This window comes from Notolabrus celidotus, chromosome 6 (genome assembly GCF_009762535.1).
Source record: "Notolabrus celidotus isolate fNotCel1 chromosome 6, fNotCel1.pri, whole genome shotgun sequence".
Classification (NCBI taxonomy): Eukaryota; Metazoa; Chordata; class Actinopteri; order Labriformes; family Labridae; genus Notolabrus; species Notolabrus celidotus.
In genome coordinates this window covers 4,477,727-4,753,321 of record NC_048277.1, presented here as the reverse complement: position 1 = coordinate 4,753,321, position 275,595 = coordinate 4,477,727, and the positions used below count along the sequence as shown (strand labels likewise).

The following is a 275,595-nucleotide window of genomic DNA, read 5'->3' as shown; positions in this document are numbered from 1 at the left end:
TCCATGTTGTCTTTCTGGTCCTCTGAAAACCTCTGACCTGTTTGATTTGATTTGATGACTTTATTTCTAACATGTAAAAGTAAAAAATACAATAAAAAAAAGCAGAAAAGACTCCAGGCCTGGCTCCACTCATCATGACGGTTTGTTGTTGTAGTTAAATGAAATACGATCTGGTGATAACACAGAGTGTTTTATTCTGAAAATTAACCGGATGTTTTCATTTTGTTTTGGTGCCTGACTTCCTGCCTCGCTCCATCTGCTCTGTTGAGATTAATGCGTTAATCGAATAGAAAGCTATCAGATCCAGTGCTGTGACAAGTCGGAGACAGAATGGACACGGATCTGGTGGAATTTGACCGTAAGATCCTGAACACCACATTTCTGTGAAGCATCACAGACGTGTTTGTCTCCTCCAAACAAGATTAAGGAAGTTGGAATGATGAAAGGGATGCTCGAAATAAATTAATATTTAAAAAGGGAACTTTCATTTTTTTGTTTTTATTTTAAATGTAAAGTTCTGGATTTGCTTCAGTTCATTGTTGCAACCAGCCTACATCCTCTACAAGGGTTTTTCCCATTTCCAGGTTAAGATAGTTATTTAAATTTTTTTTTAGCAACACTACAGAAAGACGTAACTTAAAGAGAGAGATTCTCTTTTGAAACCACAAACAGCTGCTGCATCGCTCTCTTTAAAGCCACCAAACTCTGCTGAAATTGTAACTAGCAGAACTTAAAGATACTCGTCTCCTGCTGCCTTGATATGTTTGTTTCTGCTTCTGTGAAAAGTCTGGTGGCTTTGAGGAAAGCGGTCTAAAGTTTTTCTGGTTTCTGAAAAACATCTTGCTCTAATGAAAATGTAAAATGCAATTTGGATCCCAGAATATATAAAAAATAGTCCAGGTTTAAAAAAATACCTGATACGCTATAAGAGCTGCCTGTAAGATGATGAATCTGTCAGCAGCTTGGCCAATATTCACTAAACATTGAATACATGTTGAAGCAGAGATTGGCGTTGATATTATGAGCTAAAAATGCTACGTTGATAAATAACAGAGCGAGTGCTCCTCAGGCCGGGGGAGGCAGAAGCCGGTCTCAGTCCATGCGCTGAATGTGAAAACATGGAGACTACTGTACAGGTCTACAGAGCGGGTCCCTGTTCCATAGTTTATGTACCCGTGCAGCAGATCTGGACTCTGACTCCCTGCTGTCATCTGTCCTGGTCTTGCTGAACCACCTCCCCGGTCAGAGTGATGGTGTGCAGGTCGGGGTAGAGCGGCGGCTGCTGCTGTTGGGTGCTGCCTCTCTGAGCCTCGGCCTGAGTCAGCGGGTGGACCATGGACATGTGCACGTTCAGGTTGTGAGCCTTCTCGAAACGTTTTCCACACAGCAGACACGCAAATTCCAAGTCTGCCTCCGCCTTGTGTTTGGTCATGTGGTATTTTAGTGACGCACGCTGGCGACACTGGAAACCGCACACCTCACATCTGAGCAGAAAGGAAAGGAGGGCCAACACCGGTCAGAGTCCATCTCCTGTCTCCACTCTTATCACACAGAAGACTTCAAATCTCTTATAAAGCATACAACATCATCAGTACTTACTGCAGTGGCTTGGCCCCTGAATGTCTCATCTGATGGACCGAGAGGTGTTTCCTCTGTTTGAAGGTTTGGCCACACTGGTCACAGATGTAGTTCCTCTCCTCTGGAAACACAGACAGCAGGCGTAAGCACGAGTTCAAATAAATCACAGCCTGAAACTACAAGCGCTGTGTTTATATGAAATTTGAGTTTAAAAATGGACTTTTTGTGAACAGTAAGATACGTGTAATTTATTATATGCTTTCAAAATAAAAGCTTTTTTAAAGTTATATTTTTAAGCATTTTTTTTAAGCACTTGGATCGGACAGAAGCTGGACAGAGGCAGGAAATGCGAGAGTAGAGCGTGAGGGAGGACATCAATCAATCAATCTTTATTTGTCTAGCGCCAAATCCCAACAAACGTTATCTCAAGACGCTTTTACAAACATTACAGGTCTACACCACTCTACACTACCAGTCAAAAGTTTGGAAACACCTTCTCATTCAAGGGTTTGTATTTATTTTAATGATTGTAAACACTGTAGATTAATACTGAAGACATCAAAACTATGAAAGAACATATTTGGAATTATTGAATGAACAACAAAGTGTTAAACAAAGCAGAATCTGTTTTATATTTTAGATTCTGTAAAGTAGCCCCCTTTTTCCTTCATGACAGCTTTGCACACTCTTGGTATTCTCTCAGTCTGCTTCATGAAGTGGTCTCCTGGAATGGTTTCTAATTAACATGAGCCTTGTCAAGAGTTCATTTGTAGAATGACTTGCCTTCTTAATGTGTTTGAGACCATCAGTTGTGTTGTTCAGAGGTAGGGTTAGTACACAATGGATAGCCCTATTTGACTACTGTTATAATCCAGATTATGGCAAAACCAGATTATTTCATAGTTTTGATGTCTTCAGTATTAATCTACAATGTTGAAAATAATTAAAATAAATAAAAACTATTGAATGAGAAGGTGTGTCCAAACTTTTGACTGGTATTGTATATCATGCTTGTTGTAAAGTCCATCTAACATGGCATACTTATCAATACTGAGAGATTAGGCTTCAAAGATTGAAACTCTGTCATAGATATCATCAGTGTTTAAGGGTCTAACTGTGATAGAGGATCTACGTGATGCTCGGTGAAGCTGCCTAACCCAAAAGAAACAGACATGCTCAGTGTTAGGCCCGACAGTATTTAGTCTGTATATCAAGGACATTTATAAGATGTCTCATGCAAATAAACTATACTTGTAATCTGAATCCTCGTGCTGATTTTTTTTTGTGCATCATTTGTAAATTTGGTCTTTTTGTTTGTGCCTGCTTGTTTGTAGCTTTATGTTAAATAAGTCATTTCATTTCACTTCACTGTCGTCTCTGTGTGTAGCTCACCTGTGTGGATGAGCTTGACGTGCCGCTGCAGGTACCGGTCGATCATGAAGACCTTGTTGCAGCCCGGATGAGGACAGGGTCGCTCTCTCATCTCCTCGTGATGCTCCTTGATGTGTTTCTAAAAATCCATCAGAAGAGGAAGCTGGTCATTTATTCAGCAGAAACTTCAGAGAGGTGTCAGGTCATCACTTTCAGTTCGTTAACATCTGTCCACACAGTCTGGAGTGGTACAAGTTCATGAGTTCACTGAACTGGGTCAGATTTAAAGACGAAAACAATGGCTGTTGTTCCCTCATCATGTTGGGCTACATCTCCTGTCTTCAGGGAGGAATTGAAATTGTCTTTCTAGATTAAAATTACATTACTTTTGAGAGAAGTTATTTTATTTTTATTCAATTTATTTGTAAAGGGACCATGTACAATATTTAACATAAATGTCACCATCTGATGCATTGTACCAGAGTTAGCTTAAAGCTAATTTACATCTGCAGTCCCTTGGCAAAAAACAGTGCACAGTGCACAGTGCTTCCTGTCTGGGTCTTGTCTCACCCTGTCTGGATTCTATTTCCCATAACTACCTGCTAACCAACATGATCCTTTACTTATTACCCGTCTTTCTTAGTGATCTTCCTGTTGTGTAACATGCTTCATTCTGATTGGTCAAAACCCCTTGACAGCGGTTATTAACTTTCACTAACATGAGCAACACCAGAGTCAAACTGATCACACGTCATGTCAAATCAATCCACGGAAAAGAGTTCAGACACATTTAGCTTCTGCTTGTTGACACCATAGACCATAAGGTGAGGGGAAACCGTTAGCTTAGGTTAGCATCAAAACAATGTGGCTAAAATGCTAGTTTCAGTTAGCATGATAAATCAGCAAACTACGGACATTTCCATATTGGATCCTGTCCATCAATATGATGAAGGAGCGGAGCAGTTGAGAGAAACTTTAGGTTAGTGATCTCTACAAAGAAAGTTAAACCATGAGCGGTGGTGATGATAGCAGCAGGGTTCAAAGTTGTGACATTAGTTTCTTTTTAAAGGTGTGTGAACCGCAGAGCTCAGAGAAGAAGGAGAGCTGAATGAGGACAGGTTCATGTTCAATCCACCACAACAGGCAGAGAAGAATCCATCACCATGGAACGATCACTGACGAGGAATCACTGGGACTATTTCTAAAAACTCTAAATAAAAAGTTATTAGCCGGGTAATAAGCGGGATAATGTATGGTTTGCAGGTAGTTATGGGAAATAGAATCCTGACAGGGTGAGACAAGACCCCTATGTGAAGCATACAGGTGAGTCAGAAACAGTATTCTGAGCAGAACTGTCAACACCATATTTATCATAAACTCGAGGGTGTCTTATCTGCCTCAGAAGATAAAAGATGTTCATCCTCATCACTGCAGTCTTCAACTCACAATCTTTGGAAAGAAACCTCATAGATATGATATAACAGCTGTCCATGCATGTCAAGAACTGAAATGTGCAAAATATTCAGGTACAGTAAAAATATTCAGAAACTGTATTTTATCTAGACAACTTAAAGATGTCTGTCATTTACAAAAAACGGATCACTTGGAAGAAGACTGACTGTTGTTCATGCTGTTGTATCATGGAGCAGTTTCCATGACAATGTTCAAATTACTGTAAATAAAATAGAGTTTGAGATAAAATAATTACATTTACCAAACTACATGTAACACACAACAATGTTGCCTTTATTAAAGTGAAGATTGGAGATGTATTGAGCGAGGATCTCACCAACTCAAAGCATCTGAATGTTACCATTTGATTCTGGGAGGTAGATTTTGGTTAAAGTTGTTGCAGGTAAGAGCAGTGGCAGAGCCACACAGTTTTGACTTGGGTGGCCAAACTGGGGCACTGAATGTTGAAGGGGTGGCCAGGCGTGGAAAACATCAGGGGGTTACTTCCAATAATCACATCTACTTTAACTTCTTTTTATAAAATCATTTAACAAATGTTACATTTTTGTAGATTTCAAACGTTAACATTAAAAATGTAACTGGACAGAGTGACAACATTTAAATCTACTGAACTCTTTAAGGACTCAAAATGAAGATGATTGAAGAATAATATTCAAAAAAAGAAGAATGATATTCAAATCCACAGAAACCTCTCTCTTTGCAGCTTACTGAAATGAAATAGCTGATTTGAATATAAGTAATGCCTCTGACATGGCAAACAGCCAATCATGTTTAAGAATTTCAGGGTGGCCACCGCCTGGCTCCGCCTCTGGGTAAGAGTGATATAAGTTTTAAATGTTCAGTGGTCACTGTAGCGTGTTTGGGAAGTTTGTCACAGGACTGGATAAACAGAATTATGCAAAGTTTGGTTTAGTTTGATCAGAGGGGAGATTCTCCAATGGGAGAAAAAATACAAAGAACTCTGCAGCAGAAGAATTACAGAATATGAAAATCAGTGACATCTCACCTTCAAACCATCTGGAGCTCTGTAGACGGCTGTGCAGCCCTGATAAGGACACTTGTAAATGTTGGGCAGCTCCTCTCTAAATAAAAATAACACAGTTCAACAAAATTATTAGAAATGAGGAATGTACTAAAAAACAAAGTGATAAATCTGCGTCTAACAGGAAAAGACTGAAAGTGAATTTAATTTCATCTAAGCTGAGTTTTAATCTGGAGAAACAGATCCTCAGATGTGTTGAGTGAACTTTCATACCCTTTTGGTTTGAACTTGTTCTTCCAGCCCGGTTTGGGTCCAGGTTTCTTTTTGATTTTGGGCTCCTCCAGGGCTTTAGGGCCTCTCTTCTTCTTGCTGGCGACGGTCATCCTGCGAGCTCTGGAGAGATGAATACATAGCGGTCCACTTTTGCACTTTTAGACAGAAACAGTTTTTTGCTGAAGAACATCTGTGCCTACCTCTTGTCTGAGTGAGGATCAAACAACTCGTCATCTGATAACCCTCTCTTTGTACTCTCATCAAACTCATCCTCTGAGATGACCCTGGACACACGCAGCAACAGATCATCAACATGTTTTAGCATCAGTGAAGGCTAACACTACGGGGAACTCCCACACATCTGTGGTCATAAGACAAGGAGAGATGATCTGATACTAACCTGTCAGACAGATCACTGTCAGCAGCAGCAGCTCTGTTCTCCAGCTGGGCTTCAGTCAGAGCGCAGGGCCCCTCAGGACCTGTGAAGACTATCAGAGAGAAACCACAAGTCTGTGAGTCCACCAGTTATACAGACAAAACTTTACCAAGCCATGTTTCTATTTTTGAGAGTGATACTTTCATGATATAACGACATCCATTCTGCTAAAATAACCAAACAAAGACACTTAGACGACCAGCTACCTGAGTTAAGAGCTTCATTCAAAGCTCCTGTGAGGTACTTGTGGTTTGTGTTGATTCAAACTTTCCTCTTTGCTTATTTTGTCCCGTACACACATACCTTTCTTTTTTTATTGATTTCACATACTTCATTTGTCTGGGAAAATGTAAAACACAGCTGTTTAGGCAGCACACTTTTCATCTCTACAAAAGGTACCGATCCCCCACCAGTGGTTTCACTCATAAAACATAGCACAACAGAAAATTATTATTATGCCCACACTGGCCCACTATTTCTAAACTCCCATGTTATAAAACTCAACAACTTATTAAATAGCAAAATAATGAAAAATAATGTTTAGAGCTAAATCTAAATCCCTTCCATGCACCGTACAAAAGTTATTTTCAATTCTGGAAAGTTGATACAATGATCCATACAATGAGCTAAATAAGGTTTTACAAGAAGAAGTGTTTCTGTTGTTGGTTAAATTGTGGAGTGATTCCAGTGTAAATTAATGAACTGTTTGCAAATCAGTTTTTGAAGTCTATAAGTGTTCATGATTTACCTGTTTGTTTTTTCTTTACACTTTGAAGCTGGAAGCTTAATTAGATAGAAGACTTAAATGAGCATTTCGCTTCTGCCTGTTCAGTCATCACTAAAGACGACTGTTTCTTTGTTGAAAGTGTCTGTACAGTGAAAATCCTTGTATAATGTATGATGACTGAATAAATACTACTAAAATGTCTCTTTATGCTGATGATCTGGTTTTCTCTTGTGGCTCAAATAGTGTCATCATTATGGATTTCAGTATGTTTTATAACCAGCATGAGCCTAACACTCCTGACAGAAGCTAATATGATAATTGCTTTTATGTGGCTTCAACCTTTAACCACTTTTTATTTTACTTTTTTATCTCATTAATGAATTATCTTTAGTTTTATTTTATTATTTATTTTTTTATTTCTTATTTTAATGTTCTTAATCTATCCTTTTCTATTTTATCTTATGTGATGTGGTCGCCTTCTTCTTGAAACCTTTAATTCCTTTATTTACTTATTTATTCATTTTTTTTGAAAAACTTCTTAAACAATGATTTATTGGTCTACTGTCTAATCACTTTATTGTTTAATTTGTGTTTATTCTTTTTGATATTTTGTATTGTATTTTGGTTTTGAATTGTTAGAATTCCTACTCTCCTCTGTCTGTGAAAGGTTCATTCTGTCATTTGAATCCTGCCGTACTTTGTCAAAGCACTTTGTAAACATTTGTTTTTAAAGGTGCTCTATAAATAAAGTTATTATTATTATTTTTATTGTAACATGGTCCATCAGTTGGTGCAGACTGTCTGCACAGCTGTGCTGCTCTGCTGCAGACTGTGCTGAAGGTCAGTCGAATCAGTGTTGTTAACATCTGTCCACACAGTCTGGAGTGGTATGAGTTCATGAGTTCATTGAACTGGGTCAGATTACAAGACCCAAACAATGGCTCTTGTTCCCTCATCATGTTAAGACACATCTCCTGTCTTCAGGGAGAAATTTAAATTGTCTTTATAGATTAAAACTACATTACTTATGAGAGAAGTTATAAAACAGTGCACTGTGCTTCCTGTCAGGGTCTTGTCTCACCCTGTCTGGGCGAATATCTGCTGAACAAACTACATGATGACACCATTTCTCAAGAATTGTAGTCATGATCTGTTCTGTTGAAAACGTTCTATGCTTGTGCACACTGCTAAAAATGAATAGTGATAGATCAACACCAGCAGATTATCTGTCAGGTCCTCCAGCACATATAACTGCAGGTTTCAGAGACATTGTTCAAAATGACTTCAGCTGGCTTTCAGATGTAGAGATTTCCTCAGGAAACCACATGAAAGCGTTTAGTTGAAGTGGTAACACAAAGGCTGAATTGTCATTAGTGGGTCAGATTCATGGGGACTTATCAGAGACACTTTTGGATTGGTCTGGTATTGGACCTGCTCTGTGGCAGACAGGAAGGGGCTGCAATGGGGGATCGAGTCAGCTCAAAAAACAGTGAATTGCAGCCTCCCTTCTCTGGAGGTCAGCAGGTCCAGAGAAAGGGCGTCACATATCATGGAGGACCCCACCCATCCAGCAGATATTCTGTTCTCCCCCCTTCCTTCAGGCAGGATGCCGCACTGCCTCAAAGCCAGAACAACAAGAGAAGCTTCTTTCCAGAAGCCGTGAGACTTGTAAACTCTCTACAAGGGATGTCAACAATTAATTGATTGTTAAGGACTTACTCAAACACATTTTTGGTTTCGATTTTCTATCACGTGGAACAAACATCATGTGGTCTTATATTTGGTTCAGCTATCAGGAAGGTGTTTTAAGTTTAAAGCATGTTTTGATGTGAATCAGCTGACTGAAGGTGTTGCTCACAGCGGAGAGGCTCAGCTGGGGGCTGCGGCTGAGTGACAGCTCTCCATGAGCGCTTTTTTCTCCACTTCCGGACTGATTATTACCTGGTTGCTCTCCCGGCTGACACCTGACCGCGTTCCTATGATTATTTTTCTCAATAAGAACGAGTAGACAGAAACCTGGACACTGTGAGTCTGAAATATGTTTTTGTTCAGTTCCCTTGTTGAAGTCTGAGCCTTCACTTTTATGACTGTATGTCCACTGAGATTATGAGCCTGCTCCACACGTTGATATTCAGCATTTTACATTTTGTACGCCTCAATATGATCCGTAGATATTCAATACTGTCAGTTATATACACTGTGTTATGAAGAAAAATTTGATTTAGGGGAAAAAACGCATTTGGCATTGTTTTTGACATGGAACACTTTAACGTTTTTTTTAATGATTAACCGATGATTGATCGTTAACATTTCCAAAGATCGATCAAGGAAAATACTTGTATTTACATCCCTGCTCTCTACCCAAGTCTGTCCTCTGCACTTTACTGCAATGACAGCATGCAAACACTTCTGCACTTGTCTTTTAACATGCTGTTTTTAACTATGTTTTTATTCATTTACCGAAGGCTTTTAAGTTATATATTTATTTATTTATTTATTTATTTATTTGCAGGGTCTGTTTTTTAACATGTTATTTATGTTGTACACGGCTGGATCTGAGTAACATTTAGTTCCTAAATTGGAGCCTGACGTTGTGGAATATAATTTTAGAAGAAAAGAGTTTCAAACTGCATCACAGAGCCTTAAAATGCGCAGTACTGTTTGTTTTCCCTTCAAATATTTCGATAACGATTGTGATTAAGAAGATATGAGAGAATATCAACTATACTTTACAGTTACTTTGTCTGACACCAGCAAATTGTCACCAACTAATCTGACATGGAGTGAGTTCCCGTGTCTGCAGAGTCCTTCAGATAGGTCTCCTGTTGCAGGCTGCAGGGTGTATGTATAAAACTGTTTCACTGTGGTGTAGGCTGTTCTTATGTGACTTCAACATAACAACAACATTTAGTTTTACTGTGCAGCCCTGCCTCACAGACTGCGGGGACCTCGGTCTCACCTTCAGAGTGTGTCCAGTCTGCCATCACTGAGCTGTGAGTCTGACCTGGGACTGCTTGAACCAGACTTCCAACTGGAATCCTCTCGTTCCTGCTAGCTTGCTCCTCTTCATTTTCCTCCTCCTCCTGTTCCTGGTCCTCCTCCTCTGAGATCACTCCTTCACCGTTACCGCTTCCTAAAGCCTCTGTGCTAAAGTTCAGAGCGTAGCCTGGGTTTGTGGTTGTGCACTGAGTGTCCATAATGTAGCTGTGACCATCAACACAGCCCCACACCGCCTTCACCGAGCCCCAGCACTGACCCTCCAGCACCTCCTTCAGGTCAGGGCAGTAGTGGCAGGCCTCTCCGTGCTGGTGGGCCCAGGACACCAGACTGTGGAGGCACTTGGGGTCTGAGCTGAAGGAGGGGGGTGCTAGTAAAATAAAAAGAGCAGAATATGTTAATTAAACAATTTAATAACCAGATTGTTGTGTAGAAAGGATAACACACAGATTAAATGTGTTTTTACCAGTTGAAGCATGATTTCCAAAGGGCTCTGAACACTTTGCATTCCTCCTGAAAACACAAAGACACGGTTGCTTGATGTTAAATCTCTGTTTGATTATTAAAAACCCAAATAAAACTCCACAGGACTAAAAACCTTAAGACGGACTCACTGGCTTTTGAGATTATCTTTCCCCACCGGTGGGAGGTTGACTGTCTGCAGAAACCTGATCAGGATGCTTTGGCACTTGTAGAACTTGGCATGGCATTTCTTACAGATAAACTCTGAGAGCCTGGGGTCACGGTCCAACTGGACGCCCACCAATCGCTGGAAGTCTGAGTGGAATAAAAGAGTCGACTGGGCCACAGAGTCCGACTCATCATCGACGATGTCAATGGAGTCCTGGGGCCACCTGTTGAAGGCATGCCGCAGGCTGCGAGGAGAGAACTTCCCATGGCAGAGCCGGCAGACAGCTGCTGACAGTCGACCTGCAGGGAGAAACAACGGATCAGTGTTTCTCTAAACCGTCAGTTGTGGACAGTGGAGTACTCAGGCTGTTTGAGGGGCAGGAGCGAAATAAAAAAAAAAGGTACCTCCTTTCGAAGCCCTGTACTCACAGTTTAGGGTGAATTTAATGTATTGAGGAAGCGTTAACAAGAGGGGGGTCTAGGAGTCCCCCCCATACATTCTGTGACCATTTGTGCTGGAAATGGAATTAGAAAAAAGGAAAACACAAAACTATTTATTTGTTTCTATATTATTGATTATAGTACATAATTAACATAACATAATGAAATACAAAGCTATCCATAGAGCACTTTTTTTAAACGTTTTTTTTTTAACATTTGAGGGGCAGCGAGTGGGCACTTTTTCATGCTTTTCCTCTGAAAGGGCACCAGAGAAGGCAATTTGTAATCTTTTATATATATATTTATTTTTGGTATTTGGATTGGACAGCTGAAAACAGACAGGAAATGTGGGGAGTAGAGAGAGAGGGAAGACATGCAGTAAATGGTCGAGGCTGGAATGGAGCCTGCGACCTCTGGGTCGAGGACTATAGCTTCTGTATGGAGGGCGCGCTTAGACCGCTAGGCCAACGGTGCCCCAATTTGTGATGTTTTATCTACTACAGTGGAATCCAAGATGGCACTTCAGTGTGTTTCTTTTGGTGCACCACTGGTCATGGTTGGCAAGTAGCATTTTAGTATATAATCTGCAGGACTGACGAGTTTCAATTCTTAGAAAGACATTGTAAAATGTCAATCTTAAGTTTTAATGTTGATTTAAGATATCTGTACACATTTTATCAAGATGCATATTTATTGACAGCTGATTTGTATATTTAATTTAATTATAGCTATCAGTAATCCCTCTTCACCTAAAGGGATAAAGATCACAGAACTCTACAATTTCTGTTCAACATGTTTCAAGTGGAAACTTATCACTTTAAATCTGACATATTACACTATTAAAGACCTGAAGCCTGAATACAACATCTACTTTTGATATTTGCAAACAAAACTGACACTATTTTAACCACTAGTAATTCCTTTTATAAAATTGGATTCTGACTCGTTGTACCATATAGGCGTACTAAATTTAGTCAATCTGTGCTGTCTATGAAGGGAGGGGAGGTCTGGAACAAAATACCGGTCACAATAAGGGAAAGCCTCACTTATCCCACATTCACAGCCCATCTTAAACGATGGCTTAAGACACAGCAGGTCTGTAATCACTAATCTGTATCCATTGCTGTCTCTCTCTCGCTGTGTGTTTCCATGTGTGTGTGTGTGCGCGTGCATGTGAATGTGTGTGTGTGTGTGTGTGTGTGTGTGTGTGTGTGTGTGTGTGTGTATGTATTATTTTACAGGTTTAATGTATGCATTTTTACTTGTGTGATAGTAAAAATGTTCTAATATGTTGGTCCGTGTTTATTTGGTCCAACTCCGGACATATCTCCAGACATATCTCTAGATTATGCTGAATGGCACTTTAATGTGCTTACTTGCACTTTTGTATAACTTGTATGTGCTTTTCTGATGTAGTGTTGTTTTCACTGTCATGCTGTCATGATGTGCTGTTTCCATCTGTTATATTATTTATCTTGGTCGTTTGTTAAGAACTCTGTTTTGACCTGCCAGGGACTCAATTAAAAATTAGCCTTGTGGCTAACTCTGGCATATTTACATTGATGCAACGCTGAAATGTTCATTAATATGCACTGTCCCTTTAAATAAACTATTTGTATTTATTATTATTTTTCATTGACATTTAGACGTCTAGAATTAAATATATGACGTGTACTGATGTGTGCATGATGTGAACTGTAAATATCTACAACAATCAACAGTGAGTATGAAATCCTTAGTCAGCATTTTGACTAATTAGAAACCCTAATTTAAAAAAGTATATCATGCGATCTACTGACCACTCCTAACGAAATGTTAAGAGTTTGCAGAAGTCATGACCTCAAACTGCCAAATAGCCACTACCGCTACCACGTCTGAGGGGTGTTGTGTTTTTAATGTTGTTGTTTTAATAACTGAATCTGCTCTAATAAATCTGTTCAGCCTTCACATGAAGAGGAGCAGCACATCAGGACCGATGCAGGGCCGATGCAGGGCTGATGAAGGGCCTCTCACCTGTAGGTCTGGACTTGCTCTCTGGATGTTTCTGTGTGTCATCAGCTGCCGTCACACTGAAGTTAGCAGGCTCATCTTTTGCTTCGTAGAAACTTTCTGTGGTCGCAGGGACGGTCTTTCTCGGTCTTCCTCTGTTTCCTGCCGGCCTCTTCTCCTCACTGAAGCCCGCTGCTGTTGCTGCTGTCCTGCTGGTCTGTGCTGCAGTCTCTGATGTCCTCGGACGTCTGCTTTTCTTCTTCATAGTTTACGCTTTACTTGGACCCTCAGCAGCCGATCCTGAGGACAGAGCCCTGCAAAAAAAGATTTACAAACTCAGCCAAGCTCCAGTTTGTTTAAAGAAGTATTATCTGCTTTTATAAAATCAAATAAAATCAGTATGTAAAACAAGCTGCCCATGTTTCAATCGTTTTAGTATCCATTCCAACAATATTTCATTTATGTTAAAGCTCAACTAATGCATGACCTGTAGTAGTCCCTTTGACCCACGGGATTGGACCATTATTAAGGTGTCATCAGATAGAAACGTGTATTATTAATGATATAATGATATGACAGTAAATTAGTGCTCTTACAATTCAAACTTTGTCCCTGACCTACATCTTTTCCCAGCATCTCTGACAGTAAACACAGCTTTGTTCTATAGATGTCACATTTAAAAAAACAGTGTCATATATAAACTAAGTAAACTTGATGTACATCATGAAATACATCTGAATTTAGTATTGGTAGCTGATGATCTTGTAAGTTAAATATAAATAAATTAAAGTGCCTTGATCTTTAATTCCTGGTGAGCTATAAACATGTAAAGTCCTGCGTTTGATTCATCATGAGCCATGCTTTAGCTTAGCACTACTTTAGTAATAATAATAATAATAATAATAATTTTAATTATATAGCACCTTTAAAAACAAATGTTTACAAAGTGCTTTGACAAGCAAAGCATGGTTCAAATAACATAACAAAGATTTCAAACGACAGGGAGGAGGAATTTTAACAATGCAAAACAAAACGCAACACAAGAGGTTAAAAGGAATAAACGTAAATTAAACAGAATGAAGTGGTGTGACATAGACCAGTAAATCATTGTTGAGAGAATTTTCAAGGATTAATAAATGGATAAGTAAATAAATAAATAAAAATGGATAAGTAAATAAAAACATTAAAAGGACAATCAAAGAGGTTTTCAGAGTAAAGGGACATCACATAGGGCAAATTAGAAAAAGTGAAAAAGATAAATTAGGAACATTAAAATAATAAATTAAGATAATTAAAATAAATCAAAACAATAAATAATCAAATACAATTTCAAATAATTAATTAGTTTGATAAAAATTAAAATCAATAATATAATAGAAGTAAAAGCGGTTAGAAAGATACAGTCACATAAAAGCAAGTCTGTAAAAATGGGTTTTAAGCTTTGGCCTTTTTGCAGGAGGCTACTGCTTTATAAAACGTTATGTGTTATCGAGAACATCAGTACACTCTCATTAACAGTGTGTTAATAATCAAAACGATTAAAAAATGTTGGAGTAACAATAAATAACATCTTTAAATTGTGTCATTCAGTAAATATGCTACACTGATCATCCTCACATTTACAGTGTGTCCCGTCTCTACAGTCATCCTGCACTCTTCATTTATTTCTGGTCAAACCTTCAGACATGTCTTTAATATGTGTCTAACATCATGTCAACATAGCTCTGTTGGCATGCAGGTGTTACTGCTACCTCCCTAACGTTAGCATGTTAGCCTGACAGACAGATGCTCCATTCACTGTCTGCTGTGTCGACGTGTGTCAATGTGTTCACGTTATGACTCATGCATTTCCTACCGTGAGTGAGTATAACTCCTAGAACCTGCAGAACGTGTTGTTTCCGACACGAATCATGTTTTTATAAGCCAAGAGGAGAGCTCTGTGGTTTCCACGCTGCTCCCAGATGTAAACATTGGAACCCGGAAGTGCTAACGGTAGAAAATACAGGAGAAAAGAAAAACATCACAGCGCCACCTGCTGTTCATGGAGGATTCTTCTTCTTCTATCTTTTAATGGCGGTTGGAAAACAGCTTCTTGCGCATTACCGCCACCTTCTGGACTGGAGTGTGGATAATTACAGATGTTCATATTTATTCAGTCTGGCTTTTATGTAGGGTTTAACGATTTTATTACTTTACTTTTTAACCTTTACTTGATTTTAATGTTGTTTTATTGATTTTAACTATTTGTTTTTTATTATTTGTCTACTCAGTTTTATTGATATTTTTAGCCTTCATTCTATTTTCAACTCTTATTCTTACCCTTTTTAAATGTTTTTATCTTAACTATATATATATATATATATATATATATAAATATATTCTTAATGCTAATTTTTTTATGTCTTGCCATTATTTTTTATGTGACTCTATCTTTCTAACCGCTTTTACTTGTATTTTATTATTAATTTTAATTTGTATCCAACTAATTAATTGTTTTAAATTGTATTTGATTATTTATTGTTTTGATTTATTTTGATTTTTTTCATTTATTATTTTTAATGTTCCTAATTTATCCTGAACACTTTTTCTAATTTTCCCGATGTGATGTCGTCCCCTTACTCTGAAAACCTCTTTTATTGTCCTTTTAATGTTTTTATTTACTTATCCATTTTTATTTATTTTTTTATTTAATTTTTTTATTTGTATTTATTTATCCTTGGAAAAACATCTCAACAATGATTTACTTGTCTATTGTCACACCACTTCATTCACGTATATTCCTTTTAACCTCTTGCTTTGCATATTATTTTGCATTGTTAAAGCTCCTCCTCGCTTTCGTTCGAAATCTTTGTTATGTTATTTGAACCATGCTTTGTTTAATAATTATTATCATTATTATATTACTTCTGCTTCTGTCTTTTCAATCGCCATAAAGCACTTTGGGTTGCATTTGATTTGTATGAAAGGTGCCATATAAATAAAGCTTGATTGATTGATTGATTGGTTGTTCCTTTATCCCCTGAATAATATTAATAATAATAATAATAATAATAATAATAATAATAATAATAATAATAATAATAATAATAATAATAATAATAATAATAATAATAACTTTATTTATATAGCACGAATTCTAACAATGCAAAAACAAAACACAACACAAGAGGTTCAAAAGAAGAAATGTAAATTAAACAGAATAAAGTGGTGTGACAATAGACCAATAAATCATTTTTAAAGAGGTTCTTGAAAAATAAATAAATAAATAAAAGTGGAGAAGTAAATAAAAGAAAATAGAAAATGGAAAAGGATAAATCAGGAACATTACAATTACAAATAAAAAAAGAAATTATAAAACATTAAATAATCAAGTAAAATAATTAAATAAAATTAGTTAATTAATTAGTTTATAAAAACTTAAAATAACAATATATAAAAATAAAAAGCGGTTAAAAGGATAAAGTCACATAAAAGCAAGTCTTTAAAAACTGGTCTTAAGAATTCCCCTGTAGAATGCTCCTAATATCTATCCTCTCTCTTTCCAGGACCTTCCTCAGAACCATCCTCTCCTGACTATATTTCAAGCAATTCACCAAAACATGTTCAACAGTTTCCTGACAGTTACACTGCTCACATCTCCCTGTTTTGTGCTTATTTATAATCTGAAGTGTATTGTTTAGCCCTGTGTGACCCAATCTCATTCTTGAAAAAATGTCCTCCTCCTTTTTGTTTCTGTAAATACTTTTCACTTCTCCTTTCCTTTGAATGTTCTAATAGAACCTAAACTTATTTCCTTTATCCCACTCATCCTGCCATTTTCTATTCATCGCTGCCTTTATTATATTTTTTATTTGGTATCAGCCATACTGACTTCTGCTTTCTTTGTCGCCATTTTTGCAACTTTACCTGCTAACTCGTTACCCTAAACTCCAATTTGTGCAGGGATCCATAAAAATTTGACCTCTACCCCTGCTCTCTTTATTCAAGTCATTATATGACGTATTTCAAAGTCTTTATCTTGCCTGGACTCAGATTACATATTCTGTACACTCTGAGGTGTACTGCTGGAGTTCTCCTGTATACACTGCAAGGTCATCACTAACCCTCTTATTCAACATTATATTAAACTCTGGAATGATAAACGACTTTATTCTTCATTGTTTTAAATGCATCCGTATAAGCTTTTACAAATTCAGAGTATTTCTCCTCAATGTACACTACCGTTCAAAAGTTTGGGGTCACTTAGAAATGTCCTTATTTTTGAAAGAAAAGCACTGTTTTTTTCAATGAAGATAACATTAAATTAATCAGAAATACTCTCTATACATTGTTAATGCGGTAAATGACTATTCTAGCTCCAAACGTCTGGTTTTTAATGGAATATCTACATAGGTGTATAGAGGCTCATTTCCAGCAACCATCACTCCAGTGTTCTAATGGTACATTGTATTTGCTAATCGCATTAGAAAGCTAATGGATGATTAGAAACATCTTGAAAACCCTTGTGCAGTTACGTTAGCACAGCTGAAAATGGTTTTGCTGGTTAGAGAAGCTGTAAAACTGGCCTTTCTTTGAGCTAGTTGAGTATCTGGAACATCACATTTGTGGTTTCGATTATACTCTCAAAATGGCCAGAAAAAGAGAACTTTCATATGAAACTCCACAGTCTATTCTTGTTCTTAGAAATGAAGGCTATTCCATGTGAGAAATTTCCAAGATACTGAACATTTCCTACAACGATGTGTACTATTCCCTTCAGAGAACAGCACAAACAGGCTCTAACCAGAGTAGAAAGAGAAGTGGGAGGCCCCGGTGCACAACTGAACAAGAAGACAAGTACAGTAGAGTCTCTAGTTTGAGAAATAGACACCACACAGGTCCTGAACTGGCAGCTTCATTAAATGGTACCTGCAAAAAGCCAGTGTGAACGTCTACAGTGAAGAGGCGACTCTGGGATGCTGGCCTTCTAGGCAGAGTGGCAAAGAAAATGCCATATCTGAGACTGGCCAATAAAAGGAGAAGATGAATATGCGCAAAAGAACACAGACATTGGACAGAGGAAGATTGGAAAAAAGTGTTATGGACGGACGAATCAAAGTTTGAGGTGTTTGGATCACACAGAAGAAGATTAGTGAGATGCAGAACAAGTGAAAAGATGCTGGAAGAGTGCCTGACGCCATCTGTTAAGCATGGTGGAGGTAATGTGATGGTCTGGGGCTGCTTTGGTGCAGGTAAAGTGGGAGATTTGTAAAAAATAAAAGGGATTTTGAATAATGAAGGCTATCACTCAATTTTGCAACGCCATGCCATAAGCACTGTGGACAGCGCTTGATTGGAGCCAATTTCCTCCTACAACAGGACAATGACCCAAAGCACACTTTCAGATTATGCAAGAACTATTTAGGGAAGAAGCAGGCAGCTGGTATTCTGTCTGTAATGGAGTGGACAGCGCAGCCACCAGATCTCAACCCCATTGAGCTGTTGTGGGAGCAGCTTGACCTTATTGTATGCAAGAAGTGCCCATCAAGCCAATCCAACTTGTGGGAGGTGCTTCAGGAAGCGTGGGATGACATTTCTTCAGATTCCCTCAAAAACTTAACAGCTAGAATGCCAAAGGTCTGCAATGCTGTAGTTGCTGCAAAGGGAGCATTCTTTGATGAAAGCAAAGTTTGAAGGACAAAATTATTATTTCAACTAAAAATCATTATTTCTAACATTTTCAATGTCTTGACTATATTTTCTATTCATTTTGTAACTCATTTGATAAATAAAAGTGTGAGTTTTCATGAAAAACACAAAATTGTCTGGGTGACCCCAAACTTTTGAACAGTAGTGTATTTATAATTTTTACCTTTTTAAATGACCTTCTTTCCCTTTCTTCAACAGGTTTCAGTCTACTCTTGAGGGGGCTGATTATTTCTAATTATCCCTCCTAATTTAAATAAATAATAAGACCCAACACTATTCACTATGTACGTTAAGTTACATAAGTACAGAGAGAGAGAGAGAGTAGATCAAACATAACTGGTCGCATATAAAATGTAAATGTCCGAAGTGTTTGCTGTATGTTTTGTTGATTGTTACTGTTCTGGTTTTTGTTTTTAACTCTGTAAAGCACTTTGAGTTGCTTTTTGTATGAACGGTGCTTTATAAATAAACTTGCCTTGCCCTTGCCTACTCTTGTTTCTTCTAGAGTCCACAAAGGGATAACACAGTTGGACTCAACTTTTTATCACCTGTTCATGGGTGATAACTATTTTCGAATCAAATAAGAAACTAAACCAAATACGGGGAGATAGATGTGATCAACTATGCAGGAGAAGCTTATTGTTAGCTTCTATATGGATGCTGAAGACATGTAGTCCTGAAGAAGACTCCAGGATGGTAGCTTATGAGGCCTAATAAGCTGAAGCTTAATAAGGCATGCTGACATCTAAGAGAAGCATTAATGCAAGTAAAATATGCCTCTTCTAAGATAAGATCAGATAAGATAAGATAAGATAAGATAAGATAAGATAAGATAAGATAAGATAAGATAGATAATACTTTACTGATCTTTGGGGGAATTTGGTTGTTGCAGCAACACAGACAGTAGCAAGAGTAGTACAAGAAAAAGGGTAGAAAAAGTAGAGTATATAAATAAAATCAAATTAAAAACATTATACGATATATAAATGTTACACATGGTATGAACTGACTTGGATTAATAATATTGGCTCTTCACTCTCTTCACTTTACAACACACTGCAGAAACAGCATCTTATTTCGACACTTTCTACGGTAAAGATGATTTACAAGTGAAGCATGTGACTGTTAAAATACAACACATGCTTACATCAGAAGAACTCCACTTAAAGGACAAAATCAGCACTGCGTTAGGAGAAAAATTTGTTCATGAAGGATGCAAAAGTCACAAACTGGAAGTCCCTCACATGAGCTTTAAAATATAATTATGTGGTCTTCCTATGCCTGGTTTCCATTAGAATCATTATTCAGGTCATACTTGTGATGATGCAGTTATCACTAATGAGGCAGAAGTAAACATATTTCACTGTAACTTGCATGAGTAAAAAAACATTTGAATATGATTTGCCTTTTAGTCTCCTTAAACTGAAAATAGTGTAAAATAAAACAGAGTTTAACATTTACTTATAAATCTCCTTCGAGGAATTAATAAAGTGAATGAATACAGATGCCTCTTTTTAATCTTCAAATGCAATCAAGACCATCAGCAAAAGGATTGATTATTTCTTTATACTTTCGTTTTCAACTTCTAAAACTGTTGGATGAAGTGAAAGCTGAGCTAGTTAAGTCCCTGATGAGTTATTACTCATCTCTCATATTTTGTTAGAAAACATGACTTACACAAAATAAGCACTGATGTGACTGTGCCGCTATGTCCACAAGGAGCACTCAAATCAACACACATTTCCTGCCAGGAGCCTTCAGGAGTGAACTGTGCGTTGTAATGCCGATCATTTTTCTCAGGTAAAGTCTCAGTTTGAATATCTGAATCTTTCAATTCTGGGTAACACTGACTGGTGATATTAATCAAACATATCACACAGATGAAAAAGGTTGGACAAGTCTTTTCACAGGCGTCTTTGATTAAACTAATATCGTGTTGTGTTTCAAACAGCTTTAAAATATAATAAGTTGGAAAATAAAATAAAAAGCTCTTTCAACTCCAAGACAGCAATTATTTAAGAGTCCGGAGATTACACAGATTATAGCTCTCAATAGTTTCCAGCCCCTGTCCCTAGTTAGACTTTTTGTTTGTTAAAAGAAGAAAGAAAGATATCAGGATTACATAAAATAACATGCATACACTAATAATCATGTTGTCAAATTGTTCAAGATTAGTTTAGATTAGTTCAAAACGCTCACATTTCTGGTGTTGCTTTAAAGCCTTTGTTAAACGTCTTTATATCTTGTATTAATTTTAATACTGTTGGTATTGTGTTTCACATTTTAGAGCCTCTTATGGAAAAATCCTACTGCCCTATAGAGGTCTTACAGTGTATGATTTAACAGATACCTCTGTGGGCTTGGTGTTCCTACCACTGTTCTGCTCATTGAAAGATGTGCATCAAATTTCCGTTGCTTAATTTTTAAAACATTGAAAAACCAGAAAGAGAATTCCATAAAATTATTAAACTGAGAAAATGATCCTGCTTCCTGAACCTAAAAATATAAATTCATGTTTCATCACAGTGTCTTCTGTGTGTATTTTTACACTGTGTTTTCTGAATGTATGTATTTCTTTATAGAAAAGCACATTGAGACTCTCTTTTCATGTTCAAACTGAGCTTGTTTTGATAAAGCCACTCACACACCCCGCTCATATGTGACGATAATCTCTCAGTTGCCTTGTTTGGTGTTTTTGCTGAAGCACACAAGACTGTATCATCAGCATTGAGCTGACAACCTGCCCCCAGACAGCTTTCAGACAGACCATTAATAAACAGACTAAATATCAGTGGGTCTAATATTGAGCCTTGGGGAATCCCTATTTAATTTAGTTTTGGAGTAGACCTTTAAGGTCGATCTTCATACCTTGCTCTCTCAACTGTAGAGCTGACCAACAAAAAGCTTGCTTTGAGAAATTAAATTTAGACAACTTCACAGGATGTTGTGGTTGACTGTGTCGAAAGCCTGGTTTAGGTCTAAGAACAGCCATCACAACATTAATCATTATTTATGTCAAAAACTAAACTCAGGGTATAAAGCTTCTGTAAATGATCAATCAGTTGTTCAGTCTCAACTTTTTCTAAGACCTTTGACAGCACAGGAAGACAAGAGATTGGACCTGATCAGTGTCCCCTGATTTGAGTATGGGTATAACAACAGCTTTCATTGATCATGGGTCAGTGTTCTGAGAGGTTTTAAGCCCCCAATACAGAGCACTGCAATCCTCTGAGTCTCTAACATGTGTCTTTAACAATGCCAGTTAATGTTTCCTGTAAGGACGCTTCCTCTTCCTCCTCTGTAAAATTGTGCTGAGGCAACCTCCGGATCTGCTAAAAATAGCGCAAAATACTAAAAACTGCACTTCCTCGAGGGGTCACTTCAGGGAAGTCTTAAGTGTCAAAACAAGCCGGCACCATTAAAGTGCCAGACCTCAAAGCAGAATACAAATCTGCTTTTTCTATAGTTTTGATTATTAAAGATGACTTTACATAATTTAAATGATAAGTAATATCAAGGCTCAAAGTTTTGCATAATTATACTATTATATTATGTTATTATTATATAATATCATTGCTATTTTTCCATGGTGATTGGGTGGGCTTGTAGGGGATGGGGTGCCTCCCCGGGTGGCTCCCTGTGGTTCTGTGGGACCTCCCCTCTTCTAAAAGTGGTAGAGAGACGGAAGGTGAACACAATTAAAAGAAAAGAAAAACTGAGAAAGGAATAATCAACAAAACAATGTACTAAATATTTAAATGAATAGTCTCCCCACAGTGGTTTGATCTCCTCCATGTGGTCTGGAAGTGGACCACAGCAGGACAGGACTTATGTGGTCCTCCTATGCCTGGTTTCCATTAGAATCATTATTCAGGTCATACTTGTGATGATGCAGTTATCACTAATGAGGCAGAAGTAAACATATTTCACTGTAACTTGCATGAGTAAAAAAACATTTGAATATTATTTGCCTTTTAGTCTCCTTAAACTGAAAATAGTGTAAAATAAAACAGAGTTTAACATTTACTTATACATCTCCTTCGAGGAATTAATAAAGTGAATGAATACAGATGCCTCTTTTTAATCTTCAAATGCAATCAAGACCATCAGCAAAAGGATTGATTATTTCTTTATACTTTTGTTTTCAACTTCTAAAACTGTCGGATGAGTGAAAGCTGAGCTAGTTAAGTCCCTGATGAGTTATTACTCATCTCTCATATTTTGTTAGAAAACATGACTTACACAAAATAAGCACTGATGTGACTGTGCCGCTATGTCCACAAGGAGCACTCAAATCAACACACATTTCCTGCCAGGAGCCTTCAGGAGTGAACTGTGCGTTGTAATGCCTATCCTTTTTCTCAGGTAAAGTCTCAGTTTGAATATCTGAATCTTTCAATTCTGGGTAACACTGACTGGTGATATTAATCAAACATATCACACAGATGAAAAAGGTTGGACAAGTCTTTTCACAGGCGTCTTTGATTAAACTGATATCGTGTTGTGTTTCATCTCAGAGATTTAAGTTGAATTTGACACTGAAACGTCTAGAAGATCAGTATCTATTGGAATATAAAGCTAGACCATGACAGATGATAATCTTGAGGAAACAAGCGGGTTGCATGTGTATGTAAATAGGTCACAGATGCATTGCTAAACAAAAGTTTGTGCACACATCTGAAAAGCTGTGATAAGATCTTGTGAACAGTTTATTGTCTCAACACCTCGATCTTCACCACCACACATATTTACAGAAAGGGAACTGACTCATGGTAAACTGGTGGTGTAGTTTACCGTGGAACAGTCAGGGATTTTTTTGGGGGGGTGGTCGGTATCTTGTGTGTATTTATAAATCCACATTCTGTTTTTATGCCCTGAAAATCCCTGACTGCTCCTTTTATTCAAATCCAAAAACATTTCTGAGTATGTTCATCTACTGGCTGTATGGGGTGAGTGAATGTGGTTTTCTGTCCACTGTGGGAAACAAAGACCTCCTGGATATATCCAGCAACTTAAAACAAAAATCAAAGAATTCAGACATTTTAATTTGTACAGCAGAAATCACAGAAAGAGTTTGCTCATGAAACTGCAAACAATGAGCCAGTTCAGACTGTACCCTTTGTGATTTTATCTACAGAAGCCCAAATCAATCCAGCATTGAGCAAGCTACAATGATCAGACTAGACAGCTATGATAATGGTCTTGCCGGAGAGGAGTCATCAAGGTCTCTGTATGGTTCAGAGTGCAGTAGGTCGTATGAAGATGAGCACATCACTCATATCACTAAGTCGTGTTGAGACCAGATTTTAAGGTGCTGCTGCTGACATACAAAATAATAATGGAATTGCACCCACATACTCCACTGACCTGGTGAACCCATATGTGCCTGCACGGGCACTTGGCTCCGGGTGGGGGTTCCTGAACTCAGAAAGAGGATGTTTAGTAATTCCAAAACAGTCTACTCCTTATATCAGACAGGCCAGCTTGGTCGGGGTATTTAAAGGCACAGTGTCTAGAAATGGGAGAACTTAGTGATATCTTGAGGTTGGATTCTAGACTGAAATGCTCTCTGGCTCACCTCTCTTGTGTGTATTTTTTAAGCTTATTTGTTGTATCCAGGGTCTGAGAGAGAAACGCAGTATCAATCCTCTGTATGTCTAGTGCATACTGCAGTTTTTGACAATAAAGAAGACTTTGACTTCGACTTTGACTCCCATTGGTGAAATTCAGGGATGGTGGCCTTGGAAGACAACAAGCTCCTATGATGCATGCAAAGTATGATCCTCTATATGTCAAGGTTTACCATCAGAAACTTCTATCAATACATTTTTTTTGCACACAACAGCTTTCTTGTTGTTATTGTTGTTGTTGTTGTTCTACCTCTGCTTCTTCCACTTTCAACCAGTACTTGTCTTCAGCCACTAAATAGCAAAACGTGTATAACACTGCTTTGTCCCAACCAATCTATGTAGATATAAGAGGCACATTCTAAGTTAACAATAAACAAAATGATCTTTATATTCAGGTGATTATAATTGAAATACACTTAAGCATATGATATTCCATTTCCACCAAGTCTATTGAATGTTGCACACGGTACCTTTAAAGCAAAGACCAGCTTGTTTATTGTCGTGTATGACTGAGGCTGTCTGTATATTTCTGAGATGTTTTGTCTCATGGTGTTTGAATATTGTCATTTCTTTCAGACTTTGAATCTGTGAAGCATTTTGATTGCCAGTGATAAATACTATTTTCAACAGCACCTGGAAACTATGGTGAGGGAGAGCTTCCATTAAAGCTCCTGTGAGGAACTTTCTGTTTGGGGCGATTCTGGCGCCCCCTGAGGACAAACTTGAGCACTTCTCTCTTTGCTGCTCTCGTGCTGTAGTACCTGTGTAAGTAGTGTTTCCTGACAGATATAAATCTCACCTGTTGTATGAACAGTATAAAATGTAGCGTTCACTTTGAGTATTTGCTGTGGAAAAGTTAAAAGATGCATTTCTTTCAGCGCGTCCTCGATCATCTGATACGACAAATACCTCCTCATGAGTTACAGACATTCATAACAACTATAAAGAAAAAGCAAATCTTGTTAGAGATGGTCTAGTTTGTCATTTTAGGACATCATTCAGTCATCACTTTTGAATTAATTCTGAGGCATGACCAGCTGAAAACTTTTCACAGGAGCTTTAACAGGTAGAAACCTTGAGCAGAACCAGATTTATGGTGAACAACCATCTGCCTCATCTTGCAAGGTCATGAAGGTATGCATGCAAACAAAGACACTGACCAGGAAGTTATCTAGTCTGAGCTAGAAAAGCCACATGGACACCATTCCTCTTGTTGTTAAAACATATAAACCAAAACACACACATATCATTTTGTTGTAAGAGGCAGGTTCAAATTGTTGTTTTTCAATCTGGAGTTTATTGGATCACACTTGTATCGTATTAAAACTCATTCCCAAATTGTGGTCTGGTCGTCTCTCAGGGGTTCAACCCCTGGTCCGCTGTCCACATGCCAAAGTGTCCTTGGGCAAGACACTTAACCCCAGACCGCCCCTGGTGTGTGAATGGCATTAATCAAATCTGATGGGTTTTACACAGCAGCCTCTGCCATCAGAGTACGAATGTTGGGTGAATGTGACACGTAACGTGAAAGCACTTTGAACAGTCAGAAGACCAGAGAGAGCGTTTTATAAATACATGAGCACATAGACGGCCTGCTGCTGTGGACGTGCCAGACTCCAGCTGCTACAGCTACTACTATCCGTCTCACTACTATCATCTCTCTCTCTCTCTCTCTCTCTCTCTCTCTCTCTCTCTCTCTCTCTCTCTCTCTCTTCATCTGCCTCTATCCCTCTCTCCAACACGATCTCAGCAGATGTGTGTCTAATATGAGTCTGGTCCTGCTGGAGGTTTCTGCCTAACCCTAGACAGCAGCCGGCGGCTTCTTGTTCTTAAATGTTTGATAACTTTTGAACCGCTAATCCAATCAACAAGCTTTAAAAACTAAATTACGGCATACTCAGCTTTCCATTGATACAACTCATTCAGCATTTTCAAAGGAATTTCAGGAGAGTCTGGCGCCCCCAAAGATGGTCTAGGTCTTTAAGGGTTAAAGGAGGTTTGTTCTTGCCACTGTAACTTGCTAAATGCTGCAAAGTGCTCTGCTCATGGTGGATTAAGATGAGATCAGACTGAGTCCTGTCTGTAAGATGGGACTGGGTCTTATCCTGTCTTGATGTTGGGTCTTTGTTAATAATAGAACATAGAGTACGGTCTAGACCTGCTCTGTTTGGAAAGAGTCTGAGGAGAACATTTTTGGGATATGGTGCTATATAAATAAAGAATGATTGATTAAACAGTCTGATACATTTCCCTGTTATGAGAATGACAGGTGGTTTTAAGTCTTATCAAACGTGTGCTTCCAAATAATAGTAAAGTGATTGTTAAAGTATGAGTGTGTTTGCTCTGCATCCATTTGGTGTAAGATTTAACTCTGATCTAACTCTAACTCTGAATTTAGGCATACTTACTTACTGAGAAAATTCAACATAGCTGTAACACTCATGATACCTGAATATGATTGAATGTACGTGTTTGTCACTTTTAAACCTATTGTGCACTGCTTCAATCAAAAGTTTTAACATGAAGAACTTCGTCACTTTTGCTGACCTTTGCACAATCTAAAAATGCACAGAGATTCAGACAAGATAAAGCTGATGAAACTACCCTCCTCTGTGTGGTGGGGAGGTGTCTCTTCTGCCTTCAATGTAATTTCCTTTTCTTAAAATGTCACAGGAGCGTTTCTCAGAGTTTGTCTTTGTGGTGGAAAGCACCTGCCATGATGACACATGCGCATTTGTCATGGCAGGATTCATTTTGATTGGAAGGCTGACATATATATTTCAGTTCCACAACGGACAGGGTTTATTGCTCAGAGTTGATCACAGCAAAGACAGGCAGGAGACGAGAAACAGCATCATCATCATCATCATCATCATCATCAACATCATCATTCCTCTAACAGCATCATGAAGACTCTCTGCTTCACTCTGGGGCTGCTGCTGCTCATCGCCTGCAACTGCGACGCTGCACGTGAGTGATCTCTGTCCGAGCCTCGTAATCTTCACAGTTTACTCACAGACATGTTTGTATTGACTCTGAATTTACTCTCCTCACAGCTCAAGCTCCACAAGACACAAAACCTGAGACATGCTGCTTCAAGTTTAGAGTGGACCCTATTCCAATCAAATTCGTGCTGACCGTAACCAAGACCTACAGCTCCTGTGATAACGAGGCTTTCATGTAAGTTTGTGCCCTGTTATATTAATAATAATAATAATAATAATAATAATAATAATAACAAAAACAAAAACAATCACAACAACAACAACAATAATAATAATAATAATAATAATAATCTTTATTTATGGAGCACTATTCTGAACAAAGTTACAAAGTGCTTCACCAAAACAACACATCAAGAGCAGAACAGCAGATTTACACAGTTATACAAGCCTTTTAAAAAAGAATGTTTTAATAAGAGGTTTAAAATGAGAGACAGATGTAGCACGTCAGATTTCAGCAGGTAGGTCATTCCCGAGTTCAGGAGCCCAGGCTGCAAAAACCTGAAAGCCCTTAGTCCTCAATCAGGCTCTGGGTATAAGCAGCAAACCCACATCAGCTGATCTAAGAGGGTGCGCAGGCTCATGAGGAGTAAGAAGGTCAATGATATCCTGAGGAGTCTGATCGTGTAGAGCTTTAAAAGTTATTTATACAAGTTTGAAAGAAGCCAGAGTTGGAGTTATGTGATCTGATTTTGTCTGATAATACTGAATAAAATAATTCAAAGATTGGTGACCTCCAGACAACCTCCATGATGATTAATTTCAAACTAACAAACAGAGGGTGGATACACTTGTTATTATCGAATCAGGACTTACATGTGTTGTGTTTGAAGTTTTACCGGCACCAAAGCTATAGTCTTAGCAGGAATCTAACCAGTTCACTCCTGTGTACAATCAAAACCAAACCAGTGTAAGAACTATTGTCAGAATGGATCCTTAACACAAGTGTTGATTTAACCTCTCTCCTCTTTTTGCTTTGCAGAGTTCAGACTGCCAAGAGACAGTTCTGCTTCAGACAGACTTCTAAATGGGCTCAGCACGCCTACACACAGAAGCACATCATTGAGGGCAGCGGCTATTTGTTCTAAGTTTTAACCAAAATATTGTATTTACATTAAAGCTATTGATGAAATGACTGTAATGCTCAGAATGTGCATTGGGTGTTTACAGCTGAGGAAACAAACCTCTATTTAAATGTTTTTTTTCATCAACTCCTAATAAAGAAAAGCCTCATTTGAGCTGCTGAAGAAAAACAAACGTGTGATCATATTCTTTGGCTGGTTTACACATTCCTTATTCTCTGCAGAGTCGAGACAAAAGTTCGAAGGGGAGCTGTAGACTCCTCTCTGACCAAAGGTTTGTGTCGGGTTAGGATGAGACCCAGGAGCTGCCTGAGTAGTAATATCATTTGTCTCATAATCTCATGTTCAAAGTCAAGTCAAAGTTTATATACCACATTTTAAAACAACTGCTGTTGACCAAAGTGCTGTACACACTTAAAAACACAAGATCAATTAAAGCAAATATTAGTTAAAAAGAATATATATTAGAAACACGACAGACAACACAACAAAATAACCACAATAAATATAAAAGTCGGGATGTCTTGCTGAACAGGTATTGAAAGCCAATGCAAAGAGGCGTGTTTTAAGCAAAGATTTAAACCCTCAATGGTCTAAGCGGTCCTGATATTCAGAGGCAGACTGCTCCACAGTGTGGGAGCAGCCACCACAAAGGCCAAGTCACCTCTAGTTCTCAGCCTGGGTCTTGTCACATCTAAAAAAATCTGGTGACCTGAGTGCTCTGGCTGGAGCATGCAGGTGCAAACACTCACTCAGGTATGATGGTGCCAGCTGGATGTAAACTTTTAAAAACCAACATTACAATCCTGAACTGGATCCTGAAGCTGACAGTGAAGGGAAGCCAGTACAGGCGTAATGTGATCTTGTCGTTTCTTCCTAGTCAGCAGGCGTGCAGCTGCATTCTGAACCTGCTGTAAGAAGAGACGACTGATCAACACCAAAATACAAAGAATTGTCCTGTTTTTGTATTAGGATCTCTGTATCATGGGGGCTTTTGGAAAACTTAGCACATTAAACTCAAGTCGAAGAGGATGCAAAATCCTCTGCCAGTCTACGGCAGCATTACTAAGGTCCAAGCCTGAGCTCGCCGTAACTACAAGCTTTATAAAAAGGGAGGGAAGTTTAAGCCTAAGTAGAGAGGGACTGCATCTCAAAGCTCTTATGTTCATTCCTTGAGTCCTCCACTCGTGTCGTTCACTGACGTCTTAGCCCCTCCCACCAGGGATGCAAGGAAATGAAGAGAAGGAGAGATTTGTTTTAAGAGACATGAGACGTCCTTTCCTCCGGAGCGTCATCCGAAGCAATGTCGGTTTGTGATGACGTCCTTGTCATGTATTGGTTAGAGAGGTCACATGACAGAGGTGAAAGGTGAAGGGGAGGAAAAGAAACTGTTCAGTTACGGCATGGAGCCGAGTAGTTGTATGCCACGAGTCCCGCAATAAAGCAAGTAAAAATAGAAGCTTAATGTCATGATTTAATTCAGGTTGCACTATCTAATTCATTATTAAGATAGGCACACAACAATGGCGAAGAGGACGGCGGACTTATGACGTGAGTGCAGTGGAAAAAAAAGTTGTATATTGCTAAGCTGAATCGACGGTTAGCATCAGAGTTAGCATGGAGAAGTCAGGGATACAACCATTTGCATGCTACACCGACCCAGCCACGCTTGGACCTAGATGGACACGATGGCTTAAATCTTTTGAGTGATTCGCCGATGGAAAAGGACTGATCGTTAACGACGATGCAACGGACACTACAAGACAGAGGAGACGTGCTCTACTTTTGCATCTCGCAGGACCAGATGTCCAGGATATATTTTCAACTTTGCCGAACACCGGAGGGGCGACGGACTACAGAGACGCAGTGGAGGCGCTGGATACATACTTCGTTCCCCAAGTGAATGCAGCGTTTGCACGCCAGACGTTTCACAAGTTATGCCAGAAACAAGGTGAGACTGTGCAACAATTTTCAACACGCCTTAGACAAACGGCAAGAGACTGTGATTTTCGGGCGGACACAGATAACCAAATAAGGGACGCTATACTGTGCAAGTGTACGTCAGACTATGTGCGCAGGAAATTGCTAGAGGAAGGGCATGCACTGACGCTCGCCCGCACGCTTGAACTAGCATCGCAGTATGAAAGAATCGAGGAACAGATGACGGCAATGTCTCTCAATGAAGAAAAGAGGGAGACAGACACTGTTCATCACATTAAACAGAAAAGAGGAAAATACATGAAAACAGGAAGACAGATAAAAGAAAAGGATGAAAGTAAAACGGAGAAGAAATGTTACAGATGTGGTTACACTGATCACATGAGTAAGGATTCTAAATGCCCTGCACGTGGTCAAACATGCCACACATGTAATGGAAAGGACCATTTCTCAAAAATGTGTCGCACAAAGGCATCAAGAAGAAATGTGAACAATGTTGAATCAGAGCAAAAAGAGTTTGCATTTGTTGTAAAAGAAGAAGAGATGCCTGAAAAACTTCCTTTTTGTGTTGGGGGAGTACATTTGAAAATGTTAGTAGATTCTGGTGCTACTAGTAATGTTATGGGAGAAAACATATGGGAAAAACTGAAAGCAGAAAAGATAAAATGTCATTCATATGTGCCACAGGATAAGAGAAACTTGTACCCATACTCAGCCAGTCAGTCGTTACCAGTTAAAGGTGCATTCAAGTGTGAAATCACGATTGGTAACAGGAATGATCAGGCAGAATTTATTGTGATAAGAGGTAATGGAGAACCGCTTCTTGGAAAAAAGACAGCAATGAAGTTAGGAGTACTGAAAATAGGTGAGAATGTTTCAGCTGTTACAGACATTAAGGACGTTCTCCAGCAACAGTACCCAAATGTATTTAAAGGTGTTGGGAAGTTAAACACCAAGCAGATAAGCTTATACATTGACCCAGATGTGAAACCCGTGGCCCAGCCACTCAGACGCATACCATACAACCTGAGAGAGGCTGTAGAGAAAAAGATCAAAGAACTGATGGACATGGACATTATTGAACCAGTCGAAGGCCCCACCCCGTGGGTGAACCCGGTAGTCATACTACCAAAACCGGACAAAGACATCAGGATGTGTCTGGACATGAGAAAAGCCAACGAGGCGGTCGTGAGAGAACGTTACCCTATTCCTACAGTGGACGAGATCCTTCAAGGTATGAACGGCTCTGCTGTATTTAGCAAGCTAGACCTTAAATGGGGTTACCATCAGTTGGAACTAACTCCAGAGTCACGAGAGATAACAACATTTGCAGTACACAACGGAGTGTATAGATATAAAAGACTCATATTTGGTGTTTCATCTGCCAGCGAGCAATATCAGCATGAAATAGCAAACGCATTAGCTGGTATTGAAGGTGTTGAGAACATCTCAGATGATGTCATAGTACACGCACCAGACCAGGAAACACATGACAAGAGACTACAAGCTGTCATGAAAAGACTCTCTCAATGTAGACTGACACTGAATGCAGAAAAAGTGCCAGTTCAACATGGACCGACTGATATTCATGGGGATACTCCTGTCAGAGAACGGCATCGGACCAACTGAAGAGAGAGTGAGAGCTGTAGTGGAGGCAAGAGAACCCGAAAATGCTACTGAGGTGAGAAGCTTCCTAGGACTAGTAGGTTACAGTAGCAGGTTCATATCACAGTTTGCAACATTGTCAGAACCACTAAGACGCTTGACAAGAAAAGATATACCATTTAACTTTGGACCAGAACAGAAACATGCATTCCAAGCTTTAAAAGACGAGTTAGCCAGAGCAGGTACCCTTGCCTATTTTGATAAAGAAGCACCTACACAGATAATAGCAGATGCAAGTCCTGTGGGCATAGGTGCAGAACTAGTACAAAACCAGCAGGGGGAGATGGTACCGGTGTGCTATGTGAGTCGCAGCCTGACCGACTGTGAGCGGAAATACTCTCAGACAGAACGTGAAGCTTTAGCTCTTGTATGGGCTTGTGAGAGACTGCATCCATATGTGTATGGTAGAAAGTTTGATCTAGTCACAGATCATAAACCATTAGAAGTTATATACAGTAACAGATCCAAACCATGTGCACGCATAGAGCGATGGGTCCTAAGACTGCAGCCATATGACTTCAGGGTCGTACACATTCCTGGAAAACAGAACATAGCAGACCCGCTGTCACGCTTAATGGGGGAGACAGCCCAAAAAGAGACACACAAACATGACTCAGAAGAGTATGTGAGATTTGTGGCAGTAAGTGCTACACCAAAAGCGCTAACAACCAGAGAGGTGGAGGAAGCCTCTGCTACCGACCCAGAGCTAATGGAGGTACGCAAGGCGATTACAAACGGACATTTTGAAAACTGTAAAGCATATGCACCTATCGCAAATGAACTGTGTGTAATTGGATATATAGTTCTGCGGGGAAATCGCATAGTGCTACCAGAAAAACTGTATGCCAGAGCACTCATGTTAGCTCATGAAGGACACTTGGGAATCGTGGGAACTAAGCAACATCTCAGAACGAAAGTTTGGTGGCCTGGCATGGACAAAGCAGCTGAGAAATTTTGCAAAACATGTCATGGATGTCAGATTGTAGCCAGACCTGATCCACCAGACCCAGTGAGACCCACTCCTTTACCAGACAAACCCTGGCAGGATGTTGCTGTAGACCTGCTAGGACCACTGCCGGACAGTCATTCAATACTTGTGGTTGTTGACTACTACAGTCGTTACTATGAATATGACATTCTGACTTCAACAACTGCAGACAAAGTTATTGACAGCCTGGAGACAATCTTCAGCAGACATGGACTACCTGTCACCTGCAAATCAGACAACGGACCACAATTCAAGTCTGAACTATTCAGAGAATACTGTGAATCTAATGGAATCAAACACATCAGAACAACTCCAAAATGGGCACAAGCAAATGGAGAAGTTGAGCGACAAAATGCATCACTGATGAAAAGAATAAGAATTGCTCAAGCAGAAGGATGTGGTTGGAAATGTGAACTGAGAAAGTATGTGACTGTGTACAGAAGCATAGAACATGCTACTACAGGAAAAAGCCCTGCTGAACTTCTCTTTAACCGGAAAATAAGGGGAAAGTTACCGGACGTCTGTGATCAAGCACAGCAGAATGGGAGGTTCGTGATAGAGATGCTGAGTAAAAAGGAAAATCAAAACTGTATGTTGATGAACGCAGAGGAGCTCAGTATTCAAAAGTGGACATCGGAGATGCAGTACTTGTGAGGCAAGTTCACAACACCGTTCAACACAAAACCACACAAAGTCGTGAGTAAGACAGGAAATCAAGTTGTTCTTGAATCTCCAACAGGAGTACGCTATCGGAGAAACACAACACATGTAAAAAGATATGAGACTGATAATCAGCAGGAGGAAAAACATATGCTCGAAGGAACAGATGCTGAGGACACTGTGCTGGAAGCAAAGACACAGACAAAGGTCACTCAGATACCGAAACAGGACATTCAGTTCTCAGACATGTTAGTTACCAGACCTCAGAGAGTCAAGAGGGCACCTGAGAGATTCAATGATTTTTTTTGAAGTAATGTATACACACAATGTTAGTGTTTGGTTGAATATTGATTTATGGTCGCAGAGACAAAGAGTTTATAAAAGATGTAAAAGGTGGTAAGAAGAAAAAGTACAATGTGATAATTTCAGGTGTAATGTTCTCTATATTAAGACACCAGTGGATTGAGTTTGTTTCTAAGAAAAGGAGGGATGTCATGTATTGGTTAGAGAGGTCACATGACAGAGGTGAAAGGTGAAGGGGAGGAAAAGAAACTGTTCAGTTACGGCATGGAGCCGAGTAGTTTTATGCCACGAGTCCCGAAATAAAGCAAGTAAAAATAGAAGCTTAATGTCATGATTTAATTCAGGTTGCACTATCTAATTCATTATTAAGATAGGCACACAACAGTCCTCAGCAGATTACTGCTGGATCAGCTGTTTGTGTCTGCACAATGTTTACTGTAATAACTCTGATAAATATAAACAGTAACAGAGCTCTGTCTCTGTGTTTAACCTGTTTAACAAACAGTACTGCAGAAAATCTGCTCTCTGTTTATTCTGTCCTGAAGCTTTACAGATCGATTCACCGGTAAAATGCCTCATTATTAAATTATTTATTAAGTTACAGGAAATATAAATCATGCACCTCATTTCAAACCCCTCATTAATGATCAGCCTCATATGAAACTTTATTAACCTGACAGGAACTGTAAAAGTGTTTTTACTAACAGAAAAACTGTACTGTCAGACTTTAATTCTCTTCATGACGAGATCCAACAGGGAAACTAACAGGAGAAACAGCTGATCATTAATATATATTCTATCTATGATATTAGTCTCTATTACTCTATTTCATTAGACAGTGAATCTGAAATAAACAATGAGATATAACATAATAAACCCTCTGTTCTATTTAATCTATGATTTTGCTTTTATGTTCAGTATTTTGTGTTTTAATCTCAGCTCATCAAAAAAAGACTGTTTAGAGAACGAAGGAGGTTTAGGATCTGTTTCATGGCACCCTTAGTGACTGTTTTAAGGTCTGTTTCAGGGCACCCTTAGTGACTGTTTTAAGGTCTGCTTCAGGGCACCCTTAGTGACTGTTTTAAGGTCTGTTTCAGGGCACCCTTAGTGACTGTTTTAAGGTCTGTTCCAGGGCACCCTTAAAGACTGTTTCATAGTCTGCTTCAGGGCACCCTTAAAGACTGTTTCATAGTCTACTTCAGGGCACCCTTAGTGACTGTTTTAAGGTCTGTTTCATGGCACCCTTGTGAGTGTTTTAAGGTCTGTTTCAGGGTACCCTTAGTGACTGTTTTAAGGTCTGTTTCAGGGCACAATTGGTGACTGTTTTAAGGTCCGTTTCAGGGCACCCTTAGTGACTGTTTTAAGGTCTGTTTCAGGGCACACTTAGTGACTGTTTTAAGGTCTGTTTCAGGACACCCTTAGTGACTGTTTTAAGGTCCGTTTCAGTACACCCTTAGTGACTGTTTTAAGGTCTGCTTCAGGGCACCCTTAGTGACTGTTTTAATGTCTGTTTCAGGGCACCCTTAATTACTGTTTTAAGGTCTGTTTCAGGGCACCCTTAGTGACTGTTTTAAGGTCTGTTTCAGGGCACAATTAGTGACTGTTTTAAGGTCCGTTTCAGGGCACCCTTAGTGACTGTTTTAAGGTATGTTTCAGGGCACAATTAGTACTGTTTTAAGGTCCGTTTCAGGGCACACTTAGTGACTGCTTTAAGGTCTGTTCAGGACACCCTTAGTGGCTGTTTTAAGGTCCGTTTCAGGGCACCCTTAGTGACTGTTTTAAGGTCTGCTTCAGGGCACCCTTAGTGACTGTTTTAAGGTCTGCTTCAGGGCACCCTTAGTGACTGTTTTAATGTCTGTTTCAGAGCACCCTTAGTGAATGTTTTAAGGTCCGTTTCAGGGCACACTTAGTGACTGTTTTAAGGTCTGTTTCAGGACACCCTTAGTGACTGTTTTAAGGTCTGTTTCAGGACACCCTTCGTGACTGTTTTAAGGTCCGTTTCAGGGCACAATTAGTGACTGCTTTAAGGTCTGTTTCAGGGCACCCTTAGTGACTGTTTTAAGGTCTGTTCCAGGGCACCCTTAGTGACTGTTTTAAGGTCTGTTTCAGGGCACCCTTAGGGACTGTTTTAAGGTCTGTTTCAGGGCACCCTTCGTGACTGTTTTAAGGTCTGTTTCAGGGTACCCTTAGTGACTGTTTTAAGGTCCGTTTCAGGGCACCCTTAGTGACTGTTTTAAGGTCTGCTTCAGGGCACCCTTAATGCCTGTTTTAAGGTCTGTTTCAGGGTACCCTTAGTGACTGTTCTAAGGTCCGTTTCAGGGCACCCTTAATGACTGTTTTAAGGTCTGTTTCAGGGCACCCTTAGTGACTGTTTTCAGGTCTGTTTCAGGGCACAATTAGTGACTGTTTTAAGGTGCGTTTCAGGGCACACTTAGTGACTGTTTTAAGGTCTGTTTCAGGACACAATTAGTGACTGTTTTAAGGTCCGTTTCAGGGCACCCTTAGTGACTGTTTTAAGGTCTGTTTTAGGGCACAATTAGTGACTGTTTTAAGGTCTGTTTCAGGGCACAATTAGTGACTGTTTTAAGGTCTGTTTCAGGGATCAATTAGTGACTGTTTTAAGGTCTGTTTCAGGGCACCCTTAGTGACTGTTTTAAGGTCTGTTCCAGGGCACCCTTAAAGACTGTTTCATAGTCTACTTCAGGGCACAATTAGTGACTGTTTTAAGGTGCGTTTCAGGGCACCCTTAGTGACTGTTTTAAGGTCTGTTTCAGGGCACAATTAGTGACTGTTTTAAGGTCTGTTTCATGGCACCCTTAGTGACTGTTTCACACTCTGCTTCAGGGCACAATAAGTGACTGTTTTAAGGTCTGTTTCAGGGCACAATTAGTGACTGTTTTAAGGTCTGTTTCAGGGCACCCTTAGTGACTGCTTTAAGGTCTGCTTCAGGGCACCCTTAGTGACTGTTTTAAGGTCTGTTTCAGGGCACCCTTAGTAACTGTTTTAAGGTCTGTTTCAGGGCACCCTTAATGACTGTTTTAAGGTCTGTTTCAGGGCACCCTTAGTAACTGTTTTAAGGTCTGTTTCAGGGCACACTTAGTGACTGTTTTAAGGTCTGTTTCAGGGCACCCTTAGTGACTGTTTTAAGGTCTGTTTCAGGGCACCCTTAGTGACTATTTTAAGGTCTGCTTCATGGCACCTTTAGTGACATTTTCACACTCTGCTTCAGGGCACAATAAGTGACTGTTTTAAGGTCTGTTTCAGGGCACAATTAGTGACTGTTTTAAGGTCTGTTCCAGGGCACCCTTAAAGACTGTTTCATAGTCTGCTCCAGGGCACCCTTAAAGACTGTTTCATAGTCTACTTCAGGGCACAATTAGTGACTGTTTTAAGGTGCGTTTCAGGGCACCCTTAGTGACTGTTTTAAGGTCTGTTTCAGGGCACAATTAAAGACTGTTTTAAGGTCCGTTTCAGGGCACACTTAGTGACTGTTTTAAGGTCTGTTTCAGGACACCCTTAGTGGCTTTTTTAAGGTCCGTTTCAGGGCACCCTTAGTGACTGTTTTAAGGTCTGTTTCAGGGCACCCTTAGTAACTGTTTTAAGGTCTGTTTCAGGGCACAATTAGTGACTGTTTTAAGGTCTGTTTCAGGGCACCCTTAGTGACTGCTTTAAGGTCTGCTTCAGGGCACCCTTAGTGACTGTTTTAAGGTCTGTTTCAGGGCACCCTTAGTAACTGTTTTAAGGTCTGTTTCAGGGCACCCTTAATGACTGTTTTAAGGTCTGTTTCAGGGCACCCTTAGTAACTGTTTTAAGGTCTGTTTCAGGGCACAATAAGTGACTGTTTTAAGGTCTGTTTCAGGGCACAATTAGTGACTGTTTTAAGGTCTGTTCCAGGGCACCCTTAAAGACTGTTTCATAGTCTGCTCCAGGGCACCCTTAAAGACTGTTTCATAGTCTACTTCAGGGCACAATTAGTGACTGTTTTAAGGTGCGTTTCAGGGCACCCTTAGTGACTGTTTTAAGGTCTGTTTCAGGGCACAATTAAAGACTGTTTTAAGGTCCGTTTCAGGGCACACTTAGTGACTGTTTTAAGGTCTGTTTCAGGACACCCTTAGTGGCTTTTTTAAGGTCCGTTTCAGGGCACCCTTAGTGACTGTTTTAAGGTCTGCTTCAGGGCACCCTTAGTGACTGTTTTAAGGTCTGCTTCAGGGCACCCTTAGTGACTGTTTTAATGTCTGTTTCAGAACACCCTTAGTGACTGTTTTAAGGTCCGTTTCAGGGCACCCTTAGTGACTGTTTTAAGGTCCGTTTCAGGGCACACTTAGTGACTGTTTTAAGGTCTGTTTCAGGACACCCTTAGTGACTGTTTTAAGGTCTGTTTCAGAACACCCTTAGTGACTGTTTTAAGGTCTGTTTCAGGGCACCCTTAGTGACTGTTTTAAGGTCTGTTTCAGGATACCCTTAGTGACTGTTTCACACTCTGCTTCAGGGCACAATAAGTGACTGTTTTAAGGTCTGTTTCAGGGCACAATTAGTGACTGTTTTAAGGTCTGTTTCAGGGTACCCTTAGTGACTGTTCTAAGGTCTGTTTCAGGGCACCCTTAATGACTGTTTTAAGGTTTGTTTCAGGGCACCCTTAGTGACTGTTTTCAGGTCTGTTTCAGGGCACAATTAGTGACTGTTTTAAGGTGCGTTTCAGGGCACACTTAGTGACTGTTTTAAGGTCTGTTTCAGGACACAATTAGTGACTGTTTTAAGGTCCGTTTCAGGGCACCCTTAGTGACTGTTTTAAGGTCTGTTTCAGGGCACAATTAGTGACTGTTTTAAGGTCTGTTTCAGGGCACAATTAGTGACTGTTTTAAGGTCTGTTTCAGGGCACCCTTAGTGACTGTTTTAAGGTCTGTTCCAGGGCACCCTTAAAGACTGTTTCATAGTCTGCTTCAGGGCACCCTTAAAGACTGTTTCATAGTCTACTTCAGGGCACAATTAGTGACTGTTTTAAGGTGCGTTTCAGGGCACCCTTAGTGACTGTTTTAAGGTCTGTTTCAGGGCACAATTAGTGACTGTTTTAAGGTCTGTTTCAGGGCACACTTAGTGACTGTTTTAAGGTCTGCTTCAGGGCACCCTTAGTGACTGTTTTAAGGTCTGCTTCAGGGCACCCTTAGTTGCTGTTTTAAGGTCTGTTTCAGGGCACCCTTAGTGACTGTTTTAAGGTCTGCTTCAGGGCACTCTTAGTGACTGTTTTAAGGTCTGCTTCAGGGCACCCTTAGTTGCTGTTTTAAGGTCTGTTTCAGGGCACCCTTAGTGACTGTTTTAAGGTCTGCTTCAGGGCACTCTTAGTGACTGTTTTAAGGTCTGTTTCAGGGAACCCTTAGTGACTGTTTTAATGTCTGTTTCAGAACACCCTTAGTGACTGTTTTAAGGTCCGTTTCAGGGCACCCTTAGTGACTGTTTTAAGGTCCGTTTCAGGGCACCCTTAGTGACTGTTTTAAGGTCTGTTTCAGGACACCCTTAGTGACTGTTTTAAGGTCTGTTTCAGAACACCCTTAGTGACTGCTTTAAGGTCCGTTTCAGGGCACAATTAGTGACTGCTTTAAGGTCTGCTTCAGGGCACCCTTAGTGACTGTTTTAAGGTTTGTTCCAGGGCACCCTTAGCGACTGTTTTAAGGTGTGTTTCAGGGCACCCTTCATGGCTGTTTTAAGGTCTGTTTCAGGGTACCCTTAGTGACTGTTCTAAGGTCTGTTTCAGGGCACAATTAGTGACTGCTTTAAGGTCTGCTTCAGGGCACCCTTAGTGACTGTTTTAAGGTCTGTTCCAGGGCACCCTTAGTGACTGTTTTAATGTCTGTTTCAGGGCACCCTTAATTACTGTTTTAAGGTCTGTTTCAGGGCACCCTTAGTGACTGTTTTAAGGTCTGTTTCAGGGCACCCTTAGTGACTGCTTTAAGGTCCGTTTCAGGGCACCCTTAGTGACTGTTTTGAGGTCTGTTTCAGGGCACAATTAGTGACTGCTTTAAGGTCTGTTCAGGACACCCTTAGTGACTGTTTTAAGGTCCGTTTCAGGGCACAATTAGTGACTGCTTTAAGGTCTGTTCAGGACACCCTTAGTGACTGCTTTAAGGTCTGTTCAGGACACCCTTAGTGGCTGTTTTAAGGTCCGTTTCAGGGCACCCTTAGTGACTGTTTTAAGGTCTGCTTCAGGGCACCCTTAATGACTGTTTTAAGGTCTGTTGGAGCAAGGACGTGAGTAGGGCTGAACGACTTTGGAAAATAATCTAATTGCGATTATTTTCCTTAATATTGCGATTGCGATTTAATATGCGATTATTTTTTCAAGGTCCTCTTCTCGTGTATTTTTCAACAAACACAAGCAATAAATCAATCTATATTATAATAAACATTATCAGATTTATTATACACAAACTGTTCTTTCTCATAGGCTATACTTATGTTAGGATAAAGGCAAATGAAGCATGCATTAATATGAAAGAGGGTTTATTTATCTATTTGAACTACAGTTGTAAACTTACTAAATACTTTGACTTGTAGTCTTGTAAGTGTCCACCACAACTACTTAGCAAACTCCAGCCAAACAAGTGTTTTCAGTTTAAAGCATGTTTTGATGTGAATCAGCTGAGGCTGAGTGACAGGTCACTTTTTTTCTCCACTGCCGGATTATGACTCAGTTGTGCTCCTGGCTGACACCTGACCACGTAAACATGCTATTTTTTCTCAATAAGAACCAGTAGACAGAAAACTGGACACTGTGGGCCCGATCTACTAAAGGTTTGCGTGTATAAAAACACGTGCAAACTTGATAGCACACGCAACGCTGACGTACTAACCGGGAGCGCCGAGGATTGCGTCTGTCAAATGAGCAAAATAGCACTCGCAAATCATTTAACAAACTAACAAGTCAGTGTGTTAGCTGGTTAGCTTGTTAGTAACTCAGTTATTAACTAACTAAGTAGTTAATTTGTAAGCTAAGTAGCTTAGTATTTTGTAAGTGAGGAACTACCCAATTAACTAACCTAGTTAGTTAGTTAGTTAGTTAGTTAGTTAGTTACCACCACCACTCAAACTTATGTGACGTCTTTGACCCACACTTTCTCATACTTACTTAAAGCTACTGTACTACTCTACCCTAATAATATCACAATACAAATTTTGTTCAATCAATTTTAATCCACCCTTATTTGTATCAATTTTTTACCGTCTTGTGATACATCCCTATTCCTTGACCTTTTATCTAGAGCATAAATGTTGACAGGAGAAGTTCAGAATCTGTTTCAAACGATTTAACAGACTAAGCCAACAGATGGCGCACTAACATAAATGAAATGCAGCTCAGATCACTCCTTTCTTTCTTTTTAATCAGATGTGGAAAATCTACATGTATCTCCCGGGTAAAGGCAACAGAATAAAAAGAACCAAAGGTTACATGTAAATATTTATTGTGTCCATTAGTACCATGTAGGCTCTTATCTTAAGTTGAATACAGACTGGCAGGCCAGTGAGCTGAACCCTCTGTGAGACACCGACATCATCAACTCTTAATTCAAAGTAAAACATGATGGAACAAAAGACGTGTGGATAAACAGAATGGGCATCACATCTTTCACATTGCAAAGGGACGTGTGGTCAATGTTCAGACATGTCATGATCACAGACAACTTTTTCCAAGCTTTCAATGCAACACTCTGTCCACCATTAAATCAATAATACATTTCTGCTCTTCTCTCTCTCTCTCTCTCTCTCTCTCTCTCTCAAAAAAAGAAGCTACACACACACCTACACAGACCCACACACACACATACACATGCATACACAAGAACAAGCATCACACCCAGAGAGAACAGAGTGTACTCAGTGAACACTCTGTTCCACAGGCTCCATATGTATCCAGCAGACACACAGAGCAGAAACAGATGCTTTTCTTTAGCCGGACTTACTCTCACTGACAGTCTTATGGTATATGTTCCTCCTTAATGCTCTCTGAGTCAGTAATCTGTGAAGAAATGCTGTCGTTATGTTTCTGATGAAGCCAAACTACAGGCAAGCTTTCTGTGTAGAATGATAATGTAACATAACTTGTTTTATATTTGTTCAAAAGAGTCCCTTGAATTTTCAGTTCTCATCCCGAGAGAAACCATTAGTCCCATAACTCATGTTCCCTGTGTGTCCTGTTCTCCTCTGCTAGCTGCTCCATCCACAAGAGGACCTGTTTTGAGTTTCCTGCAGCACTAATCCACATGCATCTTGTGCACCGGTGTGTGGAGATACACCAGCCCTGTGACCCAGATCCAGATTACATTTCTTTTGTCTGAGAGTCAAAAGTAAAGTAAAATAATTCTGACACATTAAGTTTAACTTCAGTTTGAAGAATGCACAGCAAAATAAGCTTTGTAAAATCTTTTGTTAATAGACCATGTACCGTATGAAGAGAACAGAGTAGGAACACAGCTGGAACACATTAAGACATACATGAACAGTGTGGAGGGCGCTCCAAAAGTATCAGAAAAGTCAGGGAAACCTACTGCTTTGTATTTGTATGCATGATCTGATGTTTTAGAGGCAAAAGCTGTAATAGTTGGCATATTAGCACCTCATACAGTCCCAGCTTCAGGTTTCAAAATCTGAAGTGTTGTAACATTTACATTTGTAAAGACCAACAAATCAAATCAACAGTGGAAGGAAACTATCAGCTCACAACATTGAGGGGTACAATTCATGTATTTTGAATATTGGTTCATACAGCACGGTGCAACTGGGACACAGCCCAGGTCGGCCAGAGTGTAGAGGCAAAAGTCCTGCTCCGACTCATGTTCATTCAAAAATACTGTGACATCAAAACATCTACATATTTACAAAGAAAGAGAACAGGTCAGTATCTTTAAAGACAGCACCAAGAGAATCTACATTCTGACTACAAGCAGACATACATTTGTCTCTAATGATGTGAATGCTTTATTGTTGTACCACTTACAAAAAGCCCTGTTCCTTAATCCTCATCAGACTTACTCTGTCTAAACAACAGCTCTGTGGTGTCACAGCAAATCAGCCACAAATCAAACAACATAAAGACAAAAAAACAAACATTGATAGGAGATGATTATCCAGCAGATTTACAGCCGGCTGATCCAAACCACTGGAACATTGTTGGCAGTCGTATTTGACGTCTTTCTAACCTGAACGTGAGCTGTAAGCTGTACGAGGCTACTTAACACTGGCGGAGAATCAAGAAGCAGAAGTTACATTTCTAAAGTTTTTACATCTTAAACCAGATTTCCCCAAATTGATTTCCCCTAGTGTATTGAGCTCTGAGGGGCAAGTGAGGAAAAAAAGAATGGTGATACTTTTTGTAAATATCTCAGTTGTTTCCAAGGTTTTAACAGTGATCTGTCAACCTTCATTAAACCATCTGTTAAAAACCTTGGATCCATTTTCGATTCAGCTCTCACTTTTGATTGGCAGGTAAAATCAGTGGTGAAAAATAGTTTCTTCCAGCTTAGAATCATCTCAAACTTAAAACCAGTTTTTTCTCGAAACAACCTTGAAATAGTAATCCATGCCTTCTTTTCGTCCCCCCTCGATTATTGTAACGCCCTGTATTCTGGAATCAGTCAGACGGCCTTGTCCTGTATGCAGTTAGTCCAGAACGCTGCAGTCAGGCTTCTTACTGGTTCCAGGAAGAGGCATCACATCAGCCCCGTCTTGACTTCCCTTCACTGGCTTCCAATTTGCTTCAGAATTGATTTTAAGGTTTTGCTTTTTGATTTAAAAAGCTCTGAATGGTCTGGCCCCACCTTATATAACTGACCTCCTGAGCCCTGACAAAACCTCCAGACCTCTGAGGTCTTCTGACATGGGTCTCCTGGCAGTTCCCTGGTCAAAATTTAAACTGAAGGGCGACCGTGCTTTTAGTGTACAGGCCCCGCGTTTTTGAAACAGCCTCCCCTCCTAAATCAGGACCGCCCCCTCTGTCAACTCTTTTAAGACTTACGTCAAAACAAACTTTTATATTTTAGCCTTTGAGTCCTCTAGCCTTGAATAGGTTTCCATTCCTATTGCTGTGCTTTCCTTGTTGTTTTTTTGTCTCTCTTTCAAATTATTATTTGGTTTGGTCTCACATTGTGTTTTTTATTTTATTTTGTTTATTGATTTAATCTTTTTTATATATTGTACAGAACTTTGGTCAGCTTCTGCTGTTTTTAAATGTGCTTTATAAATAAATTTGACTTGACTTGACTTTCAATCTCATCTCCATAAATAACTCAAGAGCAGGTAGAAGACATACATATTTTAGTTATGTAGTATGTTACTTCAAGTGACTTTTAATCTTTAATATGTTTTATTTCTACACAGAACTAGAAGTTTTTTTTCCTTTTTTTTTAATTCAAGTCTGAGTCCTTTCATTTCAATACTTACATTCAATGTGCTTCCTGTCGCCCCCACACAAACACACCCATCGCAGGTGTAGATTCAAACATTCACAAACTTGCTGCCACTGTGACGGCCCCACCTCATACTGGCTGTTGCTCCTCTGAAGGGAAAGATCAGGCCTTCAGGGGACACTGTCATGGTGCCAGTTTAAAAAAACATGCATTAAATGAAGTGAAGTCACATTAGTTCTCTCCACACAATAACAACACTGGTTTACTCAGACTGACACACAGGAAAAGGAGATCTGTGCATCAAAGTACACGGAGTGATGCAGGAGCGACAGCATGGCCGGCCGTAAACTTAACTTGATGAGTCTCAAAACTACCCAAAGGGTTCATTCTTCCACTAAATTTGTTTCAAGAGCTTTGGAGGCAATTTTGTTTTGTAACCAATCAACCCCTCAATGAAACAAACAAATCCCCAAATAAAAGTTAAAGAAAAAAAAACAAACGGAAAATAATCTGTTCTGAGTTAACAATCAGTGTTTCTCTCTCTCGCTCCTTTCCTGCAGACACAGGATGTCAGGGTGGGCTTTGGCTGGTTTATGTTTGTGCTCTGATTGTTTGAATGTTTATCCTCAAAGATTCATCATGCTCAATATCTATTTTTTATCCACAAACCTGCTACCTACAACCAGAAAAAAAATACACCAACAGATTTCAAAAGAGAAATCTGCTTTTTTCATCTGCTCCTCTGAGTGGCTGCAAACCAAGCTCCTGCTGACTTCAGCCCAGACTCTTATCTTTTATCTGGGTTAATGTTTCAGTAAGAAGTCATACTTAGGTTAATTATAACCGGTCAACAGGAAATGTTTGAATGTCAAGAAGTCAGCTGTAAGTCAGGTAATAGGGTGTGTTACAGGTAAAAACATGAGATCACTGATTACGGAGCTTTGTGTGGTGATGAACTAAATAAAGGCAGGACAGTCAGTGTCTCACTGAAATACCAACTCAGATTCAGACTGACAAAAATCTGTCATGAGCATCCCTCGTATTCATTTACGACTTGGACATTAAAGTGTTCTCTCAACATTCACTGAAGACCTGAACAGTCTATCAATCCTATTAAGAATGAAGACTCTAGTCCACTGTAGTCCCTCAGTGTTCACATCTTTGTTGTTAATGTTCTAACTGGTTTCAGGATGCTCTGTTTTAGCTGGCAACCAGCTGAACTGGTACGGTTCCCGTGGCACGAGAAGGTCTATTTCCAGGCTCTTCTGTTCTTTTTCGCTGTCAACTGTCCTGTACCCGAGCTGGGACATGGCGCCTTTACACACTTCCTGGATTCGTTTGACTTTGTCATGCGGCAGCGTGCTACGCCAAGCCTGAGAGACATCAGCAGCGTTTCGTGATGTAATTTTGAAAGCCTCTCTTTTGGTGCCTTTGCCCCTCCCGTGGGTCACGTGGTAGATCCACTCCTCCAGCTCTGAGGTCATCCCCAGGCCTACAAACTCATATATGCGATTTATCTCCTCCAGCGGGTTGCGGGCAACATCCTCATAGCGGACCATTTTGTAGCGGCCCTCAAGAAAAGGGGGGGGCTTCAGGATGGCCCTCTCATTGATGCGCACATGGCTGCGGCAGATCTCCTGCATGACTTGATATTGCAGCTCAGCTGCTGGCGTGTTTTTTTGCTCTAACACAATAGCATTATCTTTGGCAAGGGCTTTCACGGCAGCCTCTCGAGACCGCAAAACAGCACGGGGGTCTCGGACCAGGTGGATGATGCGGAGATCCAAGTGCGGGTCTTGCAAGAGAGGGTAGAGGGATTCCAGCTCAAAAAATCGCACCTCCTTCAACACAATGTGGCTGTAAGTGCCGCAGGCGTCCTGCGCCCGCTGCAGACCCCGAGCATCACATGCCTTCTTGCACAGAGTCTGGTTGCTGAACTGGTTTCGTGGCGTAAGAGGACAGGCCGGTGGTGAGCACAAAGCTCGGCTCTCAAACCACATGAACAAGGCAGAGACGTTGTGATGCTCTGGCAGGTAGGCCTCCATCACAGAGAGGTCACACTGGAACATGCTCCGTAACAAATCCCTCACGGCCATCCGAAGTACACGCGCCCCTGGTTTATGCAGTTTGGTCCACACGTGCCAAGCGGGCTCCATGAGGTAGAACACAGAGGGGTGCTGACTGAACACCTGACCCAGGAAGGACGAGCCTGATCGCCACGATGACAGCAGCAGGACGTGAACTTTGCCGTTGGAGGGCGCAGGGCTGCAGGGACTGAGCTCCATGTACCAGCCACAGAAGAGCACCACTGCTGCCCCCTGCAGAATCACCAGGAAGATCATGGTGCTGAGGTTCACTCTGCAGCGTGGCATGGTGGCTCTGGATTGATGTCAGCTGCAGGAGTTCGATGATGAAATCTCTTTTATTTTTACCCTTTGAGCTGCAGAGAAGACAGGACTGTGGAGGAGTGAGAGAGCTGAATGGAGGACAAGAGGGAAAGAAACAGAGAGGAGGAGATAATTAGAAAAAATGGGCATGTTGATTAGGAAATATAACAATGCATAAAAAATAAGTTGCTAAAATCCCTTGTAGTAACTTCAGATGAACTTAGCCCAAAAGAAAAGTTATTCTTTGCTCTGTGATACTACTTTGACCACTTTGACTTTAGGGATACCAAAAGTCCTCATGACTGATATCACTTCATCTGGAGTCACTCAAACTCTTTTATGTCTTTTGCACATAAAGAGAGATTCATGTTTTGGTCTAAATTCATCTTTACAGTCAGAATGGAAAATTAGACCTCTTTAATGAATGAATAAACTCAAATATTCTTGTTAAGTGAAATCATCAAGGTCTGTTGTGTTGTTACCTCAATAATTTGGTATATTTTTAATGCATGATTATGAAAACAACCTTGTTTTGGTAGCAAACAGGATGAAGCCAAAACATAGTGCATTTACTCTGATATCAAAATCAAAAGTCTTTATTTTTATTGGAAAAAATATGAGAGGAGGAGCAGAGATGCAAAAGAAGCTCTTTGGCATTCTTTGGTGGTTTTATTTTCCCAGCTGGTTCACAACAACCTCTTAAAGATCTCCTGCAACTTAATACTCATAGGGCCTGATCTACTAAGACCCGAAATAACGAGCGCTAAATTGCGTGTGCAAACAAAACAATTGCACGTGCTATTTCTGGGCGTGTTGCGGGTGATCTACTCTGATTGAGTGCACAGGAGGAGGAGGAGGAGGCAAATAAACACATCGGTGAACTCTGGCAGAGACATCTCAGCGTTGCCAGAAGAAACGCGGTTCGGGAGAATGAAAAAAAAGTGATTTAAATATTTGAAAAGTGTTTCATCAGATGTCTGACAATCCCCACCATACTCCTCAAATCAGCTCAGACCAGAAAACACCTCAGCAGCAGTGTTGCCAACTCCTCAGTGAGGAAAGTAGCTAATGGCTGTCCTAAAAGTCGCTAGAAGTCGCTAAATGACGTCATCGCCTAGTTTGCATAATCTGAATTGTAATAGACGCTGTCAGAGAGACGTGTAACTTTGAGGGAGAGACAAAAAGAGGTTAAAAAACACCCAAATATATCTATAACTACACTTAGGAGCCTAAAAAAATCTAAGTAAAACATTTAATTTTTCAACAATATAATTTTCAAGATATGTAAAAGATATGTGTACTATCTACATTAACAATCTAAATGGATTGTGATTCATTTGCAGTCTGGACGCGGAGGGGTTAACATCTCTGCTCTGACTGCAGCTACGAGGGACTGCCGCAACTAAACTATCTGTGAATGCTTTGGGACGGGGAAGGGGGCCACTCATTTAGAACGATACATGCTTTCATTTCAGAGTCTCCAAAACTCTCCAATAACACCAAAGAAAGTCGCTTTTTTGAAAAAGAGTCGCTAGAGGGGTCTGAAACCTCGCTATGGGATGGGTTACAGGCCATTGCACAGGAGGTGAGAGCTGTGTCCAATGTTGCGTGCGCCCTGCGGCAAATGAAGAGGGAGGGAGGAGCACAGGAGATGAACGTTCATTATGCACGGGTGGACACTGGGAGACGCCGGCACTAACTGTGATGGTGCGCTGGAATGATCCAGACGCAAGAAAATGCAGTGTTGCAAGGAGTTTCTCCATAGGAGATATGGCCCCTTTTTGTGACTGGCTCCAAATCAGCCCTTAATTAGGTCATCCAGCAGCTCAAAAATGGCATTGCTGGATAGAAGATATGTCTCTACTATTTTTATTTCGAACAGTCCAAATATGTTGACACGCACACAGAAAATTCTCTCTCTCCGCCGTCTGTCATTGCATTTATGCCTCCTTCCTGCCACAATGGCCGCAGCCATTTGTGCGTAACGCTGTGCCAGTTTGCACCTGCCTTTCAAACGTGCTACAAATAGACACAAAAACACTGCCTGCTATCTGCTTCAGGTTTGATAAATCACATTGCGGGTGCTAAATGATTACATTTGCATCTCCTCCTCCCAGTATTTTGCACGTTCTGATAATCTGCATGTATTCTGCATATTCATGAAGGCAAACACGCTAAATGGATAGCAAGTGCTATTTTCTCATTTGACAGAGGCAATCCTCGGTGCTCCCGGTTAGTATATGCTTTGCGTGCACTGTCAAGTTTGCACGTGTTTTTATACACGCAAACTTTAGTAGATCAGCCCATGGTCTTTAAGTAGTCACTACTTTTATTTGGTAAATGTTTTACAAGATTTGACAGGATGGAAATGTTGGGAACATTGCAGTGCATAAAATGTAATAAAATAAAATCCAGTCACTTAGCATGACCACAATAAAGATGGGATGATACCCACCTGACAAACCTTAACATGTATCTGCCATCACATGATCAAATTACAAAGAGTGATGTATTGGCAAACCTACATGAGGTTACCTGTGTTTACCTCTTCCCACTGGAAGTACATGTTTGTACTTGTGCACTAATAAAAAATGATGAACACTCAGTAAGCATCCCCTCCCGTCACACTGCACCCTCATCCCATTCCTTGTCCTTACTAATAAAGGTGCTTTTCGACCGCAGGAACCAGGGGTCTACATGTAGTTCTGAGTAGTTAATCTCCACCCTGAAAAGACCCTGCTCATGAGGGGAAGTACTTTCCAAAGGTCGAGGATCATTTGGGGGCAGGGCATGCAGTGCTGAACATTTCTGATTGGTAGAGTAACAGCAGTGTTTTTATTTCACCTTCTGTCCACAATAAAACACACACACCTGTGATTCACTTGGTTTAATAACAGTCATCTTCTCTGAGCCTATACCACAAATGTGTCAGCTCCCAGTGTTACAGTATTATGAGTCACCCTTTAAACTGGAGACCTTCAGCTGAATGTGTCAGTGTTTGTAGAGTTTACAACAGCTGTTGAGACACAGACGGAGTCCTTGGGAATGCAAACTAGTTTAGTTTTTATTCAAAAGTCCAAATATCCTCATCAGATACTTAATGATCATCTAAAGACGTCTGGGAGGCATACATCCAGCTGAAAGTCTCCAGTTAACAGGGTCGCTCTTTAAACTGAAACACCAGTCGATCTCTGCAATGGCTTATAAAATTGCATAAAGTTGAGCAATGCCATGGTAAAGCCGTGTTGAAACAGCTGATACAAGTGTTGATTCAGTGAATCCATGTGCAATGAAGCATGATGAAAAAACACCACACGTTGAGTCCCTTAATGCCAACAGGCTAACTTTAGAGTCTCTCATAATGATGCCGGCGTGCCTGTCTTCTTCTATGGTGTCATCTTGGCTCAAAGTCCTTTGTCTTTGTCTTACTGCCCTCTACTGGTCTGGTGGTGTAGTACTTTTTTTTTTTTTTTTTTAAACCCAGACATCATTGGCCTGATTTGCATCTACACAGGGAAATGCAGACAACAATGGGCAACAGGAACCATTTAGTTCCTGTAAGAGTTTTTCTAAGAACTAGACGATCCTGGAACTTCTGGTTGAAAGGCACCTTAAGTTACATAGCTTGTCAATTGACTCTTAGAGGGTGCTGTAACCCAAACAGCACTGCAACCTACAAAACACCCAGGCTTTGTTTGTGTGAGCTCCAGGAATTAATAATACTAATACTACCAACCCTTCCACTTAGCCCCTAAAGACCCCCCCCTGCAGCGAGAGCCAACACATCAACGGGGTTATCAAGTTCGCCTCCCTTCACCGGTGTTAGGCCCTCAACACCTCAGGGAGGCTCAACAGCTCAAGCATACCAGGACCCCCTCCCCTGCTAGCTCTTACCGCCCAACATATGCATACGCAAAAAGAAGAAGAGGAAAACAGAGAGAATAGAGATGTTAGAAAGGGGACACTGAAGGTAGAGCCAGAGCGAGAAGCCTGTTCGGGCTGCAGCTCACTCCTGCAGAGTCAGGCTGTACGAACCCCCTCCCTCTACCCCCCATTTTCTCGAGGGGAAGAGTGGAGCAACGACAGAGAGAACAGTTTGTGAAGATATGTTAGAAAGAGCAGGGGGGGTGGCAGAGCCTGTTTGGGCTACAGCTCACCCCTGCTAGGTTGAACTGGATGCTCTCCCTCCCTCTAATAACCCATTTTCATGAGGAAAGAGAGGAGATGAGAGAGAGAAAGAGGACTACCTCAGTTTTGTTTTTGCCCCTTACAGTTTTATTCTTACACATCCAAATCAACTAACTTTTTTTAACTGCTGATAGTTGTTTTCTACATTTTCAGCCATGACTGCAAACTTCAGATTGTAAACATTTTAACACAGCATAGAGCTGCCCAGTGCCTGGTGTTATTTCATCAGTATACCCGTGAATCTACTTATGTTACATAAATACTGACAAAAGGATCATTAGTGCAGGAGCCTGTCAGCATTCCATATAAAACAACTTCATCTCCCCAATGCTGTGGGGGTCAACACCCCTGATATTTGTCACATGCTTTAGCGCTGTCTCTTGTCCTCTGACCAGTCAAAGCACTTTAACAGTACATGTCACATTGGTACACTGATGGTAGAGGCTACTACGTAAAGAGCCCATCAGTAGCTAATTAACTGATCCCATTCACACACTGGCTCCAGTTTGGATTTAAATGTCTTGCCCAGGGACACTATGGCACTGTGGATAGAAGGACCTGGGTTTGAACCCCTGATTGAGAGACGACTGGCTCTACTTTTGAGCCACAGACTTGTGTATACAGGTCTGAAAGAGGGTAACTGTTTGGATTTACAGTCAAGACTAATCAAATCTTCATGTTCAATTAGTTGTAATGTGTTGTCATAAACTTTAACTGCTTTCTATTTTCTTCAGTGTCTTCTTTTTCTTCTGAGTTTTAACTTCTGTAAGCATTAAAAATAGCACCAGCAGACGAGTTTCATTGTTGAAAAACTGTCATTAGAGGATGACTTGTCACTAAAAGAGATATGAGGGTTTTAAGGGTTACATTAAAGGTAGGGTCACCGATCACACACCTCAGCAGCTTACTCAAACTCCTCAATTCATTTATTTACAGAAGAGTCAAAATAAGGTGACTGCTAGTTTTGATTTATCTAAGAAGTTTTCAGTAGGAAACAAGATCACTGCTGACTGAGAGGATCCATGCAGGCATACTATAATCTGTTGAGCTTATTGTACAAGTCCTGACATGAACTGCCCCCCCCCCCAGGACACAAAGGTAAACATCAGACAATGTGACAGATCCTTCCTCAACTCTCTTTACTCCCCTCTCACCTCAACAGTCAGGCTCAGATCTCATCCAGACTTGCTACAACATTCACAGCACACATGATCGAGGTTTCATCCACATATTTATCTGGACCCATTACCTTCTGTCTTTGTTAAATACTTGATCCTGATTGATTAAAACCCCTATAACAGTAGTGATTACTTCTCAATAGCAGAAGTGATGCCAGGGACAACCTGATCATCAAATATGTCATAGCAAATAAATCCATGTAAAGGAGTCCAGCACATTCCACCCCTGCCTGTTGACACTGTGGCAAAAACGTTAGTTTCTGTACCAGGCGGGTCTTGAGAGCCGATAAATACTGGCACAGATGTGAGAGCAGCCCTAACGCATTTTTCGACCAGAGGAACTTTACCACGGAACTGGGGACTAGTACTTTTCAAAGGTCCCGGGGCTTTTGGGGGGCAGGGCCTGTAATGCTGGACGTGTCTGATTGGTAGATTACCTTCAGTGTTTTTATTCTGCCCTCCGTCCACAATAACATCACACACATCTGTGATTCACTTGATTTCTCTTTCTTTCATTAGTTTTGATTTGTTCTATCTTTTTTGTATGTGTGTGTACTTTTCAAAAGAAGAAGCTGTGATTTTCTTGATTTAGCAGCTTGTAACAGTAGTCTTCTCTCAGCACACCGTGAATGCGTCTCTCCCGGTGTTACGGTTTTAAAAGTGACCCTGTAAACTGGAGACGTTCAGCTGAACGTGTCAGTGTTTGTGGAGTTTACACAGCTCTTGAAACACAGAGGGAGTTCCTGGGAATGCAAACAATTTTTTTATTAAGATTTCAAAATATCCTCATCAGTTAAGTAGTAAATTATTTTCTAAAGAGGGATGCATCCGGCTGAAAGTCTCCAGTTAACAGGGTCGCTGTTTAAACCAAAACACCGGTCGATCTCTGCCACGGCTTTTCAAGTTAAAAAGGATTTTAAAGCCGTGTTGAAACGTCTTTGCTACTCGCACTTATCTCCTCTCACGTGTTGATTCAGTGAATCCATCTGTGATGAAATATAGCACCATCTAAAACAGCGCCAGCTGAGTCTATTCATGCTAACAGGCTAACCCCTGCCTGTCTGTCTGCTTCTATGGTGTCACCTGTGATGAATGGACTTCCTCTTTGTTTTACTGCCCTCTACTGGTCTGGTGGTGTAGTGAATTAACTTTTTTTCTCAGTCTACCAGGGACTTCCGCCCGCGGTCGAAACGCAGACAACAATGGACGCACAGGAACCTTTTAGTTCAGGGTAAGGTAGTTCAGGGGGCTAAAAGACCCCAGAACTCTTGGTCGAATGCACCTTTAGAAGCCTATCTCAGATAGGAAATATAGGAGCAAGGTCCTGTCCTGCAATCCAGGCAACAGCAGCAGAGCTGGAGAGTGTAACTGCTGATGATAAAAGTTGTAATATTAACGTTGTTCATGTTTAAAGGTGTGTCAACTGCAAAGCCCCAGGAAGACAGAAAGCTAAATCATATTCGGTATCAGATCAGTGCTTCCTACATCGTGACAATACAGAGACTTTAATGAGCTCACATCATTTAAAGCATTCTTTATACATTAAATAAATGCTGGAAACTCTCTGCGTCATGTGAATGAAGCTTCATGAGGTTTACATATGTAGCTACCTACTTTTTATATTAATCTCAGCATCCTTTGCACTCCTCACCCTGGCACTGCTGCTTCACTCAGGCTTATATAAATAAGTGTTCAATGCTTAATGTTTGTACAAAAGCACAGTTGAACTGGGATCAAATAGTGTACACATACCTGGTCAACAAAGCTTATCCTGACATGTATCTTAAGGCTTCTATAACTTGCCTTGAATCACACTACCCAACAGAAGAGTGCAGTCCTCATGAGTTGTCACAAATAGTAATTCCTTCTGGATGTGTCTTTGATTCACAGGGATCAAACGTTTGAATTGGTTTCAGGCAAGTTTCTATTTCCTTGAAACTAGAACCTGCTTGATTGTTGAACAGCGTGCCAGGCAGGAGGAAATTAAAGTGGATTTAATTACTTACTAGGGTTCAGGCTGAATGAAAAGGAGAGAGCTTACCTTGTTCACCAGCAGAGATGCTGTGGAATTAAATATGTTTGCCTCAAACAGCAACACTGGCCCCCTCCAAGGAGATTCATTTTATTTATCTGATGGAATTAGACAAAACTTACTTGCCTGGAATTTAATAATGACCTCTGTGGACTCTATGAAATGCTGACATGCTGGGGAGTCTCACAATGTCTGCAGATGAACTTCAATAATAAACGTCCTATCATTAAACATTTAATAGTTTGTTTCACCATACAGATAGGTCCTTTCAGAAAGGGTCAGACATTTGTTACTGCAATTTAAGAAGATTTCACTGAGTATTTCTGATGTCCTTGAGTTCAAATAGATCACATTTCATTCTGTGTCAAGCCAGTGTTCAGCCCTGTTTTTTGTTATCCTGTTTTGTGTACAATTTGAATAGCGTAAGTAATATCAAGAGCGCTACCTGTTTGCATTTTTTTCTTATTTGTTAAAATAAAATAAAAATGTTACTTTAAGACTATCAGTTCTCACAAGGTCAATTTTTGTCACACACAGGAGCTTTCTGTCCATTGCAGGCCTTTAAAGGAGAGCTATTATGTTGATCCAAGACTTGGCCGGAATCTGACATCAGTCTTGCCATCCTGTTAGGACAGTGTTGTAGGACAACAAGCTACGCTGTCATGGACAAACCATAGACTGTATTAATAATGGACGTAGTATCCGTGGCGTCACCCATCTGTTCCTAAAGCGCTGTTTTGAAGCCGATCGTCGGTGGGTGCCATATTGGAAATGCTGAACTCTACAGGGTGCCCACCTGTCAACCAAGTCAGCCATGTCCTTATTTGGGGAAAACTCATAAGTTTGATATCTTCAAAAATAACAATTCCTGTCAGCATCTCTGCTGCTGACAGGAAGAAGCTGAACAGACTGGTGTAGAAGGCCAGCTCTGTCCTGGGCTGCCAACTGGACCCTGTGGAGGTGGTGGCTGACAGGAGGATGATAGCAAAGCTATCTTCTCTGATGGACAACACATCACACCCCCTCCAGGAGACCATAACAACACTATGTAGCTCGTTCAGTGACAGACTTCTTCACCCGCGGTGTCTCACGGAGAGATACCGCAGGTCTTTTCTTCCTGCAGTGGTCAGACTATATAACCAATAACAATTACATCACCAAAACAGACTCAATTGCAATATTTCCCCAATCTATTCTTAACGTGCAATAATTACTTCCTCTCAGTTCATCCTTCTCTAAATGTGCAATACGTCTTCCTACCCATCTTCCCAGTTCTGTTCTGTACATTGTTCATACCTAGGCGACAAGTCTGTGCACATTTTCACCATGTCATTGGTTTTGGAAATATTTGTAAATGTACTTATTTAGTTGTATATACATTGTGTATATATGTTGTAAGATATGCTTATTTTTACTTCTTTAATTTTAATTGCTAATAACTTTTTAATAATTGATATTTTATAGGCTCTTGTTTGCTTTATACTGTTTTGTACTGTCTACTTTGCTGCTGTAACACTTACATTTCCCCGTTGTGGGACGAATAAAAATCACTTCACCGTACTGTGTGTGCCTATCAAGAAATTAGTTATTCAGGCCTGAGCTGTTATTTGAACCAGGCTGTAAGTTACATGTTTATTTCTGCTACAAAGATCTTTTTTTTTAATTGGTGTGTATGTGGTTTCTGGTACATCCAGAACCAGCCTCAAGTGGACACTCGATGAACTGCAGTTTTTAGCACTCCTGCATTTGCTTATTTTTTAAGACTGGAGGTTGCTGCTTGGGACAATCCCACCAGGCTGCTCAAAATTTTCCTCACATAAAAAGTCCATTTTATTGCTCACTTTTTCCTCCACTCTTCACTTTGTTGCTTCAGTATGTCTTGTAAAGTTGCTCTATAGTGTTCTTTCAGTTGTGAAGGAAAGTCACAGCTATTTTCTCTTTCCAAAGGCACCAGACGACAGTGGGAAGTTTATATGTTTTCAGGACAACAACAGCCACAACATAGCTGTTTGTGTTTGCCAGTTCACTGATGACTCCTTTGTAATCAACGTCCAGTGCACGGTGGAACTGGTACTGAAATCTGTTCAGTGCTGTTCAATCTGTAAAGACATTTAATGAAAGCTCAGAACACGCTAAAACGTAATGAGGAGCTAGCATGGGCGCTAACAGCTCGCCTCAGATGTTTTCAGTAAAGGCATAACTCGGGTTGTTTCATGACTACAAAGCTGTGTTAAAAGTAACACCCACAAGCTGTGTCTGGAGCTTCTTTAGAATTCTTCTTTAGATTAGAAACACAAGGTGATCTCATAGCTATCATATGCATCACGTGGCTGTCTACATCTTGCACAGGGCAGCAGTTGTAGTAAGCAGCTGTAAGATCTGCTGTGCAGGAGGCCTTGACCACACACTCATGTGGTTACAATTAGGGAAAATATTATGGCAGGACAAAAATGGTACAGCTAAAACATTCACCTGCAACAAAGTAAGAAGTATAACATAATAAAGCATATAAAGCTTTTATTCTCTAGGTTTTGTAGTTCTTTTTGGTACTTCACTGGTTGCCTGTGGGTTTTAGAATTGATTTTAAGATTTTAACACTCACTTTTAAAGCAATAAATGGACTGGCCCCTGAGTGCCCAAGTGAATGCCTTAAAATGTATGTCCCCAACTGCTGCCTGAGATCCTCCGGCAGGTCCCTCTTGGAAGAAAAAAAACAGAGGCGACCGGGCCTTTGCAGTCAGGGCCCCGTCACTCTGGAATGACCTGCCGGAGGAGATCAGGCAAGCCACATCCTTGTCCTCTTTTAAATCTCTTTTAAAAACACTTTTTTAAATGTGCTTTTATTTCTTAACTCATCACTGACTCTTTAATTTCTTCATGGTTTTTATTATTGTTTTTACTTAACTAATTTTAGCTCTCCTTACATTTGTCATGTGCTTTAGTGTTTTTACTCGCTATGTCTTGCACTCTGTAAAGCACTTTGTAAACATGTTTTTTAAAAGGTGCTATATAAATAAAATGTATTATTATCATTATTACTGAAGATGCAGTTATCCTTTGTTATACCCAGCTGTCTTTGTGAGGTAACACTGGCCCAAAAAGCCTTGAAGGTTGCTTCAGGATTTCATGCAGCTTCAAAGACCAGCCGTGTGTGTCAGTGGGAAGACCACAGTGTTCAGAGGATAAATAAACCACACAGCACGGCAGTCTTCTTCAACAACAACCTCACACAGCTGCTCACTTTATGGACAAGGATGACGGTCTAGACTGGTTCCTCTTGAGATAACACTTGTTTAGTATTGGTGAAGATCCAGAGACTGATTGATTAACTCATTTATTGAAGATTAACTTGATTAACTGTGCTGAACACAGAATGTAAACCCTTCCCTTTGATTTAATTGGTAACAAAAAGCTGTTTATTTGGCCTGTGGTCACGACAGAGCAGACCACAGACTACTGGCCTAACTTGTAACAGGTCAGTCACACAAAAAAACATGCTCAAATATCTATCTATCTATCTATCTATCTATCTATCTATCTATCTATCTATCTATCTATCTATCTATCTATCTATCTATCTATCTATCTATCTATCTATTACCACCCATCCATCCATCCATCCATTAGCAGCCAGCTTATCAAGTGACCCTAAACATCCCTCTCTGCAGAAACACTTCCCAGCTCCTCCTGAGAGATCCTGAGATGTTCCCATGCCAGATGGGATATATAATCCCTTCAGGGCATTCTGGGTCTACCACCACCACCCAGTCTCCTCCCAATCGAACATGCCCAGAAAACCGCCCAGGAGGCATCCTTATCAGATGCACAAACTATATCATCTGGCTCCTTTTGATGCAAAGGAGTAGCAGCTCTTCTCCAATCTTCCCTTGGATGTCCAAGCTCTGGACCCTACCTCTGAGGCTGCCTGTATTCATGATCTCATACTTTTGGTCTCTCTCCACAGCTCATGACCACAGGTGAATGTTGGAACCTAGATTGAGTGGTATATTAAAAGCTTTGCCTTCAGACTCTGCTCCCTCTTCACCATGATGGTACGATGTAATGCCTGCAGTTGCTACATCAAGACAGATGTCATCAATAGAAAAACTGGCAATAGTACACAAATGATATTTGGTACCAGGCTTTGAAAATGTTTGTGTGTGTGTATAAACGTGCTGTAGTGGAATCAGTGGTCTAATACTTGGTCTAATAGGGACTGACTTGCTTTTAAAGCCAGTCTAAGGAGCTACTCAATGAACAGCAGATTCAGTTAGTCTGAGACACGCACTAGATTTGCCCAGTTCCTTCTAGACAGGTCTGTAACATGTCTATTTAATTTATGAGACACATTGTGGGAGAGACTTGTACAGTCCATTACAGTTGACCTTATTGTGAAACAACTGGCTTATAAAAGTCACGTTCTAAGTTGTATTTGAAATTACGGTATTTATATAAAACAATATACAGAATAACAGCCATTTTGAGTTAAGCCAAAACTTTTAGAGCTCCCCCTGGTGGCCGGCTGCTGTATAGACTCTCCTGCTCGATTACAATAACCAGAACATGATTTAAACTGGAAAATTAAAATACATGTCGAGTAACTGTTCCTTGAAGTTGATTTTAAAGTATCTTTGATTGGAGTGCTGGTTAAAGCTGGGGTTGGTAGTCAGATTTAGATCCACTTTTTGTCATACTGGTTAAAATGATCTTTATGTCCTGATGGCAATCATTACATAATGTGTTCTTAAAAAAGAGTGAAAAAAAGCTGCTATCTACAGCCGGAGTAAACCTGGGAAAACACTAACCAATCAGCCTTTTTTGGGTGCCAAAATTTTAAACCATTCAAATTCCGTCCTGCTGTTCTGTCCGCCTCCTGCGCGTACATTTCCCCGGCGTGCACTCTGAGTCCCCGTCTCCTGCTGCTGCTTCCCCTGACTCTACTGACTGTCCCTCTCGCTCGACCTCGGGCCTGTCCCCTCTGACCCGATGAGGTGCTCTGCTCAGGACTGTAGTCCGGATCAGAGTCTAAAAAGCTCTCACCACGGGGGCTCTGACAAGCAGAAGAATGAATGACATTTACTAAGTCCTACAGAAAATGTAGATGTATCGTAGTGTCCGTCCGGACGCTGTAGGGATGACAAGCCGGTTCGTGAACACGTGGAGCTTTACTAACCACTGTCGGCCGTAATCACACCAACCAACAAAACAACAATCAATGTTTGAATGAATGAAAAACTTCTCCTCTCCTCTCTCCCACTCGCACACTCTACACCTCTCCTGATGCCTTCACTGACCGTCAACACTGTAGGAATTAAGAACATCTACACTGAACACGTTTAACAAACAGCAGAGCTGTTACAGTATTACATGTGTTATAACTTTCCTCCTGATATCGTGTCACTGGTACAACTGGATAATGCTAGCATGACAGTTGTGAGTACTAACAGCAGCCATGTTTGTTTGTGTTTTTAACTTTCACTATGATAATGTTTTGGTGAGGACTGGTTTTGAATCAGTCACGATCATATGGTCGCAAGTCAGCAGCGCTCGTGCATGTGAGCGGGGGGGGGGGGGGGGTTAGACGGAGTCCTGAGAAAATGCTACATTCAAATTCATGCTAGTTTTCCGAGACTGCCAACCCCAGCTTTAAGCTCAGTCGGTAGATCAGGCGCCCCATGTACAGAGGCTACGGTCCTCTTCGAACTGGTCGCAGGATTGATTACTGGTCCCAGCATGATTTGGTGCATTCATTCCCCCCCATCTATCCCCACATTAACTGTCTCTATATATAATCTTTAAATATGATTAACTGCTCTGATGACACATGAGGCTTTTTCACTAGATTAGCAGAGTAGACGATGAATGGTGAGGAAAAACTTTACAAACACTAACATGAGAGTCATTGAACTTTCCATAAATGTCTGCTTCAGATCAACACAAAAGATATGTCGTCATTCTGCAGCTCCACCAGCTAGATCATCTCTGTGCATGTCATGGCCCCACCCCACCAGTGCAGTATGTCAACACCCATCAAGGCAGTATTTTGGCTTTACTACTCACAGAGGGACGAGATGGAATATTTCCATGTTAGAATAGTCTATGGTCATTACCAGTGTGCTATCATAAAAAAAACAACCCATTATAAATAACTATTCTAACAGGGGAAACAAAAGAGTTGAATAAAAAGGGAAGAAGAAGTTTCAAAATGAAGTTTAAAAAGAAGTTTAAAGGGGGTGTAGTTTCAGTCTGTGCTGGGAAATGATAGCATGCTCCGTAATATAATGCAGAAGTCGTTTCTCACTTTATGTATGAGAGGGGGAGGAGAGGGGTCTGCAGGTGGGATCATATCTGTTGGCTGGAAACGTAACACTTTTTATATGATCAAAAGGAAACCAAGTTTTACAAGACAGCAAGAGCGCTTTGGAGTCTAAATTACTCCAGTGGAATGAAGAATATTTGTTGGGGGATGTTTATTTATTTATTTATCTATTCATTTACATTTTTTGTTTTTATTTTTACTTTCCTCTCTCTTACCATGGACTTTTTCAATTTATTTTTTGATGACATTTTTGTGCATGAGATTTGCCTTTGAGTCCAATAGCTGCATTGTTGTTTTGTGTTGTGTTGGCTGAGTCTAAGTTTTCTAAGTTCAATAAAATATAAATGTTGGGGGATGGGCCGTAAGGGTTAGAAAGGTAACAATGTCTCTTAGATACAGGAGGATAGGAATAGCGACAGGTGGTGGTGAATCTGGTAAGCCCTCTCTTCTGCATTGTCTGAGGCTGTTAAATATCTCTGCAGAGGTGTTATTCAGGGATGATCATCACCAGAGTTTGCATGGAATTTGCAAAAGCTGTCAGGGATTTGCAAACATTGCTCAAACTGACTATTAAGGAGCATCTTTACATAAGAATGAAAAGAAAAATATAAATCTGACTTAAAATAGCCAACCAAACTGTGTTGGGAACTTCTTCTCACAAATCCAAGGGCTTTACTGAAGTTAGAGAGTTTCCACACATGCTCCATAAATGCTTCAATGAAAAGGCCAAATTCATTCTGCTATCAAGTTAGTGGGTGTCAAAGAGTCAGCTAGAGCCAAGAGACAAAAACGAAAACAGACAAAGGCAAGCTAGGCTGGATTGAAATTAAAAAGCATCATCTACACGAGGGTTATAGGAGAAGGTCATTTGAAGTCAAAGAGGATAATGAGAGACAGACTGAGGAGAAAAACAGCGCTCACACTGAGCTCAAATCTTCCCTCCATGATTTTATCAACAAGCCTCCATGGTGACACTGAATGAGAAAGATGCAGGCTGCTACACTCAAAGAAATCATTTGTTGGGTGAACGTAATAAATTATTGAAAGAATTTCCACCTAATTAAAATGCTTTCATTTAGCGAGACACAATTTTGTTGAACCAAATAATTGTAAATATGTTGAGTGAACATAAAGTATTGATGTTACCATTACTTATCTGCAATGTTTGGGTCCAACTTCATTTGTAAAGGTTGTTTCAACATATTTACTAAGGTAGGATCTGACTTCATTGCCTTGGGAGTAGAGAGTGGGGGAAGACATGCAGCAGATGGTCGACCAGCCGGGAGTCGAACCGGCGACCTCTGCGACAAGGACTATAGCCTTGATGCGTGGGGCGCTTAGACCGCTAGGCCACCATCGCCCCAACTGCAGTCAGTCACAGGCAATCTCTCTCAACTCCATGTAATGGCTATTCTTTGCCATAAGCACGCTACCTTGGCTGATGAATAGGGCCTGTCGCACGTTACTGCCACCTTCTGCTCTGGAGAGTTATTGCAGATGGGATTCCTACATAAACCCATTAGGTTGTGTTGACATAAAGCAATCTTGTAGTTTTAAGGATTTTGCATGTCATGTTAAAACTACATGATTTAAACATGTTTAACCACTAAATATGAATTAATATAATAGAAGCTAAATGTTATACGTATGTTGATAAAACAGACACCCATGTTGCTTTTTTTGAGTGTAGAGGAGTTACAAATCACATTGACAAAGACTGTTGCAGTTTCCAATCTTACATTTCCACCACAGTGTGCATTACCACATTTTAATAAGCTGAGTATCTGTCTCTCATTTCCTTTCAAACAAATAAGCACGCTATGCAAAGACATCATCTCATTCTCTGTTAGCGTGACATTCAAAGGACTCCAAATTCACTCATTCACAAATGCTGCATTGACTTGCAACCAGTGATTAATAGTAATTTCACCTATTTCTGTTAAACAATCAAACTCCTTTCTTCCTACAGCAGACTGGACTCCTGCTTGCTTTAACCATCAACAGGATTCAGTTCAGGATTATTTTCTTTATCAAATACAAGAACGTGACAGAAACATTAACTTATAGGTATGAAGGAGTGCTGTTGTCTAATACTTTTAGTTAATACATTTCTGTGTAAAAGCAAAGTGATGACATAATCACAATATGCTGTTTTGATGATATTTCTGTTAGAATTAATGTTTAAGAAGTGAGCATTCAAAATGAAGTGTTATGAACTTGATTCTGAGTTTTTTCTGATGTTATATATATATAAGCTAATAAGTACCAGAAAGATAATGGAGTTCATTGTGTTAGTTCACTCAAACCTGTATTTTGTTGTGCGCCTACATGACCTCCACGACCCCGTCCGTCCCCTTTACCCCGGCTATTAGATACTGAGCCTCATGGTGTGACACCTCAGACCACCCCAGGATTACTCAGAAGGGTCTCTGCTTCTTTACTTCAGTAGAAAAATCAAGTTGTCTTGTGTTTAAATGTCCAGAATGACATGCATCCTGTACCTGCTCTGCAACAAACTACATAGGGGGTGTTATGGTGCCCCCTGTGATACATTGGGGGTCTGGCATGAAACCGCTCAATACACTGAGCCCGGATCGAGTTTATGCAAGTCTGTTGCAACTTTGAAACCACTAAAGAAGTCGCCGGTTCTCCTGGGTACATGTCGCAGTTTGGAAGACGAAATAATGGATGCGTAGCGCGACTGCGACCTTCCTCCCACCGGTCCCACGAAAACTTGGAACATGAGTCACCAAGGTGGACAGGGAGAAAAGCCCTTATAGGTGAAGAGGGAGAGTAGTGGGTACTCTGTGTGATTTCTTTTCCTCAAGTTTGAAAGAAAGGACCTACCTTCAGCTGTGTTTTTCGGTCGTGTTGCATGTCCTCGGAGCCGGTGCGAAGTGCTCTCTCTGTCCCAACACCCCGCGGTGCGCTCCTCTCCTCCCCTCCGTGTCGGCCAGCTGCTGCTCGGCAACTTCCACCGTCCCCTGTGTACAAAGCGCTGTTTGAGACGTGGCCAGGGGCTGTGCTGGGCTGACTAGCAGAGGTCTATGAGGGGGCGGGTGGTCAGGCATAAGGGGGTGGGTGTGGGGAGTTAGGCAGGCGGGATCTGAGCCAGTTAGCAGTGTCCCAGCAACTGCCCAATGATGTGTCATGAAGTTACCCGTTACACCCATGACTCAACTGGTCTGCAGCATGAGTCCTATTCTTATCAATACACATCCTACTGTAGTGTCTAACAGTGAAGCTGGACTCTGATTAAAAAAATAAAGATTTTGCATTATGACTGTGTTGTATATGAATTATTCATCTGAGGTTACATAATATGCAAAAATAATATTAACATTAACAGACTTTATGAAAGTAAATGTGTGTTCTCTAATATCAGTGTTAGAAGGAATAATTAACAGGGTGCTTGGACCAGATTATTAACTAAAGCCTTGTAACCACCACCAGTACCAGGTACCAGGAACCTTTAGACTAAGGAGCTGTTTTTTAAAGGATTAAATGTTTGCTCCAGCCTCTCTCATCATGGGCAATTTGAGATCTCGGGCTAATAAGATGGACGAGCTAACAGGACATAGCATGTTGTGCTTTACGGAAACGTGGCTGCATCAGGATATTCCCGACCACAACGTCTCCATTTACAGCTTCCAGACTGTCCGGGCAGACTGGGATAGTACCGAGTGCGCTGTGGGCCTCCAACCATGTTGTCTGCACAGGAAGATCTCACATGTCATACTGGTAGCTGTTTACACCCCCCCCACCTGCCAACCCGACTACGGCGTCCAACGTTCTCAACGCTGCCATAGCCAGACTCCAGACAGACCACCAGAGGGCCCTCTTCCTGATCTCCAGACAGACCACCAGAGTACCCTCTTCCTGATCTCCGGGGACTTCAACCATGTGTTTATTTTATACATAGCTTATTCTGTCTTCTGTACATACTTTTATTATCATTGTTTTCATTGTATTTGTATTTATATCTTGACTGAATTTCCCCCCGGGGTAAATAAAGTATTTCTGATTCTGATTCTGATCATGTGTGCTTCCACCAAGGTTAGAAGACCTTTGAAAATTAAATCAAAGACGGATAAAAAGGTTAAAGACCTTTTGGAGATATAACTTTTTCTTTTTACACCTCCATTTATTCCTTTTCTTACATCATCGACACGCATCAACAAGGAGCTGAATCTGCTGAGGTGATGTGGTGTACTGATTTTGGGACACATACATTAAAGTGTGCTCTTTAGCTTGTCCAACAGTTTCAACAGATACTTTCATTTATCCAGTTTTAGGAATTAGTAGACCTCACTTCGTCTCTCCTGGGCATTGGTGGTTAAAACACAAGTTTCATCCAGAGAAAAACAAGCACGCAGGGAAAAAAGGATGCACCTGGTTCCTGTAGAAGAAAGACTCATATCCTTTCTCTCTGCTCTGTTCAGCTGATTCCAGAGCTCTTTGGTCGCCTGCTGAATGAAGGCAGAGGAGGAGAGGGAGCAGAGGGAGCAGTGGGCTGACTTTGGCCCAGAGCTCTAATGTGGAATCAGTTTCAGTCACAATGGTTGTAAAAGGAGAAAACTATGCTTTATCATTCAAACAGAAGTCAGTCACAGCTGAGCAGCAGTGTGCGTGTCATGGTTTCTTTAGTGATTCTCAAAAATAAATCAAAAGGTTGGGTCTGCTCTGTCTCTCCATAGCATCTTGATACTTCCATGAGACTCTGAGTGAAGAAAGAAAGGGTAATAAATCCATTTATTAGCCTGTGTGTGTGTGTGTGTGTGTGTGTGTGTGTGTGTGTGTGTGTGTGTGTGTGTGTGTGTGTGTGTGTGTGTGTGTGTGTGTGTGTGTGTGTGTGTGTGTGTACACGTATCTCATGCCAAATCTAGCATAAGTCAGTACCTCAGTTGGGTGTTGGAAGGAATACTTAACAGGGTGCTGAGGTCAGATTATTTACTAAAGTCTAATTACCACCACAAATACCAGGTACCAGGAACTTTTAGACTAAAGGTGCATTTTGACCAAGAGTTCCAGGGTCTTTCAGCCCCCAGAACTACTTTACCCTCAACTAAAAGGTTCTGTGATTGTGCAAATCAGGCCAGTGACGTATGGAGAAAATAAAAAGTAAATGCACGACACCACCAGACCAGTAGTGGGCAGTAAAACAAAGACGAATGCAATTCATCACAGATGACACCATAGAAAAAGACGGGCCGGCAGGTATCACAACAGTTAGCCTGTTAGCATGAAGAGACTCAGCTGGCGCTGTTTTAGATGGTGCTATATTTCATCACAGATGGATTCTCTGAATCAACACGTGAGAGGAGATAAGCGCGAGTAGCAAAGACGTTTCAACACGGCTTTAAAATCCTTTTTAACTTGAAAAGCCGTGGCAGAGATCGGCCGGTGTTTTGGTTTAAACAGCAACCCTGTTAACTGCAGCCTTTCAGCCGGATGCATCCCTAATAAACATCTTTAGACGATCATTAAATATCTGATGAGGATATTGAATCTTATAATTCCCTCTGTGTTTCAACAGCTGTGTAAACTCCACAAACACTGTTACATTCAGCTGAGCATCTCCAGTTTACAGGGTCACTATCAAAACCGTAACACCAGGAGAGACGCATTCACGGTGGGCTGAGAGAAGACTACTGTTACAAGCTGTTAAATCAAGAGAATCACAGCTTCTTCTTTTGAAAAGTACACACACATACAAAAAAGATAGAACAAATAAAAACTAATGAAAGAAAGAGAAATCAAGTGAATCACAGATGTGTGTGATGTTATTGTGGATGGTGGGCAGAATAAAAACACTGAAGGTAATCTACCAATCAGACACGTCCAGCATTACAGGCCCTGTCCCCCAAAAGCCCCGGGGCTTTTTGAAAAGTACTACCCCCCAAGCAGGGGCTTTTCGGGGGGGGGGGGGGGGGGTATCTACCCCTGAACTAAATTTAGACCCTAGGTCCACCGGTCGAAACGCACGTAGTTCAGGGGTAAAGTCCCTAGTTCCAGGGTAAAGTTCCTCCTGTCGAAAATGCCCCTAAAGTGATTCAGTGTTCATTCAGTTTTCAACAAAGAAAAGCAGAATAGTCAAGGTTTTAGTTCAGGTTTAGCTACTATCTTTGTTTATATTTGTTACTATAATGGATAAAATGTGCTATTTTTAGATAACTTTAAAAAAAAAAACATTCTGAAAGACATCTCAGGACCCCCCATTTGTGTCCCGTGACCCCCCAGGGGGTCCCGACCCACACTTTGGGAACCCCTGATCCATAAGATGCTGTTTATTATCACAAACACACTCAAGATGTTTCCTTCAACTCTACTTGTCCAAGTTGAAACACCCTGAAGTACAATAGCTATCTTTTTAAGCATTTGACTTTATAGTATCATTCAAAAAGGCTTAAATATTTTAATTATAGGACAGAGGAGAATTTTTAATACAAAGCTGAGCAACAGGGAGTGTCTCTCTCTAAACTGTGACCCAGTCTGAGCTGGCAAACTGAGTGTCCTGAATGAGCTAATACAGAGGTACTGGTCCAGAACTACGCACGCACACACACACACTCTCACACTCTCACACTCACGCACAGGCACGCACGCACACACACACACTCTCACACTCTCACACTCACGCACACACACTCTCACACTCTCACACTCTCACACTCTCACACACACACACACACACACACACACACACACACACACACACACACACACACACACACACACACACACACACACACTAAAGAAAAAACAGATGACAACTTATTGTGGAGATATAATTAGGTAAACAAATCTCCTGGGGTGCTGAGGCAGGGGGAAATGAAAAGCATAACTGACCTGGAGTACTGCAGATTCACCTCCGACTGAGCAAAGCACATCTTTCATGAATCACCCAGTTGTACTACAGCATGCTGGATGCAGTTGTATTGGTTATATGGTTTATAGGGTAGGCTTTATAACCATTGGCATGCAAATAAGCAGACTGTTTCATATGTTTGGTTAAAAATACATCAGGTTATTTTCACCTACAGTATGTGTACCAGGTGTAGTAAGAGCTTAATGAGTCACATATTAACAGCTTCAGAAAGGACTAAAGAAGGTTGTAGCTTGTTCATTTCAAGGTCTTACCTTCTTTGTTTATGAGGGATGGGCAATGATTACACAGTGATTTACAAAACACTATACACACTCATATACATTAGACACAGAAGTATATCATGATGTCCCTTCCTTCAACTCTAAAGCACGGACTGTCACATTACCACACCTATGAGCTGATTGGTTAAACACAGCCATCAGGCGCACAAACACATGATTGTTTAATTGTAGACACACCAATCAGGTTTAAGCACTATAAAAATGCAGCAGGTGAGTTCACCTGCAACTGGATCCAGTATTTCATGTTTGTCTGATATTTGCTGAGCTTACAGTGTTATGCACACTACTCTACACACTACGCAGCATGAAAACTGGGACATGTTTGTTGTGATTCTCCATTTTGACATGTTGACTGATTTGGGTTTATAGAGAGAAATAAATGATATGTTCATCAGTCTGCAGCGTTGGTCTTGTGTAGTGTTTGGTGAATTTATTCAATATTTGGACTGTGTACTTCACTTATAGTACTCTTATCACTGAGAAGTAGAATTACTATAAGTTTGTTAGGTTAGCAGCAGTAGTGTGTAACTGGTTCAAACAGAATGAAGCCACATGAAACGTGTGTGTTTCATATGGTAACAAAATATGGTTTTGATAAATTAGTGTTTAGTTTTTGCAAGTGTTTCTTTTTGCAAAGGATCTGAGGTGTTCTGCTACTTGTGTGTGTGGTTGTGTGAATTATGTGTAGTGTTTTCACAAAATGGGCCCTGTTTTCAAAATCGTGTTTAAGCAATCAAAAAAAACCTGTAAAAATCGAAGACTTCCTTCGAATATTTTCTCATTTTAAAAGTACAATCTTTAATCGTTTTTTACCGGTGCCTGGTTGTAATGCGGTATTCCTGCCAGATGGTGGCTATAGAGCATCTTAAAGCTGCTTGCTAACAGTATTAAAGCTGCTGTTGGTAGTCACAGAGTAATCATCTGTTCAGAGAGGGACTTCGAATGTCAACACTATCCCTCCCAACCAGATTTCCTCTTAGCCCCCCAACACAGATCGGTGTGTGCAGTCATGATAGTGCCGGACTCATAACCAATCGGAGGACGTAGTAGGGGCCGCCCCTTAACCAATCAGGACGGAGGATTGGAGATTAGCTATGATTGGTCCGTCATAACAGGAACGAGGGGAATAATAACATTGCTTGATACAAAGGTATTGGAAAACGCAGAGATTTCGTAATAGTCTTAAATTACTCCACTTACTGATGAGTACAGATGGGCATTATGACCTTTTCTCCAAACCCAGCGGAAAAAAAGGAACTTTTTTTACACCATTCCTACCAACAGCAGCTTTAAGTAACAGAAGAAGAAGAATGGGGGGTAAATAAAAGAATAGTATTTTGTCTTGAAATGCCCATCCCGTTGTTAATATTCTTCTCTATTTGTGATTGTACTTACATTATGAAAGAAGGAATCAAACAAGTTTCTGTTACCTTTCAAAAGTAATTTTGATCCAAAAGATGACAGGCAACATAAAGAAACATTAACAGTACAAAACGTTTTATTATCCATCATCTAAACCTATGTACAATATAAAATGATAGAGGACATTAACAAATATTGTCGTTATTGCTGTCTCGTACAGTCATACAAATACAAATGGTAAAAATATAGAAAATCTGTTTTCTATAAATCCACGGATTTAAAAAGCAGTAAAAAGAAGAAATGCATTTAAGCAGGAAGTCGTCCCTGCAGAGGAAGGCCTGCAGGAACAAACCTGTCAGGGAGAGGGTTAACGACTGGCCTTGTGTGTCCCTCTGCATGTTTGCAAGAAATGTGTCTATTCAAGGAGTACAGCAAGTTCTTTTGAGCTTCAATCTTCAAATTGTTAAGTAATGACTACAGACAAGACAGTTCCTACATTAGAGTTGATATTGTTCGTTGATCTAACCCTGTTCTTTAGATCACATAGCAAAAGTGTTTCAAGTCAACGCTACAATCTTCAAATGAATGAACACACAGTTGAAAGTCTTTAAGCTGTCACAAGTTCCAAGTATGAGACCATCCTGAACACTGTTGCTCATTGAATGTGGTTTACAGCTCTCGCTCACCTGAAACAACTGATTTGACATAACAGGGTTCTCCCTACCCTGAGACACCCTGAGCTTTTGTCAACCCAAGTGGAAGCACCACCACAGCTTCATGAAAGGTGAGGTTTCCCCACTGGTATGGGCACGGTGGTAAGAACCTGATTCTGGAAAACAAATTTCTGAATGCGCTCAAAGACCCAGAGAAAGATCAGCAGGACACTGACGTACTGGATCCAGGCGAACTTGATGGTTTCCCAGAAGCCAGGACGATAAGTGGAGGGAGACGGTTAAGGTAGAAAACAGAAAGAAGAGTTCACAACAACTAAACATTAGTTTAAGCACTGCAACTTGTTTTTCTGAATTATATATATAAAGTGTATGAATATTGAATAAAAGGGTCAGTCAACCATGATAAACATGACAAATACATGGTATGCAGATATTTTTTATCTATTTTCCAAACCCCCTTAACCTCTGAAGCCTCCAAATGAAACACAACTGCGGTCACTTGAGAGCTAAATTAAAGGAAATATGATACCACCTTGGTTACTCAGGAAACTGTGCAGCTCACACAAAATATTTAACATATTATCTATAAAATGTCATTAATTTAGAACATGTTGACAACTCTGCATCATTTCTTTTTTACCATTATTAAATAGAGATTGTGGCTAGTTACTGTGCATCAAAGTAACTCACTCTCTTCAGGAGATCGGAAGGATGACGTGCTGTTACTGATTTAGGTTGCAGAATATTTTCTCCAGCTGCTACAACTACTACTATCTGTCTCGCCACTATCATCTCTCTCTCTCTCTCTTCATCTCCCTCTATCCCTCTCTCCAACACGGTCTCAGCAGATGTGTGTCTAACATGAGTCTGGTCCTGCTGGAGGTTTCTGCCTGTTAAAGGAAGTTTGTCCTTGCCACTGTAACTTGCTAAATGCTGCAAAGTGCTCTGCTCATGGTGGATTAAGATGAGATCAGACTGAGTCCTGTGTGTAAGATGGGACTGGATCTTATCCTGTCTTGATGTTGGGTCTTTGTTAATAATAGAACATAAAGTACGGTCTAGACCTGCTCTGTTTGGAAAGAGTCTGAGGAGAACATTTGTTGTGATTTGGCGCTATAGAAATAAAGATTGATGGATTAAGGTAACTTTACCTTTTGCCAGCCTTAAATCATCCAACTGTTCAGAAACAGTCTCTGTTAAAGTCCTTTTTTATAAATGCCACTGTGTACTCAGAGTTTTTACAGGAGTTAATCTGCGCTAAACTGAGTCCTAAGTCTTTTCCTTGTTTATTATTATTCAAAGTTTTTTAGTGTTGACTTCAGTAAAGAGTGTCGTTACATTTCTGGAAAATTATTTAAAAAATCAATACATGTGTTTGCTCCAGGGGCAGAAATTAACAGGCGGAGTAGATAGTAAACATAAGGGGGGGGACACGACTTTGGGGAGTCCCTGCACACACAACAGCTGCTCTAACTGTGTCCTCTCCAATGTAGAAGTTGAACACTTGCTTGCTGCTGGGACACCGCAGCTGTTAACTCTGGAGGAGTAGTGAAAGTTTGAAGCTGAGAGGAAGGAAATGTCTGCCAGCTAGTTATGATCACTGATTGCATGTTTTGGCCTCCAGAAACCTGAGGGCAGCTGTGAACGTTAAATGCTTATTTTGCTGCTCCATTCTTTAATTTTGTTCTTGTAAATTACCAACAGGGGCAGGCTGGAAATGCAAATGGTGGTCAACAGTTGTAAATATTTACGTTGCATGACACCTTGACTTCTCAAAATCTTAGGATATGAGAGGGTGTCAGACTTCTGTGTTTTAAAAGCCCTCCAAAGTCTTCTATAAGTGTATAGAAGGTATTAGCTGAGAGCAGATTTAAGTATCTGATGTATCTGTACCTCCTCCTGTGAGCACCCAGAGGAGAAGGTTTTTTATAATCACTTAATAAATGACAAAATACTGAGGCAGTTATCCATCCATCCATTATCTTGACCGCTTATCCCGGTTGGGGTCACAGGGGTCTGGAGCCTATCCTAGCTGACTTCGGGCGTAAGGCAGGGTACACCCTGAACAGGTAATTATCTATTTACCTATTTATTTCTTGTATTCATCTGATCTTGTTAACGCTACCTTATTTTTAAATTTTCTTTCCACTATTACTTATTTTATTAATTTTACTGTATTGATTTTATTTTATTTTCAAGTATTTTATTTATAATCCTGCCTTTTATAATTTTACCATTGCAGTTGTTTTCTGTCTCTCTGTTCTTCTGTGAAGCACTTTGGGCTGCATGTTTTTATGTATGAAAGGAGCTATATAAATAAAGTTGACTTGAGTTGAGAGTAGTCAACCTATCACAGGGCACACATGGAAGACAGACAACCATTCACGCACATGCTCACACCTACGGGCAATTTACAGTGATCAATGAACCTGGTGGGCATGTTTTTGGACTGTGGGGGGGGAGTCGGAATACCCAGAGAAAACCCACTCATGCACAGGGAGAACATGCAAACTCCACACAGAAAGGCACCTGCCCAACCGGGGACTCAAACCAGGAACCTTCTCGCTGTGAGGCAACAGTGCTACCCACTGCACCACTGTGCAGCCCCTGAGCCAGTTATTATAATGAGAAACATGGCTTCATAGAGGAGGGGCTCTCCAACACAAACACTTCCCCCTCCTGGAATTATAAAAGGATATCTAATGACTTCAGTTGGATAACGGATCTCAGCATTCAGTTGAAAGGGAGAACCAGCAGCTCGTCCCACAGTCCACACTGGCATGGGACAGGACAGGACTGTGGTCACTGTGGGAGACAGGGACAAAGACACCAGTGACATTTAAGAACTACACTAATAATCCTGTGTGTCGTGGTAAGGAGCTCCAGGCTTAAATCCAGCTAGAAAAAGGTGTAGCGGCTCAAGTATTCTAGTTTGTTTAATTATATTTAGTTTTAATAAAAAAGGTAAGGAAAGTTAGAGCCTTGGTCAACATACGGTTTCTCTCCTGGTACCTCCCGATTATGTTGTCTAGGTCGTATGCACTCGCAAAGGGGCTGGAGCCATCAATCACCGACACCTTGTCATGGAAAAGAAAAAGACAAACAGAACAAATCCTCAACAAATGATGAACTTTAGTTAGAGTCTCAGTCAGTCCATATTACTGAGGAGCAGAGAAACCTGGACACTCAGTGTGTCAACAAGTTAACAGAATGTTTTTCCCAAACCAAACAAAGACCAGGACAACACCCGTTACCTTGGTATCTGTACACAGGAGGGTGACAGCTGTATGTTAGAATTAAAGAGCCAGTCAGAAAATAGACGAAAATATTTTGTTTCTTTTGAATCAAACAAACAATCAATCTCAATGTCCAGAACACACTTTAATCAAGACTTAATCCAAATCAGGAACATTAATGAAGAGTGACCTCTGTATCACCACATGTAAGATACAGCAGAGGATCTTTTCAACTGTGTGAAGTTGGAAATTTACAGAAGACAAAATATGTAACTAAAGAGACAGCGCCGTAAGACTGCAGGGAAGGTTGCAGGGACTCTTTGCATCCTTCAATTCCTTTTTGATAAAGCTTATAGTTAGTGCTGGCTCAGGCCTGGACCAGCTCTTAGTTATGCTGCTATAGGCTTAGAATGCTATGGGAACTGGTGCACTGACACACTGGGATCCTATCTCACCCCCCATCTGCACCATTAACTCTCCCTGTCCCATTAAAGTTCCTAACCATAGTCCTTTCTGGAGTCCCTGAGCTCCCTTGTCTCGTAGGTTCCTCTGAGCTGCCGTAGACGTCCTCCTGCTGTGGAAGTTCCAGACTCCAGCTGATACGGACGTGCTGGACTCCAGCAGCAACAGCTACTACTACTCGTCTCATCACTATCACCGCTCCCTCTATCTCTTATTCTCCTCTATTTCCAGACCCAACACAGTCTCAGCAGATGTGTGTCTAATATGAGTCTGGTCCTGCTCAAGGTTTCTGCCTGTTAAAGGAAGTTTGTCCTCGCTGCTGTAACTAGCTAAATACTTCGAGGTGTAATGCTCATGGTGGATTAAGGTTGGGAAAGACTGAGTCTTACCCTGTCTTGGTGTTGGGTCTCTGTTCATAATTTGACATAGAGTGGTCTAGACCTGCTCTGTTTGTAAAAGCGTCTTGAGATAACGTTTGTTGTGATTTTGCGCTATACAAATAAAGATTGATTGATGGATTCACTATAGCCCTGTCTTTCATCTCTCTTACCAGTGCCTCAAATTTAATCTATTCCTTATTTGCACTGTCTACTACGGTGGCCCTGAAGGCCAACATATCTGTAGTCTCTGAAATTTATTTTTGTTCTGTGAAATTTATTTTTGTTCTGTGAAATTTATTTTTGTTCTGTGAAATTTATTTTTGTTCTGTGAAATTTATTTTTGTTCTGTGAAATTTATTTTTGTTCTGTGAAATTTATTTTGGGCTATTGAAATATTTATTACTATTGGCCGTCAGGGCCCCACCATAGTCTACACTCATGGCTCACTAGAGACAGAGTGGAACGCACTATACTCTGAACACTGGACTCATTGACCCACAATGTCCTAACAAGAGCAAAAGTATCTGTAGCAGCTGAAAAACAAGATATGAGCATGTCAGGGTCTTGTTTTAGGGTCCTGTGTCCCAAAGAGAATAACAGTTACATTAACAAATGTGATGTTGACTGTCGATCTCAGGCTTTCTCTCCTTATTGTGTTTTTTTTTTTAACAAAATGTCAATGAACGGCCAAAAGGGAGTTTTCAAAGTTACATTTTGGGGCATGTTCTCCTTTATTGATAGGACAGCTGAAGAGAGACAGGGGATGTGGGGAGCAGAGAGCGGTGAAGACTTGCATAAAAACGGTCGAGGCCGGGAGTCGAACCAGTGACGAGGACCCTCTGTTTGAGGCTAGGCCACCAGCGCCTAGTGCGCAGAGATTTTGTATTTAAAAAATTGAATTGAATCACCAGGAAAGGGCTTACTTAACTAAGCAAGGTTAAAACCAGACCCTGCATTGCTGAGTTTCAACCTCCACAGTTTGACAACGTTTTTCCATTCTCCCAGCTGATTATTCACGTCGTATTGTCTGCATCCTCTTTGTTTTACTAAAGGCTCAGTTTTTCCTTCACAGATATTAACTCTGAGTCTTTATCTTGCAGGTGAATCTCAACACACAGAAGCTTAAGCAGATGCAGGAGACAGAGGGGGGAGAGGGAGATAGAGAGGAGAGAGAGAGAGAGAGAAGATGAGAGAGATGAGAGAGAGAGAGAGAGGAGAGAGAGAGAGAGAGAGAGAGAGGAGAGAGGAGAGAGAGAGAGTAGGCAACAGAGATAAACACAGGTAGTCCTCTCACATTGTAAATGTTGTACAGTCCTCTGTGAGCTAGGGGCGTCCTCTGCTGCAGTCTCATGAGGCTCCTCCGCTGATGAACAGTTTAGCTCCAGGGACGGAAGAAGAGTGCTGCACATAGGCCAAGCTCTGCATCACCACTGTAGACATCGCTGTGACACACAAAGAAATTAAATAATTCATTCAGTCAGACCATGAGTTGGGACGGTTGTGGATAGTAGATGTGTCGTACTGCAGCTGGAAAGACTAACTATCATGCAAGCACTGAGTTTAACAACCTCTGGAACAATAGACTACCTTAATCCAAGAGTCAATATTCATCTACTAATTATTACTGAGATACTACTTTAATCTTTCCTATAATAACCCACTGAAGTCAATGACATCTTGAGCATGTATTTTTTACTCCCATTACATCTTAATTTATCCTTAAACTTTGACTCATTTTACTGTTTGTTACCACCAATCACATTCATCACAATAAAAGATGTTTTATCTGCTCCATAAAATACAAACGTCTTGTTTAGTAATATGAACATATCTCAGACTTGTGTACAGCTCCATAAATATTTAAATACTCATTCATTTCTTTATGTTTAAAGAGTTTTGTTTAGTTTGATGAACATTCACTCATATTAAAGCTAGGGTTGGTAGTCACAGAAAACTAGCATGAATCTGAATGTAGCATGATTCACAACCATGTGATGGTGACTGATTCAAAACTGGTCCTCAGCACATCGTTTGTGTTTTGCACTAAATCAACTCATGTCTCACTCAGCGGTAAGAAAACACCAAAACATTCTCATGGTGAAAGTTAAAAACACAAACAAACATGAAATGTACGCTCTGCAGGAGGCGGGCAGAACGGCAGGACGGGATTTGATTGGTTTCATCATTTGGCTCCTGATGGCAGGGATTGGTTGGTGTTTCAGGTTTACTCCGGCTGTAGATAGCAGCTTTTTTTACCTCTTTTTTAAGAACACATTATGTATTGATTGACATCGGGACATAAAGATCATTTTAACCAGTATAACAAAAAGTGGATCTAAATCTGACTACCAACCCCAGCTTTAAACGAGACACTCAAAGGACTTTCATACTCCTTATTGTCAGACTTTTTAAAATCAATATTTCTTAAAATGCTATAAATGGACTTACTTTAATCACTTTAATCAACACCTGCTTTTAAGGAGTCTTCTAAACTTTTTTAATTAAAAAATGTCAGTTTTGCATTTTTATTAACTGAGTGTTACTGCTTACATGTGGATTTTACAAAGTAGACCATTTAATACCTCTACCATATAACATCAAGAAACATGATGTGACAGGGAAGTAGGTGCGTATAGATGCATATAAAGTTTGATTCAGCATCTGAAAGACCTATTGAATCAATATTAACATATCATATCTAAAATCAGAACAGTCGCTGTTGGATACATTTTGGTGTATGGGACAAACAGTATGACTTGTTAATAGTGCAACAGACACATGGAGTATCTCATGTATACAATGTGAGTGGACGGCTGCTCAGGTGGAGTGGAGGCATACGTACAAACAGTTGGTAGCTGAAGGTGAGCAACAGTTGGACACTGTACACCTGTTCCTCTGGTTTTAGAGGGAGCTGGAGTTGGAAAGTAAGGCGATCCAGTTTCCCATCCTGGTTCTGGTCCTCTTCTCTTACCTATGAAGTGTCAAAAAAACAAACATTCTGTTCAAATATTTGCAAGCTTATTAATGGGTCAAGTTCTTTCTGCCAGTTTTGCATTAACTAATTGATTATCCCCAATCTGACAACATGTTTTGTTTGTTCCTTGCTCAAGATAAACATACCAGGTGTGGTGACTTCTTGCTCTAGGTTTTTCTTTATTAAACATTATGAGCATCTCCACTTGATGACAACTCACGTGCTCCTAGTTCACAACATCAACTGTACTACTGCAGGGGTTCCCAAAGTGTGGGTCGGTACCCCCTGGGGGATCGCGAGACACAAATGGGAGGTTGTGAGATGTCTTCCAGATTTTTTTTTAAAAGTTATCTAAAAATAGTACATTTTACCCATTAGAGTAAAAAATTTTGACAAAAATAGTAGCTAAATCTGAAATAAAACCTTGAAAATATAAAATGTAATGAGTTTTCTGCCTTTCTTTTTGCCAGATGACTCCTAAGTTTAGGGTTAGTGAACAGTTAATTCTCAAAAGCATCAGTAGCAGCAGGTTAATTCATAACAGCACAGGAAACACAGACCCATGCTGTTATAGGTAGGGTCATTTTCTGCAGACCAGCTAAATGAAGTCACATTAAATCACTTTGAGGGACAGTGGGGGTCACAAGTCTTTGGCACCTGTATTTTGGGGTCGAGGGCTGAAAAGTTTGGGAACCCCTGTACTACTGAACCTCGGGCTTTTCCCTTACCCCACCTCTCTAGCGCTAAGCCTTCTGGGTAATGTTGTTAAACAACACATAAACAATATGTAATGGAACTGCAGGCAAACACTTGCAATCAGCTGCAGTTGATTTGGGTGTACATATCTGTGGCAGCTCTTACAGACACGACAGGGATCCGGAGGTTAGACCCGAGCATGTTGTTGAGATGGGGAAAGGTGCTCCATGCGACGTGGTCTCCCTGAGTACTGGTTGCTGCCACCAGCAGCGTCTGGTACTGGAACCTCACCACCGGCTGTTCTTCATAGGTGCTTCTTTTTGTCCAGAAACCTAGCATACCATAAATCAGAGAGCAAATAATAATAATAATAATAATAATAATAATAATAATATAATAATAAACTATTTCATAAGCCTTGTGTGTCAGAGAACAATAAAGTGCTATTAAGAGATAGTGACAGAAGCAGTTATTCATTCCTAAGAGTTTTATTTGCTCACTTCAGTGTTTGACAACACAACATATTGGATACACATATTCACTAAATAGAGTATACACTGTCCATGAACAAACAGGAGCAGGAAGAAGAAAACTTAAAAGTACCTGTCCCTCCCTTTAATCACAACATAACCTACCACTAACCAGACGGCTAACCCGTCGGTAATCACCTTCTCTTTTCATCAAACATCAAATTTAACAATAAACACTGAAAAAATCAAATACAGATTTACTGGACTAGTTTGTAGTTCCCCATTACTTTACCTTTAAACATTCTTTTAAACTGTAAAATATTAGAGCAGCATTTTATATCATCATCCAGAGAATTCCAAAGATTAACTCCACAAACTTAAACACACATTTCCTTTAATGGAGTGCGCGCGTATGGACTTTGGAAATTAAGTTTCCATCTATGAGCCTCCTCATGAGATGTAAACACAAACAACATCTGCAAGTTTTCAGGTAATAATCTGTTTGTGGCTTTAAACATAAATAATAATGTTTTAAAGTGAACTAGATCTTTAAACTTCAACACATGTGAGCTTATTAACAAACTGTTAGTATGTTCTCTAACATTCACCTTATTTATAAGTCTAATTGCTCTTTTCTGTAACATATACACAGGTTTAATATTAGTCTTAGAAGTGTTGCCCCATACCTCCGAGCAATAACTAAAATGGAAGAACAAGTGAACAGTACAAAATACAAAGAGAAGCAGAATCCAAACTGTCTTGGCCCTGCCTAAAACACCATTTACACACTTTCCTCTTTATATAATGTATATGTGGTTTCCACAGTTTCAGTTTATCCTCTATTATCAATCCCAGAAATGTAGCTTCTGACACTCTTTCGATGTTTACACCATTTATAACCAAACTTATTTGATCATCCTTTATTTTATTACCAAAAATTATAAACTTAGTTTTATTCCAGTTCATGGATAACTTATTTTCATCAAACCACCTCTGAAGTTTGAACATTTCCCACACTATAGGATCTCTAATTAACTTTAAATCCTTTCCAGAACAAAGAATATTAGTGATCTCCGCGAACAGAAGAAATTGCAAAATGCTGGAAGCATCACATATTTCATTAATACACAGGTTAAACTATTTTGGGCCCAAAACCAACCCCTGTTATCACATGAGTTCAACATTAGCATGAATCAGTTCAGCTTTACCTTGACTCCTGTAAGCCACCAGCAGAGGAGGGATGTAGGTGAGGCACAAAACCACAACCAAGAAAAGAGTGGCTTTTGTGCAGACGCTGGTTTTGTACCGGACTAATGCCGGATGAGAATAGACTTCATAGAAAGCCATCAGTAAATATTCAAAGACTGCTGAACCAGGTAATGTTCAAGCTAGCTTAGATGCTAGTTACTGTGTCGTTGCACCGTCTCGAGTCAGTGCTCTGTGATCAGAAATACACAATCAAAGGACAGTTTCCCCCTCACAGCCTCGTGAAGTCAAACTTAAAGTCACATGTTCACCCAAACATGAAAAACACACTTTATATTCCCTTTAGCTCCGAGGCTAACGCTCGTGTAGTCCCATCATGCACCGCGCCATGTTGCTGCTAATAGCGTCTTATGGTTACCATGGCTGCCAGTGCGAGCATCCGTGCTGCGTTCAGGTGACGTGAGGAGAAGAGAAACCAAAGTTTACCTCAGTTTGCTTCATGGCAGGTAGATCATGAATAGATCGTAAATTGCCTAAAATAGTGACTTTTGCGCTGTTAGATCGTGTCATGTACACTTGAACCATGTCTTTAACGAATCAATTCACATTTAAGACCAACAGGCCAAACTATCCTTTATTAGGAGTCTCTTCAAATAATGTGTAACTCTAATTATATTAATTTAAATGTCTAATTGCTTCAGTCATGTTTCTTTACACCATACCACACACTGACAGGCAGAGCTGGCCCTAACTGACTTGGTGCCCTATGCACGATTTTAACTGGTGCCCCTTGTACTATAACCAACACGAACAATCACATCACATATACACTGAAAGACAAGTGACATCCAGCTTTATGTTTTACAGGTTTCCTTTATTTTATATGTAATAATTACTTCTAAAAGAACATTAATAAAACCATTAATAAAATGGTAACAACACTGATATTTATCAGGAAATAATCATACAATTCAGATTGCATAATGTAATAGTAGTAGAATGTATTCAGTCATTATATAACTCAATAATTTTCATAGTGCAGACACTTTAAACAGCAATAATGTATTAAGTGATGACTGAAAAGGCAGAAGCAAAATGCTACGTTCACTATCTAATTAAGCTAACAGCTTCCAAAGTGTAAAGAAAAAAACAAAAACAAAAACAGTAAATCATGAACACTTAAAGACATAATAAACTGCTTTGCATACCATTATTTTTAAAAAACCAAAAGTGAATCACAAGCTTTTAAATGTTTACTGGCATCATTCCGCAATTTAATCCAAAATTAAATTAGATAAAACAATATTCTTTTTCCTATCATCTTCAAATTTTCTTTGTCACTCATATAGTGGCCGGTGCCCTTAGCCTTTGCCTATACTGCCTATGCCACGGGCCGGCCTTGCTCACAGTAGATTACTGAAAAAAAGTTATTACTAAGCAATTATTAAACACCTCAGGCCTCCTATAACAGTTAAAAAATACTCAGTTCAACTGATATGAAATAAAAGACAATATACCTATACTTGAAGTTGGTTTACAAGCTAAAAGCCCAAATGTGATCAAATTAAACATTTACTTTAGGCTTCACTTTCTGATTCCTCTTCAGTAACATGAGAAAGAGTCAATAATGGCCTTCTATCTGATCCCCTAGTACACTCAGGCAGCTTGAGGAGCAGGGGCAAAAAAATACAATAAAAGGGCAGCTGGTGTGTGCCATGGGGCATCAGTGCACCAAAGTTGTGATCGATTAGGATCTGCCTAGCAGCGATTTAGACCATTTCTTGAGCTCTTGAGTTTTCTTTGTTCACTTGGCATTCTGTAATCATAAGTTGGACTTGCACAGGCTCAGTTCTGGCCTGTCAAAAATAAGGATGGGCTGGTAAAAAATGAAGACGGACCACAGGCTAAAAACCACAGCGCTTGGTTATTCAAACATATTGAGGCAAAAGAAACAAGAGGAGGATCTGTATCCAACACTTAATTCCCTTCGTTCTGATGAATAGTTTTGCGACAAATTGAGTTGGAAATGTAATGATGTAAAAGGAGAACAAAAAATTATCAATACATCATTAACAAAATAACTTTCCATAATATTAAATGCTGGTCACAAACCTTGCATGACAACAAAACATATGAAGTCTGGTCAAATTACTAACAGGACAGTTAATCACATTTTATTCCTTGGAGGGGAATCTGAGCGGGCATATTCTTACTACTGGAAGGGTTCCCAGATAATTTAATGGGATTGTTATTAAGTCACAGAACAACAGAATAAGTACAGATCAAGCTCATGTTTTCACCTTCCATGCAGTATCAGAATAAAATGGTGTTAACTGAGTGTTTGATTTTGTTCTGCTCTCCCTTTAGTTATATATTTAGGTCCAATATGTGGGGGATATTGTTCTGTTCAGAATGCTGGTTAAATATATTTACATGATGTAATGTAACAACAACAAAAAAATCCTCTCAAAGGTACTTTGCTGATACAGGAAAGTAAATAAACTTGTGCTCAACAAATTAAATGTATCGAGTATCTAATTCATCTTTGATAATTCAACTAACCTGTTCTCCTGGAACGAAATGAAGTTTCGAGACAACAGGCTAAATGTTTTATAGATTAGAGTTAGGGTGAAATGCCAGGAGACCTACAGGCTACCGTCCCTTATAGCCAGTGGTGGACAGTGACAGAGCAAATTTACTTGAGTAAAGTACTTAAGTACATTTTTTGAGTATCTGTACTTTCCTTGAGTATTATTTTTTGGGGGAACTTATTACTTTCACTCCACTACATTCAGAAGACAATTATTGTACTTTTTACTCCACTACATTTCTATCAGTGCTCTAGTTACTCACTACTTTATCTTTGACTCAGCTCATGAATGTCGTTCTCTTTTCTGAAATCTGACCTCTAAGACAGTAAACTGTGTTTGTGTCGTTCTGTTTGTCTCAGTGGTTTAGTCGTACCTGTATGTTGTGCGTCTCCACGGTTAAACGTGGAGCAAACACAGAGCAGATTTCACTCAGATCAGGCAGTTCATGTAGAGGTGGTAATGATGGCTATAATTTTCCACCTGAGCACCCATGTCCATATCTTCAGCCCGTGTCAGAGGTTTTTGAAATGAAGACCATCTTGTACTTGAAATAAGATTACAAAGTTTAATTTGAGCATTTTGAGATATAATGTCTTCTCATAGTTAACTGGATATATACTAATATTCAGTCATGTTGTTTTTTAGGATAAGCCAGCTATGCTCAAAAGTAGGTGTTTCATTGTGTGCATGTAGTTTGAGGATGTATATTTTTATCTGATTTAGAAGAATCAGTGCCTGAAAACTGTAACCCACCCTTAAAAAACAACCTTTCTTTCTTTCTTTCTTTCTTTCTTTCTTTCTTTCTTTCTTCCTTTCTTTCTTTTACCAATGGAGCTGTTTTCTGATAGATTCTCCAATAAAATGCATTTACTTAAATCAAGTAAAGTGTTTGTCTTAAATCAAGATTATCCGTCTTCTACAAAGATCGCTTGAAAAATGTCTGAAATGTAAAATAAACCTTGTTGCTTCTAAATTACAACTCAAAACAAGATCATGTCAAGATTGTTTGACTGAACAAGATATTTAAGATGCATTGTCTTAACACAAGTCCCTCTATCTTGCTCAAATGTTACTTGTTAAGTAATTGTATCTTAAATCAAGTGGGTGAAGACATTTTGACTAAAAATGAGACAATTTCACTTTGTAAGATTTTGAGTTTTTGCAGTGTGTGAAAATATTTTTTAAGAAGTACTTTGAATACTTCAGTATTTTTAAAAGCAAGCACTTCAGTACTTTAACTCAAGTCATCATTTGACTGAACAACTTTCACTTTTATTGGAGTAATGTTTGACCTGTAGTATCTTTACTTTGACTCTTGTAATGAAGCTGTGTCCTTTGTCCACCACTGCGTCTTTCATGAGGAGTCTGTTCAATGGACTTTTCCCGAGAGCACCTGAAGGCATCATCATCCCCCTCCACCCCGTCCTGGCAGACAGTGACGTCACCTCACAGCTAGACGGACCGCTGAAAGCTTCGGACAGAGAAACGTTGTTGACATTTTGTTTTGATCGCTTTTGTGGGTTTTTTGGACACAACATCGACATCATCCGCTGATTTTGAAGCCCGCCTGTCGAGTCTATCATCACGCCTCAGTGCGGGGATCCAGCAAAGATGAAATGGATGTTTAAAGAGGACCATTCCCTCGGTAAAGGGGCTAGGATTGTTATGAAACATGAGATGTTCTTGTCATGTCATGCACCCTCCTTTCTGTTTCGCTCTCTCCGCGTCGATTCTTGCCATATCATATCCCATATGTGCAGATCTGCATGCTTCTTACAGTCCCTCGTCATGTAGAACATTAACAGCTGACATTGCATGACTAGCAACACATGCTAACATGTTCCTCCTGCAAGTCAAATGACTGCAGTCATAATCACTGTAACCTTTGTCAACTCACTCAGTTCCTCCGTGAGTTCAGTCTTTCCTTCATAATGAGACATGCACCATCGCACATCCCGTCTAAGGATTAAACATGTCACATAGCCTGTCTTAGATCGAACCCCTTTGTCAATAAGAGTCCAATTAAGCTCTAAACGTCCCAGAGCTTGGTTAGGTGTTATGGCGATTTCAGCTAAAATAGTCTCCTCATATTATAAGTCAATGTTTCTGCATTGCTGTACACCCTGAGGTATAGTTCTCCAGGGTGGGTGCAGTTTAGGTGCATGGGCCGGTGAGCCAGGGGGATCCAAAGGGCCTGGGTGACACCAGGTGACACCCCAAATCCTAAATTTAGACTGGCTATTTGCTTACTTTTTCAGTGGTGATGTGTTAAATCAAGTATTTGGGCTGGTGACCTGCAGCTTTCTCTACACTTCAATGCACATGGCGTGTATTGATACTTTGTATTGTGACTTTGGACATATATTGTCTTTGTGAGTGTTTAAAGAATGAAGTGTAGCAGGTTTAAATGTGTTGCTACACTGTGGTGTTGATTGAACTTTTGAAGTTGAACAATTCACACTGGAATATATCTTAAATAACATCTTTTAATGTTGTTAGTAAAGGAAGTAAACGTGGAGATACATATACATAAAACCATCGTTGCATAAGTCAGTGACCCGGTTGGGCCACCCCAGCCAAAACAGCAAGGATTCACCCTACAGCGAGAAGATCAACCATGACAAATGTTGAAAGCAGAACATGTGATTGTGAGAAGCCGTAAGCGACTGATTGAACAGTGCAACCCTTACTCTTTGCACTGGTGACTGTAACATGTCCCACACAGCTGAAGATGTCAGGAGAGTATTCACTCTAACCAGACGTCACTTTTAAATTTAAATACGAGGAGCTGAAAATGCCCTCGAGTGACATTTCTCTCGCTTGTGCTCTTTCAGCTCTGTATTCATCCTCTTTTCAGTTAAGCTCAGGACTCCTTTATAAGGAAACGCTGCATGAAGACATGTTTCCAAAAGTAGGCCTGTTATCTGGGCTAATGAAAGCTGAACCTCAATGGATCCACTACATGTTATCACCCGTCACTTCACCCTCCCCTCTGGCTTCTGTTCAGTGTCTGCTCGCTGCGTCTGGTCCTGCTCACAGAGCATAGACACACTTTCCTTTAAGACTGTTAGTTTAGAGTCCCTCTTCAAATATATGCAGATAACTTGATGCACCGTTAACAGAGCATCAGTGTTTGTTCATGCCACTGTCAGTCTCTCTGCTGTCATCGATCCTGCGCATGGATCACTCTGTCAGCCGCGGCTTGCTTGTATTAGCAGTAAGTCACAATAGGGCTCCCAAGAGGCCTCACTCAACCCTTTAATCTCTGACTTCCTGTTTGTTTCCTGTGTCTCCCTCAGAGCACCGATGTGTGGAGTCAGCCAAAATACGCAACAAATATCCTGACAGAGTACCGGTGAGTGAGGGGAGCTGGTGGATTCAGCAGTGGGGCGGGGTCATGATAAGGCTGGAGCAGAGTGACATGAAGAGAGAGATAATGAGTGAGTGACTGTCAGAGTGAGTGGAAGTGAAGTCTGTGAAAGAGGATAAAAACAAGAGTGAGTGATGAGCAGGTTAGGATTTGGCTCAGAGAAGCAGGGTTTAAGTTGTGACCTCAATTAAATAGTTTTATATGACTTAACCTGAAAATCATCAAATCTTAAATAGACCCAATTTAAGATCCAATCAGAACATTTCTGTGGGTTTCCTTTTAGCTTTTAAAGTCACATTATCAATCACCTCCTGCTAGTCTTTTAATAAACGTATACTTAAGATAAGCAGGTTCTTTTAAGCCAACCATCAAGTTGCTTCAAAGTAAGGAGAGGTTCTTTCTTACAATTACAAGATCAGACTTCACAAACATAGTGTGTGCAAGCTTACATGAGTGTGTGATGAAACTTTAAAACAAGGACATTGGAGGAAATAATTCTGCACAGATACTGAATACCCAAAGATTGCAGTAGGTGGAATAAGCTTCTTGTGTTTGCAGAATGCAATAAATGCAGCCACAGATATAAATGTAGAGTTCATGGGTCTGAGTTGTGCCAAAGGAGGATTAATCTGAGTGCTTGCATGTGTTTGATATCACACTGTTACCTGGTCTAAATGCAGAACTAAAATTATAGCTCTGAGAAGAATCATTCAGCTAACCCAGCAGAACGTCAGAGGTGAGATATCAGACACATGCAGCTGTAGTAGACAGTCCACAGTATGGGTCTGAGGTGCTCACAGTCCCTTGATTTTGAAATGTGATTGATGTTTCTGACACTGAAAGGAAGTAGAGTCGAGGATTCAACTTCACCTTCTTCTAAGGCACTGGTTCCCAAAGTAGGGGTCGGGAACCCCTGGGGGGTCGCAAGACACTAATTTGGGGTCGCAAGATGTCTTCCAGAATTTGTTTTCTTTTTTAAATGATTTAAAGTTGCTTATTTTACCCATTATTCTAAAAAATATTGACAGAAATAGTTACATTTCAAGTAAAATCTTGCAAAATTAAATTTTTTTCATTAGTTCTTTCTATGTTGCCTGATGACTTCTAAGGTAAGGGTAAGTTAATGATGAATTAATGAAAGCATCAGTAGCAGCAAGTTAATTCACAGCACAACAGGAAACACAGCCCGGTGTGCATGTAGGTGCTTTATTTTCTGCAGACCAGCTAAATGAAGTATGAAACAACATTTAATCACCTCAAGGGTTAGCAGGGGTCGCAAGTCTTTTGTACCTATATTTTGGGGGTCGCGGGCTGAAAGGTTTGTTCTAAGGTGCACGGAAAGGGAAATGAAGTCTGAAAGGGTCCAAACTCCAGCCACACTTGTTGTATAAAGACTAATTTAATAAAGTTGTTCTTTCTACTCCAAGTGTGGCTGGAGTTTTGACCCTTGTAAACTGAAACACGCTCCTCCACACCTCTGAAAGTGAGGAAGCTGTACTGCTGACACCTCAGGTCAGAGTGCATACAGAGGCCTGCAGCAGACAACACAGGGTGTTAAACAGCCTGCTTCTAGGAAATGCTACCCCTGACCTTTGTGTGCAGGTAAACTGAATCCCTTTTATCTGGTTTCTACACTCTCCACCTGTTTAAGGCAGGACGGCCGGGTGGAGCAGGAAATACAGTCAGCACAGGCGACTCAAAGTTTCTGCTATTGTTTGGGCTCTAAGAGTTGTGAGATCCTACATAAGACAATGGATCCACTCTGGCCGGGGTCATGAATAAAAGGTAGAGCTGTGGGATCAAATGACCCATCGTGAAGAATCCTGACGTTTCTATATTTCATTTTCAGTCATGAGAAAGTCTTTTACCAACACTTTTTGTCTTAAAAAATAAATTGCTTTTCTTTTTTTGGTTCAACTTGAAATCATGAGCTGTCATAAAATTTCTAATGATGTGGAGAAAGCAGAAGCTGCATGTCATTACATGATGTGGCTGTGAGGTCCCGCTCAAAGACAGATGGCAGTTGAGTTTCTTTTTATGTTTTATTCATTGATAAGAGTTTACACAGAGGTGTTCAGGTTGCAGCACAGGAGTAGTATCCAGACACATAAAGTCCAGTTTGACAGGAACACAGGAGGAAACACAGAAACAAGGTGATTACAGTGTTTCCCACCACAACACTAAAGACATGCAGGCCAGACAGGAACAAGAGAGGTGAGAAGATGAGCGAAGGGGGGGCGGTGATTATTCAGCACAGAACACTGAAGGCCTGAGCAGGTCAGCCCAAAGGGTGCCATGAGCCAAACCAGCAGCATAAAACACCCTGCTGCAGTAAAATCCTCAGCCTGGATCAATGTGTGAGGGGTCTGCTGTGGTGGAGCTGCAGGATGACTGCACTGGATTACGTCCAGAAACATTGAGACTTAGATTAATGTCTTTCAGATTGTTGTTTTGTTTCACAGCCTGAAGTTTAACTTTTAGTTTCAGTCCTGCTCTTCTCAAACCTTCATGCACAGCAGCAGCTCATAAACCCACTGTATGCTCCCTGTTTGTCATTAAACAGCAGACATATGAAGTTAGCCTCTGTCGTTCTCACTGTTGTCGTTGTGTGTGCTCCAGGTGATAGTGGAGAAGGTTTCCGGCTCTCAGATCGTGGACATCGATAAGAGAAAGTACCTGGTGCCCTCTGACATCACAGTGGCCCAGTTCATGTGGATCATCAGGAAACGCATCCAGCTGCCTTCAGAGAAAGCCATATTCCTCTTTGTCGACAAAACCGTCCCCCAGTCCAGGTGAGAGCCGCACACCCTGACTCTACAGTCTGCAGGTTAAAGCTAGGGTTGGTAGCCACCGAAAACTAGCATGAATCTGAATGTAGCATTTCCTCAGGACTCCGTCTAACCCCTAGACTGTCTATAAAATGGACGTCATCTCGCTCAGCTCGAAGTGAGGCCGCCACAAAAACTGCTCCCCCTAGTGGCTGGCTGCAGTATAGGTCAAAAACTCTGTCTCTACCATTAATTTGAATGGTTGAGGTTTACTCCGGCTGTAGTTTACCTCTTTTTTAAGAACACATTATGTATTGATTGCCATCGGGACATAAAGATCATTTTAACCAGTATAACAAAAAGTGGATCTAAATCTGACTACCAACCCCAGCTTTAATGATCAGAGTGAGGCAGGATACATCCTTATTCATGACATGAAGCACTGAGGAAATGTCTCCTCAACACCATAATGAGTAACCGCAGAGGAGAGGCTCAGGGCGCCGCAGGTTTCACTGATGGTCGTACTGATTTATGGTTACTCTGGTCAGCTCTTAGAAGCATTGTTGAAAAGATTTATTGATTATAAACATAGGCTGTACTCATTGATCTGGACGGGGAAGGTATTATTAGTTCCCAGCAGGCTTAAGAATATTCATATCTGTGACTTTTAAAAGTCAAAATTCTCTCACACTACATGAAGTAGTCCACACAGGACCAGATGACCTAGAGCTAAAACTGATGCAGTATAAAACAACAGCTCTATATCAACAAGGATAGTCAACATATTTAAAGCCTCTGAGTTCAACACCATGTAATTTAACGTGACCACAACCTGGATCCTCCCAAAAGAATATCTGTGATAAATGATCACCTAAACAAGCAGACAGGAATCAACACATAAACCTGTAATGCTGGAACCTGGACATGGTAGAACAGAAAGTAGGCGTTAGGTAGGTTAGTAGAAGCTCTTCACGTGTTTACCATGTGCAGTTATCTGTCCATCAGTGTTACGAGAGAGCAGAAATGTTTGAACTCTTATTGTGTGAGTTAGTAACCAATAACCCTGTGAAAGAGGATTCAGCCCCTCCTTTGTGCTCAGTTTACAGCGATAAGAAAGCACTGTTTTTCTGTGGCAACATGCAGCCTTTGTCACACTGATGTGCTGCATACAAGCAGTTTATCTGAGGGATCTGACCTGCTTCCCAGAGCGTCCTGCACTCAAAGAAATCATTTGTTGGGTGAACATAATAAAATTATGGAAAGAATTTCCACCTAATTAAAATGCTTTCATTTAGCGAGACACAATTTTGTTGAACCAACTAATTGTAAATATGTTGAGTGAACATAAAGTATTGACGTTACTTATTTGCAATGTTTGGGTCCAACTCAAGCGGCAACCTCTGGTCTAAAAATATGAGTCAATGCGGAAGTGTTAAAAGCTGCAGTTCATCGAGGATCCGCTTGAGGCTGGCTCCGGAAGTACCTGAAGTCACATACACATGAATGGGGAAAAGACGATCTTTGCAGCATTAATAAACATGTTTACAGCCTGGTACAAAAGATGAGTGTAGTCTGAATAGCTAATTTCTCGATGTCCTCTCACTGTGAGGGGGGTGAATTTTTTTCTAATTCGGTAATTTCGAAGATATTGAGATTACCAGTCTTCCAATGAGAGGCACAGCTGCCTGCAGGAACACTGTAGCTGTTGGCTAGGAAGCTCAAAGCCCGCCTCTTTACGTCACACTGGCTCGACAGAAGCAATATGGCTGCCGCAGCCGATTGGCTTCAAAACAGCGTTCAGAAACAGATGGGTGACGTCACATTTGTCATATTTTTTACAGTCTATGGTCCAACTTCATTTGTAAAGGTTGAGTCAACATATTTACTAATGTAGGATCTGACTTCATTGTCTTGGCTCACAATAACTTGTATAATATGATTATGGATAGCTTGTTTTAGTTTTTGTAAGTTTTATTTTTGGGCTTCTTCGCCTTTATTGACAGGACAGCTGAAGAGAGAGACAGGAAACGTAGGGAGTAGAGAGTGGGGGAAGACATGCAGCAAGTGGTCGACTGGCCGGGAGTTGAACCGGCGACCTCTGCGACAAGGACTATAGCCTCGATACGTGGGGCGCTTAGACCGCTAGGCCACCATCGCCCAAATTGCAGTCAGTCACAGGCGATCTCTCCAAACTCCCCGTAATGGCTCTTCTTTGCCAGATGGGATTCCTACCTAAACCCATTAGGTTGTGTTGACATGAAGCAATCTTGCAGTTTTATGGATTTTGTATGTCGTGTTAAAACTACATCATTTAAACATGTTTAACAACTAAACATGAATTAATATAATAGAAGCTACATGTTATACTTATGTTGATAAAACAGACTCCCATGTTGCTTTTTTTTAATGTATTCTGTTACTACACTTAACCTGTCTTTGAAATGCACAGCACAACTTTTTTTTATAGTTAGACTCAATACTGCTGTGCAATGTTGAGCTTTATGGCCCGGCATTGTGCAAGCTCTGCTCCAAATGGAAATCACACCAGCCCAGCGTATTGCATTGTTCCTGTTATAATGATCATCATGTCCTTCTTCGGATGGGAGTGACAAATCAAATGGTTTCCAATTCAGTCCTCATTATTTTCAATCAATCAATCTTTATTTGTATAACGCCAAATCCCAACAAATGTTATCCTCAGACTCTTTCCAAACAGCAGGTCTATACCGTACTCTATGTTCTATTATTAACAAAGACCCAACATCAAGACAGGATATGATCCAGTCCCATCTTACAAACAGGACTCAGTCTGATCTCATCTTAATCCACCATGAGCAGAGCACTTTGCAGCATTTAGCAAGTTACAGTGACAAGGACAAACTTCCTTTAACAGGCAGAAACCTCCAGCAGGACCAGACTCATGTTAGACACACATCTGCTGAGACCGTGTTGGAGAGAGGGATAGAGGGTAATGAAGAGAGAGAGAGATGATAGTGGTGAGACGGATAGTAGTAGTTGTAGCAGCTGGAGTCTGGCACGTCCACAGCAGCAGGCTCGAGTGACCTTCTGCAAGTCCCTGAATCCTCAGTCGCTTCAGAAGACTCAGCTGTTGGTGGATGTTTGTAAGAAGTGAGATGAGGTAGATCCTGATGAGCAGCCTTTGCGATCACTCGATGAACGTGAGTGTGAAAGGGTGAATGAGACATGAACTGTCAAATCCCTCTGAGTGGTTTGAGAAGAGCGTTTTATAATAGCAGTCTATTGACTGTTTTTGCATCTGAGAGTAAAGAGCTCATTAGCTTTGTGTGTCACTACTCCTCTCATTAAGTTTGCTGCTAACTGCAGGTACTTAGAGACAATCCTCTAAACATCAGGCTCCTGTCTCATCCTCCCGGCTCCTCTATGACACAGACAGCTCAGTTATTTCCACGGCTGCAGGCTGTGATCAGCATCGCCCACTCTCTTCCGTCTTTCCTCCTTTCATACAGAACAGTGGTGCAGAGCAGAGGTGCGACTTTCTGCCCTGAACTGACTGACAAAGGTTTTACTTGATCACATCTGACAGCGGACTTGTTTTTCTCTGCTTCATTTTTTGAGAGTTTATGTCTGCAGCTTTTCTGAAATTGAATTGTAAGATATTCTGTGCATCAGCAGAAAGCAGCCGCTACTGTCCACGTCTGTCTTCACAAAAGCAGAGATGTAAATGTAATCAACTGTGTGTGTGTGTGTGTGTGTGATCGACTAAGACTGTGTGTTGTGCTGTGTTGCAGTTTGACTATGGGCCAGCTCTACGACAAGGAGAAGGACGAGGACGGCTTCCTGTACGTCGCCTACAGCGGAGAAAACACTTTTGGTTACAAGGCCTTTTATACAACAAGGGGTTAATGCGTCACTGAATACTGCACACACACACACACACACACACACACACACACACACACACACACACACACACACACACACACATACACACACACACACACACACACACACTGACACAGTAGGACCCATAAAATCCTGGTGCACAATGTTTCAGATATTGGCCTTTGAAGTGTGTTACAAGTAATACACCCACACACTTGTCACAGTCATTTCTGCTCGATTTTTGATACCAAACCGTCACATTCAAGGTGAAAACTAACAACACGTTAACGCTACGATAAACAGGCTCGTTTGAACCCTCACATGATCATTAGTCTCAAGATCTGTCCTCTTTAACGTTGGATTCAGTCTTGGTTGCTGTTTAAAGGTCGGTTGTGGAGAGAATCATCTTTAACACTGCCGTTAAATAGGAATAACAATCACACACACTTCAGTCACGTCAGATATCATTTTCAAGTGTTCAGTATTATCCCCAGAGAGACGAAGCCAACCATCACGCCATCATGACACGTTTCCTTTTAGTCCAGCTTGTTGTCACAGATATCCGTGTTCAGCTGAAGTGAGGAGGAAAAGCTATAATCATGTAAATAGAATCATTAACCACGTTATGGATGTATATGTATGTGTCATCTTATCATGTATAACAACTTTACTATGTAACTTTATTCCACAGGTTCACTTTACGTGCTACAATAGGCAGTGAAGTCGCTCTGAGCATATCAAAGAAGGAAGCTCATGCTTTGCAATATATTCACACTGTGGCCTCTTACCTCTGAGGTCACGCTCAGGGTGGAGCTCAGGGTGGAGCTCAGGGTGGAGCTCAGGGTGGAGTCATCAAAAGTGAAATGTAGTTCCTGAGGTCAGACAAGGAGAGGAATAAACAGTCCTTTTACCAGGGTGAACATCCTGCTCACAGGAATCTGACAAATCCTTAATCTTTTATCTGCATCTGAGAAACAACCAAATGTTCAAATCTAGAGGGACAACAAACCATTGATCAAGTTCAGTCATTATATTTGATGATCCTTTGGCTGCATTTAGCAAGCAGCTAGTATGAGCCCACTATAGGTGCATTTCGACCAAGAGTTCCGGGGTCTTTTAGCCCCCAGAACTACCTTGCCAGGAACTAAAAGGTTCCTGCGCCCCCATTGTTGTCTGGGTTTCGACCGTGGGCTGAAGTCCTCAGTAGATTGTTCAAATCAGGCCGGTGACGTATGGAGAAACATGATTACAGTAACTGAAGTACGAATTTGGATGAGTGCTAGTGTGAGCTGTTGTCTCACTGTCAAGATATTTCACTCTCTAATTTCAAGTTGCTGACCAATCAAAAATCAATGACCTGATAAAGACCGGTCTGACTCCCCACAGCTCAAAGCTGGAGCCTCCCAACCTGAGCGTGACCCCACAGGAAGATGGAAGCTGTCTGTTCATGGTAAACTGTGACCATGAGTGATGGTTGCAGTGCTGTAGGCTGGTGAGGAGGCAGGTAGAGGGAAGGGTCAGGGACCAGCACCAGTCCTGAGTGCAATACTGAGAGCTTCCCAGCCTGGCTGTTTGCACATTATATTTAGGATTCAGACTCAAACAACAAGCCATGCAGCTCAGAGCAGGACCAAACACACAACTCTTTATTTGTGGTTGAATGTGTTGCTTTTAATTTATTCCCCTCAAAGTTTTATTGACACCTCTGTTAGAAATGATTCTCAATATCAGCCCTCACAGTTGGATTTACAAGGGTTTGTACAGCCTGTGACACCCTCCCCTCTTAAATCAGTAGACAAATCAGGAAGCACACAAAACTCACATTATAACACGTGTGTGAAGAATAATACTTCAGGGAGGAATTTCAGGCGTCACCAAACAGGACAAGTTAAATTTCTTCTGTGATTTAAAGAAACAATAAAATGATAAATAGAAATGTAACAAAAAGATTGTGAGGCCCTGCAGCCTTGTTCAGTGTCCAAACCTGCTTGGCGACAGAACGGCTGACAGACACAGAAAGAGACTGGATGGTGAACGTAGTCGACAGCTTGTGTTGAACAAAGAGGAGTTAGAGAAATGCTGATTTTCATTGTTTAAATGCTTTGGTCTGCAATTTCTCCATTTATCTCCTCCTGTTATGAGAGGAAAGCCTTAGTGTAAGACTGACTCTGGCTCTCAGAATGAATGAACCTCAGAGTTGTATATATACACAGCCATACAAAGCTATTGTTTATTATTATTAAAGGTTTAGGAAACTTTAATCGTCATAAACTAAATGCCTAACAAAAAGTAAGCCATAAGTTTATTCTCCCTCTGGAGAGTCTATAAATGTTTACAGCAGCAAAGTTAAAGGCAGCAGGTCATACAGTTACTCAGTATGTAGCATCGGTTTAAACTCCCCTCATGGGACTTCTCTTCAGAAAGAATATTGCTGATACTCTGATCATCCATCACTGTGTAATTAACAGGTGCATGTTAAAATATATTTCCTTATGTGACCTGAATTAGTGTCCTTAGACTTACACTAGAGATAGTGATGCACAGCTTAGACCCTGTCCCTGTATCTTGTTCAAAACAACCACCAAAGATTAAAACGATAGACGTGGAAATGTTGATGAATAAAACCACTGAGAGCACTATCACACTGTTCGGTGATTAGACACATTTAATGTTTTTAATGACCTCAGTCTTTAAAAGGAACATGGTGCAGCGCTGCAATGTGTGACACTTCAAACAAAGAGTTGTGTGGTCTCTGGCTCTGCAGGTCTCAGAGTCGTTATGCTGTCAGTACCTCTGGTGCTCTTTCACTCTGGTGATCCTGAAGCTGGTGTCCGGTCTGCAGCTGTCCCTCTTGGTGCTGAGTCAGAGGAAGGCCTCGTGTGTCTTTATTGATCAGTGAAAGTGTTCATGTTTGTGCACTGCAGATCTGATTCATGCTTTAAACATGCTCTGTAGATGTGTAATATACTGATGGAATGCTCTCATACTCAGTATTGTTTAACGTCATCAGTGTTGTATGATTGTTAAATATATCTTAAAGGAGTTTTAGATAATTGAGAAAGGTAAGGTAGCTGGAAGACCTGACCAATAAAATGACTTTAAAATGAGCTGAATCATCTCTGTCTCATTTCAATCATGTCAGTGAGCGTTTCCATGTGAACGCAGCTGTTTGGACTAAAACACAAGCTTTGATATCTGTGTTAATCAGGGCTGTTTTATTTCCACTATGTGCATTTCTCCAGCTGTTCTGAAGCACTGATCATAAACTGAGCTGCTAAACTCAGGAACCTAAAAGCTACAATATCACTTAAACTGGTTCAATACTGAACCTCCACGGGGAGCTTTATTAGAAAGCAAATCTTTGCAAGCTACCAACAACTTCACACTGAAAGAGGCTGAACTACAGAAAAGTTATCCTGTGAAAGAAACACTAATATAGATTAGAGGAGGGGTGTCAAACATACGGCCCGTGATCCAAAACAGGCCCTCCAGAGGTTCCGATACGGCTCAATTTTTCAATAAAAGTGACTGCTATTTCAAAACTGTCCTCTGGGGGGCGCATACAATCATAGCACTGACCGAGCGCACCTGAACAGCGATCAGGGACTTTTTTTTCTCAAAGTGAGGAAAAATAATATTTGCAGTTTGGATCATGTAGTCAACAGTAATGTTTTCATATACTGTATGTAAACTTGTCACAGCAGGAGCAGTGGATCCACAATCTTCGAGAGGAGCCTCATATCGTGCGCATGCTTACCATACATGTGCGTGTGTCACAGGTGCGCTCTGTCACTACTAACAATAACACTGTCCAGCAAGCAAACTCTTCATGCTGGAGCTGGGGGGGTCCAAAATAGTCAACTTTACCTTCTTGGTTATTTTGCTATGAACATTACACTCATTATACAGGTGAACGGGAAACCTGTATGCTCGATGTGTCTGCAGAAGGTTTCAGTCCTTAAAGAATGTCATATTCAGCCCAACTACACTGTAAAAATGAAAACTTAAAATTGTTGGCCTGAAAATGATTTCTTGGTAAAGTAAACAAAAAAATGTTCCATTTTGTTGCAAACTAGTTTGTTGTGTAAAGTTGGTCTCATTTCAAAAGTTAGGTTGGCAAAACTTGAAATTATGGGTTTGAGGGCAAGCTAAATTATTTGAGTATGCTTCAGGCAAAGAACGGGGTCTCCCACTCAAATCTCCAGGGTTCCCCCACACTTTCAATTCCCCACATGTGGCTCCATCTCTCCTGTTCTGTGTGGATTTGATCGCCCTGAAGTTGAGTATTTTGTTTGAGTATTGTATTGAAACTAGCTTTACAGTTGGTCAGTTGATGGTGAGTTGATTACCGGTTAATGTCACTTTAAATTGTTTAGTTAGTTTAATAAGGCATGGTCATCACCAATAGTTAGCCGCCTTGAACATTAGCTAGCTTCCCTTGCAGGTGTGAAAACGGTGCAGTAACATGCAGTAATAAAGGGACATTTTCTGAACAAACAGTAATAAGTTGGCACTACTTCCACTTCTTAGTATGTACAGCTCAAACCTTTAAGGTTACACTACATATGAATGAGAAGTTATCTCAACAAAAACTCATCACTTGACTCAAATGTAAGATTTCTAGTTAGCCTCAAAACTCAAAAATCTAGTGCAGACAGTTGCCTTGAAATTTGTAAAAAGAGTTGTTGTCACTTGTAGGTTATTATGCTATGATTTTATTGGTCCGGCAAACTTGAGATCAACTGGGGCTGTGTGTTCCCTGAGCTGAAATTAGTTCGACACCCTTGGATTAGAGCCACCCTGTAAATGTAATTTGAACATACAAAAAAGTCTGCAAACATAAAAAAAGGAAGAAGGTACGAGTCCAAATATATATATATTTTTCTGTAAAAATAGCACTTTATTTTCCAAAGGCACTCACCAGTTTTCAGTTGAAAATGCAGAAACACAATGCACAAACCCAGCTGGTTATGGAAAGTGTGAGGAATGTCAGCTTTGCTTTAGAACAAAATGTCCATCAGCCCACAGACCAGCTTTCTAAAGAGCCCAGGAGTGTTGCATCGTATTCCTGGAAACTTTGAGGATGGCATGAAACAACTTTTCTCCACATTTGTTATGAATAACAATATTTATTACTGGTGACTAATGCAACACCTGTGCAGGCCTTCAAAGCATCAGGGTGAAAGAAAAGGGGGGCAGACCTGTTTTAAGGGAGCTTAACTACAAAAAAAACAATCATGAAATAAAAGAAATCTTTCAACTACACCTGAGATGGTGAGCGTAAGCAGGCAAAGGTTTCCAAAACAATTTATCAATGTGAAGTGTATTGTGTTGTTAATCTGCCTGCAAGGTCCTGATATGTTGCTGAACTTCTATTGTAATTACACGTAGTTCACTTGTCTCCATCACTGCTGGTAAAGGCCCAAAGCTTAAAAAGTCTGACCCCATGATGTAAGTTCAGCACCTGTTATGAGACAGAAATTAAAAGTTTCATGCATGCATTAAAACTAAAATGGCACTTACTAAGGGTTAAGTGCATAATAATTGCCAGGACTGGAACCCCCTTGAGGACCCCCACCCTGCACTTTAACAACCACAGACTTGAGCAACTAAACTCGACAGCAGAAAAAGAGACTGACATGAAATACAGAATGTCATTCTTCCCATGTCAGTCCAGCTGAACCGGGTCATTTATCAGTGGAAGTAATAATACATGACAGCCTCAGTCCCTGCTAAGGTTTGGTGTCTGGTCATTAAAAAGGGACCTCAAGCTGTTGTGAAGAAATGTGATTCTTTGTCCTGATGAGTGAGACAAATGTCCCTGAGGACTGGGATTGTTTCTAACACTGGAAACACCTGGGTCAGGTGAACAGGTCATTCCAGACATCAACGATTGTTCTATAGTCGCTGTGTCTTCAGTCGCCTCCAGGAGGAGACAGTCAAGCCGGGGCAGGGAGTCCAACTCAGAACCCTTTGTCCACATGCACACAGGTACGTCCATTACATTTTACACTCATGATAAAAATAAAACCATGATGTGAGGACACCGAGGAGCGGTCATCAACCTCTCTGAACAGCAGGACGGAGCACAGTGTCCTGCTGGTGTACGCCGTGAGAGAGTCTGAAATAGCCAAACAATATTTATGTGGACAGACCAGCTGACCCAACAAGTGTGAAGACATGAACTGCATATGAAAACAGTCAAAGTGAGTCTTTACATTAAAATAAAAAACATGATTCAGGCGTTTTTATATTAACTAATGGCTCTGTTTCTGCAGGATGTTGAAGTTTCACAGGTCCAAGATCAAAACAATCCACTCGGACCAGCAATCATTTTAACCTTTGACCTCTGAGTTCTTGCTACAAACACTTTTCCATGGACCATGAGGAGGACACTTCAGCTGCAGTGAGGGCTCTCAGTGGAAGAGCAGAAGATCTCTGACGCTGCGCGGCCACAGAGGGAAGGCCTGACTGTGCAGCTGCTGCCAGGCCTGCTGATACGACTGAGCTGCCTGCTTGTAGTCCAAGTAAGTCTGCAGATCTTCTCTCCTGAGAACACACACAGAGAACAGAACATGAGGGGAGGAATACAGGTACTGATACCACTCTGACTGATTGTTATTACTGAGTCAGATCTGCCTAAACCTGCTGTTTTGCCTTATGATTCACTTATACTCCGTCTTTACAGGTTGTCTTTAAGACTAGCTCTTTCACCTGCAGCATAAGACCTTACTGTTCTATGTGTAATAAAATGTGAAGTTTATTTCAGGTAGGGCTCAAACGGAGGTCTCTCAGTCCTGTGTTTGCCGTCTTGGCTTTTCTGGCCAATCACAGCATCAAATATTGTCTGACAGGACTCAGGCCCCTCTCCATTGGAATCATGTACCAGTCAGGGTCCAGGAGGCAGACACCCTCTCTACTTTGAAGAGTAGGCTTCAAACTTTCCTTGATGATAAAGCTTATAGTTAGAGCTGGATCAGGCTTGGAGCAGCTCTTAGTTATGATGCTATAGGCTTAGACTGCCAGAGGAACTGACACACTGGGATCCTGTCTTTCCCTCTCTCTCCTCTGTCTGCCTGTCACTTACTTCCTACTAACTCTTCCTGTCCCATTAAAGTTACTAACCGTAGACCTTTCTGGAGTCCCAGAGCTCCCTTGTCTCGTAGGTTCCCCTGGATCTCTGCTGCTGTGGACGTGCCAGACTCCAGCTGCTACAACTACTACTATCCGTCTCACCACTATCATCTCTCTCTCTCTCTTCATCTCCCTCTATCCCTCTCTCCAACACGGTCTCAGCAGATGTGTGTCTAACATGAGTCTGGTCCTGCTGGAGGTTTCTGCCTGTTAAAGGAAGTTTGTCCTTGCCACTGTAACTTGCTAAATGCTGCAAAGTGCTCTGCTCATGGTGGATTAAGATGAGATCAGACTGAGTTCTGTCTGTAAGATGGGACTGGATCTTATCCTGTCTTGATGTTGGGTCTTTGTTAATAATAGAACATAGAGTACGGTCTAGACCTGCTCTGTTTGGAAAGAGTCTGAAGATAAAATTTGTTGGGATTTGGTGATATTCAAAGAATGATTGATTGATTGACTTAACTATCATATCTTTGGCTATATGAAATATACAAACTCCTTCTTTTAGTCTTGTCCTCCTGTTTTAAATAAATGAGTCCATCAATGAAGCGAGTAAGATATTCCTCAGCCATATTTCAATGATGAGTAAACTATGAGAGCGTCCTCTAGTAAACTACGAGGAATCTTCCAGTCACAACGAGCACTGTATTTTCAACATAAACTACCAGTCAAAAGTTTGGAAACCTTCTCATTCAAGGGTTTGTATTTATTTTAATTATTTGAAACACTGTAGATTAATACTGAAGACATCAAAACTATGAAAGAACATATATGGAATTATTGAATGAACAACAAAGTGTTAAACAAAGCAGAATATGTTTTATATTTTAGATTCTGTAAAGTAGCCCCCTTTTTCCTTCATGACAGCTTTGCACACTCTTGGTATTCTCTCAGTCTGCTTCATGAAGTGGTCTCCTGTAATGGTTTCTAATTAACATGAGCCTTGTCAAGAGTTCATTTGTAGAATGACTTGCCTTCTTAATGTGTTTGAGACCATCAGTTGTGATGTTCAGAGGTAGGGTTAGTACACAATGGATAGTCCTATTTGACTACTGTTGTAATCCAGATTATGGCAAAACCAGATTATTTCATAGTTTTGATGTCTTCAGTATTAATCTACAATGTTGAAAATAATTAAAATAAAATAAAAACCATTGAATGAGAAGGTGTGTCCAAACTTTTGACTGGTAGTGTAAGTGTACATTGTTATATAGAAGACATTTTGATATATGATCACAGAAGAAGCTCTGGTTTGTGCTGCCTGGCTCATTGGGACACCTGATTAGAACAGAGCCATCATTGATGATAACACCTGTTTTTTTGTACAATGAGTCAAACTTTGTGTGAAAAAAGGGCTAACTGTGAGAGGATTAGCAGGTTAGCATCAGGTTACTTGACTCACTGCATGAAGAGCCGATCTCAAAGTGCTCCATTTGGATCAGAACTGGCCTGCAGCTTGACTCAGAGTCCAAATAATGCAGACAAAAATAGAGACGCGCTGATGGCTTGTTGTTCCTCCTGACCAGACGGACTTCTTCACTGCAGATGAATGAGAATGTTGTCTTTGTTTGTGGAGGTAAGGTGGATGTGTGTGCATGAATGTGCTCTGTTGATCCATCAGTGGGCCGGGCCCGGCCGGGATCAGGTTATCTTCTATAAGTCTAATAAACAGAGAGACCACTGTTCTGCCTGTTGGGACCATTCTAAGTCATCTGCACACACGCATGCACGCACGCGCCCACACACACACACACACACACACACACACACACACACACACACACACACACACACAAAGCATGTGAACATGAACAACCCTGGATGCACTCATGGAGACTTACAGATGAAATGTGAGCACTAATTGACACACAAAGAGAGAGCCTGAGCGTGCACACACGCACACACACACACACACACGCACACACACGCACACACACACACACACACACGCACACACAACTTGTTGGGTAATCTCAACCAGCTAAGCTATTTGGAACTCGACACTCTCTTGGGACATTGAGTGTTCAGTCACAGAAAATCATACGTTGTAAACAAAAGCAGAAGAAGGCCATGGGCTTTAACAGAAGTAACACACTGACTTCAGTGACGTGTTTAATGTGACATAAATACCCTTCAGTCAACACCTCACATGATCCAGTATAGCCTTTTCTGAGATCGAGAGGAAAATGTCAGACCCTGAAAACACATCAGTAAGTCTTTGAACGTGATGTTCAGGTATCATTAAATAAGGTCCCTGTTGTCTTCTTATTTGGGTTTTGAATGGACTCAAATTATATTTTATTTAGAGAAATGTTTTGAATTAACTTCTTCATCCTGTAACTGCGCTACAAGCTGCAACATAATCTCTTAGGACAAGTGAGCCGATCAAAGTCAGTCCAATAAACGTGCTCGTTTTGTCACTAGTAGACTGAGATTGTTATTGCATTGATATTGTGTTATAGTCTGTTTATTACACTGCAGAATGGGAAGCTGTGGTCTACTATCACTGCTTGTAGTTGATAAAACTGATGCTGCTAAAGTGAGATTGTGAAAGCAGCGATTGTTTCCTACCTGAGAGAGTCAGGGAGCGCTGCAGGGTCAGTTGTTGATACCAGAGAGAGGAAGGAATGGAAGAGCTCCACTTTACAGAGCAGAGACCTGCAGATACACAACATGTTCATATATAACTCACATGTGGAGGGAATACTGAAGAAACAGTTCATTATGGTGTTTATGTCTGATATGTGTGTGTGTGTGTGTGTGTGTGTGTGTGTGTGTGTGTGTGTCTGTGTATGGGTGTGTGTTTGTGTGTGTTTGTGTTTGTGTGTGTGTCTCTACCTGGCCTTTGCTGTGCCAAGGACTTTCTTTGTGACTCCATGTTTGTAGCCGTTTGCAGTGACATCTAGTGGCTGCTCGGTCACATTACACCAGCTTATAGCTGAAACACATGAAGACACTTTTTAGAGACGACTCACTGTTTTTTTCTTAATATATACTTTAAGGCATTTTCGCCTTTAATTGACAGGACAGCTGAAGAGTGATAGGATATATAGGGAGCAGAGAGGGAGGGAGGACATGCAGTAAATGGTCAAGGCTGGAATCGAACCTGGGACCTCTGCGACGAGGGAATAGCCTCTGTATATCGGGCACGCGCTTAGACCGCTAGGCCAGCAGTGCCCCATGAAGACACTTTTTATCTGAGAGAGAAATGCATTTATCTCCCCAGACTGAATCCCATGGATGTGTGTATTGAAGACTCTATGTATATATATATATGTCCTATGTGTATATGTCTCTGACTCTACTGCAGGTCCATGTTTTCTATTCTAACGTGATGACTTGAGGTTAAATTGTCCCTGAACTGTGTCCCCCTGAAGTCATCTGGAGAACATGTGGTCAAACAGGAGGGTTGTTTACGTTTGATGTGATGAAGTTTGTTAAACTGAGGAATGAGATAAATGTGGATTGGAAATTAAAACCAGAACTTGTGTTTGTAACACCGAGCAGCTGTCTGGGATTCAGTGGAGTCCAGCAGCAGGACACTTTTCTAATCAGTAGTGAAATAATAACGGCACCTGTATTTGTTGTCATAGATTACAATGATTTTACGATGTTTACCGGCTTGTTGCCCATTCCCAATCTGTCCTGCACATGCACAGCAGAGTGATCTAATACAGAATGGTGTTTTTATGAGCAGTCACATCTAATTAGGACATCTGTGTGACATGAGCACAAGTGTTAACTGATCATACAAACTTCCTCAAAGAATACGAGCCATATCTCAGATATTTAGATGGTTGATAAAGTGTTACCAGGGCTTGTTTTTAGGAGCTCCTCTTGGTGCCCGTGTACCATTACACTGTTATGAGTTTAAATGGGGGATAAGTAGTGGAGAGGATGGATGGATGGATGGATGGATGGATGGGTGGATGGATGGATGGATGGATGGATGGATGGATGGATGGGTGGATGGATGGATGGATGGATGGATGGATGGGTGGATGGATGGATGGATGGATGGGTGGATGGATGGATGGATGGATGGATGGATGGATGGATGGATGGATGGATGGATGGATGGATGGATGGATGGATGGATGGATGGATGGAATTTAAACAAGGGGTCCATCATTGATCTCAGATCAAATTGATTAAAAAGTGCTCCACTTTGGCTCTGATGCCAAACTCCACTCACCACTCTGTCTCACCCAATGTCCCATCCACAGAGACAGTTATTAAAGGCATTTAAACAAAGGCTTGTATCAAAGTTAATATTCCAAATTCTATTTTTTTTACTATTTATTATTTTATTTATTATGACTAATTATTATTTTATTATATCACTTATTCTATTAATTAATTATATTTATTATTTTTAATGTATTTATTATTACTACTTATTATATTATTATATTATCTATTTTATCTGTCATAATGTATAGTTATTCCATTATTCATTTTATTTATTATAACTATTATTTAATTATATTATTCATTTTATGTATTATAACAATTAATTATTGTATTTATTATCTTATTGATTATTTTATTATATGACTTATTCTATTAATTATTACTATTTATTATTTTATTATTACTATTTATTATATTACTCTATTATTTATTGTATTTATTATAACTAATTACTTATTCTATTGTTTATTGTATATATTATTACTATTTATATTTTTTTTCTAATATATATTGTATTAATCATTATTTTGCATTTAATTTATTTAAAGTATTATTGATGTTTATTTTTTAGTTTCTGTCCTACTTTCTTTCTTTCTTTCTTTCTTTCTTTCTTTCTTTCTTTCTTTCTTTCTTCATGATATCACAGTTTTATGAGTAACACTTCTATGATGAGGCTAAATCTCTGCAGTACTTATTTTCTGCAGGATAGTTGTTCAGTGAACTCAGCAGGAGAAGTGAGGACACTCCTGTGGGGGTGATATGTCTCATAACTGTTTTCAGATTTAAAGAAAAGATTCAGAAACAGCTACTGACTTAAAATCATGTTATATGTTTGAACAATATACCATAAAACTGCATTGCATTCACATTCATCTGATGCAAAGAAAACTTTCCTTAATATGAGAAAAATATGTTGATATAAATTTAGCATTCAGTGATGCTGCAATTGCCCTGAGACTGAGACTAAAACTCATATTGAGAAACATTCTGAGCCTAAAAAGTCTTCCTGATAGACTTTTTGTTCTTCAGATGAGACTCTCTCCTAAAGAGAGAAGACTCATCTCAGAACTGCATCTTAAATATACAAAGATTCAATTCACACAGTAGTGAGTGACAGTGATGACAGCTTCACACAGACAGACCTCATCTGACAGAGACTACTTCTCTCCTCTCTGCTGCAGCATGAGTCAGCAGATTAACAGCTTTATGAATCCAGTGAAACGGGGAACTCATTTAAAGTGTTTGAAACCAACATCTGTAGAACACGAGAACATAATCTACACTGGATTAGATGATCTTCACAACACGGGGACCAACGGGAGGGACCGTCTGGAGGATTTCAGAGTTTAAGTTATCATTTGATAGATTCTGTTTAAGGACAATGTAAAAACACATTTATGTCGTATGACCTCGACCAATGAGGTTTGGCCGATCAGTGTTCAGGTGATGTCATAACGTTAGATATACTGGAGCTGTCAAAACCTTAATTTCCCTCTCATATAACTACAAGATTGAAGATGAACAAGATCAAAACTGTTGAAGCTGATGAAAAAATGTGTGTGTGTGTGTGTGTGTGTGTGTGCGTGCGTGCGTGCGTGCGTGCGTGCGTGCGTGCGTGCGTGCGTGCGTGCGTGCGTGTTTGACCATGACACTGTACCTGCCCCACAGGGAGAGATACGTCCCTGTCCAGCCTGGTGCTGGAGCTCGGTCTGGGCCTGGCTGAATGGGTACTCCAGGCTGGACTGGAGCAACTCAGGTGAACTCACAGAGAAACCAGGAGGGAGGTCCGACACATGGCAACACCTGGAGAGGATCAGAGAGTAGAAGGTCTACTAACCACAGTACAGTTAAACCCCTCAAACTATTTCTGATTTCTTTGTTCACACACACTCCCTGTCTTCCTTCAGTATCTACCTAATTCAGTTTAGGCCGACTTCTACCCGTGTGTTTATACAAGAGACATCTTTCTTATAAAACTTTTAGGGTCTGTTTCATTAAATACTTAGCTGATGAGGATATTTTGAAATCTTAATAAAAACTAAACTAGTTTGCATTCCCAGGAACTCCCTCTGTGTTTCAACAGCTGTGTAAACTCCACAAACACTGACACGCTCAGCTGAAGGTCTCCAGTTTACAGGGTCACTTTTAAAACCGTAACACCGGGAGAGACGCATTCACGGTGGGCTGAGAGAAGACTACTGTTACAAGCTGCTAAATCAAGAGAATCACAGCTTCTTCTTTTGAAAAGTACACACACATACAAAAAGGATAGAACAAATAAAAACCAATGAAAGTCCACCGGTCAAAACGCACGTAGTTCAGGGGTAAAGTTCCTCTGGCCGAAAAACGCCTTTAGTGAACACTTCGTCTTCTGTGTAACATAAACTTCAGTAAAGTTGAAGCTGCTGGTTCCTCTTTGTTCTTTAGGAGAAGAAAGGACTACATTTCAATAACGGGTTGAATTCACTTTGCTGGCCACACTCTAAATCATTCTCTGCTTTTTCATCTATTTTATGTCACAAAATGCACATCATTCTGTATGAAGAAGACCTGAAGCTAGTGATGAAAGCAAATATTGGGACACTTTTGACTGAGGGTATAAATCAGGCAAGCAGAAAGAAGGCTCATTTTTTAATAACCGTAAACCTCATTATCAGACTTCTGAGACTATCCTCTCCCCTTGAAGGACATGAGAATGAATGCAGGTTGAAGGCACCTCCATGTTGGTTTCACTTTCAGATCAAGCGGTTATAAAGTTTAGTTATCTGTGTTCACAGCTTGTTCGACTCCCTAAGAGCGGTGATTAAAATCTGCAAAGACTGCTTCAAAAATAAAGTCCTGGGAGAGGATGTGAAACCCTTGTGGTTCCAAAACCTCTCACACCTTTTAGTACATTTAAGATGATATTTTACAGACTAACAGGATTAACAAAGTTAAATAAAACAGTGATTAATGACTCTAAAAGAGAGAAACAAACAGATCCCTGTCCTCCCCCTTGAAGCGAGGTGTTCAGTGAGCGTGTTTGTCTGACAGACTTTGTGAAACTCTCATATTCAACATGTTACTCATTAACTCTCTTAATGTTTGAGCCTCTCTCCTCACCTGGAGACCAGAGCCCTCTGCATCCCCTCATGGCTGTATGGACACTTCCCCACCACCACAGTGCTGAAATAGAGTGCCTCCTGCAGGTAGTGGGACAGCAGTGCACCCTGGAAGCCCAGCACCCCCCAGCGGGCCAGTTTGTCACTGCAGGAGAGGGACAGGGTCGGCTCTCCTCGCCCCGGCTTCACTCGTAAAACCCCAGTGCTGTGGTACCCGGTTCCAGGGTGCAGAGGGTCCGCTGGGCCCCCTGGGACACACTTGGCTCCTGTTCTGTGGATGTCTGCTGAAGCTAGTGTGAAAGTTTCCACAGGTGTGTTTGTAGAGGGACTCTGTGATAGAGCTTCACTTTTCCATGTCTCTGTTCTCTCCTGATCCTCTAGACGGGGCACTTTGGTGCGTTTCCCTTCCTTTGGTTCCTCAGCTTTCCTCTTCAGATTTCCATCAGTCTCTTCAGACCCCTGGGCTGATGTGACAGGAGGGCAGGGCTGAGACTGGCCTTCAGCCATGGGGACAATGGAGGCATCTCCACCTGATAAGAGAGAAATAGTTCTACTAGTATTGTTAAAGATGCAACAAGCACACAGGGGGCAGTGGCTCTGTCACAGGCCATGCCCATATTAGGAAATGTTGAGTTTCTCCCATCCATGTGTGATAACGCCTACAGAAGATGGACTGAAAGTGGGCTGAGAATAATTAATCAGCTCTTTAAAGGTAATATATTTAAATCTTTTTCAGAACTCCAAGAACAGTTTGGCATGCCCTCTAGTGACCCTTTTAGATATTTACAGGTCAGACATTACATTGCTAAACATACCGACTGGGATAATGTTAAAAGACAACCAAATAATGTTGAGTCATGTTTTATCAATCTGTTTGAACATGGCATAGCAACTAAGAAAAAACAATTATACCATATATAGAAATATCTAATATCAGACATGACGGATGACACTGTACATATTAAAGGTAAATGGGAACTGGAACTAAATAAAGTAATGGATGACGATGAATGGGAAAATACGTGTTTGAGATGTTACAGAGGGATTGGAAGTCAGATATGGAAAGAGTTTGACTGGAAGGTTAAAGTTAGGTTTTTTAGAACTCCACTGATAACTTGTACCTTCAAGAACAACTCTACTAATACATGCTAGAGGAACTGTGATATGGTAGATGACCATACCCACATATTTTGGGACTGCCCGAAAATAAAGACTTTCTGGAAAACTGTTAAAGAGGAGATGAGAAAATCTTAGAAACAGACATCCCCCTGGACCATTTATTGTTCCTACTGGAAATATAGCCTGGACACTTGTTTACCATGGATCAGTGTTTTATTCTTCACATTTTGTTGATGACAGCTAAAAAAAAAAACATTATAAAGTGGATGAAGCCTAATCCCCCCTCAGTTGACCAATGGTTACAAAAAGTCAAACATGTATATATGATGGAACATATGACTGCCCAGCTACGGCTGACACTGCCTGTGTTTCAAAGAAGATAGAGAACAGTTACTGATTCTGTTAATTAGGACCTTTATGATTTATTATTTGGATATTCATCTCTATAGATCTTGCTAGATGGGTTTATTAAGGTCAATCTTTATGTTTGCATGTTCAGCCAGGTATGTCTGTATGTATGTATTATTATGTGTCATGTGAATGGTAGGACTACCTGTGTGTTCCTGTATATGTAAATGAGGATGATTGTGAGTGGCAATGTAAGATAAGATAAGATAGTCCTTTATTCGTTCCACAATGGGGAAATTCAAGTGTCACAGTAGCAAAGTAGACAGTGCAAAAAAATATAAAGTAAAATTAAAGAGGTAAAAAAATATGCATACCTTAAAATCACACACATATATCTATATATATATTATTGGTTATATAGTCTGACCACTGCAGGAAGAAAAGACCTGCGGTATCTCTCTGTGAGACACCGCGGGTGAAGAAGTCTGTCACTGAACGAGCTACTTAGTGTTGTTATGGTCTCCTGGAGGGGGTGTGACGTGTGCATGTTCCACCCTGTGTGGGATTGCTTTGCTAATGTCTTTCTGTGAGTCAGTAGGGGCCCAATCTCAAGGTGAAACTTCTTTTGTGTATTTGTAAATTGCCTGTTGTTTTGACACTGTAACAATAAAGAAAAAAAAAAGATGCAACAAGCACTTTGGGAGTGCAAGTAAATTAAAACAGTGGGTCCCAAGAAATCGACGAGGGGGTCACGAGGCTAAGATGTCATTTTGAGATGCTTCATTTGTCTGTCTGAAAGTTTCTTTTTTCTACCTCTCCTCTTTTGGTTCTGGTGTGAATTGGTGGAACATGATGGTGTGACATTAACAGTGAGGTAGTCTAGCTTGTTTTTGTCGGAAAATGACCATAATCTCCTCATGATGGATCTATTCTCTGGTTTATAGAGTATGTCAGGATGATGACTTTGTAGAGATTTAATCCGTTTTACCAAACAACCAAACCTCTTAAACATGCCAAGTGTTCTCATAATTTTGGACACCACTCTATGTCTCTGGTCAATTCATATAAACTGCACCAAGTAACTATATGACAAATGATAAAGCTTGATTCAGTTGTGTAGGTCCATTTGAAATAAGTGTGTGTGGTGATGTTCAGTAAATGTTGGACTCACAGGGAGTGTGGCTGGTGAAGAAGAGGAAGGACACTCCTGGCTGGAGCCTCCACTTCCCTCTTTCCTCTGCCTGACAGAACACAGAGCTGTCCTCGCCACTCACCGCTCGGTGCAGCTCCGTCATCAGATACCTGCACACACAAACAGTGAGAGTCTGTGATCACGCCGTGTGCACGAGTGAGGGTACAAGCTTCAACGGACTCACAAGACTGAGTACACACCTGATACATCCCCGCCTGGCAATGACTTCAGCGTGACTGTCGTTCAGTACGTCACCTAAAAGAGAAAGACGCATTGATACACGATTTTAAACGTTATTCTAATTGATCATTTTAAACTAGAGTTTGTAAGCTGTCCTTGATGTCAGTGTTTCCCCACCAGCTGTCTTTGGTATAAACTGGAGACGACTGTGAACAACACTGTGTTTAAAATCAAGCTTCAGTCCAGGCCAGTGTTACACTAGGACTCATAAACAGGTTGTTTGAGTGAAAAACTCGGGAATAGGGATGTAAGGATATATCACAAGACGGTAAAAAATTGGTACAAATAAGGGTGGATTAAAATCGATTCAACAAAATGTGTATTATGATATTATTTTCAAACAGTAGAGGGCGCTATCTGCCTTTCACACTGCTTGTTCAGCATAATGAAGTCTCTTGTGCTGCTCTCTCGTCACTCGCTGAGTTGAGGGTAACAGACATGGAGGCAGCAGGTGAAGACCGAGCAGTTCAGGATGTACCTTTGTGTTTACAGTCTGAGGTACGGCAGCATTTTGTCTTTCCCTGATATTCCTGAAGACAAACATGTCAATTCACAGCCAGGAGCATAAACTGCACTTTAGGTTATCTAAAGAGATTGACCTTATTGGTTTTAATATTTAATACTTTCATTTGGGAATCGTTCACTTTCCATTTCTTTAGAATTGTTCTTAAATTTTCCAACAAGGTATTTTTGTACGGTCATTTTTAGTTTTTTTTTTACAAGGTGCTGAAAAAAAGTGTGCAGTGGTTTTATTTGAGTTACAACACACCTTAAAAATGAGAAAGGATTACTTTGTTTACAAAGAAATATAAGAGAACATATATATATATATTACAACTGTCCATATCTGAGAATTGAAATAAAAGAATAGTTTTTTTTAATTTTGAGTTCAATCCAGTTTTTTTTTTTAATTGTTAGAGAATCGTGAGTGAATCATGGGTTGAATGTGTCCTTCCATCCCTAGTCAGGAAGTACTAAATATTATTCCAGCATCAAAATAGTAAGTATGAGACCTGGAATGCATGCAGCTACTGACAATGCATTACATTAAGACAGAAACACAGATTACAGTAACAAAATGAAGAGGACACACACACCGCTGGGACTCATAGCTGTCTGTCCAATGCATTTGGTTCCAGTTCCCAGGGACACAACCTCCTTCTTTACTGTGAAAGACAGACAAACATGTCATTATAACATCTACCACCTACTCACTCACTCACTCACTCACTCACTCACTCACTCACTCACTCACACCCCCCCCCCCACCCCACCCCACCCCTCCCAGGGTCTCCACTCCTCCAGTGAAAACCTCCTCTCCCCACCCTGTAGGACCAAGCACTGATCCTGGGGAGACAGAACTCTGGAACTCTCTCCCCAAACAGATTAGTAACCCCACTGACCGACCCACATCCAAACCCCGGCTCAAAACTCACCTCCTCAGACCTGCTTTAACTGTTAATGTTGTTATAACCACTGTTTCTATTTTGTCTCTTTTATTCTGTCTTTAATGTGTGCTATTTCAAAGTGTCTTTGAGTTTTCTGAAAAGCGCTATATAGGTTAAATACAATTATTATTATTATTATTATTATTATTATTATTATTATTATACTTAAAATACCAATGGTGGGGCAGAGGTTTTGCTGCTTTATTTAGAGTTCTGGAATTGGACTAGTTTGGGCTGGATTTGATTGACCATTTTGCTGGTTTTGTTCCACAGATCTGGCAACCCTGAGCCCATACCCCCCTCAGGAGACGCCCCTGCAGGGTCCTACAGGTGACGTGAAAACGTGTAGTGTTCAGTGAAGTCTTGCTTTAAAACACATGGAGTTTCATTGACTTCTGACATTATTAGAGGACATTAAATATTAAAAAGTGAATGTCTCCGTCTAACCTGTGTCAGAGTCAGGACACCGGCTGATCTGGACCACAGCGGCCAGCAGGGTCCACTCTCTGCCCGGCTCAGGCTTGCCTCGCTTGGGGAGCTGCTTGAAGCGGTCGTAGCAGAGCTCAGAGACTTGATCCGCGTCCACCATGTTAGTAACCCGGCCAGGGAGCAGAGAGAGGAGACTGACGGGCATCACTGATGAAAGGGTCTGCAGGAGCTGTTTGTGTCATTTATATAGTGACACAGACACTTCTCAATCTCAGTAAGATCTTCATGTGGTTCAAGTGCTGAGTCTTGAACTGCTCCGAGACATCTGGAGTTACTTCCGGGCGAACAAAAACACTGTACTTTCAAAATAAGAGTCTTTCACCGAAGAGCAACGAAATGTACAGTACACTGATAATTCAAGATTCAAGAAAGCTTTATTGCCAAGTGAGCTTGCACTCACAAGAAGTTAGACGTGGTGAATGGAACACTGATACTTAACAAGACAGTGGACACAACAGACAATCAGGACAATAAATATATAAACCTAAACACAAATCCAAAAGTTCGAAATAAAAATAAAAAATACGATCTGTACAAAGAAAGGTATAGAAGCGCCTTTAAAGACATGAAATAAGTTAAATAATAATAAGATGCATTAGTATTTCTTGAGGAAGTGATATTGTACTCTTCAGTCGAAGGCACGCAAATGTAATAAGATTGAATATTGAATTTATCTGAGTGTGTTTTTCATCCTGTGTGTGCTCTTAAACCTGGTGCAATTTTATCAGTGCAATAACTCACCTTTCTATCCATTCATAACATAGAAGTGTAGAAGTGTACACAGGGTATATCTGTTAAATGTGTTTATTTTATATTATTATTATTATTATTATTATTATTATTATTATTATTGTTGTTGTTGTTGTTGTTTTTGTTGTTGTTGTTGTTGTTGTTATTATCTATTGTTTTATAATGATTTTTTCTTGAAATTTTGCATCAAACATTTCCATAGTAGGTATATGTATCTTCTCTACATTTCCAACATGATATTTAATTCCGTTGGTATATATGTGCTTTTGGAATGATGATTTGAAAACCTAACAGAAACTAAAAGCAAACTATGTACAACACAGGAGTAGTCTTTTCTTTACAATAAAACTAATAAGCAGTGAAAATAAAATCCAGTCTATGGAGGGTTACAAAATGAATACATTTCCCCCAGTGAGCAGTGAATTGCTCTGACCTGTGATTAACAAGTGCTGTAGTCTTTTCCATATTGTAATGTCAATCCAACCATTTAGAGTTGGGCTCTCCTGTGACAACCATTTCCTGGTGAATGCCTTTTTTAGCTGCATCCAGCAAAATGCTCATTAAATATTTGTCTCTGTTCGACCAGTCCTGAGGTATAATCCCAAAATACAACATCTTGATGTCAAGAGGCATTACATCTTCAAAAATATCATGTTGGGCATTGTGCACCTCTCTCCAATAGTCATTAATAACAGGGCAGTCCCACATAATGTGGTAGTGGTTTGCATTTTGGTTCCTCCAACATGTGGGGGGATTTCCATCATAGTGGGATTTCTTTGTATTATTTTTAGAACTATGTAAGTACATTGTTGTATTCTCATGTCCCTTGTTGTAAGCTGCTGGAACAAACCAATCTCCACCAATGGGGGATCATTAAGGTATATCTAATCCAAAAATCTAATCTAGTGTGGTGTTATTCTCTACTTTAGATCAGCACTCACTTGACCAATCAGATTACTTGTCCAGAACTGACTGTTGTGTAATAATAATAATTTATATATGACTAATTGCAGCACATAGTATCTGTTTAAGAAAATAGTAGAGGATTTCAAGTGTTGGAAATAGAGGAGTAAAATATGTTACTACATGATTGAACATTTTTATTGGTCCACACAGCAAAACAAAGAAATGATGCCAAGTTAGAATTCACCACTTCACAAAATATCTTTGGAAGAAAAATAAGAAACCAATGTGTAATAATAATGTAGAATATAGGTTAAAAGCATAGGGTGGAAATGCAATATTACTTATATAATGTAATATTAATGATATATTATAATTACATTATAATTATTGCCAATGCTTGTGTCAGCTTTTTTGTCCGTTAAAACCTGAAAGGATTAATCTTCACTTTGAACTTCTCCAGTCACATACATTCATTTTGCATGTTGTAAATGTGAAAAAGTAAAGTCCTCATTGTTTTTGCAGCAGGTTTCACAGACCGGCTGACTTGTGGGAAATAGTTATATCTGGTAGAAGTGACATCAACATTTAAAATATCGTATTAACTATCTGAAAGGACTCTAAAAGATAAACATATTCTCATATGAGCACTTAACAGTTAGACTAATCAGAACTGTTTATGGATCACTAAAATAATCATAGACATACGTTTTTCATTTTTCACTGGTGAGAATAACCAGTAATAAATAACTAAGATTGAATTCCAACACGTTGAAGTATTGTGTCTTTTAAACATGTCATTTTGGATTTGAGATATCTTTTGTTTCTAATATTTTGGGCATGTCAAAAAAGTTGTGATATTATTTTGCTCAAAACACTGTAAGAGTAAGTTTATTTTACTATCCACATTCTGCTCATGAAGAAAGACTTAGTTTGAAAGTGAAATCTGTAGTTAGTTAGAAGAACTGTAGATATCACAAATAAAACACTAGAATAGCATATATCTAAAATGTAGTCTCAGACAGCACGTTACATTCTTGCTAACTGATGTGTTGATAATCAATTATTAAACCAATGTATTCATTAATTTGTTTTAATTCAATTGATTTTTAGATTTCATGATTAAGAGAAAACTGAAAGAAATAGTAAAATACTGCAATCAAATTATGCCAAAATGTATTTTAGATTTCTGTTGAATTGAATTGAACCTAAAAAATGTCAGTGTGTTAAAAGACGAGTAGGTGAAGTCACAAATATCTGCTGTCAGTATTAACACAAGTGAGAAATAAGTTGTTGATTTCAAGAATGGGAATTGTGCCCACTGTCACTTATTTTGATTTCATAATTATTTTCTATTACTGTACCCACATGCCCAAATTCAGTTTTTTTCTCCTCTGTTGTGTCAGGCAGTTCTGTGTTGTATGTTTTGGAAAAAATGTAATAAAAAAATATCAAAAATGTTCTAACCGTTCTGCTTGAGAATGAGTTTTTACACTAAAATAAAATTGAAGAGGAAATTAAAGTCAGACCTGAGTCCTAATATGATAAGAGCTAATTATGAAAGCAACAACATTTTACCTTTTTATGGGTAACTCTGACCTGAGTGGCTGATCCTACAGAAATGTATCACTTCAGTGCTGACTTCAGGATCTTTTCTGTCCCCACCTTGAAGAGGAGACGGCTCTGTTAGAGCTTGTGACCGCAGTGAAGGAGAGCTTCAGGTGTGTTACACTCTCTGATCTCTGTTCAAGGAGTTACTGTATTACATCAGTCCTGTCACATAGGATAATGTTGAAAGTAAATGTGTTCAGGGTTGCAAAAAGAGAAGCAAGTTAATGAGGTCTCAGCAGTTGTGTGTCTAACATGAGTCTGGTCCTGCTGGAGGTTTCTGCCTGTTAAAGGAAGTTTGTCCTTGCCACTGTAACTTGCTAAATGCTGCAAAGTGCTCTGCTCATGGTGGATTAAGATGAGATCAGACTGAGTCCTGTCTGTAAGATGGGACTGGATCTTATCCTGTCTTGATGTTGGGTCTTTGTTAATAATAGAACATAGAGTACGGTCTAGACCTGCTCTGTTTGGAAAGAATCTGAGGAGAACATTTGTTGTTATTTGGTGCTATATAAATGATGATTGATTGATTGAAAAATACTACGGACATAAATCATTGAGGTATTTTTTATTAATAATAACAAAGTGCTTTGTTCTGTTTACTTCAGAGCTCCTGTGAGGAGTTTTTAACTGGTTGTGAAACAGACTGAAATTAATGTTGGAGCCTCTTTAAGAGCATCAAAAGTAAACGACACTTTCTATATTATACCTGTTACTGCCTGAGACCACTCTGAGGTCTGAGGGGGAAGGTTTCAAATCAGACAACTGAAAGCATGTAGAAGAACTGTCTTTCTCTACATTTTATTAAAGCAGATTCACAATAAGTGACACACATTACTCTTCAAATAAAGCAGGATGAGATCTTTTTTTTGTCAGAAAACACTTCATTTCCATGTTCAGGACGATAGCCGCAAAATAAAAGGTGCACATCTTGGCCCACTCGGGCACTAAACTCAACACAATCTAAAAGTTCCTCCCTGCAGCTTTAAGAAAGCATGTTCCTTATCATATCGACACTCTCTCCACCTCGTTACATGTTCCATACACTCACACTGGGACTGACCCCCACAGGGATGGTGAAGGAGATTAATTTTTTCCACTTTGTGGCAGATGTAAACATGAGCCATGCAGTTCCTTATGGACACCCTGAAGAGTCTACTTGGTTCCCACATGCAGTGTATGTCTACAGGGTCCCATTTTATTTTACATATGGATTATATAACTGGGTTGAGAGAACCAATGTAACCAAGCATTCTCTGAGTGTAGACACTACTTCTACATCTTCTGCTCAGAAATCCATGTTGAAGCAGTGACAGTTCATGCACACCTGGCCATTGAATATCCTTTCACGTGTCTCCAAGAAATATCCATGTTGACAGCCCTGTGGGGTCAGTTCCTGTCCATGTGTGATATATCACTGTGTGGAGAGTGTAATGGTCACCTTCAGCAAGAATCTTCTTTGCTACTTCTACAGGCCATGGTGTTTCTGACTGGTGCTTTCTAAAACAGGCTTGGCATGTATTCTAAATATGAAAGGGATGCTGATATAAAATGAAACAAAGAATTTATTCAACATGTCGACAGCTAACAAACAAAAAGCACTTCTCTAGTCTCTATGAACTTGTTTATTAATGAAACGTACTTCTACCTGCTTAAAAAAAGTACAAAACTATGAAAAACAACTGTCAGAAAATCTGTTCCTGCTCGTCCTGTTCAGACCACAGCCTTCATTTCTACATGCATGATTAGATGCCAATTTACTGCAATCAGCTGCACCAATTAACGATAGCAGGACAATTAAAGACAGATATTCTGAGTTTAATAAGGCACAGAGACTTGAAGTACTGTATTTTCAAATCGTACAGATCTCCAAACTGGATACCTTTAAAAACACCGAGCTTTAGAGCTGCATGGGGAAAGACTGCTTCTGGTATTGCTGCTCCCATGATGAGAAATAACTTTCTCTCTCTGATATCTTATGGTGTTTTTTTAAGAGGTAGTGTTTGAGCTATTTAAAGAAAGTATTTGTAATTGTTTTAAACATGGAAGCATTTAGAGGGTTTGGGTCTGCAAGTATGAATGTGTTGTTTATGTATCTATTTTTAACTGTTTATTTGTGTTTTGTTAATTGTATTAAATGTGTTGCTGCAGGGCTCCCTTGAAAAAGAGACCTCTGTCTCAGTGGCTCCTCCCCGCTAAAATAAAGGACACATAAATAAAGGAATGAATAAATAAATAAATGCAGTGGTGGTTATTCTTTGATTGTTCTGTCTCAGTGAAATCTTAAAATGATGGCCTTGTGTTGGTGTGGTGAACATAAAAACAAAGTGTTCAAGCTGCTGCCTCATGTGTACGTGTGACATGATTCTGCGTATGTGAAGAAGCACTGACTCAAAGCTGAAGATTGAAATCTCATTTATTTGAGTTATGTACAGGAGAAAAAAAGCTAAATTTCACAAGTAACATGAAAAATGAAAAATAAAATCACATCTGATCTCTCTGACCTCTGTCACAGAGGTGCAGCGCTTCATGATAACAATTCTCTGCCTCTTGAAATTAGACACACGCACACGCACAAACATGCACGCACACACACACTCTGCCTCTCATCCCCCCTCTCTCTCTTTTATCCGTCTTTCTCTCAGTCACTCTAAAAGGTTTAAAAACGTATTACTCTCTGGTAGATATGTTATACTGCATTTGCAGGGAAGCTGTGCTGTTGTCGTGACGTTTAAACTATCCTGTTGTTGGTGCGTCTTGAAGCAGTGAGTAAAGGTGTAAGTGTGCGGGGTGAGCCTCTCGTCAAATATAACTCTATGTGCCGTCCTTTCAAACTCAGACAGACATTCACACCATTTATATGCATATACACAATGGTGGTGGTGTACACAACCACACGCTCATACACACAAATAAGCACATGCTCGTCCTCCAACTTCATCACATGATTCTGTTCACAGACACAATCCTTCCCCGGGTGTGGGGCTGTAGATGATCAGCCGTGTGATAAACAAATGCAAAAAATCATATAAAGAAAACTATCCCATTTAATCGACTCTCCTCCTTTTGTTTCACTCCTGTCCGAATCCCTCGGTCTCCTCGATGGCAAACAGGAGCTTCTCTCTGAGCTGCTCCAGGCTTCTGTAGGGCGGCAGGTCCAGACGATTGAAGCTGCAGGGAGGGAGAGAGAGAGAGAGAGAGAGAGAGAGAGAGAGAGAGAGAGAGAGAGAGAGAGAGATACAGGCCACCATTAGTCATCTGTAAAAACACGATGTGGGAAACAACAGGTCGCTCAGCTGTGTGAGTTACTGTCTGAACACATCCAGGGCCACTGACAGTTATAATACCCTGGAGGTGAATCCCTCAGTCTGAACAGAGGAGCAGATTTGGTGATATTAGGCTGCTCTGTATAAGCTTTTCATACTCCTGATTCAAAGCAGATAGATTCAATCTGGACTCTGACGTCTCAGCCGTCTCACACACACAGCCGTTCTCATCCAGAGTGGCTCCTTAAGTCTACGACTTCTGTGCTCACACCAGGAGCTACAAACATTTCATCCATAAGTTACTCACGTCAGTTTGACTCTGAGATCATTTCACTTCACTTGCATCGGTTTAACACAACCCTTAGGTCCACTCTAGTCTCCATTCTTTAAGTGCCTCCCAAATACATTAAGGTGTTTTGGAGAAACATTAAGATAGAATTGAAGATGTCTGATCATTAAAAAGAGCAGCAGAGAGAGTTCAGATCTTTTAGAGTACACTGAGTATGTGTTCAGAGAGGGTGTGTCTCAGGAGATGTGGTGTGGTAATAGCTCTGGTTGTTATTTTAATCAAACACATTTCCTGTAAGTAAGCAGATATTCTCTGACATTTTGTTAATTATTCTTTTAAAAATTTAAAACAAGTCTGAGACTGAGAGAGAGCGCTTCAGAGAGGGAGCCTGTGTGTACGGACAGAGACGGTGAGACTAAATACAAATGTCATTACATCATCAGTCCTGATTTAATCTAGTTCACCAGAGGAGTGTTTGAACATCGCTGCAGAGTGGAGTCTCAGAGTGACACTGTCTCATACACAGCTGAGCACTGATGGCAGAACGAGCTCCTGTAAAAGTCCTGATTGTTCAAATAAATCAAATGTGAGTTTGCTCTGCAGAAAGAGCTTCATGGTGGTGTCACTGTATCTAAATATTACATCTGCAGCTTGCTCTATCAGGTCTGTCTGCAAGATAACAAGAAGCTACTTTTAAATACTTAATGTTTGTTTTGCAGAATGCAGCTCACGCACAGCCGAGTCTCTGCATCTGATTGATCTCAATCTAACACTGAGATACATGACAAGTACACAGTTTGTATAAATGCACAGTCTTTACTTTATTTCACACTTTATGTTTGTTTTCTTTGTGATTAGAAGTCTCTGATATCAGCCTCACTTCTCCTAACAGCACATCAGAGCAGGAGGAGCTTAACGCTGCAGCGGTGATAGGAGGAGTGAGGTTTGAGGCATCTGTTGACGCGAGTGTTAGAGACAAAAATGTCTCTAAAACTTAAATTGAACTGACTGATTTATGAAATAACGGATTAACAACTGTGAAACATTTGAGTTTAAACTCATTCTTGACCTTTAAACACAGAATGCATGGTTCCTACACATTTTAAAAACAGCAGAGTTTAAAGACTCCAGATTTCTTCAGACAATTTCTGTAAATAAGACAGAACTTTAGATAAAATCAAACTATGAACATGTTTACTATGTTCCTATTATGCTTTGTTTACTCTATTGATAAAGTAAATAAGGATGACCATCCACTGCCTAACAAAGGGTCTATAACACTGTTAGTAACACTTTTGTCTTCACACTCTGTTCTCTTTTTGTCTGTAGAGCTGAAAATAACAAAACAGCCTTTTCTGTAATTGTAAAAATGTAGAGTACAAAAAGAAAAGCCAACAATAAAGAGAACTTATACACTCTTTAGAGTTTTCAGTCACATCTTATGGTCTTTCTAAAGTCTTAAAGAAATTGACCACGTCAGCACACGAAGCAGCAGCTTACCATGTGTGGCTTCTTGGAAGCCAAGTCTCCTTCCCCACCTTGTCTATGCAGAACTTTTGGGGACCGTTACTTCCTGCAGGGTGAAAGAAAATATATAATTTCATCAAACAACAGCCTGAAAGCTTTTCATCATCATCATCACTGTCTCAGAAAAACATACATCCAATATGTTTGAACCCTAACCCTCCTTATTCAAACACAGTGACAGATCTTACCTGCAGGTACCCATTACATTAAGATATAATCATACGTTCATGGGAGGAGTCTCTGCTCTTTGTCCTGTGTTGTTTTGTGAATCATTAGAAACCCTTCATAGAGAGCAGTGTGAGCTCACAGTGATGGATGTGTGGACGACTCAATCAGTGTTTTGTACCTATGAGCTCAGCGAAGCCTCCGACAGGCAGCCGACACGTTCCCGTCACAAACTGCAGCAGACGGATTCTCTTCTCGTTGTCCATCTCCTTCACCACCTGCAGGAACATGACTCCATTATTCTCCGTGCACTGTCACACCTCTGCTCACACACACTGCAGCACACACACTTAAGACAACAAAACAGGTGTGTGTTCAGAGTGCGCCCGTACCTGCCAGAACCAGTGGATCTGTTTGCTGTTCTTGGTGTAATGTCTGTAGATGGTGTTCTTCTGCCAGTCGGACATATCGATCTCCTGCATCCCACACAGCATCAGCTGAAAAACACAAAACATGACAAAGTCCGGTGAGCTCAGGCTGGTGTTCTTGTCAAACATTTAAAAAAGTTGTTAGAGGGAGGAGGGATTGTCGACAGTTTTGGACCTGGTGTGCCTCACGTTGACTCATTTTCAGTTTCTGTCAGTACACAGCCTTTATTTCAGCCTTCAGTCTTATTTAACAGAAAGAAGTTCTGTCAGCTTATTGACACTGTGGCAAAAAACAAGACAGAAGAGGAGACGAAGAGGGCAGAGAAGGCAAAAGAGGATAAAAACACTAAGAGGTAGATGACAGAGAAGTGGATAAACTGGGGAGGACGTAACACTGAACAGAACACAGTAGGATCTGTGGCAGAGTTAGAGACCGATTAATGGAAACAAAACGTCAACAAACTTAGAATGTCAGGAGGAAGAAAATCTGCCATGCTCAGACGTGTTCATCTTCTCTCACTTCATCATTCATGAAACTCAAACTGTGTACCTGAATCCATCAGGACAAGGAAACATTTCTACACTTCAGTTAACCACGGAGAGAGGTGACTTCAGGTCGCTTTCACTCCTTCTGCTCAGCAGTCCAACTAGTCTCTGGTTGTTAGGAGAGCCTGACCAGAGAATAAAGCTCAACTCACTAAAGTTACTCTGACTGATGAACCTTAAGAGCTCTTTATGACAGCTACTTTTGTTTTATACGTCAGGATTTTTTTGTTTTTATTAGACAGGAGATCTAAAGAGAGACAGGAAATATGGAGGGTAGAAGGAGAAGATGGGCAAGAAGGACAAAGAGTCCAACCTGTGATGAGGACTGCTTCAATCTGCAAAGATGAAATGTTCAAACCAACCCAGAAACCTTGGTGTAGTCATAGACTCAGACCTCAATTTCAGCAGCCACATTAAGACAATTACAAAGTCAGCCTATTATCACTTTAAGAATAGATCAAGGATTAAAGGATTTATGTCTCAGCAGGATGCAGAAAAACTCCTCCATGCATTTATCTTTAGCAGACTAGACTACTGTAACGGGGTCTTTACAGGACTCCCTAAAAAGTCCATCAGACGACTGCAGCTCATACAGAATGCTGCTGCTCGAGTCCTAACAAGGACCAAAAAAGTAGATCACATCACTCCAGTTCTTAGATCTGTACACTGGCTTCCTGTCTGTCAGAGAATAGACTTTAAAATCCTGCTGATGGTTTATAAGCACAGAATGGTTTAGGTCCAAAATACTGCTGATCTGCTACTACTTTATGAACCACCTCGACCTCTGAGGTCATCAGGTACTGGTCTGCTTTCAGTCCCTAGACTCAGAATGAAACATGGTGAAGCAGCGTTTAGTCATTATGCATCACATATCTGGAACACACTCCCTGAAAGCTGTAGGTCTGCTCCAACTCTCACCTCTTTTAAATCAACGACTAACACTTTTATATTTGACACTGCCGTCCTATCTTAGATTATTTTAACTTGCTTTAAATGCAAATTTTAATTTTACTTTTAATATATTTGTAAATATCCTTTTCTTTTCTATGTTTTAATTGTGTTCTTTTATGCCTGTCTGAATATTTCCAATGCTTTTAATGTTTTAATGTAAAGCACATTGAGTTGCCCTCGTGTATGAAATGTGCTGTATAAATAAAGCTGCCTTGCCTTGCCTTGCCTATAACCTCAGTACGTTTTGACTGCAAAAGTAAACCAGCACCACACCAATTCTTTCTTGAATAGCTGAGGTGCTCCTTTGGCCTTCTCTTAGACAAAATGAAGCGAGTGTATGTTATATAAACTCAGAACAGAACTTCTTCCATTAGCACCAGAAAGACAGATGGACTATTTTTTTAAACCACCTGGATCAAAGTTTGCTCAATGTGAAAAGTTAAATACTTTGGATCAGGCAGAGCAAAGATCTCAGAAGGGATGTTTATTAAAAATGTATTTCTATTTTCTATCACTGCTGAGTTTGAAACATGACGGTGCCAGGAAGCCTTCATGTTTAAAACTAAGTGGATAAAACAGATGAGTAAGTGAGCTCAAACCCTTAACTCTTCACTGAATTTTAAAGCTCCTGTCTGCTCTCTCCTCCCTCCTTACCTCCAGCTCTTTTTCATCAAAGTAGCGGAGCCACTCCAGAGGAACCACTTCATTGAAGCCATCCAGGAAAGCTTTGGTCTGCTCCTCCACCCCACGGGTAAACCTCCAGTCTGTCAGCAGGCTGCACAGAGGAAGAGGAGTCGGTTTGTATGGTTTAGTCTCCCTCACTCACATCAGGTTTTATTTTTAAACTCTTCTACTCCGTCTGTTACCACTGCTCATATGAACGCACCTGATGTACTCCTCTTTGTTCTCCTCTGTGACCAGCTCGTTCTCTCCGTCGTCTTTCAGCTGGTGGGTGGAAACTTTCCCGAGGATCTCCATGTCCTGTGCAAAATACAGCTCCACGCCACACTCCTCCAGGTTGTTCTCCCTGAAGACAGAGAAACACAATCCACACTTGAGTCATTTAAAACAGAAGCAGCGCGTGCTTCAGAGTCTATTTCCATCAGCTTTCTTTTTCCACTTTGCTGTTAATGAAATTGAATAAGTTCCCAGGACGACCCCTGCACTGCTCTTTTTATTATCCTACATAAGCAACATGAAGCGGAGGAGTCATTTTCATGCTTTAAATGAACAGGCAGTAGAAAATCATTTATGTGTCTGTGCTTTCAAAATAGAGTCATAAAAGAGTTTCTGGTGAAATGTCCTTCTTTTTCTTCCTGACAGTACAAACAGATTCAGAGATGACCCCTCAGTTACTTACTTGACCCACATGATGGAGTTATAAAACTCAGGGTCTATCGACTCCAGGTCTTTCAGCGTGGGTTTCTTGTCAAGCATTCTCTTGTAGAACGGCAGCGTGAAGCCGGTGTCGATGAACTTCCCGTGGTACAGCGCCTGCAGGGAGGATTCGTTACATTACAAACCACAATAAGAAACCTGCTCTCCTTGTCATCACTACTTAAATCCACAAAGACACACAAAAACACAGCCTCAGTTCACCAAACATGATGATACGGCAGCTTTGAGTCCCTGGGTTTAACAAAGTGGGGCGGCGGCGAGAATTTTCCCCCTTGCTGTAATTCTGCAGGACTATAGTGTTATTGTATGGCCTTTAGTGGCATATGGTTCAAATTAGCTGAAGACAAACTGCACATACATTCCTCTCAGTGGCTCAGAGCTGGTGCTGATGATTCACTGGGGATTGTTTCATGCCCATTCAGGTGTTGGAAATGCTTTAGCAGCCAGTCACCTTTACAGGAAGCATGAATGGGCTTCTTATTCCTGGAGTCCTGGCAGCTCCATGCCTGCTTTTATATACAGGAAGTTATAAGGACAAAGCTATAATGTGATTTCAGTGTCATGAACGCTTGATATGTGCACTTTCCAGGACTTCAGCGGCAGAAAGTGACAAACATGTATTTCACTGCGTCTCAATTTGCTTTAAAATGCACTGCACTGGGAGTGAGAGTGTGATGGTCAAAAATTTAAGTCAGAAACAGCCTCAGGTGAAACACTGCAGGAGGCGGGCAGAACGGCAGGACGGGATTGGTTGGTTTCATCATTTTGCTCCTGATGGCAGGGATTGGTTGATGTTTTCCCAGGTTTACTCCGGCTGTAGATAAAGGCCTTTTTTCAAATAACACATTATGTATTGATTACCATCAGGACATAAAGATCATTTTAACCAGTATAACAAAAAGTGGATCTAAATCTGATTAACCAACCCCAGCTTTAATAAACTAAGATATCAGTCTCAAGAATCATCCTCAGACTGTAAGGTCTCACATACTTTTTGAAGAGTTAACGATTCACCTTTCCACTCTCCTAAATTAACCTCCCAACTACAGTTACCATGAACCAAGCACGCCCTGTCATTACCTAATGACACTCCGTTTCCTCATTGATCACTCACCTACAGCTACTCTTACAGACTCCAAATGTAGGATTTGAGATGACACAACTTACAATTTAAAGAACACATGTATTCTGTGTACACAAATAATGTGAGCACAGGATACTACATGGCAGTGTACTTAACGGGGTATCCAAACTGAGACAGGGCACACATTGTGACTGTTTCTGTGTGTAAAATATCCTTAAAAATGACATCTGTGAATTATTCAGGATGTCTGATCCTTCTCATCGTAAAGAAAGAAGTCACAGAATCACAGACAAAACCCTCGACTAACTGAGAGCACTTCACACACACATCAAGTCATAATGTCTCCATGGTGTGTGTGTGTGTGTGTGTGTGTGTGTGTGTGTGTGTGTGTGTGTGTGTGTGTGTGTGTGTGTGTATTCACAAAGAGGTAGAGTGAGTCTTCTCAGCCAGATGGAGCTGTTTAATGTTCAAAAACCCACAGAGGGCTCAGAGTAGTGATGAGCCAAGAACAACACAGACGCCCACTGACAGACTCAGTCACAGGCTGTTCTGTACTACTGTATCCTGACCGACCATGTGTCTGTCTCACAGCCAGGACACACACACACACACATGAAGGGAGGTTTACAGACGGGGAAGAGGATGTCAGTGGAAAATGAGGGGTAAAGACTGAAAGGGAAGAATGGTAAATGAAAGAGATTGAGATACAGAGACCGGCATCTTTATAAGGCCAGTCAGCAAAGTGCATTTTATGACTAAATATAGGTGGCTGCTGGCGGGTGTGGGCTGGGTGCGGCAGTGAGGTCATGGTGTGGGTGAGGGGTGGGGTGGCAGACAGAAGGAGGGGTGGAGGGTGTCGGTTTTGGGGCCCACAGCTTTCTGGAGGGGATCCCAGAAAGAGACGTTATAGTCCTTACCGTACATCATGTATGAACGGCCAGCACAGCGAGGGTTAAAGCCCGGAGGTACCAAAAATAACATCAGCTTTCTCTGCTGCTGTCACACCTATGTCCTGTCTCTACTGTCACTTTAAGGCCTAATGTCCCATAAATAACCACACAACACAGGAAAACGACTTAATACAGCTTGGCTCCACAAAACACACATTTTAAAAACACCTCATAAATACGTCCACACACACATGAACACAATGTTTCTGTCTCTGATCATTCTGAAGGGAAAAAAAGTCTGGATCCAGCTGCTGCCATCGCCCAGCAACGACTACACTTACCTGCACACAATAAGAAGACAGCGCCGTGATGGTTCATGGTGACATATCAAGTTAAATGTCTCTTTATGTAAAGGGACAGATCTTTAATTTACTGCTTCATGTTCCTAAAGAGTTTTCAAATATGTTTTCTAAAGATTCTTAGAGGGATGCATGTTTTTTATTTACCTTCCTTTGTGCCTACATTTACCACAATGCACTTGGCCACCAGCAGTACAGTCAGAGATTCTGGTGGACTATGCCAGGGGTTCCCTTTCATGACCCCCACAATATTGGTGCCAAAGACTTGTGACCCCATACTGTCCCTCCAAGTGATTAAATGTAGCTTCATACTTAATTTAGCTAGTCTGCAGAAAAGTAGCCGCCTACATGTGTCTGTGTTTCCTGTGCTGTTATGAATTAACCGCTACTACTGATGCTTTTGTTGATTACCTGTAAACTAACTCTAACTCTGACCTTAAGAGTCATCTAAAGAAAGGCAGAAAGCTAATGAAAGAAAATGTATTTGCAAAGTTTTATTTCTAAATGAATCATTTAAAATATATATATTTACAGTTATGACAATAAACCAAAATTTTAGATTACCTAAAAAAATAAATTTGCGACCTTGAGTAAGTATCTTTGGGAACCCTTGGACTTTAGCAGCTGATGAAGCTTAGAGTTAACTAGCTAACACACATAAAAAGCTAAAAACAGAGATCTGAGGACTGAGACTGTTTCCTATTCCAACAAACTTTTAATGTGCCACTGTGCTGCTGCTGTTGTTTTGTTTGATTGATTCGTTTGTGATGTAATGTTTCTAAGATTTTTTTCTCCTGTTGTTATACATTTAATTTCAACTATTGATATCATCATGATTATCATTCTAATTATTATTATTATCATCATCATGATCATTATTGCTATTATTTTTCAAATGATTATTCTAATTATTATTATTCTTATTCTTATTCTTATTCTTCTTATTCTTATTCTTATTATTAATTTATTTACTTTAACTTTTATAATTTTCAGCCCTGATGGACAATGACTGATGTGGCATCACTTGGGATTTTTTTTAATGGAGATATCAAATGAGACGTCAAAGAATTTGAGCACCATTTTTGCATAAAAGGTATTATTAAAATCTGATTCTCCATGATCAGATCCAGCTGTTGGTCTCTTTAATGAAAGCAACTGAAACATAGGATAGGTTAAGGCCAGGCTGCAGCACATCATCTCCTCTGCAGTGAGGCTGGTTGGCTGCATCTCTCAATCTCCAAAATGTGGAGGTAAGATTGTGTCAGAAACCTCCAACTCTGAATAAAAATGATTGAGACTTTTCCCTCTCAAAGAAGCTCTGGTCTCTAATCACTAGATATGTAGCTGATGGAAAGAACAGGTACTGTTTCTGCACCACAACATTCAGTCAAATCTCTGGAAGCAATGTTTGATTGAAACAGGTCAAAGAGAATTTTATGTAGTGACTAGAAAAGTGAGAAAACACTTCTCAGTAATAGGTAAATCAGTTTTGATTTGACTGAATGCATTAGCAGTTTAGATTGGCTGCTCAGCACTTGTCAGCAGCCTTCATCAGATTAAATGAAGCCTAAAGGAGAGTTAAGTGGACACTTAACAGCTGCTCTGACAGACCGTGTTACAGCTGGCATCCTCTGAGGCAAAGTTTCACACTTTCTTAATGAAACTTTGTCAGATTTGGATAAAAAAAAGAAGCCAGTCTTCTGTTTTTACAGGTTGCTCATAAAAAAGTGAGTTTTCTCATTCAACTTCACCAAAGTATACGATCAAAACTTACGAGAAAGAATAACATAAGAATACAAAGTTCAGTTCAGTTTCTAAAGTGGGTCAGATCCACAGTGTGATTTTAACAAAGCTGTCTCTAAGTCAATCTCACCATGGCGATGAAGCGTCCGATGAAGCGGAAGTACGTGAGGTGGTCGGGGTTGATGGAGGAGGCGGGGTTGATCTGCAGGCAGTAGTTGTTTTTGCCGGCGTATTCGAACAGACAGTACATGGGGTTCAGCACCTCGTGGGACAGCAGGAAGAACCACTCCCTGCAGGACGACAGAGCATGTCAATACAGGAGACAAAGACCTGATGCTGAGAGGCTGAGTGATGACCAGGATTCAATCCATGCATTTAATCATTTGGCTTTTCAAAGTAAGAGCATGCTGTTGGATTAGTAATTTTAATCATAGAGGATGTTACTTTGAGCAGAGACAGGGTGATAAGATGACAAATAAACACATTGTGTATTTTAAAAACAAGAACTGAAGAACAGAGGTGACAAAACCTTAAAACATGAAGTACAGACAAAACAATAATCACATGATCAGACAGCACAGCAGCTTATAGACGCTTTAAAAACACTTCAACCAAATCATTCTACACAACATCTACATGTTTGGATATAATGTAAGGTGAGCGTAAGAGGGACAGGTGAGCAGATTCAGGTACCTCTGACTAACGCTGGTTTCCCTCTGCTAAACTACCTTAGTACTACCTTGTTGCTCAGAGTTCTATAAATGTTGAAGAGGTTAAAGAGGTTGTGATTTTACTTAATTTGCACTAAATTAAGCACTTAAAAAATGCTTTTCATGCTTTTATAGAGTTAATTTTGTTTATGTTTTAGTTTTATTTGTCTGTTTGTTTCCTGTCTTACTTTTTCAATCTACTCCCCCGCTTCTCTTCAAAGCTCACATACCAAGCTTCTGATACCAATAACAACAAGATTTTAATGTTTAGCACCAATAAATAGGAAAAAAAAAATTCTTTATTCCTTAGAATCTTATTAATCTTTCCACTTTCCACTCCTAATATTTGGAATACATCTGAAGATATTCACTAACCTTCATACCTTCAACCTTCCCACAGAAACATTTACCACCACAAGACACACTGTTAATTTATTTATTTTTATACATGTGATAAATAACTTATTTATTTATTTATTATTAATATATGTTTATATATATATATATAATTATCTATTGATTTAATTAATTTTACACATGTGTATATATATATTATTATCTATCTTTTTATTTATTTTTATACATGTTTACATATATATATTATCTATTTATTTATTTTTATACATGTATATACATATATATGTATATATATGTGTATATATATATATATATATAAACAAATATATATATATATATTATTATTATTATCTATTTATTTATTTTTTGTATTTAATATAAACCCCTTGAAATTAATAATTAGGAAACTATCATTCAGCCTTATGTTTCATTATCATTATTGATAATATATTTATTTACTGTCTTCTTATTATTTCTCTCCCTCTTTCATAGTTTACTTTTTAGAGGTTATTTCTGCTATATCTTTTTTATAAACATCAACTGTTTTTCTTTGGGGTCGTTGTTGTTGTTTTTGTTGTTGTTTTTGTTTTGGCCGTGGTGTTAGGGCCATAGAGTAATTTGAGTGTATGTGCCTTTAATTGTTATGCTCCAGGTAATTGGTGCTGCTAAATGGGAGTAACTGAGCATGTGCGATGCAATGTGTGATTTCTTCTGATCAAGACGAGGAGCAACATATTTTCTAACCGTAGCTTTGTTTGGTTTTGTATAGCTTTGTTGCTTTTATGGAAATATAAGTTAATAGCGACTAGAGAAGTGAATTTTGTTTGTTGATATTTTTAAAAGATTCTCAGTTTGTTTAATTTTATACGGCAACAATTTCATTTTTGATTAAACTTGTTTTACAACGCACGAGTCAGAAACATCACGTCCTGCAGAAGTGGCAAAGAAGGTTTTTTGCTAAAAGTTGCCACTACACTTGGTTTTCCTTTTATTATTATCACTTCTTAGTTTGTCTTTTTTTTATTTTTAATGTTGTCCATATTTGTGCCCTTTTCTTGTAAAGCACATTTCTTATATAATAAAAATAAATACATAAATAAATAATGCTTTTCATGACTTGTTACGATGTCAGAAATCTAAACTAATCCAGACCAGACAGCGACTAATCATTGCTGCGAGGGATTCACCATGTGGATGTTTTTGAGATGGTTACAGCTGCTTCATATTTCTTTAATACATCTTTCTTGCGATGATGACTTTCCGGTGAATTTAAAAATGCATGAGTTAAAACTTGAGCTCTTTTTTTTCTCCTCTCTGAATACTTGCAGCGCATGTTTTGCAAGTTGCAGTCGAGTTAACGTCGTCTGAAACAACAAAAACACACACGGGTTGACGCCATTTTTACTCCCTCATCAGCTTGAAGTGGCCGCACTTCTTCTTCTTCTCTGTGATTAATGGCAGCTTGCACCTACTGCATCATAATGTGTAGGTTTGTTCATGAGTAAACGAAAACAGCTTTTATTGGTTGTTTGATTTTAAACTGCATTCATGGTAAAATTGCCATTATCGGCTGATAGTGTTTTGGATGTGTTTATTGTAAACGTAAATGTGTAACTTGTCTTATTTATCCCTAGCTACAGCTTAGTATCTTATGAAGAGAACTGATACACATGATCAAATCAGTCAGAACTTCTGATGTTAGTTTATATCTGTCTGCCATGCTTCTTCACACATCAGTCTAGTCTGTTACGTGGATTTCTTGAATAAAGAAGAGTTTTTGCTTTAAACAGATCTTTAAGACTTCACAGTAAATCAACACATGTACACACAAACCCAAATGGACACATAGTTAACATGAAGACGACACATATAACATGAGGGATAAATACACCAGGAAGAGTAAATCAGACAGACTGTGGAAGGATGTATGTTAGACAGAATGAGGGCCCACCACCAGCTGCAGAACCAGAACCAAGCTCCCAAGGCCCCCTGCCTCCCCCCTCAGGGATTATGGGAGGAGGGGTGTATGAGCTGAGTGACGGACGGACTGACGCAGACACCTCCCAACATCCCGTCCGTGGTTCTACCCTGTGGTAGAACAGCATGATGTCACCTACCATAGGGTAAAACCACTGACGTGACACCGGAGACAGAGACACAATGCAAAACCAAACAGAAAAATGGGAACACCGCCAACAGAAAAATAACCACAGATACAGAGAGGACGGCAGACGCAGGGTGGGTGTGATGGATGGGTGGAGGTAGGGAGGAAAGGAAGAGGGCAGGTGATTTCAGGGGGCAACATGGACAGGTACATTGCAGGATTAACAGTGAGATCTCACACACACACACAAACACACACAGGCGCACACACACACACACGCAAACCAGTTCACACTCAACAATCAGGGTTTACAAAAAGTAACAAAACACCACCACCGTCACCAACATTACAAACAACAAACAATAATGGGGTTAAAAGAGTCTCCTCCGAAATAAACTTTAATAACAAACAGAGGGAAGAGGAGCGAAGTCCGTGATGCTCTCACCTGGCGATCCCGCCGTAGTCCAACCCCTCCTCTCCTCTCATGATGATGTAGAGTCTGCGGCGAAGGTCGTATGGCTTCACATTCATGATCTGATGAACACACACACATCATGTATATGAAATATAGCATCTTATTATTTATAATACTCACTGAGTTTTAATATTTCACAATGAAACAAATGTTATTGTGAGGATTTGTTTGGTGCACTGGACAGATTGTGTAAGTGTGTAGAACCGGTGTGTGCTTTGTGCGTCTCTCACCTGTTGGAATGAGTCTTCAAACAGCGTCTGCCTGGACACAGAGATTTTGACATGGCTGGGCAGGGCGTTGGACTAGAAAGAGGAAGAATGGAAACAAATCAAGAGGTGGAATTTAATGTAGTTTACTGACTTTAAGAAGTTACTTTAAATGCAGAAAAATAAACATTTAACAGGTTTGAATCAGACTCTGCAGAACATAAGTCAGCTTGTCGTAACTAATCTCTTTTTTTGCATGCTGTATTTATCTGACTGAATGAAATGCAATTTATCATGATTATAGAGAACCCTTCTTTAATCCAATCCAATCCACTTTATTTATACAGCACATTTAAAAAAACAATCAAGTTTAGCAAAGTGCTGCACAGTGAGGTAAAACAAGTTAAAACACACAGAACATAAAACGCTGTCAGAGAATCAAATAACATTATCATAATAAAACACGTTAAACACTTAAAAAATAGTTTAAAAAAACACAAAAATAAAAACTAAAATAGAAACGGGGGGGGCCCTCATTCCACAGTTTGGGGGCCACTGCCGAGAAGGCACGTCCACCCCTGGTTTTCAGCCTGGTCTTAGGGACCACAAGAAGCTGCTGACCAGTAGACCTCAAAGACCTTGTGGGAGTGTAACTTTTCAGGAGGTCAGAAATCTACTGTGGAGCTACTCCATTTAAAGGTTTAAAAACAAACATTAAAATCTTAAATCCTAAAATGAACAGGGAGCCAGTGGAGGGAGGCGAGGATGGGGATGATGTGCTCTCTCTCTAGCGTTTTAGACTAACTGTAGACGTGACAGGGATGCCTGGTTTACACCTTCCTGTCTGTCACTGTAAGCAAACTAATGTTGTCCTCAAATCTTAAACTAGATCTGATGAAACATTACAATCCTGACTGTACTGCAATTATGCGTACAGACAGCTAGATGTTTGGGGTCTTAATTCTCTGAGCTTTTGCAAGACATTTCTGTCTTCACGGCGATACAGCGGAGAGGTATCATTTAGCATTTTCAGGAAAAATGCTAAGAGATATGAGTCCATGTTTAAAGCTGCTGGTACTTTTTATTTCTGTGTATGACTTGTGACACAGAGAAATGACTGTACTGTTGTATGAAGGTGCTGTGAGGTAATCTAAGAGACTTTATTTGTCAGACAGTTGGACACATGAAGAGAAAACTAGTAACATGGTAAGACACTGCTATAAGGGTTTACTCTGTTTATCTGTGCTGTGTTTCACTTTGTGAGTTTGATCACTGACTGATTCACAAAGTGAGAACAGCTGCTTTATTGCATGTTATGACTAATAATATATGTTGACCTGCACAAATCTGCTCGTATCTGTTAGATTAAAGTCTCACGATTCATGCTCAGACTGAAGTTTAAGAGCACAAATACAACTTGAATCTTATTCTAACAAAGTGTTAACCCAAACCAGAATGAAAGAGGATTCAATTCTAAGTGTTTTGAGCTTTTACACACCAAAAAATGCACCTGTAAGCTAAGGAAAAGATGGTTTTTGTAGAGAAAGAAAGAGTAACGCTAGAGCTCCTGACGCCAGCTTACACTTACATGGCACAGGAAACGGAACTGGTGGTATTTCCACCTGAAGCTGCGGTCATAAGCTCCGGGTGAACCGCCCTGCCGTGACCTGCACAGAACAAAGGGAGAGAGAGAAGAGGAACTCTTAAATGATGATTCCTGACAAACACAGAGTCAACAAACAAACAAACAAACAAACAAACAGGAAGGCGCGTCTTCTCTCAGAGGAGCTGACGTTCACAGACTTTGAAAGTCAGGAGTCGCTCAAACTTAGTCTGTCTGCATCTCTGAGCCTGAGGTGAGACCCAGCCTGCAGCTGTGTTAGTATAAGCTCTACTAACACACACACACACACACACACTCGGGATATGTGCCTTGTCAGCAGTGGAGAGGCTAATACACGGAGAGAAAGAAAGACAGATAATGGAGGAGAGGAGGGAAAAAGAGAAGAAAAAGGAGGCCTGTAATGTGTCGACTTTGTGCTCTCTGGGCTGCCAGGCACATCTTGGTTGGGGTTAGGAAATGGAGACCGCAGCAGCAGAGCGCCGGCCACGGACACACACACGCACACATATACACACTCGCACTCCTGCAGGCTTTAGTGTAAAAGCAGTGAAGAGTCCTGGTGCCCTCACGACATGTTCAAATATCAGCATGACAAGCAGCCTGCAGATGCACTTGAACACATCTAAACATAAAGTACACATAAGCAAACACACACAAAGAGAACATGCAAACACAAACACACAGAGGCACGAACACTGGCAACCACACACACACACACACTAACACACAAGCTTGTGCAGTCTGCAGTGGGTTTGCTGTTGCTCATCTGCACATTCTCCTGACTTTAGCGGTGAGATTTGAGACTGTTTCAAGGCAAAGCAAACATCCACAGGCTGGGGGGAAGAGGTGTATGTGTGTGTGTGTGTGTGTGTGTGTGTGTGTGTGTGTGTGTGTGTGTGTGTGTGTGTTACTTAAAATTAAACATGTTTTCAAAGTTTTGGACAAGAACTGCAAACTTTAGTATAAATGAGAAGCTGTCCACTATCAAGTTAACGGCTCAGGTTAATAAAATGGATTTATGGTTTTGAGGTTTTTTGTTTGTTTTTCAAGAAGAAAAAAATGTAAATTCTCTGAATTGAGCTTCTTAAAAGCAAATATTTTCTTGTTCCTGTCCTCTTCCATGAGAAGAAAGTCAGTATCTGTTGGTCGTGAATGAAATGAGGAAAAAGAGGTAGTAACTTTTGGACTATCTGAAAATAATAATCCACATTTGTAACAATTTCCTGACCCTGTATTGATCAAATAACAACATTGATAATGATTCATTAATCAGATGAATTATTAGTAATGTAAATAAGTGTTGGCTGCAGCCCTGTTTGTGAAGCTTCAGTTGGTTCGTCTTCCTTTCAAACAGGCAAAGAGATGAAATGTGACTGAATAAAGATGCATTAAAGAAGGATGATGGAGTCAAATCAAGATACAGCTTTGACCTATTTCATGATCTGAGCTGAGAGAATATTTACCCTGACTCAAACCCGGGTCGGGGGTCTTTAAAGGTGGTGGTGCGCGAGTTGTGGTCCACAAAATATCTGACTCCCTCGGCGGTGTACTTCATCTCCCAGCCTGGGGGCAGGGGGTGCTCCTTGATCATCCTGCAACAGGGAGAGGGCAGTGAGCACGGTCCCAGCCGGAGCAGCCCCATCCTTGGGATCAAACTAACACACCTCCCTGCCAGCCTGTGGCTCTAAAGCCCCGGACTCTAAAAAAAAACTCACAGCTGTGGTGTTTGACTCCTCTGAGCCGGTTCATTTAGACTGGTCGCTCTACCAGACAGTAAAGCTTCACTACAGCAGGAGAGGCCTTTAGACAAATGGACTTTATTACAAGAGCGAGTGACTCAGAGGGCATTTCTAATGTGGCCAAATGTGACTCTCTGTTCCACCCCAGCTGTAGTTTGTTCTTCTCATGTTTTCTCATCATGAAATAAAGAGCAAGTTGTCTGGAAAAATAACTCAGACTTCTTTGACAAACCGGGAAGTTCATGAACAACACTGTTTGCTGTTTAGACGAGACGTTCAGGACTCTCAGACTCTCCAAACTACCTGTGACGGGAACTTACAACTATGTTCTCAAGATGTGTTTTCAATTAACTTCAACTGATGTGAGTCTGTGCTGATCTTATCTGTTCTTTCAAACAACTGTCTTTCTTTGGAAATAGAGTATAAATTTATATATTTGTTTTGAACTCAGTAGTTTAGAGGAGTCTGAGGATTCTGAAAACTCTCAGCAGCAGTAATCGTTGTAAACAAAGCTCCCGGCGCTGTCAAAGGTTGATTTAATGAGCATCAGACATCTCCAGCTTGATCTTTAGTGGAGCAGACGATGAATCAGTCAGTAAAAGGGGACTGAAGATCCAAGTCTGGGATGTGTGAAATGCTCAGAGGCAAAGAGGTTCAATCAGGATGAATGAGGTGAGAGGAAATAATAAATTAAAGAGTTGAAGAAGGGTTAGAGAAATAAAGAGTGATTCCAGGAAAATGAAAGTTTCTAAATTCATCATTTATCACTAAGAGCTGCAGAGGAGGCGGGAGGCTGCACTTAGAAGGCTGGGGGGAAAACAACATGCAAAACAAAGTCTGAGGATTCACTTTCACTGCTTTGGTTTAGAAAATGTTTCTGCTTTGGAAAAACATCTTTTTGATTTCAGTGATCTTCCAGCACATCCCTGATCAGAGGGAGACTCCTGAGACAGCATTCGAAGGAGTCTGTCGTCACACTGAACCTCCACTACAAGCAAACACCCAAAGCGCCATGCAAACACACACACACAGTTACACACAAACACCCCCGCACACACGCACACTTTAGGGATTTCTCTTATGCAGAATCTCACCCTTGGGTCCGAGGATCATCCCACTGTGTCGTTCGTGTGTTGTGGTTGACAAAGTACACTCTGCCATTGTCCTGACGCTTCTCTGTGGAAACAAGAAGAGCAGGGGATGATGAGGAGAAGCTTTTACACTGACAACAAACAGCAGAAATCCACTTTTGTTTCATTTTGAAGACAGACTAAGATACTCCTTTTTTTTAAGTGATGTTTTTGGCTTTATGGACAGAACTGTTGAAGAGAGACAGGAAACGCAGGGAGTGGAGATTTGGTGAGGACATGCAGTAAATGGTCGGGGCTGGTCGAACCTGCGACTTCTGCAACGAGGGCTGTAGCCTCTGTGTGTGGGGTGCTTAGACCGCTGTGCCAACAGCACCCCAAGATTCTCACGTTTGAGAGGACTGCAGTGGCTTCTCGAACTCCCCAGGCTAAGCCTACTTTATTAGAGTTTGTGTGTTCTTATTGTGGCTTTATACGGGACCTGATAAACAAAATTTCGTTCCATCTCATGCGACAGCTTGCGTTGGTATGACAATAAAAAACCTTGAATCCTTGAATCCTTGAATTGTGATGTGTGATGCTGTTCTTTATGAGCTGCAGACGGGGCTAAAGATTTTGTAAACTACAGAGTCAGGGTTTGAAATTTTGGAAAAAACTATGAGATGACGCCATTCAAAAATCACACCATGCACTGATTTCTGCATCTAAAAAAAGTCTTTCTATTGCATGCAGAAGAAAACACACAAGTCTTCATGTCTATAATAAACCCCTAGATATCGGGTAGACTCCAATAATTAGTCTGGGGTCGGAGGGACCTCACTCTCTCGCTCTCTCTCTCTCTCTCTCTCTCTCTCTCTCTCTATCCCTCTCTCTCTCTTTTTCTTTATGTTGGCCCAAGGACAAAAAAATATCTCACCACCAGGAGAGAAAACCAGTAAGAGTGTGTGATATTTCACTGTGGCCTGATCTGAATACCTCACCAGGGTAAACCGAAGTGTTTGTGAGAGTGTGAGAGTGTTTAAAAATCAAAGGGACTGTTGGGAGCTAAATATTAATCACGGGGCCAGGGTTTTATATTAAAATAAAAGAAGGAAACAACCTGAATCGGCTTCATGGCACCTCAAACCATAATTAGAATTTTAATGAAGTGTGTGAAAATGTATCCAGTGTGTGTGAGTATGTGTGTATGGCAGAGCACTGGTCTCATGCAAGAGTAGCTGGTGCCCCTTTCTCCCACTCCTCCTCCTCCTCCTCCTCCTCCTCTCCCCGTGGCTCAGACATCTTTTTCTCATTAACAGGAGTGTGTGGACGGCCCAGAAACAGTAGTGCTCACATTGCAACTCTTAATGGCGTTCTCTCCGACCCTCTCCACCCCCCACTATAAAATCCACTTCAACCCCCTCACTTTGCCTTTCTCTATCTCCTGCCACCGTCTCTTTTCCTCCTCCTGCATCTTCCCCTCTTTTGTCCCGTCCTTCTCTTTTTGACTCTTAGTTATAAAAAAAAAAAAAGGAAAAGCGAAGGAAGCGACCGCAGATGAAAAAAGAGCGCCAGAGAAGCGAACCCGAGCCAGTGATATAATTGAGGTTTTTTGGTCTTGAGGTACCGCAGCATGTTGAAAAGGCATCATGGGCAGAGGGAGTTTTTTGGAGGCTGTGATGAAGTCTGTGAAAATGTTGAAGGGACGGATCCTGCCAGCACTGCTCCTTTATGAATGAATGAATAAATGTGTGTGACATGACTTTGTGTAGATCCGATTACATCGCTCAGTTGAGAAAACCCTAGATGATGAAGAGCCCCATCAATAAAAATCTGGCCTCTGTAATTTGTGGACTTCAGAGTAAAAGGAGTTCAAAAAATGATGGATTGGTATAATGAGCAAAATTAAAACCAAGAGGAGACATAAATCAATCCAATAAAATCTGAGCAGCGAGGAAGAGACTCGATGAAGTAACAATGAGCCGCAGAAGAAAGAGTTTCTGCTGCTGTCGACACTGAACGTCTTTAAAAGTGTGCTCAGAGGAAAGACAACGCTGCCTCACCTCAACACGGCCTGCAGGAGTCAAAAGCACACTTTCATTTTGAGTGAAACTGACTGAATCGAGTACCCCTGGTTTATATCTTGACCAGCTGTACGGCCTTAGTGTTGGAGTCTTGACCTGAGAGTCCATTTACTGATCTGACCCACTTCAACACCTCTAGCAGGTACAGGTAACTATCACAGGCCAAACCTTGAAATCATTGATAAACCATCAGTGGCCCTCCCTGAGAGTATCTCAGGTGTATGTTCAGAGTGTGTCAGGCAAACTTACCCCATCCAGGAGGCAGCGGGCCCAAAGGATCATTTTCCACCGGTGCTCCAGACGGCTGAGGGAGAGAGAGAAAGACAAAAAAAAAAATCCAGTTAGGACACCTTTGGGTCTCTCTCCTCTCTGCACAGCTTCTGAGTGTTCGTCCTTGAGCTGCACGGCGTGAATCTCCGTCCGCTCCGTTTCTCACCGTTCACTGAAGAAGATGAGGAGAGCTGTGCGAAAAAATCCCCAAAACTCAGACAGGAGAGAAGAAAGGCTAAAAAAAACTAACAAGTTAAAGATGTCGCAAATTTAGACGGCCAGGTCTCTGCGTGACCTCGTTATCTCGCTGCAACAACCTGTGGGTAAGGCAGGCAGGCTGAAGAGTGCATGGATGTGTGTGTAAGGCAGAAGGGGGTGGGGGTGGCTCCTCACTGCAGCGACGGTGAGGGGCGACTGAGGGAGCTGGTCGGCTGGTGGCTCGTATGCCTTCCAAAAACTACACGCTCAGTAGGAGGATAAAACAACAACGCTGTTCCAATGAGCTCACTGGCTGGACACAAGCCCCACCCCCCCGCTTCCCGCTCACCTCCTCGGATACACCCCACCTCCTCCTCCTCAACCACCTCCACCCTGGCACCCCTCCCTACCCCACCCTGAGGTCCTCCTCCTCCTCCTCTTTTCTCTCGCTCTCTTCTAGCACTGCTGTGAAAGTAGGCAGGGAAGTGCGATGTCTGAGGGAACTGAGGGAACATTCATGCTTGTTCCAGACTGGACACCCCCGCCCCACCCACCCCGCCTCCTCTCCGGCCGCCCCAACCCACCCAAGGCCTGACAAAAGGCACCTTTATTCACCCTGGGCCTGGAAACCACTGTGAGGTTTACTCAGCCTGTACTTACACACACACACACAGAAAAGAGAGCGTGTGTGTGTGTGCGTGTGTGTGGAAAGTTTGTCTATGGCAAATAGTCCATGTGTATGTTCTTATGCTGGAAAACACACACTCACACACACATGAATACATTAGCTTGAGTGGAAAATTAGATGAAAAGACGCTTGTTAGGGATTAGTGGCTGCTGATGGATGTTCATCAAACAGGTCGGTGTAGGTGTGTCCAAAACAACTTCTAAATCATTAACGGCCTCAACCAGCAGAGCACAAGCACGTACGCTCTCATAAACATAGAACAGCCTGAAACGATGAGCAGGAAAGTTTGATGTTGGTATGATTACAAACTTTTGATCCTTTTATTCCAGGTTGTGAAAACCAATCACACTGCAGTCTGCTGGCATGATCAGCCAAAGATCAGTGTGACATTAAATCTCTTACATGGCTGCGTAGTTCACTTTAAGTCCCCTGAAGAGCAGTGAAGATCTGACTCTGATCAGACCGTGCTGTATTTAGTGTTTTACGGGTTATGTTTCAGGGTCTGTTTGTGTTGGAGAGGAGGAGACCTCTGTGGTTAAATCGGCTCCTGATAAAAACCTTGTGAACAATAAACACTGAAGGAAGCCCGATTTAGAAACAAGCTGAGCTCACGTCAAACAAGCTGGACTCGTGTTGGGTTGAAGATGCTACATTGTTCAAAACATGACAGAAATAACAACTCTGAATTTAGAAAACCCTAAAATACATCTAAAGATGAGAGCAGCTTCCCAGGCTGCCCTGGTCCTTAGATAGTCTGACGCAGCACAGGTAGTCTTTGTTGTCCTCGTCCTTTATTGGTTGAAACTACATCCAAAGTTTTCCAATCTGGTGGAGCTTCAAAGGTGTTTTTGTACCGACACACCACAAAGCAATGATTATTTCTGAGAAGTAATAAAGTGGAGCATTATCCACTGAGCGTCAATGTCACTTTACGAAGCGTTTCCCAAAAAGAAAAGTGACTGAGCCCATTTAAAACGGCTCTGTCATGGAAACTGTGAGGGAGTCGACATGGAAAGGACTGGGCCTGCTGGTGGAGTGAGAGTGGGCACAAAACGGGGTTAAAGGGTGTGTGTGTGTGTGTGTGTGAGTGTGTGCCGCTCCCATCGACAGCCAATCTATGCCCCGCCGCCCCACCCTTATGGGTTTTCTGTGACTAAAAAAGGTAAAAGGAGAATATAATGATATAAAGACATGATGACTTCATCCTGGCTCTGACCATTCAGCTCCTCAGCAGCTTCCAGACGGAGAGAGAGCGAGGCTGGAGGGAGGAAAAGAAAGACAGACTGAGAAAACAAGGGAGGGAGAGGAAGAGAGGGGAAAGCAGCGTGTTGGCAGAAGAGAGTTAAATAATGGCGGGGTGTTTGGATCAGGACAAAAGAAAAATAGAGACTTGCTTTAAAGCTGGCAGCACAGGTGACAGCCGCCTCTCAGCTGCTCACTTTAACATGTTCAAAGACTTCATCAACAAGGTGCTTCACAAGATACACAAACCTGCTTTTAATCCAGCAAAACTATTCATATATACAACTGTTTCATTACGTCGTGTTGTAAAGGCTGCTTGTTCTCCACATCTGCACAGAGATAAATCTGTGAGTGTTTGAGTTCAGGGAGTTCATCCGAGAACTTTCAACACAGCAGCTCATCTCTCTGTGTGATCACATTGACTCAGCCCAAAAATAGAAACGTATAATCTTATCATCTCATATTCAAAGATAAATATCTGCTCAGAGTTCATTTCTTAACGCCTTCTTTCACCTGTGGTTATTCAAGAAACAGAAGGATTATCTAAAGAGGAAGCTGTTTACTGATTATTAACAACTGTCTACTGTGTTGACTGATTTCATTTGACTTTGGAGGTCATATTTTAGACAATGGCAGGGAACAATTTAAACAACTATAATGCTTCCAATTTAAATTACCCCAACATGGTAAGTTTGGGAAACTGACACATACTGTACTCCTCTAACCAACAGCATGCTCAGTTTTTTTAATTGTGGCTGACAGTGTCTCTTTATGTGGTTTCTTTTAAATCTGAACACTCTCCTCTGTCCATTCATCCTGATATTTACCCTTGAGGTCAACCTACTCCAAAATGAAGTCACGGCACCTTTTCATATTTCTGTTCATCTGATAATGTTTGTAGAAGAGTATTCGGACGAGGCAATAAAATACAGAAAAGGGAAAATGACGAGGAGCTCAAACCCCAAAGTGCCTGGTCAAGGGGTCATGTCCACTGCTGAGGTTTTTTTTGCACAGTCAGCGCCCACGACCTCAATTTCAGAGCACTTCTCACCAGCGTTTAATGTTGCTTGATTTCATTCAACTGCATTTCAACAAGAAACTACAAACTATATCCAGTGTTGGACAGTAACAAAGTAAATTTACTTGAGTTCTGTACTTAAGTACATGTTTTGAGTATCTGTACTTTACTTGAGTATTATTTTTTAGGGAACTTATTACTTTTACTCCATTTAAAGACAAATATCATCCTTTTGACTCCTCTACATTTCTATCAGTGCTCTAGTTACTCACTACTTTATCTTTGAAGTCAGCTGATGAGTCTTCTTTTCTGAAATCAGATCCCAAAGACTGTAAACTGTTGGTGTTCTTGTGTTTGGTTTGTCTCAGTGGTGAAGCCGTACCTTGGTTGAGCGTAGATCAAACGTTCTTCAGATCAGTGCGTTCATTTAGTCGTGGTGATGATGGCTATGACTGAGAAGGATGATGATTCTCTACCTGAGCACCACGGCCATATTTTAAACCCACGTTTGAGGTTTTGAAATAAAGAATGATTGTTTGTATTGTTGTAAATCTCTGATCTGTTTACCACACAAACTTCATCACAGCCTCCAAAACATCAGCATCTAACCTGAGAAAGCATGTGGAGGTCTGGAGCTAACACACTGCTTTGATTCCAGATGAACATTGTAAACTTGTCTGTGTTTGTAGTAACTTAGTTTATATTTCATAGTAGACTTTTTAGATATGAAATCATGTTTTCTACATAAACAGAACGGAGCAGAATGTTCACCCATGCATTCTTGACTGACCTCATGCTTTGTGAATCAAGTACTCCAGGACTTTAACTCAAGTCAGAATCTGACTGAACAACTTTCACTTGTATCGGAGTAATGTTTGACCAGGAGGATCTATACTTTAACTTCAGTACTGAAGACGTGTACTTTGTCCACCTCTGCTTATTGATAGAAATCGTGTCAGAGCATCAGCAGCTCTAAACTCAGAAATTGTACCACGAAAAAACAAGTGATAACTTTGCTCCTACGTATGGATCTCCGCCATTGCTGTTGATAAAATGTTGGCATCAGAAGTCCCGCCCCTTCTTGATTCTGATTGGTCGGTGATCAAGAAGGGACTTTGATGAGCGCAGAGGTGTTCCAAAAGTTGAACTGCTTTCAACGGAGAGAACTGGAAACTCTGAATCACATTTGGTTTGAATAGAAAATAGGCGCTGCCAGCGAAAAAAAACTATAAGAAGGGGAAGATTTTACTTTGCATTGTGTAAACGATGTCCAATAACGACAAAATGTATACTGAGTACAGTAAATACATATCCTCTACTCAGTTAAACCTCATCAATCATCACTTCTGACCCAATATAATTACGTGGTTTTGACTTTATGTGATGCCCTTCCTCCGGCCTGTATGTTTTTCCTTCACTGTTTTTAGAAAGGTCCTGGGCACTATTCTTGGTCAGCGGTGTGAAAACCTGAACTAATAACAGCTCAAAGGATGAAACTCTAAATATGTTACCACCAGGTAACATCTCAACCTGTCCCTGTCCTCTCAGAGAGGCCACAGCAGGCAGGATGAAGGAAGAACAAACACATAAAAAACAGAAATCTGGCACATTCTTGCAGGACTGTGCAGAGGTGTTGGTGTGTTAATTTGTGCTTTACAGTGTAATTGGTGTGAAACAATTACAGAATAACAATGAATCATCCTCCTTCTCCACTTTGTTCTCTCTAAAGCGGCTCCCTTCCAGCTGACACATTGAGCTTCTTCTGACCTTAATAAAACCAGCTCCACTTAGTTAAGACAGAAACTTCTGTTCATTGTCCTTTCATGAAGTATAACCCTCACAAAAGTGCTTTCAGGAAATATGATCAGCGACAGGCTGTGTGTAAACATGACTGAAAGTGACATTCAGCCGTGTGGACGTGTGTGTGTTTTCTGTTCAGCAAGCGCGAGCGATAATACACAGGGCTGATTCAGGTGCTGCTGTTAAGGGTCCTTGTTGCAGCTCAATGGACAGAGATGGAGAGAGGGGGGAAGAGAGAGAAGGAGGCAATTGAGAGAAGGTCTGATCTGAGGGCAGAGGATGAAGAGAGGTAGAAAAAAAGGAGGTAAAAAAGACATTTTAGTGCGATGCATAAACGTGGGATTTTGAGAGGGAGTGTAGACTTGGCGGATTTTGGAGAGGTGACAGAAAGATGAGGTGGTGGGACTGAAGTAAAAGAGAAGAAGACTGACAGAGGTGAAGAGACGGGGGGAGAGAAGAGGGAAAGCCGGAAACGGCAGTTAATGACTCTGAGGCTGCTCTCTCTGGGGTTCCTAACGAGCTGCAATTACTCTGCAAACACACAAACACACACAGTGTAAACTCTCCATGCTGCACACTTTGGAGCTTATATTTGTGAGTCTGCATCAACACAGCAGTCACAGCTCCTCTCAGTGTGTAGATATATGCATATGCATGTGTGTGTGTTTGTGTGTGCGTGTGCGTGTGTGTGTGTGTGGTGTACATGCAGGCAGGCAGGCAAGCAGGCAGGCAGGCATGCATTAGTTGCAGGGCTTGTCCCTTTTAAAAGATGACCAGCTTCCTGACCCTCTCTGGTCGTCATGTGCCACAGTGAAGAAATGTGACACCTGGACTCAACATAACAGCCTTGTGAACACATTTGCTCAAACACACAACACACCACACAATCATATACAGGCATAGAGAGAGGCATATGATACACTGTAGAGGCCTATCAGCATCCATGTTTAAATATACTGTATACACAGATAGTCTGAGTATGCCTCATAACAGTCAACTAAATGTTAATGAGAATAGTTGGGTGAGTTTGTATTGGTTGTTTATACACAAAATATGTGTTGTTAGTGAGTCTGTCAGACGTATCTGTAGTGTGGCAAAGCCTAACTCTAAACCCTGACTGAATCAGACTGTGCATGAGTAAAGAAAACTTAAGGACTGTGACGCTCATGCTTTCTATGAGTTTTTAAGTTACACTGGTCAGCGCAAAGTGTCCAGATAAGCTCACGTTCAAGTATCATTTAGTTTTATGAACAAAACTCAGATTTTAAGCAACATTACTGCAATGTCTGAAGTTACCGAGTCATCAGTCAGTCAGTTCAGAAAGTTCCCCCAACATCTCAGAGGGGACATTTTTTACTGAGTTTAAAAAAAATCATAAAAAGTATCTGTTGACCGGTGGTTAAAACTAAAACACCAGAGAAGTTGTTTGTTTGGCGGCAGCTCTGTAACAGTCGATGTTCAGGAAACTGACTGTCTGGCTGCAGACGTTTCTTAATGTTTTTTACAGAAAGTCTGCTCACTGTGAGTGTGTCAAGTCGAGCAGCAGAGCATGTGGCCGTGCTCTCGGTGAAAGTAGAAAGTATGAACTCTTTTGTGCGTTTCCTTGTTCACACACACTGGAGCCATAAATAGTCGCTGCTATCAGGATGTGTGGGCATTCCAAGACAGACCAGTGTACTATCAACATGGAGGGCAGACTTGCCTATTGGCTGTTCTCACATACACACACACACACACACACACACACTGATCGAAGGGAAGGAGAGAGGGAGGGAGGAAAAGAGGGAACCAGGGGAGAGGAGAAGAAAGGAGGGAGGCAGCCCTCATCAAACCTGAATGTTTCTGTGCTGATGTGAAGGAACTGTGTTTCATGTCATTATAGAGACAGATGCTCTCCTTGAACTTCACTGTAAGAAAACTTGTTGGGCTTCTTTCTAAGGTTGTTTTTACACCCACACACTGTAATATTGATCATCAACAGATAAGGGCCTGTTTCCACTAACAGCGTTTTTTGCGCTTGCAGCACCTATTTTCTATACAAAGCCAATGCAATTCAACGTTTTTTAGGAAGCTCAGCATCCTGAGTGCAAAAAGCCTGTGGTGCCATCCCGGGAGTCAACAGGATGCGCGTGCGCCTTATAACGCCTGTGACACGGCTTTGCTCCGTCTGAGGGCTTGTGCCCTGGCGCACAGAAGGAGCTGAGACATGCCTGTGGACCCTAGAGCATTGACTAGAATGGGAACGTATCGGCTGCGCAGTGCGCGACGCAGCTGTAATGCAACGCAACGCATCCTGTGGACCCGAGGGGTCAGCTGCTTATTGTATTTGCTGTGTTCATGGCGCTCTTAGTTGAGAAAAGTTTACCTTTCAGATCAGGACTCATGCATTTCACTTCTCCATCACCAACCAATCAAAATCAAGAAGGGGCGGGACTTCTGTTGCAATCTTTGTCAACCGTAGTAGTACCATAGACTGTATAAAATATGGACGTAGTATCTGTGACGTCACCCATCTGTTCCTGAGAGCTGTTTTGAAGCCAATCGACGGCAGCAGCCATATTGGTAATGCGGAACTCAACTAGGCAGAGTGTGACGTAGTGTGAGTCTCTTAGCCAATGGCTGTGTGTTCCCGACCGGGAGTCACGTCAGTCATGTCCTTATTTGGGCAAAACTCATAATCCTAATATCTTCTTAACCATCACGTTAGAAAAAAATTCACCCCCCGTACAGTGTGTGCCATTAGAGAGATTAGCGTTGTAGGGCCAAGCTGTTTTTTGAACCAGGCTGTAAACATGTTTATTAATGCTGCAAAGATCGTCTTTTTCCCATTCATATCTATGTGGTTACCGGTGTTTCTGCAGCCAGCCTCAAGCAGATTTTCGATGTATTGCAGTTTATATCACTTCCGCATTGGCTTCATCGTTTGAGACCGGAGTTTGCCGCTTGAGTAGTACGGAGGAGAAACTAACCACAGCAGTTTTTTAACGGTACAATTTCTGGATCTAGAGATGTTCTTTGAGCTACGACACAATTTCTATCATTTGATTTGACGTTCTTTGTAAAATACAGTTGAATAAAAGCCAACATGAAGCCATTTAAAAGAAAGGGCCACTGCGAAGGGAAGTGGACGCGCTACGGGACAACTTCCAAACAGCTGCTGAGGAGTGCTGAGGTTGAGGTTGTGAGCACTGACAGCACAAATAAATTCTGTCAGAGGACACAGGCCCTCATTCTGGTCTTGTAAATTCTGAACATTTAACATTGTTAGGTCAGCTGCCTGTTGTGTGTTGTTCCTGCATACTCTGTTTTTAATGCCACAACTAAAACAGTGCAGTGATTCAGCCGACATAATGTAGGCAGCTTCATATTCATGTAACCCGTCTCTCATACAAAGATGTGAGCTTTACTTTCCTGGAAGGACATCTTTGTTACATTAATAACGTGAGTTTTATAATCAACGAGGTAAATCACTTTAACTAAGGTCCAAAAACCCAAGCGTCCAAGTGCTCTTGAAGACGCCAGCAGACAATAAATCAGAAATAAGTTACCGACTGTGCCCCTGTTCTTAAAACGTGCTCAGCTCTCCACAAAAGAGTACTGTTCCTCGCTTCTTCCCATTCAACACACCAGATGTTTGCTGAGGGTTAATGTTCGGAGCCCAATCATTCTTACTTATTTTAGAACAAATCTTAAACACTGACCAATCACATAAAAGCAACCACATACAGACAGACACATAATCACAGAATCAAAGAGGTGTAAAAAGAGGACTACAGAACCGTATAAATAATGAACATAACCACTGTATTTTCTCCTCCTGATCTGTAGCCTTGAGTTTGGCACTTACGTTTCTGTTTTGATTTTGAGCCAGGACAACAGGGTGGTGCTTGAAAGTAGAAATAGGTGAGAAAACACAAAGCTATCAAAGCTATAGAGTGTGTGCCTGTGGTAAAGTATCGAGGAGTGAGGGAGCTAGAAAGTAGCAGAGGAACCACAAGCCATCATCGTCTCCTGTGGGAGGACTAGCAGCAGAGGAATGAAACAAATCTGATGACATAAAACAACCAGTCCTCTCATCACTGATGCTTACCATCTTGTCTGTGGTGTAAACAACATCCTGAATGAAGCATACATCAATACATTGAAAGACATTACACACAGAGCTCTGGAAATCCACACACATCTCCAAAAAGCTGGAACACTGTTAGACACACAAACACACATAATCACACACACACACACACACACACACACACACACACACACACACACACACACACACACACACACACACACACACACACACACACACACACACACACACACACACACACACACACACACACACACACACACACACACACACACACAGCAAAATGCAGGGTGGGGTGTTTTAATAGAAACCCATAAGGGTTCTGAGGCTGGTTTTACCAATGGCCCATTGAAAAAGCTCTGTTGTTTCAGTCCCGTAACTCTTTACTGTCTGGCAGCAGTCTGACCTTGGCTTCTCCACTGAGAGGACAGCGGCTGTCACATACTCACAGCCAAACCTCCACTAATGCCTCTGAGGAAGTAAAACACTAAACAAGTCTTAAATACCTTCTTAAACGCTCTCTATGCTGCCGTCTCTTCACTGCACTGTGAATGTGTGAGGGTGACATGCAATTCAAAACACAAAGATCCACTGGATGACATTTAAATGAAATGTATGTCATAGTGTTTTCAGTCTAAGGTGAGCTGTAGCAGTTAAACTGCAGCTGAAGGACTCAATATTAAGTGACAGCCTGTGAAAATGAAGACTAAGAGCTAGGGATGTCAACAATTAATCGAGTATTGATCATTTTATTACTAAGAACTTGCTTGCACACTTTTTTGTTTCAATTTTCTTTCACGTGGAGCACACATCATGTGGTCTCATATGTGGTTCAGCTATCAGGCTGAGTGCGGCTGAGTGACAGGTCTCCACGAGCGTTTTTTTCTTCTCCAACCCGGTTGCGCTCCTGGCTGACAGCTGACCGTGTTCACATGCTTATTTCACTCAATAAGACTGAGTAGACAGAAAACTGGACTCTGTGAGTCTGAAATATGTTTCTGTTCAGTTCCCTTGTTGAAGTCTGAGCCTTCACATTTATGACTGTATGTCAGCAGAGATTATGAGCCTGCTCCACACATTGATATTCAACTGGTTTAACATTTTGAACACCTCAATACCATCTGTAGCTATTCAATACTGTCAGGTAAATACACTGTGTCATGAAGGAAAATTTGATTCAGGGGAAAAAATGCAAAGTGCATTGTTTTTGACATGGAAAATGTTTTTGTTTTTTTAATGATTAATCGATAATTGATTATCATTTCCAAAGATCAATCATGAAAAATACTTGAAATTTACACCCCTAATTCATATACCTTTTTTTGGTATCAAAAGTAAAATATATATATTTTGAAATATAGAGCCCTTTTTTAACTTCACAAAGGTTTACCTGGTTTTCTGAAGTGGGTCTATGATATCGTCTCATATTGATCAGGGGTCATTGAACTCAAACAAGTCAGAAACCCAACTTGGCAGACTTCTTTAGGCTAGCTCAAGCAGAAGCCATGAAACTTGTGATTTATATCCCTGCTGCTCAGCTGTGACTTCATGTTAAGTGATGATCTCATTTTTAGGGTTTGTCTGTTCTGCTGAAAAGAAGTACTGGCAGAAATGTCTGTCCTCCATGTTTTTTCAGATAACATGTATACCTTGCATTTGGTTGATGGAGTACAACTTGTGGTTGATCGACTGATAAAGGTGCTTAATTGTTTCTAAGTGATGAAACCTTTGCCTCAGCAGGGAGTCTCATCTCCTGCGTATAGCGTCCTGTGCACATATAACCTTTGCATGAAGTACCTGGTAGAGAAAGCGCTGGCTGAACTGGTGCATGGCGCCCTGCAGCTGGCTACGCTGGCTCTGCCACTGTTGGTAGTTCCGCACAGACTCGGCTGTAGGTCTCTGCCATGTGGTGGTTCTGGTGTTGTGATCCACGTAGTAAAACCTGCCCCGCTGGTCCACTCGCTTTTCCCAGCTGGAGGAAGGCAGATAGGAGAAAGGGGGAGTGAGAAGAGTTGTGGCTTTCAACAACATCTTCATTATGCATGTGGGTGGTTATATTAAAAGAGAGCTGCAGATAGTAAATTTATAGTGACAAGGGAAGAGAAACAAAGGCAAGAAAAGGAAAGAAAACAGAAGAGAGAGGCAGACAGAGAGTGGGAGGGAGGAAGAGGAAAGAGGGGGAAAACCTGTGCATGAAGAACAACATTTCCCATACATGCACGAAGCCTGATCATTGCCCTACAGTGAAATGTGTGTATCTACAGGAAGTACAGCAGAAGAAGAAGCTGCACTTTCACATCAACATAGTGAAAAAGATTTGTCTTAACTTTAACTCCATTAAACACTTGATTTACTTTGGAAACAAGCCAGCCTCTAACTATGAACCACCATATGCTGTGCTGTGTGTCAGTGCCTGCCTGTGGCATTACTCAGAAGTCTATGTATATCCTGTCTGTCCCATGAGACGTGGGGGCCTGGACGTAGACTGAGATAGATGGTCCTTACACAAAGACTGGTCCCTTGAGCTCAGCAGGAGTCACAGCAGCTCTGCTCCTATTCTCATATCTGTGACTTAAGCAGAACAGCATCCACTTCTGTCTGCTAATAAAAACACACTGCAGACACTCACAGGGCTGGAGGTTTGGGAGGTAGCAGCGTTTCCACTGAAGCCTGGATTGTTAAACGTCATGACAGTTTTTAAACTTCTTCACTAGTTTTTATCACTGTTTTAGTCATTGTTTTTGAAGTGGTCTCAGTCTGGTTTCTACTGGTGTCATGATGAAAAACATAAGCTGCTGTAAAGACCGGAGACAAGTTACACTGAACTTCCTTCAAATCTCTGATAGACATCCTATCCTCAAAATTCCCCGTTGGTGGATGGACATCAGCAACTTATCTGAGTGGAGATAAGGGTTGTTGGTCCATGTCTACCAAACTTGCATATATTTCCATGCACCCTGCTCTGGTTCGGTCTGAGACAGTACTGCATGCTGGGATTTTATAGCTGAATATAAGCAGGACGGCCAATTCTTTGACTGTGTGTAAATCTACTATTTTCAAAACAAAAACAAATAAAACTAAAGTTGCAGATGAAACATATGACTCATTTATTCTGATAGTTTGTTATTTTTATGAAGTGTGTTTGTATGAGGTATTTGTCAATATACAGTTGTGCTCATAAGTTTACATTCCCTGGCAGAATTTATGGTTTCTTGGGTAGTTTCTGTTGTCATTATGATATAAAAAGAGTAAACACAGTTGTTTGATAATAATTTTGCTTCACCCAACCACTAACCATGAGTGAAAAAAAAGTTCTTCTCTCATCATTCATATTCTCTGAAAAATGGCCAAAAAAAATCAGAAATTCTGACAGAGTATGTAAACTTATGAGCACAACTGTATGTGTTTTACCCAAAATAGAAGCCAGCCCCTTTGTTGAGGAACCAGCATGGAAGATAAGCTGTCGGTGTCAGTCTAACACAGGACTTCCACCAGATCCGTGTCCGGTCTGTCCCGATCTGTTGCGGTCCAGCTCCGTGCTCTCTCGTCCGTCAACACCCACTGGTTGCATTTTCGAAACGCAGCACAGAGCAGGACCGCCGGACAGCCGGAGTCATGTGACCGAGGTTTTCCTGCGGCAATCACTGAATCAAGGATTCTTCTCCTCCTCTCCTCATCCATGTTGTCTTTCTGGTCCTCTGAAAACCTCTGACCTGTTGACTCCAGGTCTGGCTCCGCTCATCATGACGGTTTGTTGTTGTAGTTAAGTGAAATACGATCTGGTGATAACACAGAGTGTTTTATTCTGAAAATTAACCGGATGTTTTTATTTTGTTTTGGTGCCTGACTTCCTGTCTCGCTCCATCTGCTCTGTTGAGATTGATGCGTCATGCTCCGGCATCCGGCAAAAATAGAAGTCTTGCATATCTGATCCGTTGCGTTCCGACCTGCCGGATCAGAGACGCAGCCGGAACGCAACGGAGCAGATCCAGTGGAAGTTAACACATTGACTAGAATAGAAACCTATCAGATCTGGTGCTGTGACGGATCAGAGACGGGCTGGAAACGGATCTGGTGGAATTTGGCCGTTAGTGTCCCCCCTATTGTTCAGGATTTTTTCAACACTTTATTTTGCCGTCAGGAAGCCTATTCATTTCTGCACTATTCCTGAACACATCAAATACATGTTCTTCTACCTGTTGCGCAGCTGTTCAGGTCTGCAGGCCTTGAAAGAGACAAAAATACATATCGTTGCAACACCTCTTCCTTTAACAACACTGTAAACTTTTGGGAGCCAAGGAGAAAAGTTTCTGGAGTTTTGAAAGTGAAATGTTGTCCCATTGTTGTTCTTGTTATACTTTCTGTTTCATGATGTCCAAATGTTTTTAATGTGTGACAAGTCAGGACTGCAGGCAGGCCAGTTCAGCACCTGGACTCTTCTACTACAGAGCCATGCTGTTGTAATATGTGCAGAATGTGGTTTGGTGTTGTCTTGCTGAAATATGTAAGGTCTTCCTGAAGACATCATTGTCTGGATGGCAGCATATATTGCTCCTAAACCTGTATATATAGTTCAGCATTAATGGAGCCTTCACAGATGTGTAATCTGCCCATGCCATGGACTCTTATGATCCCCATACCATCAGCGATGCTGGCTTTGAACTGAGAGCTGATAACAAGCTGGTTGGTCCCTCTCCTCTTTAGAGTAGGAGGACACAGCATCCAAGAATACCAAGTAGTGATTCTTTAGACCGCAGGATAGTTTTCACATATGGCTGCAGTCTGCATCACTCACCAACCAGGTGTCCCTTCCTTACTGACTGTTTTTCAGATGCTTTATTGTATAATGACACCTGGTCTGCACGATATGTTTTGGCCTTATCCGAGTTAGTTGTTGAAGGGGAAGACTAAGCTGAAATAACACATTTAAATCATTACTTTGTCAGTCAGATAATGTTCAGCATTGCTTGCTTTAAATAATCTCAAACTGATATTAAGTATAGGCAAAGTAAAGCACTGAAAAATGACTTAATATATTATACACTTAAAATTAGCTCAAACAATGAGCTGGTCCTCCAGCTGGTTTCTAGACAAGAGGCCGAGCTGATCCTCGTCCTCCATGGGTAAAACACATAAACAACCTCACTTAAAAAATACAACAACTATCCCTTTAAAGAGTTTGAATGAATCGAATGAGAAGGAACAGTGGATGGTGAGGATGAGGATGTTTTGAAACACCCTGTTAAAATGGGTAAAGCCTCTTTTTTCAATATGTATAAGTTGATTTGATTACATTTAGGGTATAATTATCTGAAAATAGGATCATTCCATTTTTTCAGAGGTCAAACTGTATCAGCAGACCATCACTACTGTTCCTCTGTGTGTGTTTTTTCTAAAGGAGCCTAGAACAGACAAACATAACACCTGTTTTAAAAACACACCTTCAATATCTGTCAAATAAATCTGAGGGATTTGGGCAACAGCTGCATCTTGTGTTTTGAAAATGTGTTCATAAATATGCTGTAATTATGTTCTTGGGTATAAAATTCCTCTTTGTTGAATAATATTTTAGCAGTGTGCAGACCGATTTAGCATTGATGTCTCCAGTGAGGCCTGACCCACATGGTCTCCATCTCCACCCTGAAGGTTTGAGTTCAGAGACAACAGTAAACTAGATTAGCTCATGATACTTTGTTGTCTTCTGATGGGGAAAACTCTGCTCTCTTGTGGTCAGAGGTCCGGCTCAGATCCACCACAGCGCCCCAGGAGCTGCTAGGTTTCAATATGATGCTCAAGGACAATTCAGCAGCGTGGATGATAGAAAACACAGGGAGTCATTAGGTTGAGGGATCGTCTCTCTGACCACTATGCCTCTAAGCTTCCTTCCAAAGACAGGAAAAAACATCCCGCTCTGATATTAGCACTAGCTTGTTATTTACTGGAGCCAGGGAAAAGCCCAGAGCCCACAATGGCGTGTCTGAGAGCCTCTACTCGGTTCTGCTATCTGACTTTAGCTTTTCTGACCGACTATCAGAGACCACACTAAGAGGTGACTCTACTAGCTTTTTAGTTTAACAAGTAATCCACTTAATTGGGAAATGCTGCAGTTACAGTGTTTATGATTCAGCTAATTCAGTAATTAGTCAGCGAAAAACCTCTCACTGAGCTCTACAACTAACCTCTACATCTGTGTAACTCCAATGTGTGCTAACCTCTCCAGCTCCACCCCCTTATCCAATAAGAGTCTCTTTTGGCTCCAGAAAGCCGACATGTCACTAATTTGTATGCACTCACAATAACAGTGTTAGTGTGATATGGAGCCATATCAACACACACTGTCTGGAGAGGAAGTGTGGTCGTATGAAGCACCAAACATCAGTAACCTGAGAGGCCCGAGTACTGGTTAACTAGAAGGAACTGGTTTCTGACATCTTGCAGCTAACTGGGGTTGAATTCTAAGGAAGTAATAGTTACAAACCCTGCAATGTCTCTGATAAAGAGCAGTGTGTCTAAGAAGCTTCCCTCAGTCTGGCTTTGGATTTCATTTTTTCAGCTTCTAAATTTCTGTTGCCTGTCCCCCCACCCTGCCCCCAAAACTTCTAAACAGTTCCCAGTGTGTACATCTGGAGCACTAGCCTGGCATTAGTCTGCTAATTGATCCTCTGAAGGGCCACGGCAGCCAGCAGCCGACACAGAGGTGGATAGAAGTACATGTGGCGCTAAGAAAGGACTTTTGTTCTCTGGGCCCCCACGCTCTTGTGCCTTGTGTGGAAAAACTGAGATGGGGGGTGGAGGCTTGGGGGAAAAAAAGGGTGGGGGTGACCTTTTCCTAAAACAGCCTTTTTTTTTCTCCCAGTCGCTCAAGTCACACACTCTGAAAATCAATAAATAACTGGTACAACTAAAAGAGTCATAAAGAGAGCCGGGCCTTGGCAGACTCTGCTCTTGTAATGCAGTACACAAAGAGAGGGTGAAGGCTGTTTTCATGAGGTTGTCTGAGCACATAAACACAAATCAGACCACATCACATCGTATGGAACTTGAAAAACTTACTCTAAGCTCAAAAACAAACAGGCTCGGTTTTGTTTGGAAGTATTGTTTGGCATTATGTTCTGTGTCAGTTTTTCTTTCAGGGTATATAAAAAAAATACTTATATTGTGATACCAATATACCTGGACACGCCCACATCACAGGTCAGGCTCTAAGTGCACCAATGTTTCCTCAAACTGCTCATTAACTCTAAAATGTGTGCTCACATCAAATGCAGAGCAGTGACCTACAAAGCCCTTAATGATCAGACACCTTTGAATCTTAAAGAGCTCACAGTGCCCTATTACCCCTCTAGAACACTACGCTCCCAACATGCAGGCCTGCTTGTCGTACCTAAAGTCTCTAAAAGTAGTATGGGAGGTAGAGCCTTCAGTTATCAGGCCCCTCTCCTTTGGAATCATCTACCAGTCAGGGTCCGGGAGGTAGACACCCTCTCTACTTTTAAGAGTAGGCTTCAAACTTTCCTTTTTGATAAAGCTTATAGTTAGAGCTGGATCAGGCTTGGACCAGCTATTAGTTATGCTGCTATAGGCTTAGACTGCTGGGGGAACTGACACACTGGGATCCTGTCTTTCCCTCTCTCTCCTCTCTCTGCCTGTCTCTTACTTTAACTCTTCCTGTCCCATTAAAGTTGCTAACTTTAGTCCTTTCTGGAGTCCCTGAGCTCCCTTGTCTCGTAGGTTCCTCTGGATCTCTGCTGCTGTGGACGTTCCAGACTCCAGCTGCTACAACTACTACTATCCATCTCACCACTATCATCTCTCTCTCTCTCTTCATCTCCCTCTATCCCTCTCTCCAACACGGTCTCAGCAGATGTGTGTCTACCATGAGTCTGGTCCTGCTGGAGGTTTCTGCCTGTTAAAGGAAGTTTGTCCTTGCCACTGTAACTTGCTAAATGCTGCAAAGTGCTCTGCTCATGGTGGATTAAGATGAGATCAGACTGAGTCCTGTCTGTAAGATGGGACTGGACCTTATCCTGTCTTGATGTTGGGTCTTTGTTAATAATAGAACATAGAGTACGGTCTAGACCTGCTCTGTTTGGAAAGAGTCTGAGGAGAACATTTGTTGGGATTTTGGTGCTTTACAAATAAAGATTGATTGATTGAAATCATTCCTGCAGGAAGATGACAAAGTCAATATAAAAGACGTGACTACATGTTGGAGCTTTTTCTTTTTTAACTGTAGTGAGCGTCTTCTTAATTAGGGGGGTCAGGAAAATATATCAATGTGATTCTACTGATGAAAAGGGAATCAGCATGAAGTTGTTTTTGTGTTTTGAAGCTCTGAACCAAAAAAAAAAGAGAGGACGAGAACAAAGACAAAATATTTCACTGTACGTTTGCTTTGTTGCACTAAGAATGTACCGAATCTTGGCCCCAACACTTAAAAGCATTTACCGAACCATAAACTTTGAGTAGCATTGAAATGCTAGTTGTTATAATAAGTCACTGATGTTATTTAATGATGTGAGCCAGAGGTTCTGCAGCCTGTCTGTTTCCTGTACCTGGTGTCAATAGTAACCATTGTTATATGAAAAGTGGAAGACATGACAATTTATAAACCAACACATAAGTCACCTTTATGTGTGCAAAACAATGAATGCATCACCTCAGAAAACACATGAAAACATCAAACATAGCATACCCTGGTGGCAGTGGTCTCTCCCAGGTTGTGGTTTTGGTGTTGTGGTCAACGTAGTACACTCTGCCATGAGGCAGCACCCTTTGCTCCCAGCTACACAGAAAACAAAGAGAGAGAGAGAAAACATTTCATCATCACCTGCAATCACTTCCATACTTGAGTAGTTTAGTACCCTCGCCTGTCTTTACCATGGACTGTATAAATAATGGACGTAGAACCATCTGTTTCTGAAGCTCTTTTTGAGGCTAATTGTCGGCGGGAGCCATACTGGAACTTCTGTTGAGCTAGTGTGACGTAAAGAGGCCTCCTAGCCAAGAGCTAAAGAGTAAACATGTTTATTTCTGCTGTAGATCGGCTTTTTTGAATTAGTGTGTATGTGGTTTCCGGTACTTCTGGAGTCAGCCTCAAGCGGACACTCAAATGCAGCTTTTAACACTTTCGCATTGGCTTCAATTCTCACGCCGCTTGGTATTTACCAAACATATGCTGTCTATCTACCCACTGTGTCCATGTATTGTTTCTTTTTTAACACTCAGTTTATCTGAAGATAAGAAACACATTTCTTTATTAGCTTTGAATGAAACAGAAACCATCCCTGATTTGTTTGACCTGGCTGGTTAGCTTCATTCAGTGTGTGTATCACAGAGAAAATCCTCTTGTTCATAAAAACTCTGAGATGAATTCATAAAGATAATGAAGTGACAAATAAGAGACAGCAGGATATTTCATGTGTTGTAGTGTTGTCTTTAAATATGTCATAATGGAAAGATCTACAATATCATTCTTATATAACTACTAACTGTTTCAGTGAACACATGTTTTCACTTAAAATGTTCAGTTTTTAATATCTATTTCCCATTTTTGGGGCAAAACTTTCAAAGAACAAACTTCAACGACAACAAAAGAAGAAAGAAACGTATCTCAGCACATGTGTTTATACTTGGAGAGAGTACTTTAAAAGGTCCTTTGTGAAGCTTTCCTACAGTTGTTTAGAGTTAATGATCTCATACTGCCATCCTTGGCTGAATATAACATGTTCAGTTGTATTGTATATTTGTATGGGTTGCCTCTTACCCTGCCGGGAGTGAGTCTGTGGTTGGCTCTGCGGTGCTGTTGCCGGCCTGTTCGCTGTTAGTGGTGGCGTTCGGGCCAGGCTCTGATGGTCCAGCCAGGCCCAAGGCGTCCTGACCTGGAGAAGGGCTGCTGCTGCTGCTGGCTGCTGGGGATCGGCCTGACGGTGAGGGTGGAGGAGGCGTGTGACGGGCCACGCCCCCATTACTATTCTCTAGCCCGTTAGAAGTCAACTCAACTTTGTCTGAGAGAGGACACAGGGAGGGAAAGGAGGACCAGAGAGAGAGGGAGAGGAGAGGGTCACTGATGAACTGAGGACTAGAGAACCGGCTGATTCTGGTTTAGTAGATCAGGATTTTCACATCATGTGCTGATGACAAAATCTGACATCCAGGACTTCTGAACTACTAATAATAGTGAATTATTTCAGTTAAGATATTACACAAAAGTGTTTAAAGAATGAAATATTGACTATTTGAACACCTGGTAGCCCCGATACTGATATCTGATCGACTACATGAATTATTTTAAAGAGAAAAGGTTTTGGCAAAAATCAAAGACTAAAATGTTTTGAGTTTCCATCGACTAAAACTAGACTAAAACTAGACTAAAACTAGACTAAAACTATAAAGAGCTGAGAAGACTACAATGTGACTAAAACTAACAGGCATTTTCATCTAAAGACTGAGACTAAATCTAAAATAGCTGCCAAAATTAACACTGGTGTGAACTTATCAAAGTCCTGAAGAAGCCGGACTCATTGTGTACCTGCACTGCTTCCAGGGCTGCCGTGACTCTTGGAAGACCGAAGGCGGTTGGATGAGCCGGGTCCGCTGATCTGCTCCTCATTCAGCTCCCCGTTAGTCAGAGAGACCCCTCGAGGGCACCCAGGTGAGCCACTCTGTGAACCCCCGACTGAGTGCCGGTTACTCCTGTGAACAGAGGTACAGAGAGAGCGAGAATGGGATGTTCAGGAGATGAGGGAAGAAAATGAAAGAAAAGGAGATGAGGGAAGAGCCAGTAGAGAGAGAGAGAGAGAGAGAGAGAGAGAGAGAGAGAGAGAGAGAGGGAGGGAGGGAGGTGTGATGAGACAGTGATGACAGAGTAACATCAACATTAACATGTACAGTAAAGGAAAAACGTGTCCCACTGTTGTCTCTTTCTCATTCTTTGAATCTCTCTCACTTCGACTTCCTTTGTTTTGACAACTTATAATTAGACCTATTGTTGATCCGGACTCCGGGGATCAGACCTGGCACACATGTGAGAGAGTACACGGGCAACACCGACATAAAAAACACACAAATACAAACAGAGGTGTCAGTGTCTGAACACCCTGATCTTTTCCAAACACTAAATATAACTTTGCTTTTGGGACAAGAGCTTTCATACAAAGAAAACATGTTGGCTCTCCCTCACCAGGGTCCAGGAATGCTGAGGCCGAGCTGGGACAAAAACATGACCCGGGGCTGTGCTTGTTTTATTTGCCGCCATAAGGAGACGAGGAAGCAAAGGAAGATGTAACAATTTGGTGTCAACTTCAGGTTTGAAAGGCAGGGAAATACAACTATGCTGTCTTCAAGCAGAGATAATCAAAGCTTGTGAAACAAAGAGTGAAGCAACTTTTTGTCAAAACTCAGAGTCTTATCTGAGTCTTATCTTATCTGGTTTTATCTCTTAAGGGTTTCTTATAGCAGCCACACTGTTTGTAGGTTTCCTCCTCTCAAAAACAAAGACGTGTTCCTCTGAATCTTCTTGGAGGAGAGACTCCTGAGAGAGGCTGACTGAGCTGTTTCCGACTTTAGATCAGTTTGTCTCTCTCTTGTCTCCTACATGTTAAACAACTAAAAACCCTCATCCTGTTAAATGAAATAGGATGACACAACCAAGATCTAAGACGTGGTAGTTTAATGACCTGTACAGGAAGTGAGTGGTTGTCTGAACATGTAGACATTTTCAGCGCACATGCTTTAAGCTGCATATTTCAGGGGTTTTGTCACATTATTTCTAGGATGGTTCCACATTCATTAATAATGAAATCCTGCATTAATCATCTTTATGTCAGTGGATCCGTCCTCCTCCTGTGTATTGTCTGGGATGTCTCTCACGGATGTTTGCGTGTGGGCGCTGAGCGGCTCGTCATGGGAGACGGAGAGAACAGCGTCTCTTCCTCGTGCTCTCTGCGGTGTCTGATAGAGATGTTGACTGCTGTTCCATGACAGAGGCGGTCTGGACTCTTGGCTGAACTGTGTTAAATGCCCCCCTGCAATGTTTAGAGGGAAATACCATCTGACCCCACACACCCCCTCTGCAGAGCTTTGAAATAAATGTAGTCTGCTCCACTATTTATTATCCAACTACCATTCTAGCTGGGGGAGCGGCGTCTGAAACCGCACTGAGGAGGGGGAATAACATGCTGGCACTCTGCAGAAGTGCTTTAGTCGACCACACTGGCACCGGCTCCCATCACTCAGGCCTCTTCTTTTCTTTCTTCCATTTATTTTCATTATGATTAAGCTTTAACTCTGGGATTTTCATATAAGCGCTTGGCAAACAGTATTTAAAAAACGGTTACACAACTTTGATATTGTGCTTTTCTTTTGTTATTGTACCACAACGTCTGCGGACGGATGAAACCAGGGACTGAAGTGTGATTAAATGCCAAAACAGAGAGGTTCAGTGAGTGTGTGTGTGTCTGTGTGTATTTTGTAGCATTGTTAGGATTCAAAAGCCTCATGAGTTTTGATGTCGCTGTGATTTTGGTGATAAAAAAGGAAAACAACTCCAAAAGAAAGCAAACACAAACCGAAAACTTCCCTAATGTGTGTTATACATTACACCTCTGTACATGATGTTTAAAGATAACATTGCTGTATACTTCATCTGCACATAAAACTCTTTTGATCACTGAAAACTAGGGATGGGTACCTAATTCGGTACTTTTATAGGTACCGACCGAATTCCGTCGGTACTACTGAGTAAGTTTATTTTATACAGTCTATGGTTGAGACTGACTCTCTCGCTCCGACTACCTAACCCCGTTTATAACCGTTCCTGTGTGCGTGAATGCCCCACAGTCATTAGAAGACACAATGTGTTGAAACAATGTGCCAAAAGGGTACAAAAAGTTATGTAACTGTTCCAGTGGATGGAAGAAGAGGGTGGTGGTGAAAGAGGAAATGTTACTTTTGTGTATAATCGGGCAGTATGCAAGTGCTTGACTCCCATCTTTTAATGTGCAATCAGTGCCTATTATATATTTGTTTGTGTGTGTGTGTGTGTGTGTGTGTGCGTGAGTGTGAGTGTGAGTGTGAGTGTGAGTGTGAGTGTGTGTGTGTGTGTGTGTGTGTGTGTGCGTGCGTGTGCATGTGCGTGTGTGTGTGTGTGTGTGTGTCCTGACCTGCTGTGGGATCCAGCTGTACTCGGAGTCTCCTCGCTCTGTGTCCTCCTCAGGTTGGGTCTGTCTGACTGCAGTATCTCTGCAAAGACACATTACATCATCAATGTTCAGAGACAGCTAATAATAACCACCAGCCCGCGCTCACCTCAGCAAACTCACTCAGATTAAAACCTCTCTCACTTCACTACAGTTGAACATCTTTCCTCTGGCCTGAGTGAGAAAAGGTCTGTGAGTGTAAAGATGCAGAACTACTGCAGTTAATGACATTACAAGAGTCCTGCACTAATAAGGACATATAGAGCTTAAAAGATGCATGACAGAGCAGTTTCTGTTTCTGACACAGCAGTCTGCTCTCTTGCTTTGGCTAATCCAGGCTGCTACTACACTTTGCTTCAGATACAACTACAACAGAAAATAAAGATAATAAAAAAATATATTTTTGGGGAAGTACTCTACTTTTCTGAGAGAAACACTGGACACATCAGGGAACGTTTGACAGATTATTAGTAATATTTGTAATCCAAAGGGGATACTTGTTTAAAATGCAAAGGTGCAGTGACCTTTAGAGAAAAAAACTACCCACTACCTTAGCTTGTACTTACACTACCAGTCAAAAGTTTAGAAACACCTTCTCATTCAATGGTTTGTATTTATTTTAAATATTTGTAACACTGTAGATTAGTACTGAACACATGAAAACTATAAAAGAACATATATGGAATTATTTTATGAACAACAAAGTGTTAAAAAAAGCTGAATATGTTTTATATTTTACATTCTGTAAAGTAGCCCCCTTTTTCCTTCATGACAGCTTTGCACACTCTTGGTATTCTCTCAGTCTGCTTCATGAAGTGGTCTCCTGGAATGGTTTCTAATTAACATGAGCCTTGTCAAGAGTTCATTTGTAGAATGACTCGCCTTCTTAATGTGTTTGAGACCATCAGTTGTGTTCTTCAGAGGTAGGGTTAGCACACAATGGATAGTCCTATTTGACTACTGTTGTAATCCAGATTATGGCAAAACCAGATTATTTCATAGTTTTGATGTCTTCAGTATTAATCTACTATGTTGAAAATATTAAAATAAATAAAAAACATTGAACGAGAAGGTGTGTCCAAACTTTTGACTGGTAGGTGCACAAAACACAGCTCAACAAAGTTACTGAACATTTTGAAAGACATTTTGATCATAAGAAGAGAAACTAAAGAAATAAAAGGGTTTTACTTCAAGAAAACAATGAGCAGACTCGTACAAAGGTAATCACACTCAGAGAGAGACGACCGGCTGTATTTATTTATTTTCTCACTCTAAGTTGAGAACAGGACGTCTCTGTGTGTTAACATTTTTGTGTGTAGCCTCAAGCTAAGCGTGTCAGGCTCGAACTTGGGCACGTTTATTCTCAAATCCCAGTGTATTCATTTACTCCAGCTTCCATTCTGATTAATAACAGTGTGCAGCATGTTCGAATGCATCCCTCTGCTTTCCGTCAGTGTCCTGAACACAGAGCTGCAGGTCTGTTGTCTGTTTCATGACGGGCAGAGAGGAGCATGCTCAGTCAGAAAAGAAGTGAAGCCAGCAAAGGAAAGATAATGTATGCACATCTCGGCAGCACACTCCTGCAGTGCGCAAAGGTGTCTGTGTGACCCCCCCTAAAATAAAATGACTCGGATCAGATTCACTTCTTTGTTCTTCAAACTCTCCTCCCTCTCTTCATTCACTCTCTCAGACTGCTGCAGCACCGTGTTCCCTCTCCTTCTAAGCTCTACTGTAAGGAGAAAATCCAACGCAACAGGAAAAGTTCTCACAGTCAGAGTTAGGCAAACTTGTGTTTATGAAAAAATTGTCTGAAAAGTCAAATCCATTTAGACTTAAAATATGCAGCAAAGGAAGTACAGCTGCAGAGACCATTTATCCTTGTGCTGTGCAGTCTCTGTGTGTGTGTCCGTGTGTGTCCGTGTGTGTCCGTGTGTGGTTGTGGTGATGTGAGGGAATGTGTGACTACATGCTCCTTCCAAACTGTGACTGAAAACCACAGGCCTATAACATGCTTTTCATTAACACTCACTTTCTCCTGCGCACACTCAAACACAGCACCTTCTCATACGTTCAACACTCACACCAGAGACACGTGAGACGCAAACACTGCTCATATTTACACACATATACATCCTGCTATCTAAAGGAAAGCAAACAGGTGAGCGAGCTCTCTCGATCTCTCTCTGTCTTGCACACGCTTTCTTTCTCTCTCTCTCTCACACGCACACGCACACCCACACCCACACCCACACCCACACACACACACACACACACACACACACACACACACACACACACACACACACACACACACACACACACACTGCTGTTTTGTGGCTATGAAAGGGCTTCTTGTGAGTAGACCCGATGGACGTACAGAAAAATAAACAGAGATCTTGAGGAGAAACCATTGTGTCATAGCGTGCTCCCTGAGTTCATCACCCCTCCCTCTTAATGGCAAAGGTCTCATTACACGTCTTGTGTGTACGTCTGTTTTTAGCTGTTGCATTATAACTTAAAATAATAACTATCAGCAATATAAAACAACAGCACAACTAAATTAAATACTTCTTTCATATTCTTCAAATAAATGAAGAGTAATATTAAAGTATCCTTCATGTTGTAGCGATGCTGTCAGGTAACATTTTTTGCCACAAAGTCAACAGGAGAAGGTGAAATGAGATTTTATAAATGTGATGGGAGTCTTTTCTGCAGATTGATTTGATAGGACATGTTTGATCTGGTTGTCATTACTGTCACTCTTGCTATTCAGAATTAATGACTGTAGTTCGACGTGTTTGACCAACCAGAATCAAGTGATAACTACTTAAGCTGGGGGATAGATTAAAAGTTTCCCACACAACGAAAAGGTTAGGGGATATATGTTAAATGTATTTTATGTTGAAGATATTTTAAAAACATGCATGGGATGGAGAAAGTCTGCATTAAACATGAGAGGTTGTTCTGGATTATCAGTGGACCTTTCTAATGACGGGAGTGAACGTACATGGGGGTGATTTATCCTGGGGGGTTCAGTTATCAGGGAGGTGTTTTAAGTTTAAAGCATGTTTGGATGTGAATCAGCTGACTGAAGGTGTTGCACACAGCGGAGACGCTCAGCTGGGGGCTGCGGCTGAGTGACAGGTCTCCACGAGAGCCTTTTTTCCTCCGTCGCTGGACTGATTATGACCCTGTTGCGCTCCTGGCTGACACCTGACCACATTCACATGTGTATTTTTCTCAATAAGAACGAGTAGACAGAAAACTGGACACAGAGTCTGAAATATGTTTCTGTTCAGTTCTCTTGAAGTCTGAGCCTTCACTTTTATGACTGTATGTCTGCAGAGATTATGAGCCTGCTCCACATGTTGATATTCAGCGTTTTACACCTCAGCATGATCCTTAGTTATTTAATATTGTCAGTTATATAGATTGTGTCGTGAAGGAAAATTTGATTCAGGGGGAAAACGCATTTGGCATTGTTTTTGACATGGAAAACGTTTTTTTAAAATGATTAATCAACAATTGATAGTTATCATTTCCAAAGATCGATCACGGGAAATACTTGAAATTTGCATTCCTAGTCATTACAGCTGCTCTTATACACAATAAATAAGAATATCAAACATTAATAGAAATAAGGAATAATATAAAATATAAATCCTAGTAAAATAAAAAAAATAAAATACATTAAATATAATCAGAATGAAAAATACATAGAAATGCAAAAATAATAATTCTACAATTGATAATAATAATAATAATACAAAAAAATAATATTAATTATAATAATTGAGATAAAGAACATACATTACATTCTGTACTTGCATGTTGTCTCTGTTTTCTATCTGTCTAAGATGCTTTCTTTCATAATAAAGTGTATAACATCCCCTCTCTCTTCTTGTGTACTTGGTCATTCTGCTGTCATTAGAAAGGTCTGAAATAGTGGAGCAACCCCTCATGTTAAATCTAATGTACTCTCAGATATCATGCCAAATAAAAAAAAGTATCTTCTTCAGCTATCAAACTCAGCGGAGATTCTTAAACTAACACTGCTTGATAGTTCTGTAGATGTGTATCTATGCATCCAGCATCGCATAGACAACTTAGAGTCTCAGACGACTACATGTTTTTGAGATTTATCCTTTTGAATATTCCTGAGACCAAGAATCTGCGACACAAGGACAAGTGGCATGTTAATGTGCCGACTCTAGCATGCTGTGTCCTGGATGATGAGTGTTAGTAATTGGTGGGTCTGTGCTGAGGGGCATGTGAGGCTTCATCTTCTTCTTTGGGATGGGAGGCTGCGTGTTAGTAGAGCATCTAACCTTAACAAAGTGCACCAATATTCCCAGAGTTTAAATCTCTCTGCTCTAGATTCTGTTCCTCCAAAGCTTTCAATACAAAGGTTTGTCTATGGTGTGTGTGTGTGTGCTTGTGTGTGTGTGCGTGCGTGTGCGTGCGTGTGCGTGTGTGTGTGTGTGTGTGTGTGTGTGTGTGTGTGTGTGTGTGTGTGTGTGTGCGTGCATGTGTCAGGAAGGCTGCCAGGGGAAATGAGTAAAACCTCCAAAACTAACAGAGGTGCCTTCAGAGCGAGAACACAGAGCGCCTTGACACCAGCAGAACGCAGCACACTTCCACCTTTATGCACTTTATATATTCAGGCAACCCGCATATGCTTGTGCACAGACACACACACAGCAGAATGTAAAACACATGTACATGTACAACCATTCATACACACAAGCTTCAGTACATACGCCTCCAACGACACACAGGACTTTAAAAAACACTCAAAGACCGAGGTGCTCCGGCATAAACCCCTGGTCCTTGAGGGCAAACTTTAGCCCTCTGTTCACCATCCTCTCCTCCCCCCACAAACACTCATACACACACATATGACCTGTCTTTCCTGCCCTTGTAAACCAGGAGAGGAAACCCCCCCTCCCCTTGCTACCATGCATACGGCCTCAGGATCACAGGAGGCGATTGTACTGCTGAGCTGCAAGCAATGAGGCTCAATTACGCAATTCTCAGAAACAAATTAGACGAAAGCACTCCTGATGTCAGTGATTATGCGTGTGTGTGCGTGTGCGTGTGCGTGTGTGTGTGTGCGCGTGCGTGTGTGTGTGTGCGTGTGCGTGTGTTTAAAGGGGACTAAAAAAAATATGCTATACAAAGAAAACATGAGGGAGCACTCAATTCATTTTACGGACACCTTTGACATGCACACGCGCTAACATTACAGACCTTGCTTTGTTTAACTGCATTGTGAGGACAAGCCCAACACTACAATGACTCCCTTGTGTCCACACTGATTGATACCTTGGGCTGGAACCGGCAGAATTTGGTTTTAGCTTAGCATAAAGTCTAAAAGCTGTGAAAACTGCTAAATTGTATAGACTGAATGAGTGTGGATGAGCTGCTGTTACCTCACCCATCGGTTTAAGGACTGCCGATAGACTGCCGATAGGCCTTGAGTCGGCCATCTTGGTTTTGCAGTCTGAAGTGAGGAGTCATATTTGGATTGGAGGTGGGCCTTTAGCTGTGGTAATGACAGGTAGCCACGCCCTATGGCATACCATGCTTTTAATTGGCTATTTCTAAGGTCTGTGTAAAGTGCAGAAAAAATGTGTTCGGGGGTGAAGAAATGTTGAATGATACAAAGACTGCAAAGGATATCAAATAAGTTTCAAAATCATGAAAAAGAGAGCAGTAATCTCTACTCTAGGGCGCCAACCAGCTGCTCTCAAGTGTGATCAATCATCTCTACAGTGGGGGGGTCCAGTCTTTCTTAAATTGCACAACTTTTCAGTATCTTATTGTTCCTGAAACATATTGCAGGCATTAAATTTTACTATTTTAGGTACACCTTGCTAGTCCCAGGATTGCCCCCCTTTAGCCTACAGAACTGTAGATTTATACTTCTGCGTCGTCCCTACGCAGCAGACATGAGCATCACATTCTTGTGCGTTGATGTGTCCATGTCGCGCAGCAATTCTCTGCTGAATCACCTGAGGGCAGTGTGGTCTCTCTTACCACTTTTCAACCAAGGCAGTTTCCGGGCCAGTTGGGAGCCGGCGCTCAATTGAGAACCGGGAAAACCGGTTCCAGAGCGGCTCCAACTCTTTGCTGGTCTAGAACCGCGAACCGCTTATGTCAGGGGCGGGGGATGATGTTGCCGTGATCAAAAACACAAACCAAATGTGTTTTTCCTCCATTGTACTGCAGCGAAAAAATAAAAGAGACTAATGGATTCTGATGCAAAGCAGTGATCGGCCGAGGAGACAAGCCGCCATTGTCCACCATTGTTGTTGTTGTGAGGGACAGTTTGCCATAGCGATGCTGGGAAAAGCGGTCACGTAAATCTGACGTCATGACGTGGCTCTTCCATGGGCTCCATCAGTGCGACCACAATCCCGGGAATACAACCCGTTTCTCGTTGGTCAAAAAGGTATATCATAGTTCGGTCTCCTGCTTACGGCCCCTCAACGATCTCTGTTTACTTTTCCACAGAGGTTCAGAGCATGTTATGTTAATCTACAGCTGATACATGTTGCTGTTTATCATACAGACATGATTACATGAAGAATAGACAGGAGGAGATGAAATACATGGCTGATGTGCGGCCAATGAGAGGCTGATGAGCGGCGATCCCGGCAGTGCTGTAAATGTGGGAAATACAATGCCGCCAAGCGGACCAATCACGTGGCTTGCGGTCCACGTTGATTCTACGGGTAATTACATTTTGGAGGAGCTGCACGTCAGCTACGTGCGCAGGCCGTACGCAGACCTTCGCCATAGGTTACGCCATCGATTGGACACAGAAGTACAAATCAGCCTTTAATTCTTCATGGCATTGATTCAACAAGGCGCTGGAAACAGTCCTCAGAGATTCTGGTCGTTTTGAAACGATAGCATCACGCGTTTGCTGCAGATTTGTCAGCTGCACATCCGTGAAGCTCACCTCCCATTCCAGGACCACCAATAATGTTCTTTGGCCTATGAATGACGAGGCTCAGGGAGTCGTTAGTCTAGTGTTTTAAAACCTGTCCTTCACGGACGAGTTTATTTTATGAGTGAGGACATGAACCTCCCATTTTAATACGATCTTTTAGTTTAGCTGTTCTTGTTAAAGTGTGTGGTACAACAGCATGCACATAAACAAAAACACCCATAACACACCTCCTCTTAACCTCTCTTCACAGTCACAAAGAGCCACATTTATGAAGCCCATGCAGGCAGGCCTTGGCCTTCACTGCTGGCTCTGTGTTCATTCAGCAGGAGACACTGTGGACTCTGTGAAGCACTCCATGAAAAGCCTGTTCTGTATGTGTGCATGTGTGTTCCTATGTTTTTGAGTCTGTGTGTGTGTGTGTGTGTGTGTGTGTGTGTGTGTGTGTGTGTGTGTGTGTGTGTGTGTGTGTGTGTGTGTGTGTGTGTGTGTGTGTGTGTGTGTGTGTGTGTGTGTGTGTGTGTGTGTGTGTGTGTGTGTGACACAGAGATGAGATAGAAGGTTTTAAGAGAAGCTTAATAACTGTGTGTTTGTTAGAAGACACCAAGTATTCCAACCCATAAGGAAAGTAAAATGTTAGTGCAGTGCCTGGAAGCGGGGAACACTGTTGACCAAGAGTCAATAAACCTGTGGAGGGTTTGAAATCCTTCCTCTGAGGGCTCTGAAATGATTTTATATTGGTTTGGGAACAGTAACACATGCACACCAAGACCCACAAAGTGTTCATTTATGTCAGTGTTACAGTTCAGTAAATACAAGACGGTGGAGGCTGATGTGGTTGCAAGAGTGCAGTTGTACACTTTGCTCTGGTGTCAAATGACTTTAAGTGTAACTCTATTCTTTACATGTTATTCTTCGCAGAACAGAGAAGTTCTGGTGCCCCCCAGAGCACCTTGTAATAGAGGTAGACGGGTTAATCAATCAGCTGATTCATCGGGCTGATTAATGGCATTTTTAAATAATCTACATGGGCACATAAAGAATAATATCTTCAGAAGATGCAGGCTGATGTTGAGCAAGGCTAGTGCTCCGCTTGAGTCCATTTCTCCATTCTGCACTTTACTGGCAGAGCTGTGGGAAACATGCCAACTTCTGATTTCACGTGATGTTACCTGAAGAAAAAGGTTAGACTTCATATTTTCCCAGAGCTTTCAGAGCTTGATTTATTTTAATTCAGCCACTCTAAACCAGGTTTATACTTCTGCACAGACCCTACGCAGCAGTGGCTGATGCAGACATGAGCCCCATACACTTGTGTGTGTTCACATTGCGCAGAAATACTCCGCCTAGACGCTCGAGGGCAGAGTGGTCTCTCCAATAGTCGGTCATCTGTTTTTGGCCGCGGTACGTTTTGTGTTTTGTATCAGAGCATGTTATGTTAATCTACAGCTGATACATGTTGCTGTTCATCATACAGACATGATTGCATGGATAGAGAGGAGACGTCGGAGGAGATGAAATGCGCTGCAATTTCAGAAGTGCTGTAAATGCAGGAAATACAATGCCATCAAGCGGACCAATCACAGGGCTTACAGTTCCCGTCGATTCGACGATGGGCTACCTTTAAGCCTGATTTATACTTCTTCGTCGAATCGACGGCGTAGCCTACGCCGGAGCGGACCTCACAAACGTCTTTAGACGATCATTAAATATCTGATGAGGATATTTTGAAATCTTAATAAAAACTAAACTAGTTTGCATTCCCAGGAACTCCCTCTGTGTTTCAACAGCTGTGTAAACTCCACAAACACTGACACGTTCAGCTGAAGGTCTCCAGTTTACAGGGTCACTTTTAAAACCGGAACACCAGGAGAGACGCATTCACGGTGGGTTTAGAAAAAACTACTGTTACAAGCTGCTAAATCAAGAGAATCACAGCTTCTTCTTTTGAAAAGTACACACACACATACAAAAAAGATAGAACAAATCAAAACTAATGAAAGAAAGAGAAATCAAGTGAATCACAGATGTGTGTGATGTTATTGTGGACGGTGGGTGGAATAAAAACACTGCAGGTAATCCACCAATCAGACACGTTCAGCATTGCAGGCCCTGCCCCCCAAAAGTCCCGGGACCTTTGAAAAGTACTACCCCTCAAGCAGGGGCTTTTTAGGGGGGATATTATCTACTGGGTCCACCGGTCAAAACGCACGTAGTTCTGGGGTAAAGTCCATAGTTTAGGGGTAAAGTTCCTGCGGTCGAAAAACGCCTAATGATCTAGAACTTGTCATGAGGTCATGTGTGGACAGGGATTATGCTCCCAGCTGTTGTGTAAATACACTTTCAGTTTGATAATGCTTCCACTGCTTACAAGCAAGGCGAGCTATTGTTCTGAGTCACTCACGTATCATGCTCCCTATAAGCCCTGAAGGAGAAATGCTGTTTTGGATGCAGGAAAACGAATGCATGCCACATTGTTTGTGAATAGTCACGGGACATTTATTTCCATGGCAGTATGGATGGAGATTAGTTCTGAAGGAGAGTTAAAGAGCACGTTCAGTTTTTCAATCTGCTAATTTAGCATCATGGACGTAGCCTAAAATTGTTTTAATATCAATTAATCAAATGTACATGTCAAGAGGTGAATTACTTTTTGGCCTGCTCTGATAAGTACATGTACCTCATCAAATCCTGGTCGGTTTTGTTTTAAAGGTACACAGGGTAGAAGTGTGAATATTTAGAGATATCTGGAAGTCAAAGGCTTTTTTAAACTCCATTAAAGCGGCTGAGCTGATAGAATAACTCCTTCTTTAACATCCCTTCTGATTTAAAAAGTTAAGAAGTGGTTTATATGGAATTTAATAATGTTTACAGACATGAACAGTTTATTTCATATTACTTTACTGTAAATTTAAAAGAGCATAAAACGTCTGATACAACTCCTACACAGTAGGTGGCGATAATACACTTAAAAACTGTGCCCCCGTCATATATGGAAAAAAGAAGCTTAACGTTAGCGCTCCGCATTGTGGGAACCAGTACGTGAGGGAGACTGGTCCGATGTATACTGAGAAATGTTCCTGAATCAGTACGACATCCGGGGAGTTTTGGCATACTGCAGATTTATCTCTAGTTCACATACTACATACTGAATTTTTGGCCAAATCAGTACGTACTGCTAGTAGAGTAGGCAGTTTTGAAAACAGCCATAGTCTAGATCAAAACACTCCCTTGCTCACCCCTCCCGTTGGTGAAGTTACGGTGGCCTGAGGGGACAAGAAGCTGCTGTATGATCCTCCATGTGTTAAGTTTCAATATCAAAAACATCTATCAATACAAATTATTTTCCACATAACAACAACCACTCTCTTCTACTTCTTCTTGTCTGTTCACTGCTCCTGTAAAAACATGGCGGTGGAAGATAGCGGCCCCCATGATTATACACTAATTCAAACATACTTGTTTTTTGTTCTGTTATGCTCCCTTTAAATAAACGGATGTACACTTAGAATGTACCAATATTCTAGTGAAGTTATTTGATTATACACTTCATTAAATATAAACAATTCATAAACAAAGAACAAATCCCCCATTCCAATTATCAAACAAACATCTCGATGGGTACAAACCCTCTGTAATGTTTACCATGTGAGTGAGACGCGTCTTTGAAAAGCTGCCATGTACAAAACACAACACTCTTTCCAAATGGGGAAAAACACTAACAAGAGAGCTACAGTGCAGAAGCATCTGTCTGTATAAACAGATTCAAACACACATGTGTGTGTATACGAGGCTGTTGGCAATGTTAGCAAACGCTCAAAAGACAGGAAAGAAGGAGAGATGGTTTAATATTGTGGTGCATTCTGTGCTAATAAGCAGTCTGAAGGTTTGTGGGAAAAACAGAGAGTGTGTTCACTTTAATATTTCCACACTGATGAGTAAAAACGTTGTTTTACTTAGACTTAGACCAAACTGAGAAATCACTCATGATGTTAACTTTCCTTTCCACCTTTATGTTACGATCGATTTAATGATGCTCAAGGGTGTGGAGTTTTTTTGTGTTTGTTGAAGATTTAATTTACTCTGACACAAGGATTAAAATATTTGAAGGACAAAACAACATTTCAAATGAAACTAGAATGAGCCTGAAGAAACTGCAGTGTGAGAGCTGGAAGAAGACGGGAGCTGCAAGCTTTCAGCACCTGAAGCTGCTGCCACTGACAGTCTGCAGCCTCTGGTGCTGCTCGAGTCTGTGCAGCATGCATTTTGCTTTTCCAGTTTTCAACAGGTATGGAGTCTCTCCTTCATGTTAAACAGCAACAACTGTTAATAATGTTAACTAAGGATGCACCGAAAAAACGGAAATGAGAAAACCAAGGCCAAAAACCGAAACACGGAAAGAAATTATAATGCCAATTATTAGTCCCATTGCATTTATGGCTATGACTGTGTACTAGGGATGTCAACAATCAATTAATCCACGATTGATTAATTGATTGTTAAGAACTTACTCGAACACATTTTTTTTGTTTCAATTTTCCATCACGTGGAACAAACATCATGTGGTCTTATATTTGGTTCAGCTATCAGGGAGGTGTTTTAAGTTTAAAGCATGTTTCAATATGAATCCGCTGACTGAAGGTGTTGCGCACAGCAGAGACGCTCAGCTGGGGGCTTCGGCTGAGTGACAGGTCCCCATGAACGCTTTTTTTCTCCACCTGCGGACTGATTATGACCTGGTTGCGTTCCCGGCTGCATCCCTACTGTGTACTAACCTCAGTTAAATCAAGGCAAGCGGGTTCTCTGCATCCATCGTGGCCTGGATCATTTCTCATGCGTGCTGCTTTATTCCCACATCCAAGTAATGATCTTTATAACGCAGATCAAGTGCAGTCGTGATGAAGTGCAGAGGATCTGAATAGATCTCAGTGAAACGTGTGCTGACAGACTCTAAGAGTGTACTTTTCATTGTTTCCACTCCGTGGTCCGTCTCAACCTCTTTGCTTAGAAGACGCTTTAGTGCTGCAATTAATTAGTGTGCACTCTCACACCAACTTCTGAAGATGTCAGGCAGTTTTGACCCTCTCATATTTTTATTATGGCCGCCTTCCCAAAGTCAACTAACACTTTTAATCTAAGGCTTGCTGATATTTAATATCCCCATTTGAAGTTTTTTATTTTATGTTACTTTATTGTATCTTCTTCCAAAAATCCCCACAAGGAATGGATCTTTCTTGAAGAGGAGGGGCTTACTTTCCATCAAACATTATAACATCCACATGTTGGTGTGAAAAATGCCTCATGTATAAATGCTTCTCTTGCAGCTTTGTTGTATATGTCTGTGCTACTTCCTCCACCTTTGTGTGTGTGTGTGTGTGTGTGTGTGTGTGTGTGTGTGTGTGTGTGTGTGTGTGTGTGTGTGTGTGTGTGTGTGTGTGTGTGTGTGTGTGTGTGTGTGTGTGTGTGTGTGTGTGTGTGTGTGTGTGCGCGTGTGTGTGTCTGTGTGTGTCTGTGCGTGTGGGGTAAGGTAGGACTCACTGTCTGTTGCTGTGCTGCCATTGGGCAGCGAGCCCAAATCAACAACCATGCCGTCCAGACAGACGTTGAGCTCTCCTCCCGCTACAACCGAGCCTTTGTTCTCCGTCTGTAGCACCAGACTCAACTGGACGTTCTCCACTAGAGGGGGGAGGAGGGACGACAGAGAGGATGAGTGGTGAGGAAGGTCGACGATGAAAGATGGTGGGGAGAGGGAGAAAGGTTGAGTCACAAAGAGGAAATCAGACATCCTCTGTTGATGCTCCAAAATGAGAAAACTGTGTGAACCCACAGCATCATATCATACACAGTGATAATGCTGAGCCGCGCTGCCGTCCATCTGTTTGTCACCACAAAAGGTAATAAGAGGAAAAACTGGACATCAGAGCAGAGCTGGTTTTTATCTTTGTTGATGCTTCCTGCTCTTTCAGAAACAGAGATGCCACCTCTGTGTCAGGAAGACTGTTACTGTTACTGTCACAGAAATGGATCACACCAGAACCGCCCACTAATAGTGAATGGATAGGCGATATGTGGAATATATGACTTTATCTGACTATGTGGAATAAAAAAAGCTGGAATTTTAAGTGAATTTTAACATTTATCCTTAATTACAGCTGTTTCTTCTCACTTCTATTTCTTCCTCTTCAAGCTGGGGTTGGTAGTCAGATTTAGATCCACTTTTTGTTATACTGGTTAAAATGATCTTTATGTCCTGATGGTAATCAATACATAATGTGTTCTTAAAAAAAGAGGTAAAGAAAGCCTCTATCTACAGCCGGAGTAAACCTGGGAAAACACCAACCAATCCCTGCCATCAGGAGCCAAATTATGAAACCAATCAAATTCCATCCTGCCGTTCTGCCCGCCTCCTGCAAAGCGTACATTTCATGTTTGTTTGTGTTTTTAACTTTCACTATGAGAATGTTTTGGTGTTTTCTTACCGCTGAGTGAGACATGAGTTGATGTAGTTCAAAACACAAACCATGTGCTGAGGACCGATTTTAAATCAGTCCCCATCATATGGTCGTGAATCAGCCGTGCTCGTGCATGTGAGCGGGGGCGTTGTTTTGGAGGAGCTCCGAGGGGGGGTTAGACAGAGTCCTGAGGAAATGCTATATTAAAATTCATGCTAGCTTTCCGTGACTACCAACCCTAGCTTTAAGGGGATGATCCCAACTAGCTATAGTCAGGAATTATCATCCAACCCTGACATCATGTGTTCATCATTTGATGGTAAATACATGATTGGAAGTGGACGTCTATAAACTGTAAAGCAATTGAGTAAGGTATCATGAGGATATTTCTACACATCTTGTAGACACTTTCTTGGTGATGAACTTATAAAAGAACAGACTCCCTGAGTTCAAAGAAGCAAAACCGTTTGATTTTTCACTGTAAGTCATTCTTGTCCTCTGGCCCTGGTGTCATTTTTTCAGTATACAGTGTAAACATGAAGGTCTAACCTTTCTACAAACTGTTAAGAAAAATGAAATGAACTTTCATGTTTTTTCTCTGTGAGCATGTCCTTACTCTTGCCGTCGTGGGTGCGCAGCGTGTCCAGCAGGTCTATGGTGGCGCTGCCCAGGAGCTCCTTCCTCAGGGTGTGGCAGCTCCACAGCTTCAGATCCAGACGACTCTGAGGCGTCACATTACTGGAAAAGGAGGGATTCATTTTATTTCACACAAATCTGACCTTTTTATTCCAGTCAAATCAATTCATATTTCAGTCATTGAAAATATCAAAACAGTCAAATAGGTCTACCAAAGTTTGTGGAATGTCTCTAAAGCAGGAAGCCGAACAAATCAAATGTTGAAGACCAGATTTCATGTCACTTTGGCCTGAAAATGACTTTATAAATTACAGTTTTTTTTCCCTCATGTTTTGTGCAGTAAATATTTGATAGCAAATTTAAATGCAACATTCACAAACATCAGGTTATCTAATCATAAATGTCTGAACATTTCCACATAATAAATGACAGAATGTGAAAAGGGGCAGTGTGTGTTTGTTTGCGTTCTTACAGGGTAAGGTCTTCATTCCACTGCAGCTCGAGGTGTCCACTGCGTTTGCCTGTTTTTTTGGTTTCACTGGTCAGGCCGTCAGCAGTCACCTCCACAAAGGAGTTGAGCCGAGAGTGACGGTTAGGCAGCTTGGGAGACTGGGGCTTCGCCGAAACCACTGAGCATGCAGACACACAAACAGAACAAGGATACTTTTGAAAGGGTTTGGTTTGCTACCGAGGGCACGGCAGCAGAAGCCTCATCTCCTTCTGTTTTGCTGAGTTTTCATTCAGGTTTTGAAAAGCTGGATGATGTCGTAAAGGAAAAAAAATAATTCAATCCGCAATTCTTCCGCTTTCTCACACATTATGAAATGTTCTATGTTGTCTCTGTTGCACTTTTGATCACTTGTGGTGAAGTGGTCCGGATCTTACAACCTCTGACTGTGTGAGGTGTGTGTCTTTCAGTGAGAGATGTTTGTGGCTTTAGGGGGATGCAGGTTATTTACTTTTTCTTTGGCTGGGGGGTTAAACTATGTCGACACATTTTACTGTAAAGACAGAAGTTCTAAGATAGCTTGCAGTGAAACACCCGGTGTGCACATAACTATCCTGTCTAACTGGGACAGTTTATAAAATGATTGTTCCACAGGGTTGGGCTAATAATGTAACCCTTTTTCATCCCTTTCTTTAGAGGGCAAAGCATCATTTTCTAAGGTGCCTGTCTTAACAGAATATTTCAGTTTACTGTTTCCAATCATGTCCAAAATATCTCCCTTCATATACCAGTGAAAAAACGGTTTCAGGATCATGCCACAAAAAGAAGAGTCTTCATCATGCTTCACTGTTTGAGACTGAGAGAAACTTAGTATCATATTTTCCCTGTCTACCATCAATCAATCCACTAATCAGCCACTTTAAAATCCTACTGCCCCTGGAAAAGATAACGTACACTATAAGGAGTTACTCTGTAACAACATCTGGGGTCCTTCTGTAAACTATCTAGAGGAGACGGACAAAGCACACCTGATGGAAGAACCTGGGGGTGAATAGATGCTCGAATACCAGACTGTGATGTAGGAACTTGAACACTTACTAACTCAAACTCCTGACTTAGTAAAAATAACTATTTTACTTGATTTTATTCTATTTAGAAACTTATTTGATATTGTATTATAATTATAATTATTATTATTATTAGACATAGTAGTAGTACAGGTAGTAGTATTATTACTTTGTTATTATTCTATTGTTATTACTAGTAATAATATTATTACGTTGTTATTATTTTACAATTATTACTACTAATGTTAGTATTACTTTGTTGTTTTATTTGTATTATTACTACTAATATTAGTACTACTTTGTTATTATTTATCATTACTAATATGTATATTATTATTACTGTTATTTTTTATTATTATTACTACTAATATTATTATTATATTATCCTCGTTATTATTTGTATTTTATTATTATTATCCTTACTATAATTAGTACTGTTATTATAAGAGATAGTTGTTGTAGTAGTAGTAGTAGTAATAATAGCAGTAGTAGTAGTAGTAGTAGTAGTATTACTTTATTATTATTTGTATTATTACTACTACTAATATTATTATTATGTTGTTATTATTTCTATTTTTTGAATACATTTATTTTTCTTTTTTCTGAGAGTCCTCCTGTGTGTATATGCAAGTTGTGTTTAGTTCTTTATGTCCTTTATTGCTTATCTGAGATTTTGTTGTGTTCTGAGTTAGTGTGCGCACACACACACACACGCATGCACACGCACACGCACACGCACACACACACACACACACGTGATGATATATGTGTATAATGTCTAACGTTGTTGTTTAAAATCAATAAAAACAGATAGACATTTTTCCCTCAAATGATGTTTTCTAATTTAATATTTAATTATTATAATGATTGTTAATATCAGCAGATATTTTGACTGTTTTCACAATCATAGTTTGGACTCTACAGAGAATGACCCTGCTCCCACTTAACCCAGCATGTGATTACTATGTTGCTCTGTGGGCATAACTTGGGTGTTGGTTGTGGGTACAAGCAAACAGACAAATACAAACATTGCCCTCTTGTGGAGGAAAAAAACCATCTGCATCATTCGTTCTAATGAAACTGGCCAAGAGGAAAATCCCTAAATGGTCACATTCAGGCCTCAGTGTTGAGGAGAGACCGGAGCGTGGGCACACTGGAAGGAAGCGTTCATACTGTAGACCTTTTTAAACTTTCTAACACTTCTAAAGAACTTTCCCTGCGTACATCAGAAACCTTCTGCAGTCTAACCTTTACTCACATGTCTTTCAGCTTCCTGATAAAAGGCACAGTAAGAATCTGAGTAACAGAATGCATGAACTGACTTCTGGTTTATAACTATGTGAAATGAGCCCTTTCCTCTTCCTCAAATGAACTATTCCTGGAAATGTAGCAGAGAATTTATGAAACTGTTTGACGCTCTACATTTCTCAATATTTCACAGAATCTTTGGATTCTCTGTGACTTTGGTTCAAGTCTACAGCGAGCTTAGACAGGCTTAGTGGTTTTGAATTCTTGCAGGCCTGCTGAGAATCTTGTTTCAGCATGTGTCAGTCATATGAGAGCTGATTCGTTCGTCCGGAATCAGATTTGGATTGTAGACTGAAGAGAACTGTACAGTGGCCCTGAGAGCACTAACACTGCAGGGGAACACTTCAAATGGAGAAAATGGAGTTCAGAGAGCATCTTCATCAAATTATGAACAGCATTTATGAAGCTACAGACAACAGAACAAACTGTGGATTAGTCAAGCAAACTAGAATTTATCGGGCTGGCTGTGTTTGATTTAGTTCTTTTGATGACTGTTTCTGGTTGAGTTGTGATTTTTGGTCGAGTTGCGTAGTCTGTTAAAGGCACAGTGGGAAACTTTCACATTATGCCGACTCTGGGGACCCCCTGAGATTAAACTGGCAGAGCTATTCTGGGATGAGGGCTGCACCTCCCATCACTCACTCACTTTAAGACTCTTACCAAAGTGTGAGAGTAGCTTATCGTTCATCACAAGTTTCATCAACTCTAACATCACAACAACAATAACACTTTCTAAACTCTGATTTATTGACGTTAGTTAGCATACGAAAGATGACGTACAGGTTTAACGTTACCCATCACAGCTCTGGTGTCATGATGTGAGCTCTGGTGTCGCAATAATTGTCAGAGTAACATACATATGCACACGGTTTAACTATTTAGTCCTCAAAGATCAGTGAAATATTCACATTAAATCATAGACATTTAGCTTTTTTAGCTAGCTGGTTGTAGAGTTTCTTCGTCTAAAACAATACTTCAACAGAAAACGTATGCCTGTTTGATAATCCTGCTCCAGTATCACTGATCAGGACAAAATATTATGTCAAAAGAAACTAATTTGAAGAACAAAAGCACCTCCTGCTAGCTAACTCACCTCTCACTGCCAAACTTCACCAGCAGAGCTCTAAACAGAGACACTTCAGGGTGAGAGACAAACATCCACTCTGCTTCTTTTACAGAAAATCCGACCCAGACACAGGCACTTAAATACAGTATATATTAGGGATGTAAATTTTAAGTATTCTCTGGGATCGTGTTTTTGAAATGTTGACAAACAGAAACCCAAGTTTAAAAAAAAAAAGTGAGTCAGGCAACTTTCTCAAACACACAGCTAATAAAGAAAGTGAACAGACTGTACAGTGAACGGGAGACAGGGAGGCGGGGCAGGGAAACAGCTGTGTGCAGGGAGAGGTGTGTGTGTGTGTGTGTGTGTGTGTGTGTGTGTGTGTGTGTGTGTGTGTGTGTGTGTGTGTGTGTGTGTGTGTGTGTGTGAGTGTGTGTGAGGTGCAAATAGCTAACCAAATGAAGGTAATTACAGGCACTATAATGAGGAAGTTAAAGTGCTATTAATATCAAAGACAAACATGGTGTTAGTGTTTGTGTTGTTGTGCATACTGTATGTTGTGTGTGTGTGATGTTGTTGTGTCCCTCAACATGCCTCTCTGGATGCGCTGATGCGTTCTGCATTTGTAAGTGTTTCCTTGGAACTCTCTGGGCCACCGCAGCATTCAGCCTGACAGAGTTTCCCAGAGAAAATCTTGTCTAAACTAGAAGTTGGATAAATGAATAATGACAGAGAACAAAGGCTTCTGTCTGAGCGTCTACTATCACAGACCAGATGTTAGCAGATCTGAGTCAGGATGATGATCTCTGAACTCACGAACATCTGGGAAGAAATGTGAGTCATCTGCAGCTCTCTGTAGAGGAGAAGTGACACAGAGAGGTTGGAGAGGGGCCAGATCAGCAGACATAAAGAGAGTGTGGGTGTGTGTGAGGGGGGGGACAGAGATTGAGAGCAGATCTGAGGGCGGTGAGAGCTCAAGCTTGTTTCAGTGAACAATGCTGGAGGTCAGTAATTGAGAGCGAAATAAGACAAGTGTAAGGAAAAGAGGAAACATGTTGGTTCATCCTGCACTTTATGCTAAGACTTGTATGATTAAACTGAGCTATCAAACGCAAAGAAAGGTTAGTTCGATTCCTCGTAGGGTATTTTCAAAGATTTTTCTGCCACTTCTATAAGTGGTGTCACTACTTTTTGGATTTTCAATCAAAAGTGAATGGAAATGATCCAAAGTGGCGGGTAGACACAGACAACAGCAGCGCCTCGTGACGTCATAGTGTACCTCTATGTTTCACTTCAGGACACACATTGGCCTGTGCCTCAGTCAGTCATAACAGACAAACAGACGTCACCATGAGGTAATATTTAGTCTTCCTGAGTTATGCAAACAATAAAAGTGAGGTTGTCTAAAAAACTGGTTTCTTAATGTGGCGGCCTTTTGCAAGTTAGGAAACTTGTTGTTGTAAAACACAACTCTGCCTCCTGATGACTCTTCTTCTTGTTTCTGTGTTTGACAGTTTCAGGTGAAACTTAATATTTTAAGAAACTCAAACATGTGGCCCTGGTTCAGCACCACACAAAAATAAAATACTGTAGCTTTATCACATGGTACAGTTACTTATCTTTTAAGGAGAAGCTTTGCAAACATACATGAATGTTCTAAAAACAATGATCTGTTGATTTTTAAGAATCAAACTTCATTGTTCTTACAGCAGCTTCACCTTTTAGTGCTGAGGAAACATTCAAAGGATTATTCATTTGAATCGAAGCCTTGAAAATAGAAAGTCAAGTCATGAACTTGGAGAATGGTTACTGCCTTAACCTCTATGTATCATGATAATGTTGCACCATTTGCTGAGATCGTAGGGTACCTATTTAGACTTCCAGTCAAAAGTTTAGAAACGCCTTCTCATTCAAGGGTTTGTATTTATTTGAATGATTGTAAACACTGTAGACTAATACTGAAGACATCAAAACTATGAAAGAACATATATGGAATTATTGAATGAAGATAAAAGTGTTAAACAAAGCAGAATATGTTTTATATTTTAGATTCTGTAAAGTAGCCCCCTTTTTCCTTCATGACAGCTTTGCACACTCATGGTATTCTCTCAGTCTGCTTCATGAAGTGGTCTCCTGGAATCAATCAATCTTTATTTGTATCGCGCCAAATCACAACAAATGTTATCTCAAGACGCTTTTACAAACAGAGCTGGTCTAGACCACTCTATGTCAAATTATGAACAGAGACCCAACTTCAAGACAGGGTAAGACTCAGTCTGACCCCACCTTAATCCACCATGAGCATTGCACATCGCAGTATTTAGCTAGTTACAGTGGCGAGGAAAAACTTCCTTTTAACAGGCAGGTTAATGGAATGGTTTCTAATGAACATGAGCCTTATCAAGAGTTCATTTGTAGAATGACTTGCCTTCTTAATGTGTTTGAGACCATCAGTTGTGTTGTTCAGAGGTAGGGTTAGTACACAATGGATAGCCCTATTTGACTACTGTTGTAATCCAGATTATGACAAAACCAGATTATTTCATAGTTTTGATGTCTTCAGTATTAATCTACAATGTTGAAAATAATTAAAATAAATAATAAAAACCATTGAATGAGAAGGTGTGTCCAAACTTTTGACTGGTAGTGTATATTAAAATGTAAAACTATGAAATGCGCAGTCTGACTCAGAAGAACACAAACGTACACAGTGCTTTAAAGTACATGAATCTAACTATCATTATTAGCTAGCTGAGTGTATGCTTAGTCATAAGAGTGATGCACACCAGACAATAACTACCTGACATTTACATTTAATACAGTCACAATATTCACACAGCAGGTGAAGACAGCTGTTATTACGCAGATCTGTTTTAAAGACAAGTTATGAGAAAAAGGTCTTATTTGGATTATTTGTGTTGTCCTGAACCTGATTCGTGCCAGGTAATTATTCATAATCATGTTCATTTTCCATGAATCCAATAACACATTACTGCTGTGATCAAAGTGGTTCAAGTGCTGGACGGAGAGAAGATGAATGCAGAAATTCTTGGGACTTTGTAGAGTTGATGTAAAAGTAGAGGTCATGGATAGATGATATGACAACATCACAATAAGCTGGACAGTCAGTGAACAATATGAAGTTCAGCTGGGTGATAAATTCATCAATTTGTTCAAAGAAATTTTTACGAACAATGTTTAAAGAAGCTGCTGTGGACGTGCCAGACTCCAGCTGCTACAACTACTAGTATCTGCCTCACCACTATCATCTCTCTCTCTCTCTCTCTCTCTCTCTCTCTCTCTCTCCATCTCCCTCTATCCCTCTCTCCAACACGGTCTCAGCAGATGTGTGTCTAACATGAGTCTGGTCCTGCTGGAGGTTTCTGCCTGTTAAAGGAAGTTTGTCCTTGCCACTGTAACTTGCTAAATTCTGCAAAGTGCTCTGCTCATGGTGGATTACGATGAGATCAGACTGAGTCCTGTCTGTAAGATGGGACTGGATCTTATCCTGTCTGGATGTTGGGTCCAGGGTTTACGTTAAACAGTATTTAGCGGCTATTAGCCGGTTTCACGTGCAGTTGTCCAGCATATAGAGACATCATCGGCCAAAATGTCTGGCAGTAAAAATACTAAATATAAATAACCATATTGTTCATAATTTAAGCTGGGGTTTTCCCTTTAAACTGCATGTGAAAGTGGACTAGTCTTATATTCAGAGCCTACACTTTTACAAAAGGTCTACTGTAAACTCTGGTTGGGTCTTTGTTAATGATAGAACATAGAGTACGGTCTAGACCTGCTCTGTTTGGAAAGAGTCTAAGGAGAACATTTGTTGGGATTTGGCGCTGTATAAATAAAGATTGACTGACTGAACAATGCTGAGGTCTTTCAATGATGCTTGGATTATACAGACTGCTGATTGCTTCTCTGAACCTAGAGTAACAAAGAGTTCTCTTCATACACAAATGTTAAATGTCATCATTGGGGCTTTTTCTAGGCTCCTCAGTTTGGATATGGTTCTGTTTTCCAGGGTTTGACTTTCAGGAACAACAGCTCTAAGTTGTTATGATGTGAGTATATCACACTGTGAGTTTCTAACATCATTATCACTAGTTTTGGACGGAATCATCCGACCCTCCTGTTAACCCACGTGAGCATCCTGATGATGCAGCTTTGCAAATGCAGGCTGGTAGAAAACAGAGACTTTATTGGTCCGGTGGAGGAGGAAACTGAAGATAGAAATATATAGTTCAGTGTTCAGTTTGTTTATCTCAAGCATCACTGATTGTGAATCATTCCAGAAGGTGTTGCCAAACATCACCAGACAGTGTTTACTTATAGTTCAGAATAATTTGCGGTCAAAATATGGATTCAAACTGTATCTCACACTATTTCATTTTCACTTCCAGAACCAACAGAGTTATCAAACTGTAGATATCATATCTGAATAAAACTTAAAAACAGAACACTGACTTTGTAAGCTGTGTAATGATTATAAAAATCTGCCCTGATCATCAGTTATGTGTGCAGAAAGCACAATCTGAATATAGTGTGTTAAGTAACTGGTGACCCGTCGCTTTCAGACAGGAAGAAGGTGAAATTGGGGTTTAATAAAGTTTCATACTTTCTTGGTATGATGGAGAGACAAAAACTGTGACATCATCAACATCATGTGCGTGTCCCAATATTCAAACCCATCATGCCATTTTTTGTATTGTGAATAAGTTGAGTTGACAAAAACGGAAAATTACCTTTCAAGATCAGCTGAGACTTCTCGGTGGTCTGGGCACTGCCAGGTCTGCTCACACTGGCAGCTGCCATGACCTCACAGCTCTGAAAACACACAGACACACACTTATTACAGCACATCACAACTTCAGAGCCAGGGCTGAGAGTCACAGGGTAACTCAAGACATCATACAATACCAACGATACATCACCCACGATAATGACAATATCAGACACAGCAAATCTGCAAGAATTTATAAATGACAAGACATGCACATAATGACAATGAAAAATGTGGGGTGCTGGTTTAGCTCAGTTGGTAGAGCAGGCGCCCCATGTACAGAGGCTATAGTCCTAGATGCAGTGGTTGCAGGATCAATTCCCAGCACCGACATTACTTGGTGCATGTCCACCCCAATCAGTCCCCACATTTCATCTCTCCCTTTTGAGCTGCCCCGTCTAATGAAGGCAAAAAGACCCCAAAACAAACTTTAAAAAATAATAATACAAATAAGAAATCAAACAGAAGATAAAGTGCAGGATGAATGTCGTTAGCACCACTGTGAGGAGTCATGATATAGTGACAGAGTGAGTCAAATCAGAAGTTAAATCTGTTTAGAGTGTCACATTATTTCTAAATTAAAATAAAGATGCTTTGCACAGGCGTAGGATGAAGACACATTACTGCATTGATATGATGCTCAAAGACAAAGATGACAGAGATATGTTGTAACTAAAGGCAAAACAAGTATCAGGATGTATATGTGACCCAGACAACATCACCTTGAGCAAAGTCAGAGAAAAAGTGAGCTGCAGTGAAATGCTAGAAAATGCATTTAAAGGGCAATACACTGTAAAATATACTCTTTTATTTACATATGATGGAAGAAAATACACTTGACCTACAACAGGTGTGTGCTTGTTCTGTCATCAATATCTCTTCATCCTCACTTGTACGATACAGTCGTCATATTTTGAATATGAAATCCCATCTTTAAACATACTTTTATCGCAGAGCCTTCCCTGGTTTGATTTTATTTTAACCGTCTTAAGAAGCATATTTTAAAATAATTGTATTCCATAAGAGATCTTTTAGGGGAATTGTATGTCTTTTAAAATATGTTTTATTTCTTCATCTTGACTTGTGTGTTTTTATTAATGGCCTGTTTTATTTTGGTGCCCATGTGAAGCACTTAGTAACTTGGTTTTGAAAAGTGCTCTACAAATAATATTATTATTATTATTATTATTATTATTATTATTATTAATACATAGCCAGCACCAAATGTGGGTATTGTAATGTAAGGAGCTGTAGACAGATTAGTCTTCTTATTGGACTCACCCTGTCACTATGTCATGACTCGTTGAGGTGGCTCCTATGACATTGACCCTCCACTCTACCTCTCACAGGCATTTTGTTTTCTTCAGTTAATCTGATAATGTAATTGTCTTGCGATTCATCAGTTCTAACAGAATCCCTGTTTGTGCTATGATGTTTATCAAAGCCAATGAGTTTGGTATTGTGTCATATCAAGAGATGCCCTGAGTCCCAACCCTATAGCAGATACATCTTTAAAAACTATTAAACATTATCAGAGTGAGTGCCCAGGTTTGTATTCAACCAAATCAACATCACCTTGAGCAAAGTCAGAGACACAGAGAGCTTTATTAAATGCCTTTATATAAGGAGATCCAAGCTCCGTACTTCATGATTATGTTAATAAAATACCTTCAACCTGACACTGCTTTGTGGAGAAGAGTCTCATCCTATCATCAGTGTAACGTTACTGAGAGTCCATCAGCACCAAGGTGACTGCTGCTGGACTCTCAGCCTGAGTCCAGATCAAACCCAGTGATGCACAGCCAGAACTGGCCTAGCCATAACTAAAGCAGTAAAGTGTTTAATGCAGAAAAACAAATGAGCACTTGTAATCTGGGCTGCAGAGGATCACCTCACAGCGATCAAAACAATAGCTCCAAGCATCTGTCATCAACCTTGTCGAATAAGCTGACCGGGTACGCAGCCTTGTGTCGATCAGTTACTCAATAAAAACTAAACTTTATGACACTAATAAAGATATAACGGCCCCAGCTAACCAGCCTTCATTGTCCTCTTGTTTAAATACCCTTGGCTACTGCGCACAAAACACAAACACGGAAGATGATCCAGACATTTCTTTGCATCACTGTCAAGTGGGAACAGGAAAACATTCACTTCCGGTCACCTGTATTTTCAAACTTAAACCTCAGCCGGTAAAGATTGACATTTCACTACGTACTGTAACTACTACAATACACATCTTAAGATATCATACTGCATTTAAAGCAAATATTGACTGAAAACCTTCAGCACGCCTTTAACTCACGTGTCCCGTCACCATGTTTCCTCTGTATGTGCTTTTATTTTGTAAGAAAACTGATAACATTTCCGGTTGAATGTTGCTAATTCTGACTAAATTGACCTAAAAAGGCTAACCGTTAGCACGTAAGCTTCGTAGGGAGAATTTACAAAAGGACATGTCGATAGAAACAGTTCACATCACCTGACAACAGGTAAAGCGCTAACATTGGTAACGTGGCTAATGTGAAAACACGACATGTTTATTGGATAGCTAACCAGCTACGTATTAATGTAATCTTCACCGTACCTTTCTCAGCTGTGCTCTGCTGCTGTCGCTGCTGAACTTTCATTTCCGCCTCAGTGACGTAACCACGTGACCCAGGGCATGCCTCTTCATTGCACAAAGGATTGCGGGTCATCAATAAACAAACATCATCACTTATTTATTTCAAAGTAAAGTTGATCAAACACAGGAACAAGGACGTCGAAGTGGGGTAAAAAGTTGAACTGATCGGAGTACGTTAGTTAATTAAATTGAATTTGTATTTTATTAAACAAACTGGAGGAGATCCAACAGTGTTAATGTCACTACAAGCCCGACTGAATCTGATTATAATGATTTATTTCTGTCCAGAATCAAATAATACTACTACTACAAATAATAATATTAAAGCCTATTATTGTTGTTGTTATTATTACCACAATTTAGAATTTAAAATATGACCTTAGTAGAGTAGTAGCCTTGCATTTACAGTATATTTCACTGTATGTCTGATTTTCCATATGATATTCTAGAGCAGGGTTTCCCAAAGTGTGGGTCAGGACTAAGTAGCTACCTCCGGTCTGAAAATATGAGTCCAATGCGGAAGTGCTAAAAACTGCAGTTCATTGAGGATCTGCTTGAGGCTGGCTGCAGAAACAGCGGAAACCACCAATTTAAAGAAGACGATCTTTACAGCAGAAATAAACATGTTTACAGTCTGGTGCAAAAGATGATTGTGGTCTGGATAGCTCATTTTGTCGAACGGCACCATAGACTGTAAATAAAAATGCACAGCGTTGCTCCGCCTCTTCCAGTTGTACGGTTCTGAAGCCAAAAAATCCCGCTCCTGGACGCCGCCATTGTGCAGCCAGAGCCTGTGAAGCCATTGTAACGAGCTCCGCCCTGCAGTGTAGCGTCACAAGACGCTGTGTGTCCTTTGAAGTGTCCCTCTACGGCGGCTGTGAATCAAAGGAAACCCAGAAGTAAAACCCCGTTTTTTAAACTCTAATAACTAACGAAAAAGAAACGTTTCAGAAAAAAGAGGCCTTGAACACAACAGTCAAATACTAACTACATATCACCACAGCATACGGATGAGAGAAACATTCGTACGACATGTATTTATGTTTTAAAGTTAGACTGAGACTCATTTTTTGACCTATACTGCAGCCAGCCACCAGGGTGCAGACACACTGCTGAAAGCTTCACCACCAGGGGAGCATCCGGCTCCCCTGATCGGCACACACTGTACGGGGCAAATTTTTTTGTAACGCAGCAATTTCAAAGATATTGAGATTACGAGTCTTCCAATGAGAGGCACAGCTGACTTGATTGACAGACTGTAGCTGTTGGCTAGGAGGCTCAAAGTCCACCTCTTTACGTCACAATCGCTCGACAGCAGCAATATGGCTGCCGCTAACGATTGGCTTCAAAACAGCGCTTCAGAAACAGATGGTTGACGTCACGGATGATACATCCATTATTTATACAGTCTATGGTTTTGACACATGAATGTAAGTCTAAATTCACAAAAGGATTGAGGTTGTGGGCCAAGCATGCCAAGCATCCAGTTTTTTGTTAATTTTAGATGAAACTCTGCTCATCTTTTTATTTGTGTAACCCATACTGATATGGATATATATGACAAGTGTTTTTGTCAAGGGGTAGCCATAAAAGAAAAGGTTAAAGATTCACTGGCCCAGATAAGGTCATTTGGTCAAGCCCATATGAACAACCTTTTAGTTCTTGCTTCTTTTTCTTTAGCAAAACTAATCAGTGTACATTGGGAGCGGCAGTAGCTCAGTCCATAGGGACTTGGCTTGGGAATCGGAGGGTCGCTGGCTCAAGTCCCAGAGTGGGCAAAGTTTGGCAAGTGGACTGGTGGCTGGAGAGGTGCTGGTCCATTTGCCTGGGCAAAGGAAGGCATCAAACCCCCAACTGCTCTGGTTGATGGCAGCCTCCACACTCTGACATCTCTCCTAAGCATGTCCATAGCATGTTTGTGCATGATTGTATGTATACCAAATATGTGTACTGTGTATGTAGCATGATCAAGAAAAAAAGCACACAAGTGAAAATTTGAATTTCCTCCATGGGGATTAATAAAGTAAGTTCATCTTTACCTTTACAACATGCATTTCTTATCACTGACTGTTACCGAGTTAAGCTGAGGTGCAAAATCAAAGAGAGGTCATTTTTTAAACAACAAGCAGCACACATCATTCAGTGGTAGGCCCATATAAATCTTTATATGCCATAAAATTAAAAATAATAACATACCAGAGGACATATGAGAACAAGCCTGAACATTTCTTACCATCATTAAAGCATATAAAGAGTAAACTTGGCTGGTAGACGAGCTTTAAATCATTCCTCACTAGGACTCCTTCAACCATGGAGTACAATCATGCTCTGTTATTTCCTGATTGGACCGTGTTCACCACATTTACGGTAAACTTAGGCCCCTTAACCACATGTTGAAATGGCTGTGTGTACGTAGAAACCTTATCTTCTGTGCTGCTGACTCACATCATTACAGAGGAATGATCAGTGGCTTAGATTGCTGCTCGCTGTCTCGCTGTGTTTTGTTATACGGTCACATATTGGAAGTATGTATCTATATGGAAGTAAAGCATTTTTATTCGCAGGTCAGTGCTTGTTACTTGTAGGTATAAGTCCATAAATGTGTATTGACAACATGCAGAACATACTGCTTGAAAAGGTAGAGGCTGTGGCACCTTGGACCTGTACCTGCAGCTTTGAATGAGCTTTGGATCACAGCCATATAAACTGTATGCTACAATAAAAGAGATCTATTCCTGACACTTCCTTATGATCTGTAACGCTGCAGGTAAACTGTGCCGTGAAGACTGTCTTTGCCCGATCTTTGAGGTGAGGAAGATGACTGGTTGTGATGCAAACTGATGTAGTGGTCATGAAAGTCGGGGTCACAACCAGAGGAGGAGCCAGCAGCAGCACAGCCACACTAAGCTGTTTCCATAGTTTCCTTCAAGATAGTTAGACGATGTTAGACACACATCTGCTGAGACCGTGTTGGAGAGAGGGATAGAGGGAGATGAAGAGAGAGAGAGATGATAGTGGGGAGACGGATAGTAGTAGTTGTTGCAGCTGGAGTCTGGCACGTCCACAGCAGCAGAAAATTAATGATGTCTCTACAGGACCAAACATTAAAATACTTCTCCATGTTCCTAATGAATTAAATGCTCAGTCTGTAGTTTCGGTTGCTTAGATTTCCGAGTAAGATGGATGAGTAAAAACCTTCGGTTGGGAAGTATTTTTTCGATTTTGTTTATATGCACTTTGAAAATGATTTCAGTCAGCTCTGAGCTCTCTGATCATGGGTTAGACGGAGTCCTGAGGAAATGCTACATTCAAATTCATGCTAGTTTTTCATGGCTACCAGCCCTAGCTTTAAGTCAGTTTTATTTTGTGAAAGGACTCTTTTTCCCAATGTGGTATGTTTGAGAAACCTCAAAATGTAAGATCAAGGGGCGCTGGTGGCCTAGCGGTCTAAGCGCCCCACAAACAGAGGCTATAATACTCGTTGCAGAGGTCGCGGTTCGATTCCCGGCCATGTGCTGCATGTCTTCCCCCACTCTCTACTCCCCACGTTTCCAGTCTCTCCTCACCTGTACCATCATAAAGGCAAAAAAAGCCCAAAACATAACTTAAAAAAAAAAAAGAAAAGTAAAATCAAACACTTTTGTGATGACATGGATTCACTGTGGCGTAAGTCGGACTCACCACATTATGCTTTACTAGCAAGAACAAAACTACAACATTAATCTCTGTTGTTAGCAAAGTTATCCCACAGGACTCCAGGGGCTGCGTCTCCTTCTAATCTAATTGGGAGAAAATAATCGTACTTGCTACTTGAGGTCCAAGATAATCAAAACCAGTTTTACAATCTGCATATGTACATACCTCATGTCATTATTTTAGAAGCCTCTGGCTTTAAGGAAAAAAAAACTTTAAAAATGTTAAAGCCTGATCTATATATTTTTTCTCTTCTAGATAGATAGATCTTTATTTGTCCTTAATGAGGAAATTTGTTGTCACGGTCTGTACCAAAATACATACATAAAACATACATAAATAAACAATAAACACCCACCCAGCCTCACAACAATGGTGCACATCATTCCACATATAGACACACCGGACACATACAGTATATGTACACAGGACACATTACTGGGGTATTTTGTTCAGGAGTGCTACGGCAGACGGGACAAAGCTTCTGCCAAACCGGGCTCATCTGCAGTAAAAGGATCTGTGTTTACAACCAGATGGGAGCATTGTGAAGACTGAGTAGAGGGGTTGTTGGGGGTCCAGTGTTATGGTGCGTTCTCTGCGTATGATGACTCTGCTATTGAGGTCAGACAGGTTGGGTGTGGGGAGGCGGGTGATTTTGGTGATAGTGTTTGTGGTGCGTATCAGTTTGTTTTTGTTGGAGACAGTTAGCATGTTGTAGCAGGGGGAACAGTAGAGGAGAAAGGGTTGAATGATGCTTTGGTACAGTAACAGTAGAAGGTGGGGGGCGACAGAAAGTGTTTTGAGTTTGCGGATGGCAGAGAGTCTTTGTTGGCAGCGTTTGTGGATGTTGTTGGTGTGTTGTTCAAAGTTAAGTTTATTATCCAGGGTGAGTCCGAGATATTTAAAGTGATCCACTATCTCGACTGCTTGATTGTTGATGTGGATGGGGTTGTGGGCCGGGCTGTGAGTGCTGGAGAATTTAATGACCAGTTCTTTTGTTTTTGAAATGTTCAGCTGAAGGTGATTGTCCATGCTCCATGTTCTTATTTGACTTGATAAGAGTGAAAAATGAGTCTGGTGGAATAAAGTTTTCATTTGGTTTTGTCTTGTTCAAGTTCCTCTTTTTGTGGCAGGTGAGAAGATTATTAAAAAATGTTGATTTTAGCAAAAGTTTTTTCATCTGGATCCAAAGATGAAAAGAAGAAACTTCAAATGTTCAAAGGTTTTTTTCCACCTGGCAAAGCTTTTATTGCTACCTATGTCAAAAAGAATATCGAATGTCAGAAAAATACAGACTTCCCCCGCCAAAATGAAGAATAATGATGCTGACAAACTCTATTTTTGGGTAATCATGTTAAGAAAGTTACATAATTACTCAAGAAAAAGTTTTTTCCACCAGGTACATTTCCCCAAATCTTTGCAAAGATGAAATCAATAATTTAATAGAGAGAATATGCTAGCACTCTTTATTGTTCAGCCTATTATATGTCATATACACCTAATTTTCTTCCTTGTTCCCTTGAGGTCTTCAAGGATTAATGTGAAATGTTAAATTGTCTTCAAAAATTAGAGGAAGTGATTTGGTACTCAACATATCTGAGTCAAACTTGAGGTCTGTTTTAGCTCCTTGAGTTTGACTGAGATATCTAAAAGGGAAAATTCACCAGTCTCCAAAAACAATGTTGATCACCAAAGAACAACAGGTCTGAACTTCTGTTTGGATAGAGGTGACTCAAGAAGAGCCAGAGGAAAGGGTTTGATGCCTGAAAAAACAAAGTGTGTTGAGCAATAACAGTCTCTCTAAATGTGTCATTTACAATGATATACTAACACTCATGCCCAAGCATCCTCCCTTCTCTTATCCTTGTCATCCCCATCACCATCTGGGACCACTTTCCTCACAGAGATTACATCTGGCTGCATGATTGTACGCTGACATCTCACATTGGCTCAGTGCTTTATAGTTCTGGGAAATTCAAATTACATATCTAAAGTCAACAGAATGAAATGTAGTAATATCTTTCAAATATTACTCACCACCGGTCTGACGATACTCCACTTTCAAAATGACATCCATAATCTAAAAGAATGAGACTTGAATGGAAGCTGCGTTTGTTGAGAGATCCACAGTAAAAACAGATTTTTTATTTACTCACAAGATGAGATTTCTGATTCTCCGCAAGACAGGCTCCATCCACTGAGCATAAAAAGTCCAGCAGCCTGTTGCACAGGCAGTGCGGAAGTTGTCCTAAGTTAGGGTGTAAAGTCCTCTAAACCAAACATTGAAACTAGTTAGCTTGTAACTTAAGTTGTGTCATAGTTTGGTTGCACCACAGAGACGTAAGGTTCATCTTAACTAGTAGACCGTAACATCCAAACTAACCAAAACACTGTCACAGATATGACGTTTACGCTTCCTGCAGCCAATCAGAGGAAAGCACCATTTTTGATGAATTGTTATCTTTCGTGCCTAATCTTCTCAGAACTGACCAACAGCTGAAACAAACTAAAGTAACGTAATAACTACAGCCTAAAGCCTTAATCCACGGTGTCTATAATAACAGTGACTGCGAGTGGTAAAATTATCAACTACAACATATGTTAATACTCAGGAGAGCAAATCTTGGTCATCATATTTCCAAAAGACATAATCTCTCGCGGATATCGCGTTGCCGACGTAATCTAGCAGGGAGAACCCTCTGTATCTCCTCATCCTCCAAATCATCCCACCTTTCAAAACGAGGCAACATGGCAACCGGTATACGGAGGACTTTCCACCTACTAGGAGCAAAGTGTAAGAATTAAGTTGTAACTTAGGCTGACGTTGGAACTATCTCAGCTGGTGCAATGCACAAAACATTAGTAGAGTGTAAACGCAACTAAAAATGCTGTTCAAACTAGGCTACATTTGAACTTAAAGCTGGTACAACAGGCTGCTGGTGACCATCAGCAGACATTCCAAAACTATATCACTGTCAAGGAAAACACCGCCATCTAGTGGTTAACAAAATACCTAAACAAATGGCTCCTACAAAGATCAAATAATCTTCATGAATATTGGACAATGATCAAGCAGTTTCACTTTTCAAAGTAAGAAGCTCAATGTGGGCTTAATGTTCTGCAGAAACGTACCTGTCCATCTCTGGAGGACATAAAAACACAAGTTGTTGCATCTGTGTGTTGTTGTTTTATCTGAAAGAAATCAGTTTGTCCTCTTGTGCTTTAAAAATACCTGCATCTGTTGATTTAGCTCATCTGTACCTGCTATTAGTTTGAAGAAGGTTTAATCCCCAGAGCAGAGTAGAGCCAGAGAGAGGAGAAGGCTCCACCTGGTGGACTATAAAACCCAGAACATGCTTCAGCAGCATTCAGACTCTGGGCCTAACTCTATAAAAGACTGACACGTTCTAAACTAAACCTGATTAATAGAAGGTTTTATAGATACAAGCATATTTTTATTTTAACTCTTCAGTCCATCAATTAAAACACATTGATTTACTTTCAAACAGAAGCAAAGCTGTGGTGGTGACATACACCAGGCAAAAACACAAGTTAGGTCTATAGTATAACATGATCTACACTGACCTGATGAGATATGAGAACAACTATATCCTCAGATGTTTATTAAGTGTGTTTCAAAAATAAAAGCCTGATTTTGTGAGAATTAAAATGGAGTTGAAGGGGTGGACACAGTTTCTCAGTCAGATCATCTTTGATCAAAAAGAAAGAGGAAATAGAAAATGGCCCAGTAGAATCTTTTTTAAGAGGGCTCTCGGGGAGCAGAGCTGTAGCAGCAGACATGTTGGCAGCTGTGAGAAAGAAGACTTAGTATATGTGTACAGTTTGATACCTCACAGAGCTCACTTCAAAGGTGAGAGAAAGTTGTGTGACGTCCTTTGTGGTCCCGCAGTTACACAAAAGCTGACAATTGCTCTGAAGTCACAATTCTGAACATCTCTGCTGTGTTCTCTTTGTCTGTACCTGCGACTTTAACTGTGTTTTACAGGTGATTTAGGGACTGACTTTTGAAACAGCAACAGGTGCCAGCACCAAGTGTTTGCCTGCTTGTGACTATTTCAGGTCATACAGACACTCAGGTGACAATACTGCAGACAAAAGGCTTTCATCAGAACTTTGACACGACTGTGAAGGACCTTCAATTTGTTACATGTTGACCTTAGCGACCCCTGTGGACAAACCTGTGTCTTATACAGTAGTTGCTGATCTTGTCTTGTACATGTGTATCCAACATTATTCTGTGGTGAAAAACTTATTTGTCTGTCTTTATGAAAGTTTAATACACTCTGCACAATGCTCCGTACTCTTCTGTTCAATGATAAATCTGCCTCTCCACATCCTCTCTCCACCCTGTCAAAAACAAACTCTCCATCCTCATTGACTGCTCCTCCGTCTCCCCTTCCCCCCATGATAAGAGTCTGGGTGTCATCCTCGACAGTACACTGTCATTCCAGTCTCACATCAATAATGTCACCCGGTCAGCATACTTCCAACTCTGTAACATGTCTCGCCTGCGTCCGTATCTCTCCCCCGCCTAGACCAGGGGTTCCCAAAGTGTGGGTCAGGACTCCCTGGGGGGTCGGGAGACACAAATGGGGGGTCTTGAGATGTCTTCAAGAAAGTTTTTTTTTTTTAAGTTATCTAAAAATATTTATTGTGATAACTTTATTTGTTTTTGTTTAATTACCTTGTTTTCTTATGTTTATCTTCCTTTTTGTTTGTTTTTGTTTGTTTTGTTGATTATGATTATTCCTTTATTATCATTATTATGTTTGGATTATTATAATTTTTTAAATCTCTTTGTTGGTTTTGTCTTACTTATATATCATTTTTTAACTTGTGGTGAACAAAAAAATACTGAAAAAATGCAATTAAAAAAACACTGACAGAGTTAGATAGAAAAATAATATCTGAATTACTGAGAGAATAAAAATGTGCAGCACATTTTAAACAGAGACATTCATCTCACTGTCCTCAGTCCATCTTGTGAACTGGAAAGAATCGTGCCAGAGTCTTCGGTTGATGCTGAAGCTGAGGCCTGATGTGGAAGGAGCTCAGTCTCGAGTGGAGGAATGCCTGCACCTACACCTGCAAGAACAAGCACATCATCATCACCAACAACATCATCATCATTAGAGGGGATGTAGATTGGAGCATCGTTACCTGGGTTGTCACAACCTTGATGAGATCAGGAGGCTCGATGATGAAGTTCCCAACTTCTGATGAGAAAAAGGTCAGAGAGTCAAGTTTATATTTTAACGTCCTCTTTAAAAATTTGAAATCAGAACAAAATATAGAACATTTCAATTCACATAAGGTTCTTACAGCTGTACTCCATCACTGACTCAGAAACAAAGAGGACATTTAACACTCATATCAGCTATCAACCACTCTACTTTAAAGAAACACTTTATTCTGCATTCTGCACAATGTTTAAAATCCTGTGAAAAGTCAAGCAAAAAAAAATCAAGAGCTAAACTTTACTGAAATTATAAACGTGTGTTTAAAAAAACGTGTTAAAGAAAAAACAAGAACTCAGTCAAATGTTAGAGAGGAGCTCAAAGAGCGCTGCAGGAACACCTGCAGGCTCACTGCTGTTATAACATCAACGTGTCAAAATAATAATTTGAGAACTATATCAACTTACGCAGATGAAAGTATGTCTTGAAAAGCATCTTTAAGTGAGCTCACAATGAAACTCTAAAAGCTTTAAAACACTTCAATAAGACGGCAAAGTGCGCTCAGCTAAATTCAGCAGCTGAAAACAAACTGTGCACCAAGCACAGACATCTTTCCACTGATCTGTATCAATGCCTTTATTGTTTATGTTAAACTATCTCCCCATAATGTACAAAAAGCTGCATCATTTATTTTATACGTCCTGCCCTACATGCGTCATTACGCATTTATACAACACAATTAAAGAGTTAAACCATGCGTAGGCAACAACACGACCTCTTTAGAATAACCTCAGTGACTTCTCTGCAAATCAAATGGTTTATAACTCATTAGTGTTCCAGTTTATGGTCTGTGTATCACAGCACGAGAGGGTCTCATCAAGTATGAAGACTGCATATCCCATGAGCACCATCACCTGTTGTCGTAAAGATGTGGCTTTTGCAAAAGTGTGCAGTTGTTGTGGAATCAAATGAACCAAATACACATCTTCTTTATTCCAACTTTGTGATGTGTCAAATGTGATACATTTGACATAAGAATCATTCTTTTCTTTTGATTTGACACATATGGATGATGAATCACAAAAACAACTCCATCATTAGGATCAGATGCTGTGAAAAAAATGACCTACATTTTTTATTTGAAATAAAGGAAGAGAGAAATAAAATAGAACACTCATGAGTTGTAACAGCTGTAATAACAGGTTTTATAAGAGTAAAATGATTCTTGTCCATGTAGGACTCATTGTAGACTGGAAGAGCTCTGGTGCTGGACTTGTTGGTGTTTTGAGAGACTGCTTTGTAGGCCATCCTATTGTACCTGATGTTAACTGCTTTAATGGAAATTAAAAAATGCATGAAAGCTTAATAACTTCAGGACTCACTGTGACCACACCTTTACACCTTGACTAGTAATATAACACTTTCTCTAACTGTGAGGATGAATATTGCTTAATTTTTTGTAATACCTGAAAAGTTGGATCAAACTATAGGAAAACGTTTTGTCAACATTGTTCTTCTGGAGTTTAACATTGCAGTTATCTCCTATCGTTACCTAAACTCCACGGTCTGTAAGATTTATGCCTTTATTGCTCTTTGCTAATGTGTGTTTTTTTCTGGTTTAAAAGCTCTAAAGTAAATTGCACAAAAAAGTACCATCAATATTTTTCATCAGAGTGTAAAGACAGTTTTATCACAGGACATTCAGAAGATCAACGCAAAGCCAAGGTGAACCGTTGAGGATTTGATGCAACTCTCCATAGAGAAGTCTCAACATAATGTGCTCAAATGACACTAATTCACATCCCATCTCACAGAGCGATGATGTATTTCTTAGCCAGTAGATGGAGCCAGAGTTTCAAGAATGATCACATAATGTATGTACCAGGCCATGCCATACCATACCATGGCAGGCCAGGCCAGGCCAGGCCATGCCATGCCATGCCATACCATACCATACATACCATACCACACTATACATACAATACATACCATACCATACCATTCATACCATACCATTCATACCATTCATACCATATCATACAATACCATACCATACCATACATACCATACCACACTATACATACAATACATACCATACCATACAATACCATACCATACCATTCATACCATACATACCATATCATACATACCATACCATACATACCATACCATTCATACCAGAGACTCAGAGTTAAGACACATACAGAACAAAGCATCTGACCAGTGACCAAGGCTTTAATATAAAAGATGCAAGCAGGCACCGTTACTTGTTCAATTACCCAGAAACAATGTGACAATTATTCTATTTATCATGAGGTGCTGGAGGGCTGCAGATAACAGGTAACTACCATGGTTACACAGGTCCTCCTCTTCCACCCTACTCACCCTCCCATCTGCTCGCTTGACCACCATGGGGTCGAGAGCCTTCAGCCTCTCGGCCTCTGGAACTCTCTCCTCCAGGACGTACAAAATTCCACCTCTCCCACCACCTTCAAATCCTGCCTCAAAACTCACCTTTTTCTGCCAAGGGTACTCACTTTAATCGGTCTTTATGGGACTGGAATGACTTCTCCTCCCCTTTCATTTTTCTAGCATTGCATTGTTATTCTGTTGTATTTATTTATTGTTGAGTGTCGTTTTTAATATTGGTATGTTGTTAGATGACCTGCCTGAAGCCAGCCGGGATAGGCTCCACCCCCCCACCCCCCGTGAGCCCTGACGGGATAAGCGGTCAAGATAATGGATGGATGGATGTATGTTTGATGACCTTGATTGTCCAGAAAGGTACCTATAAATAAAATGTATTATTATTATTCTCTAAATAGAAAATAAAGTTTGATGTGGTTTTACTAAACAAGAATACTAAATCAAATACAACACATTTTCTCAAACATATTTATTTAAAAAGTCACATTAAACAAACGTATTATCTAACAAAACACAGTTTGTGTCATTCTGAGACAACCCCTCTTTCAGACACTGACCCTGCATCGGATGCTTTAGCGCACACACACACACACACACACACACACACCGCTCATGTTACGATCCCTGTTGGTGATGACATCATTTCAATGAATTAACTCATTTTTACTTCATTTGCAACTTAGTAGATGAATGACTTTAAAAGAAGAGACTGATTCTTACACCGACTCATTGAACAAAAGTTTTTTAAACCGTTAACACTCTCACTGGTTCAAATTTTCACCGAATCAATGAATCCCAGGCTGTTATACAAGAAGTATTCTTTTAGTCTGTAAACAGTGTTTGGATGCGTGTAATGTGATCTGGGCCCTGCTCCTGACTCCGCTCTCTGATGGTGACAGATCTGTGTGAATGCATGTCCTGCTCTGAGAGGGGTCGGCCCTCAGTTGATGGTGAGCACGTCACTCTGGATCTCGTGGCTCAGCTGGGTCTGCAGGTCGCTCAGCTTCTTCTTGAGGACGGCCAGCGCAGACATGACGATGGTCTCCGGTCGTAGGGAGCCGCAGGACTCCACGTTGAAATAGAACCTGCGCGGGGAGATGAACAAGCCATCAGATGAGTGATACTTGAATGAACTCAAAGGATTATTATGTTACACAGTTACATCATATGTTGTTTTCTGGAATAAAGGGAATTGATTAAATAGTTCAGAGTGCTTTCAACTCGTCAACATAACTACAATATGATGCTGTTGCACAACATCATTGACAGGACATCAACAACTGCTCCTCCTCCACTGCCCCTTTTTTACAAGGCGTCCACCAGGGCTCGATGCTTGGTCCCTGACTATTCATTCTCTACATGTTCCCCCTTGGTAACATCATATGCAAACCATAGACTGTATAATTATGGACGTAGTATCCGTGATGTCATGGCGGCAGACATTTTGGAAATGTTGAACTCAACCTAAGTGCTGTTGAGCTAGTGTGACGCAAAGAGGAGGGCTTTGAGCGTCCTCACTTCCCGCCTGTCAATCAAGTCAGCTGTGCCTCTTGTATTGGAAAACTCGTAATCTTAAGATCTTCGAAACTGCTGCATGTGCAGATAGAGAAATGAGCCATCCAGGCTTTATTTGTTTTTTGAATCCGGTTTTAAACATTTATATTTCTGCTCTAAAAATCATCTTTTTTAAATTGGTTGTGGTTTCTGGTGTTTCTGTAGCCAGCCTCAAGCAGATGCTCGATGAATTGCAGTTTATAACACCTCCGCATGGGCTTCATATTTTGAGAGGAGGTTGCCGCTTGCTCATACATTAACAGAGTGGTCAGATCATTGTTATTTGGCCCTGTGACTCTTCATGGGATGAGACTGAAACCAGATTCCCTGTGAATGTCATGTTTCTCAACAACAGTGTAGGATGCTGCTAACTCACCTTTCTGGCTTTCCATTGGGGTCATAGGGAGCCTGAACCTCATCCTCCTCAATCTCTGAGTACTCACTCTTGGGCCTGAGGACAAATAAGACACAGACAGTGATTCAACAATTTACATCAAACATTCATCCTTTATGCTGAGCCATAGTAAAACAAAGACATACCACTCCTCAGGTCGTGGGAAGACGGTGTGTCTCAGAGCGTTGTCAGGATCATATTCAAAGGAAACCCCTGCTGTGGGGTTCCACTTGGCGTGCTCCTTACCGAAGCCTTTCTTAGCGTACGCCCTGAGCCGCAGTTCTTGACCTTTACGAAGCTTCACCAGTAAAATGTCTGAAATGTGTCAGTGAACAACATGAGTATGAGAGAGGGAGTTTACAGTGGGTTTAAAATGAGGGATCAAATGAAGGGTTACCCTTCAGACAGCTTAAACCTTACCGTCTTGTTCAACGTAGTCATTAGGATCGTTGTCTCTGCTCCTGGAAGTCACCTAGAGAGCACAATTTAAATACTGTGAGCATTTTCTTCTTCTTCTACTGTCCTCCAAGGGTTTCAATGTTAGGGTTGCAAAGGGGTGGAAAATTTCCGAATTTTCGGGAAGTTAAGCTTGGGAATTTTGGAAATATTCCAAATTGGAAACTTTCCATTGGGAATTAACTGGGAATTGAGGTTGACTTAATGGTAAGGTGGCATACCCAAGCATAAATACATGTTTTGTTATAAGCACACATCCAAAATAATACAATTAAAACAGATTTATTTGTAAGTAGAACTTTATCAAGTGTTAAATATTTTATTGAACAATCAATTCTTTCATTGAAGAACAAAAACATGAATGTTGAGTTAAATATTTCTAATCCCCCTGACCCAACCCATTCAAAAATTAACAAAAATGCAATCCCAACAAAGTCCCATTCAAAATGTTAAATGAAAAGAGCCGCTCTCCCTCCAAAAAGTCCAATTCAACATGCAAATAAAAAAGCATCTTCCCTCAAGCTTCTCAAGCCTAGCTCTGCAGGATTCTAGAGATCATGTGTGCTTCATGTGATGGAGGAATGCACAGTGCATGTAGGGGGCGTGGTCTCAATAGCCCTGCAGTAAGCAGTGTGCTATGTGCATGTGATTGAGGAATAGCAGAGATATTAAACTGTACTTGCATGAAATCTGGTTGTTTTAGTCAGGATTATGAAAAATATATTTCCCCAACTATATTTAAGTTCTCTATTCCCGTTTATTCCCATAAATTCCCATGGAGAGTTTCCAACTTTGAAAAATCCCAGGCCTTTTGCAACCCTATTCAATGTACAGAGAGAAAAGGACTCACAGGGATGACTCTGGGGTTATTCGACAAAAGGTCTCGAGAGGTGACGTGGCGTGTCTGGTCTTCAGTGCATCGAACATCCATGGTCAACTCAACAGAACACTCTGCACAAAAATCCTCACATGTACAGTCCTGCACAAGGATCAGACACAGAATGCAAGAATATCATGTACATCATCCTCTGATTAACTCTTTCTATACATGCCAACAAGCCCAAAACAGAGCAAAAAAACAGTTCTTTCTCAGAAAAATGCCTCCTTGTCTCTTTCCACTACTTGCAAACAAAAGTAAAATGCCTAGAAGCTTCTGTGTGGTGAGATACACCAAAACAAAATGTCAAAGACCACAAAACAACTTGTTCAAAAACATCCAAAAAGACAAGTGAGCTTTGAAAGAACAGAAGTGTCTCATCAAACCTACCCTGGAATACTGCATTTTTTCCACAATGTCATCGCTCGTGAGAGGTATGAGACCTGAGAACACAGGACACATTATTACAACAGCTCTCTGGAATACAACTTGTCAGAACAAGTCATTATCATCATGTCACACTGATAGTTGTGATAAACAGCTGGATACACACCAACTCTGTGTGCAACAAACTCGTCATGTAGCACAGAGGAATTTGCATCAATCTGGATCCAGTCGATCGCTGCAAATAAAGAAATGCAATTCAGGTCACTTGAGTTGTTCAGTGTTAAACCTTGTTCAGTCTATCTCATCTTATCCTCTGCACATGAAAGCACAGGAGAAAACTTAGTTCAGCACATCAGTGGCAACAATTAAAGTTTCAGAAACAAACTGAACTGGATTTGGAACTAAATGATATTTATTTGTTACATTTATTTTATTTTGTACATATAATTCTAACTATTCTGCACTTCTGCTGTATATACTTTATATATTGTATTATCTTATTTTTAATGTATTTTATTTGATCTTTATTTTATTCCTTCTTCTACTAATATTTTGACTTTCTTTCATATTGTTTATAAGAGCTCTGTAATTAGCTAATTTCCCTCCCTGGGATAAATAAAGTATTTCTGATTCTGATTATTGGTCTGCAAATTTTTCCCAAACTTTTGCATAAAAATATCCAAAGACAAAGCTTTCAGGATTTCATAAAAGCAGCTCCCAACATACAGTCCTGCTCATTGTACCTTAAGTCTCTAAAACTAGTATGGGAGGTAGAGCCTTCAGTTATCAGGCCCCTCTCCTTTGGAATCATCTACCAGTAAGAGTCCAGGAGGTAGACACCCTCTCTACTTTTAAGAGTAGGCTTCAAACTTTCCTTTTTGATAAAGCTTAGTTATAGCTGGATCAGGCTTTGACCAGCTCTTAGTTATGCTGCTATAGACTTAGACTGCTAGGGGACTGACACACTGGGATCCTGTCTTCCTGCTACAACTACTACTATCTGTCTCACCACTATCATCTCCCTCTCTCTTCATCTCCCTCTCTCCCTCACTCCAACACGGTCTCAGCAGATGTGTGTCTAACATAAGTCTGGTCCTGCTGGAGGTTTCTACCTGTTAAAGGAAGTTTGTCCTTGTCACTGTAACTTGCTAAATGCTGCAAAGTGCTCTGCTCATGGTGGATTAAGATGAGATCAGACTGAGTCCTGTCTGTAAGATGGGACTGGATCTTATCCTGTCTTGATGTTGGGTCTTTGTTAATAATAGAACATACGAGATCACTCTGTTTGTAAAAAGTCTGAGGAGAACATTTGTTGGGATCATTTAACATTAAACAAATGAAGATGTGTTGAATGTTTAGAATGTTTATTTAGACTATTTAAGACTATTTAAGACTATCTAAGCATGCAGGCTTGGTCTCTGAACCTGAAAGACAATAGTCTTAGCCCAGCCTATGATCCAGCACTATGTCAGAAAGTTCAAAACAGAAGTCTTACTCAGGGGGAAACAAATTATTACTTTACCTATAGTGGCAACTTCTGACATGAACACCCGGCGGATAGAGTTCGCAACCCTGAAGGAAAAGAAACAAGAATGTTTGAAAAGCAGAAAACACTGATGACTGGAAACATCAGCTTATCATATAAAACCACCGCAGGGACACTGCTCATGTTACCTAGATCTACCTTTAAGGAGCATGTAGGTTAAAATAAGTCATTTAGGAACAACATTTTAATTCAGGAGGTACTCCTTGGTGATCGAATAGTAAGGTTCTGTTCAATGAGTTGAATGAGAGTAATGGCTGCCCTTTGCTTCACGCACTCCTGGCATTGACAGAAAAAGTGAGTACTTACGCCAAATCAGTGTTTTCAATGACAAACTTGACATTTTCGTCTGTCAGTTCTGTGATCTTCACCGTGGGTTGGTTAGCATACGGCATTATTTGTGTATAATAAGCCGAAGATACGAAGTAAAATCGTCCACACACTCGACTACCGCTGCTTCGGCTTGGAGGCCTGACCGGAAATATTTACCGACCGCTGATTGGCCGGGAGACTGGCTCCGAGACGATGATTGGACACAATGATGTAAGGGGCGGGTATATGTTTAACTTCCGGGTCGTTTTCAAAATTAAAGCTCCGACACTTATTTCAATGAGAAATAATAACAATTCAGAAGTTTGTTTCATTGGTTCTAATGACAAAAGTTTTTGTCTTTGAAAAACGAAATGATCCACCTGTAAAAACCCCCATCACCACCACCACCAACACCACCAACAACAACAACAACAACAACAGCATCACTATTTATTAAGTATTTATGGACCTTTGTTTTTTACTGGTGGCACTTTCTTTCTTTCTATCTTGTTTTTATTGACCACTGGTTGATTTGATGTCCATCTTGTTTTTATTAACCAATGGTTGCTCTTATTTATATCTTGTTTTTATTGACAAATGATTGATTTTAAGTCTATCCTGTTTTTGTTGAGTTTGCTCTTATAGATCATTTCCAGTTTTTTATTGTTTTTATTAAAGGTTACCTCCTAAGCACTAAGCACTTTGTCACTTTTGTTTGTCATGTATTGTCCTGGGCTGTTTGTTGTGTTGATTTTAAAAGGAGGCTGACTCACTGCAAACAAAATCTACCTATGGGTACAAATAAAGTAACCTTGAACCTTGAATGAGTTTCAACTGTAACACCTTAAATCTGGAGTTATCTGTGACTCCAATCAACTGTAACCCATATTGCGGATAACATCATACAATGAACACAAGCACAATGTTTTATTTACAATAATAACTCCTTTATTTTATTTTTCACAACAAATTCACAGATCTTTGTGTCCTGTGTTATTAAAGGGGAGCAGGAGAGTGAAATCTTGGACAGTGTAACACAACAGGACACATTCACTGGTCCTGCAAGAGAGCAAAAGAGACCTTTGGCCTGTGACAAATAACAACTGCTGATGTTGATGGATGACAGCTCTAGTGCATTTCTCTCTCAGAGTTCCCTTACAGTAGATAAGAAATAAGAGCAAAATGAAATTGATCTTCAGCTCATGACACAAGTCAGGCGTTCAGGATCAGTCCGAGGGAGAAGTATTTATATCATCGTTTCTGGTTCAGTCCTGTCAGGTTCTTCAGCTGTCAGAGACAAACATAGCTGAATGAATATCAACACAGAAAACAGTCTAGTTTGAAATAATCCAGCCAAATTAACACAACGACAAAGGTATTATGTTAAGACTACAGTGTACTACAGTGAGTGCATACATTTTAAAATGATAGAAACTAATTATATCAACGTCGACATCCTCTTGCTGACTTCATCTTGCCCATGTTGGTTATTTTCTTGTTGTTTTTAGTTCTGTTGTGTTTCCTTCAATTATTTTGAAATCACAAAAGGTAAGATGTTCTTTCTTTCATATCAGAAAATGATCCCTGCTTTACATTGAGCAGATCTAAAGTTCAAAACCTTACTAATGAACTATGAGGCCAAAAAACTAAACAAAAAGTAACCATGTTTTAAAAATCGTACTCATGAGGCAATGACTTACTGTAACTGCAGCTCCCATGAGCCCCTGCACCACTGTTTCACCAGTTGACTGCATCTACAGTACAAAGAGTTACACAGAAGTTACAACATGACCGAGAAATGTATTTAAAAGTCGATATAATAGCTTCAAAATGTCATGTCAAGCTAACTCGCTTCATTCTAAGCTCATTGAACTGATGTCATTTCTTGTGATTACGTCTTTGTCTGCAGTGGCCTCATATTCAGGCCAATAAAGGTTGTATTAAAGGGCAATGACATTTTTGATCTAAGGTTAGTTATAAAGTAAAGAAAAATATACAGAGGTGAGTCATTTGTTGTCTCTTCCATGCTTAACGCAGTGCACTCTACCTGTTTGGCGGTGGTGGCCATGTTGACCACATCCTGAATGCGATTGTCGAGGAAGTTCCAGGTGTCCTGGAAGTCTGGGGAGGAATCCTGAACCATGACCAGCTCTGTGGTGTTGTAGATGCCGGTCAGCGCTGCTCGTTTGGTGTACCAGTTCATCTGGAAATGAAAGGGTTGGTATGTTGAGTTTTAATTAAGGCAAGGTAAAACTCAGTTAACCTTACATTTGAACTAGGGATGTCACCAATCAATCGAGTATCAATTAATTGATTGTTAAGAACTTACTCGAACACATTTTTTTGTTTCTATTTTCTATCACGTGGATCAAACATCATGTGGTCTCATATTTGGTTCAGCTATCAGGGAGGTGTTTGAAGTTTAAAGCATGTTTTGATGTGAATCAGACTACAGTGGAGACGCTCAGCTGGGGGCTGCGGCTGAGTGACAGGTCTCCATAAGTGCTTTTTTTCTCCATTTCCAGACTGATTATGACCCAGTTGCTCTCCCGGCTGACACCTGACCACGAGACACGCTTATTTTTCTCAATAAGAACGAGTAGACAGAAAACTGGACACTGAGTCTGAAATATGTTTCTGTTCAGTTCCCTTGTTGAAGTCTGAGTCTTCACTTTTATGACTGTATGTCCACTGAGATTATGAGCCTGCTCCACATGTTGATATTCAGCGTGTTTAACGTTTTGAACACCTCAATATGATCCGTAAATATTCAATACTGTCAGTTATATACATTGTGTCATGAAGGAACATTTGATTCAGGGGAAAAAAAGCATTTGGCATTGTTTTTGACGTGGAAAACATTTATGTTTTTGTGAATGATTAATAGATAACTGATCGTTAACATTTCCAAATATTTATCATGGAAAATACTGAAAGATTTGAATTCCTAATTTGAACACATGAAATAAAGAGCAACATGAGTAGAAGAGCAGAGTGGCTTAATGTAAGGATACAAAGTGATGTGTGAAACAACTCAAACTGGATCCACTCACATCTGTTGATCGGTCTCCAGCGTAAAACCACATATCGTCCACCAGGGTGCTGAGGTGCTTCAGACTGTTAGGGATGTTGTGAGGGAGCAGCAGGATGCTCATTGCCTGATTCACAGAGTCAAAGATCAGATACGGTTTCTCATTGGGTGCTGCCAGTAATGTCAGTACAAGAACAGCTAATGAAAGACGACACGTGCACTCCTCCTCATCATTCAGACCTTACCTGTGGCCATGACTCAATGTAGGGGATGTGCATCCTCAGTCTGGTCTCTACAGCATCTCTGAGAAAGTCAGCCGTGCTCTTTTTCCTGAACAGAGCACATCAAATCAATGTGTTCCTCACTTAGAGCTTTGACTTTGACAGCTTGACAAACAGCAGATTCAGTTTTTTGAGTCAAAAAGAGAATTGTTTCTTTTAAATTAGGGTTGGAATTAGACTGCAGGTGTGTGTGTGTGTGTGTGTGTGTGTGTGTGTGTGTGTGTGTGTGTGTGTGTGTGTGTGTGTGTGTGTGTGTGTGTGTGTGTGTGTGTGTGTGTGTGTGTGTGTGCTCATACTCGGCCTGGTCAAGCTGGACCTGCTTGTGTTGTTCAGCCAGGATCTCTGTCAGCTGTGAGTTGCACTTGGAGACGAAGTGCAGGATTAGATCTCCAGCTCCGTTATAAAACATACCAGTGGAAGCCGAGGACAGGCCCAGAGTCTGGAGAAATCAAACACAGAGAGATATCTGAAACCTTCATTCACAAAGGAGCTCTTCATGTAGGCTCTGATTATGTGCTCTAACAGCTGTTTAAACCTCAAGCTAACCCTTTGTTTAACATCACAGGCAGCTCACCTCAGCACCGGCTGCAATGGCCTCCATGGACCAGCCGTGCAGTGGGACGAACTCGAGGGCAGCGGTCAGGATCCGAGCCTGAAGCTGCTCCTCTGTTTCGTATTCTTCGCCCTGCTCTCCACTCTGGTCCTGGTAACTTTCACAAAGACCCAAACAGTCATGTGAGGTGGGATTCAGCGCTGCAGGTCAAAACAGTGAAGTCTTACATCCCATCTACTGTGCCGTTTTATCAGCTCACCTGGTGTTGGGCCCGGAGGCCTCCTCCGCTGCAGGGTCTGCTGTTGAGTCGCCCTGAGAAGCTGTGGTTGCTTCCTGCTCAGCAGATTGAGCCTGGTGGTGCTCGTGGTAGGTAGAGGATGAGGAGGAGGAGGGGGGTTTGTCAGATTTGGATTCATCCTGAAGCCTGAGGGCTGCACAGTGGAAGCCTCGCCTCAGACTGCTGCATGGGGGGTTTGCTGCTGGAGGTGCAGCCACCACTGTAGAGAGATTTACATCCATTTATTAGCCTTGGAAATTTTTAATGGAGATCATGTGACCAAACTCCTGAGCCAAATCCTACACTTATACTAAAACTCAGGCTCAACAAGATCTTCTTTATAACTTAGTTAAGTTACATGTTTCTGAGATGCCTGTCACACATGTGTAGGCTTTGTTCTTTCCTTTAAACCAAAGATAAGTTAACAAAAGAACAACAATATGGTCGGATGTATTAGATGAACTTAGGTAACAGTCCATTTAAAGCAGTGATTGGGTCGGGACCATAGACTGTATAAAATATGGGCGTAGTATCCGTGACTTCACTCATCTGTTTCTGAAGCACTGTTTTAATGTCAATCGTCAGCGGCAGCCATATTGCTGCAGTATGTAGTAGGCAGTAGGTAGTGTACTGCCTACTACATACTGTGTTTGAATTTAGTCTGTAGTAGGACTGTTCTGTTGGATCTGGTCTGCAGGATGCTGGGTCAGATGTCACTGGATTTCTGGTTTGGGAAAAGTGGAAGTAAACAACGACCAAGCTGATAGAGAAACTGCTTCTTTAACATCACTTATGATTTAAAAAGTTAAGAAGTGGTTTATATGGAATTTAATAATTTTCACAGCACATAAAAACTGAGTTCCCCGGTCAAAAAAGAAGAGAAAAGAAAAAGTGGAACGAGCCAGTGCATTGTGGGAAACATTACGCGAGGCAGACTGGTCCGATTCATAGGCTGTTCAAAACCGCCAACTATACTAGCAGTATGTACTGATTTGGCTAAAATTCAGTATGTAGTATGTGAACAAGAGCAAAATCTGCAGGATGCCAAAACTACCCAGATGTCTACTGATTCAGGAACATTTCACAGTATAACGTTTCCCACAATGCACAGCGCTCTTTCCACTTTTTCTTTTCTCTTCTCTTTTTGACGGGTGAACTCAGTTTTTAGGTGCTGTGAAAATTATTAAATTACATATAAACCACTTCTTAACTTTTTAAATCATAAGTGATGCTAAAGAAGCAGTTTATCTATCAGCTCGGCCGTTGTTTACTTCCGCTTTCTGAAACCAGAAATTCAGTGACGTCTGGCCCAGTGTACTGCAACACAGAACAGAACAGTCATACTACAGACTAAATTCAAACGCAGTATGTAGTAAGTAGTACCTACTGCCTACTACATTAGTAGGTAGTATGTCGCAGGCCGATTTGAGAACAGCCACACTGAAATTTTCCTGAATCAGTCAACATCTGGGGAGTTTTGGCATACTGCAGAGTTTGCTCCTGTTCACTTATTGCTTACTTATAAGCGGTTTCGAAAACAGCCACCAGGGGTTCCCAAAGTGTGAGTCGGGACCCCCCCTGGAAGGTGGCAAGACACAAACTGGCGGTTGTGATGTGTTTCCAGAAAGTTTTTTTTTTTTTTTAAGTTATCTTCTTAAAATAGTACATTTTACCCATTATAGTACTATATATAGTATTGTACTATATATAGCACTATAATTGTAGCTAACCTTGAAATCGAACCATGAAAGTAGAAAATGTAATGAGTTTTCTGCCTTTCTTTTTGCCAGATGACTCCTAAGTTTAGGGTTAGTGAACAGTTAATTATCAAAAGCATCAGTAGCAGTAGGTTAATTCATAACAGCACAGGAAACACAGACACATGCTCATATAGGTAGGGTCATTTTCTGCAGACCAGCTAAATGAAAACACATTAAATCACTTTGAGGGACAGTGGGGGTCACAAGTCTTTGGTACTTATATTTTGGGGGTCACAGGCTGAAATGTTTGGGAACCCCTGGCCTAGACCACGTTTGGATCTCAGCACTGTTTGCAATTTTCCACCTTCTCCCCACCATTATCAGTGTATGGAAAAATAACATTATGCAGACAGCGTTTGACTGGATGCACAGGTTTATGACCTTCTTCAGGCTAAAAAGACCAAGCACAGTTAAATAATATAATCAGGTGTGTGCAGAACATTGTGTGCAGCATTATTTCAGTCAGGTTAGCTGTACACACATGAATGATTTGAAAAGAATAACTGCAAAACAACTAATATTAAGTTTGATTCAAGATTTGTCTAATACCCTTTTTACTTCAAAACCCTGTGAAGCTTTCAGTAGAAGTTACCTACATCTTTTTCCATGATCAAAATATTAAAACTAAGTCATGTTCAGGAGCAGATTGTGCATGTCAACAACTTAATGCAATCTGAGTCCACTGTGCATCTTTAAGTTGTGTTTGGTATTTAAGCTCTAAAATGAATGTGTGATACGCTGATTGAGAGTCTGAACTGTCCTCAGCTGAGGAGAAACATACTTTGACATGTTGCATAAGAGAAGACGCCCCCCTCCAGCTGCAGCACATTTTAACATGCAATGATTGTTCTCACAAGGTCACCATGTCAATCTACAGCTCTGTGCATAGTGTTTATCATTTTAGAGCCATAGTCTACATTATGATGCCAAATGCTGCCCTTCATGTTCACCTTCTGTGTCAAGTGACTTTGTAGCTAACGTCAACAAAGGCTAGTTCCTACTTCACACCCCGACCAGCTCAGAGAAAGCACAACGCAGGGTTATTTTTCAAGCTATCACTCGTTAACACGACAAAACAACAGTAGAGAAGTCCAGTTTTACCGCTGCACAGCCCCCGGAGTGTCCTTCCAGCCCGCAGACCTCTCAGTAGCGCCGCCATGTCCAGCAGTACTGAGGGGCTATTTTAGATTATGCTGCTGCTACGTCACTTTAACGCGACACGGAGTTACTCACTAATCAAGTCAGCAGACATCAGACATCAGGGGAAAGACGGCTTCAAAATAAAACAAACACGAAATATTTCATAAATGAAGAAAGTGAGAAAACATTACAGTCAACTGAAATGGAATATTGAAGGGCGGAAGAGATAAAAAAAAAAAAAAGTAAGGTGTATTTTATTAATCTGAGAAAAAGGTCAGAAGTTTGGAAGACTGTTGAATATATCATTTAAAGGAGTATTTTTTATCGTTTTTCAAATTCTGAGATTAAGTCAGAATTCTAAAACAGAGGATTGCTGCCATAGTTTAAAGAAATAAAATGTTTCGAAAATGTAATATACGGTAATACAGTCGCTATCATTTAATCTTTTTTTTTTTAAACCTTTGCCCTCTGTCTTAGAATTCTGACTTTAATCTCAGAAATCAGAGAAAACAACAGTCATATCTATGAATTAATAGTCTGAATTCTGAGTAAAAAGTCTGAATTCTGGGTTTAAAAAAAGTCTGAATTCTGGGTAATAAGTCTGAATTCTGGGTTAAAAAAAAGAGTCTGAATTCTGGGTAAAAAAGACTGAATTCTGGGTAAAAAGTCTGAATTCTGGGTAAAAAAAAGTCTGAATTCTGGGCTAAAAAAAAGTCTGAATTCAGAGAAAACAGTCTCAATTCAGAAAAAAAACCCAGTCAGAGTTATGAAATAAATTTTGAATTCTGGGTAAAAGTCCGAATTCTGAGTAAAACAGTCTGAATTCAGACAAAAAAGCAGAATCATGAGATTAAAGGCTGAATTCTGCATAAGAAGTCGAATTTTGAGTAAAACATTCTAAATTCAGAGAAAACCATCTGAATTCACAGAAAAAAGTCAGAATTATGAGATTAAAGTCAGAATTCAGTGAAAATTGTCTGAATTCAGAGAAAAAAAGTCATAATTCTGACTTTTATCTCAGCATTTTAAAGAAAATACACCTCTGAAAACCTTTCTGCTCAGACGCCCTCCAAAAGATGTTTTTTGAGTGGTCCTAATCCTCTTCCACTAATGTTCTGATCTGGGTGACTTCAAACTATTTTTTATATTATAACACATTATCACATGGTGTTGTCCGCACGTCACAATTTAAACTTTTATTTTGAAAATCTATAACGGAAACACATTGATGACGTCTTCATTACTTGACATTGCAACATCCAGAAAGATAACAACTGACTTACAGACAATATAACATACAGCGTGTTCCCCTTTTATTTAACCTGTGAGCTGTTAAGGACAACCACACAGAGACGTGAGTATAGTTTATGTGTTTGTTACCTGATGACAGACTCAGGGTTTACTTCGTGGACCTGATTATCACCCGGCGTGTTCTGCGTCACGCTGGTTGCTTTATGTAAAGCTGTTCCTTCACCTGAGTCAACCCGGATAACCTGATATTTAGGAGCCAACATATTCACCTTTAAGGCTGTAGGTGATCAGAATCGTGTTTTGTGGTTAAATATTAGATAACTGCTTTCAGATGATTTTGACGTTTTTAAATGCTTATGAAAATGTTTTCATAATGTTAGTTAATGTTATTATAATGTAGTACTTGGGTACAACCATGGATGTCTTATGTGAGATTATTCCTGTTATCATAAATCATACACGGTCAGTGTCATCTTTCTGCTGGTTATGATGAATCATATCTATAAACATGTCACGTGTCTGTGGTCTAAGGTGTCCCTGAAGCCTTGTTTGGGGTAAGCTCATAATAACCTGTCATTTCTTCCTGAAAGTTATGGCAGACCTTGGCGTCAAAGCAGGGGAGCGCGTCCTGTTGGTCTGGACTCAGCCCTCAGCACCAGCTGACCTGAAACAGCATGCAGAGGACCTGGGTGCTGCTGTGGGTGCACAAGGCAAAGTGTCAGTGGAGAATATGGAGAGATTAACGATGTGTGAGTGACTCTTCACCTTGTGTATTGTATATTCTACATATGTCTGAATCATGGAATATTGCTGTAACTGCAGAAAGTGTTTCATCCTCACTAAATCAGGAGTCTCATTGATCCTCTCTGCAGCCTCCCATTCAGCGTCCACCTTTGACTGGGTGCTCTCGTGCCTGCTGGCTGACAGCTCCTCCATCCACAGCTCAGACACTCTGGCAGAGATAGCCCGAGTGCTCAAACCTGGTGGAAAACTAGTCCTGGATGAAGCAGTTACTGGTAAATCAATCAATCAATCAATCAATCAATCAATCAATCAATCAATCAATCAATCAATCAGACTTTATTTATAAAGCACTTTTCATACAATGGCATTGTAACACAAAGTGCTGTACATTAAAACAACTTCAAATAGAATAAATTAAGAAAAAGATCCCAGCCCCGACCCCAAACTTACATCCTGAAAGGCTAAGGGTATTATTTATTTTCTAATCTATAATTTGTCTAACGGTCACATCCTGTCCCTTAACCCAGGGGTTCCCCAAACTTTTCATCCCAAGACCCCCAAAATATAGGTGCCTTGTGACCCTCACTGTCCCTCAAATGTGGCTTCATTTAGCTGGTCTGCAGAAAGTGACCTTACCTATATGAGCATGTGTCTGTGTTTCCTGTGCCGTTATGAATTAACCTGCTGCTACTGATGCTTTTGATAATTAACTGTTCACTAACTCTAAACTTAGGAGTCATCTGACAACAAAGAAAGGCAGAAAACTCATTACGCTTTATATTTTCAAGATTTTATTTCAAGCTTAGCTACTTTTTTTGTAGATATTTTTACTGTGATGGGTAAAATGTACTATTTTTAGAAAAACATTCTGGAAGACATCTCACAACTCCCCCTACTTTGGGAACCCCTGCCTTAACCCATAAAGCTGGTTGTGGCTCTATCTGAGTTTGACTTGTTTGTGTCTTTACTTCAGGAGCTGAGGGGCAGAGTGTGAGGACTGCAGAGAAACTCATGTCAGCTCTTAAGTTGTCAGGCTTCATGTCAGTAACAGAGGTGAGTGTTTCGTACAGAGATATGTTCGCTTGTCTGTAGGGATGCACCGATCCCACTTTTTAGGTCCCGATACTGATATAGATACCTGGGCTTTGGTATCTGCCAATACCGATACTAGCCGATCCGATCCTGGTATTGATCTAACAATCTCCATTCCTTAATGAGAATAGAATCACGTTTTGGCAACTTCAGGCTTCTCTGGCTTTGTCGGAACAATTAGATCCAAACACCTGTCCGTTTTTTCACACTTTGAATCCATTAATAGAAGGTTTCTTCCTTCTTTGCAGTCGGCTACAGCTGACATAAACTTCCTCCTTTGGGCTTCCATTATATTTTTCAGCGCAACTGCCATCCGTCGAAACATGAGCGCTGCACATGTTGCAAGTTTCCGGCGGAGTTGTTAGGAAAAGAAGCGTGACATGCAGTTAAACTGCAGAGCCTCTGTAGTTATCCTCCATCATGCTCCACCGGGAAAAAATGCACAGACCGGCCGGCACTGATGACGTAGGAGACGCTGTGAATTAACTTGCTGCTACTGATGCTTTTATTAATTCATTGTTAACTTACCCTAAACTTAGGAATCATCAGGCAACATAGAAAGAAATAATGAAAATTTTTTTAATTTTGCAAGATTTTATTTGAAATGTAACTATTTTTGGCAATATTTTTAGAATAATGGTGTAAAATAGATTCAAGATTCAAAGGTTTTTATTGTCAATTTTCACTGTATATACGAGACATACAGGAAAAACGAGATGCTGTTTCTCTCTTCCAGCTTTTAAATATCTAAATTTTAAATATAAAATACAATAAAATATAATAAAATACACTTCCATAAAAACATCCTATGTACACAGTGCAGGTATTGCAGTGACAGTTAGGCAACTTTAGATCATTTAAAAAAGAAAAAAAATCTGGAAGACATCTTGTGACCCCAAATTAGTGTCTTGCAACCCCCTAGGGGGTCCCGACCCACACTTTGGGAACCACTGCAACCGTAGCGGGATTACAAACAATGAACCCTGGTAACAGAGCAGAAATGTAAAAATGTAAGGATTGGATTCAAATACAAGTCCTACATCAAATTAATAATTTTTCTTAAGTATTAGTATTCATTCATTATTAGAATTCTTCAAATTAAGTTTAAAAAGATAATAAAGAATACAGCTTGTATCAGTTTTAGTAAACATCTGCAGGTCAATCTTTTGAACCTACCCCCTCACCGTCTCTCTCTTCATCCAGGTGAGTAAAGCAGAACTAAGCCCAGAGGCTTTAAACTGTCTCAGGACGGCCACTGGATACCAAGGAAACACTCTGTCCAGAGTCCGCATATCTTCCTCCAAGCCCAACTTTGAGGTTGGGTCGTCCAGCCAGATTAAACTGTCATTTGGGAAGAAGACGCAGAAGCCAGGTGAGACTATTCATCGGTTCTGTTTTTTTACCTTTTATGTTTTATGAGAATCTGTTAATTTCTTTTATTGATTCATTCTGTTGATTTATTGTGTGTTTGTGTGATCCCTACTCGGAGTAAAATGTACAGAGTGCAGTTTAAATGTGTATTTTGTTTTATTTTATTTTTAATTGATATTTAGATCCCTACAAGACTTACTAAACAGTCCTCAAACAGACTGATTAAGTTCTACATGAAACTGTGTCATCTGGTTTGTTGTTAGAAGTTGGTATGAAGCTTATATCTGCACACATCTTTGGTTTCAGCAGAGAAGCCTGCTCTGGATCCCAACACGGTCAAAATGTGGACGCTGTCAGCCAATGATATAGACGATGATGATGTGGTGAGTGACAGATAAGATAAGATAGTCCTTTGATCGGGCCTCTTTCAGTGTCAGAGTTTAAAGAACGACCCACACAGACTCGCCTGTGTTTCTCGTACAGCATGTTCTGAGTCCTTATTGTCCCCTCTGCTCCCTCACTCTCTGTGTAGGACCTGGTGGACTCTGATGCTCTGCTGGATGATGAAGACTTGAAGAAGCCGGACCCAGCCTCTCTGAAGGCCGCAGGCTGTGGAGAGGGAGCCGGCAAGAAGAAGAAAGCCTGCAAGAACTGGTGAGGCCACTGAAAAGTGTCTTTCAGCACAGATGACAGCATGCTATGGCTTCTTTACTCACTGAGCTTTGAGAGGCTCCTTTAATCACTGGAACGATGTGTTGTTTGTCCGTCTAGCTCATGTGGTCTTGCTGAGGAGCTGGAGCAGGAGAGTACAGGAAAACAAACCCCCAACATGCCAAAATCTGCCTGTGGAAGTGTAAGTATATTCCTTTACATGCTTATGAATTCCCAACAGTTTTTTTCCTATCATAGTAACCTGTTAACGAAGATTTTGCTTCTTTATATGACAGTGTTACCTTGGTGATGCGTTCCGATGTGCCAGCTGTCCTTACGCGGGGATGCCGGCGTTTAAACCTGGAGAAAAGATTGTGCTGGACAACAAGACGCTGACAGACGCTTGAGACAATAGATCATAAACATCCAGCAGCCCCTGCTTCAAAACATCACATTCCTTTATGCTTCTCATCCACCTGCTGCACCTTTAAAAGCATGAGTCCCCCTGCAAAGAGGGAGCCCCTGATCTGCTTTAACACTCTATGAAGATGTCCTCTGTCCGTCTGTCTGCACAGTTACAGCTTGTTTGATTTCTTTAGTATTCCAGATTGACAAACTTTGTTCCATTTATGGTTTTCTGATTGTGGCAAATTTACAATAAGCAAAAGCAAGATTCAAATCAGATTAAAGTGAGGTTGTACTGATGCTTATAATGCAAACATCTGTGTGATAATGCCCAAAAGGGTTTCCACAGGAGGAACTCGAAGCACTGAAATCTGTTATTTTTTCTTTTCATTGACAGTTGGATTTAAACAGTGAAAAATAAAGAGGACATTTCAACAATACTTAAAAACAATGTCTAATTCAAGCCTACATATGTATATAAAGGTAAAATGTTTCACTAAAGATGTGTGTTTTATTTTGTGGTTCAGCTTAATGTACAGGAGACAATAAAGAACCAGCAGGTCATTCAGACAACGTTGCTCCCTGAAGGGATTCTATTTCCCATAACAACCTGCTAACTAACTTAAAATACAAACATGTTGTTAAAAACATTGATTAAATGTTATTTTATTGATTTAAATGATTTCTGTTTACAGTTTTTAAAAATAGTCCCAGTGATTCCTCGTCAGTGATCGTTCCATGGTGATGGATTCTTCTCTGCCTGTTTTGGTGGATTGAACATGAAACTGTCCTCATTCAGCTCTCCTTCTTCTCTGAGCTCTGCGGTTCACACACCTTTAAAAAGAAACTAATGTCACAACTTTGAACCCTGCTGCTATCATCACCACCGCTCATGGTTTAACTTTCTTTGGAGAGATCGCTAACCTAAAGTTTCTCTCACCTTCTCCCCTCAATCATATTGATGGACAGGATCCAATGTGAAAACATCGTAGTTTGCTGATTTATCATGCTAACTGAAACTAGCATTTTAGCCACATTGTTTTGATGCTAACAGAAGGTAACGGTTTTACCTCACCTTACAGTCTATGGTGTCAACAAGCAGAAGCTAAATGTGTCTGAACTGTTTTCCGCAGATTGATTTGACATGACGTGTGATCAGTTTGTCTCTGGTGTGCTCATGTTAGTGAAAGTTAACAACCAGGGTCACAGGGTTCTGACCAATCAGAATCAAGCAGCCGCAGGGCTCTCGGGTCTCACACATTGGGCGTGAGACACGCATTTCAACCTGTTCACACGCTGACACGCCACACTTTGTATTTCTCACGCAGAATAATTACAAGGACAATGCCGACCAAGTTGCACCACCTTTCTTTAAACTGTGGAACAGGTAGGAATCAAGTTGGTTTCCCAGAGTTCAGAATGAGCTTGCCACGCACCAGCTAATCCAAAAAAAGAAAGAAATATAGATACCCAACAGCCAATGAAAAAAAATACATTGTATCCGGGTAAAAAAACGCAACAACGTTATGTTTCAAAGAAAAAGATGCACATGTGCAATTGCAGACTGACTGACGCAGATTGGAAGTCGCAGGAGCACCGTATCAAATGTGTACAGCAAGTCATCTCATCAATTGATTTGGTAGGCTGTTTACTGAATGAAATGACTACTTTTTCACAAAAATAAAGAGAGCTAGTGAGAAAGTAGGAGAGAGGGCAGTCAAAATTGTCACAGCAAAGGAACAAAATACAGCCTATATACAGGAACTTCAATTATATAATGAGAAAAAAAAATCTCAAAATCTCACTCTGAGCTGAGTTCAAAACTTAAGAGCCCTGCAGCCGGAAGATCGGTAAGAGCAGGGTAATAAAACTGAAGAACATTTTCTAACTTACATTAACTACAATTTAAAGAGATCAATAATTAGATACAAAACGGATTAGATTAGAGTCTGCAGGTGAAACTGCAACAAAGTGTCAACAGGAGCAGAAACATACTTCTATAAAGAGACAGACTTTAAATTTAACAGAATCCTTTCTTCACATTGATGAGGGAGGACTTCTTCAGGTCTGTGATCATAACTTTACCCTGAAGCTGTAAACAACCAATCAGAGCAAAACAAACCAAAGCCAGGCTCAACATATGTTTATAAGGAATCCATTTATTTCAGTCAATGAATGTGGCCAACAGTCAGCAGATGACTACTCAGTCCTTCATCAATGTTCGTCCAACACCACACACACGTGTCGTCTGTTTATTGCGCACAGTGTCCAACAGTAACAGTCTTTGGAACAATATTGGATCCGAGCGCTCCGCAGTGAGGATTGAAGTCTGTTCTCTTCATGGAAAGTGGATAGTACAAAACACAGGATAACAAATATAAAGCTTTAAAAAACATTTCAGTGAGCTTGGCTTTGAGGCTGACCAGTTACTACACAGCAGCTGTTTGTGATCTCTGGTAAATACACACAAGTTTGTACCATTTTTTCGGATGAAATGACCTCAGCGGTTTCTTTTTAAAGAAACATTTTCATCCATGACTCAGCTGGTTTGGTACATATAACTTTGATATGATGGAGTAAGCAGTTTAATACATTAAAGAATTGATCAAAACATTGAGATCTACTTATAGTTGACTCCTATTATGCACTGATTGATTGGTATCCTTTGGGTGTTGTTTTTACATTGTCTCTGTCTACAAACACTGACATTTGGTCAGAGGATTTTACATCATAAGCTGATCCACAGATGTTATTTATGCAACCCAAACAGCCAAAAAGCAAACAGAACAGTATTAGGAGGTGAAAATCTCAGCATTACTGCAGTTACTGAGACTCAACACCGAAGTCCATCTTTATGTCTCCTAAACTGGGTTCAAAGGTGAAGTTGTAAGACACTGAAGCACGACCGTCACCTGAGCTGTCCCACGGCGAGCTGAAAAAATACACTCCTTGTTTTCTGTGTCGACTCCACTCGCACTCGCCCTGAGAGGAAGACACACAGAGCCTGTCAGAACGTCAATCAGCCACAATCCTGCTAGAGAAGTTAGCAAACGTCACACAGCTGCTGCTGCTGCTGATTGCTCTGACTTGCCATCTACAGACAATAAAATAAGACTTTAAATTTGATCAATAAAGACAACAACATACTCAAACACGTTTTTTTGTTTTGATTTTCTATCACGTGGATCAAACATCATGTGGTCTCATATTTGGTTCAGCTATCAGGGAGGTGTTTTAAGTTTAAAGCATGTTTGGATGTGAATCAGCTGACTGAAGGTGTTGCGCACAGCAGAGACGTTCAGCTGGGGGCTGCGGCTGAGTGACAGGTCTCCACAAGCACTTTTTTTCTCCATTGCCGGACTGATTATGACGTGGTTGCGCTCCCGGTTGACACCTGACCAAGAGACACGCTTATTTTTCTCAATAAGAACGAGTAGACAGAAAACTGGACACTGTGAGTCTGAAATATGTTTCTGTTCAGTTATCTTGTTGAAGTCTGAGTCTTCACTTTTATGACTGTGTGTCTGCGGAGATTATGAGCCTGCTCCACATGTTGATATTCAGCGTGTTAACATGTTGAACACCTCTATACGATCCGTAGCTATTCAATGCTGTCAGTTATACATTGTGTTGTGAAGGAAAATTTGATTCAGGGGAAAAAACTCATTTGGCATTGTTTTTGACATGGAAAATGTTTACATTTTTTTATGATTAATTGATAATTGATCGCTAACATTTCCAAAGATCGACCACAGAAAATACTTGAAATTTACATCCCCAGACTGAACTTATCTTACTCCGTCTAAAAACAAAGGACATTAAAAAGCTGCACAAACTGAAGAAGAACAGCTTGTGGTACAAAGACGATGGTAATGTTGTTGGGTGCTGTGATACCTGCTCAGTGATTGGTCCAATCAGACCTGCACTAACAGTGATGTCATTGGTTAGGTGATATTCCATCCACAACGCAATACCGTGGCAACGACCCACCCTGAAACAGACATTCAAACAAATACATGAGACACCCATGTTTTCAAAAAAGAGCTCACAGATTTATTCTATCATCAGGAGTCTGGACTTTTGCCGAAACTGAGAGATAAATGATCAGTTTGCTCCGAAGTGTGGATAAAGTGACAGTTCATACACTTTGGTGTCCGCTTCATGATAACAATAATAATAACAATTTTATTTGTAGAGCACTTTTCAAAAACCAAGTTACAAAGTGATTCACATGGGCAGCAAAATAAAACAGGCAGTTAATAAAATCATAGAAGTCAAGATAAAGAAATAAAACACATTTTAAAAGGCATGAAATTCCCCTCAAAGAACTCTAAAGGAATAAGATTATTTTAAAATATATTTCTTAAGACGGTTAAAATAAAATAAAATAAAATTCAGATAAAAGTATGTTTTCCATGTTGAGCTTTAAAAGTAATCAGTAAAATCTTAAAATGAATTCTAAAACATACAGGGAGCCGGTGAAGCTAAAGGAAGCTAAAACCGGAGAGATAAGGTCGTATTTCTGGTTAAAACCCTGGCAGCTGAGTTCTGTACAGTTTATTATCACATACTTATGGAGATAACATGTCTCAGTACCTTATTAGAGGCAGTGAGCCCTCACAGTTGATTGGCTGTTGAGGAAGGCACTGTGTGAAGTCAAAGGTCATGACGGCTGAGGACTGGGTCAGAGCGCGGCACGGGTACTCCCACAGAGGGTGGGGCTCGGCCTCACGGGACTCACGGAAATCTAGTGATCGCTGGAGACAAACACACATGATCTGAGAAACACTTTTAAATGTCATAACTTGGAGCTGAGATTAAACAAACACATTTCGAACTGGTGTTATACATTTCCTTTATAGATCATCTTTGATTCAAACAATCTCCTCCATGACTGAAAATTACAGACACCGGAAGAGCATGTAGATCAGACTGAAGGTCAAATCTAATTCCTATGAAAATATAGTACACTTATGATTTAAGAGTGAAGGTAACTAAGAGTTTTTACCTGGACCATTTCATCCATGGGAGACACATCAAAGCCTTCACATGTCCCACATGGTGCTCTTATCCTCCACAGGTCCTAACACATGAAGAAAAGGGAAAGTGAATCACCAGTAAGAAATAATCAACTCTCAATAATTATTCTTAAACACTTTTCTGAACAGGTCTTAAAAAATCTCAGATTTCCTTTTATAGCAGACTTCAACAAAAGAGTCAAGGAGACCCTGCTCTAGGGGATACATGTATTAGACCTGCATGGAGTAGATATTTAATCTTAAGACATGCCAATAATGAAATGAATGGATACTTTGCTCTCTCTTAAAAGGATACAGGAATTTTAAAAAGCGTTCTCTCACCGTGAACTCCACAGCCATCATGTGCAGGGAGGCCGAGCGGGGCAGTACAGTGGCGTTTGGCTGGAGGAGGCCTGCCAGTGCGGTCCGACAGTACCAGAAGAAGAGAGAGTGCCAGGGTAAGAGGCTGGTGCTGAAGTACGGTTCACCCATCAGGACTGAGATCTGTACAAAAGATGATGCTGATTCTTAAATACATATTTATGAGCTTTTGTTACCAATTAGCTCCAAATGCAACAAACAGATTAAATACCAGGAAAAGGAACTCAAAAATAAGAGAAATATAACAGTTCAAACTGAACTTGTGACCTTTAGGGGGCAGTGCAACAAGCTGCAAACACAGTATTGACATTCTGACAGAAATGGGGAGAGGGGTCACTGTGCAGGCTGCAAGAGAGGGGCCAAACATGGAGCTGTAACAGAACCACATGAGATGCTACAGAGAGAAGTTGTTGGCTGCCATGAAGACCAGGAAGTCCTCTAAAAAATGCAAGCACACAAGTCACTCATACATGAGTTACACACAGCAACTAGTGTGTGAGAGAGTTGTGTGCTTTGATTTATTGTTTGAGGTAATAATTGTAAGAAAACTAATCTAATAAAAACCTTTAAGGCATTTATAACTGATGCACAACCCAGAAGGTATATATTGTAGTTTTATAAAAACCCTCACAGGCCGCAGGTGAAACTTGTAACAGTGATGTTTTTGTGTGTATAATGTAAAACTTCTTGCAGCCTGCAGACAGATTAAGATTAATAACAGGAGATAGCTACGCATCTGGCAGAAAATGGGCAACATTACTTCAGTCAGTCACATCCTTTATCCTGTTAGCATTAGTTCTGTTTGTCGGTTCATTGGTACAATAAAACACATGACCAGTTTACAAGCTAAAGAACACTAACATGCTCCATATATCTGAGACAGACATCTAAATAACATTAAACACAAGTTTGAAGGAATCTGAAACACTGCAGGTAACATCATTAAAGTCCCTTTGTTGGACTGTAGCACACCTGTTCCCCTCCTAGGTCATCACTGCTCAGCTGCTCCGGACTGATCTCCAGCAGCTCCACACCTCCTTTTATCGAGTTGGTTTCCAACACCTGAAGAAAATGGGACGCATCGTCAGCCTTTAGAGCTTCAATGTGAAACTACTTGTTATCAAAGATTAAATGCATCATCTTATTCTCCGTTACCTGCTCAATAACCTGTTTGGACATCCGGGAGTTTTCCAAACCATAGACCTAGAAGAGACAATAAGGAGACACTGAGTATGGTTTCTGGTCTGTGAAGGTTCAGTTTGTGTCCACAGGGTGTAAGCAGAGTACCTTTTTTGCTCCAAGTATGTTAGCAAACACAGGAAGCAGACTGCCATCGCTCACACTGAGACACACGCTGTCCTCCTTCAGGACCTGCAGCACACAGAGCACATTATCAGATAATCATAACACCTTTAGGCACTGACACTTCTGACTGTGGTCAGCTATAACACTTACACTGCGCAGTGCACTGACGTAGCTCTCTGTACGCCGTCTGTCGTTAAGTTCTCCGAAACGTGGCCGAGTCCAAACCAGGTGAGCCTGACAGGTACAGCACGGCCGAGAGGGAGGAGCCACAGTCTGAGAGTCCTGCTGCCTGAAGACATAAACACCCAGACAGTTCACACCTGATACTGGAACTTCAAAAAGGAGTCCAGTTGACCACGTTTTTTTGGGGGGTTGCTGAAATAGTCCGTACTTTCACACTTGCTTGGATCAGGGTATTAAAAACATCTATGTCACAGGGGCAGTGGGTGACTCATTCTGGTGCACCATACTGTGATACCTCTGTTTTCCACTAAGAAGGTGTGGATGCCATTTGTATTTGCAAAAAAGAACAGTTTCTGTTTGATGCTCTCTGCTGAAAGACACACAGAAGGAGTTATGTTACCTGTGAAGCTGGAGGCTGTACCACAGACTGTAGTCATCATGGCAAACAGTCAGACTCAGATCCTCTCCTTTTGTCACACTGCTCTCCAAAGGCAAGAAGTACACACTCTGCATCCAGTGGTCCCGCCACTGAAACACAGTGCAGTGATCAGCAGGGCTGATGAGAGCCTGATATACAACTTAATACCCTTTAACTCACTGGTGCCGTCTTTGGTTGTGTGTACGTCCAGCTGGGAGCCATGCTGCAAACTATGCTTCCACTGGGATCCATGTCCAGGTCCCACCAGGACAGGACCACCTGGGCCTGACCGCTGGACTGAGCCACAAACTGGGAGGAGTGGGTCTGTGATGCACTGCTGACTGGTTTACTGAAATCCACACTGAGAGCAGAAGGATGGAGAGCAAGATGAGAAACACACAGAGAGAAAACACTTTGAAAGCAGATGTTTGGTTCTTTCGTACCTGAACAAGGTGCAGAGAGGACTCAGGGGGGTGAAACTGAGAGGAGACACCTGGCTCAGCTGGATATCACACACTGCATGAGCTCCTGCACAGCGTCCCACATCAGGGGGCGGGACCACACGGGCCCCTTCCACCTCTACCGGCTGCAGCTGAGCCCAGCTCCAGAGCAGCTCTGACTCCACCAGCTGAGCGTAGACGGTGGCTCGGTGTGGGACAGCCTCACAGCCTTCCTGCAGGGTGGAGGGAGGAGAAAAGAGATGACTGCTAGCTGGGATTATACTTTTACCCTCGTGTCTGCACAACCCGAACCCTCATAAGTGTAAAAATAAAGATTAAGGTCCTCCACGCATCACACATGAACTCATTTATGCGAATACACACAAGCACACACACCTGGACCAGGTTTTGGTGAGCATGTTCGTAGCTTGGCAGAGCTCCTTCTCCTATCAGCTCAGTATCAAACAGTTCTGTGATCAGAACATTGGCCTTCATCCGCATATCTCCATCTGTATTGAATCACAGCACACACATCATGAGCACATAAATATTTAAAGTCTTCAGAAACAAAAAGGTGCCAGTGGTAGGAAAAACTGTGTGAGTGTGTGTGTGTAATTGTCTCTGACCTGGCCCCACAGTGACCTCTGTAGAGTGTTTGTTGATAATCTTGACCTTCTCAGAGAAGCCGTTCTTCTCCACAATACACTGTGCTGCCTCAGCCATTGGCTTAAAAACCTGCAGGACAGATGGCAGAGGGAGAGGCATCACTTATAGAGAAACTTAGAGAGATCACAGAAACACGCCTGTAGAGATGAAACATCCCATTACAGAGTGACTTCCTTTATCAATTAAAAAGTGTATTTTCTCTTCACTGAACATTGGAGTAGCTTTTCTACCTCTGCCTTAATTTGTTTTTCTGTATGTGATATTTTTTGTCCCACAAATATTTTGTACCAACTGTTATTTGTCTCGATAGCCTGTTTTCTTTAGTAATGTACCTAACATACTCCCAGACCTTTTCTACCTTTAACCAGGGGTTCCCAAACTTTTCAACCCGCGACCCCCAAAATATAGATGCCAGAGACTCGCCACCCCCACTGTCCCTCGAAGTGATTTAATGTGGCTTCATTAAGCTGGTCTGCAGAAATGACCCTACCTATATGAGCATGTGTCTGTGCTTCCTGTGCTGTTATGAATTAACCTGCTGCTACTGATGATTTTGATAATTCACTGTTCACTAACTCTAAACTTAGGAGTCATCTAGGAAAAAGAAAGGCAGAAAACTCATTACATTTTATATTTTCAAGGTTTTATTTCAAGTTTAGCTACTGTTTTTGTCGATATTTGTTTTTACTATAATGGGTAAAATTTACTATTTTTAGATAACTTTTGTCATTGAACTTTTTTTGTTGCATTTTTTTCACTATTTCTTATTCACCACAAGTTAAAAAATTATACAGTATATAAGTAAGACAAAACTAACAAGAAGAATAAATAAATAGATGCAAAAATAATATAAAAATAAAGAAATAATCAAAATTAACAGTACAAACAAAAACGAAGATACACATAAAGAAACAAGGTAAATAAACTAAAATAAGTAATAACAATGATCTTTTTTTTTAGATAACTTAAAAAAAACATTCTGGAAGACATCTCACGACCTCCCACCCGCACTTTGGGAGCCCCTGCCTTTTACTACCCGAGTCCATTAGACTTCAAAAAATGGACAAAGAGGGACAGAGATTAAAATAAGCAGAATTAAAGCCTAACATCATGGAGAGCATTAAGTTATAAGGGTCCTCTTTGGTGTTTTATTACAGAAGTCTCTCTGGTGTTCCAGCTGCTGGAGGAGCCGTGGCCCACATCCCAGTGAGCAAATAATTACCCCAATACATAAAGAATGATGGGACAAATGCTATTTTCAATTGGGACCAACTTTGTGTGGAATCTTACATCAGTCTACAAATACAGAAAGAATACATATTTTCGTAAACACAGAGAATAGCTGCCTGAGAGGCAACAGAAAGCCAGCCAACCCCTTTAAAGAAGACTGCTATGATGTAATATCAAAAAATGATGTGAACCAAAAATCGGGATTCAAATCGAATCGTGGGTTGAGTGTATCCTTACATCCATACAATCCACAAAGTTTATTCAATTCCAAATATACTTACAAAATGAACTGAGTTTTCCTTTAAATACTCTTAAAATATAAATCCATTCACAACAAAAGCTGCCTGCCTTACAGATAACACACACACATTTTATTACCTCCACAGCGTAGCAGAAGTCAGCTCCAGCAGTGAGAGCCATCATAGACAGCAGGCCTGTCCCTGTCCCAATGTCCAACACAACCACCTTTTCACCTCGGGCCTTCACTCGGGCCACAGCTGCCCGGATGCCCTGGTAGTACTTCTCATTCTGGAGGAACAAAATGGATATGCTGGGTGAGCTGTGAGGAGGAGAAAGCTAGCTAGATTTAAGCAAGTCAACTTTCAGTCAACTTTCCTCAAACAATGAGGATTTTAAGCTTACATTACTGTTTGAACTTAGACACTCCACTGGAATGAAACTTGATCATAATGATCATAAAAAAGCACAAATGTTTCCAGCTCAGGAGGTATACTGAAATATTTATATATATACAGACGTATTATCATTTTGATCATTATTATTTAAAGCATTTCTTTACATTATTTAATTATCTATTTATTTATTGTATTCATCTGATCTTGTTAAAACTACCTTATTTTTAACTTTTCTTTCCACTCTTACTTATTTTATTAATTTTACTGAATTGAATTTATTTTATTTTTAAGTATTTTATTTATAATCATGCCATTTATAATTTTACCATTGCTGTTGTTTTCTGTCTCTCTGTTATTTTGTGAAGCACTTTGGGCTGCATGTTTTTATTTATGAAAGGTGCTACATAAATAAAGTTGAGCTGGGTTGAGTTGAGACTTGTTGTGGTTTAGGTTACTTTGTTGCCTGAGGACACATTTGAATCAGAAAATCCACTTTAATGTCCATCTGATGCTGTGTGACAAAGGATTGTACGGCCGTCTGTAGGCTGAACTTTTAACAGGATAATTATCCTAAGAAAACAGGTAAACACTCCAAAGGATGGCTCAGAAACAAACTCTAATTTAAGACCAAGCTGGGATCTGGATCCAGTGTGTCTTACAACATGTGGACTGTGAAAGGAAACTTCAAAATACATTTCAGCTGAAGGAAGAGGAGGAGGAGGAGGAGGAGGAGGAGGAGGAGGAGGAGGAGGAGGAGGAGTTCTTAAAACGTACAAATGATTTGTGCAAAAGAAGGTAGAAGCGTCTATGGGAAGGTACTCCTGCCAAATGCATTCATAAGAGCTTCTGATGGAAGTGTTGTCATCATGTTTTCACTGTGCAATGTTCGATCTGTTCATTTTTACAGCTAGATTAATAACCAAAAGTCAAACCAGAGAAAGGCTTTGCCTAGAAGATGTCATCCAACACTCACCCTGTCATGATCATGGAGCATGTCTGCAAAACAAGACCTGGAAGATGGACATTGGACAGATGTTTTTTTTTGTATGTAGAAACCAAAACAAGTCGTAAAAGTGTCACCATATAGGGCAGCTTTACTGTACTGCTATGTTCATGTCATGACATTTATTTAACAGCACTAACGACACCAGAACATTTCTAGCTGTCTGGTTTTATGTCTCTCTATTATGATTTCAGGGGACTCTGAGTTAACTCAAATGTTATAACACATCATGTATAACGCCCACACAACAACACTGTCATGTGCGCAGGTGATCTCCATGCTGTGATGCTACACTCAGAGCTACCTGGCTATCTCCTGGTGATAGTCGTACTCCTCGCTCTCCTCCAGCCAGTCTGGAGCTCCGGTGGTCGGGTTGGCTCTCCCACAGAAGGCCTTCATCTCCGCAACAAGTGCTACAACACTCGACTGATATGTAATGCGGAATAAAATCTCTGTTTCCCTCTTTATTCATACAAGTTTAGCCGGATTACAGGAGCAGCGTTGCCTTACAGGGAGCGGCCATCTTTAAAAGTGACGTCACAGGTGGAGTCACGTGACTGGTACATGGGACTGTTTTAGCTTTCTTATATAAAAAACGTTTTTCTTTTCAGTAGCTACATAATCGATAAATGTGAACGTGAATGTAAACTTTACTGAATATTAAAATTAACCCTAAACTATTAATATTAGTTCAGTCAGACAACTCACGTTTAAATTGTTTATTGTAGCAGCAAATACATATTCATGTTTGGCGCCCAGGCTCCGGCCTCATCACTCCCTGCAGATAAGTTTACATGCAGACTTTGAGGAGTGATGAGCAAAACCTACTAAACACCCCTGGAGCTTGCCGGTGGATGCTGGGGAGGCAGCGGGGAAGAAGAGAATATCAGCAATAGGCATGCAGCAGAGGCGTTGACAGGCAGAGGGAGAGATGGGAGATTTTCCCCAGTTTAAATAGACCACCAATTTGAGAGGCAGAGGGCAGGATTGGATGATGGTTATGAGAGTGGGACATGTGATGTGTATGGCATTGCAGCTCGAGTTGTCTGCCTGAACTAGCTGGCAGGCGTCGCTCCATTTGTTTTTAAACTTCTGAGGACATACAGTCATGGAAAAAATCATTCGACCACCCTTATTTTCTTCAATCTCTTGTCGGTTTAATGCCTGGTAACACTAAAGATACATTTGTTTGGACAAATATAGCAATAACAACAAACATAGCTCATAAGAGTTTAATTTAAGAGCTGATATCTAGACATTTTCCAGGGTTTTCTTGATAATAATCAAAATCACTTAAGCTCTTGAATCAATAGCTATGGCATTGTACTGCCAAAAACAGTGCTTTTAGGCCTCCCATGTTTTCTTTCTGTCTGTTTTAGTCCCATGATACACACAGGAGTATACTTGATTGCATAACCATTGCTTTTGATGACTGCAGCCATGAGTCTTGGCATGCTCTCCACCAGCCTCTGACATTGTTCTGCTGTCACAGCAGCACATTCCTGTTGATACAAATCAAACACAGTTGCTTTGTTTTTGGGCTTGTGGTTCTCCATTTTGAGTTTGATGATTTTCAACAGGTTTTCAATTGGATTTAGATCTGGTGATTGAGCAGGCCAAGGCATGGTTTGAATGTTCTGGTTCTCCATCCAGGCTTTAACTGACCCTGCCGTGTGGCGAGGGGTATTGTCTTGTTGGAAAATCCAGTCATTGGAGGCAGGAAATAGTTTTCCAGCTGATGGAAGAAGACTGTTTTCAAGCGTGGCCCTGAATGTGACCTGGTACATTCGCTCTTCACACAATTCCATTTCCCCTGTTCCACCCATTCGAAACAACCCCAGAGTATCACCGATCCACCCCCATGTTTTACTGTAGGGGCAAGACAGTCTGATTTGTAAGCTTCTCCAGGCTTCCTCCTAACCAGTAAGTTAGCTGGAGTGGGCATCAACTCAAAATTGGATTGATCACTGAAGAGAACCTTAGCCCGATCATCAACAGTCCAATCGTAGTGATCCCTAGCAAAGAGTAACCGGGCCTTCCTCTGCCTTCCGTTGATGAAGGGCTTCTTCCGTGCCCTTTGTGACTTCAGACCAGCTTCAAGAAGTCGGTTTCGAACTGTCTTTGCCGAACAAGTCCCATTTCTCGACAGTGCCCGCAAATTTTTAAGGAACGGATGATTGCACGTTCATCTTGTTGGGTAGAAAACGTTTCCTGCCTCGACCAGCTAGCAATTTGCCTGTACCATGTTGACTTTTTTTCTTTTCTTGGTGTAATGCACAGCTGTCTTGGAGATCTTCAGTTGTTTTTGCCACCTGTCGCTCAGTCGTGCCAATTTCCAGCAGTGCCAAGATGGCTGCCTTTGTGGCTTCACATAAGTCTTTTGTTTTAGGCATTATATGAGAGCTGACAACTTCTGAGTTGTGCTACGACTTGAATGTAAGCAGGAAACCTGCTTATGACATGAAATGGCCTCTCATAAACCCTGGGAATAAAATTAAGCTTCAGCATGTCAAATAGGACATAAAGTATTCTGTAATCAGCTGCATTTTGTGTTGTGTTCGTTGTATTCTTCAGGTAATATACCTTTAGTGGTATCAGGCATTACAATGAACAAGAAATTGAAGAAAACAAGGGTGGTCTAATATTTTTTTCCATGACTGTAAGTGACTTTTATCTTTTTTAATTATCATTATTCATTTTAGCAACCCATTCACTCACAATAAATTATTTCCTAATTATTTCCCCTCTGTTGGAAAACTTTACAATATCAAGAATGACCTTCTTCTACATGCAGGTCTCTGGGATGAATTCATCAATACAAACAAACAGACAATTATGCAACATAGAGACGGCCTAGAATGCATGACGCAATTTGCAATAGGGTCTGGATTCAGGTTTTGTATCCACTGAAATAATTCCTCTGCACGCTAAAAAGAACGTGACTGTCCAGATGGAAAGAGATGGATATTTTACGAACGAAGCACATCTGCATCACATCATTCATTATTTCAAACTCAGGACACGAGGGAAGTATTGACAGGGTGCAATGATAACTAACATCCCATGTTCGCTGCATGGAAATAGATGGGCCGTGAATATTTATCTAATTTTTACTGATGGATCACACATACAGTATATCCAGTGCGTCATGTGTAACAGATTCAGTGTTCAGTCTTGAGAAAAGAAGGTCCGTGGCAATGATTGTTTTATTTAAGGATGAGAACAAGAAAACCATCGCTGTATGTGAGTGTGTGAGTGAATCATATGTATCATCATTTATTGATAAACACAAATGATATAAACATGAGATGAAAGGAGCTCAAATATGGTTTAAGGTTGCACTGACAGTGACTAGAATGTTCCAATGAGCCTTAATATTGTGAAATAAACCTGATTTCCTTCACTGTTTCCTTCAGCTGTCATATCCCAAAAAATGGGAAGTACCCAACTACTACCTAACCAGCTGATTGTTTTGTATGAGGATTGAAAAAAGATGGACATAAAGTGTATGTGAGTGTGTGTCAGTGAGTGTCTGTTTCTTTATGTATGAGAAACAGTGGTTTTGATGATATTGTATTCTAAAGAAATTACTTTCTTCTACAGCATTAGACATTTTGTAACCAGTTGAGGGCTCCCAGCTAGAATTTAAAAGACTGCAAGTTTTACAGACGATACACTTGGATTTGTTGGATTCTTGTCAGCCCAATGGCTCCCCCTGCTGGATATATGACATAATACATGTTTCAATGAATCTGTTCACTGAAACCAGCTTTGTTATGACAAGATAACGAGATATAGAAGTGAAGATACGGAGTTAACACCCAATAATGACTTCTCGTTCTCACAGAAGGCAGAGCTGTTAAAAAAAAAAGACATAATTTGACAAACATTTCCCTGAAACGGAAACAAAAGAAAACTGTCAAACAATACCATCTCCAAAAAAGTTGTGATACTGTGTAAAATGTGAACAAAGATAGAAAATGATGCTGGGAAAAACATTTAAAGCCCATATTTGATTTAAGAATCATTTTGAATTGGATGCCTGCAACGCGTTTAAAAATTTGGGACAGTGGGAACAAAAGAGCAGAAAAGTTAACACCTGATGGAACATGTCACAGTTCATGAGGTTAGTACAGGTGAACTGATACTAGATGGCTGTGATCTTCAGGTCCTCAGGTAGCACTGCATTAAAACAGACATGACTCTGTAGTGGAAATCACTGCATTAAAAACAGACATGACTCTGTAGTGGAAGTCACTGCATTAAAACAGACATGACTCTGTAGTGGAAGTCACTGCATTAAAAACAGACATGACTCTGTAGTGGAAGTCAATGCATTAAACACAGACATGATTCTGTAGTGGAAATCACTGCATTAAAAACAGACATGACTCTGTAGTGGAAATCACTGCATTAAAAACAGACTGTAAATCACTGCACGGCCTCAAAATTAAATCCCAAAACGGTTGTCTGTGTAAACTGTTTTTGGCTGCGTCCACAGATGCAGGTTAAAACTGTACCATGCACAGAGACACCATATATAGACATGATCCAGAAACTTAGGGGACTTCTCTGAACCTGATCTCATTAAAGATGGGCCGAGGCGGAGTGGAAAACTAACCTGAGGTCTGACGAGTCAAATTTGAAATTTCGTTTGCAAATCATAAATGCTGCATCCTCCTGACTAAAGAGAAGAGGGACCGACTGACTTGGGCACAAGGAACTGGTTTGTTGTTTTCATTTGATTTATTTAAAGGTGCTTTGTTCTATAATCTACTTATGTTTAGATGTTGCCATGCTAGCCCAGCTGCCAACGGCTAACCTAGCTTAGCTTTTATGAAATATGGCCTGTAACACCTGAGTTTATGTTATGTTCGTCCTTTTTCTGTATTTCAAGCCTTCAGTTCTTTACTTGTGGATGTTGATTAGTTGTATCATTTGGATGGTTGGATGGACTGATTAATATGTTGGGTTTGTTTGTTTTTAACAGTTATTGAACTTGAAAACTCAAATGGTTTACAGTATTTAAATGCTTTTATCATGTCTCGTGTGTTTCTGCACAGCGCTGCAGGAGCCTCATTTGTCGATAGAGCTGTCAGTCATGGCCGTTGATAATAGATGAGGATTACTGATTTGTTCTGTAAGTCCTACCCTTTGTCTCAGAATTCTGCCTCAGAGATCAAAGTCAGAGTTCTAGAATCAAATTCAGAGTTCTAGAATCCAAGTCAGAGTTCTACAATCAAAGTCAGAGTTCTAGAATTCTGCCATTGATCTTAGAATTCCAAAGTAGAAGTCAGAAATCTGTGGAAGAGTGTAGAACATGTGTGTAACCAACATGTCACCACATGTCGGTAATACAAATCCTCAAACTGTATATCTGAAGGAGAGGCAACAAGAGTTCACATGCAGAGTGAAGCTGGCTGTGTGAGAGACGAGGGAGGGGTTACCAAGCATTTCTACAAAAGACGAGCAATGCTTTAAACTTTTTACTTTGGCTCACAGTAGACTGATATCAAACACTTCAATGTCTTTTATTTATTTGTAACTACTTGTTTACTCAGTTTTTTTAAAAAGTCTTTTTATTTACTTTATTTTGTCTTCAATTTTGATCTTTACCCATTTTTATTATTTATTTGAAATATTTATATTTGTATTGTTATTTTGATGCTTTCACTTATTTTAAAAGACATACTTTGTGGTTGTTGTTGTTGTTGTTGTTGTTGTTGTTGTTGTTGATGTTGTTGTTGTTGTTGTGCATTAGCATTCTTGTTTCGCTGTAAAGAACTTTGATTTGTGTGAAAGGTGTTCTATAAATAAAGCTTGGTTGATTGAAAGTGAGGACAGACACAGTGCTGTTAAAGACACACTTTGGTTTATTGGATGATTTTAGGTACAGGTTGATTTCACTTACACAATCAGCTCATTCCAGCAGAATCTCAGCTGTGTCCCAAATATACAAGAGCTTTTTCCAAAACCATGTGATTATTAATACACTTCTATCAAACCTCTCTGAACTTCATCTGTGCATCCATTCGTGGAAAACAACATTTGGATCCGCCACATAAAAAGTGTGAGTGTAGACATCTTTACAAATCCACTGATCACACTAAAGCCCTTTCAAAATAAAAGTCTCTGAAAAATAAAACAAACATCGTATTAATAATCATGTCAAGACATGTGGCTCAAAATTCATGAAGCGTGATCAACAAGCAAGCAATCAACAAGCAAACAAGATCTTCCCATCCTGTGTAACACAAGCATTTCACACAGCTTTTTTTTTTTTTTTTTTTGAAGCTTCATCAAAAATAGAAACACAATTGTTGCAAATAATCCAACATCACTGTCCTCATCTCTTAAAGCATCTACGAAAGCAGCAGCTACAAAAATACTCACAAAGCCGGCATGAAGACCTGAAGCACAGAGAGTTCTTGGAGTGAGGACCATCAGACCAGAACAACGCAGGTTTGAAATCGTCTTGTTGCACATATTTGGTCTGAATGGACTTGAATGTTTTTATTGGACTTCACAGAACTCAGCAGTGTCTTTAAGTTTGTAAAGCGTTAGTCCAGCATAGAGCGGCTGAGTGAATGTGGTCTGGACTCTGTGCAGGAGAGTCATGGTTTCAGAGACGCTGTAGAAGGACAGAATACCTGCTCTGTGATCCAGGTACACTCCTACTCTGGAGGATAGAGGTCCTGAGATAGGAGTCTTCACTTTGTTGTACATAAAATTATAACTGTTGTCGATACAATCTAACCTCCAAGATTTATCATTGAATCCAAATAAACAATCATCTGAGCCCCCTTCTCTGCTGATATTCTTGTATGCGACTGCTACACAAACTCCGCCCCCACTCCACTCCCCCTCCCAGTAACAACGTCCACTCAGACTCTCTCTACTCAAGACCTGAAACCACCAAGTGAATCTGTCTGGGTGATTAGGATAAGACTGATGTTGTAGTTTCACTGTTGCTCTTCTGTTCCCATCAGATAATAAAAGCCATTTGTTTGCTGTGTTTGGATCCAGTGTGACTCTACGAGAATATCTTAAGAAGTCAGTTCTGGTCTTGGGCTCTGGTGGTTCTGACAGTAAAGCATCCACTTCAGCCACTGCCTGTGAGACGCTGGTCCACTTCTCTCTCAGAAGCTCCTGTAGTTGTTCTCTGACTTCTGACACAGCTGTTGTCACACCCTCAAAGTACCTCAGAGGACGGGTCTTGATGCTGGATAAGTCCGCAGGTCCACTGAGTCCTGACAGTGAGGGGTAGTCGTGTAGAAACTGGTTGTGGTCCTCTGTGTGTGCCAGCTTCTGCAGCTCAGCGTCTCTCCTCTGCAGCTCAGTGATCTCCTGCTCCAGCTTCTCCTGAAGCTCTCTGACTCGACTCACTTCAGTTTCCTGCTGGGATCTGACCTGCTGCCTCACGTCAGAGCGTCGTTCCTCCATGAGACGGATCAACTGGGTGAACATCTCCTCACTGTGCTCCACTGCTTTATCAGCGGAGCCATTGATAGCCTCCACCTCCTGTTGAAGCTGCTCCACATCTTTCTCTCTGTCCTGGATTCTCTGCTGGATGTTTAGTCGACTCTCTTCCAGCTCTCTCTGCTTCTCACTCCTTTCTGCTGCAGCTGAGACCGTGTCGTGGCCTTTGTGATCATCCACAGAGCAGATATAACAGATAGACTGCTGATCAGTACGGCAGAACATCTTCATCACCTCATCATGACGAGAGCAGACATTCTCCTGAAGCTTCTTGGAGGGCTCCACCAGCTTGTGTTTCTTCAATGGAGCTGCTTCAAAATGAGGATGAAGGTGTTTCTGGCAGTAAGAAGCCAGACACTGCAGACAGGACTTGAGGGCTTTGAGTTTTCTCCCAGTGCAGACGTCACAGGCCACATCTTCAGGTCCAGCATAAGAGGGATCATCAGGAGCAGCTTGGAGTCCGGTTTTCTTCCGTTCCTGCAGTACTGTCTCCAGCGTGGTGTTCTTCTGCAGGGCAGGCCTCGGGGTGAAGGTGTGCCTACACTGAGGGCAGCTGTGGCTCTCCTTCTCATCCTCTTTGTCCCAGTGGGCTTTGATGCAGTCCATGCAGTAGCTGTGTCCACAGGGAACAGTCACCGGATCCTTCAGCAGATCCAAACAGATGGAACAAGAGAAGGGTTCCCGGTCCAGCTGAACTCCTTTCTGCGCCATTTCAACGACTGAGTGAGGTTAACTTTCTCAGCTGGTTGTGCGAGAGATGAGGGAGGGGTTATCAAGCGTTTCTACATTCCTGGAAAAGGAACAGCGCTGTAAACTTTGTGCTCTGAGGAAGGACAGGCTCAACCTGATCACCGTGTGTTCACTTTTCAGCCTTTAGAAATCACTTCTTTGTGACTCTTTCTTATTTCTCGGACTCCTCCTACATTTCTTGAGTTGTGTTTTTCAGGTTTTTAAAAAAAAGATCTCCCAGAAGGCGGCTGTCACAGTGGACTGATATCAAATACTTGAAGTGCTGTATAATTCTTTCTCACACATCTAAGTGTCTACTTTGAACACAGCAATGATAACGCTGGACTTCAGAGTCCGATCACCCTGAGCACAAAGTGCATTTAAAGCTTCAGGTGCTTTGAAACTAAAGCCAGTGCACTGAACAAGGTGTTTGCTGAAACTCTGAACCCAGAAAGACTCAAATAAAGCCGATCTGTTGTTCTAACATTTGATTCATGGATTCATATGAATTAACCCTTTAATCCATGAATTATTAAGTAACAGAGAAATACTGTGAAATGTTGTTTTCAGCCTCTATGAATATGCAAAGTGTTGATCATTGTTTTATTTTCTAATCTCCATTGTTCAAAGACAGACAACAACATGTAATGATTTAACACAAGAAGTCATCTTTTTATTTTCTATACATTGCATAAACAAATAATTGATATTTTTCTGTTTAAACAGCAGTTTATGGCACAACAAATGTCCTGAATTCAGGCCTGAGCTCCATAGATTGAGTTAAAGTGACATAATAATTGACAAAGAAATGCTTTTTGTCCAAACTAAAAAACATGCAAGTTAAAGTTTAAACATAAATCATTGTTTAAGTGAAAAAGTGGCTCCATATCGAGTATTTCAAGAACAGCAAAGTCTGAGCAAAGACCGATGTTGGATGGACCCCCGAGTGAAGACGGGTGTTGGATGGACCCCCGAGTGAAGACGGGTCTTGGATGGACCCCCAAATGAAGACGGGTGTTGGATGGACCCCCGACTGAAGACAGTTGTCAGCATGACGTACAAACCAAGGCTGATGTCGGCAGGACCTTGGAGCGAAGGCTGGTGTCAGATGGATCCCCGAACAAAGACGGGTGTCGGCTGTTGTTGGTACAGTTCTTCTGGTGTCTGAAATCTGTGTGGCGGTGCCCCTCCATCATCCACTCGGCCGGGAATTTTTCTTGGTCGGGGTAAAGCTGGGATTTCCAAATTCAAGTGTGGTCTGCTGCAGTAGTGTTTTCCCAAAACCCTGAGGATCCTTCTTCATGAAGAAACGTAATGTTTTCTCTGAGTGTGTCGACCATCTGCTTAGCTTTCTGTATGTGCAGCTGGCTCCTTTGAAGTGCAGTGTTGACTGTTTCCTTTGACTGTATGCATGAGCTTCAAAGAAAAAAAAGTGCTAAATGTCTGCAGGTTCAAAAGCAGTCCACTAGTGAAAAAAGTGCTGAAAATTTTCAGTGGCTGAATTTTGAACAGAATGAAAGCCTACAAAAGTACGGACAGCTACATGTATTTTCAGTCTGGATGGGTCAACAATGCTGCTGTTTGGGAGGTGAAGGGCAAGAAATGTTTTCATCATCAAAGCAAAGGTGAGTAAAAAAATATCTACACTTAGCTAGCTTAAGTGAATGGTAGTGTCAGGAGAACTGTTAGCTGTCGATGTCAGTCTGTTCTAGGGCAGTAAAGGTAGTTAAAAGGCAGAAATAGTTTGCTTAATTACACATTCATTTACCCAATTTTTTTTCCAATGTCAGGTAAAATCATTCATACTGTTTAAATGACCCACCGCTGACAGCCTGGGTTGCTGTGGAGAGAGAGGGACTGGTGCAGTTTGGCCACTGCACTTGTATTGCAAGATTAGGAGAAGTTTGTTCACATGTAGGATCCATACTGTACACGTTGCTGGCAGCTATGAACAAACTGAGTGGCACTGCTTTCACTGAAGAGGCCTGTCTGGCAGCCACAAGAAGAGTAGGGTACGTAGAAGGGAGCAAGATACTTTTCACAAAGACTCAAAGAAAAAGATTTGCAGAAGGTTGTGGTGACCTCCCCCCTGCCATGAGTCCACCTCCAACCCCAGATGAGTGCACAGCATTGTACAATATGCTACATTTATCTTCAGACACTGAAAAGGAACCAGTCCTATGCTCCATTCTGTCTGTTGTACTTGGCCATATAATGATATTCACACCCCCAAGCTGTGCAGATGAACTGAGGTCTTCACAGGTTTGAGCATATCAGAGGTGCAGGTATATTTTATAAACATCAGTCAGTAAACCTAGTTGAAAGTAGACGTGCCAAAAATGTCCTTCACACATGTTGCAGGGATAGTTTAAGTGCAGAAAACACAGCTCTCCAAAGAGATCAGTAAAAGCTAATTTTTCTAATACTTGTTTAACAATTAACTCATCATCTATCAAAAATGCGTTGCTTAATCCCATTACTTGCAGTGCTCTATAATTGAAAGGGACACAAAACTACAATCCAAGTCTGCCATGTGGTTTGACCAAAGACAGGGAGGGGTGACTGCATCAAACATCCAAGCAGCCTGCAACACCGACCCAGACAAACCAGCTGTGTCCCTGTTGAAGAAAGTGTATTATCCTGTGGCCCACAAGACTACAAGCAACACACCACACTCTCTCAGGTATTCACATCCACTTCCACAGCAATCAAAATATTAAGCAATGTCTCAAAGTTACACAAAACCTGCGTAAAAATGCATAACATTTTTATAGATGCACTTGATTTCAGAAAAGAAAGCAATCTCCAACCTACTTAAAACCTGTTGCTTACAAGTCAGGTGCCTGTTTTTTTTATATGCTTTCTTCTTCTTCTTCTTCTTCTTCTTCTTATTATTAATAAAATATTATCTTTATATATATTATCACTTGTCTGATTTACAGACAAGTGATAAGGATAATACCTGTCTCATAAAAACAAATGATCAAGATAAAGATAACACCTTTACTCACCTTACTACTTGTCTTATGAAATACTGCACATCTTTAAGCCTGTTTTTGTCTCAGTAATTCCTCAATGTAGTCATGCTATCTTGAAATGAGTACTGTTCATTATTCTGGTTTTCTCTTGTCACTATCATTTGATTGAGTGAACAACATGTTTTTTTTCTCCTGTAGACTGGGCATTGAACATGAGAACCATGTGATGGGTTTACAACATACCCTCGAATCTATGCTACTGTGCTTGGCTGGATAGGAGGGGGACATCTGATTGGCTACAGACATTGCCTTCCTGAAAAAAAGGAATTATGAATCTGACCACAGCAGCAAAAATTCCACACAGAAATGCAGTGAGGTTCACAAATTACAAACAGTTCGTAAGTGCAGACTGAACAGTTCGTATATAAATGTAACAAGATACAAACGTAAAGTATATCTGTGGATTTTTATTTCCTAATTATAAAACAATAAATATTTGTGTGAATCAGAAATACTTTTGTGAATCTTGTTGTTTATTTTTTTTTACATTTATATAGAATGGTATATATTTGTGTATGAGGTGAAATACATTTGTGAATCCTTCTGTGTGCATTTGTGATTTATGAGACTGTTCTGACTTCATAGGGGACTGTGGGTCATCAGATTTGGCACCTCTAACAAATACAACAGGGTTTATTTCCAACACAATGCACAAGTTGGTATTAGCGTTAGTTACGTTTTGTCATGACTCGTGAACCCCCCTCCCTGCCTCTCCAACTTACCTGCGACCACGTAATCACCACAATTTTAGGACTAAAATGTCGTATTTCTAAAACTGATGCTATTTTTAGCCACCTTTAGCTTGTTTTAAAATGTGTCAGCTGGTTACAGTTGGAGTTGCTTACATCCACACACGATGTCCCACGATGTCTGAATGAATATGTAAAGAGTATAACTAAGAATACCAAAGACGGCTTAATCACAAGCACGTTAGGAAAAAGTGTCTGTTTTGCTACCGTTAGCTTGTTTTCTAGTGTCAACAAGTGTCATTGGAGTTGTTTACATCGGTTCATGAACACCCACATTGTAAGAACGAGACTGACTGACTAATAACACGATAATAAGAACTCAGTTTTACTTACACCTACCTTTAATGAAATGTTCGCTGCAAAGACATGTGAATGTTGATGGTTTCCATTGTTTTGTTCCATCAGCGGGGCAGCACCTAATTGCATTTATCCACAATGTCCTCCTCTCTGGCTTTTCCTTCTCTGATGGGATTCTGTAAAAACATAACCCGGGCTTGTTTCCTCTTCGGTTAGTGCACCCAACTGCACGACAACTGGAGGGCATTTTTTGTTTTCGTTTAAAGAGGTTTTTTAAGACGCAATTGGCAGTAAACTCTGGTTACTTCTCTACAATAAATAGCGGGGGAAGCCGGCTTTTGTCTTATCAGGGTAATCAACTCACAGAAAAGTGTTGTAAAACTACGGCATGTGGAATGTTTTGGGTGACATCATGGACAACCAAATTAACCAGATGTGCCGTGCAATGGATGTACTTCACACAGGGCTCCTGTTCCAGCACACAAGCTTGTAACCCTGTCCTAATGCCAGATACATTCGATGCGCTGTCATAACACTGTCCTCTACATTTCTGAATGATCAGTGAACATCTCATCAGAACATCCTTTAACAGCTGAAACAGCATATCTGCTGTCGTTTTTGATGTCTGATAAAATCCAACAAACAGTTCCTCTGGCTCCAGATTTTCAACCACAAAACGGAAGCAGACAGACACTTGCTCTCTGACTGTGTGGTCAGTTGTCTCGTCCATTATCACAGAAAAAAACTCAGCGGACGTTATTTCTTCAATAAGTGTTCTCAGTACATCATGGGCAATAATTTCAGTCATCTCGTTTAGGATGTCATGAGAGAGCCACTTGTTCTTCTTACGAGCAAGCCAGGGCAGTAACTCTGGGATATCTGGAGCACGCAAATTCAACAGCTGGGTCAAATTGGACTCCTCATCAGTGTTTCCTCGTATGGCCAATCCCTGACATGAAGGATATTGGTCCTTGCTTTGTTCATCTGCCTTTGTTTACCAGCTGAAATTGAAGCAGCAACATTAACACCTGCACTAGCAGCAGCAGCTGCGCTAGCCGCTGCTCGATGCACATTTGATTTTTCGTGGGGTCGAAATCTGTCCAGTGCTTTGGTCCAGCTGGAAAAGCAATCTCTTATAAACGCTTTTAAATACTCTTAATCGTGTGCCAAAAAGGGAGTCTTCCCATCCGGGTGCTTGGCCATTTCCGTGGGTGCTCGGGCACCAAAGCACCCACGGAATCGGCCTGAAGTACACCCAGGGCCTCTCATCATGATGTCTTTTATCCTCCAAAAGATACTGTTACCCAATTTTATCCTATAACCCTGTCTAAACTTTTAGAAGTGGTTTTACACACAGGTGTCCACCAGCCATCTCAATGTGATACTGTCTATGTTCTTAGTACAGGTCATGGATGCTGTTGGGCCTGGCCTGCTCCCTGTGTACTGGCTGTGTCCCCAACTGTTTTAAAGATGCATGTGTGACCCCACTGTTGAAGAAACCTGCTTTGGATCCATCTCTCCCTCAAACTACAGACCAAATTACCTTTTATTTTGAATATTAGATTACTGCAACAGACTCTTTACCTGTCTGAACCAAAAATCCCTCGACAGACTTCAAGTGGTCCAGAACTCAGCTGCCAGGCTTTTATACAGAACCAAGAAATATGATCGCTCACGCTCTGTATAAGGTAATGAGGAACACTCATCTCACAGTCAGGGCCGGCCTGTGGCATAGGCAGCATTGGCAAATGCTAGGGGCGCCGTCCATCCAAAGGGGGCGCCAGTAAGGATGAAAAGTTGAAGAGAATATGAAGAAAAAAAAAGAAAATGTGTTTATCACTTTATTGCCTATTATTTGATCTATTATCATTTTTGTGGTATTAATTACCAATGTTACAAAATAACGTGGACATGACATGTGCAGTATAAGAAATGATATTGCCCCTGAGGACCGCCTTAAGAGTCTCCCATGATAAACTGGGGCTGATATTGTCAGTTTGGTTGGTTTCCAGGAGCAGATCTATAGATTGAGCGATACTGATACAAAGATTAGGGTCTGATAAAAATGTGGAGTCAAGTTTCCAGGGGCAGAATTCTTTGACTTGAGATTTAAAATTAAAATCTAAAGCTAAGGGCGAATGATGTGAAACTACTCTAGCCAAGTATTCCACTGAGACTATTGAGTGAAGAAGTGTTGTATCTGTGACAAAGTCATCTATGCCAGAGTGGGACTTATGCAAAAAGGAAAACTCTTCATCAGTTGGGTGTAGGCACCGCCAGGGGTCAACATAGCCGCACTGATTCATGAGCTGTATTGAAGTCCAAGCCATTTTAGAGAGAGTAGCAGTTTTCAAACTTGATTTATCAAAGTTAGGGTCTATTACAGTGTTGATATCTCCTCCAAATATCAAATGATGGGAGTGTAATTTGTGTATTAAAGAAAGGAGCTTCTTCACAAAGTCTTCATCGTCATGGTTGGGGGCATTTACATTCACTAGCACCACCAGGTACTGACATAAAGTACCCACCTCAATCACATAGCATCCATTATTATCACATCTCAGCAGGTTTAAAGTAATGTTTTTCTTCATCAATATTGCTGTTCCTCTTGTTTTAATGTTAAAAACAATGAGTAGAAAACATAGCTTATCCAAGGTGGGTTAGCCAATGATGATCAGCAGTACAGTACATAAGTGGGTCTCTTGTAAGAAAATAATCTCTGCTTTAAGATCTTTTAGGGAGAACATACCCTTGCTCTTTTGACAGGTCCGTTAACTCCACCCACATTACAGGAAGTCATTCGGACTTTGCGTCCTACGTTTGTATTATTTTAGGTCATATACACAGCTGTTTAGACCCAAAAGAGACTGCTGAAAAAGAAAAGGGAACATACGTATTAAAAGCTGAATGACAAAATAAAATATATAAAATAAACACAAAATACAATTAAAAAAAAATAATAGAAAAAGGGAGGCAGAGAGAGGGGGGGGGGGGGGGGGGGGGGGGGGACAAACAGATATAACACAAAATGAATTAAAGGGAGAGGGGATGAGGCTCCCTGCTAGCTTCCTTACCTACCCGTCCCCTCCTTAGTTCACTTAGCAAAGTGAACTGCAGGCATATAACACTTCTTGAACTCCAGGAAAACATACCTAGACACTTTACTATCTCCTAATTGTAGGGAGAAACTAAGAACACAGAGAACAACACGTTTAAAGCTACAGTTATCTCAATAAGAGAGGAACAGAACCAGCCATCAAGGCCTGCCATCCAAAATGGGACTGAAACCTGGTCAGAGTGGCTGCGACTTAAGTGTAGGTCTCATATGAATTATTACCATATGCCATTGAAGCACCTTCCAAATAGTTTGTGTTGTCCCGTCTTTATTTATCGACCCTCCTTCTCCTAAATGAGTTTAATTCTTACACTGCATGCATATCTATACTGCCCGTAATGTAGAGAGTAAGTACAGGCAGAGAAAACCAGCTCATTCCATGATGGAGGCTCAGCACCATGTGCACATATACTGGAACAATTTCTGCTCTAGATGAACCACTGAATGCTGTAGATATAACTATAAAAACACTAAATGTATGAAGGTAGATATGTTGCAAAATGCACAAGCTTGTAGACTTGATTTGAGAACCTGCAGAATACAATTTGAGAACTTGTGGATCAAAAATGTGAACTTGAACGTTTCATTTTTCCGTTGTAAAAATCTGAAAACACAAGGACTCTGTCCCTGCAGCCAATCACACTCAGACCCCATCGGGAATGTGCCCGCCCCTCCACTGACAAAACTTAAATATACTCGAGCGCGAGCAGCTCTGTTACCTGCAAGTGCGCAGATTAAACCTTTAAGTGCTCAGTTCACTTCAACAAAGGTAGTTTGCCTCTGACAGGATGCAAATTTGCCCTCTTGAGCAGAGAAATGTTGCACGTGACAGATGTGTAAGCGCTCACAAGGACATTTTTTATATGTCTCTTTGATTTGCGCATGGGTTCTACTTCTCCTCGTGCAAGGATCTCGTCTGTTCGCGCAATAGTTTTGACAGTGATTTAACGCCATATTTCTGGGTCTTAATCTACCTAGTCTTCCCATCAAGCTGTCAGAATTATATTAAATGCATCTAACCTGAAGAGAGAAGAGGGGACAGAGAGAAAACAAACTGTCCTTTTTAGATATTGTCCTTGTCTCCTCCTATCAAGAAGGAATCACTCCCCTCTGGTAGCCCAATGAAGCTCAAATGATTGTGTCTGGATCTGTTTTCAAGGTCCTCAGTCTTCACGTATAACTCCTTGTTGTCACTCTGGAGCCTTTCTACATGTTTCTCGAGGTGCTCCAGCCTGTCACTGTGGTCCGACAGACAAACCTCCATTTCGTTGATGCGTGGTTCATAAGCTTTGATTATTTAACACATCACATCCAGTGACTGATTAATAAGCAAAAGTGAAGCTTGAATCTCAGACATGAAAGTGGACAGTTTTTCTTCAAGTTCAGATTTTAGCGTGGAGATGGACATCATCTCGTCCTGTGAATTCCCCTCCGTCGATGCTCCTTCTCCAGGGTTAGCTAGCTTAGCGGTCTCAGGGGTAATTTTTCTTTTTTGAAATGTGGTTCCCTGTCTTCCAGACATTAGCAAATCGGCTTATACAGCTAAGTTAAAGTCAGACGAGTAGAGTGTTTTGCTTGTTGGAGCGTTTATATGTATAAATATATCAAGGCCTTCTCAGAGACTCTCTGCACGTGTCTGCCCTAGTCTGTCGCCAAACCAGAACATATCATTAATTCTGTTCATGACAACTGAAACCATTTGTTTGTTCTCATGATCTTCTTCAGGCTGGCTGGATGTAACCTGTCAGAGAGAAGCTGTGAAGCTCTGTCCTCAGTCCTCAGCTCCCAGTCCTCCAGTCTGAGAGACCTGGACCTGAGTAACAGCAACCTGCAGGATTCAGGAGTGAAGCTTCTCTCTGCTGGACTGAAGAGTCCTCACTGTAAACTTGAAACCCTCAGGTCAGTATAAAGCTGAACGTCAAGTCTTACACTGTCAGAGACAATAACTCAATGAATGTTGGTGATATCAGATAGCTCCACAAGAAACTGAGGCTCCTCAAACTATTAGTAAGGTAGACCAGGAAAATCAACTTCTTCAATCTATCTTCATTCAGGTTGGCTGATTAAAAAACATGGCAACAGTCGGGAGGTCCTTCAGTGCGGTGGTCCTTCAACTGAGCTGCCGGGGATTGAAGAGGGAGGGGAGAGCACAGGAGATGAATGATTAAATTTGCATCTCCTCCTCCCTGTATTTTGGCATTCTGATAATCTGCATGTATTCATGACAGCAAACATGCTAAATGGATTGCGGGTGATATTTTGCTCATTTGACAGACGCAATCCTCGGTGCACCCGGTTAGTACATCAGCTTTGCGCGCGCTATCAAGTTTGCACATGTTTTTATACACAAACCTTTTGTAGATTGGGCCCATAGTCTCTCAAAACATACAGATCTGAACAGAAGAAGGACCTTGATTACCAAAGTAATCCTGTCTCACTTATCACCCAGCTGTGTCTGATGACACGGAGAATGGATGTATCCCTAAACAGAAGGACGCTTACTCTGCTCCTGAATAACATGAAACCCTGAAGCTTGTGCTAGCAGGCCTCATCATAATCTAATACTAGGAGACATAAGATATAAGTGTGAAACATTTTTACATCTATGAGACTATGAAAAATACACAGCATTGACAAATATTTACATGTCATCTCAGGTTCACTGGATGTAACCTGTTAGAGAGAAGCTGTGAAGCTCTTTCCTCAGTCCTCAGCTCCCAGTCCTCCAGTCTGAGAGACCTGGACCTGAGTAACAACGACCTGCAGGATTCAGAAGTGAAGCTCCTTTCATCTGGACTGAAGAGTCCTCACTGTAAACTGGAAACTCTCAGGTCAGGTTTCCTTCTCATCATGTTTATGGTTATTTGTATTAAAATGGTCAAAACTTGAACACTTTGCTTACTGTATGTTTTTCTAACTCCAGTCTGTCAGGATGTCTGATCACAAAGACAGGCTGTGCTTCTCTGGCCTCAGCTCTGAGCTCCAACCCCTCCCACCTGAGAGAGCTGGACCTGAGCTACAACCATCCAGGAGACTCAGGAGGGAAGCTGCTGGAGGATTCGCTCTGCAGACTGGATACACTGAGGTATAACAGACAACAAGAGCTCAAACACTGAATGTGTAATCCTGGCTGACATGGGAATCCAAACCAAGTTTAACTCAAGGGGTAAACAAAATGGACCCTTAATCAAACTGAATTCAAAGTAATACTAATTCCAGGAAGTGCCATGCTCCCACTGTCAGGTAACTCGCTGTGTGGCTCCAGCCATCACAAGTTCATATGAGAGGTTTCATTTAATCTTCATTCATATTTAGAAGAAGAGAGCCCACTCCTTCATATCTCTATCTGCAGACACTGTTTAGATTGAAGGTCTATTTAGAATGAGCTTTTTATACTGCAGAATGAACACAAGCCCTAAAAGAAGAAATTAGTCTCTTTTTAAAGGAGGAAAATAAAGCCTCCATGTTGGAGGAAAGAGCAACAGCCAGCCTTTGCTTTTTGAATCTTTGACTTCTTCTTATTTTTCTCCAAGTATCTCAACACTGTCAGAAAAAGAGACAGAGTGATGGAGACAGCTGGCTCAGAGGAGTTTCAGCCTGTTTCTCTGTCACAGGGACAAACTGAGGAACACTGCTTCATGTTGAACAGCAGGTAGGACTCATGTTGGACTGAACATCACTCTGACTGTGTTTCTTCCTCCAGGGTGGACCATGGTGGAGAGCAGTGGTTAAAACCTGGACTGAAGAAGTGTAAGTGTGGAATCAGTTTGACTCATGAGGACCAAACAGCAGACTGTCAGCTAACAAAGAATAAAGCCTTCAGGTGTGTCTGATGATAAACTGCTGCTGTGTTGTGTCTTTGTCTCTCCATCAGATGTCTGTGAACTCACTCTGGACTCAAACACAGCACACAGTAACCTCAGACTGTCTGAAGAAAACAGGGAGGTGACACGTGTGGAAGAGGATCAGTCATATCCTGATCATCCAGACAGATTTGACTCCAGGCCTCAGCTGCTGTGTAGAGATGGTCTGACTCTCTGGATTTACCAGCTCTTCAGAGACCCCTTACCTGTGTCTTGCCCGCCCGGCGGGTTGGTCACAACTGTTGCCTGTTGTTCCCCCCGGGCTCCAGTGTGCTGCTTTTGGGTTCACCCTCATACCCGTAACACAACCTACTTCAAACGCTAAAAGTTTAATCAGTTTCCTCTGGTGAATTTACAGTTTTTTGTTTATCTGTTTAAGTCACCAACAGTATTTCAATAGAGAGTTAACTGTGCACATGGGAGTGTTCATAAGTACTGACAGCTTAGTGGATTTTTAAATTAAATTGATAAAGAAAACGCACATTTCTTATTGGAGGAAATCACTGTAATAATACAATAATACAGACATACATCGCTGCACCTACGCCGCTGCACCTACGCAGAAGTATAAATCAGCCTTTAGAGCTTTGAAATTTTGTTTGTAAATCATAAATGCATCCTCCTGACTAAAGAGGAGAGGGACCAACTGACTTGCTATCAGCGCACAGTTCATAAACCAGCATCTGTGATGGTTTGGGGGTGCAGTAGAGCGCATGGCATAAGCATCTATTTGGGAAAGCAGGATGGATTCAGGAAGTACAGATGTGATGGATTCAGGAAGTACAGATGTGTCCATTTCTATATGTGCCCAGTGCGTCATGTGTAATCTATAAAGTGTTCAGTCTTTTAATATGGGCAACAAGGTTGGTGGCAACTATTGTTCTGTTGGAGGATTATAACAGGGAAAGCATGTGTATGTGTGTGTGTGTATGAGTCAATCATAATAAATCATAATTTCCTCTAAACATAAAATGATATCTTGGGATTTCAACATCTATATTGCTCCTAAATTGTATGTAGGTATTCTAGAGACAAAGATATTCAAGCATTTGTGATCCCCTTCAGGCCATTTTGTTCTTAGATATTTGTGATGTACTTACAATAGCTGGCCAGTAGGTGGCGATGTAGCTGTCCACTGTACTGTAGTAACAGTTGAAGCGATGTAGCTGTCCACTGTAGTAACAGTTGAAGGTTGGCCATTGTAATATTACTAGGAAAAGATGAGCACTGACTTTATGAGGCATTTAATTGAGCATTTATGCTTACAGTTAGCAACGTGAGTTAGAGGCTTGGACAGAAAGAGGAAGACTTTCTGTGAACAGGAAACACAACATACAAGGAAAGAGTTGAAAAAATTAAATACAATAAATATATAAGAAGTCCAGTTTTAAATCCACAACAAAGCAAGATGAGAAGTATGAAGCTACTGCATTCCACTTTAAGAATATCTGTTGAGAGCAGGGGCGGAGTCAGACTTTTTTTACTGGGGTGGCCAAACCAGGGCACTGACTTTTGAAGCGGTGGCCAGGTGTGGTGAACATTAGGGGCTGATCCCAAACCTAGAAGGGTTATCTTAACCAATCACATCTGATATAAAATAATCTGAAAAATGATGTATTGTTTTACAATTTATTTTTTACTTTAACATCTGCTGATTCTTTAAGGAGACAAAAGGAAGATGTTTGTCCAGAGTCACCATTAAAGTACCAACTAAGCTCCTAGCAGCCTGTTGAAACAAAACCAAAGAGTTAATTTATATTTAAATGCTGCTCTGTCAAGGCAAATAGCCAATCATTGTTTAGGATTTCAGGGCGGCCAATCAGAAGTCATGGTTGGCCTCCGCCTCTGGTTGAAAGAGAGGATAGTCACATTATTTCTCTTCTATACGAGCAGGTCCATGTTTAGGTTGAAACACATGTGTCTGGTGGATTTATGAATGAATGTGATACAGTGGCTTCTCTTTACAGAGCTCTGTAACATAGTTCAGTGGGCAACAATGAAGACAGTGATGGTGGCACCGTTCAGCCCCCAGAATGAATGATGTGTGTTTAATAGTCTGTGTAAAGCAGGATGGTGCTACAGAAAAAAAAGCACCTCAACTGATGCTCTCTGGATACGGAAAGAGTTTCTGAGCGGACCACAGGTTCCATGAACAAACCATGAAACTCAGCAGGAACAAATTCACCTTCATATTGGATCCATCATAATGTAGATGGATCAATGATCTGTCCAAAGACCAGATCCTCTGTGTCGAGTTCACTCCATCATTTCAGGCACACTTAGCAGTGGGCAGGCAGAAGGCCAGGGTGGAGGGACGAACCAGGATGTCAGTGAAGATAGGTCTGTACCCTACAGGCAGAGGGGGGGCACTCTGCTCCAACAAGTCCAGTACAGCTCCTCTAATGTCCCGTGAGACATCCCCACGAATGTCCAGCAGCACAGAGACGTGTTCTTCACTGAAGGAACAGAGAAACATGACCTGGTCAGAAAAATCATCACTTTAAAAAATCAGGGTGTCCATGTTTCCCACTTTGATATTTAATGCTTACATACCTGAAATAAACTTTGACTTCTTCTAAAAGTATCTAAGGTCAGATTACCTGATGTCAGGGTACTTGGCTGCAAGTCCAGAAACCTCCAGAGTGAGCATGCCAGGATCCTTCAGCCGGATGAAATCAGCCAGCACAGGGAGTAAGGCCAGAGGATTCACCTCAGGCTCTGACCCTTCACCATCCTGAACACAGACACACATGAGTTTGAGTGAAATAAGTGCAGATACAGGCATCAGGACCTCTGAATGAACTTGTTAGTGACTCCTGTCCACAACTTTAGTGTGTGTAAGAATATATTTCAATTATTTGTTCTTATGTTGACACTATAGACTGTATAAAATATGGACGTAGTATCTGTGACGTCACCCATCTGTTCCTGAAGCGCAGTTTTGAAGCCAATCGGTGGCGGGGGCCATATTTAAAATGCTGAACGTAACTCAACGTCTGTCAATCTAGTGTGAGGTAAAGAGGCGAGCTTTGAGCCTCCTAGCCAACAGCTACTTTGTCAGACTCTAGTGGACGCTCCATGAACTGCAGTTTATAACACTTCCGTATTGGCTTCATATTTTGACACCAGAGGTTGCTGCTTGGTTGTCACACCCAAGGCAGATCAGTTTAAAGGCATTCTGTTAGATACACATTTATAATAATAATAATACCTAAGTTTTATATAGCGCTTTTAAATAACTCAAAGACGCTTTACAAGAGAGACAATAAATAAATACAAATAAAGACATATAAGACAAGCAGACGACAAGGGAAGAGGTGGAATAATTAATATGTGGGGAATGCCTGTTTGAAAAGGTAAGTTTTTAACTGTTTCTTAAATGAATGAAGTGAGTCAGAAGCACGGATGTGTGGGGGGAGAGAGTTCCAGAGGGTGGGGGCGGCTATGGCAAAGGCCCGGTCCCCCAAGGTACGGTGCTTGGATTTAGTGATGGGAGTGATCTTACCAAAGCCAACCACAGGCAGTCTCATTATGTTTCCTATAAAAGAATAAGGCTGCACTTCAGAGGAGTACAGAGGAAGCTCTGCTCTACATGTCATTCATAAAGATTTGTATCAAAACTTCTATGAAAAACATTAACTGGCAATTAAAGCTGGGGTTGGTCGCTTCCCTGCCATCAGGAGCCAAATGATGAAACCAATCAAATCCTGTCCTGCCGTTCTGCCCGCTTCCTGCAAAGTGTACATTTCATGTTTGTGCTTTTAACTTTCACTATGAGAATGTTTTGGTGTTTTCTTACCACTGAGTGAGACATGAGTTGACGTAGTGCAAAACACATCATCACCATCATATGGTTATGAATCGGGGGTATCGTTTTGGAGGAGCTCCGAGGGGAGGGGGGGAGGGGTTAGACGGAGTCATGAAGAAATGCTACATTCAAATTCATGCTAGTTTTCCGTGACTACCAACCCTAGCTTTAACCAGTGACCGACCCTAATATGTATATATTTAATGTATTATTGCACAATTTAATATAATTATATTTGAATATTAATCATTGGTAATATACTGTCTGACATGCAAAGCTGAAAGATTTTTTCAGATCATTGAGGAATTTGAATTTCTTTCTTTGGTAGTCGATATACTTTAAATTTTCCTCCCTCTGTCTTATATATATATTTTTTTTCATCGCAAAGTTTAAAATAAAATTGATTTTGGAATCCTATTTGATTTGAATCACTAATATTTATTATGGTGTTTTATTCGCCTGTATCTGACAGGACAGCTGAAGAGAGACGAGGAATGTGGAGAGAGGAGACTCATCAAAGAGTGAAGACCTGAAGGTGAACCAGTGACTGATGGGACGAGGTCTGTAGCCTCTGTGCACCGGGAACCTGCTCTACTAACTGAGCTAAACTGGTGCTCCACGGATCAGCTCTGTTATTAGGAAAGTATTTAACCTCCGTTACCATCCGCTCTAAAGAGGACATGGCTTCATCATTTTGAGAAATGGTATAGATTCTGTGTTATAAGCACAGGTTCGTCATTTAGCTTCAGACTTCTCTTAAAAACCGTCTTTAAGAAAAGTCTAAAGAGGACTCCTCACGAGGATATTATTAGAGCTTTGGTGGTCCAGTTCAACGGGAAACTTTAGAGACAATAAAAAATGTGACCCTGCAGAATAAAAGTGATGAATACGTTTTTATAAACAGGTTCAGTCAGAGTCTGCTCCTCCTCACCAGACCCTGGAAGATCTCTCTGAAGTGCTGCTCGTCCTGAACCATCTGCTGGGCGAGCTGCTTCCTCTCCTCAGTGTTTCGACACACCAGCCTCTTCTGCATCAGAGCCCTGACGTACTCCACCACCATCAGCCACTGGGCCTCCTCCTGCAGACGCTGTTCACACACACACACACACACATGCACACACACACGCACACACACACGCACACACACACACACACACACACACACACGCGCACACACACACACACACACACACACACACACGCACACACACACACACACACACACACACACACACACACACACACACACACACACACACACACAGAGCATTGATGGGGTGGGTATTCTAGCAGCATCAATAAGTTTGATTTCATGACTTTGCTTCACAAACTGTACAATCTAACGAACATTTAGACATGTATCCTCAGAGAACACCGTGAGGTGTGGGGGCAACACGCAGAACTTCACCCACTAGGTCTTTCAATCAATAAGCACTCTCTGTGTAACTAAGTCTGAATCAGAGAGGAGCTGTTACCTGTCTGCAGGGAGGTCGAACACAGTTGTAGAGCTCTAGGTGATGCTCCAGGATATGACACAGTTTTGGGACGGGGTCCCCCTGGACCAGCCAGGGTCGGGTCAGCAGGCCTGGGAGGAGAGGCTGAAGGTCTAGCTGAAGTTGATCCATCACCAGACGACACGCCCGTCTCACAGCTCGATCAAGAGCCGCCAGAGGGTTGGGAGGAGTCCGAGAGAACTGCCCCACCGAGCGGGACGACTGCTGCTGCCTCAGGCTCTCTGTGGACTGTCTGCAGTGAACACCAGAGACACTCAGACTTTATCTATCTTCTTTTGTTATTCAACTCAGTGTTTGTAAGAGAGATACTTTTTATTCATCACAACCTTTGCACTGGAACAAAAGGTAACCTATCCTTCCATTCATTGAAACACAGAGAACTATGCTCAAGTTGAAACATTTAGCCTTCACGCAGTTTTTCAACAGAGCTTTTATACTTCAGAGCTTTTGATGCTCTCAGTATGTCTGCAGTGCTGTCGAGTCGAGAGCATTACAGATGAGCAGACCGTGATGTGCACTAGATTTAAATGTTTAAAATGTCACACATTCTTTAGTGAGACTATTTGTGTAAGAGAGCAGCTTCCTGCATTCCCTTCATAGTCATACATCTATAAAAGCAGTGCTCATGAGACAGTATACTGTATCTTTGAGTATCTGGATGAAGCTTTGTCCAGCAGCTCTCATAACTCTCTGCTGTTATCTCACTTGAGGATGATGCAGTTGCTGATGGAGGCCAGCAGGTAGTGGAGGTAGAACTTGTTTTTGTTGCTGCTCGGGTCCCTGCGATGATCCTTCCCAAATTGTACCAGAGCTTCCCGAAACCTGTGACGGGCGAGAGTGGAGGTTTATATAAAAGGCGAGGGTGAAGCTTCTTCCTTGTAAATAGACTTGAATCAATCGGCTGCATGGCTGCACACCTGTTGAGGAGGTTCTCCATTTCATACAATCCCATCTGGATGGTCTGATCTCGTAATGAGTCTCCGATCATCAGAGCCACCCGAGCGTTCTCCTCCAGCATCTACAAAGAACAAACCAACACATGCACAGTAACATGTTAGAATTATATATGCATGAAACATTAACTGGGATCAAATCACACAAATTGCATTACATTTCAGGCTGTTGGTTTTCATGATTCATTTTAAAGAAGCAGATAATATAATCCAAAACTTGTTCGGGGTCCAGGTCATGACTAGCTCCAGTTGATCACAGCCGGCAGCTGCAGAATGGACTCTTAATAATAATAATAATAATACATTTTATTCTAAGTGCCTTTCCGACAGCTCAAGGACACTTTACAGAGAGGATAAAACACACTAAAAACAACACGATAAAATAAATAAAAACAACAAGCAAAGTAACACCAAGTTAAAATGAGGCAGTGAAGTTAAACAGAGAATGCAGATTTGAACAGATGAGTTTTGAGTTTTGATTTAAATAAGGGAAGTGAATCAGTGTTACGGATGTCTTGTGGGAATGAGTTCCAGAGTTGGGGAGCAGAGCGACTGAAAGCTCTGCTCCCCATGGTGCTGAGACGGGCAGGGGGCACAGAGAGGTGGAGGGAGGAGGAAGACCTGAGGGAGCGAGAGGGGGTGACGATGTGGAGGAGATCAGACAGATACTGGGGGGAGAGGTTGTGGATGGCCTTAAAAGTATACAGGAGGATTTTGAAGTTGATTCTGAAGATGACCGGGAGCCAGTGGAGCTGCTGGAGGACGGAGGTGATGTGGTGGAAGGAGGGGGTTCTGGTAATGATGCGTGCTGCAGAGTTCTGGACCAGTTGAAGCTTATGGAGGGATTTGTGAGGGACACCGAAGAGGAGTGAATTACAATAATCGATACGGGAGGAGAGGAGACTGTGGACCAGGATAGCAGTGGTGTGAGGAGTGAGAGAGGGGCGGAGACGGTTGATGTTGCGGAGATGGAAGTATGCAGACCGGGTAATGTTATTGATGTGAGAGTGGAAAGAAAGTGAGCTGTCGAGGATGACACCCAGACTCTTTACCTGAAGGGAGGGGGAAACTATTGAACTGTCTATGGTGAGGGAGAAACTGTCAGCTTTGGATAGGGTGGACTTAGTACCTATGAGGAGGAGTTCTGCTTTATTGCTGTTGAGTTGAAGGAAGTTGGAGGTGAACCAGGATTTGATCTCAGAGAGGCAGAGGGTGAGGGAGGAGGGTGGGAGAGTGGAGTCGGGTTTACTGGAAAGGTAGAGCTGGGTGTTATCCCCGAAGCAGTGAAAGTGAACGCCAAATTTACGAAAAGTATTGCCAAGTGGGAGAAGGTAGAGGATGAAGAGGAGGGGCCCCAGGACAGAGCCCTGGGGCACGCCTGAAGTGACGGGGGAGGGTTGTGAAGTGAAGGATTTGAGTTGGATGAACTGAGTGCGGCCTGTGAGGTAGAAGTGAAAGCAGTGCAGGGGGGTGTTAGTGATGCCTATGGAGGAGAGTCTATTGAGGAGGATGGGGTGAGAAATGGTGTCAAAGGCCGCACTCAGATCAAGGAGGATGAGGATGGAGATTAAACCGGAGTCAGCTGCCATGAGAAGGTCATTAATGTTCTTGATGAGGGCTGTTTCTGTGCTGTGGCGGGGACGGAAACCAGACTGGAATTGTTCGTAGAGGTTGTTACTGGTGAGATGGGAGTGGAGTTGAGAGGCAACGGTTTTTTCTAGGATTTTTGAGATGAAAGGGAGGTGAGAACCTCTTATAGCTGCAACCTCCTCAGTTCTTCATTCTCACTGTTGTCAGTGTCAGTCAACACATTGGAGAGGAACCTTAAAAGACTTTTTTCTTTACAGAGTGAGATTGTTCCTCAAACCAGAAACAGTCAAAACATTTCCATTGTCAAAAATATGAATTATATCTCACAGGACATAAGAGAAGCTTGAGACTACTGCACTTTTGCTAGATTGTCTGACTGTCATTAAGGACTGGATGGCTGACAACTTCCTGCAGCTAAACGCTGACAAGACGGAGGTCCTTATCGTTGGTTCTGGTACTATAGCTTCCAAGGTTGCTCAGTCTATTGGTTCCCTCTCTTCTGCTGTCCAGTCTAAACTCAGAAATCTTGGAGTTATATTCGATCAGTCCATGTATTTCCATCACCACATAAAACAGTTGTCCCGGTCATGTTTCTTCCATTTACAAAACATTGCTAAACTTAGGTCTGTTGTGTCACATCCTGAACTGGAAATGATCATTCATGCTTTTGTTTCATCCAGACTGGACTATTGTAATTCACTTTTCACCTGTCTCAGTAAGTCGTCCCTCCATCGTCTTCAATTAGTCCAGAACGCTGCTGCAAGGCTGTTGACCAAGTCCAGCCGGACAACCCACACCACTCTGATTTTTTCTTCCCTATATTGGCTTCCAGTTACATTTAGGATTCATTTTAAAGTGTATAGAGCTCTGCATGGTCAGGCTCCTGAATACATCGCCGACCTGCTCCACCCCTACCTCACTAGTAGGTCACTCAGGTCTTCTGACCAGGGCTTGCTGGTGTCCCTCGAGCTTGTCTAAGGACAAAAAGTGACCGTGCTTTTGAAGTGGTGGCATCAACATTGTGGAACGCTCTTCCTGTAAATGTTCATTCAGCTGTCTCTGTTGTCGCCTTTAAAAAACTTGTAAAGACACATTTATTTAAACAGGCCTTCGACTCACTGTGTTCAGACTAATGTTTTAATTATGCGATGGTCTGTTTCTTTTAATGTTTTGGATATTTTCCTGTGAAGCACTTTGTGATTTTATTCTATGAAAGGTGCTATACTAAATAAAATGTACTTACTTACTTACTACTCTACTTTTTTAAAATTGTTGTCAGATTATCAGCAGAGTGTGGAGTCATGAAAGAGAGTGATGTTTCAGGTTGTAAAACACATCCTGCTTTTTAAAAAATGGTCTTCAAAATAAAGCAAGAGTAACAATCTGAGTTTGGCCGTTGGAAAACAAAACTGTTTATCACTTCTTGTCATGTTGACCTTAAAATACAGTCAGTTAGAGCCTCCGTTTGAGAATACCTGAACGGCTGTTTAAGCTTTTTATCACTCGAGAATAATAAAAAGCTGATTTGGTGAAATCTGTGAGAACTATATAATTGGCACTGCTCTGGTTCTGGTGTGTTCTAGAACACTACGCTCTCAACATGCAGGCCAGCTCATCGTACCTTAAGTCTCTAAAAGTAGCAGTCAGGGTCCTGGAGGCAGACACCCTCTCAACTTTTAAGAGTAGGCTTCAAACTTTCCTTTCTGATAAAGCTTATAGTTAGAGCTGGATCAGGCTTGGACCAGCTCTTAGTTATGCTGCTTTAGGCTTAGACTGCTGGGGGAACTGATACACAGGGATCCTGTCTCTCCCTCTCTCCCCTCTCTCTGCCTGTCTCTTACTTTAACTCTTCCTGTCCCATTAAAGTTACTAACCATAGACCTTTCTGGAGTCCCTGAGCTCCCTTGTCTCGTAGGTTCCTCTGGATCTCTGCTGCTGTGGACAGCCAGACTCCAGCTGCTACAACTACTACTATCCGTCTCACCACTATCATCTCTCTCTCTTCATCTCCCTCTATCCCTCTCTGCAACATGGTCTCAGCAGATGTGTGTCTAACATGAGTCTGGTCCTGCTGGAGGTTTCTGCCTGTTAAAGGAAGTTTGTCCTTGCCACTGTAACTTGCTAAATGCTGCAAAGTGCTCTGCTCATGGTGGATTAAGATGAGATCAGACTGATTCCTGTCTGTAAGATGGGACTGGATCTTATCCTGTCTTGATGTTGGGTCTTTGTTAATAATAGAACATAGAGTACGGTCAAGACCTGCTCTGTTTGGAAAGAGTCTGAGGATAATGATTCTTGTGATTTGGTGCTATATAAATAAAGATTGATTGATTGATTATATAACATGTTGTTGCAGGTTGACACTCATAGTGTCATCTTTCTGTATGCAGACGTTCTGTTTTTGTGTGTGTGTGTGTGTGTGTGTGTGTGTGTGTGTGTGTGTGTGTGTGTGTGTGTGTGTGTGTGTGTGTGTGTGTGTGTGTGTGTGTGTGTGTGTGTGTGTGTACCTGTGTGATGATGGTGGGAAGGCTGGTGTGGTAGAACCCTTCATGGTCTGTATCTGGCTCCTGGTCTCTCTGCCAGTCCTGTAGCTCCACCTGCAGAGCTTTGTGCATCCACTCTGACACACTCTTCTGTAACAGCAACAACACACACACACACAGACACAGACACACACACACACACACACACACACACACACACACACACACACACACACACACACACACACACATATGGGGACTGTTCTAAATATAACATCACAGATAACACCACGTTGCTGTTCATGTCTTTATGTGGTTCCAGTTTAAATATGACCAAGACGTGAGATATACTGAGAGTTGGAATATGAGCTTTGACGGATGTCTCACACAAACTTTAACTCTGAATGTGTTTCTGATTCACTCTCCAAACTAAGTCATTCAAGTGAGAAGGATCTGTCGTCACTATAGGAAGCAGGTCACGGTTTGGTCACAGTTTGGTATCTCTAGTGAACAACTCACCCTGACGCTCTGCACATATTTGTTCTGCAGCTGCTCCAGTCCCTCAGAGGAGATAAGAGGGCTGAGTTCTTCTCTCTCCATCTCAGCCACCAGCTCTGGATCTCCCATCATGTCTGGGCTGCCAAAACAACATGCTTAGACTCTGAGCGTTGTCTTATTAACTATGCTGAACAGGTTCAATGTGGACTTTTTTACTTGGACAGAAGATCTGATTAACATCTTTGTGATTCTTCGTAGCAACACGCTCAGGTTGATCTGTGGCCTCTTGCTTTGGAGGGTTTCTCCCTCAGTGATAGGACCAGAAAGTCTGAGCAGCCTTCATAAAGACTTGTCGTATTCAGTAAATACGTATCTTTTTTAGCACAGCAAACACTTAAACCAACCTTTATTAAAAGAAAGGAGGTATAATAAAGTCCCACAATGCCTTGCAGCAGAAACAACACCATCAGGGACCATGTAAGGGGACATAAAGCTTGCAGAGTCTACAGGCACATTAGAAAAATTTCCACTTTTATAGACTTGCTTGTATGTGATGTCGTTTTATTTCTTTGATTTCTATTCTTTTAATATCAGTTTTTAAATCATTTTTAACTCTTTCTCTTTAACGGGTCTCATCCTGGTCTTCTTTTTTCATAAATCATAAATCACACAAGAACAGAAAGAGCAAGAACGATGAGCTCAATGTGTTCAGGTGATGAAGTTCACCTGTTGTAGATGTGGAGCACCCAGTTCAGCACAGCAAAGATCTCTCCACTCTCCAGGTCCCAGCTGCTGACCTAGGACATGAAATCACTTCATTGTTTTAAGAGCTGCTCGTCACATCCAAACAGTTGTTAAGAGATATGACAGAACAACAGAGGCTGCTGCTGTCTGCTTTAAAGATAAACTACAAGGTTCATAGACGATCTAAAGTATTTCAATCAGCAGTACTTCTCTAACTTCACCAACCTGTGCCAGGTGAGCATGTAAACAGCGGTGGCTGGCCTTCAGGTAGGCTCCTGTCAGCCGGTAGTGTGATGGGACACAGTGCTCCAGTAGGTGGCGTACTGTGGCCAGGTCGGCCATGATGCCATGCTGAAGAGCAGAAAGGTGACCAGCCAGACCTGGACCCCGTGTGTGCAGGTAGGAGACACTACGGAAGCGTGCAGAAACTGCCTCCTCTAGTACCTGGAGGTCGAGCGGACAGACTGTCAGTGTAACAAGACATTTTGAGCAGCATGCAGGATCATGATCCTTTCTTTTCTGACCTGGAAGAAGCTCGCTCTCCAGCAGCGAGGTCTTCCTGGGGGCAGGGGTCTTGTGTTGCCTCTGGTCCCCCCTCGCTCCTCTAGTAAAGCTTGGTCCAGGACCTCCTCCCTCTCCACTATCCTCACAGCTGATACAAAGGGTGTGGGGTTCTGTCTGGCCAGGGCCAGAGCACTACTCACCACCGCCCACAGCTCCTTACCTGAAGTCACAGGGGTAAGGAAAGTGACGTCAGGTTTGACCAGCAGACAGAAACATGCTCACATTTTAGCTTCACATCAATCATAGACCAATGTGGTCCTGTTCTTAATATTCATATAACTCCTGGAATGTACCTTTAAGTTTTCATTAGACAGGCTATGATACAAACTAATACAAAGATATCCAGGCCTACTCTAACACTCAGCACCATCCAGGTTACAACCTCACAACACAGAACACCTCCATGTTTTTCATTATATCTTCATATCCACTTTTCAAAATGATGCACCTCATCTTTTTATCTGCTCAGTCAGTGACCCAAAACATTTAGAATATGGTGCACATTAAAACACAACAGATACATAGACTACAGCTGTGTCTACAAGACCTCCTTACCCAGAGCATCCACCAGCTGCCCAACACCGGAGAAATATGTATCAACCAGCTCCTGGTCCTCCGCGCTGAGGGCACTTCCTGCCAACCCAGCAGCTCCGTGAAGCTGCCAGAGGATGTCGTCCTGCCAGCGCTCCAGATCCATCAGCCGGGCGTGGGCCTCCAGGAGCCGCCGGGACTCCACCAGACGCTCTGTCTCCAGCACCATGCTGCGCACTGCAGCAATCAGGGACGAGTGACAGGACCAGGCATGAGAAGCAGACAGAGGGGGAGTTTTATTATTTCATTTGAAGACTGGCTGAGAGGACAACGCTAGATTCTATATTAGAGCCAGTTATCGGAACAATAAATACCCTGTGCTGACATTCAGAGGCTTTAAAGACAGAAGTTAAATGTTTCTGTTTCCAGAAAAACAGTTGTATTTATTTCATATGAAGGAGGGGACGTGGAGGAAAAGACGTATATTGTTTTAGACCATGATTCAGGATCAATATCAACTACTTCCCCAAATAATAAAGAGTAGAAATATATTTACTTCAAAGTAGTTTAAAAAAAACAAAGTTTGTATGTAGTTGTTTGTTAGTACAGGAGAACAAAACATTCTCTAACCTGTAGCTGGGTGTGGAAACTTACACGTAAAGACATCTTTTAGGACATCTGGTATTATTTTTGTATTAAGTTTTGACAGTCTTCAATCTAAAGCAGAAGCTGAGGCCATGGCGACACGGTGTAACAAAGAATTCACCTTCTATCTAATCTATTCAATTAATATTAGTATTGTATTACTATTAATACTTTTAATTTCATTATCATTTTTATATATATTTATTTATTCATTCAGTTATTTACCTGTTTATATGTTTATATATTATATTAATCATGCACTTTTATTAATACTTTCATTAGAAGTACATCAACAAAATATGTACACTTAGATATGTGTGTGTGTGTGTGTGTGTGTGTGTGTGTGTGTGTGTGTGTGTGTGTGTGTGTGTGTGTGTGTGTGTGTGTGTGTGTACCAGGGGATCAGCTCGCTCGGCTGGTGGTGAAGCTTTCAGCGGAGTGTCTGAAAGCTATTATTTGACTGTTTTGTGTTCAAGGCCTCTTTTTTCTGAAAAGTTTCTTCTTCGTTAGTTATTAGAGTTTAAAAAAACGGGGTTTTACTTCTGGGTTTGCTTTGATTCACAGCCGTTGTGTTTTGCTAATAAAAACACATTTTCAACAAAAAAAAAAAAAAAACAATAAACCCTGACTAAAAAAGGATTCTGTGTCCCGTTATCCTGATACAGTTTCTGTTAGTCATTTACTGATGGTATCAACAATGATTTAGTGACTGCTGCTTTAACAGCCTCCTGCTATCACAGAGTCATAAATATTGGTCCTGTAAAAGAAAAGAAGTGATATGAAAACCTTACAACAAAAATCCTGAAGTATTTAAAACATTTCTGGATACCTTTTCTCTGTTCTGTTGCCTTTGACATTTATTTCAACCTGTTTTAAAAACTAACCACAATAACAAATCATTTAATCTCATGTCATGGTTTGATTAGTTTAGTTTGTTCCTTGTTTTTCATGCCTTGGTTCCTCCCCGTGTTTATTCTGTATCAGTTATCCTTTGTCTCCATTGAGTGTTTAATGATCCATGTCTCTTGTTGTGTTTCTTAGTCTAGTCTTGTGTTTCCTGTTGTATTCTGTAGTTCTGAATCTTTGTGTCTCCAGTTTAGTTTTACGTCATGTCCGTGTGTGTTTCCCTCCTTTTGTGATTCCCCTCATCAGTCTCACCTGTGTCCTGTGTTCACACCTGTGTTGATGACTCTGTGTATGTAGTTCATCATTAGTCTCACCTGTGTCCTGTATTCACACCTGTGTTGATGACTCTGTGTATGTAGTTCCTCATTAGTCTCACCTGTGTCCTGTGTTCACGCCTGTGTTGATGACACTGTGTATGTAGTTCCTCATTAGTCTCACCTGTGTCCTGTGTTCACACCTGTGTTGATGACTCTGTGTATGTAGTTCCTCATTAGTCTCACCTGTGTCCTGTGTTCACGCCTGTGTTGATGACACTGTGTATGTAGTTCCTCATTAGTCTCACCTGTGTCCTGTGTTCACACCTGTGTTGATGACTCTGTGTATGTAGTTCCTCATTAGTCTCACCTGTGTCCTGTGTTCACACCTGTGTTGATGACACTGTGTATGTAGTTCCTCATTAGTCTCACCTGTGTCCTGTGTCCACACCTGTGTTGATGACTCTGTGTATGTAGTTCCTCATTAGTCTCACCTGTGTCCTGTGTTCACACCTGTGTTGATGACTCTGTGTATGTGGTTCCTCATTAGTCTCACCTGTGTCCTGTGTTCACACCTGTGTTGATGACACTGTGTATGTAGTTCCTCATTAGTCTCACCTGTGTCCTGTGTCCACACCTGTGTTGATGACTCTGTGTATGTAGTTCCTCATTAGTCTCACATGTGTCCTGTGTTCACACCTGTGTTGATGACTCTGTGTATGTAGTTCCTCATTAGTCTCACCTGTGTCCTGTGTTCACACCTGCTTTAATGACTGTGTATGTAGTTCCTCTGTTTCCCCTGTCCCTTGTTGGATCATTGTTGGTCTTCCCTGTATTTGTCTTTCTTGTGTTCTGTGTTCCCTGTGTTCTTCGTCCTCTTGTTTTTTCTGTGGATTTGTTAAAGTAAGTTTTAGTTTGTCTATCTCAGTTTTTGTTATTAAATCATTTTTGTTTTAAATCTGCACTTGGTTCCTCCTTTTAGTTTACCCCAATCTTGTCATGTCTCTGCTGTCCACACACATAAAGCTACTGTGAGGACTTGTTATCTGGTGATGAAACAGACTGAAATACATATTTCTGTCTCTTTATGACTTTTAAAACTCAAGGAGAGCATCAACAAGAAGAGGAACTTTCATATTAAGTTATTTTCAATGACTGAAACCTGAGGTAGGTGTCAGACAGCACAGGGGGATCATACCCTCTAAACCTTTATAAGCATTACCTACTCCTTTGAATGACAAAGGTTACTGTGTGCCCTACATAAAAGACGGGCAGGCCTCTGTGTTCACAAAGTCTCACCGGAGTAAAGTCGTGGCAGGTTGCTGACGGCAGAGAGCAGCTGACTGTGATTGATGGACACTTCTCTCAGCCTCTCCAGGGACTTCACTCCGTCTGTGTTTCCATTAGACTCCAGTCCTGCTTTCTTCAGAGCATGAGACACCTCCTTCAGCTCTGTTCTGGCCTCCCTGAGCTGCTCCAGACCCCAGCCGACCCCCTCCAGGTAGGACTGGACCATGGACTGGAAGGAAAGCAACACAGAGGTTTCTCATGATTACTTTAATGAACTGAGTGATCATACGTAGTGAGGACCTCTGGGTGCAGGTGATTCACCTTTAGTCTGGTGTGAATGGACGTGGTCCTCTGACTCTCTCTCTTCTTGTACTGGCTCAGGCGCTCCAGATGCTCAGGTCGACAGAACACACCTGAAGCCCACTTCAGGGCTGCACCGCGCGCCAAACACTCGGCCCTCGCCACCTCTGGCCATACCTCAGCCACTGACACCCTGTCTGAGGAAAATAAAGACCAGAAGGTGAGGACAATACTCGCTTCAAGCGAGACTAAAGTGGCCCTTCACTAAACAACAACTCTGCTGTATTTGAATTTAATTATGTAGTTTAATAAAAACAGGTTTAATATGTTTAAAAAGCTGAAGTAGTTGAAGCTAATACATTAGATTTTTCATGTGTATATATCGTGTGCTGCCACCTTCTGGTCAGGATTAGTTCTTCAGTCAGACACGTTCATCAGTGAAGCACAGAGAGGAAGAAAGAAGGTGTGCAATGCTGCTGAACGTTTAACGTGCACACTTCAGCTCTGGAGACAGTTTGTCTTAAAGTTCTAGATGTTTAAAAAACTGTCATCTCAACTGACTTCATGTTTCAAACAGTTTCTCTGCAAGCTTTTAGTCGAGGTAGCTAACACTCTTTTCTCTGATTGCGACTCGTAACTGTTAGGTCGTGTTTTCGTGCAGGACAGTCACAGAGCTTGTTTATGCTAACACAGCAGTTTGCATTAACACAGTTACATAAACTGTAACAATCTAAAATTACATATTTCATCCTTTGTTTTGAAAATATATACAAAATTGAAGCTAAATTTAAGATAAAACCATTTGAATATAAAACAGCAACAATTTTCTTCTTTCTTGTTGACCTGTGAGAGATCATGCTGCTTTAGCATTCTTCTAAATGACAAAGAAATAAGGACTTTTTTTATTTGCTACTGGCTCTTTCAAGCAGCTGTAAGCAACATTTAACCACTTCAGGTAGTGGGGGTTTAATTTAATTTGATTTAATTTGAGTTTATTTGATTAGGACAATGCACATTCATCAACATTTCAACAGTATGCCTCAATGTAAAAATGTCGGAATTAGCACATTACATTGCTGTGAAAAGCATTTGCCCCCTTCCTGATTTATCATATTATTGTACATTTTTCTAACTTAAATATTTCAGATCATCAAACAAATTTTAATATTAGACAAAGATAACCAGAGTAAACATTAAATGCAGTTTTTATATTATGATTTTTATTAAGCGAAATAAGTGATCCAAACCCACCTGACCCTGTGTGAAAAACTATCCCCCCCCATTGTTAAATCAAAAATTAACTGTGATAAATCAGAATTTTTGGAAAGCTGAGCTCAATTTCACTCTCCACACCCAGGCCTGATTACTGCCAGACCTGTTGAACCAAGAAATCACTAAAATAGAACCTGTCTGACAAAGTGAAGTGGACTAAAAGATCTCAAAAAGCAACACATCATGCCACGATCCAAATAAACTCCAGAACAGATGAGAAACAAAGTCATTAACGTCTATCAGTCTGGAAAGGGTTACAAAGCCATTTCTAAGGCTTTGGGACTCCAGAGAACTAGAGTGAGAGACATTACCCACAAATGGAGAGAGCTTGGAACAGTGGTGAACCTTCCCAGGAGTGACCGGCCTACCAAAATTACTCCAAGAACACAGCGACGACTCATCCAAGTCACAAAAGAACCCAGAACCACAAGAACTGCAGGCCTCACGTTCCTCAGTTCAGGTCAGTGTCCATGATTCCACAATAAGACAGAGATCGGGCAAAAATGGCATCCATGGGAGAGTTCCAGGGCAAAAACCACTGCTAACCAAAAAGAACACAAAGGCTTGTCTCACATTTGCCAAAAAGACATCTTGATGATCCCCAAGACTTCTTGGAAAACATTCTGTGGACTGACGTGACAAAAGATGAACTTTTTGGAAGGTGTGTGTCTCGTTACATCTGGCGTAAAACCAACACAGCATTTGATAAAAGGAACATCACACCAACAGTGAAACATGGTGGTGGTAGAGTGATGTTCTGGGGCTGCTTTGCTGCGTCTGGACCTGGACGACTTGCTGTAATTGATGGAATCATGAATTCTGCTCTGTACCAGAAAATCCTGAAGGAGAACGTCGGCCATCAGTTCGAGACCTCAAGCTTAAACACACTTGGGTTATGCAGCAGGACAAAGATCCAAAACACAGCAAGTCCACCTCTGAATGGCTTAAAAAAAACAAATGAAGGTTTTTGAGTGGCCTGGTCAAAGGCCAGACTTGAATCCGATTGAGATGCTGTGGTATGACCTTAAACAGGCCGTTCATGATCGAAAATCCTCCAATGTGGCTGAATTAAAACAATTCTGTAAAGAAGAGTGAGCCAAAACTCCTCCAGAGCGATGCAAAAGACTCATCGCCAGTTATCTCATACGCTTGATTGCAGTTATTTCCTCCAAGGGTGGCACAACCAGTTATTAGGTTTAGGGGGCAAATAGTTTTTCACACAGGGTCAGGTGGGTTGGATAACTTTTTTCCCTTAAAAAATAAAATCATCATTTAAAAACTGCACTTAGTGTTTACTCTGGTTATCTTTGTCTGATATTATTTTTTGTTTGATGATCTGAAACATTTAAGTTTGAAAAATGTGCAAAAATTAGAAGAAATCAGGAAGGGGGCAAATACTTTTTCACAGCAATGTAGCTAAATTTCATCCGTAGTCCTAAGGCAGGTACTCACATAAAACATAAAACAACAAGATTTAAAATGACAGGATGGCACAAGACAGGTAACAGGACACTACACAAACTAACTTACAAACAAAGTTTACACACAAAACATATACATTTGAGACTTTATAAAAACAGGATGGAAGGTGAGGACAAAGTCCCGGGAACGGGGCTTGGATTTGGTTTTACGTCACAGTCTCCTCTTGTTTGTGCTCTAGTATTTATCATATTGTGTTTTTTTTTTTTATAAATTTGTTCAATGATGGAGGGGCAAGCCCATTTAAAACTTTAAAAACGAGATAGATATCAGTATAGGTTTGAAAATGTTCAATGTTTAAAATATTATACTTTCTGACTATGTTAAAATAATGGAAATGGAGAGGGGTCTCCAGTCTCTGGCACTTTCATTTTGTGGGTCGCAGGTTTAAAAGTTTGGGAACTCTTCAAGCGGCAACCTCAGCTATTTAAATATGAAACCCATGCAGAAGTGCTAAAAACTGCAGTTCATCGAGCGTCCACTGGAGGCTGGCTGCAGAAACACCGGAAACCACATACACATACACACCCATTCAAAGAAGACGATCTTTACAGCAGAAATAAACATGTTTACAGACAGTTTAGGTCTGCATATATCATTTCTATCTCTGCACACACCGTACAGGGCCGAATATTTTTAATAACTTGTTATTTCTTAGGATATTAAAGAGTTTTGCCCAAATAAGGGCATGACTGACTTCATTGACAGGTGGGCACCCTGTAGCTGTTAGCGAGGAGGCTCAAGGCCCGCCTCTTTACCTCACTCTACCTCGTACAATGTTAAGTTGAGTTTAGCATTTCCAATATGGCACCCAATGACGATCGGATTCAAAACAGCACTTCAGAAAGAGATGGGTGAGAGACTACATCTATTATTATACAGTCTCCTACATTAATGTAGTTGAGTCTTGAAATCTTTCCATTAATGTGCATACAAAGATGTGTCTGTGCTGATTTATTTTGTCCCTGTCAGAAATCAAAAACTAAGAGAAACACAAACAAAAAAATCACACATTGCATGTTTATCAGAGGACTTGGTGGTGCAAATTTTAAATACTTCTATATCAGATTATTCATTTAATTTTATCAACATTTAATTACGTTCGAGCTCTTTTAAAGATGAGTGTGTTTGAGTGAAACTGGAGCCTCTCAGAGGGAGGAGCTCTAAAACTGATGAATGTCCTGAAAGGATGTCAGTGGATCCAGAGACAACCAGACACTGCACAAGGATGTGGAGTTAAAAAGAAGGAAGCCCCCCCATCCTCGGAAAAGGTGACATGGTTAAAAATAATAGGAACATGATTTAAAACACAGAGGAATGTTTTACTGTCCGGCTAACGGCTACGTTGCATGTGTCTTCTTAACACATGAGACTGAGGTATGCTGATAAATTTGGTTTTGCACAGATAGAGGAAGCTCCTGCAAAATATCAACAACGCAAATAAATAAAGAGAGCACAACTGAAAACTGAACACAAAAGAGTATAACACAACAAAATCTAAACAACACAACTACAAACCAACAAACGACCTAAAACAGACGACACATAGAAATATGAAGATGTGCTGAAGATGTGTTCTTGTGTTTTTGCATGTGTTATCTTATACTGCAGTGTTTTGGGCTCTCAGGGACACCGTACCTCCCAGCCCTCCCATATTTTCCACTTTACTGTTCAGCCACCAACCATACCAGCTATAAAAGAGAGCTTATTCAGCATGCTGAGCAGCAGCGTTATTGACATTTAGGGAATAGGATATGCTCTGAGTCTAACATTTCTCTGCAACACAATGGAAAGGTTCTTTTTATAGCAGAGAGAAGTGAGGCTCTGTTTCAGTCAGATGAGCAGGTTATCTTCTCTCCTCTGTTAGTCAGCATGACGGGCAGACGTCACATGACCAGCCTCCCATTCCAGTTAAACATCTTAATTGGGCTTAAGTGAATAATGAAGTGGTTAGTGACTCAGGCAGAGAGCAATGTGCTGCGTCAGATCAGCAGCATAATGCAGTTTTTCTGTCACACGTGAAGGACAAACGCTCAGTTATTTTCAGATAAGAGATCATGTTTAAGTGAAGTGTTTTAAAGTTCAGGTTCTGTCAGAGGTCTTGTAAAGTAAAGTCAATCACAACTCTCTGTGTGTAGATGTCTGGATGTCTCAGTCACACAAACAGAGGAGGTCATGGGACACTCTGCTCTCTGCTAAGAGGCCTAAACCTGAAGCACTCAAACATCATCATCAGTAGCAGCAGCAGCTCTGACAAACAAGAGAAGCACAGAACTCACATTCAGGGAAGTGATGAGGGTTATGTAAGCTGGTGCTGCAACAGCGCAGTGATAAACACAACTCAACCAAGGACAATACATCAGCTCCTCTCTGTTTACAGCCCCACAGTGTAACGCTGCTGTGGTGGCCAAACTAAACCCAGAGGAGCCTCAGTCACAGTTTGTAACACAGTTCTCTTTAATGCAGATATTCAGTGTCTCTAAAGCAGCATCCTCAGTAACTTATGTTTGTGTTACTTGATAACTTAAAGGGAACCCAAAACGGCTAAATAATGAAGTCAACACTGAAGTGCAGTACCTCAACTGGCCACTGTTCTTTGTTTTCACGTGACATCACGCACTGATAGACTCGCCCACATGGAGAGAGGACTTCCCATCATTCTATTACACAGAGGAGTAACCCGATTCTGCTGCCAATATCATCTTAGAAAACTTCTTTGAGAGGACGACAAAAATACCCTCCAGTTGTGCTGTTGTGGTGCACTAACCAAAAAGGACACAAGCCTGGGTTTTGTTTTTACAGAGTCCCATCAGAGAAGGAAAACACAGAGAGGAATAATAAAATCGTCCCCCTGTGGATCAACTGTTGGTAGAATTTAATGTGCTCACAGTTTAAACACAGCGTAAACACTTTTAAAAGCAAATTCAAGACCTACCTTTTTAGTCTCGCTTTTAACTGAGTTTCATTCATTCTTTTAAAACTCTTATTTATTTATTTATTTATTTGTTTATTTAATTATTTATTTATTATCTAGTTCAGCATTTAGTCACTTTTATTCTGTTTTATTTATTTATGTACTTATTTTCTTTTAATGGGTTAATATTTAGTGTTTTATTTTCTTAGAAATGTATTTTATTTTGGTGAGTTTCATCTCCTGTGTTGAGTTTTAACATCTTATTTTTCCTCCAGTGTTTCCTCAATAAGATATCATGATATCATTTTCTTTATTTTTTATTTCATTTTATTTTATTTTATTATTTTCATGATTATTGTTTCATATATTCTGTTCTTAACTTTCGGATTTTCTGGGTTGGGTCTGGGGTCGGGTTGGGATTTGGATGGGGGGGTCTTTTAAATATTTTTTTCTTAATTTATTCTATTTAAGTTGTTTTTATGTACAGCACTCGGTGTTACAATGTCTTTGTATTAAAAGCGCTTGACGGATTGATTGATTGATTGATTGATTGGTCGATTGATTGATTGATTGATTGATTGTTGATTGATTGATTGTTGATTGATTGATTGATTAAGTCTCAAAAGCTGATCTCTCCATGTATAGGTGTAATATTAAATAAATCAACTGAGTTACATTAAGGCTTTCAGGTGCACATATTAAGGATGTGATTGCTGCTAGATGTTTGCTAGGTGTCACCTCATGTTGTTGAATCACTGGACACTTTAATGAGTCTTGCTGTGTGGTTCATTTTCCAGTTTTATGATGTTAGTCTGTTAGCGCTAACAGTTAATGGAGTCTGTGCTCACCATAAATGGTTTGAAAGCTATACCAGTATTCTTCATTCATTTATTTGTAGCAGGTCTTGCATGGGAGGCAGCCACTGTTGTCTGCTTTGTAGCAATGAATTCATTCACCAAATGCTCTCCTACCAGAGAGGTGGGACGTTTGTTTTGTTTCATACTCTCTGAGTTCATTGATTAAGTGCTTCTCTCAATGACACATATGTTTAATCTCTGATATTTTTACTCACTCAACTCAACTTTATCTATACAGCACCTTTCATACACACAAGCATGAAAGCTTGTGCAGCCCAAAGTGCTTCACAAAAGAGCAGAGACAGAAAACTCAGAGTTTAGACTTTTGTCAACAGGGAGGATTATACTAAGAGGGTCAGATCTAACAGACATCTTAGATCATTTGTGCCCTCAGCTGTTGGGTTTTTAAACAAGCTGTTGGGTTGTTGCCAGAGTTACTAGGAGTTACCTAGTTATGTATTTAAATGAAATGTGAACTTGTGTTTGTTTATCATGTGTATTGCTGTGTGTTTATGATGTGTGTAATGTGTGTGGGGACTACTGTTGCAATCCAAATTGACCCTTGGGGACAATAAAGATTTTCCAAATCCAAATCCAAAAATAACAGAAATGGGTAAAATAGAGAAAGGCATTATCATCAATAATACTGAAACAATTAAATTCAAAGTTCAAAGTTAAAAAGATCAGATAAATAGATCAAAGAGATGAATAAATAAATTAGATAAATAAATGTTGTTAAGACAATTATTGTTATTACTGTTATTATTATTGTTGTTGTTATTATTAACAACAAGAATGCAGTCCAGGGCTAAAATTAACAACTCCAAATGAAAAGCCAAATTAAAAAGGTAACTCTTAAGTTTACTTTTAGTAAACTCAACAAAATACTTGATAGACATTAATAAAACTGAAAATCTTATGAGTAAATCTTTAATTTTCTAAGTAGAAACCAGTTGAATAAACCTTGCCACCATGTTTATATGTTAGTTTTTGTTTTTGAGCATGCTACATGATCTTCCATCAGCACATACTCAAGTATCCTGAAATCCTATACTGGCTATACTTTGGACATCCACACCTCTGTCTTCAATTCACAAATTCCACATGGACTTCTGGGCTGAAGAAGTTTATCAAATATCTTCATTTTCAAACAGACAGATGAAGTTGTTGATGTTGGTATTTCTCTAAAAAACAAACTTTATGTCGTGATCTTTTTACCCAGAAAGAAAAAGAAGCAGAGCCTCTGAGATCAGGGAGGAACCTTTGTCACACTGAGGGTGTTTGACACGAGCTGGCAGATGTTCAATAAGTAACCAAAGGTCATTTCTGTCTCCCTAATCAATACATCCCTCTGAACCTGATCCTCAAACCTTTAAAGAGTTCATTCATTTCTAACAGCAGCTCTGTCGCCTTAAAGCGCTTTGTTTTGTTGCTGCTGAGAGGCTTCCCATAATGTGGGTGTTGTCTCTCATCGTGTTGTCAACAGTGTGTGTCTGTGCATGTGTGCTCAGTGTGTGTGTGCTCAGTGTGTGTGTGTCCCTTTACCTTCTGGTTTGTCACCAACACTCTTCTGATCCCCTGCTGACATTGAAGGTCAGTTTTCAGCCGCAGAGTCTCCTTGTCCCCGAGGACCGGCAGCCAGGGTTCCCAGGGAGCAACTCAGAGGAGGTGAAGAAATAAAGGGATGAGACAGTGAAGAAGAGAGGCTGGAGGAGAGAGGGCACATATCCATTCTACTGACGGCTTTCCTCTTTCACCCAAACACACACACACACTCTCTCTCTGCCAGACACATCCTCTGCTGAGAGGCCGGCAGGAAAGGGAGGGAGCAGGGTGAGGGGGTGGAGGGGGAAGAGAGTAACGCTGGAGAGAGGAGAGGGGAGGGCGAGGAGAGAAAGGGGCAGGGACAGGGAGGGTAGAAGGAAACATGCTGCATTCAAGGGCCTGCTGAGAGCACACTGTAGAATACTCAATCCAGCTTTTTGTTCCCCTCACTCTCAGATACTTAATACATGGTCATCAGCTGATCCATCTCCATGACAACTGTGGTCACTGCACCCTCTCATGCGATGCTGGGAGCTCCTCAGCAGAGCGATGATTCGACTAAGATATTTACAACATTAAGATTCACCTTTCTTGTGTTCTACTTTGAAATCTTTGAAGGAATAATGAAACGTTTTAGAACATGCTGTTAGCTAGCATAGCTAAGAGAGACACAAGAGGACTGATAGCATGATCAGGTCTGAATCTGCTGCTGGTCAGCTTAGCCGAGCCGAGGACAGAGACAGGAAACAACTAGTTTGACTCTGTTCAAAGGTTCAACAAAAACTCTCCCGTGTGTCAGCCTCAGGTCTTAACATGTAACCTTTGAGTAAACAACATTTTGAACGTGTCTAAATATGTTTAGGGTGAACTTGAGTCTTGGTGTGTCGTGTCTTTCCACCTTTATGCAGATGATTCCTAAATGTACCTGCCCATAAAGAGAAACGACAAAAGCTCACTGGAGCCCTCACTTCACTGCCTCAAAGACATCAAAGCCTGGATGTCTCTAAACTTTAGAAACTTTAATGAAACAAGACTGAAATGATTGTGTTTGAATCCAGTGCTGCATGTAAGGCCACAATATTGGACCTGGGCTCCCTGCAACCTTACCTGAAACCAACAATAACCAATCTTGGTGTCATAATGGACGGTCAGATCAATTCTGTAGTCCCATCTTATTTTTACCATTTGAAGGTTTTATCTTTTGATGATTTTGAGAGAGTGATACATGCTTTTATTTCAACTCAACAGGACGACTGTAACGCACTTTATGTAGGCGTTAACCAGACCTCCCTGTCACGCCTACAGTTAGTCCAAAACACTGCTGCTCAACTTTTAACTGGCACCCGTAAGAGAGAGCACATCACCCCCATCCTCGCCTCCCTCCACTGGCTCCCTGTTCATTTTAGGATTTAAGATTTTAATGTTTGTTTTGAAACCTTTAGATGGAGTAGCTCCACAGTATATTTCCGACCTCCTGCAAAGCTACACTCCCGCAAGGTCTTTGGGGTCTACAGGTCAGCAACTTCTTGTGGTCCCTAAGACCAGGCTGAAAACCAGGGGTGGATGTGCCTTCTCAGCAGTGGCCCCCAAACTGTGGAACGAGCTGCCCCCCCCATGTTAGACTGTCCCCAAAATGAACGACTTTTAAATCCAGTCTTAAAACATATTTTTACTCCTTGACTTTTAACCCAGCATTAAGGTGTGTGGTCTCTGTCTCTGAATGTTCTTTTATTGGATTTTTATTTGTTCTTACAGTGTTTTTATTTTATTTTATTATTTATTTTATTGTATTTATTTATTTTTTTAAGTGTTTAACGTGTTTTATTATGATGCTTTTATTTTATTCTCTGACAGCATTTCATGTTCTGTGTGTTTTAACTTATTTGACCTCACTGTGCAGCACTTTGCTAAACTTTTTCTAAACATTTTTTTAAATGTGCTGTATAAATAAAGTGGATCGGATTGGTGGCGGCTGACTCCAGTTTCACCAAAACCTCTCTAGGGTCTGGGAGTCTTTCTGACTCTTAAAGGGAAACCAATCAAACTCCCGTATACAGGAAGAAACCATGCATAATGCAGAAGTCATTAGCCTGCAGTAAGAAACACAAAGGAGCCAAGAACTAATGGAGTCATTACCAACTCTTCCAGCAGTTGTCAGCACTTAAAGGGAGGATGATTTCAGACGGACGTCGGCCGTTATTCCTCATCAGTCGGTCACTAATCAGCCGGCAGGTAAACATTGAGGCTCTTTTGTTGCTGCTGAACAATATGTGTTGGTTTTCCTGCTGAAACAAAACAAAGAAAACAGAGTGTGTTCCTGACCCTGCACTGATCCTCTGCAGCTGTTTGTGCAGCTCCAGTTCATACGACAGAGGAAGTTTGTTTATTTGCAGTCAGTAGAGTCCCCTGACCCTGCAGCCCTGTTTACGCCTCTGAACTTCCCGGACCTCTTCAAGGCGGGAGTGTGCCAAACGGCTCTCAGACTGGAGCCAGCACAAACACGTGGTCCAAATGGGATCAGTGGATCATCCTCTCTCAGTCCTCTGCTCTTCACACTGGAATTTGACTTGTTTTTTTTTTTTGTTTTTTTAACACTGACTTTGAGAAATCTCGTGTTTGGGTTGTTTTCAGGGAATGTTGGAGATTTAACTAAAACTAATTCAACAGATGGAAACATCAAGTTTAACTTTATTATTAATATAAAAGACCCTCTGACCTCAGCTGTTGTTGTTTGCTCTTTAATGAAAGTTACAGTTTGACATTCAGACCTCAACATCCAGCGAGAAGCGCAGAAAACTGCAGTACCACATGTGTCCACTTGAGTCTGGCTCCAAAGACAGGGAAGTCCTCATTAGATGGTCTGTTTTTACAGCTGAATTAAAGATGTTAGAGCGTTAAAAAATATATTTTGGTCTCTGAATTTCTTTTCTTTTTTTTACAAGTTAGACAGGGATGCATTTTTTTATATGACTCATCTGTTTCAATGTTATTAAAGTGCAGAGTTATTCAGAATTAGGCATGTTTAGAGGCATGAATGATTTAGGTAGGCGTGTTGTAGATCTCCATCTCAACTCAACCTCTTTGCCAGTTTCTGCATTAATCAGAAGTGAGTTGGACTTAGCATCCCGCAGCACCCTTTTTGGAATCATTACTCTTCCTCAGAAACTGATGACTGACATCTTTTCATCTCCATGTATGCTTTATAAGTTCTGTGACTCAGACTAAGGTCCTCTTCTCTTGAATAACTCAGACTACTGCCACCTGCTGGTCTGTGAAGTTACTTCCTCTCACGCAGGTGACACGCTGGTCGACTTCTTGGTCCAGTCACAAGTAACATTTAGCTTCTGGTCTGTTACTTCTTTCTTGCAAACTGATGAATACCTCAATACCTAATCTTGAGCTGTTAAAATGTTTGACTTTGATTATCAGATAACTGTTAACTGTGTCTCCTGTGTGGGCCGAGGAACCATCGCATTCTCAGAAAGATAAACTTTAATAAAAAAGGCTGCTTTAATGTGCTCATGCTTTTGAGTGTCCACTTGTCCCCTCTCTCTCTGCCTGTCTCTTACTTTAACTCTTCCTGTCCCATTAAAGTTACTAACCATAGACCTTTCTGGAGTCCCTGAGCTCCCTTGTCTCGTAGGTTCCTCTGGATCTCTGCTGCTGTGGACGTGCCAGACTCCAGCTGCTACAACTACTACTATCCGTCTCCCCACTATCATCTCTCTCTCTCTCTCTCTTCATCTCCCTCTATCCCTCTCTCCAACACGGTCTCAGCAGATGTGTGTCTAACATGAGTCTGGTCCTGCTGGAGGTTTCTGCCTGTTAAAGGAAGTTTGTCCTTGCCACTGTAACTTGCTAAATGCTGCAAAGTGCTCTGCTCATGGTGGATTAAGATGAGATCAGACTGAGTCCTGTCTGTAAGATGGGACTGGATCTGATCCTGTCTTGATGTTGGGTCTTTGTTAATAATAGAACATAGAGTACGGTCTAGACCTGCTCTGTTTGGAAAGAGTCTGAGGAGAACATTTGTTGGGATTTGACACTTTATAAATAAAGATTGATTGATTATGTTCGTACAGTTCGACTGTACATAAAAATCTAAAATAAACATTCAAACTGATCAACCTTTTTTAAATAAATATGGTTTCATTCAGAATGTCACATTTCTTTGTTAACTTTTTGCTAAATGATCCAACTTTGCCGTTATGAGCTTGAGACATTTAACTCTAAACTTATAATAATAATTATAATAATATATTTTATCTATGGGAGACTTTCAAGACAATCTACCTTACAAATGCAACAACAATAAAACAAACTTAATATCAGAGCAGTAGTATGCACTAGAGCAAAACAATATAAGAAGGTAAAGAATGAATGAAACCCTAAACAAACTGAACACATTATACGGTTTTAAATGTTAGAAGTATAAAGACACATTATGAGATATTAAACATAGCTGCAACAGATAAAATGTGAACTCAGGATAAAACTGAACTTATATGAAAGATGAAATAAAAATAAAGAGGGATTTGAAAAAAAGTTCCTTGTTTTTGATAACTTTTATCTTCTTTTCGCCCTCTAAGCAACCAGATTAAAATGTCTTTGTTGTTCAAAGCTGTGTGGACAGAGACATACACTTTCAGACTGGTGTTGTTTCATGTGTCACTCAGTCTGTCTCTGTAGTTGGCATTGGTAGTCACACTAACACGGCCGCCCTCCTCTCTATCATACCTTGTGTGTCTGTCACACAGGAACTTCTTCCTGCAGAGCCATGTAAGGAACAGAATAGAGGTTGACCCTCCAGGATGTTGTGCAGAAAGTGTTCCTGCAGGGTGGGACCGTACCGCTTTGGACAACAAGGACGCTGACCTGCTGTTCTGCAGTCTGGACACACCAACAGTGAGACTCTCTGCAGTCAAGCTTCTTCAATCAATAAGAGCAGGATTGAGTGGAACACTTTTGAACATGTTTTAAGTAGACAGCTCAGCATAAAGTCGTAAGGAGTTATATGTAAAATATTCCAGCTGCATCAACCTGAATAAAACCAGCTGTCATTTAAAATCAGCGTGCTGTACCACCGTCCAGCACAGAGCGCGAGCTTACAGCTGCTGCTGGGTGATTCAACACATCTGTATCTGTGTCCTGGAGGCAGAATCAAGTGCTACCCTCCCTTTATAATTGTCATCACCTTGAGCTCCACAACACCCTGTGCCAGCTCCACCCAGAGGAGCTATGGGACGAACAGGAAGTCTAATTCTAGACCACTTCCTGTATGACATTCCTGACCTGAGCCGCCTTCCTGCCAGACTCTCAGTCTTAGTACGTATAGCAGATCTATGGCTCCACTGCTGAACGTACATGAGATAACAGATGAGTGAGGGGACATCAAGGCAACGAGGGATTCTCTTCATGTTGAATCTTCTCCTCTGGGACGTCGGTTTTGAATAAATTCACTGATCTTAACATGTTGAAATATCAAAGATTAAATCAAAATGTTGAGTAATATTCAGCATGTGATATTTTTAGAGCTGTCACAGTGTTATCGGGATGTTTGGGTTGTAACAGTTTGTCAATCAGAGTGTGCTATGTACGGTGGCCCTGAAGGCCAATAGTAATAAATATTTCAAAAGCTCAAAATAATTTTCACTTAACAAAATAAATTTCACAGAACACAAATAAACTTCAGAGATCACAAAATACATTTGAGTCACAAAATAAATTTCAGAGCTCACAAAATCTCTGAAATTTATTTTGTCATCTCTGAAATTTATTTTTGTTTTGTGAAATTTATTTTGTTAAGTGGAATTTATTTAGCACTTTTGAAAAATGTATTAGTATTGTCCTTCAGGGCCACCGTAGCTCTGACTTCTTACTTTACAACACTGTCTGAGCACATGGAGCAGGGCCCGGTGTTTCAAAACCTTTAACCCGGATAAAATCATCAGATTCTGTAATCCACTCTTTTCAGTAAGGTTCAGGTAATGTAGCTTATCCTTATCCTGGATTCTCATAGAAGAGCTGGATTGGATCAACCAGATCCAGATGAAGACTTTTATAGATTACCATGTCAAAATCTATACAAATAAAAGTTTCTTACAGTAAAGCCTTCGCATGTTTTGCACTCCTGAAGATGATCTGTCATTGTCTGAGAGGGCTACATGAGTGATGTCAGCACTTTTTCCTGAAAGGTCCCGTCGTAGAAGTCCAGGTGAATGCTGCAGGTGATAGTCTGGAATACTCACAGTAGGAGAGCGGGTGGTGTGATGATGTTCACATTGAGCAGAGTTTCCCTGCTTCATAGACGACTCTTCACTGCTTGCCTCAGTTATCTGTCTCTAGTTATTTTATTGTAACATTTTTTTCTGCAGGAATGTCCTTGGAGGAGTGACATTAGTGTTACTATAAGACCTTTCTGGTGTCCCTGAGCTCCCTTGTCTCGTTGGGTACTCTGGATCACTGAATCATGAGTCTGGTCCTGCTGGAGGTTTCTGCCTGTTAAAGGAAGTTTGTCCTTGCCACTGTAACTTGCTAA

General features: G+C 40.8%; 13 protein-coding genes and 2 long non-coding RNA genes across 18 annotated transcripts in view; 5 read left to right on the top strand and 10 right to left on the bottom strand.

Annotated features, from left to right (window-relative positions):
• The window catches only part of znf276 (zinc finger protein 276), a 15,697-nt gene extending 808 nt beyond the window's left edge, over positions 1-14,889 (bottom strand). Inside the window, exons 1-12 of the mRNA XM_034685215.1 lie at positions 14,753-14,889; positions 12,922-13,211; positions 10,452-10,767; positions 10,304-10,350; positions 9,800-10,207; positions 6,078-6,165; positions 5,878-5,961; positions 5,678-5,797; positions 5,429-5,504; positions 2,971-3,088; positions 1,600-1,699; positions 1-1,484 (exon numbers count right to left, since the gene is read on the bottom strand). The exon at positions 1-1,484 is cut by the window's left edge and continues 808 nt beyond it. Of these exons, the coding sequence (XP_034541106.1) occupies positions 1,208-1,484; positions 1,600-1,699; positions 2,971-3,088; positions 5,429-5,504; positions 5,678-5,797; positions 5,878-5,961; positions 6,078-6,165; positions 9,800-10,207; positions 10,304-10,350; positions 10,452-10,767; positions 12,922-13,162 (1,875 nt within the window). The 5' untranslated portion in view covers positions 13,163-13,211; positions 14,753-14,889 and the 3' untranslated portion in view covers positions 1-1,207. The remainder of the gene's footprint in view (positions 1,485-1,599; positions 1,700-2,970; positions 3,089-5,428; positions 5,505-5,677; positions 5,798-5,877; positions 5,962-6,077; positions 6,166-9,799; positions 10,208-10,303; positions 10,351-10,451; positions 10,768-12,921; positions 13,212-14,752) is intronic.
• A 12,032-nt stretch (positions 14,890-26,921) lies between these two features.
• Positions 26,922-28,456, top strand: LOC117814783 (C-C motif chemokine 18-like). The gene is made up of 3 exons (XM_034686299.1): positions 26,922-27,185; positions 27,272-27,395; positions 28,200-28,456. Exons 1-3 carry the CDS (start codon positions 27,122-27,124, stop codon positions 28,303-28,305), a joined length of 294 nt encoding a protein of 97 aa, XP_034542190.1. The 5' UTR covers positions 26,922-27,121; the 3' UTR covers positions 28,306-28,456.
• Positions 28,457-41,290: 12,834 nt separating this feature from the next.
• Positions 41,291-63,605, bottom strand: chst6 (carbohydrate sulfotransferase 6). Its single transcript, XM_034684732.1, has 2 exons — positions 63,199-63,605; positions 41,291-46,723 (listed from the first exon to the last, which is right to left on the bottom strand). Exon 2 carries the CDS (start codon positions 46,617-46,619, stop codon positions 45,423-45,425), a length of 1,197 nt encoding a protein of 398 aa, XP_034540623.1. The 5' UTR covers positions 46,620-46,723; positions 63,199-63,605; the 3' UTR covers positions 41,291-45,422.
• A 5,396-nt stretch (positions 63,606-69,001) lies between these two features.
• On the bottom strand, positions 69,002-79,393 carry tmem231 (transmembrane protein 231). The gene is given in 8 exon segments (XM_034684704.1): positions 69,002-69,821; positions 72,257-72,362; positions 72,553-72,634; positions 74,930-74,989; positions 74,992-75,077; positions 76,474-76,606; positions 77,471-77,637; positions 78,984-79,393. Coding segments are annotated over 8 exon segments (936 nt in total). The 5' UTR covers positions 79,123-79,393; the 3' UTR covers positions 69,002-69,658.
• Positions 79,394-82,986: 3,593 nt separating this feature from the next.
• gabarapl2 (GABA(A) receptor-associated protein like 2) lies at positions 82,987-94,678 on the top strand. The gene is made up of 4 exons (XM_034686305.1): positions 82,987-83,217; positions 84,872-84,927; positions 87,562-87,734; positions 91,481-94,678. The coding sequence occupies exons 1-4, from the start codon at positions 83,184-83,186 to the stop codon at positions 91,593-91,595; spliced, it is 378 nt and encodes a 125-aa protein (XP_034542196.1). The 5' UTR covers positions 82,987-83,183; the 3' UTR covers positions 91,596-94,678.
• A 1,773-nt stretch (positions 94,679-96,451) lies between these two features.
• Positions 96,452-111,177, bottom strand: adat1 (adenosine deaminase tRNA specific 1). 2 transcript variants are annotated; one of them, XM_034686475.1, is made up of 9 exons: positions 110,798-111,172; positions 110,000-110,068; positions 108,863-108,917; positions 108,642-108,772; positions 106,005-106,533; positions 104,560-104,705; positions 101,547-101,646; positions 101,280-101,366; positions 96,452-98,123 (listed from the first exon to the last, which is right to left on the bottom strand). In XM_034686475.1, exons 1-9 carry the CDS (start codon positions 110,982-110,984, stop codon positions 97,991-97,993), a joined length of 1,437 nt encoding a protein of 478 aa, XP_034542366.1. In that variant the 5' UTR covers positions 110,985-111,172; the 3' UTR covers positions 96,452-97,990. The 2 variants fall into 2 exon arrangements, with proteins under 2 accessions (XP_034542366.1, XP_034542364.1); XM_034686473.1 differs by lacking the exon at positions 96,452-98,123 and adding an exon at positions 100,064-100,247 and having other exon boundaries at positions 110,798-111,177.
• Positions 111,178-117,129: 5,952 nt separating this feature from the next.
• wwp2 (WW domain containing E3 ubiquitin protein ligase 2) lies at positions 117,130-185,043 on the bottom strand. 2 transcript variants are annotated; one of them, XM_034685722.1, is made up of 24 exons: positions 184,926-185,043; positions 182,301-182,382; positions 174,136-174,292; positions 173,644-173,765; positions 172,114-172,251; positions 159,585-159,663; positions 156,953-157,116; positions 156,188-156,428; positions 155,117-155,206; positions 148,219-148,393; positions 137,362-137,416; positions 135,056-135,137; positions 133,686-133,814; positions 132,187-132,265; positions 130,623-130,694; positions 130,363-130,451; positions 126,877-127,036; positions 122,633-122,766; positions 122,159-122,299; positions 121,927-122,047; positions 119,740-119,844; positions 119,529-119,625; positions 119,156-119,228; positions 117,130-117,271 (listed from the first exon to the last, which is right to left on the bottom strand). In XM_034685722.1, the coding sequence occupies exons 2-24, from the start codon at positions 182,368-182,370 to the stop codon at positions 117,172-117,174; spliced, it is 2,673 nt and encodes an 890-aa protein (XP_034541613.1). In that variant the 5' UTR covers positions 182,371-182,382; positions 184,926-185,043; the 3' UTR covers positions 117,130-117,171. The 2 variants fall into 2 exon arrangements, with proteins under 2 accessions (XP_034541613.1, XP_034541614.1); XM_034685723.1 differs by lacking the exon at positions 133,686-133,814 and having other exon boundaries at positions 184,926-184,977.
• Positions 185,044-191,349: 6,306 nt separating this feature from the next.
• Positions 191,350-196,633, top strand: LOC117814411. The gene is made up of 3 exons (XR_004631573.1): positions 191,350-191,451; positions 193,654-193,908; positions 196,516-196,633. It is a non-coding gene; the product is annotated as an uncharacterized LOC117814411 (long non-coding RNA).
• A 103-nt stretch (positions 196,634-196,736) lies between these two features.
• On the bottom strand, positions 196,737-202,000 carry polr2c (polymerase (RNA) II (DNA directed) polypeptide C). The gene is made up of 9 exons (XM_034686400.1): positions 201,803-202,000; positions 201,473-201,522; positions 200,117-200,185; positions 199,954-200,006; positions 199,537-199,665; positions 198,651-198,702; positions 198,377-198,545; positions 198,213-198,287; positions 196,737-197,367 (listed from the first exon to the last, which is right to left on the bottom strand). The coding sequence occupies exons 1-9, from the start codon at positions 201,886-201,888 to the stop codon at positions 197,223-197,225; spliced, it is 828 nt and encodes a 275-aa protein (XP_034542291.1). The 5' UTR covers positions 201,889-202,000; the 3' UTR covers positions 196,737-197,222.
• A 730-nt stretch (positions 202,001-202,730) lies between these two features.
• coq9 (coenzyme Q9 homolog (S. cerevisiae)) lies at positions 202,731-208,940 on the bottom strand. The gene is made up of 9 exons (XM_034685525.1): positions 208,809-208,940; positions 205,930-206,167; positions 205,692-205,827; positions 205,414-205,556; positions 205,082-205,166; positions 204,859-204,963; positions 203,853-204,008; positions 203,506-203,559; positions 202,731-203,092 (listed from the first exon to the last, which is right to left on the bottom strand). The coding sequence occupies exons 1-9, from the start codon at positions 208,864-208,866 to the stop codon at positions 203,057-203,059; spliced, it is 1,011 nt and encodes a 336-aa protein (XP_034541416.1). The 5' UTR covers positions 208,867-208,940; the 3' UTR covers positions 202,731-203,056.
• Positions 208,941-210,061: 1,121 nt separating this feature from the next.
• ciapin1 (cytokine induced apoptosis inhibitor 1) lies at positions 210,062-214,862 on the top strand. Of its 2 annotated transcripts, none has more exons than XM_034685528.1 (9): positions 210,062-210,201; positions 210,689-210,847; positions 210,971-211,114; positions 211,816-211,895; positions 213,138-213,306; positions 213,615-213,688; positions 213,838-213,959; positions 214,077-214,158; positions 214,253-214,862. In XM_034685528.1, exons 2-9 carry the CDS (start codon positions 210,691-210,693, stop codon positions 214,361-214,363), a joined length of 939 nt encoding a protein of 312 aa, XP_034541419.1. In that variant the 5' UTR covers positions 210,062-210,201; positions 210,689-210,690; the 3' UTR covers positions 214,364-214,862. The 2 variants fall into 2 exon arrangements, with proteins under 2 accessions (XP_034541419.1, XP_034541418.1); XM_034685527.1 differs by having other exon boundaries at positions 210,063-210,201; positions 213,612-213,688.
• A 1,737-nt stretch (positions 214,863-216,599) lies between these two features.
• Positions 216,600-226,195, bottom strand: prmt7 (protein arginine methyltransferase 7). Its single transcript, XM_034685740.1, has 17 exons — positions 225,945-226,195; positions 225,611-225,647; positions 224,381-224,530; positions 222,733-222,841; positions 222,503-222,615; positions 222,110-222,339; positions 221,847-222,027; positions 221,649-221,776; positions 221,216-221,354; positions 221,048-221,131; positions 220,916-220,963; positions 220,733-220,822; positions 219,722-219,883; positions 219,370-219,444; positions 218,958-219,118; positions 218,256-218,352; positions 216,600-217,343 (listed from the first exon to the last, which is right to left on the bottom strand). Exons 1-17 carry the CDS (start codon positions 226,037-226,039, stop codon positions 217,185-217,187), a joined length of 2,058 nt encoding a protein of 685 aa, XP_034541631.1. The 5' UTR covers positions 226,040-226,195; the 3' UTR covers positions 216,600-217,184.
• Positions 226,196-232,153: 5,958 nt separating this feature from the next.
• On the bottom strand, positions 232,154-233,830 carry LOC117814426 (tripartite motif-containing protein 16-like). The gene has a single exon (XM_034685741.1). It carries the CDS (start codon positions 233,828-233,830, stop codon positions 232,154-232,156), a length of 1,677 nt encoding a protein of 558 aa, XP_034541632.1.
• Positions 233,831-242,837: 9,007 nt separating this feature from the next.
• On the top strand, positions 242,838-244,100 carry LOC117814837. Its single transcript, XR_004631650.1, has 3 exons — positions 242,838-242,946; positions 243,705-243,878; positions 243,971-244,100. It is a non-coding gene; the product is annotated as an uncharacterized LOC117814837 (long non-coding RNA).
• Positions 244,101-246,930: 2,830 nt separating this feature from the next.
• exoc3l1 (exocyst complex component 3-like 1) lies at positions 246,931-269,312 on the bottom strand. The gene is made up of 15 exons (XM_034684967.1): positions 269,058-269,312; positions 261,012-261,187; positions 260,700-260,919; positions 257,620-257,832; positions 257,025-257,224; positions 256,726-256,944; positions 256,483-256,553; positions 255,778-255,895; positions 255,283-255,408; positions 251,150-251,250; positions 250,938-251,054; positions 250,194-250,464; positions 249,650-249,805; positions 247,511-247,644; positions 246,931-247,366 (listed from the first exon to the last, which is right to left on the bottom strand). Exons 1-15 carry the CDS (start codon positions 269,098-269,100, stop codon positions 247,180-247,182), a joined length of 2,352 nt encoding a protein of 783 aa, XP_034540858.1. The 5' UTR covers positions 269,101-269,312; the 3' UTR covers positions 246,931-247,179.
• Between the last annotated feature and the right edge of the window lie 6,283 nt (positions 269,313-275,595).

Excerpts from the sequence above, each read along its gene's own strand:
- coq9 (XM_034685525.1), bottom strand. The coding sequence starts at position 208,866 with ATGGCGGCGCTACTGAGAGGTCTGCGGGCTGGAAGGACACTCCGGGGG. Across the intron at positions 206,168-208,808 it reads ACTCCGGGGGCTGTGCAGCG|TGGTGGCTGCACCTCCAGCA; the intron begins GTAAAACTGGAC and ends ATCTCTCTACAG. Across the intron at positions 203,560-203,852 it reads TGGCCACCACCGCCAAACAG|ATGCAGTCAACTGGTGAAAC; the intron begins GTAGAGTGCACT and ends TTTGTACTGTAG.
- chst6 (XM_034684732.1), bottom strand. The coding sequence starts at position 46,619 with ATGCCACGCTGCAGAGTGAACCTCAGCACCATGATCTTCCTGGTGATT.
- prmt7 (XM_034685740.1), bottom strand. The coding sequence starts at position 226,039 with ATGAAGGCCTTCTGTGGGAGAGCCAACCCGACCACCGGAGCTCCAGAC. Across the intron at positions 222,616-222,732 it reads AGAGGTCACTGTGGGGCCAG|ATGGAGATATGCGGATGAAG; the intron begins GTCAGAGACAAT and ends GATTCAATACAG. Across the intron at positions 221,777-221,846 it reads CACAACCAAAGACGGCACCA|TGGCGGGACCACTGGATGCA; the intron begins GTGAGTTAAAGG and ends ACTGTGTTTCAG.
- LOC117814783 (XM_034686299.1), top strand. The coding sequence starts at position 27,122 with ATGAAGACTCTCTGCTTCACTCTGGGGCTGCTGCTGCTCATCGCCTGC. Across the intron at positions 27,186-27,271 it reads CTGCAACTGCGACGCTGCAC|CTCAAGCTCCACAAGACACA; the intron begins GTGAGTGATCTC and ends CTCTCCTCACAG. Across the intron at positions 27,396-28,199 it reads TGTGATAACGAGGCTTTCAT|AGTTCAGACTGCCAAGAGAC; the intron begins GTAAGTTTGTGC and ends TTTGCTTTGCAG.
- ciapin1 (XM_034685527.1), top strand. The coding sequence starts at position 210,691 with ATGGCAGACCTTGGCGTCAAAGCAGGGGAGCGCGTCCTGTTGGTCTGG. Across the intron at positions 211,115-211,815 it reads CCTGGATGAAGCAGTTACTG|GAGCTGAGGGGCAGAGTGTG; the intron begins GTAAATCAATCA and ends TCTTTACTTCAG. Across the intron at positions 213,689-213,837 it reads ATATAGACGATGATGATGTG|GACCTGGTGGACTCTGATGC; the intron begins GTGAGTGACAGA and ends CTCTCTGTGTAG.
- polr2c (XM_034686400.1), bottom strand. The coding sequence starts at position 201,888 with ATGCCGTATGCTAACCAACCCACGGTGAAGATCACAGAACTGACAGAC. Across the intron at positions 199,666-199,953 it reads AAAAAATGCAGTATTCCAGG|GACTGTACATGTGAGGATTT; the intron begins GTAGGTTTGATG and ends ATCCTTGTGCAG. Across the intron at positions 198,703-199,536 it reads ATAACCCCAGAGTCATCCCT|GTGACTTCCAGGAGCAGAGA; the intron begins GTGAGTCCTTTT and ends TGTGCTCTCTAG.
- exoc3l1 (XM_034684967.1), bottom strand. The coding sequence starts at position 269,100 with ATGTCAGCAGGGGATCAGAAGAGTGTTGGTGACAAACCAGAAG. Across the intron at positions 255,409-255,777 it reads AATATGTGCAGAGCGTCAGG|AAGAGTGTGTCAGAGTGGAT; the intron begins GTGAGTTGTTCA and ends TTGCTGTTACAG. Across the intron at positions 251,055-251,149 it reads ATGGAGAACCTCCTCAACAG|GTTTCGGGAAGCTCTGGTAC; the intron begins GTGTGCAGCCAT and ends CGCCCGTCACAG.
- wwp2 (XM_034685722.1), bottom strand. The coding sequence starts at position 182,370 with ATGGCAGCTGCCAGTGTGAGCAGACCTGGCAGTGCCCAGACCACCGAG. Across the intron at positions 173,766-174,135 it reads TGGAATGAAGACCTTACCCT|TAATGTGACGCCTCAGAGTC; the intron begins GTAAGAACGCAA and ends CTCCTTTTCCAG. Across the intron at positions 117,272-119,155 it reads CTTCCAAGAAGCCACACATG|CTTCAATCGTCTGGACCTGC; the intron begins GTAAGCTGCTGC and ends CCCTCCCTGCAG.
- LOC117814426 (XM_034685741.1), bottom strand. The coding sequence starts at position 233,830 with ATGGCGCAGAAAGGAGTTCAGCTGGACCGGGAACCCTTCTCTTGTTCC.
- gabarapl2 (XM_034686305.1), top strand. The coding sequence starts at position 83,184 with ATGAAATGGATGTTTAAAGAGGACCATTCCCTCG. Across the intron at positions 83,218-84,871 it reads TAAAGAGGACCATTCCCTCG|AGCACCGATGTGTGGAGTCA; the intron begins GTAAAGGGGCTA and ends TGTCTCCCTCAG. Across the intron at positions 84,928-87,561 it reads AATATCCTGACAGAGTACCG|GTGATAGTGGAGAAGGTTTC; the intron begins GTGAGTGAGGGG and ends TGTGTGCTCCAG.
- adat1 (XM_034686473.1), bottom strand. The coding sequence starts at position 110,984 with ATGCCCGTCAGTCTCCTCTCTCTGCTCCCTGGCCGGGTTACTAACATG. Across the intron at positions 104,706-106,004 it reads CAGAGGGCTCTGGTCTCCAG|GTGTTGCCATGTGTCGGACC; the intron begins GTGAGGAGAGAG and ends GATCCTCTCCAG. Across the intron at positions 101,367-101,546 it reads CTTGGCACAGCAAAGGCCAG|GTCTCTGCTCTGTAAAGTGG; the intron begins GTAGAGACACAC and ends GTGTATCTGCAG.